General features: G+C 53.6%; 17 protein-coding genes, 2 long non-coding RNA genes and 3 pseudogenes across 121 annotated transcripts in view, besides 51 other annotated features; 11 read left to right on the plus strand and 11 right to left on the minus strand.

Moving 5' to 3' along the window:
- UPK1A (uroplakin 1A) overlaps positions 1-1,478 on the plus strand; it is an 11,965-nt gene extending 10,487 nt beyond the window's left edge. For both annotated transcript variants that reach the window (NM_001281443.2, NM_007000.4), the window contains 2 exons: positions 809-892; positions 972-1,478. In NM_001281443.2, coding sequence (NP_001268372.1) covers positions 809-884 — 76 coding nt within the window. In that variant the 3' untranslated portion in view covers positions 885-892; positions 972-1,478. The remainder of the gene's footprint in view (positions 1-808; positions 893-971) is intronic.
- Positions 6,588-7,089: an enhancer, noted in NCBI's record as "H3K4me1 hESC enhancer chr19:36174493-36174994 (GRCh37/hg19 assembly coordinates)". NCBI's record gives its function as "activates a minimal SCP1, AML or CMV promoter by ChIP-STARR-seq in primed H9 embryonic stem cells {active_cell/tissue: H9 hESC(primed)}" and the evidence as "EXISTENCE:reporter gene assay evidence [ECO:0000049][PMID:30033119]".
- Positions 6,778-7,192, minus strand: TYMSP2 (thymidylate synthetase pseudogene 2; annotated as a pseudogene).
- Positions 25,095-25,334: an enhancer, noted in NCBI's record as "active region_14492". NCBI's record gives its function as "activates an Ori minimal core promoter by ATAC-STARR-seq in GM12878 lymphoblastoid cells {active_cell/tissue: GM12878}" and the evidence as "EXISTENCE:reporter gene assay evidence [ECO:0000049][PMID:35858748]".
- Positions 27,555-40,035, plus strand: ZBTB32 (zinc finger and BTB domain containing 32). 4 transcript variants are annotated; one of them, NM_014383.3, is made up of 7 exons: positions 27,555-27,620; positions 35,914-36,030; positions 37,520-38,504; positions 38,754-38,827; positions 38,936-39,004; positions 39,130-39,294; positions 39,475-40,035. In NM_014383.3, exons 3-7 carry the CDS (start codon positions 37,624-37,626, stop codon positions 39,747-39,749), a joined length of 1,464 nt encoding a protein of 487 aa, NP_055198.1. In that variant the 5' UTR covers positions 27,555-27,620; positions 35,914-36,030; positions 37,520-37,623; the 3' UTR covers positions 39,750-40,035. The 4 variants fall into 4 exon arrangements, with proteins under 4 accessions (NP_055198.1, NP_001303831.1, XP_016882080.1 ...); NM_001316902.2 differs by having other exon boundaries at positions 38,460-38,504; XM_017026591.2 differs by having other exon boundaries at positions 38,460-38,504; positions 38,754-39,004.
- Positions 34,137-34,606: an enhancer, noted in NCBI's record as "active region_14493". NCBI's record gives its function as "activates an Ori minimal core promoter by ATAC-STARR-seq in GM12878 lymphoblastoid cells {active_cell/tissue: GM12878}" and the evidence as "EXISTENCE:reporter gene assay evidence [ECO:0000049][PMID:35858748]".
- Positions 36,425-36,504: an enhancer, noted in NCBI's record as "active region_14494". NCBI's record gives its function as "activates an Ori minimal core promoter by ATAC-STARR-seq in GM12878 lymphoblastoid cells {active_cell/tissue: GM12878}" and the evidence as "EXISTENCE:reporter gene assay evidence [ECO:0000049][PMID:35858748]".
- Positions 37,615-37,814: a silencer, noted in NCBI's record as "silent region_10532". NCBI's record gives its function as "represses an Ori minimal core promoter by ATAC-STARR-seq in GM12878 lymphoblastoid cells {active_cell/tissue: GM12878}" and the evidence as "EXISTENCE:reporter gene assay evidence [ECO:0000049][PMID:35858748]".
- Positions 39,553-40,112: an enhancer, noted in NCBI's record as "NANOG-H3K27ac hESC enhancer chr19:36207458-36208017 (GRCh37/hg19 assembly coordinates)". NCBI's record gives its function as "activates a minimal SCP1, AML or CMV promoter by ChIP-STARR-seq in primed H9 embryonic stem cells {active_cell/tissue: H9 hESC(primed)}" and the evidence as "EXISTENCE:reporter gene assay evidence [ECO:0000049][PMID:30033119]".
- Positions 39,665-39,944: an enhancer, noted in NCBI's record as "active region_14495". NCBI's record gives its function as "activates an Ori minimal core promoter by ATAC-STARR-seq in GM12878 lymphoblastoid cells {active_cell/tissue: GM12878}" and the evidence as "EXISTENCE:reporter gene assay evidence [ECO:0000049][PMID:35858748]".
- Positions 40,515-40,994: a silencer, noted in NCBI's record as "silent region_10533". NCBI's record gives its function as "represses an Ori minimal core promoter by ATAC-STARR-seq in GM12878 lymphoblastoid cells {active_cell/tissue: GM12878}" and the evidence as "EXISTENCE:reporter gene assay evidence [ECO:0000049][PMID:35858748]".
- On the plus strand, positions 41,000-61,875 carry KMT2B (lysine methyltransferase 2B). Of its 5 annotated transcripts, none has more exons than NM_014727.3 (37): positions 41,000-41,378; positions 42,466-42,538; positions 42,781-44,801; positions 45,356-45,469; positions 45,565-45,715; positions 45,992-46,271; positions 46,444-46,499; positions 46,729-47,004; positions 47,634-47,728; positions 47,986-48,084; positions 48,217-48,330; positions 48,476-48,622; positions 48,720-48,815; positions 49,233-49,350; positions 50,153-50,266; positions 50,435-50,619; positions 50,695-50,784; positions 50,878-50,982; positions 51,095-51,168; positions 51,771-51,886; positions 51,982-52,073; positions 52,156-52,293; positions 52,964-53,122; positions 53,339-53,459; positions 53,535-53,613; positions 53,704-53,864; positions 54,905-55,132; positions 55,212-56,505; positions 56,594-56,683; positions 56,760-56,869; positions 59,687-59,824; positions 59,909-59,983; positions 60,083-60,260; positions 60,633-60,740; positions 60,856-60,939; positions 61,059-61,188; positions 61,279-61,875. In NM_014727.3, exons 1-37 carry the CDS (start codon positions 41,016-41,018, stop codon positions 61,552-61,554), a joined length of 8,148 nt encoding a protein of 2,715 aa, NP_055542.1. In that variant the 5' UTR covers positions 41,000-41,015; the 3' UTR covers positions 61,555-61,875. The 5 variants fall into 5 exon arrangements, 4 of the variants coding, with proteins under 4 accessions (NP_055542.1, XP_011525863.3, XP_047295743.1 ...); XM_011527561.3 differs by having other exon boundaries at positions 42,847-44,801; XM_047439787.1 differs by lacking the exon at positions 46,729-47,004.
- Positions 41,075-41,124: a silencer, noted in NCBI's record as "silent region_10534". NCBI's record gives its function as "represses an Ori minimal core promoter by ATAC-STARR-seq in GM12878 lymphoblastoid cells {active_cell/tissue: GM12878}" and the evidence as "EXISTENCE:reporter gene assay evidence [ECO:0000049][PMID:35858748]".
- Positions 41,145-41,214: a silencer, noted in NCBI's record as "silent region_10535". NCBI's record gives its function as "represses an Ori minimal core promoter by ATAC-STARR-seq in GM12878 lymphoblastoid cells {active_cell/tissue: GM12878}" and the evidence as "EXISTENCE:reporter gene assay evidence [ECO:0000049][PMID:35858748]".
- Positions 41,232-41,789: an enhancer, noted in NCBI's record as "H3K27ac hESC enhancer chr19:36209137-36209694 (GRCh37/hg19 assembly coordinates)". NCBI's record gives its function as "activates a minimal SCP1, AML or CMV promoter by ChIP-STARR-seq in naive H9 embryonic stem cells {active_cell/tissue: H9 hESC(naive)}" and the evidence as "EXISTENCE:reporter gene assay evidence [ECO:0000049][PMID:30033119]".
- Positions 41,255-41,334: a silencer, noted in NCBI's record as "silent region_10536". NCBI's record gives its function as "represses an Ori minimal core promoter by ATAC-STARR-seq in GM12878 lymphoblastoid cells {active_cell/tissue: GM12878}" and the evidence as "EXISTENCE:reporter gene assay evidence [ECO:0000049][PMID:35858748]".
- Positions 41,385-41,434: a silencer, noted in NCBI's record as "silent region_10537". NCBI's record gives its function as "represses an Ori minimal core promoter by ATAC-STARR-seq in GM12878 lymphoblastoid cells {active_cell/tissue: GM12878}" and the evidence as "EXISTENCE:reporter gene assay evidence [ECO:0000049][PMID:35858748]".
- On the minus strand, positions 61,798-65,449 carry IGFLR1 (IGF like family receptor 1). Of its 10 annotated transcripts, none has more exons than NR_144338.2 (5): positions 65,393-65,449; positions 64,021-64,220; positions 63,377-63,561; positions 62,707-63,083; positions 61,798-62,623 (listed from the first exon to the last, which is right to left on the minus strand). NR_144338.2 is itself a non-coding variant. In NM_024660.4 (5 exons), the coding sequence occupies exons 2-5, from the start codon at positions 64,175-64,177 to the stop codon at positions 62,277-62,279; spliced, it is 1,068 nt and encodes a 355-aa protein (NP_078936.1). In that variant the 5' UTR covers positions 64,178-64,220; positions 65,393-65,449; the 3' UTR covers positions 61,798-62,276. The 10 variants fall into 10 exon arrangements, 5 of the variants coding, with proteins under 5 accessions (NP_078936.1, NP_001332935.1, NP_001332932.1 ...); NM_024660.4 differs by having other exon boundaries at positions 62,707-63,085; NM_001346006.2 differs by having other exon boundaries at positions 62,707-62,766; positions 64,021-64,225.
- Positions 62,767-63,397: an enhancer, noted in NCBI's record as "H3K4me1 hESC enhancer chr19:36230671-36231301 (GRCh37/hg19 assembly coordinates)". NCBI's record gives its function as "activates a minimal SCP1, AML or CMV promoter by ChIP-STARR-seq in naive H9 embryonic stem cells {active_cell/tissue: H9 hESC(naive)}" and the evidence as "EXISTENCE:reporter gene assay evidence [ECO:0000049][PMID:30033119]".
- Positions 63,535-63,664: a silencer, noted in NCBI's record as "silent region_10538". NCBI's record gives its function as "represses an Ori minimal core promoter by ATAC-STARR-seq in GM12878 lymphoblastoid cells {active_cell/tissue: GM12878}" and the evidence as "EXISTENCE:reporter gene assay evidence [ECO:0000049][PMID:35858748]".
- Positions 63,745-63,854: an enhancer, noted in NCBI's record as "active region_14496". NCBI's record gives its function as "activates an Ori minimal core promoter by ATAC-STARR-seq in GM12878 lymphoblastoid cells {active_cell/tissue: GM12878}" and the evidence as "EXISTENCE:reporter gene assay evidence [ECO:0000049][PMID:35858748]".
- Positions 65,202-65,631: an enhancer, noted in NCBI's record as "active region_14497". NCBI's record gives its function as "activates an Ori minimal core promoter by ATAC-STARR-seq in GM12878 lymphoblastoid cells {active_cell/tissue: GM12878}" and the evidence as "EXISTENCE:reporter gene assay evidence [ECO:0000049][PMID:35858748]".
- U2AF1L4 (U2 small nuclear RNA auxiliary factor 1 like 4) lies at positions 65,461-68,415 on the minus strand. Of its 9 annotated transcripts, NR_163170.1 has the most exons (9): positions 68,345-68,415; positions 68,122-68,209; positions 67,623-67,735; positions 67,320-67,418; positions 67,067-67,142; positions 66,806-66,901; positions 66,293-66,342; positions 66,152-66,205; positions 65,524-65,800 (listed from the first exon to the last, which is right to left on the minus strand). NR_163170.1 is itself a non-coding variant. In NM_001369824.2 (6 exons), the coding sequence occupies exons 1-6, from the start codon at positions 68,386-68,388 to the stop codon at positions 65,600-65,602; spliced, it is 420 nt and encodes a 139-aa protein (NP_001356753.1). In that variant the 5' UTR covers positions 68,389-68,415; the 3' UTR covers positions 65,461-65,599. The 9 variants fall into 9 exon arrangements, 3 of the variants coding, with proteins under 3 accessions (NP_001356753.1, NP_659424.2, NP_001035515.1); NR_163172.2 differs by lacking the exons at positions 66,152-66,205; positions 66,293-66,342 and adding an exon at positions 67,488-67,537 and having other exon boundaries at positions 65,461-65,616; positions 67,320-67,415; positions 68,122-68,184; NR_163173.1 differs by lacking the exon at positions 67,623-67,735.
- Positions 66,967-67,127: a silencer, noted in NCBI's record as "fragment chr19:36234871-36235031 (GRCh37/hg19 assembly coordinates)". NCBI's record gives its function as "represses an EF-1alpha promoter that drives an FKBP-Casp9 reporter gene in an ReSE screen in phorbol 12-myristate 13-acetate-treated (for megakaryocytic differentiation) K562 erythroleukemia cells {active_cell/tissue: K562(+PMA)}" and the evidence as "EXISTENCE:reporter gene assay evidence [ECO:0000049][PMID:32094911]".
- PSENEN (presenilin enhancer, gamma-secretase subunit) lies at positions 68,648-70,516 on the plus strand. 2 transcript variants are annotated; one of them, NM_172341.4, is made up of 4 exons: positions 68,648-68,697; positions 68,832-68,988; positions 69,416-69,520; positions 69,705-70,516. In NM_172341.4, exons 2-4 carry the CDS (start codon positions 68,928-68,930, stop codon positions 69,842-69,844), a joined length of 306 nt encoding a protein of 101 aa, NP_758844.1. In that variant the 5' UTR covers positions 68,648-68,697; positions 68,832-68,927; the 3' UTR covers positions 69,845-70,516. The 2 variants fall into 2 exon arrangements, with proteins under 2 accessions (NP_758844.1, NP_001268461.1); NM_001281532.3 differs by having other exon boundaries at positions 68,870-68,988.
- Positions 70,827-71,341: an enhancer, noted in NCBI's record as "OCT4-NANOG-H3K27ac-H3K4me1 hESC enhancer chr19:36238731-36239245 (GRCh37/hg19 assembly coordinates)". NCBI's record gives its function as "activates a minimal SCP1, AML or CMV promoter by ChIP-STARR-seq in primed H9 embryonic stem cells {active_cell/tissue: H9 hESC(primed)}" and the evidence as "EXISTENCE:reporter gene assay evidence [ECO:0000049][PMID:30033119]".
- Positions 71,243-71,302: an enhancer, noted in NCBI's record as "active region_14498". NCBI's record gives its function as "activates an Ori minimal core promoter by ATAC-STARR-seq in GM12878 lymphoblastoid cells {active_cell/tissue: GM12878}" and the evidence as "EXISTENCE:reporter gene assay evidence [ECO:0000049][PMID:35858748]".
- Positions 71,342-71,856: an enhancer, noted in NCBI's record as "OCT4-NANOG-H3K27ac-H3K4me1 hESC enhancer chr19:36239246-36239760 (GRCh37/hg19 assembly coordinates)". NCBI's record gives its function as "activates a minimal SCP1, AML or CMV promoter by ChIP-STARR-seq in naive and primed H9 embryonic stem cells {active_cell/tissue: H9 hESC(naive and primed)}" and the evidence as "EXISTENCE:reporter gene assay evidence [ECO:0000049][PMID:30033119]".
- LIN37 (lin-37 DREAM MuvB core complex component) lies at positions 71,573-77,516 on the plus strand. 3 transcript variants are annotated; one of them, NM_019104.3, is made up of 9 exons: positions 71,573-71,755; positions 75,173-75,248; positions 75,431-75,481; positions 75,801-75,830; positions 75,911-75,996; positions 76,084-76,250; positions 77,014-77,154; positions 77,243-77,316; positions 77,390-77,516. In NM_019104.3, the coding sequence occupies exons 1-9, from the start codon at positions 71,722-71,724 to the stop codon at positions 77,469-77,471; spliced, it is 741 nt and encodes a 246-aa protein (NP_061977.1). In that variant the 5' UTR covers positions 71,573-71,721; the 3' UTR covers positions 77,472-77,516. The 3 variants fall into 3 exon arrangements, 2 of the variants coding, with proteins under 2 accessions (NP_061977.1, NP_001356709.1); NM_001369780.1 differs by lacking the exon at positions 71,573-71,755 and adding an exon at positions 71,811-72,007; NR_163146.1 differs by lacking the exon at positions 76,084-76,250.
- Positions 71,703-71,822: an enhancer, noted in NCBI's record as "active region_14499". NCBI's record gives its function as "activates an Ori minimal core promoter by ATAC-STARR-seq in GM12878 lymphoblastoid cells {active_cell/tissue: GM12878}" and the evidence as "EXISTENCE:reporter gene assay evidence [ECO:0000049][PMID:35858748]".
- HSPB6 (heat shock protein family B (small) member 6) lies at positions 77,563-80,026 on the minus strand. Its single transcript, NM_144617.3, has 3 exons — positions 79,808-80,026; positions 78,769-78,891; positions 77,563-78,680 (listed from the first exon to the last, which is right to left on the minus strand). Exons 1-3 carry the CDS (start codon positions 80,003-80,005, stop codon positions 78,519-78,521), a joined length of 483 nt encoding a protein of 160 aa, NP_653218.1. The 5' UTR covers positions 80,006-80,026; the 3' UTR covers positions 77,563-78,518.
- Positions 80,278-80,849: an enhancer, noted in NCBI's record as "NANOG-H3K27ac-H3K4me1 hESC enhancer chr19:36248182-36248753 (GRCh37/hg19 assembly coordinates)". NCBI's record gives its function as "activates a minimal SCP1, AML or CMV promoter by ChIP-STARR-seq in primed H9 embryonic stem cells {active_cell/tissue: H9 hESC(primed)}" and the evidence as "EXISTENCE:reporter gene assay evidence [ECO:0000049][PMID:30033119]".
- Positions 81,173-94,163, plus strand: PROSER3 (proline and serine rich 3). Of its 29 annotated transcripts, NM_001395458.1 has the most exons (12): positions 81,173-81,223; positions 82,371-82,467; positions 82,786-82,988; positions 85,016-85,143; positions 85,250-85,353; positions 87,851-87,933; positions 88,031-88,173; positions 89,765-89,952; positions 90,069-91,062; positions 91,152-91,233; positions 91,401-91,566; positions 91,762-94,163. In NM_001395458.1, exons 1-11 carry the CDS (start codon positions 81,213-81,215, stop codon positions 91,540-91,542), a joined length of 2,175 nt encoding a protein of 724 aa, NP_001382387.1. In that variant the 5' UTR covers positions 81,173-81,212; the 3' UTR covers positions 91,543-91,566; positions 91,762-94,163. The 29 variants fall into 29 exon arrangements, with proteins under 29 accessions (NP_001382387.1, XP_047294219.1, NP_001382382.1 ...); XM_047438263.1 differs by lacking the exon at positions 91,401-91,566 and having other exon boundaries at positions 82,323-82,467; positions 90,048-91,062; positions 91,596-94,163; NM_001395453.1 differs by having other exon boundaries at positions 82,323-82,467; positions 88,064-88,173; positions 91,401-94,163.
- Positions 81,178-81,417: an enhancer, noted in NCBI's record as "active region_14500". NCBI's record gives its function as "activates an Ori minimal core promoter by ATAC-STARR-seq in GM12878 lymphoblastoid cells {active_cell/tissue: GM12878}" and the evidence as "EXISTENCE:reporter gene assay evidence [ECO:0000049][PMID:35858748]".
- Positions 81,458-81,517: an enhancer, noted in NCBI's record as "active region_14501". NCBI's record gives its function as "activates an Ori minimal core promoter by ATAC-STARR-seq in GM12878 lymphoblastoid cells {active_cell/tissue: GM12878}" and the evidence as "EXISTENCE:reporter gene assay evidence [ECO:0000049][PMID:35858748]".
- Positions 90,049-90,900: an enhancer, noted in NCBI's record as "H3K27ac-H3K4me1 hESC enhancer chr19:36257953-36258804 (GRCh37/hg19 assembly coordinates)". NCBI's record gives its function as "activates a minimal SCP1, AML or CMV promoter by ChIP-STARR-seq in naive H9 embryonic stem cells {active_cell/tissue: H9 hESC(naive)}" and the evidence as "EXISTENCE:reporter gene assay evidence [ECO:0000049][PMID:30033119]".
- Positions 98,053-98,112: an enhancer, noted in NCBI's record as "active region_14502". NCBI's record gives its function as "activates an Ori minimal core promoter by ATAC-STARR-seq in GM12878 lymphoblastoid cells {active_cell/tissue: GM12878}" and the evidence as "EXISTENCE:reporter gene assay evidence [ECO:0000049][PMID:35858748]".
- Positions 98,343-98,822: a silencer, noted in NCBI's record as "silent region_10539". NCBI's record gives its function as "represses an Ori minimal core promoter by ATAC-STARR-seq in GM12878 lymphoblastoid cells {active_cell/tissue: GM12878}" and the evidence as "EXISTENCE:reporter gene assay evidence [ECO:0000049][PMID:35858748]".
- Positions 98,561-111,819, plus strand: ARHGAP33 (Rho GTPase activating protein 33). 19 transcript variants are annotated; one of them, XM_047438129.1, is made up of 22 exons: positions 98,561-98,661; positions 100,642-100,739; positions 100,821-100,905; positions 101,277-101,357; positions 101,461-101,598; positions 102,029-102,121; positions 103,208-103,330; positions 103,418-103,495; positions 103,579-103,645; positions 103,751-103,813; positions 103,917-104,069; positions 104,147-104,249; positions 105,370-105,514; positions 105,594-105,676; positions 105,759-105,866; positions 107,169-107,314; positions 107,950-108,103; positions 108,186-108,331; positions 108,406-108,480; positions 109,410-110,069; positions 110,165-110,556; positions 110,641-111,819. In XM_047438129.1, exons 1-22 carry the CDS (start codon positions 98,656-98,658, stop codon positions 111,424-111,426), a joined length of 3,783 nt encoding a protein of 1,260 aa, XP_047294085.1. In that variant the 5' UTR covers positions 98,561-98,655; the 3' UTR covers positions 111,427-111,819. The 19 variants fall into 19 exon arrangements, 18 of the variants coding, with proteins under 18 accessions (XP_047294085.1, XP_047294086.1, XP_006723062.1 ...); XM_047438130.1 differs by having other exon boundaries at positions 103,754-103,813; XM_006722999.3 differs by having other exon boundaries at positions 108,156-108,331; positions 110,165-111,819.
- Positions 100,134-101,019: an enhancer, noted in NCBI's record as "H3K4me1 hESC enhancer chr19:36268039-36268924 (GRCh37/hg19 assembly coordinates)". NCBI's record gives its function as "activates a minimal SCP1, AML or CMV promoter by ChIP-STARR-seq in naive H9 embryonic stem cells {active_cell/tissue: H9 hESC(naive)}" and the evidence as "EXISTENCE:reporter gene assay evidence [ECO:0000049][PMID:30033119]".
- Positions 101,020-101,904: an enhancer, noted in NCBI's record as "H3K4me1 hESC enhancer chr19:36268925-36269809 (GRCh37/hg19 assembly coordinates)". NCBI's record gives its function as "activates a minimal SCP1, AML or CMV promoter by ChIP-STARR-seq in primed H9 embryonic stem cells {active_cell/tissue: H9 hESC(primed)}" and the evidence as "EXISTENCE:reporter gene assay evidence [ECO:0000049][PMID:30033119]".
- Positions 107,177-107,995: an enhancer, noted in NCBI's record as "H3K27ac-H3K4me1 hESC enhancer chr19:36275082-36275900 (GRCh37/hg19 assembly coordinates)". NCBI's record gives its function as "activates a minimal SCP1, AML or CMV promoter by ChIP-STARR-seq in naive H9 embryonic stem cells {active_cell/tissue: H9 hESC(naive)}" and the evidence as "EXISTENCE:reporter gene assay evidence [ECO:0000049][PMID:30033119]".
- A 53-nt stretch (positions 111,820-111,872) lies between the features above and the next one.
- TEX14BP (testis expressed 14B, pseudogene) lies at positions 111,873-120,906 on the minus strand (annotated as a pseudogene). Its single transcript, NR_104176.1, has 8 exons — positions 120,797-120,906; positions 115,285-115,439; positions 114,014-114,849; positions 113,584-113,814; positions 113,015-113,102; positions 112,404-112,925; positions 112,168-112,217; positions 111,873-112,071 (listed from the first exon to the last, which is right to left on the minus strand). The product of NR_104176.1 is annotated as a testis expressed 14B, pseudogene (transcript).
- Positions 114,066-114,115: an enhancer, noted in NCBI's record as "active region_14503". NCBI's record gives its function as "activates an Ori minimal core promoter by ATAC-STARR-seq in GM12878 lymphoblastoid cells {active_cell/tissue: GM12878}" and the evidence as "EXISTENCE:reporter gene assay evidence [ECO:0000049][PMID:35858748]".
- A 2,078-nt stretch (positions 120,907-122,984) lies between the features above and the next one.
- PRODH2 (proline dehydrogenase 2) lies at positions 122,985-135,842 on the minus strand. Of its 4 annotated transcripts, NM_021232.2 has the most exons (10): positions 135,629-135,842; positions 135,357-135,553; positions 135,131-135,269; positions 134,959-135,045; positions 130,038-130,118; positions 129,672-129,827; positions 129,427-129,593; positions 125,965-126,075; positions 125,188-125,273; positions 122,985-123,219 (listed from the first exon to the last, which is right to left on the minus strand). In NM_021232.2, the coding sequence occupies exons 1-10, from the start codon at positions 135,800-135,802 to the stop codon at positions 123,035-123,037; spliced, it is 1,383 nt and encodes a 460-aa protein (NP_067055.2). In that variant the 5' UTR covers positions 135,803-135,842; the 3' UTR covers positions 122,985-123,034. The 4 variants fall into 4 exon arrangements, with proteins under 4 accessions (NP_067055.2, NP_001365221.1, NP_001365222.1 ...); NM_001378292.1 differs by lacking the exon at positions 129,672-129,827; NM_001378293.1 differs by lacking the exon at positions 125,188-125,273.
- Positions 129,930-130,430: an enhancer, noted in NCBI's record as "H3K4me1 hESC enhancer chr19:36297835-36298335 (GRCh37/hg19 assembly coordinates)". NCBI's record gives its function as "activates a minimal SCP1, AML or CMV promoter by ChIP-STARR-seq in naive H9 embryonic stem cells {active_cell/tissue: H9 hESC(naive)}" and the evidence as "EXISTENCE:reporter gene assay evidence [ECO:0000049][PMID:30033119]".
- NPHS1 (NPHS1 adhesion molecule, nephrin) lies at positions 148,369-175,501 on the minus strand. Its single transcript, NM_004646.4, has 29 exons — positions 174,777-175,501; positions 174,454-174,669; positions 174,259-174,381; positions 173,958-174,086; positions 173,361-173,442; positions 172,547-172,650; positions 172,233-172,360; positions 171,973-172,144; positions 171,634-171,791; positions 171,250-171,394; positions 171,038-171,162; positions 169,005-169,191; positions 168,666-168,795; positions 168,365-168,537; positions 167,316-167,456; positions 167,100-167,240; positions 166,469-166,590; positions 165,376-165,547; positions 165,121-165,277; positions 164,712-164,863; positions 162,493-162,604; positions 162,234-162,415; positions 158,702-158,758; positions 154,640-154,759; positions 154,473-154,497; positions 154,293-154,368; positions 154,050-154,143; positions 153,841-153,953; positions 148,369-149,642 (listed from the first exon to the last, which is right to left on the minus strand). Exons 1-29 carry the CDS (start codon positions 174,832-174,834, stop codon positions 149,511-149,513), a joined length of 3,726 nt encoding a protein of 1,241 aa, NP_004637.1. The 5' UTR covers positions 174,835-175,501; the 3' UTR covers positions 148,369-149,510.
- Positions 168,331-168,583: a silencer, noted in NCBI's record as "fragment chr19:36336236-36336488 (GRCh37/hg19 assembly coordinates)". NCBI's record gives its function as "represses an EF-1alpha promoter that drives an FKBP-Casp9 reporter gene in an ReSE screen in HepG2 liver carcinoma cells {active_cell/tissue: HepG2}" and the evidence as "EXISTENCE:reporter gene assay evidence [ECO:0000049][PMID:32094911]".
- Positions 171,107-171,282: a silencer, noted in NCBI's record as "fragment chr19:36339012-36339187 (GRCh37/hg19 assembly coordinates)". NCBI's record gives its function as "represses an EF-1alpha promoter that drives an FKBP-Casp9 reporter gene in an ReSE screen in K562 erythroleukemia cells {active_cell/tissue: K562}" and the evidence as "EXISTENCE:reporter gene assay evidence [ECO:0000049][PMID:32094911]".
- Positions 174,147-174,787: an enhancer, noted in NCBI's record as "H3K27ac-H3K4me1 hESC enhancer chr19:36342052-36342692 (GRCh37/hg19 assembly coordinates)". NCBI's record gives its function as "activates a minimal SCP1, AML or CMV promoter by ChIP-STARR-seq in primed H9 embryonic stem cells {active_cell/tissue: H9 hESC(primed)}" and the evidence as "EXISTENCE:reporter gene assay evidence [ECO:0000049][PMID:30033119]".
- KIRREL2 (kirre like nephrin family adhesion molecule 2) lies at positions 174,396-190,133 on the plus strand. 11 transcript variants are annotated; one of them, XM_011527362.2, is made up of 16 exons: positions 174,396-174,720; positions 179,934-180,177; positions 180,342-180,491; positions 181,405-181,554; positions 181,701-181,861; positions 182,478-182,628; positions 183,294-183,399; positions 183,516-183,664; positions 183,906-184,033; positions 184,119-184,251; positions 184,538-184,638; positions 184,802-185,021; positions 185,490-185,594; positions 185,924-186,033; positions 187,645-187,710; positions 189,154-190,133. In XM_011527362.2, exons 2-16 carry the CDS (start codon positions 180,117-180,119, stop codon positions 189,487-189,489), a joined length of 2,127 nt encoding a protein of 708 aa, XP_011525664.1. In that variant the 5' UTR covers positions 174,396-174,720; positions 179,934-180,116; the 3' UTR covers positions 189,490-190,133. The 11 variants fall into 11 exon arrangements, with proteins under 11 accessions (XP_011525664.1, XP_011525665.1, XP_047295456.1 ...); XM_011527363.2 differs by having other exon boundaries at positions 179,943-180,177; NM_032123.7 differs by lacking the exon at positions 174,396-174,720 and having other exon boundaries at positions 179,908-180,177; positions 189,154-189,192; positions 189,462-190,133.
- Positions 174,788-175,429: an enhancer, noted in NCBI's record as "H3K27ac-H3K4me1 hESC enhancer chr19:36342693-36343334 (GRCh37/hg19 assembly coordinates)". NCBI's record gives its function as "activates a minimal SCP1, AML or CMV promoter by ChIP-STARR-seq in primed H9 embryonic stem cells {active_cell/tissue: H9 hESC(primed)}" and the evidence as "EXISTENCE:reporter gene assay evidence [ECO:0000049][PMID:30033119]".
- Positions 183,885-184,637: an enhancer, noted in NCBI's record as "H3K4me1 hESC enhancer chr19:36351790-36352542 (GRCh37/hg19 assembly coordinates)". NCBI's record gives its function as "activates a minimal SCP1, AML or CMV promoter by ChIP-STARR-seq in naive H9 embryonic stem cells {active_cell/tissue: H9 hESC(naive)}" and the evidence as "EXISTENCE:reporter gene assay evidence [ECO:0000049][PMID:30033119]".
- Positions 185,912-192,354, minus strand: LOC107985317 (uncharacterized). Its single transcript, XR_001753932.2, has 4 exons — positions 192,089-192,354; positions 190,872-191,127; positions 189,484-189,590; positions 185,912-185,998 (listed from the first exon to the last, which is right to left on the minus strand). It is a non-coding gene; the product is annotated as an uncharacterized LOC107985317 (long non-coding RNA).
- Positions 191,392-191,651: a silencer, noted in NCBI's record as "silent region_10540". NCBI's record gives its function as "represses an Ori minimal core promoter by ATAC-STARR-seq in GM12878 lymphoblastoid cells {active_cell/tissue: GM12878}" and the evidence as "EXISTENCE:reporter gene assay evidence [ECO:0000049][PMID:35858748]".
- On the plus strand, positions 191,571-202,789 carry APLP1 (amyloid beta precursor like protein 1). 4 transcript variants are annotated; one of them, NM_001024807.3, is made up of 17 exons: positions 191,571-191,780; positions 192,664-192,807; positions 193,893-194,025; positions 194,234-194,346; positions 194,609-194,742; positions 194,855-195,033; positions 195,480-195,610; positions 196,636-196,710; positions 197,501-197,659; positions 197,738-197,866; positions 199,514-199,613; positions 200,715-200,822; positions 201,079-201,105; positions 201,581-201,651; positions 201,887-201,949; positions 202,071-202,214; positions 202,340-202,789. In NM_001024807.3, the coding sequence occupies exons 1-17, from the start codon at positions 191,634-191,636 to the stop codon at positions 202,436-202,438; spliced, it is 1,956 nt and encodes a 651-aa protein (NP_001019978.1). In that variant the 5' UTR covers positions 191,571-191,633; the 3' UTR covers positions 202,439-202,789. The 4 variants fall into 4 exon arrangements, with proteins under 4 accessions (NP_001019978.1, NP_005157.1, XP_016882226.1 ...); NM_005166.5 differs by having other exon boundaries at positions 201,082-201,105; XM_017026737.3 differs by lacking the exon at positions 197,501-197,659.
- Positions 191,742-191,811: a silencer, noted in NCBI's record as "silent region_10541". NCBI's record gives its function as "represses an Ori minimal core promoter by ATAC-STARR-seq in GM12878 lymphoblastoid cells {active_cell/tissue: GM12878}" and the evidence as "EXISTENCE:reporter gene assay evidence [ECO:0000049][PMID:35858748]".
- LOC124904705 (uncharacterized) lies at positions 202,661-205,122 on the minus strand. Its single transcript, XR_007067245.1, has 2 exons — positions 204,824-205,122; positions 202,661-203,126 (listed from the first exon to the last, which is right to left on the minus strand). It is a non-coding gene; the product is annotated as an uncharacterized LOC124904705 (long non-coding RNA).
- Positions 204,887-205,150, plus strand: RN7SL402P (RNA, 7SL, cytoplasmic 402, pseudogene; annotated as a pseudogene).
- NFKBID (NFKB inhibitor delta) lies at positions 210,949-225,300 on the minus strand. 5 transcript variants are annotated; one of them, NM_032721.3, is made up of 12 exons: positions 225,190-225,300; positions 221,716-221,819; positions 221,469-221,529; positions 220,648-220,853; positions 219,910-220,055; positions 219,723-219,828; positions 219,389-219,535; positions 219,215-219,266; positions 218,977-219,125; positions 213,371-213,487; positions 212,887-213,051; positions 210,949-211,609 (listed from the first exon to the last, which is right to left on the minus strand). In NM_032721.3, the coding sequence occupies exons 1-12, from the start codon at positions 225,278-225,280 to the stop codon at positions 211,556-211,558; spliced, it is 1,398 nt and encodes a 465-aa protein (NP_116110.2). In that variant the 5' UTR covers positions 225,281-225,300; the 3' UTR covers positions 210,949-211,555. The 5 variants fall into 5 exon arrangements, with proteins under 5 accessions (NP_116110.2, NP_640332.2, NP_001352634.1 ...); NM_139239.5 differs by lacking the exon at positions 225,190-225,300 and adding an exon at positions 223,439-223,537; NM_001365705.1 differs by lacking the exon at positions 225,190-225,300 and adding an exon at positions 222,704-222,740 and having other exon boundaries at positions 220,648-220,835.
- Positions 221,252-221,824: an enhancer, noted in NCBI's record as "H3K27ac-H3K4me1 hESC enhancer chr19:36389157-36389729 (GRCh37/hg19 assembly coordinates)". NCBI's record gives its function as "activates a minimal SCP1, AML or CMV promoter by ChIP-STARR-seq in primed H9 embryonic stem cells {active_cell/tissue: H9 hESC(primed)}" and the evidence as "EXISTENCE:reporter gene assay evidence [ECO:0000049][PMID:30033119]".
- Positions 221,825-222,396: an enhancer, noted in NCBI's record as "H3K27ac-H3K4me1 hESC enhancer chr19:36389730-36390301 (GRCh37/hg19 assembly coordinates)". NCBI's record gives its function as "activates a minimal SCP1, AML or CMV promoter by ChIP-STARR-seq in primed H9 embryonic stem cells {active_cell/tissue: H9 hESC(primed)}" and the evidence as "EXISTENCE:reporter gene assay evidence [ECO:0000049][PMID:30033119]".
- Positions 222,409-222,965: an enhancer, noted in NCBI's record as "H3K27ac hESC enhancer chr19:36390314-36390870 (GRCh37/hg19 assembly coordinates)". NCBI's record gives its function as "activates a minimal SCP1, AML or CMV promoter by ChIP-STARR-seq in naive and primed H9 embryonic stem cells {active_cell/tissue: H9 hESC(naive and primed)}" and the evidence as "EXISTENCE:reporter gene assay evidence [ECO:0000049][PMID:30033119]".
- Positions 222,409-223,570: a biological region, named in NCBI's record as "H3K27ac hESC enhancers GRCh37_chr19:36390314-36390870 and GRCh37_chr19:36390871-36391426".
- Positions 222,811-223,060: an enhancer, noted in NCBI's record as "active region_14504". NCBI's record gives its function as "activates an Ori minimal core promoter by ATAC-STARR-seq in GM12878 lymphoblastoid cells {active_cell/tissue: GM12878}" and the evidence as "EXISTENCE:reporter gene assay evidence [ECO:0000049][PMID:35858748]".
- Positions 222,966-223,521: an enhancer, noted in NCBI's record as "H3K27ac hESC enhancer chr19:36390871-36391426 (GRCh37/hg19 assembly coordinates)". NCBI's record gives its function as "activates a minimal SCP1, AML or CMV promoter by ChIP-STARR-seq in primed H9 embryonic stem cells {active_cell/tissue: H9 hESC(primed)}" and the evidence as "EXISTENCE:reporter gene assay evidence [ECO:0000049][PMID:30033119]".
- Positions 223,421-223,570: a silencer, noted in NCBI's record as "silent region_10542". NCBI's record gives its function as "represses an Ori minimal core promoter by ATAC-STARR-seq in GM12878 lymphoblastoid cells {active_cell/tissue: GM12878}" and the evidence as "EXISTENCE:reporter gene assay evidence [ECO:0000049][PMID:35858748]".
- On the plus strand, positions 225,526-227,374 carry HCST (hematopoietic cell signal transducer). Of its 4 annotated transcripts, none has more exons than XM_017026193.2 (4): positions 225,526-225,633; positions 226,348-226,413; positions 226,647-226,900; positions 227,117-227,374. In XM_017026193.2, exons 1-4 carry the CDS (start codon positions 225,591-225,593, stop codon positions 227,186-227,188), a joined length of 435 nt encoding a protein of 144 aa, XP_016881682.1. In that variant the 5' UTR covers positions 225,526-225,590; the 3' UTR covers positions 227,189-227,374. The 4 variants fall into 4 exon arrangements, with proteins under 4 accessions (XP_016881682.1, NP_055081.1, XP_047294046.1 ...); NM_014266.4 differs by having other exon boundaries at positions 226,769-226,900; XM_047438090.1 differs by having other exon boundaries at positions 227,120-227,268.
- On the minus strand, positions 227,400-231,292 carry TYROBP (transmembrane immune signaling adaptor TYROBP). Of its 5 annotated transcripts, none has more exons than NM_198125.3 (5): positions 231,165-231,292; positions 230,727-230,759; positions 230,443-230,577; positions 230,215-230,258; positions 227,400-227,631 (listed from the first exon to the last, which is right to left on the minus strand). In NM_198125.3, exons 1-5 carry the CDS (start codon positions 231,223-231,225, stop codon positions 227,566-227,568), a joined length of 339 nt encoding a protein of 112 aa, NP_937758.1. In that variant the 5' UTR covers positions 231,226-231,292; the 3' UTR covers positions 227,400-227,565. The 5 variants fall into 5 exon arrangements, 4 of the variants coding, with proteins under 4 accessions (NP_937758.1, NP_003323.1, NP_001166986.1 ...); NM_003332.4 differs by having other exon boundaries at positions 230,215-230,261; NR_033390.2 differs by lacking the exon at positions 230,727-230,759 and having other exon boundaries at positions 230,215-230,261; positions 231,172-231,292.
- Positions 230,304-230,457: a silencer, noted in NCBI's record as "fragment chr19:36398209-36398362 (GRCh37/hg19 assembly coordinates)". NCBI's record gives its function as "represses an EF-1alpha promoter that drives an FKBP-Casp9 reporter gene in an ReSE screen in HepG2 liver carcinoma cells {active_cell/tissue: HepG2}" and the evidence as "EXISTENCE:reporter gene assay evidence [ECO:0000049][PMID:32094911]".
- Positions 232,269-232,398: an enhancer, noted in NCBI's record as "active region_14505". NCBI's record gives its function as "activates an Ori minimal core promoter by ATAC-STARR-seq in GM12878 lymphoblastoid cells {active_cell/tissue: GM12878}" and the evidence as "EXISTENCE:reporter gene assay evidence [ECO:0000049][PMID:35858748]".
- Positions 232,549-232,598: an enhancer, noted in NCBI's record as "active region_14506". NCBI's record gives its function as "activates an Ori minimal core promoter by ATAC-STARR-seq in GM12878 lymphoblastoid cells {active_cell/tissue: GM12878}" and the evidence as "EXISTENCE:reporter gene assay evidence [ECO:0000049][PMID:35858748]".
- Positions 232,699-232,808: an enhancer, noted in NCBI's record as "active region_14507". NCBI's record gives its function as "activates an Ori minimal core promoter by ATAC-STARR-seq in GM12878 lymphoblastoid cells {active_cell/tissue: GM12878}" and the evidence as "EXISTENCE:reporter gene assay evidence [ECO:0000049][PMID:35858748]".

The raw sequence follows: 243,793 nt of genomic DNA on the forward strand, positions 1-243,793 counted from the left end.
TTGAGGTCAGAAGCTCAAGACCAGCCTGGGCAACATATCAAGACCCCGTCTCTACAAAAAAGTACAGAAAATTAGCCAGGCGTGGTGGTGCGCGCCTGTAATCCCAGCTACTGGGGAGGCTAAGGCAGGAGGATTGTTTGAGTCTAGGAGGTCAAGGCTGCAGAGAGCTGTGATGGTGCCACTGCACTCTAGCCTAGGCAAGAGACTTAAAAAAGGCAAGAGACTTTAAAAAAAAAAAGGCCGGGCGCGCACAGTGGCTCATGCCTGTAATCCCAGCACTTTGGGAGACCGAGATGGGAGGATCACAAGATCAGGAGTTCGAGACCAGCCTGACCAACATGGTGAAACCCCGTCTCTACTAAAAATACAAAAATTAGCCGGGCGTAGTGGTGCACACCTGTAATCCCAGCTACTCAGGAGGCTGAGGCAGGAGAATTGCTTGAACGCGGGAGGTAAAGGTTTCAGTGAGCCGAGATCATGCCACTGCACTGTAGCCTGGGTGACAGAGGGAGACTGCGAGACTGTCTCCAAAAAAAAAAAAAAGCCAGCTGTAAGATCAAAATCACCCTCAGATTGTCATAGCCATCAGCAGGGCGGCACCTACTTGTGCAGGGCCTGGGTTCAACATCAGCTCCCTGGGGCCCCGAAACCACCCGAGGAGGTGGACAGTGCCATGGTCCCCATTGCACAAGTGAGAAAACCAATGCTCAGGGAAGGTGGTGACTTTCCCAAGGGCGCACAGTGACTCTCGCTTTCAGCGGCTACCCTCATGGGCGTCTTCTCAAACTTCCCCCATCCCCCTGCCCAGGGCTGCTTCGAACACATCGGCCACGCCATCGACAGCTACACGTGGGGTATCTCGTGGTTTGGGTTTGCCATCCTGATGTGGACGGTGAGAGGCGGGGAGCCCACAGGCTGGGTGGGCTGGGGGTGGGGGGCGGAGTGCCCTCATCTCGCTGCCTCCTCGCCAGCTCCCGGTCATGCTGATAGCCATGTATTTCTACACCATGCTCTGAGGGACAGGAGGGGAAGGCAACATACACACCCCGGACTCCTCCGCATCCTCCTCCTGCTTCCTCCGCTGGGCCTGGATGGCTGCCTCACCTCTCACCTCCCAACGTCCCTAGCCCTTACGTCCTTCCACTTCCAAGATCTTTTTCCAGGTTCCTGAGCCCTACTGTGTCTCAGGTGTGCCCTGAAACCCCAGGGCTTGTGTGCACATATCCTTAGCCCATCTTTCAAGGGACCTCTCCATGATCCCACCTCCCATTCACAGATACCTCTCTTGTAGCTCTCTGACCTCCTCCTTCATGGCAGGCATCGCCATTCTTGCTGAACCGTTTGTGATTGCCATTTGAGCTCTGGAAGCCTCTATTGCCATGAGAGTTCTGTCACGGTCACTTTACTGTCCCCATCATCACCCAGCACGGGGCTAAGCATATACTAGATAGTCAATAAATAAATAAATAATGAATGAATGAATGAGTTTTTTTTTTTCTGGGTCACGGGAGAGTGAACAAGAACTGTTCTAGGCCAGGCGCAGTGGCTCACGCCTGTAATCCCAGCACTTTGGGAGGCCGAGGCGGGCAGATCACCTGAGGTCAGGAGTTCAAGACCAGCCTGGCCAAAATGGTGAGACCCCCATCTCTACAAAAATGCAAAAATCAGCCGGGTATGGTGGCGCACATCTGTAATCCCAGCCACTCCGGAGGCTGAGGCAGAAGAATCACTTGAACCCGGGAGGTGGAGGTTGCAGTGAGCTGAGATCGCACCATTGTACTCCAGCCTCGGCAACAAATCGAGGCCCTGTCTCCAAAAACAAAAAAAACTATTCTGATGGAAGTGGTGGAAACCCAACTGTCACTGACTGAAGTGTAAAATGGAATTTATCAGCTCACGTAACTGAGTCAACGGGGCTGGCTTCAGGCATGTCTGGATCCAGATGTTCAATCTAAGTTTCCAGGAAACCTGCTTCATTCCCTGACAGGATTTCTCTGGCAACTCCAGACTTAATGTCTTTATAACTAAGCAATGCAACAGAAGGAAAGAGCCTCTCTCCCAAGGGCTGTAGCCAAGGTCCAGAGTTGTAGCCAAGGTCCAGAGTTGAATCTCACTGTCTCGGCTTAGGTTCTAGGCCCTTCGTTAGGTTGGGAAAGGGAGGGCACCTGGCTTGGTAATCCTGCTAAGGATGCATGCAGTGGTGGTGTTGGAAGGGGAGTTGTTTATCAAAGGAAAATCCAGATACAGGGCTGCTGAGGCTTATAGGTGATAAAAATCCTTCTCCTAGGGATATAGCTTCCAGCAAGTTCTCTAAGGGGTCCATGACAGCAAACCATTACGAATTGAATTATGGCTGGGCACTGTGGCTCACACCTGTAATCCCAGCACTTGCTGAGGTGGGCAGATCACTTGAGGCCAGGAACTTGAGACCAGCCTGGCCAAAATGGCGAAACCCTATCTCTATTAAAAATACAAAAAAGTACCTGGGCATGGTGGTGTGCACCTGTAGACCCAGCTACTCAGGAGGCTGAAGCACAAGAATCGCTTGAACCCGGAAGGTGGAGGTTGCAGTGAGCCAAGATTGCACCACTGCACTCCAGCCTGGGAGACAGAACAAGATTCCGTCTCTAAAAAAAAAAAAAAGAACCAAATTATCACTCTTTGTTCTCCCTGAAGCCACGACTAGGCCTTCCCAAGAGGGCCTGGGGGCTTCCTTCCCCATCAAATAATTTCTTGGGGTTCCCATTTACTCCAGTGGTCTGCAGATAGTCTTTGATTGCTGAATTCAGATTTCATTTTTTAAAAATATGTAATGGATAAAGAGGTCATTATTTATTAGAGTGAAAAATCGGAAACTACCCAACAACCATCACCAAAGGGATGGGTTGTGTAAATCATGTTATGCCCTTGGACTGAAATGCTCTGTGGCTGTTGTGTGTGCGCCTGTGGTCCCAGCTACTGGGAAGGCTTAGGCGGGAGGACCGCTTGAGCCCTGGAGTTCGAGGTTGCAGTAAGCTATGTTCACACCTATGAGTAGCCACTGCACTCCAGCCTGGGCGACACAGCAAAATTCCATCTCTAAATAATAATAATAATAGGCTGAGCACGGTGGCTCATGTCTGTAATCCCAGCACTTTGGGATGTCCAGGTGGGAGGATCGCTTGAGCCCCAGAGTTTAAGATCAGCCTGGGCAACATAGCAAGACCTTGTCTCTATAAAAAATTTTAAAAAGCAGGACGCAGTGGCTCAGGCCTGTAATCCCAGCACTTTGGGAGGCTGAGGTGGGAGGACCGCTTGAGCTCTCGAGACCAGCCTGGGCAACATGGCAAAACCCTGTCTCTACAAAAAATGCAAAAATTATCCAGGTGTGGTGATGCGTGCCTGTGGTCCCAGACACTGGGGAGGCTGAGATGGAAGGATGGCTTGAGCCCAGGAGGCAGAGGTTGCAGTGAGCCGAGATCGCACCACTGCACTCCAGCCTGGGTGATAGAGCCAGACTCTGTCTCAAAAAAAAAAAAAATTAAAAAAATTATCTGGGTGTAGTAGTGTGTGCCTGTGGTCCTAGCTTCTTAGGAGGCTGAGATGGAAGGACTGTCTGAGCACAGGAGGTCGAGGCTGCAGTGCTCCACACCACCACACTCCAGCCTGGGGAACAGAGCAAGAACCTGCTTCAAATAAATAAATATATATATATATAATTATAATAATAAATACTTTTTAAAAGAGATAGCTGTATGTGAGTTGACTATAAAAAGATCTCATAATAACTGGAAAGCCCATATGAGGATGTTCATTAGTAAAATAAATGACTATCAGCAGGGCACTGGGTAAATTAGCTACGCTATATCCATCCTCTGCAATACCACAAAGAGGTAAAAATAAAAAGAACAAGAACTCTGCTTTAACATGGAAAACGCGCTAAGAAATACATAGTAGGAAAAATTGAAAACTATATACAGTACTTTTTTTTTTTTTGAGATGGAGTTTCACTCTTTTGCCCAGGCTAGAGTGAAGTGGTGCGATCTTGGCTCACTGCAACCTCTGCCCCCTGTGTTCAAGCGATTCTCTTGCCTCAGGCTCTGAGTAGCTAAGATTATAGGCACCTGCCACCATGCCCGGCTAATTTTTGTATTTTTACTGGAGACAGGCTTCGCCATGTTGGCCAGGCTGGTCTGGAACTCCCGACCTCAGGTGATCCACTCACCTCAGTCTCCCAAAATGCTAGGATTACAGGTGTGAGCCATCACACCTGGCCCATATAGTACTCTTATTCCTGCAGGGTTGATCAAACGGAGCTTTAGTCTTTTTCTTCCTTAAAAAAATGAGTTAATGTTTTTATAATAATGTTTAGAAGAATAGAGGAAAAACTTTGTTGTTTTGCAGAACACTTTTTTGTTGTTGTTGTTGTTGACGGAGTCTCGCTCTGTTGACCAGGCTGAAGTTCAGTGGCACAATCCCGGCTCACTGCAACCTCCGCCTCCTGGGCTCAAGCAATCCTCCCCTCTCAGCCTCCTGAGTAGCTGGGACTACAGGCACGCACCATCACGCCCCGCTAATTTTTTTTTTTTTTTTTTTTTTTTTTTGAGATGGAGTCTCATTCTGTCGCCCAGGCTGGAGTGCAGTGGCGCAATCTTGGCTCACTGCAAGCTCCGCCTCCCAGGTTCACGTCATTCTTCCGCCTCAGCCTCCCACGTAGCTGGGACTACAGGTGCCCGCCACCACACCCAGATAATTTTTTGTATTTTTAGTAGAGACGGGGTTTCACTGTGTTAGCCAGGATGGTCTCGATCTCCTGACCTCATGATCCGCCCGTCTTGGCCTCCCAAAGTACTGGGATTATAGGCGTGAGCCACCGCGCCCGGCCTGTATTTTTTATAAAAATACAAAAACCGTTCTGCGCCTGGTAGAACACTTCTTTATTACAGCAATATATAAAACAAATATAACTTTAAGCCGGGTGTGGTGGCTCACACCTGTAATCTCAGCACTTTGGGAGGCCAAAACAGGTGGATCACCTGAGGTCAGGAGTTTAAGACCAGCCTGGGCAACATGGTGAAACCCCGTCTCTACTAAAAATACAAAAAATTAGCCAGGCATGGTGGCGGGTGCCTGAAATCCCAGCTACTCAGGAGACTGAGGCACAAGAATCGCTGGAACCTGGGAGGGGAGGTCGCAGTGAGCTGAGATCATACCACTGTACTCCAGCTTGGGTGACAAAGTGAGACTCCATCTCAAAAACAAATATATATATATATATATATATATAAATTTATATTATATATAAACTTAATATAACTTTAAATATTCATAATGACACTATACATTATGATTGATGGTGTTAGTCCACTCTCTCAAATTTGAGAGAATAGCTTGTAGAATTCTTGAAATTCACCAACCTTCTTCATAAAGACACAGGATTGAAATGCATGTGCATGTTTTTGTTAAGAGCATACCAATTTCATTCTCCTCAGTTTTGCTCATAATCTCCGTATTTTCATGCACCCTCAGTGAGTTAGCCAAACTCAAGGCCTTTTATTACGGAAAGGGCTAGCACAGTTGTGGTGACACCCTTAAAAGTTAATATCCTTAAAAGTTAATAACTAATAAGTCAACAACAGATTTTTGACCTAGCTCCCTTTTCCTTTAGAGCAAAAAGAACTTTCACCTGAGCATCCAGCCCAACCCCTAAAGACTGAAAATACCCTTCAAACTCCTTTAAAAGTGCCCTACACAGTGGCTCACGCCTGTAATCCCAGCACTTTGGGAGGCTGAGGTGGGCAGATCATCTGAGGTCAGGAGTTCGAGACAAGCCTGGCCAACATGGTGAAACCCCATCTCTACTAAAAATACAAACATTAGCTGGGCGTGGTGGCGGGCACCTGTAATCCCAGCTACTTGGGAGACTGAGGCAGGAGAATCGCTTGAACCTGGGAGGAGGTGGCAGTGAGCCGAGATTGAGCCATTACACTCCAGCCTGGGCAACAAGAGTGAAACTCCGTCTCAAAAAAAAAAAGAAAAAAAAAAAACAGAACTGGCAGCGGGGAAGGGCTGGAGGCAGTGTCATCAGAGGAAGATTTTTGGATTCCAAGCACAGATGATGATTTGTCTGTGGTCAGTTTGTTTTGTTCTTTTCCTTTCTTTCTTTTTTTTTTTTTTTTAAGACAGAGTCTCGCTGTCACCCAGGCTGGAGTGCAGTGGCGTGATTTTGGCTCACTGCAACCTCCACCTCCCAGGTTCAAGCGATTCTCCTGCCTCAGCCTCCCAAATAGCTGGGATTTACAGGTGCCCCCCGACATGCCTGGCTTTTTTTTTTTTCTCTGAGACAGAGTTTCGCTCTTGTTGCCCAGGCTGGAGTGCAATGGCGAGATCTTGGCTCACCACAACCTCTGTCTCCCAGGTTCAAGTGATTCTCCTGCCTCAGCCTCCCGAGTAGCTGGGATTACAGGCATGCACCACCATGCCTGGCTAATTTTGTATTTTTAGTATAGACAGGTTTTCTCCATGTTGGTCAGGCTGGTCTTGAACTCCTGACCTCAGGGGATCCACCCGCCTTGGCCTCCCAAAGTGCTGGGATTACAGGCATTAGCCACCGCACCCAGCCCCTGGCTAATTTTTGTATTTTTAGTAGAGATGAGTTTTCGCCGTGTTGGCCAGGCTGGTCTCAAATTCCTGACCTCAAGTGATCCACCCGCGTCGGCCTCCCAGAGTGCTGGGATTATGCCTTCTGTTGATGATGTCAATCACTTTTTGCGGTTGGTCGTCTCCTTGATCTGAATAATCTGAATCCATATCTTCGTATTCTGCCCAAAATGCCTCCACTGGAAGCCATAAACTGGGCCCAAGTCCCCTTCTTCTCAGTGGAGAATCCCAAGTTGTCCAAAAAGGGCTCCACTGCCTCATCTCACATTTTCACTCTCTTGGAAGACAGTTCTTCAGCATATGTGGATCCCTTGATAAACGACAGCAACTCCTCCAAAACATTGTGGTTGTCAGCAGAGGAAAGTCACTTCTCAGGCTGCAGTGGGACTGACTGACTGCCTGCCTGCCGAAAACGAAAACAGCGGCGGCAGAGAGCAGGTGCCCTGGGGGCGTCCTTCCTGCAGCTGCAGCAGACGATGTGCTCCACCTGCCTTAGGTACTGCAGCTCCCCGTGGGGCGGACAGGGCTCAGCATCCCGCTCCTGCGCGGCAGGACAGAGGCAGTGAGGAGACAGGGTTAGAGACCGGGTTTCACCATGTTGGCCAGGCTGGTCTCGAACTCCTGACCTTGTGATCTGCCCGCCTTGGCCTACCAAAGTGCTGAGATTACAGGCATGAGCCACCACGCCCAGCCCCAAATTCATAAACTTTCTTAAAACACTATGAGATTTTTTGCAATTTGTTTTAGCTCATCCACTATCGTTAGTGTATTTTATGTGTGGCTGAAGACAATTCTTCTTCTTCTAATGTGGCCCAGGGAAGCCAAAAGATTGGACATCCCCTTTGGGAGGCCGAGGCGGGTGGATCACGAGGTCAGGAGTTCGAGACCAACCTGGCTAACAAGGTGAAATCCTGTCTCTACTAAAAATACAAAAAAATTAGCCAAACGTGTTGGCGGGCGCCTGTAGTCCCAGCTACTCGGGAGGCTGAGGCAGGAGAATGGCATGAACTAGGGAGGCAGAGCTTGCAGTGAGCCAAGATGGCACCACTGCACTCCAGCCTTGGTGACAGAGCGAGACTCCATCTCAAAAAAAAAAAAAAAAAAAAAAAGATTGGACATCCCTGCTTTACAACTTGGTTTCTTCACCTAATCATGGATTGTGGTTATCTTTCCAACTCAGTGAATATGAATTCATTTTACTTTTTTATTTTTTTGAGATGGAGCTTCGCTCTTGTCACCCAGGCTGGAGTGCAATGGCACAATCTTGGTTCACTGCAACCTCTGCCTCGCAGGTTCAAGCGATTCTCCTCCCTCAGCCTCCTGAGTAGCTGGGATTACAGGTGCACGCCACCACGCCCAGCTAATTTTTGTATTTTTAGTAGAGACGGAGTTTCACCATGTTGGCCAGGCTGGTCTCGAACTCCTGACCTCAGGTGATCCACCCGCTTTGGCTTCCCAAAGTGCTGGGATTACAGGCGTGAGCCACCGCTCCTGGCCCAGTTTTTTGTTTTGTTTTGTTTTGTTTTGAACTATTGCAATATATTCCAGAGTATAAATGTGTTACAGATCATCATGATCTGTTTGTTGTTCAGTTAATAAGGCAAGGAGCAAAACATTGTGCTAAAGTGGTCTCATTTTTATAAAAATTATATCTACATATTTCCCATTAAGAACTCCTTTGTTTTATTTTATTTTAGTTCAGTTTTTTTGAGACAGGATGTCCTGTCACCCAGGCTGGGGTGCAGTGCCACGATCTCAGCTCACTGCAGCCTTGACCTCCCAGGCTCAGGCAGTCCTCCTACCTCAGCCTCATGAGGAACTGGGACCACAGGCATCTGCCACCACGTCCAGCTAAATTTTTTTTTATTTTTTGTAGACATGAGGTCTGTGTTGCCCAGGCTGGTCTTAAACTCCTGGGCTCAAGCGATCCTTCCACCTCAGGCTCCCAAAGTGCTGGGATTACAGGCATGAGCCACCGCACCTGGCCCCATCTATTACTTTTTCTTTTCTTTTCTTTTCCTTTTCTTTCCTTTTCTCTTCTTTTTTTTTTTTTTTTTTTTTTGAGACAGGGTCTCACTCTGTGGCCCAGACTGGAGTGCAGTGGTGCGCTCTCGGCTCACCACCGCAACCTCCGTCCCACAAGGCTCAAGTGATTCTCCTGCCTCAGCCTCCTGAGTAGCTGGGATTACAGGCGCATACCACTGCAGCCTGGCTAATTTTTGTATTTGTAGTAGAGACAGGGTTTCACCATGTTGGCCAGGCTGGTCTTGAACTCCTGACCTCAAATGATCCACCTGCCTCGGCCTCCCAAAGTGCTGGGATTACAGGCGTGAGCCACGACACCCAGCCCTATTACTTTTCAATAACAAAAATTAATAAAGAGATTTCTAAAATACTGAACAGTATATGGCTTTACTTTTCAAACTAGAATTCTTATATTTTTAAATTTAAATTTTTTTAATTTATTTATTTATTTATTTATTATTTTGAGATGGAGCCTCGTTCTGTTGCCCAGGCCGGAGTGCAATGGAGCGATCTCAGCTCACTGCAAACTCCACCACCCAGGTTCAAGCGATTCTCCCGCCTCAGCCTCCTGAGTAGCTGGGATTACAGGCGCCCGCCGTCATGCCCGACTAATTTTTGTATTTTTGTAGAGGCGAGGTTTCACCATGTTGGCCAGACTGGTCTTAAACTCCTGACCACAGGTGGTCTGCCCTCCTTGGCCTCCCAAAGTGCTGAGATTTCAGGTGTGAGCCACTACAGCTGGCCTCAAACCAGAATTTTTAAAACGCCACTTACATGGAATATACACACTGGATTTTCCCAAACAAGAGCCCCTCCAGGCTGACTTCCCTAAATGGCTTTTCAGCAGGCCCCGGAAAGCTTCTCGCCCCACCCTGGGCACACATTGGAACAGCTTGTAAACATGTCAAGGAAATTGGGGATTCCATCCTCATCTGCTCATAAAGTCAGGTGTCCTCAGCCAGGCGCGGTGGCTCAAGCCTGTAATCTCAGCACTTTGGGAGGCTGAGGTAGGTGGATCACTTGAGGTCAGGAGTTTGAGACCAGCCTGGCCAACATGGTGAAACCCCATTTCTACTAAAAAATACAAAAATTAGCCAGGCGTGGTGGCGGGCGCCTGTAATCCCAGCTACCCAGGAGGCTGAGGCAGGAGAATCACTTGAACCTGGGAGGCAGAGGCTGCAGTGAGCCAAGATCGCGCCATTGCACTCCAGCCTGGGCCACAGAACGAGACTCTTAATCAAAAAAAAAAAGTCAGATGTCCTCACCAGCAAGTCGATGGTGACTTAGTTGATAGTGATTGGGATTCTCTGAGAGAAGCAGAGACAGCACTGACTTCTCAAAAGGCCCACCACACTGAGCCTCAATGTGCCCCTCTATAAAATGAGAGTTGTAACAGTCCCTATCTCATAGCATAGGGCCCTGTTCTTTTTTCTTTCTTTCTTTGTTTTTTTGAGACAGTGTCACACTCTGTTGCCTAGGCTAGACTGCAGTGGTGCAATCACAGCTTACTGCAGCCTCAACCTCCCAGACTCAAGTGATCCTCCTGCGTCAGCCTCCCAAGTAGCTGAAACCATAGGCATGTGGCACCACACCTGGCTATTTTTTTATTATTTGTAGAAGCAACAGGGTCTCACTATGTTGCCCCAGATGGTCTTAAACTCCTGGCCTCAAACGGTCTTTCTGCCTCGGCCTCCCAAAGCACTGGGATTGTAGGCATGCACCACCACACCCAGCTTCCTATTCTAAGAGCTCAGGAAACTGTGGACTTTCTAATTATGAATCAGGGATATTCTTGATCCTGTATAATCAGAACCAAATGCAGAAATAAACTTCCTGCTGAGGCTGCAATCGTCTCTAGTGAACCTCAATGTCAAGTGTTTGGGGCACTACCCATCCTCAACACTCACCAAAGGGACCCTCATATATGCATTTATAAAAATAAAGTCCGGGCGCGGTGGCTCATGCCTGTAATCCCAGCACTTTGGGAGGCTAAGGTGGGCAGATCACTTGAGGTCAGGAGATCGAGACCAGCCTGGCCAACATGGTGAAACCCCATCTCTATCAAAAATATAAAAAATTAGGCCGGTCACGGTGGCTCACACCTGTAATCCCAGCACTTTGGGAGGCCGAGGCGGGCGGATCACGAGGTCAGGAGATTGAGACCATCTTGGCTAACACAGTGAAACCCCGTCTCTACTAAAAATACAAAAAAAAAAAATTAGCTGGGTGTGGTGGTGAGTGCCTGTACGTAGTCCCAGCTACTCAGGAGGCTGAGGCGAGAGAATGGCGTGAACCCGGGAGGCGGAGCTTGCAGTGAGCGGAGATCACGCCACCGCACTCCAGCCTGGGTGACAGGGCAAGACTCCGTCTCAAAAAAAAAAAAAAAAAAATTAGCTAGGTATGGTGGCGGGCACCTGTAGTCCCAGCTACTCGGGAGGCTAAGGCAGGAGAATTGCTTGAACCCAAGAGGTGGAGGTTGCAGTGATCCAAGATCGCACCACTGCACTCCAGCCTGGGCAACAGATCAAGACTCCATCTCAAAAAAAAAAAAAAAAGAAAAAAAAAGTCACACTTGAAAATGCTTGGTGCGGCCGGGCATGGTGGCTCATGCCTGTAATCCCAGCACTTTGGGAGGCCGAGGCGGGCGGATCATGAGGTCAGGAGTTCGAAACCAGCCTAACCAACATGGTGAAACCCCGTCTCTACTAAAAATACAAAAATTAGCCAGGCATGGTGGTGTGCGCCTGTAATCTCAGCTACTTGGGAGGCTGAGGCAGGAGCATGGCTTGAACCCGGGAGGCGGAGGTTGTGGTGAGCTGAGATTGTGCCATTGCACTCCAGCCTGGGCAATAAGAGCAAAACTCCATCTCAAAAAGAAAAGAAAAGAAAATGCTTGGTGCTTTTACTGTGAGATGATGAGCCCATGAACTCAGCATATGTTAGCGTGAATATGTTTCTGGCTGAGGATCTTTAAAGAATGTTTGTGGAGGCCGGGTGCAGTGGCTCATGCCTCTAATCCCAGCACTTTGGGCAGCCCAGGCGGGTGGATCACAAGGTCAGGAGTTCAAAACCAGCCTGGCCAATATGGTGAAACCCCGTCCCTACTAAAAATACAAAAATTAGCTGGACGTGGTAGCATGTGCCTGTAGTCCTAGCTGCACAGGAGGCTGAGGCAGGAGAATCCCTTGAATCCAGGAGGTGGAGGTTGCAGTGAGCCAAAATCGTGCCACTGCACTCCAACCTGGGCAACAGAGCAAGACTACGTCTCAAAAACAAAACAAAACAAAACAAAACAAAAGAATGTTTGTGGAGTTTATGCCAATTGATATGCATAAAATCAGTTTTTTTCCTTTATTATTATTATTTATTTTTTGAGATGGAGCCTTGCACTGTTGCCCAGACTGGAGTGCAGTAGTGCCATCTCGGCTCACTGCAACCTCCACCTCCCGGGTTCAAGTGATTCTCCTGCCTTAGCCTCCCAAGTAGTTGGGATTACAGGCACCCGCCACCACGCCCAGCTAAGTTTTTGTATTTTTAGTAGAGATGGGGTTTCACTATGTTGTTCAAGCTGGTCTCAAACTCCTGACCTCATGATCCACCCACCTCGGCCTCCCAAAGTGCTGGGATTACAGGCGTGAGCCACCGCGCCCGGCTATATATTTTTTTAAGACAGAGTCCCATTCTGTCACTCAGGGTGGAGTGCAATGGCAGGATCATGGCTCACTGCAGCCTCAACCCCCCAGACTCAAGCGATCCTCCTGCTTCAGCCTGCCAAGTAGCTGGGACTACAGGTGCATAACACTATAACTGGCTAATTTTTAAATTTTTTGTAGAGACGGAATTTTGCTGTATTGCCCAGGCTGATCTCAAACTCCTAAGGCTCAAGTGATTCTCCTACTTCGACTTCTCAAAGTGCTGGGATTATAGGCATGAGCCATTGTGCCTAGCTAGTTTTTTCCTTTAAAAACCACACTGCTGACCAGGCGCAGTGGCTCACGCCTGTAATCCCAGCACTTTGGGAGGCCAAGGCAGGAGGATTACCTGAGGTCAGGAGTTCGACACCAGCCTGGCCAACATGGTGAAACCCCGTCTATACTAAAAGTACAAAAAAATTAGCCGGGTGTAGTGGTGCACACCTGTAATCCCAACTACCCAGGAGCTGAGGCACGAAAATCCCTTGAACCCGGGAGGCGGAGGTTGCAGTGAGCTGACATCATTCCACTGGACTCCAGCCTGGCCGACAGAGCGAGACTGTCTCAAAAAAAAAAAAAAAAAAAAAAACCCTGCAAAAGAATTTAATGGCATGAAAAAAATGCTTGGGAAATTGTGACATGAGAAAAACAGATTACAATGTAGCATGCCAAGTATGATTCCTTCCCTGATAAAAATATAAATATGTGCATGTTTGCATTTTTTTTAAAAGAAAGTCTTCCAAAGGTTATTGAGGAAGAGGACACATTTGCAGGGGATCTTTACTTCATTCCTTGGACATTTTGGTATTTTGCAAATATTTTATGATGACTATTGCCTTTGTCCTCTAACAAAAAATCAAGAAATATATCTTAGTTAAAATGTCCCTGCTGGACATAAAATGTACATTGAGAAGAGAATTATCCTACTAAATATTTTCAAACTTTATCTGAGCAGTTAAGGTGTCCGGAATTGGTGGGTTATTGGTCTCACTGACTTCAAGAATGAAGCCGCGGACCCTCGCGGTGAGTGTTACAGCTCTTAAGGTGGCGTGTTTGGAGTTTGTTCCTTCCGATGTTCGGATGTGTCCGGAGTTTCTTCCTTCTGGTGGGTTCCTGGTCTCGCCGGCTCAGGCAGGAGTGAAGCTGCAGACCTTCGCGGTGAGTGTTACTGCTCATGAAGGCAGTATGCACCCAAAGAGTGAGCAGCAGCAGGATTTATAGCAAAGAGCAAAAGAACAAAGCTACCACAGCACGGAAGGGAACCCCAGCGGGTTGCCGCGGCTGACTCGGGCAACCTTCTTTTATTCTCTTATCTGGCCCCACCCACATCCTGCTGATTGGTCCATTTTACAGAGAGCCGAGTGGTCTGTTTTGACAGGGTGCTGATTGGTGCGTTTACAATCCCTGAGCTAGACACAAAGGTTCTCCATGTCCCCACTAGATTAGCTAGATACAGAGTGTCCACACAAAGGTTCTCCAAGTCCCCACCAGAGTAGCTGGATACAGAGTGTCGATTGGTGCATTCACAAACCCTGAGCTAGACACAGGATGCTGATTGGTGTGTTTACAAACCTTGAGCTAGATACAGAGTGCCGATTGGTGTATTTACAATCCCTGAGCTAGACATAAAGGTTCTCCACCTCCCCACCAGACTCAGGAGCCCAGCTGGCTTCACCCAGTGGATCCCGCACTGGGGCTGCAGGTGGAGCTGCCTGCCAGTCCCACGCCGTGCGCCCGCACTCCTCAGCCCTTGGGTGGTCGATGGGACTAGGTGCCGTGGAGCAGGGGCGGCGCTCGTCGGGGAGGCTCAGGCCGCACAGGAGCCCACGGGGTACGGGGAGAGGGGAGGCTCAGGCATGGCGGTCTGCAGGTCCCAAGCCCTGCCCCGCGGGAAGGCAGCTAAGGCCCGGCGAGAAATTGAGCACAGCAGCTGCTGGCCCAGGTGCTAAGCCCCTCACTGCCCGGGGCCGGCGGGGCCGGCCGGCCGCTCTGAGCGCGGGGTCCACCGGGCCCACGCCCACCCGGAACTCGGCGCTGGCCCGCAAGCACCGCGCGCAGCCCCGGTTCCCGCCTGCGCCTCTCCCTCCACACCTCCCCGCAAGCTGAGGGAGCCGGCTCCGGCCTTGGCCAGCCCAGAAAGGGGCTTCCACAGTGCAGCAGCGGGCTGAAGGTTCCTCAAGTGCTGCCAAAGTGGGAGCCCAGGCAAAGGAGGCGCCGAGAGCGAGCGAGGGCTGTGAGGACTGCCAGCACGCTGTCACCTCTCAGTAAGACAGGTCAGGGCTGGGCACAGTGGCTCACGCCTGTAATCCCAGCATTTTGGGAGCTGAGGCAGGAGGATTGCTTGAGGCCAGGATTTCCAGACCAGCCTGGCCAACATAGTGAGACCTCATCTCTCCAAAAAATTTAAAAATTAGCTGGCCATAGTGGTGCGCACTTGTAGTAACCGCTAGTCGGGAGGCTGAGGTGGGAAGATCGCTTGAACCCAGGAGGTAGGGGCTGTAGTGAGCTGTGATGGTGCCACTGCATTCCAGCCTGGGCAATAGCAAGACCCCGTCTCAATAATAATAATAATAGGCCAGGACTTGCTAGATGGGAGGCCGGGGTTTGACCTGACCTCTGACCTCTGGGCAGTCAGGTAGGTAGGCCGCCATCTCTGACCCACATCTGCCACTTGGCTTTCGGGCTCCATCCTACCATATACCTGCAGAGTGTGGCTCAGTCAGACCGGCAGCAGCGTGGCCTCACCCAGGCGGGCCTGCCTGCAGGACAGGTTTGTCCGCCCCAGCCCCCAAACTCAGAGGCCGGCTCCTGTGGGTAAGAGGGGAGCAAAGAGGTCAGGGCTATGTCAGGGCCCGGACCCCTTGAGGGACAGGCAGCCATTTGATGGCTGTTCCCCCCACACCCCAGGTGACTGCATCCCTCCTCAGCCTCTAACCCTCCACGGCTCTCCAGCGCCCTCCTCACCTCGCACTGAGGGCCCGTGTGGCTTGGCCCCTTGCCACCTCTCCAGGTATCTCTTTCTCTCTCTTGCTCCACTGAGCCAAGCTCTCTCTCTCACCATCTGAGATCACAGAATGGAAATAAGAAACTGTGTTATATAGCAATCAAGCCAGGCACATGCCTCTGACTACATCCACTTTTGCTTACACTCCTTCCATGAGGGCAAGTTGGTTCTTTTTTTTTTTTTTTAACTAAAACGTAAAAACACACACCCCTGCCCTTTCCTCAGGTGTCCCACGCCCACCAATTCCTCCTCTCTGGTCCCCGCGTCCTTGGCTGGTGTTAGAAAAATGGCTACAAGCTTCCTGGGAATCAGATAATAAAGCTTACAGGAACTCTTCCCAGATTTAAAAGAGCTTAATAAATAAATAAATAAAGCTTACCTTCTAGAGGGGAAAATAGATAAAACCAATAAGAAAAACACATGTTAGAGGCTAATAAGTGCTAAGGAGAAAAATAAAAGAATGAAAGACAAAACAAAAACCTAGCCGGGCGGGGGGGCGCGGTGGCTTACGCCTGTAATCCCAGCACTTTAGGAGGCCAAGGCGGGAGGAACGCTTGAGGAGTTCGAGACCAGCCTAGGCTACATAGTGAGACCCTGTCTCTACAAAACAATAAAAAAATTTTTAAAAATCGCTGGCCATGGTGGCAAGCACCTGCATCACAGCTGCTCAGGAAGCTTAGGCAGGAGGATCACTTGAGTATGGCAGTCGTCGCTGAAGTGAGCCAAGATGGCACCACTGACTCTGTCAGCCCAGATAACAGTCTCAAAAAAAAAAAAAAAAAAAAGATGACTGGGCATGGTGGTTCACACTTGTAATCCCAGCACTTTGGGAGGCTGAGGCAGGCAGATCACCTGAGGTCAGGAGTTCGAGACCAGCCTGGCTAACATGGCGAAACCCTGTTTCTACTAAAAATACAAAAATTAGCTAGATGTGGTGGCATGTGCCTGTAATCCAAGCTACTCAGGAGGCTGAGATAGAAGAATCACTTGAACCTGGGAGGTGGATGTTGTAGTGAGCCAAGATCGTGCCACTGCACTCCAGCCTGGGTGGCAGAGCAAGACTCCATCTCAAAAAACAAAAACAAAACAAAACAAAGCAAAAAACGGTGAGAGGGCCTGGTGCCCCCTCTGGAATGTTTTTCATTGTCTAGGTTTGACACTGTGCTGTGCCATCACGTGTGGGGCTGGGGAAAGTGCAGATTCCGGGGCACACGCCTGCCCTTGGAGCAGGGATGGAGTCAGCTCCATCTATAGGGTCTGGTCTGGGAGGAGGGAGAGGGTGCTTGCCCAGAGCAGGCTCAGACCCTAAGCCTGAGCCTAGGGAAGGGTGAGCCGACCCTGGAGGCAAATGGACCACAATCCCCCCTCCCCATCAACCTTCACCAGCGATTCCGGGATAAATGACACAGACAGCACTGAGAATTCCATGGTAGTCGTTATTATTACTGTTGTTTTTATTAATAGCAGGGGCCCCATCACTTACCTGTGGGTTATCAATTTATTACCTCTCAGTTCCATTTGTCATCTGGTGCCAGGTTAGGCTTTGTCAATAGAGGGCGCTGGAGAGCCACTGAGGAGCCAGGGCCCCTCTGCCTCACTCCAGGGCTTTGTGTTCTTCCTACTGCGCTGTGACCAGCAGGTGGCTGCTATGCTCCACATTATAGGGAGTGACCTCCACTGCCACCCTCTCCTCCTTCTCCCTCCTCCTCCTCCCTCCTCCTCCCTCCTCCTTCTCCCTCCTCCTCTTCCTTCCTCCTCCTCCTCCCTCTTCCTCTTCCTCCCTCCTCTTTTCTTTCATCCCTCTTCCTTTCTCCTCCTTCTTCCTTCTCCTTCCTTCACCCTCCTCCTCTTCCCTCCTCCTTTTTTCTCTTTCTCCTCCTCTTTCCTCCTCCGCCTTCTTCCTCCTCCTCCTCCTTCTTCCTACCCCTTCTCCTCCCCCTTCCCCTTTCTTTTAAAAGACGGGGTCTCAGCCAGGCACAGTGACTCACACCTGTAATCCCACCTGTAATCCCTCACTTTGGGAGGCCAAGACAGGAGGATCACTTGAGCCCAGGAGTTCGAGGCTGCAGTGAGCTATGGTAGCACCACTGGACTCCAGCCTGGGCAATAGGGGGAGACTTTGTCTGAGAGAGAGAGAGAGAGAAAATGAGAATCGCACCGTGTCGCCCAGGCTGGAGTACAGTGGCAGGACCATAGCTCTCCAGTGCCTTCTTGAGTCTAGCTAGGGACTTGTCACTTAACCCAACAGATCTATTTAAAACATGAAGTAGAATCATTGTTTCTCACAGAATCAGCTGCCTTCTCAGATCCTCTACAAATGGAAACAGAATCATGCAAAACAGGGAAGGTAAAGGGACAAGAAAATGGTCTTTTTGAAGAGCTGCTCCCAGCCCTGCTGGACAAAATGACCAAAATAGGATCCCTGGTATTAAAGTTCCTCTCATAAAAATCCATTCAGAAAATTGAGGACACTTTGGGAGGCTGAGATGTGAGGATTGTTTGAGGCCAGGAGCCTGGGCAACAGAACAAGGCCCTGTCTCAAAAAAAAAAAAAAGAAAAGATACATATATATATATCTGTACCCAGAGTCAAGACAAGCAATATTTGTTGTCTAAAAACAACTCTGGTTCAGGGTACATCAGTTAACTTTTTTTTTTTTTTTTTTTTGAGATGGAGTCTCGCTCTGTGTCCCAGGCTGGAGTGCAATGGTGCGATCTCAGCTCACTGCAAGCTCCACCTCCTGGGTTCACGCAATTCTCCTGCCTCAGCCTCCCAAGTAGCTGGGACTACAGGCACCCGCCACCACGCCCAGCTAATTTTTTGTGTTTTTAGTAGAGACGGGGTTTCAGCGTGTTAGCCAGGATGGTCTTGATCTCCTGACCTCGTGATCCGCCAACCTCGGCCTCCCAAAGTGTTCAGATTACAGGCATGAGCCCCCACACCCAGCCTTTTTTTTTTTGAGACAAGAGTCTTGCTCTGTTGCCCAGTCTGGAGTGCAGTGGTGCAATCTCAGCTTACTACAACCTCCACCTCCTGGGCTCAAGTGATTTTCTGCCTCAGCTTCCCAAGTAGCTGGGATTACAGGCGTGCGCCACCACACCTGGCTAATTTTTGTACTTTTTGTAGAGACAGGGTTTCACCATGATGGACAGGCTGGTCTCGAGCTCCTGGCCTCAAGTGATTCTCCCACCTCAGCCTCCCAAAGTGCTGGGATTATAGGTGTAAGCCACCACGCCCAGCCCAAGACAGATACTTTAAGAAAGTAAACTGGCCAGGACAGTGGCTCACACCTGTAATCCCAGCACTTTGGGAGGCCAAAGCAGGCAAATCACTTGAGGTCAGGAGTTTGAGAGCAGCCTGGCCAACATGGTGAAACCCGGCCTTCACTAAAAATACAAAACTTAGATAGGCGTGGTGGCAGGCACCTCTAAATCCAGCTACTTGGAAGGCCAAAACAGCATCATTTGAACCCAGGAGATGGAGGTTGTAGCGAGCCAAGATCCTGCCACTGCACTGCAGCCTGGGTGACAAAACAGGGCTCTGTCTCAAAAATAAAATAAAATAAAGAAAAAGAAAATAAAGAAGGGAACTTAGGTTAAGTGAGGTCATAAGGGTGGGGCCCTGATCCCTGATGTCCTTATAGAAAGAGACACCAGGAGTGCACACACACGGAGGGAAGGCCATATGAGGTCACAGTGAAAAGGTGGCCTTCTACAAACCAAGGACAAATGCCTCAGGACAAACCAACCCTGCTGGCACCTTGACTTTGGACTTCCAGTCTCCAGAACTGTGAGAAATAAATGTCTGTTGTTTAAGCCCCCTAGTCTGTGATATTTTGTTACACAGCCCTAGCAGACCATTACATTCAGTCTCTTCTTTGCTTCCCACTGTGTCCTTTCTACCAAGCACCATGCCTAGCACATAGTAAGTACCCCCAAAAAGATGCACAAACATCATCGCCTCCTGTGGGAAGCTGTCCCTCACCCTTCTCCACTCCTTCTCCCCTTAGCTTAAGTGCCTCTTCTCAGCTTCAGTTCCTACACTTTCCACTTGGCTCTTGAAGAATATGTTTTGAGGTCTAATTCCTCTCTAGCAGGTGAAATGTTTGAAGGCAGGGGCTGGGTCTTCCCCAGGGCTCAGCACCAATGGCATGCACCATCAGAATTTTTTGTTTTGTTTTTTTGAGATGGAGTTTCGCTCTTGTCACCCAGGCTGGAGTGCAGTGACCCAATCTCAGCTCACTACAACCTCTGCCTCCTAGGTTCAAGCGATTCTTGTGCCTCAGCCTCCTGAGTAGCTGGGATTACAGGCGCCCGCCACCATGCCCGGCTAATTTTTGTATTTTTAGTAGAGATGGGGTTTTGCCATGCTGGCCAGGCTGGCCTCCAACTCCTGACCTCAAGTGATTAGCCAACCTTGGCCTCCCAAAGTGCTGGGATTACAGGTGTGAGCCACTGCGCCTGGCCAGGAGTTTAATAAATATTTGAGTGAAAGTAAGTTTCTTGACCTTGACGCATGGGCCCTAGAGAGCTAGAAGACCTGAATTCTAAGCTTCATTCCTGTGCAACTGTGGACACTGAGCCTCAAATGTAATCATGGTCTGGGGTTTTTCCAGAGATCAAAGCTTGGGGAAAGTCCTTTGTTCTCTGAAAGGTACAGGGTTATTTTCACATCTGTTATGAACACTCGTGCCGTTGAGCTGAGCTCCTGAGTCTTAGTCAGCTGCCTGGCTCCAGGTGGACTTCCTGCTGTACCTCAGATATACTAAGCTCACTCCTGCCTTGGGGCTTTTGCGCTTGCTACTGCTTCTGGGAACACACTGCCCCCAGGCTTTCCCATGATCCCTTAATTTTCAGGGTCTACACCACAGCCAAGGCAGATGACACTGATTGCAAGGAAACAACTCGGTTACAGGGCATTGGGGAACAGAAGAAATGCCACTATTCGGCTCACGCCTGTAATCCCAGCACTTTAGGAGGCCGAGGTAGGTGGATCACAAGGTCAAAAGATCGAGACCATCCTGGCCAACATGGCGAAAACCCGTCTCTACTAAATATACAAAAATTAGCTGGGCGTGGTGGCCCGCGCCTGTAGTCCCAGCTACTCAGGAGGCTGAGGCAGGAAAATCGCTTGAACCCAGGAGGCAGAGGTTGCAGTGAGCCGAGATCGCGCCACTGCACTCCAGCCTGGAGGGCAGACTCCATCTCAAAAAAAAAAAGAAGAAGAAATACCACTGCTCTATTAGTTCATTTAATCCCCTCAATGACTTTGAGAGGTACACACTTTTTTTCTTTTTTTTTGAGACAGGTTCTCACTCTGTCACCCAAGCTGGAGTGCAGTGTTGCAATCATGGCTCACTGTAGCTTCTACCTCCTGGGCTCAGGTGATCCTCTTACCTCAGCCTCCCCAGTAGTTGGGATTACAAGTGTGTGCCACCACACCTGGCTAATTTTTGTATTTTTTGTAGCCATGGGGATTCGCCATGTTGCACAACCTGGTCTTGAACTCCTGAGTCCAAGCAATCCTCTCACCTCAGCCTCCCAAAGTGCTGGGATTACACATGTGAGCTACCACGACCGGGAGTATGTACCTTTTTTTTTTTTTTGAGATGACGTCTCGCTCCGTCACCCAGGCTGGAGTGCAGTGGTGCAATCTCAGTTCACTGCAACCTCCCCCTCCCAGGTTCAAGCGATCCTCCTGCCTCAGCCTCCCGAGTAGCTGGGATTACAGGTGCCTGCCACCACACCCAGCTAATTTTTGTATTTTTAGTAGAGATGGGGTTTCACCGTGTTGGCCAGGCTGGTCTTGAACTCTTGACCTCAGGTGATCTGCCTGCCTCGTTCTCCCAAAGCGCTGGGATTACAGGCATGAGCCACTGCACTCAGCCACTCAGCCCTTTTTTTTTTTTTTTTTTTTTTTTGAGACATAGTCTCACTCTGTTGCCCTGGCTGGAGTGCAGTGGCATGATCTCAGCTCACTGCAACCTCTGCCACCTGGGTTCAAGCGATTCTCACGCCTCAGCCTCCCGAGTAGCTGGGATTACAGGCTTGTATTTTTAGTAGAGACAGGGATTCACCATGTCGGCCAAGCTGGTCTCGAACTCCTGACCTCAGGTGATCCGCCCACCTCGGCTTCCCAAAGTGCTGGAATTACAGGTGTGAGCCACCATGCCTGGCCAATATGTACTATTAATATGCCCATTTATGATATGACCATTTAATATGCCCAGATGAAGAGATTAAGGCCCAGAGGGGTTAAGCAATTTGCCAAAGGTCTCACAACTAGTAAATAACAGGGCCAGGATATGATGCAGACAGTTTGGATCCAGCATTCAGCTACCTAGGCTGCAAGGCTCTCTGCTTCTCAGTGTACAGTTAAGCTTAGTTAGTGTAGGATCTGGCATGGGGAGTTGCTCAATAAGCAACTGAAGGCAGGGGCTTTTTATTTATTTTTCTACTTCTTTCAGACATTTAACTCTCCAAATCTTACAGTCCAACCCCCCAAGCCAAGCCAACAACCCTTCCTATACCATCTTGCCAGAGCCCAGGGTCCCTCACTCCATCTTCTCATGCCTTCCTGGCCCATAAAAAGGATTCAATAATTTGTAGTAATTAGCTGGGCATGTTGGCATGTGCCTGTAGTCCCAGCTCCTCAGAAGGCTGAGGCAGGAGGATCGCCGAGGCTAGGAGTTTGAGGCCACAGTGTGCTACGATCGCACCTGTGAATAGCCACTGCACTCCAGCCTGGGCAACACAGCAAGACCCCATCTCTAAAAAAACAAAACACAGGAAACCTGTATTGTAGACCAGCTTATTAAAACAGAAAGAAAATAACCAGGTGTGGTGGCACATGCCTGTAATCCCAGCTACTCGGGAGGCTGAGACAGGAGAATCGCTTGAACCTGTGAGGCAGAGGTTGCAGTGAGCCGAGATCGTGCCATTGCACTCTAGCCTGGGCAACAGAGTAAGACTCTGTCTCAAAAAAAAAAAAAAGGAAAAAATATGAATAATAAAAAATTGTAGCAATTATCACTAGGGCTTCTCAGTGAGAATCAGTGAGAAACTCCAAAGGTTCTGAGGCTGTAAAGTATATTCCCAACCACCTTTAGGGTCAAAGTTGGGACAAGATGAACTAACTGTAAATAAGGCTTGTTGAGTGAGAGGACTTCTCAACCAATCCAACCCAGGATCTACCAGACAAGCACTTCCTGAAGGTAATGTGGTTCAGGGGTGATCTCCTGGGTCAGGCAGATCTGGGTCTGAATTCCAGCTTCGGTTACTCCTCAGGGAGTAACCGAAGCTGGATCCGCCCGCCTTGGCCTCCCAAAGTGCTGGGATTACAGGTGTGAGCCATCAAGCACCCAGCCGGTTTTTTTTTTTTTTTTTTTTTTGAGATGGAGTCTTGCTGTGTCTCCCAGGCTGGAGTGCAGTGGCGCAATCTCAGTTCACTGCAACCTCTGCCTCCCGGGTTCAAGCGATTCTCCTACCTCAGCCTCCTGAGTAGCTGGGATTATAGGCATGCGCCACCATGCCCAGATAACTTTTGTATTTTTGGTAAAGATGGGGTTTCACCACGTTGGTCAGGCTGGTCTCGAACTCCTGACCTTATGACCCACCCGCCTTGGCCTCCCAAAGTGATTGGATTACAGGCGTGAGCCATCATGCCCGGCCTCGTTTCTTCATCTTTCAAATAGGAAAAACACAGTGTGAGGTGTGATGAAGAACTCAGGCTTGGATTCAGGTCTTGCATCATTCTACTCCTTGCTCAGCCATGGACTAGCTGTGTGAGCTGAGATGAGGAGCTTCACCTCTGTGAGCCTTGGCTGCCTATTCCAATGCGTGTTGGCGTCATTCTGTTTCCTATAGTGGCTGGGGATTCCCTGGGACCATGTGTGTCTGCACTGTGGTCACTGTAGTTGGCAGGATGGAGGCAGTGTATAAAAATGTTTAGGAGCTTAGGCTCTGGAGTCAGACTGCAACAGGCCTAGTTCAAATTCCAGCTCTGACAATTACTCCCAGTGAGATCTTAGGAAAATCAGTTTCTTCTCTGAACCTGTTTTTGTTTTTTTGTTTTGTTTTGTTTGAGACGGAGTCTTGCTCTGTTGCCCAGGCTTGAGTGCAGTGGCGCGATCTCGGCTCACTGCAACCTCTGCCAGGTTCAAGTGATTCTCCTGCCTCAGCCTCCCCAGTAGCTGGGATCACAGGCATGTGCCACCATGCCCAGCTAATTTTTTTTGTATTTTTAGTAGAGACAGGGTTTCACCATGTTGGCCAGGCTGGTCTCGAACTCCTGGCCTCAAAGGATCCACCCGCCTCATCCTCCCAAAGTGCTGGGATTACAGGCATGAGCCACTGTGCCAGGCCAAACCTCAGTTTTTGTATCTGTCAAATGAGAATAATAACAGTAAATATCCGATAGAGTTTACTATGAAGAGTCAATCTGATGATGTAGGTAAAGCACTTAAAACTGGTCTGGGGCCTGGCACAGTGGCTCGTGCCTGTAATCCCAGTACTTTGGGAGTCCAAAGCAGGAGGATCCCTTGAGCCCAGGAGTTTAAGTCCAGCCTGAGCAACATAGTGAGACCATCTCTACAAAATAATAATAATAAATAATAAATTAATTAATTAGTGATGCATGGTGTTGTGCACCTGTAGTCCCAGCGACTTGGGAGGCTAATGTGGGAGGATCCTTTGACCCCAGGAGGTCAAGGCTGCAGTGAGCCATGATCCTGCCACTGTGCTCTAGCCTGGGCAAGAGAGCAAGACCCTATCTCAAAAAAAAAAAAAAAAGCAAAGATATTATGAGACTGATTTTTTAAATACCTTTCTCTAGGCCAGGTGCAGTAGCTCACGCCTGTAATCCCAGCACTATGTGAGGCCGAGGCAGGAGGATCACTTGAAGTCAGGAGTTCGAGACCAGCCTGGCCAACATGGTGAAACCCCGTCTCTACTAAAAATACAAAAATTAGCCGGGCATGGTGGCAGGTGGCTGTAATCCCAGCTACTCGGGAGGCTGAGACAGGAGGATGGCTTGAACCCCGGGAGGTGGAGATTGCAGAGAGCTGAGATCGCACAACTGCACTCCAGCCTGGGCGACAGAGCAAGACTCTGTCTCAAAAATAAATAAATAAATAAATAAATAAATAAAATACCTTTTTGTACATGTCAGTCCATTTTCCCAAAACCAGGGCCAATGTGATCAGACCCCATCCCCATCTACAAAATCAATCCTACTTAATCATAGTGTAGCTTGAAGGTTGGGCTCTCACCACAGCAGGGTTCGAGTTCCAGCAATGCCCGTAACTGCTGCGGGACCCTAAATAAACGACTTCACCTCTTTGACCCTCAGAGGTTAACCTGGCATAGTAATCGCCTCCCTCACGGGGTTATTTAGGTTTCAACGAGTTGATGCACAAGCGTGGCACATGGAAAGGGCTCGGTAAACACGAGGTGCTATTACTCCCACCACAGTGCCAGTCCTTCTCCCTTTTTTACTTTATTTTTTATTTTTATTTTTTGAGATGGAGTCTTGCTCTGTCGCCCAGGCTGGAGCGTAGTGGCGCCATCTCCGCTCACTGTAACTTCCGCCTCTCGGGTTCAAGCAATTCACCTGCCTGGGCCTCCCGAGTAGCTGGGGTTACAGGCATCCCCCACCACGCCCGGCTAATTTTTGTATTTTTAGTAGAGACGGGGTTTCACCATATTGGTCAGGCTGGTCTCGAACTCCTGACCTCAGGTGATCTGCCCGCCTTAGCCTCCCAAAGTGCTGGGATTACAGGCGTGAGCCACCACGTCCGGCCCCTTCCCCCATTTTAGCGGTTTCGCTCCCTATCGGGGCCAGGGACGCCTCAGGCTGTCTCGGTCAGGACCTACAGCTCCGGTTGTTGTCCCAGGCTCTTCCGCGAGGTGCTCTCCTGTCTCCTGACCACCCCCATTCCTCCCCACTCCAGCTCCTCAGCGAGCGGCTGCGAAGGACGCGCACAACAACACTCCGCGCAGCGGGAAGGTACCGAACTCGCATCGCAGCCTGAAACTGCTCAACTAAGCTCCCGCCCCGCTGCTCTCTGGTCAATCTAAAGCGAAGACGAGCCTTAGGGCCAATCAGAAGCGACAGCGGTGGAGTCATGCCCGCCTGCTTGAGGCGCCCTGGCGTCTCATTGGCTATGCTTGAGAACGAATCCCAGGCTAAGCCACTTAGAAAGGAGCGGAGCCAGCCAATCAGCGGTGCAACCGCCGCGGGGGCCGGGCCAGAAGCCCCGCAGACAAGCACCTCGGGAGACTGGCGAGGGGCGAGCTCGCAGCTTGTTAGCCCCGAAGCCCTGCCCAGGGGGAAACCCTGCTGGAGGGAGTCTAACCCCCGGGCCAGTTAATGTTGGGGCAGCGCAATCGGCCGTTCCCTCTGCGGTATGGTTGGAGGTGGGAGTGCTGACACGTCCGCGCGCAGTTACTCCTGGCTGAGCATACAGTCGAGGTGGCAGTGGGAATTGGAAGTGCAAGTGTCACGCTGCCAATCACGGGGCAAGGCACTGCCCCCCTCTTGTGTCTTTCCTGTCCCTGTACACTTCCAGGCTTCCAGGCGAGGCAGAGTGAGCTGTGCCAGCAATCGTGGTGGAGTGGGACAAGAGAGAAAAGGGAGCTGTTCACAGGCACCGAAGCCTGGCTGGCTCTTTTTTTTTTTGAGACGCCGTCTCGCTCTGTCTCCCAGGCTGGAGTGCAGTGGCGCGATATAGGCTCCCTGCAATCTCCGCCTCCCGGGGTTCAAGCGATTCCCCTGCCTCAGCCTGCCGAGTAGCTGGAATTACAGGCGCCCGCCACCACGCTCAGCTAATTTTTGTATTTTTAGTAGAGACGGGGTTTCACCATGTTGGTCATGCTGATCTCGAACTCCTGACCCCAGGTGATCCGCCCTCCTCGGCCTCCCAAAGTGCTGGGTTTTCAGGCGTGAGCCACCGTGCCCTGCCTGGCTGGCTCTTTTATTTTATTTTTATTTATTTATTAGAGACAGGGCCTCACTGTGTCGCCCAGGCTGCAGTGCAGTGGTGTGATCATAGCTCACTGCAGCCTCGACCTCCTGGGCTCAAGCGATCCTACTACCACCTGGACCTCTCAAAGCCCTGGGATTACGGGCATGAGCCACCGTGCCTGGCCTTGGCTTGCTCTTACGGGCCTCCCAGCCAATCAGGTGTGGCGGCAGCCTACACACCCCCTACACACCTCACAGATGGTAAAGGGTTGAGAGAAAGGTGACAGGGTTTGCAAATGGGAGCTACTTAGGGTGGCAAAATAGAAGCAAGAAAGGCAGGTCAGGCACGGTGTCTCACGGCTGTAGTTCCAGAATTTTGGGAGGCCCAGGTGGAAGGATTGCTTGAGCCCAGGAGTTCGAGGCTGCAGTGAGCTATGATTGCACCATTGCACCCCAGCACCGGCAACAGAGGGAGACCCCGTTCATAAAATAAAAATGAAATAATAATTTTTTAAAAAGCCGGGCGTGGTGGCTCACGCCTGTAATCCCAGCACTTTGGGAGGCCGAGGCGAGTGGATCACGAGGTCAGGAGATCGAGACCATCCTGGCTAACATGGTGAAACCCCATCTCTACTAAATGTACAAAAAATTAGCCGGGCGTGATGGCGGGCGCCTGTAGTCCCAGCTACTTGGGAGGCTAAGGCAGGAGAATGGTGTGAGCCCGGGAGTCGGAGCTTGCAGTGAGCAGAGATCGCGCCACTGCACTCCAGCCTGGGCGACAGAGCGAGACTCTGTCTCAAAAAAAAAAAAAAAAAAAAGGACAGTAGTACTCCTGAGCACTTGCTGAGGGAGCCTCCAGGGCTGTTCAGGTGAAGGAGAATCAGGGTCCAGTCTCTTCGTGGAGAGAGTGGGAAAAGGCAGACTCCACAGCAGATCAACGCTGGGGCCCGGCTGGAAATCAATGAAATCTCAGCCTAAGAGGCCTGAAGCCTATGGACCAATGAGACTCAAGGCTCTGCCCCTTCACAGCCAATCAGCTGCGGGTCCGAGGCAGACGCGCGGGAGTGGCGCTGTCCTAGGTGCCTCCCAGGCTGCCCAGCGTGCTCAGCTGGCCTGAGCGGGAGAATGCGGCCCGCGCTGCAGCCAATCAGCGTCCGCCTCAGGATCCAGGGGTGACCACGTGCGGGAGCGTTGCGTCCCTGGCCTCGCTCCATTCCCCACTTTTAACGGTCACTCGGCCTTAAGCCGTCCTGGGTGTATGTGAGGCTGAAAGGGAAGGAGGAACAGGGTCTGGGCCGGTGAGTGCCATAGTTTTTCTTACTTTACTTTCTTGGGCTTGGGCCCGGCCCAGGCAAATCTGGGGTATGGGGGCTTGACTGGACCTCGTTGATGATTGGGAAGTGCGGGTTGAGGGCTTTAGCCCTTGGGGCTTTCCTCTGCCTTTGAGAGGCTGGAAATGCAGCCTCCTGGCCACCTTTAGGCCTAGGTTTGGCAGAGGCTAAGCCAGCTTGCTCTCTGAGTTGGTCCACGGCCCCCGAGGCCAGCCTGAGTAGGAAGGGTGTTGTGGGGAAGTTGGAGGTCCTTAACTCTGCATGAGGTATGGCCTCCGGACAATGAGAGCTTATCAAGGGTCTCTGGACTGAGCCTGGATCCGGTGACTGAAAGGAGAGGCCTGTGGATCTCCAAAGGTTATGCAGGGGCTGGGCGCGGTGGCTCACGCCTGTAATCCCAGCACTTTGGGAGGCTGAGGCAGGTGGATCATTTGAGGTCAGGAGTTTGAGACCAGCCTGGCCAACATGGAGAAACCCTGTCTCTACGGGGTTTCTAAAAAAAATTACCTGGGCGTGGTGGCACACGTCCGTAATCCCAGCTACTCAGAAAGCTGAGGCAGGAGAATCGCTTGAACTCATTGAACTCAGGAGATGAACGTTGCAGTGAGCTGAGATCACGCCATTGCACTCCAGCCTGGGCGACAGAATGAGACCCTGTCTCAAGAAAAAAAATGAAAAGAAAAAAAAAGTTATGTAGGAAGTCACTGGCCAAGAGATGAAACTAGTGTGCACATGAAGGTTTCCTGGGGTCTTTGGAGCCAGCCTGGGCTGGGAGTGAATGTTCTGGACTCCAGGTTGAGATGTTCTTGGCAGATTTCCCAGTATGGAGTCCAGGTTGGATGATGTGGCCAAGAGGTTAGGCCAGTAATCCTCTGGAGATTCTAGGGAGAAGGATTCTGAATCCCAGCCGAGCTGTTTGCGCTGGATGAAGTATTATTGCCTTGTGGTGGCTCTGTACAGAACTGGGATTGGGTGGCCAGGCGTGGTGGCTCACACCTGTAATCCCAGCACTTTGGGAGGCTGAGGTGGGTGGATCACCAGGTCAGGAGCTCGAGACCAGCCTGACCAACATGGTGAAACCCTGTCTCTACTAAAAATACAAAAATTAGCCAGGTGTGGTGGCAGGTGCCTGTAATCCCAGCTACTCAGGAGTCTGAGGCAGGAGAATCCCTTGAACCCACGAGGCGGAGGTTGCAGTGAGCAGAGATCGCACCACTGCACTCCAGCCTGGGCAACAGAGCAATGCTCTGTCTCAAAAAAAAAAAATTAATTAAAAAAAAAAAAAAGCAGGGCCAGGCGTGGGGGCTCACATCTATAATCCCAGCACTTTGAGAGGCCAAGGCGGGCGGATTACCTGAGGTCAGAAGTTTGAGACCAGCATGACCAACATGGAGAAACCCCATCTCTACTAAAAATACAAAATTAGCTGGGCGTGGTGGCACATGCCTGTAATCCCAGCTACTAGGGAGGCTGAGGCAGGAGAATCGCTTGTACCTGGGAGGCGGAGGTTGCGGTGAGCCGAGATCGTGCCATTGCACTCCAGCCTGGGCAACAAGAGCGAAACTCCATCTCAAAAAAAAAAAAAAAACTGGAATTGGGTCATGTCTGGAGCTTTTCATTCTCCCTGTCCCACTCTTTCCCATGCCTGTTCTGATAATTCCTAGAAGATGAAGATATCAGGCTGTAGGTGCGGGGCAGGTGCATGGGGAGGATGAACATCGTAGTGGAGCACAGGAAGAGGTGTGTGAGATATTCTCCTCTTTAGGAAATCACCCAGGTTTTTGGCAGGGCGTGGTGGCTCACACCTGTAATCCTAGCACTTTGGGAGGCCGAGGCAGGTGGATCACCTGAGGTCAGGAGTTCAAGACCAGCCTGGCCAACGTGGTGAAACCCCATCTCTACTAAAAATGCAAAAAATTAGCCGGGCATGGTAGATGCCTGTAATCCCAGCTACTTAGGAGCCTGAGGTAGGAGAATCACTTGAACCCAGGAGGCAGAGGTTGCAGTGAGCCGAGATCGCGCCACTGCACTCCAGCCTGGGCAACAAGGGCAAAACTCTGTCTCAAAAATAAATAAGTAAATAACATAAAGGAAATCACCCAGGTTGTCTTTACTGATGATCTTTTTTATACTCATGGGGCAGGGTGTTGATACCTAGTTTCATTCAGCTGTTCAGTGGTATTTATGCTTTCGGAGTGCCTTCAGTACACCCAGAGTTCTTTAACCAGGGGTGAGGGTGCAAGGAGTGGCTTATGAGTGGACTTCAAGGAAGTCTAACCCCGAAACCAGTTAATATTGGGGCAGCTCAATTGGCCATTCCCTCTATGGTGTGGTGGGGGCCCGGGGTGCTGGCACATGAAGTGTGCAGTTAATCCCAGCTCGGCAGACAGCCACCAAGCATGATGGCACATGCCTGTAATCCCAGCTACTCAGGAGGCTGAGATAGGGGGATGACTTGAGCCCAGGATGTCAAGACTGCAGTGAGCCATGATTGTGCCACTGCACTCCAGGCTGGGTGACAGAGCAAGACTGTGTCTCTAAAAAAAAAAAAAAAAAAAAAGAACAATTAATGGTATGCATGTATATTATGAGGAGGGGAGGGTAAAGAATAAGCTAGACGATAGTTAACCTCTCCAGCCATGAGGCTCAGAGTAATCTGTCAATCTCTTGTCATGCATTCATATGCCAAGTGGTATAAGTGTCTACCATTTTCTTTTTTTTTTTTTTTTTCGAGATGGAGTCTTAGCTCTGTTACCAGGCTGGAGTGCAGTGGTGTGATCTTGGCTCACTGCAACCTCCGCCTCCCGGGTTTAAGCAATTCTCCTGCCTCAGCCTCCCAAGTAGCTGGGATTACAGGCACGTGCCACCACGCCCAGCTAATTTTTGTATTTTTAGTAGAGACGGCATTTCACCATGTTGGCCAGGACGGTCTCTATCTCTTCACCTTGTGATCCGCCCACCTCGGCCTCCCAAAGTGCTGGGATTACAGGCGTGAGCCACCGCACCCGGCCTGTGTCTACCATTTTCTAATGTCAACAATTGGTCCCAGGCTGGGTGGCTCACACTTGTAATCCCTGCACTCTGGGAGGCTGAGGCGGGTGGATCACTTGAGGTCAGAAGTTTGAGACCAGCCTGGCCAACATGGTAAAACCTCATCTCTACTAAAAATACAAAAATTAGCCGGGTGTCGTGGTGCGTGCCTGTAGTCCCAGCTACTCAGGAGGCTGAGGCAGGAGAATCTCTTGAACCTGGGAGGCAGAGGTTGCACTGAGCCAAGATCGTGCCACTGCACTCCAGTCTGGGTGACAGAAGGAGACTCTGTCTCAATAAAAAGAAGAGTTAGTCCCATGGGTGACATTCTGAACCTGATGGTGACTCCCTAAGAGATTTAGAACCATTGGAATAAAGTAGGTTCCTATATTATTTATGGGGCCTGGGCAAGATGACAGAGACTCCCTCGTCTCTTCCCATGCCTGGTGTTGGCCCATACTTCAAGGTGTCTCACATTCTAGCCTGCACATCCAAGCTCAGTCTACAAATCCCTTACACAAAATCAGGGTCTAGCGTGTGTGTACATCAGTCAGAGTCCACTCTCATGAATACAGGCCTGGGGTTGAGTCCTGTGTAGGGGGCCTCAGAGTCATTTGGTCCAGGAAATCCAGGGTGCTGAGTTCTCAGAGCATGGTCCAGAAGTGAGGTGGGAGCTCACAGTTCCGGGTAGGCACTTTCTAGATGCCTTTTGACTCAGCCTATGCGAAGGGATACAGCCAGAGGAGGTCCAAATGGGACCCTTTGCCCAGGTTTAAGTCAACACTAGTATTCTGTACTGGTCTTGAAACAGCCCCTGTGAGGAAATTGAGGGTCTTGGAAGACTTAGCTCCATATGAGTGCTGAAGAGAAGGGCCATTCACTGTGAAGGGATGCAGTGAAACCTGTTTTCCAACTTCTAGTCTAGTTCTTTTTCCAGTTAATCCACAAAGTGTGTGCTATGAAGGGGCTAGATTCAGCTCACCTGGGTATGACTATAGCTGGTTCTTGGATCATATAGAGCACAAATTTAAGGGAAAAAGGGAACTAATTCACTCCTTGTGGTGACTCTTTTCTGGAAGTCTTGGATGTACTTAACCAGAAAGACGGAACATCTTTTTTTTCTTTTTTCTTTTTTCTTTTTTTTTTTTTGAGACAGAGTTTCGCTCTTGTTGCTCAGGCTAGAGTGCAATGGCGCGATCTCGGCTCACCGCAACCTCCACCTCCCGGGTTGAAGCGATTCTCCTGCCTCAGCCTCTCGAGTAGCTGGAATTACAGGCATGTGCCGCCACGCCCAGCTAATTTTTTTTATTTTTTGTAGAGACAGGGTTTCTCCATGTTGGTCAGGCTGGTCTTGAACTCCCGACCTCAGATGATCCGCTTGCCTCCACCTCCCAGAGTGCTGGGATTACAGGTGTGAGCCACTGCGCCTGGCGAAAGAGTAAACATACTTAAAGTTCATGTAAGATTTGGATAATCGCTCTTAATCTATATAAAATGCTGTGGGGAATTTAACCACCTTCATTTGTGGAAAGAGATGGGTTCACGGGAAGAGTGGCGAGTTCACAGAATTTTTCTAAATTGAATCTTGTTCAACTTGGCTTGGGAAGAGGGCTTGATATTTAAAATAAGTGAAATAGAGGGAGAACTTTTTCACAAAACAAATGATCATCCCTCCCATTGGTCTATTCTGATGGTTTGATTTTAATTATAATATTTAAGGAGAATTGGTATTTGTGTTGCTGTGTTGACATTGTTACATCAAGCTGGGTTGTGCCTCAAGAAGTTCATGATACAAGGATTTCTGGGAAGCTTTGACTTTGCAGCCAGGGTGTGCCCCGAGCCCCTTGCACATTTTTCCCTTAGTGTCCCATTGGTCAAGTCTACCAGTAAGAATAAGAACTATCAGATTTCAGGCCAGGCGTGGTGCCTCATGCCTGTATCACAGCATTTTGGGATGCCAAGGCGGGCAGATCATGAGGTCAGGAGTTCGAGACCAGCCTGGCCAACATGGTGAAACCCTGTCTCTACTAAAAATACAAAAAATTAGCCGGGTTTGGTGATGCACACCTGTGATCCCAGCTACTCGGGAGGCTGAGGCAGGAGAATCACTTGAACCCAGGAGGCGGAGGTTACAGTGAGCCGAGATTGCGCCACTGCACTCCAGCCTGGGCAATAGAGCAAGACTCTGTCTCAAAAAAAAAAAAATCAGATTTCAAATTTTATTCAGTAATACGAGTATTAGGCCGGGCATGTAGGCTCACGCCTGTAATCCCAGCACTTTGTGAAGCCGAGGTGGGTGGATCACCTGACATCAAGAATTTGAGACCAGCCTGGCCAACATGGTGAAACACCATCTCTAATAAAAATACAAAAAATTAGTCAGGCATGGTAGCAGTTGCCTGTAATCCCAGCTACTTGGGAGGCTGAGGCAGGAGAATTGCTTGAACCGGGAGGCGGAGGTTGCAGTGAGCCAAGATAGCGCCATTGTACTCCAGCCTGGGCAACAAGAGTGAAACTCTGTCTCAAAAAAAAAAAGAAAGTAATATAAGTATTAAAAAGGACTGAGAGGCTGATATCATATTGCCTTTTATCACATACTCCCCTTCCAATCATGCCCTACCTAATCTCTCTACCTGCTCTACCCTCTGGCAGGACACAGGCTTGTGTCTGCATAACCTGTTGTTTCTTTGCTCTTTCCAGAGAGACAACTGCAGATGATTCCTACCGAGTCAGCCCAGGAAGAGGAAGGGGGGGCAAGGTTTTTGAGTCTAGGGAGGGGGAGTACTTTTAAGAACAGCAACAGACCAGGCATGGTGGCTCACACCTGTAATCCCAGCAGTGGATCACCTGAGGTTAGGAGTTCGAGACCAGCCTGGCTAACATGGTGAAACCCCATCTCTACTAAAAATACAAAAAAATTAGCCGGGTGTGATGGTGCATGCCCGTAACCCCAGATACTTGGAAGGCTGAGGCACAAGAGTCGCTTGAACCCAGAGGCAGAGGTTGCAGTGAGCCGAGATGGCGCCACTGCACTCCAGCTTGGGTGACAGAACAAGACTCTGTCTCAAAATAAAAACAAAACAGCACCAGCAGTGTCCCTACTCTTCCAAGTCAAAGTGCTGTCTGCTTCTGCCATCTGTGCTCAGTGCAGGATGGCTTGGGTTGCACTGTCAAGAATGCAGGAAGAGGCTAGAGAAGTGCTCAGGGTGTCATCAGCATAAGGGTTGCAGTGCAAAGGGCCCTGGAGATAATTCTAGGAGGCGGTCTCTAAGGGGATATCCTTAGGTGGGGTTCCCCATTCTTGGGGGCTTTTGTTCACTGAAAGGGGAGTTCCCTTGCCCCTCCTCCCTTTTAGGTTCCCCGAAAGCCCACTGATGCTCCCTGTCAACTATATTTGGCTTACACAGAATGCTGCCCTTTGAGCAGTCTCCAACTCTCTCGATCATCAATGAGCAAACCAGCGGGGGAGCTGAGTCACAAGCACATGATGTGGGGCTGGAAAGCGAGGGGGCCACACTCAGAGGGGTGACCATGTAATCGTCCAGACCCCTGTACCTTTCCTCATCCCTGGGGCTAGTCCCTCAGGGCTTTCCGCACTCCTTCCTTGTCTTGAGGGACTCTGTATTTCTGTGTTGGAGGAAGGGTGTTTCCCTCTGCGTACATACATATCAGAGGGACTGATGCTTTATGTGTCTTTTATATGGGTGTGGTGGTGTGAGGAATTGGAAAGCTCAGAAATGGAAAATAGTTAACGTTCAGAGTAGCAGATGAACACAGCTCTCACATTTGCATTTTCCCTTTCGTTCTGACTCATCTTCCCCTCTCCCCACCCTGTTGCCCCTCCACCAGCCTCACCCATTGACACACCCTGTCTGATCTAGGAAGGGTTAACATGTGCCTGCACCCATGTGGAGGGAAGGCGTGGTAGGCCTGGAAAGAGAGAGTGGGAGGCTGGTCTGAACATTCGAGGGTCCTGGAGCCAAAGGAAGAAACGGGAGCTTAGGGACAGTATTTGCATCTAGGAGGGGACAAGGACTCTTAGATCCTTCCCCCTTAAGAGAAGCCTATGGGAGGCCGGGCGCAATCCCAGCACTTTGGGAGGCCGAGGTGGGTGGCTCACTTGACATCAGGAATTCGAGACCAGCCTGGCCAACATGGCGAAACCCTGTCACTACTAAAAGTACAAAAATTAGCCGGGCGTGGTGGCGGGCGCCTGTAATCCCAGCTACTCGGGAGGCTGAGGCAGGAGAATCGCTTGAACCTGGGAGGCAGAGGTCGCAGTGAGCTGAGATTGCGCCACTGCACTCCAGTCTGGGAGACAGAGCGAGACTGCGTCTCAAAAAAAAAAAAAAAAAAAAAAAAAAAAGAGAAGCCTATGGGGAAGCCGACTGTGCCTTGTCACCAGAGCAGCTTACCAGTACCTGACTTGTTTATCTTCCAGTCATTTACTGTGTATCTAATATACGCCAGGCACATATCATAAATGCTTTATCCGCTGGGCGCAGTGGCTCACGCCTATAATCCCAGCACTTCGGGAGGCCAAGGCAGGCGGATCATTTGAGCCCAAGAGTTCAAGACCAGCCTGGGTAACATAGTGAGACCCCTGTCTCTACCAAAAATTCAAAATTAGCTAGGCATGGTGGCTCAAACCTGTAGTCCCAGCTACTCAACAGGCTGAGGTGGGAGGATCATGTGAGCCCAGGAAGCTAAGGCTGCAGTGAGCCGTGATCGTACCACTGGGCAACAGAGCAAGACCCCGTCTCAAAATAAACATGTCATCAAAATTTGTTGGATAAATGAAAATTTTGCTATAGGATCAGGGATAAGAGAATAATAAGAAACAGAAAAAGAAAGTTGAGCCTCTAAGACCCCATCCCTTCCCCAGATTAAAGAGTTCTGAAGTGTGAAAAGAGGGGAAACCTCCGGGGACCTTGACCCCTTGGGCAGGAAGTGAAAGAAACCCAAGTCCTGATTTCAGAGAAATGTCATTTGTCATCAGCCCAAGAAAAGGAGATTTTTCTCTTCGAAGACCACCACACGTCCTTCCTGGGGTTGCCCCTTTCAGAGCTTGATGGGAGGATCTGAGTCACTCACACACCCACCCCCAGGTCATTCCCAGGCAGCAAATGAGGCTTCCCAGTACCAAGTCAGGGAGAGGGAGGAGGCCAGCTTCTGGCTCCTCCACCCTATTCTTGGGATCCAAATGTTTCAATCCTTTTTACTTCTGCAGCTGTGTGCTCTGCCGTCATCTCTAAGAAACAACCATACCACTGAATGCTACTGTGTACTTACAAACCACACTCATATTCGTCACGTCATTTCATCTTCACCCCCACCTCCAAATGAGGTAAGCAGATATTATGCCTATTTCATGAATGAGGTTACTGAGGCCCAGAGAAGTGACTTGCCCAAGGTGACTCAAATAGTAAATGGCAGAGATGAAACTCAAAGGCAGGGCTGATTATTCCAAGGTCCTTGCTGCCACAGATACACTTCTTTGACTCTAGGAGTTCACAAACGAAGTGAGGAGACAGGAGGCTAGGGGCAGAATGTGTGCATTCTGGAGGTAGAGGGGGTGGTCTCTCCTGCAGGCAGAAGGCAGAGGCAGGGTTAGAAAACCACACCCCTTCGGGGGGACTGTGGCAGACTGATACTTGGGACATCCAATGGAGGCCTGTGAGGTCAGGGGCGGGGCTAGCTCCAGGGGGGGCCCCAGGAGCCCCAACAGTAGTTCAGAGCATGCGGTGTCCTGGAAGAAGCTACAAGCGGTGAGTGATAGCCTCTCTCCAGCTGAGGCCTTCTTCCCATCACAACTCTTTCTGTCTCCTCCCTGCCAACCTAGAGCCCTCTCCCTGAGGTGTCCAAGTGCAGCCCTCCCTGCCCCAAGGGCCCTTGCTCACAGGGAACCTGCACCTAGGACTCTGCCTGCTGGGTGCTAAGACACTGAGGTTCTGGTTCTCTTCGTATCTGGGTTCCCAGCTCTCTTCTTAAAAGCCAATGTGGTGGTTTTGATGTGTGAGAAACTCCTGCCTGGTTGGGTGCTGTCTTTCTATTCTTCACTTTTTGTCTTATGAAAAACAAATTAAACCATCTCCTTACCCAAATCTTGAGAGGAAACAGCCTCCCTGTCTCCAGTCCCCACGTCCTTTCCTCCCATCTCCTCAGGAGTCCATTCTCCAAAAGGTCTCTCCATCATTGGGTCAGGAGCCTCCTCTCCTGTGGCTTCTGCACCTGCTCTCCTCTTTCTCTGGATGGGAATGTCTGGTTCCTTCCCTGAGGATGTGTTCTAGAAGCTTCAGCTTCACAGTGATGACTGCCGGATGCCTTAGCGCCTGCGCTCCTGCAGCCAGGATCCCTATCATGCTGCCCTCTCTGCCTTTCAGGAGCGATGGGCTTTTGGGGGAGGACCCACTAGCTTTCTAAGCTCTCCCGTGAAACTGTGTCATGCTCCATCCCTTAGTGCCGGCGTTGACTGGGTTTTGTGGTGATCCTTGTCTGGAATGAAGAAAGCCTGGCTTGCGCAGAGGTGTTTCCCTGCAGAGGGGCTTGGAGAAGCAGAAGTGGCAGTATCTGCTATCTTTTACGTCAGAGACTGCCAACTGGCAGACTTCCCGCACGCCTGTCTTAAACCCACTACTAGATATTTCTGTTAACTGACTGGCCCTTGCTCTTTAAGTCCTGAATTTGGTCTGATTTCCATTCTCTCGCCACCATGCCTACCTGCTATGATTCTGGATAAGCTCCAATCCTCTCTTGGGTTACTTTATTTGCTCACTCAGGACAGAGGGCTCTGATCTAGGACCAGCAACTCACACCCTCTCCCCTCACATCCACAGGCTTGAAATGAGATGAGATGTTCCTCCCTCCCCTTTCAACCATGGACCTCACACTGTGGACTTCCTCTTAGAGCCTCTGAGTTAGGTACCCAAGCCAAGGCACAATGTCCCTGCCCCCCATAAGACTGCCCAGCCCCTATGGCTCTGATCGGCTGGTACAGCTAGCAGCCAGGCTCCGGCCAGCACTCTGTGATACTCTGATCACCGTAGGGAGCCAGGAGTTCCCCGCCCACAGCCTGGTGCTAGCAGGTGTCAGCCAGCAGCTGGGCCGCAGGGGCCAGTGGGCTCTGGGAGAAGGCATCAGCCCTTCTACCTTTGCCCAGCTCCTGAACTTTGTGTATGGGGAGAGTGTAGAGCTGCAGCCTGGAGAGCTAAGGCCCCTTCAGGAGGCGGCCAGGGCCTTGGGAGTGCAGTCCCTGGAAGAGGCATGCTGGAGGGCTCGAGGGGACAGGGCTAAAAAGCCAGATCCAGGCCTGAAGAAACATCAGGAGGAGCCAGAGAAACCCTCAAGGAATCCTGAGAGAGAACTGGGGGACCCTGGAGAGAAGCAGAAACCAGAACAGGTTTCTAGAACTGGTGGGAGAGAACAGGAGATGTTGCACAAGCACTCGCCACCAAGAGGCAGACCCGAGATGGCAGGAGCAACGCAGGAGGCTCAGCAGGAACAGACCAGGTCAAAGGAGAAACGCCTCCAAGCCCCTGTTGGCCAAAGGGGAGCAGATGGGAAGCATGGAGTGCTCACGTGGTTGAGGGAAAATCCAGGGGGCTCTGAGGAAAGTCTGCGCAAGCTCCCTGGCCCCCTTCCCCCAGCAGGCTCCCTGCAAACCAGCGTCACCCCTAGGCCCTCGTGGGCTGAGGCCCCTTGGTTGGTGGGGGGCCAGCCTGCCCTGTGGAGCATCCTGCTGATGCCGCCCAGATATGGCATTCCCTTCTACCATAGCACCCCCACCACTGGAGCCTGGCAGGAGGTCTGGCGGGAACAGAGGTGAGTGGCGGGGTCTAGTGCTCTGCCTCCAGGCTGGGAGGGCATGGCCCAGGAGGGGCAGCCCTGCTGGGTGGAAGGGCACTGCATCTCTACTGCACAGTTCCTGAGCTGGGGAAGAGACAAGAAGCTGCTGCCACAGGGCACGCCAAAGCCCAGCCCCCGGGGGAGGACTTGGGATACCCCCTCTTCACGAAGGGGCCAGGCTCCCAGGTTTAGCCAAGGCTGTAACTCTTCCCCACCCCATCCCAGGATCCCACTGTCCCTAAATGCCCCCAAAGGGCTCTGGAGCCAGAACCAGTTGGCCTCCTCCAGCCCTACCCCAGGTAAGCCCCTCGCTGTCCTGCATACACCTGTAACATGGTGTCTTCTCTGGGCTGGGGCTCGAGGAGTCCAGCCTGAGCAGGGCCCCTACCTCCCACTGTTCCTTCCAGGTTCCCTCCCCCAGGGCCCCGCACAGCTCAGCCCTGGGGAGATGGAAGAGTCTGATCAGGGGCACACAGGTGAGTCGGGCGGGGGCACTCGTGCCTCAGCCCCACTGTAGCCCTTGATTTCCTGCCTGAATGGTACAGTGAGTTGGCGCTGGGATTCCTGGCCCTGCCCTCCTTTGCCTTCTCTGTCCCCACAGGCGCACTTGCAACCTGTGCGGGTCATGAGGACAAGGCAGGCTGCCCACCTCGCCCGCACCCTCCCCCGGCCCCTCCTGCTCGGTCTCGGCCCTATGCGTGCTCTGTCTGTGGAAAGAGGTTTTCACTCAAGCATCAGATGGAGACGCACTACCGAGTCCACACAGGTATGGGCGCCCTGCCCTGTGTGAACTGTCGGCTTTCTTCCCAACTCCGCTCCTGAGTCTCCACCTGTGTGCCCGGTTCCCGCGCAATCCCCTAGCCCCGTGGCCCGATCCACCCCTAACTTGGCCAGCTTTCGCCGCCTTCTTCCTTCCTTCACCGGCCTCCCCTTCCGACCGCTCTAGGAGAGAAGCCCTTCTCCTGTAGCCTTTGTCCTCAGCGCTCCCGGGACTTCTCGGCCATGACCAAGCACCTGCGGACACACGGGGCCGCTCCGTACCGCTGCTCCCTGTGCGGGGCCGGCTGTCCCAGCCTGGCCTCCATGCAGGCGCACATGCGCGGTCACTCGCCCAGCCAACTCCCGCCCGGATGGACCATCCGCTCCACCTTCCTCTACTCCTCCTCGAGGCCGTCTCGGCCCTCGACCTCTCCCTGTTGTCCTTCTTCCTCCACCACCTGACGGGGTGTCGGTAGCGTCTTAGCCAAGAGTCCAATTAAAGAACGAAAAGCGGGCCGGCTCGGCTTCTGACCTGGCACCGCTGCTACGGCGGCCTAGCAAATTCCGCCCCAGAAGCGCCCCAGGAAGGGCGCCGAGTGCCCTCTCCTGGACGATCGCGGGTCGCAGAAGCCCAGGCCAGCGAGCCCTACAGAGTGAGGACACTGAAGTGTGCAGGAGCGAAGGTTAACAGTAGGGGAGATTGTCGATCTCATCACCATAATAAAGAGTTTCCTGTGCCCTCCCTTCAGGACTAGAAAGCCGAGTTTAGTCTGTGCACACCCCCGCCCACGCCCCTTGTCCTGTAGCGGCCCCTGGTGGCCCTGCGTCCGCTGTCCAGCGGGATGGACACTTCTTCCACCCCCGAGGCGCCCCGTCCTCCCCAGGAGGCAGCCGGCCCCGAGGACTCGGTGTCCGGGCACACCTTGCGGCATGCCGGTCCTGGACTGGTGGGGGCTGTGCGACCGCAAGTCACTCGCCCCTTCCACTGCAATCCACGGCGCGCGGAGTCTGATCTGGGAACGCTCGGCCCGGGAGAGAGAGGAACGCGTGCTCCGACCCTGCTTTCGGCCACCCGCCTCCTCTCCGGGAGCACACGGACCCCGAGACCGCGGCCTCTCCGGCGTCTTCCCTCCACACCGTGCCAAGCCGCCGCCAGGTCGCGCCTGGAACGGAGACTGACTATGCTTTCCACCGCTCCTTCTCCAGCCCACGCCTCCTGCAGCCGCGAACTGCATTTCCCAGGGCCTCGGGGGTCCCGGGGCCCGAGCCCGCGGCACCCTGGGAGTGGTAGTCCACGCGGGCCGCCGGCCTAGCCAAGAACAATGGGAGGAGCCTGGGGCTAGGACCACACCTCCCGGAGACCCGGCAACCCGCTTTCCGGGTCCTGGCCGGGAACCCCGCCGTCCCGGCCCTCGCGCCCTGGCTGCCGGCGGAAGAAGCGAGGCGTCCGGACTACATTTCCCGGAGGCCCCCGCGGTTCGCCCCTCTGCGGCCGCGACGCGGGGGTCTGTGCTCCCCAGGTGCGGTCCGAGGGCGCCGGCCGGCCGCGGACTCCCTCTCCCGTGGTGCCCTGCGCGTGGCCGGCCCGGCCCCCGGTCTCCCGCGGCGGCGCTGGTTGTTGTCGTGCGCCGCGGCCGCCCCGCCCCGCCCCCGCTCTCTCCCCTCCCCCCGGCCCTGCGCACGGGCCGCCCCTCCCCCCGCCTCCCCGGCCCCTCTCACGGTGCCAAGATGGCGGCGGCGGCGGGCGGCGGCAGTTGCCCCGGGCCTGGCTCCGCGCGGGGCCGCTTCCCGGGCCGGCCGCGGGGCGCCGGCGGGGGCGGGGGCCGCGGCGGACGGGGCAACGGGGCCGAAAGAGTGCGGGTAGCTCTGCGGCGCGGCGGTGGCGCGACGGGGCCGGGCGGAGCCGAGCCCGGGGAGGACACGGCCCTGCTCCGTTTGCTGGGGCTCCGCCGGGGCCTGCGCCGGCTCCGCCGCCTGTGGGCCGGCCCGCGGGTCCAGCGGGGCCGGGGACGGGGTCGGGGCCGGGGCTGGGGCCCGAGTCGAGGCTGCGTGCCGGAGGAGGAGAGCAGTGACGGGGAATCCGACGAGGAGGTGAGGCGGTTGGAGGCGTCCCCGGCGCCGGGTGGGGCGGAGGCCGGGGCTTCCAGGGGTCTGGGTTGTCCCGGGGGCGGCGTGGGCAGGCCGGGTCCTCAGGGTTCCTTCGGAGAGACGGGGCACGGAGGGAGGGCGGCTGCATGCAGCTTCCGGGGGAAAGGGCCTCTGGAAGTGGGTAGAGAAGCCCCGGCTGCAGCCAGGCACTCGCGCCCGATGTCGGTCCCGCTGAAGTGTCTTGGGCCGATCCTTTTCGGCAGCTGGCAAAGCTAGGGCGGTGGAGGTTTGGGCGAGGAGGCAGTGGGGACTGCATGTCCAGCCAGTCGTGGTTGACAGCGGCAGCGTGGCCTTGGCAGACAGGTTGGAGCTGTCTGGGCTCTTACCTGTGGGCCGCCCCGCCGGGCCTCGCAACCTCCTGGTTTCTCCAGGGCCCCAGTTTCTCTTGGCATCTCAGGTAGAGTGGTGGAGGGCTTCCTCTTGGGGCTCGGGTTGAACAGGAGTGGGATGAAGGCCGGGACTGGGCACTCTAGCAGGTCAGAGCTCAGCTCAGGATTTCTCCCCCAGCCTTTCAGAACAGGCAGGAAGGTGTGGGTTGCGTTGCCCTGGACGGTTAATAACAACCTGAGAGCTCGCAGTGGAGCCTGTACGAAAGCCATCTGATGCCCTCCCCGCCCCTTCACTTGCGGGCCCCTGTTCCCAACTTAATGCAGAAATAAATTGTGGCCCGAAAGGGTGTCAGTGGAGGTCCCACTTTGGTCTGAATTGGACTCTGAAGGAATCTGAGTATGGGGCCTGCTGCCTTTCCTGAGGAGACCCTGTCGTCTTCTCTCTTGGGCCAGTGAACCATGGCTTTGGCTGTGCTGGTGTGGTCCGGCACTGGGGATCGGAGTTCGAAATACCTGGCGCCTCCATCCCTAGGGAGAGACCCTCTCTTCCACTACCCGCGACCTTTGAGTCTTTTTCGTTCTTTTTAAATAGGCAGGGGTATGCTAAGTGGGAACTGGGGATATTCCTCGATACCTCAGATGGAACGAGGGCTTTGGCACTGACTGCTGTTTCTCCCCTCCACCCCGGTCCCCTAAATCAGGAGTTTCAGGGTTTTCATTCAGATGAAGATGTGGCCCCCAGTTCCCTGCGCTCTGCGCTCCGATCCCAGCGAGGTGAGTGACGGGGGAACTCCACCTCTTTAGCGTCACAGGAATTTATCCTCGCCCTTCGTGTCAGCTCTTCCCTGTTCAACTAGCCTCTGTCAGTTGCCGAATGTGTTCTGTGTTCAGAGTCCAAGCTAGTCTGGGCAGCGGGGGAAACACACAAGCAAGACTTAGTCCCTGCCCTCCTGGAGCGCCTTCCTCTGTGTGTAGGGCTGGCTTGATCCATCTCCCCACAACTATTCTCCTTTTAGGTCGAGCGCCCCGAGGTCGGGGTCGCAAGCATAAGACGACCCCCCTTCCTCCTCCTCGCCTAGCAGATGTGGCTCCTACCCCCCCAAAGACCCCTGCCCGGAAACGGGGTGAGGAAGGCACAGAACGGATGGTGCAGGCACTGACTGAACTTCTCCGGCGGGCCCAGGCACCCCAAGCACCCCGGAGCCGGGCATGTGAGCCCTCCACCCCCCGGCGGTCTCGGGGACGGCCCCCAGGACGGCCAGCAGGCCCCTGCAGGAGGAAGCAGCAAGCAGTAGTGGTGGCAGAAGCAGCTGTGACAATCCCCAAACCTGAGCCCCCACCTCCTGTGGTTCCAGTGAAACATCAGACTGGCAGCTGGAAATGCAAGGAGGGGCCCGGTCCAGGACCTGGGACCCCCAGGCGTGGAGGACAGTCAAGCCGTGGAGGCCGTGGAGGCAGGGGCCGCGGCCGAGGTGGTGGGCTCCCCTTTGTGATCAAGTTTGTTTCAAGGGCCAAAAAAGTAAAGATGGGACAATTGTCCTTGGGACTCGAATCAGGTCAAGGTCAAGGTCAACATGAGGAAAGTTGGCAGGATGTCCCCCAAAGAAGAGTTGGATCTGGACAGGGAGGGAGCCCTTGCTGGAAAAAGCAGGAACAGAAGCTGGATGACGAGGAAGAAGAGAAGAAAGAAGAAGAAGAAAAAGACAAGGAGGGAGAAGAGAAGGAAGAAAGAGCTGTAGCTGAGGAGATGATGCCAGCTGCGGAAAAGGAAGAGGCAAAGCTGCCACCACCGCCTCTGACTCCTCCAGCCCCTTCACCTCCTCCACCCCTCCCACCCCCTTCGACATCTCCTCCACCCCCACTCTGCCCTCCACCACCACCCCCAGTGTCCCCACCACCTCTACCATCCCCTCCACCGCCTCCTGCCCAAGAGGAGCAGGAGGAATCCCCTCCTCCTGTGGTCCCAGCTACGTGCTCCAGGAAGAGGGGCCGGCCTCCCCTGACTCCCAGCCAGCGGGCGGAGCGGGAAGCTGCTCGGGCAGGGCCAGAGGGCACCTCTCCTCCCACTCCAACCCCCAGCACCGCCACGGGAGGCCCTCCGGAAGACAGTCCCACCGTGGCCCCCAAAAGCACCACCTTCCTGAAGAATATCCGGCAGTTTATTATGCCTGTGGTGAGTGCCCGCTCCTCCCGTGTCATCAAGACACCCCGGCGATTTATGGATGAAGACCCCCCCAAACCCCCAAAGGTGGAGGTCTCACCTGTCCTGCGACCTCCCATTACCACCTCCCCACCTGTTCCCCAGGAGCCAGCACCAGTCCCCTCTCCACCACGTGCCCCAACTCCTCCATCTACCCCAGTTCCACTCCCTGAGAAGAGACGGTCCATCCTAAGGGAACCCACATTTCGCTGGACCTCACTGACCCGGGAGCTGCCCCCTCCTCCCCCAGCCCCTCCACCTCCCCCGGCCCCCTCCCCACCCCCTGCTCCTGCCACCTCCTCCCGGAGGCCCCTACTCCTTCGGGCCCCTCAGTTTACCCCAAGCGAAGCCCACCTGAAGATCTACGAATCGGTGCTTACTCCTCCTCCTCTTGGGGCTCCTGAAGCCCCTGAGCCAGAGCCTCCTCCTGCCGATGACTCTCCAGCTGAGCCTGAGCCTCGGGCAGTGGGCCGCACCAACCACCTCAGCCTGCCTCGATTCGCCCCTGTGGTCACCACTCCTGTTAAGGCCGAGGTGTCCCCTCACGGGGCTCCAGCTCTGAGCAACGGGCCACAGACACAGGCTCAGCTACTGCAGCCCCTGCAGGCCTTGCAAACCCAGCTCCTGCCCCAGGCACTACCGCCACCACAGCCACAGCTGCAGCCACCGCCGTCACCACAGCAGATGCCTCCCCTGGAAAAAGCCCGGATTGCGGGCGTGGGTTCCTTGCCGCTGTCTGGGGTAGAGGAGAAGATGTTCAGCCTCCTCAAGAGAGCCAAAGTGCAGCTATTCAAGATCGATCAGCAGCAGCAGCAGAAGGTGGCAGCTTCCATGCCGGTGAGTGTGGTCCCTGGGCCCAGCGGCACACCCAGCCATCCAGCCTCCATTCTTTGCAACCCCCTAACCTTCCGCCTCCTTGGACACTTTCCAGCATTGCGGGGAACCCTCAGAACCTGCCTTTCTGTGATCCCCCACCTTCCTTTGTTCCTCCCCAGACCTGGCCCTTCTCTGTGCTAGTTCCCTGTCCCTATCTTCCTTTTTTTTTTTTTTTTATTTTTGAGACCGAGTCTCACTTTGTCCAGGCTGGAGTGCAGTGGCGTGATCTCGGCTCACTGCAGCCTTTGCCTCCCGGGTTCAAGAGATTCTCCTGCCTCAGTCTCTCGAGTAGCTGGGACTACAGGTGCCCATCACCACGCCTGGCTAATTTTTGTATTTTTAGTAGAGACAGGGTTTCACCACATTGGCTAGGCTGGTCTTGAACTCCTGACCTCGTGATCTGCCCGTCTCGGCCTCCCAAAGTGCTGGGATTACAGGCATCAGCCACCACACCCAGCTCCCTGTCCCTATCTTTCCTCACTGTCCAGCCCCTGACCCTGTTTATTCCCTGCCAGCTGAGCCCTGGAGGGCAGATGGAGGAGGTGGCCGGGGCTGTCAAGCAGATCTCCGACAGAGGCCCTGTCCGGTCTGAAGATGAGTCGGTGGAAGCTAAGAGAGAGCGGCCCTCAGTATGCATCGGGAGGAGGGCCCTGAAGAAGACTGGCGGGAGGAGTGGGGCTGCGGGAGCGCAAGCTGCCCACACACACTCCGATTTCTCCCCCAGGGTCCCGAGTCCCCTGTGCAAGGTCCCCGCATCAAACATGTCTGCCGTCATGCTGCTGTGGCCCTGGGTCAGGCCCGGGCCATGGTGCCTGAAGATGTCCCTCGCCTCAGTGCCCTCCCTCTCCGGGATCGGCAGGACCTCGCCACAGAGGGTAGGTGGGGAGACTGGACAGCCATGTCAGGTTTGGGGATGACCCCACACTTGGGTGACATGCACCAAGAGCCTAGGAGAGAGGGAGCCAAGTCAGGTGCTCAGGGGTTAGGTGGCAAGTGGGCTGGAGTGCTAGGTCCTAGAGCAACTTCATTTGGGGGCACCAGGAACCTGGCGCTGTGAGAAAGCGAGAGCCAGGTTGTGGGAAAGCAGGGAAGTGAGGTAGAAGCCTGGTGGCTTTGTGGCTCCATCCCCTCCTCCCTGCCTGCTGCAATAGATACATCATCGGCGTCCGAGACTGAGAGTGTCCCGTCACGGTCCCGGCGGGGAAAGGTGGAGGCAGCAGGCCCTGGGGGAGAATCAGAGCCCACAGGTTCTGGAGGGACCCTGGCCCACACACCCCGGCGCTCACTGCCCTCCCATCACGGCAAGAAGATGCGCATGGCTCGATGTGGACACTGTCGGGGCTGCCTACGTGTGCAGGACTGTGGGTCCTGTGTCAACTGCCTAGACAAGCCCAAGTTTGGGGGCCCTAACACCAAGAAGCAGTGCTGTGTGTGAGTAGCTGGGGCGTGACCTCATTCCCGTGGTTGTTGGTCCCCTAGGCTTCCTACCTCACTCCTCTTCTGCCTGGCCAGAGCAGTGGGGTTGGCATTCTTGTGGAGAGCTTCCTCTCTTCCCCCAGACCACCAGTCCCCTACCCTGGTGACGTGCTGCTCCCCTCCCCAGATACCGGAAGTGTGACAAAATAGAGGCTCGGAAGATGGAACGACTGGCTAAAAAAGGTGACGAGCTTTAAGGAGCATTTCTTCTCAAAACCGTGTTAGAGTTTGTGCTGTGGAGGGAGCTGTTTTTCTTTGCTCTCCTCCCTTGCAGCTCACCCTCTCCATCTTCTCCGTTGTGTGCTTTCATAGCTCCTGCGTTCATTCCCTGCCCCGCTTCTTTCTGGCTTCTCTCCCAGTGTCCCATGTCCCTGGCTGAGCTCAAATCCTACTAAGTCCCCTGTTCCCGCAGGCCGGACGATAGTGAAGACGCTGTTGCCCTGGGATTCCGATGAATCTCCTGAGGCCTCCCCTGGTCCTCCAGGCCCACGCCGGGGGGCGGGAGCTGGGGGGCCCCGGGAGGAGGTGGTGGCCCACCCAGGGCCCGAGGAGCAGGACTCCCTCCTGCAGCGCAAGTCAGCTCGGCGCTGCGTCAAACAGCGACCCTCCTATGATATCTTCGAGGATTCGGATGACTCGGAGCCCGGGGGCCCCCCTGCTCCTCGGCGTCGGACCCCCCGAGAAAATGGTGCGAACTGCTTAATGCTTTCTCTGTTGATCATTTATTTGGTCTTGTGTCTTTTGTGTAGGAGGGACAAGGCACCCAGACCCAGGGCTCTGTCAGTCTGATAGAGAAGGTGGCTGAGGGCGGAGGAGGAGACAGTTTTTAGGTGGATGTACAGAACTGGCCTATGAGGTTCTCAGTGAGCCTAATGAGTGAGACTTAAGGGTCATCCTAGGCCTGGTGCAGTGGCTCACACTTGTAATCCCAGCACTTTTGGGAGGCCAAGGTGGGAGGATCACTTGAGCCCAGGAGTTCAAGACCAGCCTGGGCAACATAGTGGGACCCCATCCCTATAAAAGCAAAAGTTAGTTGTATGTGGTGGCACGCATCTGTGGTCTCAGCTGCTCAGGAGGCTGAGGCAGGAGGATCGTCTGAGCCTGGGAGTTCAAGGCTGCGGTGGGCTATGGGTCACGCCACTGCATTCCAGTCTGGGCAACAGAGCGAGACCCTGCCTCAAAAAACAAGAAAAAGAATCGTCCTGGCGGGTCTTGGTTAGTTAAAGAAGGCCCTGGGAATCCAGGTAACATTTGGGGTTGTAGAAGAAGAGGGGCGTGGAAGGGGAGTGACCTCACTGCTCATTGTGTCCTGCCTAGAGCTGCCACTGCCAGAACCTGAGGAGCAGAGCCGGCCCCGCAAACCTACCCTGCAGCCTGTGTTGCAGCTCAAGGCCCGAAGGCGCCTGGACAAGGTCAGCACGGCCCGCTCCGAGAGCCCCTTCCCTCCAGGAGCTACCTGGCAAGTCAGAGTGACAGACACACCTGAGTGTCGTGGTGTGTCCACATGAGAGGACAGGCCCTGAGGGATGAGGCGGGCCTTGCCTGTCTGGAAAGCAAAGGGGTCTGGATCAGGGTCTGGGTCCAGTAGGCTGGGGGAAAGGCGGTGAGGAGAGGAGTCTGCATCACGGCCAGGCTGGCAGCTCTGAATTCCCCCACCTTTCCTCCCCAGGATGCTTTGGCCCCTGGCCCCTTTGCTTCTTTTCCCAATGGCTGGACTGGAAAGCAGAAGTCTCCCGATGGTGTGCACCGCGTCCGTGTGGATTTTAAGGTATGGCATTGAGTGGGGCGAGTCACAGAGCCTCTGGTTGGAAGAACCTCGATGACTGTGTCATCGAGAAGCCAGGTGGGTCTGCCTTGTATGCCTGGCGGCCCTCTGATCCTGCATCCTCTCTTCCCCCAGGAGGATTGTGATTTAGAGAACGTGTGGCTGATGGGGGGCCTGAGTGTGCTCACCTCTGTGCCAGGGGGCCCCCCGATGGTGTGCTTGCTGTGTGCCAGCAAAGGACTCCACGAGGTTAGATCTCTGCCTTTCTTCACAGACCCCCAGCTCTCTGTCGGTCCTCACGGCCTGATTCCTTGGGCCCTCTCAGCTGGGTCTCATCCCTTGGCCCTCTGGCCTCATGCTATGCCCATCATTCACTCCTTTACCCTGTCCCCAGCTGGTGTTCTGTCAAGTCTGCTGTGACCCATTCCACCCATTCTGCCTGGAGGAGGCCGAGCGGCCCCTGCCCCAGCATCACGACACCTGGTGCTGCCGTCGCTGCAAATTCTGCCACGTCTGTGGACGCAAAGGTCGTGGATCCAAGGTTTGGGCCCAAGGGCTGGCCAGGGTGGGTGGAGGCCTGAAGGTGAGGGCATCCCTGTGCCAGCAGGTTTCGCCATCTCTGTCTCCACATCCAACAGCACCTCCTGGAGTGCGAGCGCTGCCGCCATGCATACCACCCGGCCTGTCTGGGGCCCAGCTATCCAACCCGGGCCACGCGCAAACGGCGCCACTGGGTGAGAGATGAGGTTCACCCACTTGCTTTGTCTCTAATGAATATCACCACCACCCCCAAACTTGCTCTAGGCTGGGGCTCTCAGGAGGAGCAGAGGTTGGGGATCCTCTTAAGAATTGATTAGTAATGTTTCCTCTTCAAAAATTTCACATAGGTCAGATTTATATTCAGAATTTGCATGGAGTGGTTTTAGGGGCTTATGAATCTCACATTCCGTGGGCTCAGAATCCCCTGCTATAGCCTGATGTCCTCTCCTGCCCTCATGTTCCTCCTCCGTGTCTGTCCTGCGTGTTTTCTCCTCTTACCTGTCCCTCCTTGCCTGCTTCCTGCATATCCCCAATTCCTCCTCGCCCGTCTCCCGCTCATGTTGCTCCAGTCCAGTGCCTGGTTTTCCCCTAACATCGCCCTGCTCCCCCAGATCTGTTCAGCCTGTGTGCGCTGTAAGAGCTGTGGGGCAACTCCAGGCAAGAACTGGGACGTCGAGTGGTCTGGAGATTACAGCCTCTGCCCCAGGTGCACCCAGCTATATGAGAAAGGTGGGGACCGGGCAGGGGAACTGGATGCTGGGGGCCACAGGGGAATGGCCAGGCTCTTTTACAGGCTTTAGCACAGACCCTCTTTTCTCATGGCTTTCCACCTTGTAGCTATGGGACTATCTCTTCAACTCAGGGAACTCTTCCACAGGAGTCCATCCAGTATGTAAAACAGGGACACATAGCTCCTCTGAGGGTGGTGGGAGTGGAAGGCCTGGGACCCCACTGTCTTGGTGTCTGAGGTACTTCCTGGAACCTCACGTCTCCATTGAGCGGTTTGGAAGCCTTATTCAGGCAGTACATTAGCAAGGCCCTGTGTTCTGCAGAGTCTGAAAAGAGGCCTCATCCTAAGGCCGAGCACAGTGGCTCACGCCTGTAATCCTAACACTTTGGAAGGCTGAGGCAGGTGGATCACCTGAGGTGAGGAGTTTGAGATCAGCCTGGCCAACATGGTGAAACCCCATCTGTACTACAAATACAAAAATTAGCCGGGCATGATGGCGGGCACCTGTAATCTCAGCTACTCGGGAGGCTGAGGCAGGAGAATCGCTTGAACCCGGGAGGCGGAGGTTGCAGTGAGCGGAGATCTTGCCACTGCACTCTAGCCTGGGTGACAGAGCAAGACACTGTCTCAAAAAAAAAAAAAAAAAAAAAGCCTCATCCTCAAGGAGCTTTTAGGGACTAGTAGGGGCCCAAAACAGGGGCATAGTGGAGGCAGCTAAGGTACTGCTAATCCTTGAACAGAGACACTCAGGGCTGAGTGGGAACTCCAGCACCTCTGACTCCTTCTCTTCCCTTTCTCTAGGAAACTACTGCCCGATCTGTACACGCTGCTATGAAGACAACGACTATGAGAGCAAGATGATGCAGTGCGCACAGTGCGATCACTGGGTGCATGCCAAGTGCGAGGGGCTCTCAGGTGAGTCAGTGGAGCACCTGGGCTGCAGCCTCAACCCTGTGGGGACCCCTGCCCCCACCACAGGCCCCAAGAGGACTGGTGGGCTAAGGGTCCTTGCTGGCCTAGGGGCTGCTGGGAGCCCTCACATCCTCTGAAACCACTTTTCCCTTTCCCACTTGGCTATCCTAGATGAAGACTACGAGATCCTTTCAGGACTGCCAGACTCGGTGCTGTACACCTGCGGACCGTGTGCTGGGGCAGCGCAGCCCCGCTGGCGAGAGGCCCTGAGCGGGGCCCTCCAGGGGGGCCTGCGCCAGGTGCTCCAGGGCCTGCTGAGCTCCAAGGTGGTGGGCCCACTGCTGCTCTGCACCCAGGTCTGGAGGGCCCTGGAGGCAGGATGGGCCGGGGCTAGGCCCACCCCCAGCCCTGCTAACTTCCCCGCTTTGCAGTGTGGGCCAGATGGGAAGCAACTGCACCCAGGACCCTGCGGCCTGCAAGCTGTGAGTCAGCGCTTCGAGGATGGCCACTACAAGTCTGTGGTGAGTGGTACACCAGGAGGAGCAGGTGGGTGGCAGGAGGAGAGGGCTGGAATTGTGCAGAGGGGACTCAGTCTCTGACAAACCCCCTTACAGCACAGCTTCATGGAGGACATGGTGGGCATCCTCATGCGGCACTCGGAGGAGGGAGAGACCCCGGACCGCCGGGCTGGAGGCCAGATGAAGGGGCTCCTGCTGAAGGTGAGCTCTTCCGGGGATGCTTGTGGGGTGGGGGAGTGGGACCTTCAGACCCTGCCCCTGCCAGCTCTCCTGGGGAAGCTGGCTCTTCTCATCCTGTTAACCCACTCCCCAGCTGCTAGAATCTGCGTTCGGCTGGTTCGACGCCCACGACCCCAAGTACTGGCGACGGAGTACCCGGCTGCCAAAGTGAGCAAGGCTGGGTAGCAGAAGGGAAGCCGGGGAGTGAGGGCAAGGCCAGGGCATGCAGGGGCCACGCTGGGCTGAGAAGAGATGAGCAGAGGTAGGGTCTGGAGCAGAGCTGGAGAGGAGGGTGGTGGAACCCAGGTGAGATTCCCTGGTGGTTCTAGACTAGCAAAGCTTTGTTTCTGCTTTGTGCAGGGGAATGCTGGGGACAAAGCAGTGAGCGAATCAGATTGGGCTCTGCTTAAAGAGCTCATTGTGGAGCCGGGCAGGCACTGAAGACCCAGATGGTCAGGGCAGTGATGGAGAATACCAGGGGGCGGTGGGGGCCCGGAGGGGTACCTGCTGGAGCCGAGGTGTCAGGGAAGGCTTCCTGAAAGAGATGGCATTGGAGCAGAGCTGGGGAGGAAGAGTATTGCAGGCATGAGGAGCAGCATTTCGTATGTCCAAGCTGGCACAAGAGGGCCTGGCTTATTTGGTGGACTGAGAGAAATTCCACATAGAGAGGGAGTAGCGGGTGTCATGGCGAGTTCAGGCTGGTTTGTGGATGGGCCCCCGTTCAGCTGCCCTTGTTGGGCACATCAGCTGCTAACCCTGCCTGTCCACAGCGGAGTCCTTCCCAATGCGGTGTTGCCCCCATCCCTGGATCATGTCTATGCGCAGTGGAGACAGCAGGAACCAGAGACCCCAGAATCAGGGCAGCCTCCAGGGGATCCCTCAGCAGGTACTGGGAAGTGGGGGTCCAGAAGCCAGGGCCCTGTGTTGGTGGCCTGGCTCCGGGTCCTGATTCTTAGACCTCCCTTCACATTTCCTCTTCAGCATTCCAGGGCAAGGATCCGGCTGCCTTCTCACACCTGGAGGACCCCCGTCAGTGTGCACTCTGCCTCAAATACGGGGATGCAGACTCCAAGGTGAGGGCTGCTCTGTGACGCACCAGGTTGTGGGGCCTGTTCCCTGGCCTCCCCACATCATGCCACTCCTCTTCTGCCCCAGGAGGCGGGGCGGCTCTTGTACATCGGGCAGAACGAGTGGACACACGTCAACTGTGCCATCTGGTCGGCGGAAGTCTTCGAGGAGAACGACGGCTCCCTCAAGAATGTGCATGCTGCTGTGGCCCGAGGGAGGCAGATGGTGAGGGCGCGGGCGCAGAGAGGTGGACAGCTCTCTGGCTCTTGGGGAGGCCTCCTCCGGTGCAAACAGCTCTTACTTCACATTCCCTACCTGGCATCCTTTCACTGCCAGGCTGAGGTCTCTTGGTTGCCCTGGGACGTTGGTGCTGATGGCAGCTTTTTCCTATGTGGGCCCTCTGGCTGTAATCTGGGCCTGAAGTGTGGGAGTCTAAAAGTGAGAAGAGTGCCCATTGATTGAACCTGGGCTGCACGCTTTCCATGCTGGGTGGCGTTGAGCTCTCACTACATCCCCGTGAGGTTAGAATTCCCCCACTCCTCACAGTGGTGCCTGGGCCAGGTACAGAGAGACCTCAGGCACTCTCGGGCATTGGGGTGGTAGAGATTCCCACTGCGGGGGTATCTGTGAGGATGAAAATAACACAACCTCCGCCTGAAAACTGTGACAAAGATAATCACACTAATGCTATCAGCAAGTATTGTCATTCTTGCTTCAAAGAACCAGAGAGAGTTTGGTGTGCACCTGGGCCTGGATGCGGCTGGGGAGAGGCTGCGCCTAGGGAGAGCCTTTGCCGTGCCAGGCTAGACAGGGACCCATGCAGACTCAGTGACAGTGGTGCCTGGCGCCCAGCCCCAGCCCTGGCTTCTCCCCTGAGCTGCCCTCCCCTACGCAGCGCTGCGAGCTCTGCCTGAAGCCTGGCGCCACGGTGGGCTGCTGCCTGTCCTCCTGCCTCAGCAACTTCCACTTCATGTGTGCCCGGGCCAGCTACTGCATCTTCCAGGATGACAAGAAAGTCTTCTGCCAGAAACACACTGATCTCCTGGATGGCAAGGTGGGCCAGAACTGTGGGGTACACGGTTCCTTCCCCACCTCTCTTCCTGTTCACTTAGGGACCCCCGTGGCCCCCAGGCCTGGCCCTACTGCCTCTCAGTGTCTCCTCATCTGTTTTCCCAGAGGCCTTTAGGCCAAGCCCCTGACTGTTCAGACTTCCCTGGCATCCACCTCCCCCACCAATGCAGCCACCTCACTTTGCCACCCCCTCTTCCAGGAAATTGTGAACCCCGATGGTTTTGATGTTCTCCGCCGAGTCTATGTGGACTTCGAGGGCATCAACTTCAAGCGGAAGTTCTTGACGGGGCTTGAACCCGATGCCATCAACGTGCTCATTGGTAAGCTGCCTGCTCTCCGCCCTGTCCTCCTACCCTGTCCTGCCTGCCTCTCCTGACCTCCGCTTTGCACCACAGGTTCCATCCGCATTGACTCCCTGGGTACTCTGTCTGATCTCTCGGACTGCGAGGGACGGCTCTTCCCCATTGGCTACCAGTGAGCGGTCGGGGTGATCCATGGGGCCAGGGGACTCCATAGCTGGATCCCATTTCCCAAGCATCCTAACCGTCTTATCCCACATGCCAGGTGCTCCCGTCTGTACTGGAGCACAGTGGATGCTCGGAGGCGCTGCTGGTATCGGTGCCGAATTCTGGAGTATCGGCCATGGGGGCCGAGGGAAGAGCCAGCTCACCTGGAGGCTGCAGAGGAGAACCAGACCATTGTGCACAGCCCCGCCCCTTCCTCAGGTGTGGCTTTGGCTCTGTCTTCTTCCTGAATACCGCTCTCCCTAAACAAACCTACAGATCTCTGTTCCCCGCTCCCTTTTGGAAAGTCCAGGAGGCTTGCTTTTGCTTCAGTTGCTGTAATGTAACGGCAGCTCGCTTACTGCCATGCCTTGTGTGCCAGGGGCTGTGCCCGGCTTTTCATGGGAAGTGAGGTGGGGAGAGCGGCACGCTGCCTACTTGAGGTGGGGTACTGGCTTTTGGACGACTGCAGGGAGTAGAGTGCTTACAGCTCCCTAACTTGGGGCACTGTGCTCATGGAGCGCTCTCCAGTGTCGCCATACTACACCTTGAAGGGGACAGTGGCTGAACACAGTAACATGCTAGGGAAGCTGGAATTGGAACTGCATCTGCTCAGCTCCCAAACCGGCCCCCTTACAGCCACACTGGCTGTGGGATGTGGCTGAGAGCTGGATGGCACAGGGCAAAGAATGGGCTTGGAGATGGGGGAGAGGTTATTGTGGGCAGAGCAGGAGGCAGAAGAGATTTGGATGGTAGGAAGGGCTTTATTCCAGGTTGGAGCATGACAAGAAGTGGACAGAGGAGGAGGGTACACCCATCCCGTCTGGAAACCAGGGAGTTTTGGGTGGAGGAGGGAGATCAGTTTGCAGAGGTTGGGTGGAGCCAGGTAATGGAGAGCCTCCGGGCCGGGGCGGGCGGGAGCGTCTGATGTGGCTTGGATGCACCAGGCAAGTAAGAAAGTGGTAGGACTGGCCGTGCTGGAGGGAGGGCAGTTCCCCATGGCGTGCAAAGCCTGCAGCAGAGGCAGAGAGGAGATGGCAAGGAGCGAGTGGGGAGAGGCCCTGAAGGCCCCCTGGCCCAGGTGTGTGCAGGTTTTGCCAACTCCACGGTGGGTTTAGCCTGGGTGGTCACTGGAAACTGGGGCCTGTTGTGACTGGGTCAGGGTCGGGGACCTGGGAGGCATAGTGGCTCAGGATGAGAGCATGTGGGCAGGCTTTGACACAGAGCCCCTACCACCCCAATGCCATTTCTCGCCTCTTCAGAGCCCCCAGGTGGTGAGGACCCCCCACTGGACACAGATGTTCTTGTCCCTGGAGCTCCTGAGCGCCACTCGCCCATTCAGAACCTGGACCCTCCACTGCGGCCAGATTCAGGCAGCGCCCCTCCTCCAGCCCCCCGTTCTTTTTCGGGGGCTCGAATCAAAGTGCCCAACTACTCGCCATCCCGGAGGCCCTTGGGGGGTGTCTCCTTTGGCCCCCTGCCCTCCCCTGGTGAGCACCGGGCATGTGGGGGTTGGGGGTGGAGCCGCGGAGGTGGGAGCTGCTGGTAACACCAACCCTCCCCCCACAGGAAGTCCATCTTCACTGACCCACCACATCCCCACAGTGGGAGACCCGGACTTCCCAGCTCCCCCCAGACGTTCCCGTCGTCCCAGCCCTTTGGCTCCCAGGCCGCCTCCATCACGGTGGGCCTCCCCTCCTCTAAAAACCTCCCCTCAGCTCAGGGTGCCCCCTCCTACCTCAGTCGTCACAGCCCTCACACCTACCTCAGGGGAGCTGGCTCCCCCTGGCCCGGCCCCATCTCCACCACCCCCTGAAGACCTGGGCCCAGACTTCGAGGACATGGAGGTGGTGTCAGGACTGAGTGCTGCTGACCTGGACTTCGCGGCCAGCCTGCTGGGGACTGAGCCCTTCCAGGAAGAGATTGTAGCCGCTGGGGCCATGGGGAGCAGCCACGGGGGCCCGGGGGACAGCTCCGAGGAGGAGTCCAGCCCCACCTCCCGCTACATCCACTTCCCTGTGACTGTGGTGTCCGCCCCTGGTCTGGCCCCCAGCGCTACCCCTGGAGCCCCCCGCATTGAACAGCTGGACGGCGTGGACGACGGCACTGACAGTGAGGCTGAGGCGGTGCAGCAGCCTCGGGGCCAGGGCACGCCTCCTTCGGGGCCAGGAGTAGTCCGGGCAGGGGTCCTTGGGGCTGCAGGGGACAGGGCCCGGCCTCCTGAGGACCTGCCATCGGAAATTGTGGATTTTGTGTTGAAGAACCTAGGGGGTCCTGGGGATGGAGGTGCTGGCCCTAGAGAGGAGTCACTCCCCCCGGCGCCTCCCCTGGCTAATGGCAGCCAGCCCTCCCAAGGCCTGACCGCCAGCCCAGCTGACCCCACCCGCACATTTGCCTGGCTCCCAGGGGCCCCAGGGGTCCGGGTGTTAAGCCTTGGCCCTGCCCCTGAGCCCCCCAAACCCGCCACATCCAAAATCATACTTGTCAACAAGCTGGGGCAAGTATTTGTGAAGATGGCTGGGGAGGGTGAACCTGTCCCACCCCCAGTGAAGCAGCCACCTTTGCCCCCCACCATTTCCCCCACGGCTCCCACCTCCTGGACTCTGCCCCCAGGCCCCCTCCTCGGCGTGCTGCCCGTGGTCGGAGTGGTCCGCCCTGCCCCGCCCCCGCCACCCCCTCCCCTGACGCTGGTGCTGAGCAGTGGGCCAGCCAGCCCGCCCCGCCAGGCCATCCGCGTCAAGAGGGTGTCCACTTTCTCCGGCCGGTCCCCGCCAGCACCTCCCCCATACAAAGCCCCCCGGCTGGATGAAGATGGAGAGGCCTCAGAGGATACCCCTCAGGTTCCAGGGCTTGGCAGTGGCGGGTGAGTGCGGGTGCTGAGGCTGGCAGAGCAGGCAAGGGGGCAGATGGGCGGGAGATGCGGCTCATCCTTCTCGGGCTCGCCCTCCCAGGTTTAGCCGTGTGAGGATGAAAACCCCCACAGTGCGTGGGGTCCTTGACCTGGATCGGCCTGGGGAGCCCGCTGGGGAAGAAAGTCCTGGGTGAGTGGCCAGGCCCCTCTCCCTGGAGGGTCTGGGACCTCTGTCCTTCCCCTTCCTGACAGGTCTCTTCTCGCAGGCCCCTCCAGGAACGGTCCCCTTTGCTGCCACTTCCGGAAGATGGTCCTCCCCAGGTCCCCGATGGTCCCCCAGACCTGCTGCTTGAGTCCCAGTGGCACCACTATTCAGGTAGGGACCGGCCTTGCCCTCTCCCTCCTTGCCTGTGCCTGGCTCAGCTGGGTGACTCACAGATGCAAAATCAGCCCTCTTTCAAAACCAGTATCTACTCCCAGGGGCCAAGCCTGAGGCTCGGTGCTAGAGTTAGAGATGACCTTGGGGAGCCTCTGGCCTTGTGGGAGAAACAGACATGGAAATGACATTTCGCCTCTACGTGGGATCCTTTTAAGGGTCTTTGTCCAGCATGCCCAAGAGCCTAGGGGAGGGCCTCAGAGCCTAGCCTGCCAGGAGCTGAGAGAGAGCTTCCTAGAGTAGCCAAAGGTGAAGTTCTAGGATCATCTAGAGGGAATGCAGCCCAGCTAGCACCGAGATGAGGGTCAGGGACAGTGGGAAGATCAGAAGAGTGGTGTCCCAGAGGCCCAGGGAAGGGAGTCGTCACATCTCAGCTGCCACAGAGACTGCCAGGCCTGTGGAGTCTAGCGTTGGTGTCCAGTGAGAGCAGGTGGCACAGGGTGGGGCGTTGTGTCCAAGTCCAGAATTGAGACCATGGTTGAAGAAGGCAAAACAGCCCAAGCACTTGGCCAGAGTTCAGCTAAGGATCGGGAGCGGGAGGTGGGCGAGCAGCGTGGAGGTGCTTGGTGTGAGGGCCAAGACAGCGGAGCCATGGATGGCAGGGAAGGGCAGGCTGGGATGGAAAAGGCAGTGGGAAGAGGCCTGGTGGCTGGTTTTGAACTGGTGACCTCTGAGGTAAAGGAGAGGAGGGAAAGCAGGTGTTTATGCAGAAACTGTAATACATGGGGTGGAGGCCCCTGGAGGAGGCTTGGCTGATGGACTCCTTGAAGCTGGCGGTGGAGTGGTGGAGTTTTCTGTTGGTCCCTGAGGGCAGTGGCTGGGGGAGTGGCTGCGGCCAGGTAAGCTGGTGGTCGAGCAGCCTGAGGCTGGGATTTTGTGGTGGCCCAATCCTGTCCAGATGTTTGGATTTTCTCATGACACACAGCTCAGTTGCTGAGCTGGGAAGCAGAGTGACGTGGATTGAGAGTGCTTAACTCAGAGGCTGCTTATGTCTCAGAGATGACATGAGAATATGGCAGTGGCCTTAGGAGGTCCCTGTCCTCAGGGATCAGACCACATTTTGGTGCGGGACACAGACATGTTAGCAAGGGCAGGTTAGAGTGGGCACTGAGAAACCGAGCAGTGAGAGCACCTGCCAGGGTCCTGTGGTCAGTCCTGCTGTGTTTGGGAAACTGGAAGTGAGGGTTGGGGGACACAGGGAAGAAGTTGACAGAGGTGGACTCTGGGGCACTGAGGCCTGGAGAAGACGGGAGTCACACGGCAGGAGTGTTGCTTTAGAGTCTCCCTTGGGGCAGGGGAGGTGGGGCAGGGTGGCCTGGAGAGGTGACATCGGGAGAGTGTGGCCATGTGGGTTTTGCCTCTCCTAAAGCCTGTTCCACTCAAGCTTTTGTGCCCCCAACCCCCAGTGGTCAGTCCCCAGCCCACACCTGCTTGAGCAGCAGCAGCGTTTGGTGCAGCGGATCCCTCCCGCCTTGAAGCATTGTCTTCCCGGCTTCCAAGGCTGCTCCTGCTCTCACCTCTGGTCCTGCCTCCTTGCTCACAGCTGTCAGGCTAGATGTGTCCCGGGACCCTGGCCTTGACTTCTGTGTATGCTCACTCCCAGGGGCTCCCTTCCAGCTTGGTGGCTGTCCTCCCGTCTGTGTTCTGATTGTCTCCACATTGCTCTCTCCAGCCTAGACCCTGTCCCTGAACTGTGGCCTCCTCCATCCTGTCCTGCTGCCTGCCCACCATCTCCACCAGCAGGTTGCAGGGGGAGGTTTCTAAGAGGCCTCTCAAAGTCAGCCTGTCCCAAACTGAGCCCTCCACCTGCACGCCAAACCCATTCTTCTTTTGCCTTCGCTGTCTCAGTCCACAGCAGTTTTATCCTTCCAGGTGTTCAAGCCCAGCGTTGTCCCGACCCCCATCCCCCTTCTTCACATCCACATCTACTACGTCAGCATATCCCGTCTGCCCTGTTTAATCTATTAACCCTCGAGAAATCCCCTAAATAGCTCATAACATACAGTGTACTTGGCTCTGTGCATGTGAGCCTATATAATAATATATTTGTAGCTGGGCACAGTGGCTCACGCCTGTAATCCCAGCACTTTGGGAGGCCGAGGCGGGCGGATCACCTGAGGTCAGCCTGGCCAACATGGTGAAACACCATCTGTACTGAAAATACAAAAATTAGCCGGGCGTGGTGGTGGGCGCCTGTAATCTCAGCTACTCGGGAGACTGAGGCAGGAGAATTGCCTGAATCTGAGAGGCACAGGTTGCAGTGAGCCGAGATCACACCATTGCATTCCAGCCTGGGAGACAGAACGAGACTTTGTCTCAAAAAATGATAATTTTATGTTTGTAACAGTTACAGAAATTTGCTGCATCTAAAAAAAATAGATGTGCAAAATACAATTCTCCAGTATTTTAAATTTTGTGTGAGAAACAGAATAATGACAGGTAGATGGGATGTATGGTACACTGGGTTTGAGTGAGCCATAGGCGTGTCCTGAAGAGCCAAAAGGCCCCAAGCCTCTGTGGAATGCTTTTGTACCCAAGAAGTCCTGCAGAAGAGGAGCCGCAGGCTCCTTAGGGGAAGAAATGTCCATTCTGCAGGGCTCACTGGGTAACTGGAGCAGAAGGAGGGCCATTAGACCCTAGTATCTGTGTCTGCGCCTAGGGGTGGAGAGAGTGGTGTCTGCTGGGAGCACAGCGGGGCTCAGGGGCTTTTGAGTCCGGGAAGGGTGATCTTCACTCCAACCTGCTTCTTGGGACCAGGTGAGGCTTCGAGCTCTGAGGAAGAGCCTCCATCCCCAGATGATAAAGAGAACCAGGCCCCAAAACGGACTGGCCCACATCTGCGCTTCGAGATCAGCAGTGAGGATGGGTTCAGCGTTGAGGCAGAGAGCTTGGAGGGTGAGTGGGGGGAGTGCAGTGGCAGGAGGGAGAGTGTCCATAAAACACCATCCTGACTCAGCTCTGGCTCTGCTGTCTCCCCAGGGGCGTGGAGAACTCTGATCGAGAAAGTGCAAGAGGCCCGAGGGCATGCCCGACTCAGACATCTCTCCTTTAGTGGTAAGGAGTGGGCCCCACAGGGGGCAGGGAGCTGGATGTCTCCCCGAGGGCACCATGGGCCCTCCACATGACAGGTGTGTCCTCAACATCTCCCCTCAGGAATGAGTGGGGCGAGACTCCTGGGCATCCACCATGATGCTGTCATCTTCCTGGCCGAGCAGCTCCCCGGAGCCCAGCGTTGCCAGCACTATAAGTTCCGTTACCACCAGCAGGGAGAGGGCCAGGAGGAGCCGCCCCTGAATCCCCATGGGGCTGCTCGGGCAGAGGTCTATCTCCGGTGAGAGGTCTGGGGTGTGATGCCTGGGTCAGGGCGCCCCTATGAGAGCTCTTGAGGGTGGGAGTTAACTGTAGAGGTTGGAAACTGAGGCCTGGGGAGGAGACACTAGGTCACTTGAAGAGTTATTTCTAGAGTTAGCCAGGCTCCGTGGCTCATGCCTGTAATCCCGCCACTTTGGGAGGCCGAGGCAGGAGGATCGCATGAGCCCAGGAGTTGGAGACCAGCGTAGGCAACATGGCAAAACCCCATCTCTAAAATAAAAATTTAAAAAAGTTATTTCTAGAGCTGACATCAGAAAAATGAACCCCACCCATTTCCCTGTTAGCTCTGTCTTCAACAGTATATTCCTCCTTCCCCTGCTGCCACCTGCAGGAAGTGCACCTTTGACATGTTCAACTTCCTGGCCTCCCAGCACCGGGTGCTCCCTGAGGGGGCCACCTGTGATGAGGAAGAGGATGAGGTGCAGCTCAGGTCAACCAGGTATGGAGTGTGAGCTGGGGGGCGGGTGGTGGTCTGGAAGGGTCTTAGAGAGTGAGCAGGGGTGAGAGAGGTCATTCTGAGCACCAGCCTGGGTGACACTGCTGTCCCTCACCAGACGTGCCACCAGCCTGGAGCTGCCCATGGCCATGCGTTTTCGTCACCTTAAGAAGACGTCCAAAGAAGCTGTGGGTGTCTACAGGTGAGTGGGGTTGGGGGGGAGGATGCCCCTTGGGTGGACGGACAGGTGCACTGGGTAGGGGGTACTGTCTGGTTTCTGTCCCCCTCCCCCCTGAGTTCCCTGTTCATCCTGCCCTGCAGATCAGCCATCCACGGGCGAGGCCTGTTCTGTAAGCGCAACATCGACGCGGGGGAGATGGTCATCGAGTACTCTGGCATTGTCATCCGCTCGGTGTTGACTGACAAGCGGGAGAAGTTCTACGATGGGAAGGTGGGCTCCCAGTGGCTGTGGGAAGACAGTGGGTGAAGCGAGCCTGTCCGCGGGGACAGAGCACCTGATCTCCCCACCTCATCCCTGCAGGGCATCGGGTGCTATATGTTCCGCATGGATGACTTTGATGTAGTGGACGCCACGATGCATGGCAATGCCGCCCGCTTCATCAACCACTCCTGTGAGCCCAACTGCTTCTCTCGGGTCATCCACGTGGAGGGCCAGAAACACATTGTTATCTTCGCCCTGCGCCGCATCCTGCGTGGTGAGGAGCTCACCTACGACTACAAGTTCCCCATCGAGGATGCCAGCAACAAGCTGCCCTGCAACTGTGGCGCCAAGCGCTGCCGTCGGTTCCTTAACTGAGGCCGTGGCTGCCCACCACGACCCCTCACACCTCCTGCTGCCGTCGCTGCCATCTTGCCCCTAGCCTGGGGGCTCCCTAGCCCCTCCCAGAGCATCTCACCCCCACCCTCATGTTCAGGGTGGATGTGGGCATGCAGGTGACAAGGGCCCTGCCTCCACCCCTCCAGCCCATCCAGCAATCGCCCCCTTTCTGCCCTGGGGGCCCAGGATGTAGATATTGTACAAAGGTTTCTAAATCCCTTCTTTTCTATGCACTTTTTTATTTAAGAGGTGGGGTCCCAGGTGGGAACCCCCCCACAATAAAGTCTGTCAATGTTTGGAGAGGTGGTCTTCCCATTTGTAGGCTGTGGGGGCAGGTAGGAACCCCACTTCTACACACCCACCCATCATGACCCAAGGAAGTTCATCAGCCTCAACAGGTAGGTGAGGCCATCATTCAGAATTAGAAGTCAGTCATGGGGTCTGTTACGGCTTCAGAACAACACAACACAGCAACTGTCTGTAGCAGGGTTGTTTCCCAGAGGGGATTCTGGTGGCCCAGAGGCACCTGGGGTCAGCCCTCCCACATGTGGCCCTGTGTGTATGTTGGAATAGGCCCTTCTAGGGCGAAGAGCAGTGAGGCTATCTGTTGGGTCTTTGCCCAATTAGGATTGTACTTCAAGAAGTACTTCAGTGCTAATTGTATACTGGGCTTAGTAGTCAGCAAAGTTCTTTATTGGGTGTTAAGCCCAGCAAACCCCAGATGAGCCAAGCTTGGACAGCACCCGCAATGCATCTGCCCGCCCTAGCTGGGCGAGGTGTGTGCCAAGCTGGCCCAGGGAGGCAGAGGGCTCCCTTGCCACCACCATCTCAATCAGAGCCCGCAGCGGCGAGCGACTCGGCCTCAGCGAATAGGCAAAGGTGGACCAGGCAGCAGGCAGCCCATATCTTGCGGCCAGGTGTCGAGTAGTGCCATGGGCCATACCCCCACCTGGCCCAGGCTCAGGGTCCAGCAGTACAATCAGCTCTTCCAGCACCTCCAGCTCATCCAGGAGGCGAGACAGGGGTTGTGACGCCAGACTGGACAGTTCTGGAAGAAAGGGGAAGGGTAAAGGTGCGGAAGAGCGGGCGTCCAGTCCACCTTCCCTGCCCCGGGGCTCCTCCAGGACTAACCCCTGCTCAGGAGTGGAAGTAGTGAGGCCTCCTTCCATGTGTCCCCTGTCTCCAGGGCGCCTGGGGAGGACAGATGCGAGGAGGAAGGGGTGTGGGTGTTGGGGACTCCGCAGACCAAGCCAGGATAGGGATAGGGGTCGGCTTTCTCCTTGGGCCAGCAGAGATGCCAGAGCAGAATAAACAGGAGGATCGCTATCACCGCCAAGGTCAGGAGCAGGACCAGCACCACGAGCGGAAGGAAATTCGGCCAGGCCTGCTGAGGGACAGGCTCAGGGGTCCTCCAGGCAATGGAACTTGCTGGTGAGCTGCGCTCCTGGGAGCTAGGGGCGCCTGGGTTTCCAGGTGTGAGGGGGCAGTGCCCCTTGGCAGGGACCGGCCTCTGGGGATAAGGGGTTGGAGTAAAGCTGGAGGCCACACTCCACTCCTGCCCGCTCCCAAACCTCCCAACTTTATATCCTTTAATGGGGCCACATCCCATCTGATACGGTATCTGATAAGGTAGTTGGGCCCCGCAAGGCCCAACTACCTTAACCTAGGACCTCCCGACCCCTGCAGGCCAGCCACCTCCTGAAACCACGGCCCCACCCCTTACGTGGGGCTACGCCGGCTCCCTACATCTAGGCCCCCCACCTCCAGCACGCCCTTGCCCTGCCGGGAGTCCCATCTGCACCTCTCTGCAGCGCCACGGGGTTCTGCCCCCGCCCGCGGCGGGAGTAGGGGTCACGGCTCCGCCGCCGCAGGGGCTACATAGCTCCGCGCCGTCGGGGTTGCACTGCCCAGAAGAACACTTTCGGAACGGGGGCGTTACGAAATCGCCGTGGTCATTGAGTCCGCAGTTTTCCCGGAACTCATAGTCTAGCGGGAAAGCTGCGCTCCAGTGCGGCCGCCTAGCCCGCCCCTGCGCGGGCAACGCCCTCTCCCTTCGCCCTATCCCAGCGTGCCCCGCCCCTCCAGGACGCTTCCAGCCTATTAGCGTGCGCCCCGGTCTTGTCACTTTTCTCCGGGCTCGCCTTTTCACCCCCCTCCAGCCTGCTCCGCACGAAGCTCCGCCCACTCCCGGCTTCTCTACATAAAGCCCACCCTTTCCACGCGGCCCCTATCCCGCCTCTCCAGCCATATCCATTCGCTGTTGCCCTACGGTAGCCCGCACTATCTGCACAGGCTCTGCCTGCCATCCCTGTCTGATCTGCATAAGGCCCACCGCTTAGACCCCTAAGCAAGCCTCTCTGGCCCGTAGCCCACAGACCTCGCCCCTTCCCCGCTCCCTATCACCTGCAAGCTCCGCCCAAGCAAGGCTCGGTCTCGGATTCTCACCCGGGCAGGGGGGCGGCCCGAAGCGTTGCAGGCAGCTGCTGCAGCACTTGTTGTCTGGGTTCCAGTATTCAAGGCGGCCGCAGTACTGGGAGGCTTCCGGCGGTGGCGCCAGGGCCAGAAGCAACAAGGCCGTCAGGAGGCATCGTCCAGGCCCCATCTGGGGGGCCGTGATAGCGGGACTTCCAAACACAGCGCCTCTGCTACACTTTCCGGGGAAATCGGGCAGAAGAAAGGACGCGGTGATGTGGGGGAACAGAATTCTCACGCCTCTTCGGAAGCCGGGAATCTACCCCCGAGCCCTCATCCCCCAACTGAGCCGGTTATCAGAGAAGCCCACAAGGCCACTAGGGGACTAACAGGGCTGCGGATCTAGATTGCAAGAATGCATATCCCACCTCTGCCGTGTCCTCACCCACCCACCCTCCCTTTTCCATCCCTAAAATAAGACAATGATAGCACCTGTCTCATAGGGTTATTGTGGAGAATTAGAACCGTCATTAGAAGTAAAGCAGGGGCTGGGTGTGGTGGCTCATGCCTGTAATCCCAACACTTTGGGAGGCCAAGACAGGAGGATCACTTGAGCCCAGGAGTTCGAGAGATCAGCCTGGACAACAAAATGAAACCCCATCTTTACAAAAAAAAAAAAAAAAAAAAAAAACAGCAAAGCACTTTGCCAAGTGCAGTGGCTCACGTCTGTAGTCCCTGCTACTAGGGAGGCCAAGGTAGGAGGATTGCTTGAGCCATGAATTACAGACCAGCCTGGGCAACACAGCAAGACCTCATCTCTAAAAACAAAAAAAACTGGCCGCCGGGCGCAGTGGCTCATGCCTGTAATCCCAACACTTTGGGAGGCCCAGGTGGGTGGATCACCTGAGGTCAGTAGTTCAAAACCAGCCTGGCCTACATGGTGAAACCCTGTCTCTATTAAAAATACAAAATTAGCCGGGCGTGGTAGCGCATGCCTGTAAATCCCAGCTACTTGGGAGGCTGAGGCAGAATTGCTTGAACCTGGGAAGTGGAGGCTGCAGTGAGCTGAGATCGTGCCATTGCACTCCAGCCTGGGCAACAGGAATGAAACTCCTTAAAAAAAACAAAAACAAACTAAAGTGCTGAAAACAGCACCTCACATACAGTAAACTCAGTGTTTAAGTGTAAGGCATTACTAACTCCCATCACAATTCGGCAGGCACGGAGGAGTCAGCCCCATACTGGCTGGAGACCACCTCCCAGCACCTCACCTCACCTTTGAATCCTAATCTCCTTGGGGCTAGGGCTCCTCCCACCTGCCACAACCAGGTCTCTCCCCCTTGAATAAGCCTCAGATGGAGGTGCTAAGGTTTTCAGCACAAAGGTGTCCCCACCCTACCAGTACCGTTAGGGTCCTGGGTCCCAAGCTGGCCGTGCCAAGTTCCTCAGCTGAAGTTGTGGCCAGGACCCAGTCTTGTTTCCCCTTTTCGTCACATGTGTGGGTGGAGGGAAATGCCAAACCACAGCAAAAGCAAGTTGATGCCGAAGTGAAACACGCAGCTTTATTAAGACAGGGGCGGTAGAAGAAGGTCTCCATGCTGAACAGATTACATTATGGAGCCCGGGAGCCTGGGAAGGATGGGGCAGGAGAGTGAAGGGGGCTTTGAGGAGAGGTCCTGCCAGGAACATCTGTCCCTGTTGGGGGTGAAGGGTAAGGGGGCCAGGGCCTCAGAAGCGGCCATGCCAGTGATCAGGGGAACACCGATGGTTCCTCTCTCGGGGATGGTGGCCAGTATGGAACCTCGGGGGTGACCTGGGAATAGGAGCGTTGAGAGTTCTGTTAGAACCCTGAGGAGTGGTGCAGAGATCCTGCAGGCCTGCCTCTCTGCTCTGGGATGAGGCAGGAGGGTGCTGAAATAACTAGAGTTCTAAGACACGACCTCAGTGGCCAGTATCAGGGGAACTCAGTGGCCAGTATCAGGGGTGGCAATCCAGGCTGGTCGTGGATTAGGGGTTCAGGCTGGTTTGGGGATTGGGACTTAGGTACTGGTCTCCAGATGGAGCTCAGAACTACTCTTAGGGTATAAGAGTCTTGGGAATGACCGGGCGCAGTGGTTCACGCCTGTAATCCCCACACTTTGGGAGGCCGAGATGGGTGGATTACCTGAGGTCCGGAGTTCGAGACCAGGCTGGCCAACGTGGTGAAACCCCATCTCTACTAAAAATACAAAAATTAGCCAGGCATGGTGGCAGGTGCCTATAATCCCAGCTACTTGGGAGGCTGAGAAAGGAGAATTGCTTGAACCTGGGAGGCAGAGGTTGCACTGAGCCAAGACTGCGCCTTTGCACTCCAGCCTGCGGAAGAAGAGCAAAACTCCGTCTCAAAAAAAAAAAAAAAAAAAAAAAAAAAAAACAGTCAGCCGGGAGTGGTGGCTCACGCCTGTAATCCCAGCACTTTGGGAGGGTGAGGCAGGTGGATCACGAGGTTAGGAGTTCAGACCAGCCTGGCCAAGATGGTGAAACCCCATCTCTACTAAAAACACAAAAATTAGCCGGGCATGGTGGCAGGTGCCTGTAATCCCAGCTATTTGGGAGGCTGAGGCAGAGAATTGCTTGAACCCGGGAGGCGGAAGTTGCCATGAACCAAGATGGTGCCAATGCACTCCAGCCTGGGCAACAGAGTGAGGCTCCATCTCAAAAAAAAAAAAAAAAAAAAAAGATTCTTGGGAACGTGGTTACTGGGGCTTAGGGTTAGGCTCATCTGAGGATATAGGGGCCTTAGGACATGAGGAGACATAGCAGGCTGGTCCTGAGGTACCTGCGCCTGGGTCCCCGCCCATAGAGCTGCCTCTGGAGGTTCTGGGAAATGGGCCGCAGATGCATGAAGTTGCAGAAGCCACCTCGGGTACATTCCCTGCATAGAGGGTAGAGAGATGGAGGAAGCCATTGTCACTGACAGCCCCTACCACGCATTCAAAGTCTGGGATTCCAAGTGCCCATCCCACCCTTGAACTACCATACCCCATCTCATACTGGCGACAGCATGACTCCCGGAAGTCAGTGACAGGAGACAGCTCACCGTGCACAGCCTGCCCGTTGAACCAGCGGTTACTGAGTTCAGCCACGGCCCGCTCTCCATCCTCCTCCCTCCGGAACTGCAGGAAATGTCAGTCAGGGTCAGCAGGAGAACTCAGAGATCTTCAGGGGACTCACTACCCGCTCTGGGGCTGGACTGGATTTAGTGATGAAATTCAAGCTGAGAGCCTACAGTGGCCACCATCAGGCATTGAAACGCCTCCACTTCTGGGCCCTAAGTGGGGGGCAGCAAGCACCTTGACATAGACGTTGCCCACGAGGTGGTCCCCAAGGTTGTCGCACACATTCATCTCTTCAATCTCCCCATACTTCTCCTGCAGTTCTGTGAACACCTCCTGTGGAAGACGGGGAGGAACTCAGCTGAGCTCCCACAAGAAACCCCATCTGCCCCTACCAACCCTCACCTCGAAGAAGCTATCATAGTGCTCCTGCACCTCCACGTCACTCACATGACCTGGGGTGGGGGCGGGCAGGGTGGAATCAGAGTGTAGCCTACTGGGGGCTGTTCACCTTGCCCCCAGGCCTGGTCCCTTACTCACAGTGTGATCCGTCTGCAGTTTGGGCTGTGTTCTGTGGATTCCGGTACAGGTTGAGCAGCACTATGGTCTGCACAGAATTTAAAAGGGGCGGGGCCTGAGCTCAGAGGGCAGGGCTGCATGAACAGAGAGTGAGGCATGAAGGTTGGGGGTGGAACCTTACACCCCAGCCTAAGCATCATGAGTGCATCGGCGATCCTTTGCCCCTAAGAAACCAGAAAAGGGATGGAGGGGACTGGCAAGGATGAACAGCGGGATGGAAGGGACTGGCAAAGATGAACAGCCGCCGTGTGTAGCCTGTACGCATGGGGGCGCGACCAAGTTCCCGGGAAAACGGCACGAAGACCGGTGGGAGGAGCCTGCAGAAAGGTCCAATGAGAAAAAAAGCCGGGCGGTGGGGAGGGACTCAGGAACCCGGAATAGGCGGGACATGGTGACGACGGCCCCAGAAGGGGAAGGGCCAGGGAGCCGTTAACCCCCGAGGCTCCGTGCCGGGTCTCACCTGGCTGAATGTCGGCTTGTTGTGAAGCCGGGAGCACCGGTCCCCGTGCCGGCAGACCCCGATCTTAAAGTAAAAAGAGCAGTTAACCCTGGAAAAGGTGCAAAGACAAAGGTGAACCGAGGGCCGGGGAAGCTGGGCACCCCAGAAACACCGCCCCACCACCCAGGACCCCAGTACCCCGGCCCCGACCCCCCGAGAGTCCACTCCCAGCGCCCGTTCTCACTTGTCCTTCTCAGTCCCGAATATCGAAGCTAAATATTCAGCCATTTTTACCCAAGCCCTCCAGGTCTGGCTGCTCTTACGTCACTTCCGTTGCTTAGGAGCACTGGGAAGTGTAGTTCGTTGCCCTCTCCAGGCGCTTACCAAGCGCTCGGAAACGCCCCAGGGCGCTTGCGCGTGGGAGGCGCGCGCCCTCCCCATAGACTCCCCGGTAGGAGTTCTTTTAACAGCGCATGCGTGCAGTGTTGCCTCGCCCAAAGAAGACTACAATCTCCAGGGAAACCTGGGGCGTCTCGCGCAAACGTCCATAACTGAAAGTAGCTAAGGCACCCCAGCCGGAGGAAGTGAGCTCTCCTGGTGAGTTGGGGGTCGTTTCGCCCACCCTAGTAAATATAAAGAGCTCTTTAATCCAGCCAGCTTACTAGTGGGGGTGGGGATGCCCTGCTTTCAGCAAACCGACCTTTACATTTATCTCTGATTTGTTCTAATAGGGGCGTGGTTGTTCGTGATCCTTGCATCTGTTACTTAGGGTCAAGGCTTGGGTCTTGCCCCGCAGACCCTTGGGACGACCCGGCCCCAGCGCAGCTATGAACCTGGAGCGAGTGTCCAATGAGGAGAAATTGAACCTGTGCCGGAAGTACTACCTGGGTAAGGCAGATCGCTAGGGTCCCAGGAGAAGAGAGGGGACTGGACTAGAGCACCCGAGGGAAGAGGGCCTCGGGGCCTGGATTCTTAAGTCTAAGAGATGAAGGACCTGCGAACGCCGACTCCTGGATTTGAGTGGGGAGGGCCTGGGTCCTGAGGAATGAGGAAGCTGGGGCCTCAATTTCTGGATCCCAAGAGAGGAGGGGGATTGAGGGCCTGGACTCTTGGGTCCTGTGAAAGAGATGGTTGAGGAATCAGATTCCTGGATCCCAAAGAGGAGCCAGATTCCTGAGTCCCTGACAACAGAAATCTCCATTTGAACTTGGGTGTGGGAGAGTTTCTTCCAAATAGATCTCGGTGGGAGTTGGAGAAGATCTTCATTGCCTTATGAGGTTTTGGGGTTTGTTTGTTTGTTTTTCTTTCTCCCTAGGGGGGTTTGCTTTCCTGCCTTTTCTCTGGTTGGTCAACATCTTCTGGTTCTTCCGAGAGGCCTTCCTTGTCCCAGCCTACACAGAACAGAGCCAAATCAAAGGCTGTGAGTCTAGAGCACAGAGGAGGGAGGCCAGTGGCAGGGGAGAGGGGGAAGCGGGGAATCTTGGTGGGAAGGGACAATGGAGGATCCAAAATGTTGGGGCTCTGGGTGAGAAGGGAAGGCTGGTCTAGGGAAGTCTGGAGAGCAGCCGGAGGCCAACCCTTCCAGCTTCTGTTTCCCATGACAGATGTCTGGCGCTCAGCTGTGGGCTTCCTCTTCTGGGTGATAGTGCTCACCTCCTGGATCACCATCTTCCAGATCTACCGGCCCCGCTGGGGTGCCCTTGGGGACTACCTCTCCTTCACCATACCCCTGGGCACCCCCTGACAACTTCTGCACATACTGGGGCCCTGCTTATTCTCCCAGGACAGGCTCCTTAAAGCAGAGGAGCCTGTCCTGGGAGCCCCTTCTCAAACTCCTAAGACTTGTTTTCATGTCCCACGTTCTCTGCTGACATCCCCCAATAAAGGACCCTAACTTTCGATACTGACTTCCTGGGATCTTTTAGAGGTTGAGGCATAAATGATTATTAATATTTAAAAACATCTGTTGAGAGCTTTGTACGAGGCTTAGTATTTAGACATGATGTACATTTTTTACAGTGCATACTACTCATAATCTTCTGAACTAGGAACTTTCCTGCTCAGGAAACTATTAGATGAGAAACTAAGAAAGGAATAGTGCTTCCATTTCTTTTTCTTTTTTCTTTTTTTTTTTTTTTTTTGAGACAGAGTCTTGCTCTGTCAGCCAGGCTGGAGTGCAGTGGTAGGATCGGCCTAGTGCTTCCATTTCTAGGGGCTGTTATCCTGTACTGGTAGTCGTGAATTCAAAAATATAACTTTCCTACTGTGGGCTGCAGTATTCTCATCAGAAGTGTAGATCACGATGCTACTTCCTGGGATTTATCTGGACCAAGACGTGTGACAAATGGAAGTTTCCCGTTTTCTGAAGGAAGTGTTGTCTGCAAAAATAAAAATAGTCAAGAGCTTTCTCAGAGAATCCTTCCTTGACCATCCATCTTATTTAAAATTCAATCACCACCTTGATATTCCTATGTCCCTTTCAGGCTACACTTTTTTTGTGGGTTTTTTTTTTGGGGGGGGAGAGGGGTTTGTTGTTGTTGTCTGTTTGTTTTTCTAGATGGAGTCTTGCTCTGTCACCCAGGCTGGAGTGCAGAGGTCCGATCTCGGCTCACTGCAACCTCCGCCTCCCGGGTTCAAGCGATTCTCCTGCCTCAAACTCTCGAATAGCTGGGATTACAGGCGCATGCCACCATGCCCGGCTAATTTTTGTATTTTTAGTAAAGACTGGGTTTCACCATGTTGGCCAGGCTGGTCTCGAACTCCTGGTCACAGGTGATCTGCCTGCCTAGGCCTCCCAAAGAGCTGGGATTTACAGGCGTGAGCCACCATGCCCCGCCCAGATCATATTCTTTCTCCTATTACATTTCACTTAAAATTTACTTGTTTACTGTTTATCTTCCCTCCTTTAAAAGATAAGCTCCATTAGCGCAGGGATTTTTGTCTATTCTGTTCCTCAAGGTGTCTCCAATGCCTAGAAGAGTGCCCGACACACTAATAAATATTTGCAAAATGAATGAAGTTGTACCTGCAAAGAGATTAACAGATACCTGGCACCTAGCGAGTGCTCAGTGAGAGGGAACCCAACGTTATTTTACATTAGTCTTCCTCTTAGGGATGAAGGGACCCCAACGGTTGGTTAAATCCGGTAAAGAGCTAACTTGGTGTTGCTCAACCCTTCTCACACTACAAGTCCCGGGAAGCCTCGCGATGCCCTAATCCTTTGTTTCCCACCGTGCCCCGCGCGGCGCAGGCGCTGTTACTCAGGGTGAGTCTGGGAAGCTGGAACTACACCTCCCAGGAAGCTAGGGGGTAGATGGTTTGTTTCCGGAAGCAAAGCCCCAGGTGGGTGGGACCTAAAGCTGGGAGACTACGGAGGCAGCTCTCAATTGGTCAGGATGCGAGATTGACGGCTGCAATAACTAATAGGAACAAGCTACTGCCGAAGGGGCCCGCCCACAGAAGGGTGGTGGCCACGGTCCAGGCTGGACACAACCAAAGGCGGAGGACCCGTGGCCCACGAAGCTCATCTTTGAACTGTCCCCGCCTTCTCCCGCCTTGACTTGTGACCCTAGGCCCTTTGGGGCGCCTCTGACCCAGCTAGCCAGATCCCGGACCCAAACCATGTTCCCTGTGAAGGTGAAAGTGGAGAAATCAGGTGAGGACCCTGACGTCGGGGGCCTGTCGGGACCATCGGGTTGACAGGGTGTGGAGTCCCGGTGGAAGGGAGTATCGCGGAAAGGGGACTGCACGACTTTTCCCTGAAGCCCACCTGACAATCGCTGTATCAGGCAGCGAGCGTTGCCTGCCACCTTCACACCCTCCCGGTGTGCGCTTGAAGTCGCTTTGAGATTGAATGGGGTGGCTCGGGCAATGACGTGCGTGGTAGGACATGGGGAATCCTGAGCCGGTAACTCTGAGAAGGGCCCTTTTCTTTCCTCTTTTTTTTAATTTAAATTTTTAAAATATTTAAATAGAGACGGAGTATCGCTATATTGCCCAGGCTGGTCTCGAACTCCTGGTCTCAAGCGATCCTCCCGCCTTAGCCTCCCAAAGTGCTGAGATTACAGGCGTGAGTCCCCGCGCCCAGCCGAGAAGTTCTCTTTTCTTGGCTTCCCCTCAGTTTCCCCATTTCCAGCAGTGATCAGAGTCACACATCTTGCTGTGAGCCTGAAGTACAGGCACTCTTAATCCTCACAGTCACTATATTCCAGTAATCCTAGAAAATAGGAACTGTGGTCAATGGGTGAAGCTTAGAAAGAGGAGAGAATTTTGGGTTGGGGCGGAGCTGACCGGATCCCAGGCCTGGCATGGTAAGGGCAGTGGGAGGGGTGCAGAATTTAGACAGAAAGATAATAGTAAAATGATGTAGGATGTCCCATGGCAAAAGTGTTATTAAAACAAAGTGGGAGGCTGGGTGCGGTGGCTCACACCTGTAATCCCAACACTTTGGGAGGCCGAGGCTGGCAGATCACTTGAGGTCAGGAGTTTGAGACCAGCCTGGGCAACATAGCGAAACGCTGTCTCTATAAAAAATACAAAAAAAAAAAAAAAATTAGCCAGGTGTGGTGGCACAAGCCTGTAGTCCCAGCTACTCAGGAGGCTGAGGCAGGAGGATCGCTGGAGCCGGGGAGGCGGAGGTTGCAGTGAGCTGAGATCACACCACTGCACTCCAGCCTGGGTGATAGATTGAGACCCTGTCTCAAAAAAAAAAAAAAAGAAAGGAAAAGAAAAGAAAGAAAGAAAAGAGAAGTGGGTGTGACCACAAATGATGGTGAGGGAAGGTGTACACCTGTGAGTGCCAGGCTGAGGAGTGCAGACTCCACCCCTGGGTGCTGTGGAGTCATGGAAGTTTCCAAGCAAGGGAAGATCAGGGTCAGGTTTGTTATTTTTCAGGAAGATTCCCCTGGCTGCCTTGTGGAGGGTGTATCAGAAGGGGGACACTGAGGCAGGGAGCCAAGGGGGAGCAAAGGACAGGACCAGGATGGGTAGAGTAGGGAGGAGGTGGGTGGGAGAGACACTCGGGAGGCCTAGTGGACAGGCCATGGGGTTGGTGGGCTGGGTAGGGGAGGGAGAGGGGTATCCATGGTGAGGTACAGGGAGGGACTTGGGGACAGTGAGGCGACCCTTGAGAGGGAGGCTTCAGGCCCAAGTCGGGGGTTCAGGAGAGAGGCTGGGCCTGAGGAGAGTTGTGGACGTGATCCGTACCCTCTGCATCTGCCCAAGGCTTTGCTGCAATCTCAGCTACTCCCTTCCCCACCCTCACTCTGTCTCTCCTCTGAGCTATGTTTGAATCCCTGTGTCTCCTGGGCTTCTCAGGAAGTCCCTGGACTGGTCAGGCAAGTTCCCAGGTGTCCCCTCCAGGCTCTGAGCACTAGAGCCAGAGCTCCCACCAGTCAGAAAGGCAGAGCAAACACCTCTCAAAGGTAGGAGGACAGCGTAACATCATCACTTCCTCAAGTTCTGTGATGACGGGAGGCAGCCACAGGCTAACTGGGCAGGAAGGTGGGCCTAGATCTCATTTCCCGAGGGGGAAAAAAAAGCCCAAACAGGATGTTTTAGGTGAAATCTCCCAATTTTGGCTGGGTGCGGTGGCTTCTGCCTGTAATCCAGCACTTTGGGAGGCTGAGGCAGGTGGATCATGAGGTCAGGAGTTTGAGATCAGCCTGGTCAATATGGTGAAACCCTGTCTGTACTAAAAATAGAAAAAATTAGTTGACCATGGTGGCACGCGCCTGTAGTCCCAGTTCTTTGGGAGGCTGAGGCAGGAGAATCACTTGTACTCAGGAGGCAGAGGTTGCAGTGAGCCGAGATCACGCCACTGCACTCCAGCCTGGGAGACAGAGCAAGACTCCGTCTCAAAAAAAAGAAAAGAAAGAAATCTCCCAATTTTTAAATGTCAGCTCATTCAGATTGAATTCAGATTTAAAATTATACCACTGTTGGCCGGGCATGGTGGCTCACGCCTGTAAGCACTTTGGGAGCCTGAGGCCAGCAGATCACTGAGGTCAGGAGTTTGAGACCAGCCTGGTCAACGTGGTAAGACCCCATCTCTACTAAAAATACAAAAATTAGCCAGGCGTGGTGGCGGGCGCCTGTAATCCCAGCTATTTGGGAGGCTGAGGCAGGAGAATCACTTGAACCTGGGAGGTGGAGGTTGCAGTGAGCCAAGATTATGCCACTGCATTCCAGCCTGGGTGACAGAGCAAGACTCCGTCTCACAAAACAGAAATACATTAATTAATTAAAATAAAATTATACCACTGCCTCAACCAGATTCTGCACTCAGGTTGAGCCTCTGTCTCATAACTTCAGCTTTGGAACCAGACAGCCTGGGTTCAAATCATCAGCTCTGCAATTTCTTTGCTGTGTGCCTTTGAGCACGTGGCCTAACATCTCTGTGCCTCAGTTTCATCATCTTTAAAATAGGAATAAAAATCATATCTATCTGAGCTGGGCTCTATGGCATGTGCCTATAGCCCCAGCTACTTGGGAGGCTGAGACAGCAGGACCGCTTGAGCCCAGGAGTTCAAAACCGGACAACATCGTGATATCCTTTTTCAAGAAAAAAAAAAATCACATCTACCTCTAAGGGTTATTGTGATAATTCAGTGGGTTATTATTTGTAATATATAGCATATTTAAACCTTGCCACTGGGACAGGCACAGTGGCTCACACCTGTAATCCCAGCACTTTGGGAAGCCGAGATGGCTCACCTGAATCTAGGAGTTCAAGACCAGCTTGGTCAATATCATTAAGACTCCATCTCTATACAATTTTTTTGTAATAAATTTATATTATATTAAAACACATTTTTTTAAAACCCAAAAGGCTCATAAGGTAAGGTGATTGGCCTTACCTCCTGTCACAGAGCAATCACGTGGGACAGCTCTGGAACTCAGAGCTCTGGGCATCACTCCAGCCATCTCTGCCTGTTGCACCCTTTCAGGCTGCCTGGGCCTGGCTCTGAGATTGGCCAGGGCAGAGGACACGCACGCCCTTCCCTGGCCCAGTCAGCTGCCCACCTAGCTGGGGCCTGGGAGCTGACTCCTGCTGGGTCCTCTCTTGCCCCAGAGCTGGAGATGGCCAAAGCCCGGAACCAACTGGATGCTGTCTTGCAGTGTCTGCTGGAGAAGAGTCACATGGACAGGTAGGCCAGCGTGGGGTCACAGGGCCGGGCACCCTGGTGGGTTGGGCCCTCTGATCCTGGGTGGATTGGGTGGGACCCCACAGGCTGACTTGGGGAGGAAGGTGCTTAATGGGGAGGCTGCTCGGTGCCTTCCTTCTCTGGGGCCCTGGAACCCTGAGCTGAGAGATCTCTTCTGCCTCTAGGGAGCGTCTGGATGAGGAAGCTGGGAAAACACCCTCAGACACCCACAATAAGTGAGTTTTTCTGATTGGATTTGGAGTTGAGAGTTCGTGGTTGGTAACTTCTTTCCTTATCCAAGCCCTGACCGCTCAGCCCAGCGCTACCTCCATCGTGGCCCGGACCACTCCACCTGTACAAAGACCCTGTGGCAGGAGAAGCTTAGGTCCCCCCGTGGTTGCCACCTAGACCCCCATGGGTATGGGTGGGACAAAAGGCCCAAGAGGCAAGTGGGGTTCATGTGAGCATCTCAGGTTTGATACCAGTATCCCCAGGGTGCCCTCTGCAGGGTTTTGCACAGGCGTTTGTCTGAGGGTCAACTGTCTTTCCCCACAGGGACTGCTCCATCGCAGCCACTGGCAAAAGGTAAGGTGGCAGGGTCCCAGCCAGCTGACTAGAGGCTCCCAGCTCCTACCCCAGTCCTGACACTCCCTCTCCCTACGCAGGCCATCTGCCCGCTTCCCCCACCAGCGGAGGAAGAAGAGGAGGGAGATGGATGATGGGCTGGCTGAGGGAGGGCCGCAGCGATCCAGTGAGTAGACAGTGGCCCTAGAGGGTCGGTAAGGAGCCAAGGGCCTATGCAAGGATGCTCACACACCTCCCATCCCCACCTTCCCAGACACATATGTGATCAAGCTGTTCGACCGGAGCGTGGACTTGGCCCAGTTCAGCGAGAACACGCCACTGTACCCAATCTGCCGCGCCTGGATGCGCAACAGCCCCTCTGTGCGCGAGCGTGAATGCTCTCCCAGCTCACCCCTGCCCCCGCTGCCTGAGGATGAGGAGGTGGGATGGGTAGTGGGTCCCAGCCCAGCAGCCTGGTGCCAGGGCAGTGGGTGGATAGGCTCAAAGGATCCTGCCCCTAAGCTAGTGGGATAGACAGACACAGGTCCCTCACGTGAATCCTGGATCAGGCTAGGCACACAGATGTGCACTCTTAGGTTGGGGTGTGGATCAGAGTCCCTAGGGAAGACATACGTAACCACCTGGCCTGGGAGACAGGGAACAGGGTTACCCTGGACAGTTAGATGTGGACCTCCAAGATCAGGGGTTCCCAAGAGCCGAGGGGCTAGACAAGGGTCCTTAGTACAGACAGAAGTGGCCACCAGGCCTTGAGGAGCAGGGGCTGGGCAGGAATGGATGGGAGTCTATAAGCCATCTGACCCAGCGGGGTAGACAAGGGTCCCCAGGACAGACATATAGGACCCTTCAGACATATAGGACTGTCAGAAATGGACAGAGCTTCCTAGGTGGCACAGACGTGACCCCCTAGACAGGATTCCCTGAGGCAGGCAGACGCGACTCCCTGGGCTGACAGGTGTAGATGGAGTCTCTGGGCTGGATAGGAGAAGACAGGGGTCCCTGGGGCAGGCACACTTGACCCGCTGGCTGGTTGAGGTGTCTGCCCTTCATACATGCCTCCTGTCTGAGTCCCTTAGCGAGCCCCTCATGCCATTTGTTGCTGGGAAAGGCAGGAGGGATGAATGTGGATTCCCAGCCCCTCTGCTTTGACTCTCTTGGGCCTGGCATGGGGCCCTTGTGTCCCCAGGGCTCAGAGGTAACCAACAGCAAGAGTCGTGATGTGTACAAGCTGCCGCCACCCACACCCCCGGGGCCACCCGGAGATGCCTGCAGATCCCGCATCCCATCTCCACTGCAGCCTGAGATGCAGGGCACCCCTGACGATGAGGTGAGTATGCCAGGCTGGCCCAGGGTTATGGGGCACATGCGGTAGGGCTCAGGAATGGCCACTCAACCTGGCCTGTCTGTCCATGCAGCCCTCTGAGCCCGAGCCCTCACCCTCCACACTCATCTATCGCAACATGCAGCGCTGGAAACGCATCCGCCAGAGGTGAGCGTCCCCCAGCCTGCTTGCCCCTCGTAGGGCCCTTTGCAACTGCTGAGTCTCCCCTCTGCCTCCCCAGGTGGAAGGAGGCCTCTCATCGGAACCAGCTTCGTTACTCAGAAAGCATGAAGATCCTACGAGAGATGTACGAACGACAGTGATGTTCCCAGGTCCCCCCACACCAGTAAACATCCCCCAGCTCCACACTGGTGTCTGCTCCGGTCCCTCCTTCCTGGCCCAGGCACAAAGCAGTTGGCAGAGCTCTAGCACATTTATTGGGAGAGTAAGCCTGGGAAAGACTAAGGGAGTGGTGGCAGGGAGAAAGGCTGTGGGGAATCAGAGCGGGTGCTCAGTTGGGTCTTGAAGGAGAAGAGGAGGAGGGTGGGAGGTGGGTTGCCGAGGATATCTGGTTGAAGACTTGGGGGTCAAGACAAAGGGACTTAGGGGGATGGGGTCTGGTTAGAGTTGGGGAGGGGGCCTAGGACATCCGTGCAGAGTCTGGGGAGGTTGGGGTGGGAGAGTCTGTACAGTTTGGTGTTGGGTGTTCTAGTTGGCCTGGTGTCCAAGAGTTGGGGCAGTCGAAAAAGGGTTCCAGAGTCTGGTGTGGCTGGCTGGGGTTTCACGGCAGAAAATGGGCTGGAGGGGGCAGTTGTAGACTGTCTGGTTGCAGGGGAAGGATCGGGTCTTGGGAACCAGGCCTGGATGGTCTGGAGTGGGAGGTCTGTGCAGTCCAGGACGTTTGGGGGGTGGGGGGATTGTGCCTGACTGGCCTGGGGTTGGGGGAGGGCTGTCTACACCATAATTTGGTGTCAAAATAGGGAAGGGATGGAAATGTAGTACCCGGATGTCTTTGTAGAGGACTCAGAAGGAAGTAGAGGAGGGGTCTTAAGTGGGGCTATATGCCAAGAAAGTGGGTCGGTGGGGCTGAGACTGTCGGCTGAGGGTTAGGGTAGTGCTGGTAGGGTCTGGAAGCCGGGGAGTTGTCGGTGTGGGGTCGGAAAGCTGGAGGGGGTGTGAGAGCGAGGGTGTCAGTGGAAGGGTCTATGTTATCAAGGCAGTGTCCAGGATGGAGGTCAGGGCAGAATCCAGGAGTGGGTGAGAGGACAGTCCTTGGCGCACTCGGGACATCTGGCTGGGCGGAGTCAGATCGGCTTTAATAGAGGGAGCCTGAGGAGGCTCCCGGGGTGCGGGCGCGGCCCAGCCCCCTCCTACTTGGCTGCGGCTGGCGGTGGGGCCTGGGCCGACGCTGGTGCGGCCTGGATGGACAGGACGCCCTCGGGGGACAGCGCGGACGTCACGGCAGCCGGATCCACGCCAGGCGGCAGGCGGTAGCGACGGTGGAACTCGCGCGCGACGAATCCGTGCTCATCCTGGAGGGGAGGGAGGCTTGAGCGGCCCCGCCCCTCCGGCCCGGCGGCGAGCGTACCCGCTCCAGCCCCGCCCCACGCCGCGGCTCACCGGGCGCTCCTCGTGGCGCGCGTGCACCTCCACGTGTTCGCCCACCACCTTGACAGCAATTTCCTCCGGCGAGAAGTGCTTCACGTCTAGCAGCACCGAAAAGTGGCCGGGGTCCGTCGGCACCTGAGCGCAGCGGGCGCGGGCGGGACTGTCATTGGGCTGGGCCAGGCTCCAGGACCCACCCAGGGAGACCCCACCCCCGTCGGTTCCGTGCCGCGGCTCACTCTGGCCTCCGGAGTTGAGCAGTCAGCTCTCCTACTGGGAGTCACCCAGGACCTCTTCACCCTGAACAACAGGGATACGCCCTCCCCCTGTAATATCTGGGATTGCCCTCTCCCCCGCAGTGATGAGGCTCCCTTCCCCTGCAAGGTCAGGAACCTCTGCCCTCCCCCGGTGTCAGCGAATCCGAAGTCATCGTGCCCCCCAGGGCACTGATTCCCCAGCTCCCTCCTCAGAGCCCCGGGTCCCTTCTCCGCCAGCCCCGCCAAACTCGCCAAGATGCCCCTTTCCCCGTCTCCAGGGTCCTCTGCCTACTCTCCCACTCGAGTCACGGGACCTCGGCAGCTACTGGTAGCCTTCCCCCACTTCAGAGTGGCCGGGAACCCTTCCTCAAGTCGCAGGGCCCTCTCCCCTCCTCTTCTGGAGATATCGGGCCACCGCACACAGTCTCTCAACTCTTCCCCGAGACTAAGAACATTCCTTCCCCTCAGGAGTCACTGCCCGCCTCCTTTTCCCCAGATTTCCCGGATCACCAGCCTCCTTCAGAGTAAGCAAGACTCCCCTTAGAGTGACCCAGGCCTTCCATTCTCTGGAGAGCTGAGAGCCCCCCACCCCGCCCCCCACCTAAGAGCGACGGGGACCTCCCACCCGCTGCAGTGTGCGGGCCTCAGATTCCCATTGACTCCGGAAGCCCTTCGGAGCTGCGGACTCTCCACCCCGCCCAAGGCCAACGAACATTCTCTCACATGTTCCCACCCCAGGCTGCCCCAGACCCCTGGCAATGGAAGTGGTCGAGTTCACCCCTCCCCAGGCCTGGCACCTGGGCGACGGGCAGCGCCACGCTGGGTGCGCGCAGGTAGTAGGGGGCGAGCGTGGTGGGGCAGAGCGCAGCCAGCTCGGCCTCCAGCAGCCCCTCGCCGAAGCGCTGGTCAAAGAGGCGTCCGGGCGCCGAAAGTCCGGGCAACGGGGCCGAGGCGCGGCGCAGCCAAGACGGCTGCACAGGCACAGGGATCTCCATCCTGCTCCTCCGCGTTGCAGTGCCCCTGCGTGCGCAGCCGCTCATTTATAGTGCGCCCTGTGCCGGCCCCTCGGAGGGCTGCCCAGGGACACTGGGACCGTGGCCAGACCCGGCCATTAGGAGAGCCTTATTTAGAAACCCAAACAATGACTTGGCCATTTATTAAGCGCCTGCTGGATGCCTGGCAAATGCTGTCAAGAAGGTGACATGAAGATTCCCCAATTTCCAGAAGAGGAAACTAAGGCTGAGGAGGGGGAGCCTTGCGGGTGTGGGGAGCACAGCGTGGTGATTGGGGCCCAGGACCCAAGAGGCCCACGGAAGAGTTTCCAGTCCCTTTAATCCACTGCCTCCCCCCTGGCAGCTCTGAGGATGACGCAGATGGAGGTCTTTAGGAGCAGATTCCTGGAGAATGCGGTAGCCCCGCCAGGATGTCAGGAGGACATAGAACAGGCCCTCCCTACCCTTATCCTCAGCCAGACCTTGGGCCCAGTCCCCCGGCAGGCCGGGCCTAATTCTGTGCCTCTGACTCAGCCTCTGGTGCGCAGAGGCCAGGGGGCGCGAGCATGAACAGTTCAGGCTGGCCCCCCGGGGGCCGCGCGCTGGGGCTGGAAATAGCTCATTTTGATCCCGCTACCTCGGCCAGGAGCCCAGACCTGGCAACTGATGCAACCAGCTGCTCCTGCAGCAAGAAAGAAGTTAGATGACCGTTGGGACGGACTGATTGGCCCAACTGATGGAGGAATAGCGGTTAGAGAGAGGGCAGAGCGCGCCCCCCCCCCAACCCGCCCCACTGCCCCTGCAACAGAAAGAATGGTAGTTAGACCGGGGTCGGGACAGGACTTCTGCAGCAAGAAGGCGCTTAAAAAGCGGGACTTTTAAGCGAGGGTACTTTAGATCACCTCCTAACCGCAAGCCCAGCCTCAGATCCTTCCCATTGGTGCACGGTCTTGCCAATTACTGCTACACTCGGCAGGTTCTCCAATCAAACACGCCCTGTCGGGCAGGCAGTCGTCCCAGCCAATCCTGAAACACCTCCCTCCGGGTACTTCTGTTTCCTCTCTTTCATTGGTCGCCTTGGAGGCCGCTCGCCTCCGGCGCGGGCACAGAGAGGGGCGGGGCTGATAGGGCGTTGCTAAGCGACGGAGATGCGCGCGGGGCCTGTTGGGTGAAGGAGCAGAGCGGCCGGAAGCGCGGAGGGAGCCGCGGGATGGACCGCAGGTGAGGCCGATCGCTCTTCCAGGGACTACAGGAGGCTGGGGAGGACCAACGGCGAGAGCAGCACAGCCTAGGACGGGCTGGATACGGTCTGGAGTCGCTAGGGCTCCACCGCACTGGAACTACAATTCCCAACATGCTCCACAGCCGTTGGCCTCTCCAGCCGTAGCCGTTAGCATCCCGGGGGTCCCCTAAGAGTCTTATGTTCCTCTCTGAGTGGGCCCCAAGGAATTATTGCCTCTAAAGGTGTCCAAGAAAGGCTTGAGATCTGAATTTCTTCATTTTGAAATGGCCCCCAGACACGCCTGGGCGTTGTCTTTGAACTTTCTCGCGGAGGCGGAGCCCAGTGGATCCTGGGGCTTGTAGTCCATCTACCCTTTGCCTTCGTGTCCCCCAGGAATGTATGGGAAATGCTCGGTGATATAATCCAGCCGCGGTTCTTTCTTTCTTTCTTTTTTTTTAAGACAGAGTCTCTCGCTCTGTTGGCCCAGACTGGAGTGCAGTGGCACAATCTTGGCTACTGCAACCTCTGCCCCCGGGTTAAAGCAATTCTCATGCCTCAGCCTCCCAGGTAGCTGGGACTACAGGCACCTGCCACCGCGCCTGGCTAATTTTTTATATTTTTAGTAGAGACGGGGTTTCGCCATGTTAGTAAGGCTGGTCTCGAACACCTGACCTCAAGTGATCCACCCGCCTCGGTGTAATCCCAAAGTGCTGGGATTACAGGCGTGAGCCACCACGCCCGGCGAGCCGCGATTCTTAACCTGAACTCCACTTCGCAATCACCTGGGACGCTGCGGAAAAGACACGGAGGCCCAGCCCCACTAATAGATATTCTGATTCTGTTGGTCTGGAATGGGAACCGCGCGCCTGTAACGTTGAAAAGCCCCTCCTAGACTGGATCCAGGGTTGAGAACCACCGGCTGTCAGTTCCTGAGTTGCTCCCTGTTAAGACTGCTCCAGGGGCGGGCTCCCAGGACTCACCCTTCCACTGTCGATATCCTGAATGTGCAACGGTGCTTCATGGAAATGACAGTCCGTCTCCTCCAGGAATCTATGGGAATTGTCTGGTTCTGCCCTCCTCTAATGTCCCCCTCCCCAGGGCTGCGGCGAAACCACGTGCTGCCTGAACCCCACTTTCCTCTTGCAGCCTGCCAGTTTTCTCCATTCAAGATAGTCCCTTTGGAGATGCGCCCCTGGGTCGAAGCCACTACTGGCCATCCCAGAGCCAGACCTGGTGTCCCAAGGTGAGGACACCCCTCAAAGAGTGCTGAGTGCCAGCCCAGTAGCAAGAGAATGACCTTTAGAGGGTAGGAAGACATGTGATGAGAGATAGGGATGAGAGATTTAAGAGACAGCCCCTTGTCCCCTCCCCACGGCCCTGCCCTTGTCCCCCTCTCTACCACCTGGATTCCCCATCTGAGCCCCCATCACACTAGGTTGTTATCATTACAGGATGTGTTTCCTCCCCTCTGGACTGAGACTTTGTGTGTGTCCTGGTTCCCCTGCAGGGATGACCCATGAGACCTCACACTTTTTCTTCTTGTGCTCTTCCCTGATCTTAGACCCTGAGCCCATCCAGGTCTCAGAGATCCAGGCTCCCACAAGCTCCCAAGGCTCTAGCCACAGGTCCCAACTCCCCTGAGCTGTTTGAGGAGTCCTGGCCATCCAGTTCAGGGACCCCCTCCCTGCCCAGCACCACTGAGGGACAGATGTGGGCCTCCCCAGCACCCACCCTGATTGACAGCGGGGACTCCGTGGTGGCCAAGTAAGTACCAGCAGCCCTGGGGGAAAAAGAGGCTTTGGGTTAGAGGGAGGGAGAAGGCATGCAGTAATAATCATCATGGCCAGAGCTGTTTCTGCAGCACTCTTTTAGGACCAGGCAGTTTATGTGTGTTAAGAACTCTGGTGCTAGACTGCCTGAGTTCAAATCCCAGCTCTGTCATTTAACTCTCTGTATGATCTTGGCCTCAGTTTCTTTATCTCTTTTTATTTATTTATTTATTTGTTTAGAGACAGGGTCTCGCTCTGTTACTCAGGCTGGAGGTCAGTGGTACAATCACAGCTCACTATAACCTCAAACTCCTGGGCTCAAGCCGTCCTCCCACCTCAGCCTCCTGAGTTGCTGGGATTACGATGCATGCCACCACACCCAGCAAACCTCCCACCTTGGCCTCCAAAAAGTGCTGTGATTACAGGCCAGACGTACCATGCCCAGCCTCAGTTTATTTATCTCTAAATTGGGTGTTTTGTTTTGTTTTGTTTTTGTTTTTGTTTTTTTGATGGAGTTTCACTCTTGTTGCCCAAGTTGGAATGCAGTGGCATGATCTCGGCTTACTGCAACCTCTCCCTTCTGGGTTCAAGTGATTCTCCTGCCTCAGCCTCCCAAGTAGCTGGGATTACAGGTGCCCACCACCACACCTGGTTAATTTTGTGTATTTTTAGTAGAGATGGGGTTTCACCATGTTGGCCAGGCTGGTCTCAAACTCCTGACCTCAGGTGATCCACCTGCCTCAGCCTCCCAAAGTTCTGGGATTACAGGTGTGAGCCACTGCCAGGCCTAAATTGGGCATATTAATAGTACACATCCCCTAGGGCTGTTTTGAGCTTTCAGTGAGTTACTATATATAATGATCTCTAGCAGTGCTTCTCACATAGTCACCACTTAGATTTGTAGAATACAGGTTCAGCTGCTGTAACAAAGAGTCCCAAATTAATTATGGCTGAAACAAGATAGAATTTATTCCTCCCTCACCTGCAGTCCAGGCAGAAGCCACCAGGGATGATGTGGCAACCCGTAGTTGAGGTGTCAGGGACACAGGTTACTTCTGTCTTGTTGCTGTCCGAACTCTAGGCCGTTGCCCTTTCCTTCATGGTGCAAAATGGCTTTCAACCACATCAGCTTTCCAAAATCACATTTCATACCCTGTTTGTCAAGAACTTAGTCACGTGGTCACAAGGCTACAAGGGTACCTGGTAAATATAGTCCATAGGAGACTGGCTGTGTGCCCAGCTAAAAGTTACATTCCTGGCTGGGCACAGTGACTCATTCCTGTAATCCCAGCACTTTGGGAAGCCAAAGTGGCAGGATCCCTTAAGCCCAGGAGTTCCTGACCAGCCTGGGCAACATGGCAAGACCCCGTTTCTACTAAAAATACAAAAATTGGCAGGGCTGCAGTGGCTCACGCCTGTAATTCCAGCACTTTGGGAGGCCAAAGTGGGTGGATCACCTGAGATCAGGAGTTTGAGACCAGCCTGACCAACATGGTGAAACTCCGTCTCTACCAAATTAGCCGGGCGTGGTGGTGCATGCCTGTAATCCCAGTGACTTGGGAGGCTGAGGCAGAAGAATCACTTGAACCAGGAGGCAGAGGTTGCAGTGAGCCAAGATCACGCCATTGCACTCTAACCTGGGCAACAAGAGCAAAACTCCGTCTCAAAAAATAAACTAATTAATTACAAATAAATAAATAAATAAAAATACAAAAAGTAGCCGAGTGTGGTGGCATGCACCTGTGTCCCAGCTACCCAGGAGGCTGAGGAGAGAGGATTTCTTGAGCCCAGGAGTTGGGGGCTGCAGTGAGCTATGATTGCACCACTGCCCTCCAGCCTGGGTGACAGAGCGAGACCCTGTCTCAAAAACAGTTATGTGACTATATAAGAAAGAAAAGCAGATATTGAGGGATAGCTACCAGGCTCTGCCATGGTGCTTGGTAAACGTTGGCTGCTATAATTATTCTTATTATTATTTGGCTCTCCTCACTCCACTCACCTCCTATCCCCTGATGTTCACAGGTATATAAACAGGTTCCGCCAGGCTCAGCCCACCAGTCGAGAGGAGCGCCAGCCTGCAGGCCCAACCCCAGCTGACTTTTGGTGGCTGCAGTCTGACTCTCCAGACCCCAGCAGTCAAAGTGCAGCAGGTACCTCTTTCAGTGCCATCCACTACTCCCACCCCTAAACCTTTGCTGATCAATGCCCCCAGCAGCCACTCCTCCTGGCCCTCATACCTCAACTGGGGCTTCTCAGCAGGAGCCAACAAACCAGAAGGAAGACCCCATACAGCTGTCCCTACTGCGGTCAACGTGACCAGTGCATCCCATGCTGTGGCTCCCCTTCAGGAAATAAAGCAGGTGACATCCCCATTCACTCCCTCCCTTGGGTGCCTGAACTGACAACACCAGCCCTAGGACAGAATTAGAAGATCAGGAGCAGTGGCTCACACCTGTAATCCCAGCACTTTGGGAGGCCAAGGTGAGAGGACTGCTTGAGGCCAGGAGTTCAAGACCAGCTTGGGTGACATGGTGAGATTCTGCCTCTACTAAAAAAAAAAAAAAAAAGAGAGAGAGAGAGAGAACCAGGTGTGGTGGTATGTACCTGTAATCCCAGCTACTTGAGAGCCTGAGGCTGGAGGATGGCTTGAGCCTAGGAGTTCAAGGCTGCTGTGAGCTATGATCATGCCACTGCACTCCAGCCTGGGCAGTAGAGCAAGACCCTGTCTCTATTTAAAAAAAAAAAAAAAAAAAAAGCCTGGGCACCGTGGCTCATGCCTATAATCCCAGCACTTTGGTAGGCTGAGGCAGGCAGATCACGAGGTCAGGAGTTCAGGACCAGCCTGACCAACATGGTGAAACCCCGTCTCTACTAAAAATACAAAAATTAGCCGGGCGTGGTGGTACACACCTGTAATCCCAGCTACTCAGGAGCCTGAGGCAGGAGAATTGCTTGAACCCGGGAGACGGAGGTTGCAGTGAGCCAAGATAGCGCCAGCGCACTCCAGCCTGGCGACAGCAAGACTCCATCTCAAAAAAAAAAAAAAAAGAATTAGAGCTGATCCCCATTTCAAGGAAGCTAAAACAGAAAAGGAGGATTTGCTGGCTAATGTAATTGAGAAATCCAAAAGTAGATGTTTCCAGATATGCCTGGATCCAGGTGTTTGAATAATGTTGGGAGAGACCCAACTCTCTCTGGGCTCCATGCCCCCCCTTTTTTTTTTGATACAGAGTCTTGCTCTGTCACCCAGGCTGGGGTACAGTGGCGCCATCTCAGCTCACTGCAACCTCCGCCTCTCGGGGTCAAGCAATTCTTCTGCCTCAGCCTCCTGAGTAGCTGGGACTACAGGTGCATGCCACCACACCCAGCTAATTTTTTTGTATTTTTTTAGTAGAGATGGGATTTCACCGTGTTGCCCAGGCTTGTCTCGAACTCCTGACCTCCGGCAATCCGCCCACCTCAGCCTCCCAAAGTGCTAGGATTATAGGCGTGAACCACCAAGCCCGGCCTTTTTTTTTTTTTTTTGAGACGGAGTCTTGTGCTGTCATCCAGGCTGGAGTGCAGTGGCGCGATCTCGGCTCACTGCAAACCCCGCCTCCCAGGTTCACGCCATTCTCCTGCCTCAGCCTCCCGAGTAGCTGGGACTACAGGTGCCTGCCACCACGCCCGGCTAATTTTTTTTTGTATTTTTAGTAGAGATGGGGTTTCACCATGTTAGCCAGGATGGTCTCCATCTCCTGACCTTGTGATCCACCCACCTCGGCCTCCCAAAGTGCTAGGATTACAGGCATGAGCCACCGCGCCCGGCCTTCTTTTTTTTTTTTTTTAATTAGATAGGGTCTTACTCTTAGGCTGGAGTGCAGTGGCACAATCATGGCTCACTGCAGCCTTGAACTCTTTGCAACCTTCGCCTCCTGAGTACCTGGGACTACAGCATGCGCCACCATGCCCAGCTAATTTTTTGGTTTTTTTGTAGAGATGGGATCTTACTTTGTTGTCGAGGCTGGTCTCGAAGTCCTGGGCTCAAGCAATCTTCCTGCCTCGGCCTCCTAAAGTGCTGGGATTGCAGGCGTGAGCCACCACGCCCGCCTCTGTGCTTCTCTTTTTTTGGGCTCAGTCCCAGGCGGGCTTTCCCCTCACAATAGCCAGGATGGTCCTTGGGGTCTCTAGGCTCCCATGGTCCTGGCTCAGTGACTCCAGTGGGAAGTGGGGGCTTTTCGAATTGCTCCATCAGAAGCCCCAGGGCTCACTGTGATTCACTCATCCTTGAGCCAACCACTGTGAACCAGAGGATAGAATGCTCTGATGAAGCAGCTCTGATCTGGGAGGTGGGATCCATCCTCCTCCAACCATGATTTGTCCATGAAAGGTGCTAATCCACCGGGCGCGGTGGCTCACGCCTGTAATCCCAGCACTTTAGGAGACTGAGGTGGGCGGATCACCTGAGGTCGCGAGTTTGAGACCAGCCTGACCAACATGGAGAAGCCCTGTCTCTACTAAAAATACAAAATTAGCCGAGCGTGGTGGCGCATGCCTGTAATCCCAGGTACTTGGGAGGCTGAGGCAGGAGAATTGCTTGAACCCAGGAGATGGAGGTTGCTGTGAGCCGAGATCGTGCCATTGCACTCCAGCCTGGGCAACAAGTGAAATTCAATCTCAAAAAAAAAAAGAAAAAAAAAAAGGTGCTAATCCAAAGGGGAAAACTGGGTCTCTCCTCCCTGAGGAGGAGGAGCAGATCCTAAGCTGGCATGTGAGGTTACCAAGGGCAGTACAACCTGCATTCCAGGCCCTCTGTTTAGAACCCCCTTCCCAGCAGCCTTTGGGTTGGGGCTGGCGTCTGACCCTGTCACCCTGCAGAACCTCCACACATGGAACTCATCCCTGCTGGACCTGGAGACGCTGAGCCTACAGAGCAGAGCTGCCAGGCTGCTCAAACGCAGGTGCCCGCACCCCTGCCCCCATCACCCTTCCTACTGCGGCTCCACGTGGCCCAGGTCTCGAGACCTCCATTGCCTCACTCCTGCCTTCTCCCTGCAGCAAAGCCTCCATCTCCTCCTCCTCCTCCCTCAGCCCCAGCGATGCCAGCACTTCCTCATTCCCCACCAGCTCTGATGGCCTCTCTCCCTTCTCGGAGACCTTCATCCCTGACTCCAGCAAGGGCCTTGGCCCCAGGGCACCCGGTAAGGGCTGAGAGGCAAAGACTGAGGGCAGCCTGGGTGCAAATCCCAACTCTGCCACTGACCAGCTATGGGACTTTGGGCCTCTCTGGGCCTTGTTTCTCCAGCTGTAAAACAGGGATAAGGCCAGATGAGGTGGGTCAGGCATGGAGGCCGAGGCGGGCAGATTGCCTGAGCTCAGGAGTTTGAGACCAGCCTGGCCAATGTGGCGAAACCCGGTATCTACTAAAAATACAAAAATTAGCCACGCGTGGTACATAATGGTGCATAGTGGTGCATGCCTGTAGTCTTAGCTACTCAGTAGGCTGAGGCAGGAGAATCACTTGAACCTGGGAGGCGGAGGTTGCAGTGAGCCGAGATTGCGCCATTGCACTCCAGCTTGGGCGACAGAGAGAGACTCCATCTCAAAAATAAATAAATAAATGGTGCCATCATAGTCCAATTGCTGGGCTCAAGCAATCCTATAACCTCAGCCTCCTGAGTAGCTGGGACTACAGGCATGCACCACTATGCCCAGCTAATTGTTTTTATTTTTTTATTTGTTGAGATGAGGGTCTCACTATGTTGCTCAGGCTGATCTCAAACTCCTGGGCTCAAGCGATCCCCCCACCGCCTTCGCTTCCCAAAGCACTAGGGTTATAAGAATGGGCCATTCGTTATGCCCAGCTGGTTGTTGCAGTTTTGAATAGGGAAGCCAGGGAAGGTGACCAAGATCTGATGGATGTGAGAGAATGCACCGTGCGATACATGAAGGAAGAGCATTCCAGGCAGAGGGAACGACAGGTGTAAAAGGCAAAGCCTTCGCCTTTTACCGGGAGAGAGGTGCAGCCAAGGGAGGGTTCTTAAGTACGAGAGGCCTGGTCTGACTCAGGTATTCACAGGCTCCCTCTGGCTGAGAGTAGGGAACAGATTTGGAGGAGAGTAGAGAGACCAGGGAGGCTATTTAAGAGTCCAGGTTGGGTGAGTGGGGCTGGAGCAGGGTGAGGGCTGTAGCGGGTGGGGGAGTGGGTAGATTCTGGGGAATATGTCTTCTGGTCACTGCTGTAACTCCAGTGTCCAGAACGGCTCAATAAATATTTGTTGAATGAAACCAGGCACTGTGACTCACGCCTATAATCCCAGCACTTTGGGAGGCCCAGGTGGGATGATGATGGCTTGAGCCCAGGAGTTTGAGACCAGCTTGGGCAACAAAGCAAGACCCTGTCTCTACAAAAAAATAAAAATTACCCCCGTGTGGTGGCACACGCCTTTTGTCCCAGCTACTCAGGAGGTTAAGGCAGGAGGATCGCCTGAGCCCAGGAGGTCGAGACTGCAGTGATCGCACCACTGCCCTCCAGCCTGGGTGACAGAACAAGACTATATATATATAATGAACAAAGACTTGAATGATGACAGATGGAGAAGACCAGGAGTGCTCGCTCCCCTGACTTTGACCCCTTCCCCTCTTCCCACCCCAGAGAGGAGCTGGGACAGTATCTGGAGAGCCTGTCTGAGTAACCCCCTGCACAGTTGGAGGGCGTGTGTGCAGGCTGTCCTGGGGTTGCTGATCTCCCTGGCCCCTGCCTCACCCTCTCCTCTCTACCTCCCCCTACAGCATCCCCGGCACCAGCCCAGGCCCAGACCCCCACCCCTGCTCCAGCCCCAGCCTCCTCCCAAGCACCCCTTCGGCCAGAGGATGACATTCTGTACCAGTGGCGGCAGCGGCGGAAGCTTGAACAGGCTCAGGGAAGCAAGGGTGACAGAGCTTGGGTGCCGCCTCTGACCCCTGCCCTCCGCACGTTGGTGAGCCGAGGGAGGGAGGAGCCTGGGGGGAGCTGGAGGAGGGGCTGGGTCTGAGGGGGACTGAGGACCCTCCACCCTCTCTCTCTCTGTCTCAGATCTCTCTTATCTGTCTACAGACCTCTCCTGCTCCAGTGGAGACCCTCAGTTCTCTGGGGACCCAGCCTAACCATGTCCCACTGTGGAGCAGTGTGGCCCAGCCTGGTCCACCAGAGGCCTTCTATGTGGAGAGGCCTCCTTTTCCCTCAGTGTCCTCTCCACACATCTTTTGGGCCCCCAGCTCCCACGGGTTCTTCTGGGCCCCACAGTCTGGGCCTTGGGTATCCCTTGGGGCTGTTCCTCCCACGCAGCAGGCCTCCACCCTAGCACATCTGGGCTCTACCCTCGCGCCCCCGGCTTCCCTGGCCTCCACCCTCGAACCCCCGGCCTCCACCCCAGCTCCCCTGGCCTCCACCCTTGCACCCCCAGCCTCCACCCCGGCTCCCCTGGCCTGTACCCCTGCACCTCCAGCCTCCACCCTCGCATCCCCAGCTGTCCCCCAGGGCCTGCCCATCCCTGACCCAAGCAGCTGTGCCCAGCCTAAGAGCCTGGGGCCCAAGTCTCGGAGGAGCAGAGCCCCTCGCCCAGAGGCTGCCGAGCAAGTCCCTGCAGCTGGCCAGGGACCTGGCCCTCAGCTCAGGGGTGTCCTGGGCCAGGTAGTGGCAGCTCGGCTGTTCCCTGACAGCCTGGAGGACACGCCTCCTCACTTCGAGGGCCCCCCTCCACCCAAGGCTGGATCTCCGAAAGTCCAGGCCACACAACCCCAAACCAAGGTCACTCCCCCTCCATCTGAATCCCAGTGTCGGGCCAAGGCCGAGTCTCTGAAAGCCAAGGCCTTGCCGCCCGCAGCGGGGTCAGTGATACGGAAGAGCGAAGCCACTCCTTCCCCTGGAGCCTGCCTGCAGCCCGAGGTCCCACTCTCTCCAGCTGAGCAGGCAACCACAGTCAAGGCCTCGCCGCCAGCCTTCCAGGTGGGGTCTCCGGAGGCCCTGGCCCCGCCCCCGCCCGCTGCTGACCACGCCCCCTCGGAGGCCCTGCTTGCCCAGGCCGCCCTGCTGCTGCAGGCTGCAGAAGGTGATGCCCGCGCCCTCCTGGATGTTGGAGGCAGGCCAGCCCCCTAAGAGGCCGGCCCCTTGGAGCTCATTCTTTTCTCCCCGGCCCAGACTCCGACGGCAGCGAGTTCCAGGACGATCCCGTGCTGCAGGTGCTAAGAGCCCATAGGGCAGAGCTGAGTCGGCAGAAAAGGTGACCGACCCTCCATCCCCAGAGTCTATGACACTGGGCCCCGGAGACCTCTGAGACCCGGTTAGGCATCCAGCCCTCCTCATCCCCTGTCCCAGCAGTCCGTCCACAGCCCCAGATTCTAAGCCTGAGCACATACCCCAGCCTCTGCTCTCCCGGCCTTTCTCCAGGGAAGCGGATGCCCGATTATCGTTCCTGTTGGACCAGGCTGAAGACCTGGGATCTTGGTCCCCTCCAGCCGGGTCGCCCCCTAGGTCCCCAAGGAGGCTGCTAAGAAGGGAAGGAGATTCCCTGGAGGCCAGAAGACTTTGAATTGTACAGATTCTATTTTACCCAGTGAGGCTCTTTTTTTTTTTTTCATACAGTTACTGGTTATCTGTGAGAAAGGGGTTGTTTGGAAAGGCCAAGGGGTCATGCCAATTTAAGGAAATGCCCCCCATCCTCCGCTGCCCCATGGCTCTGCCCTGCCCCCCACCCCTTCCTGACCACGGAAACAAGATCTCCTTTCTGGTTATATCTTCCTTGGGGCAGAGGGAGTTTCAGACAAGACTTCTGGCAAGACTGGGACCCACCTTATCTGGCTTCACTCAGGAGCCCTGGCTCAAATGGACCAAAGGACTGCCCTCCACGGAGGAAGCTACTAGGGTCATCAGAGTGTTGGATGATGGTCAGGCTATAGCCCACACATGCTTGAGCAGCAGCAGCATCTGGTGCAGCTGACCCCTCCCTCCTTGAAGCACTTTCTCTCCCTGCTTCCAGCCCTTCTCTCTGCACCTCTCTGGTCAGGCCTAGTCACTAGCCCAGCATGTCAACTTTGGCATGACCCAGGGCCATGGCGTTGACATCTCTATCTGCACCCACCCATAGGTGCTCTTGTCTAGCTTAATGACTCTAAACCCCGTCTCTATTCTGATAATCCTCAAATTTCTGTCTGTAACCTAGACCTGGCCACGAAACCTTGGGCTCCTACCTCATTACCATTTCTACCCAAGGGTTTAAAAGACATCTCAAATTCCATAGGTCCTAAATGGAGTTTCCAATCTTTCCCCCTAGGCGTGCCTCTCCCCAGCTTCTTTTTTTTTTTTTTTTTGGATGGAGTCTAGCTCTGTCACCCAGGCTGGAGTGCCATAGTGTGATCTCGGCTCACTGCAAGCTTCGCCTCCCGGGTTCACGCCATTCTCCTGCCTCAGCCTCCCGAGTAGCTGGGACTACAGGTGCCCGCCACCACGGTCGGCTAATTTTTTTTGTATTTTTAGTAGAGACGGGGTTTCACTGTGTTAGCCAGGATGGTCTTGGTCTCCTGACCTCGTGATCCACCCGCCTCGGCCTCCCAAAGTGCTGGGATTGCAGGCGTGAGCCACCGTGCTGGGCCCCCCCTCCCCAACTTTCTTCGGCTCTGTCCTTTGCCGCTCAGACCAAAAACCTTAGAGTTGTCTTTGACTTCTGTCTTTCCCTTCCACCCACAGTTAACCAGGAAATCCTGCCATCTCCGCCTTTATTTTATTTTATTTTTTGAGATGGAGTTTCACCCTTGTTGCCCAGGCTGTAGTACAATGGCATGATCTCGGCTCACGGCAACCTCCACCTCCCGGGTTCAAGCGATTCTCCTGCCTCAGCCTTCTGAGTAGCTGGGATTACAGGCACCTGCCACCACGCCCAGCTAATTTTCTTTGTTTGTTTGTTTGTTTTGAGACAGAGTCTTGCTCTGTCCCCCAGGCTGGAGGGCAGTGGCACGATCTCGGCTCACTGCAACCTCTGCCTTGCAGGTTCAAGCTATTCTTCTGCCTCAGCCTCCCTAGTAGCTGGGACTACAGGCGTGTGCCACCACGCCTGGCTAATTTTTGTATTTTTAGTAGAGACGGGGTTTCACCATATTGGCCAGGCTGGTCTCAAACTCATGACCTCGTGATCCTCCTGCCTCAGCCTCCCAAAGCGCTGGGATTACAGGCATGAGCCATCATGCCTGGCAATTTTTTGTATTTTTAGTAGAGACGAGGTTTCACCATGTTGGCCAGGCTGGTCTCGAACTCCTAACCTCAGGTGTCCCACCCACCTCAGCCTCCCAAAGTGCTAGGATTACAGATGTGAGCCACCGCACCTGGCCTCCACCTTTAAAATCTATCCAGAATTCAACTGCTTCTCCCCTTCTACTGCTCACACCTCAATCTAGGCTGTCATCACCTCCTCTCTGGACTGTTGGAAAACTTAACGGTTTTTATAAACCTGATATTCTTTGACACACTTGCCATCAAGAGGCAGAGTCTATGTCCCTTCATCTTGAAACTGGGCCCCTCAACAAATAAAATGCAGAGGAAGTGATGCAGCTTAACTTCTAAAGTGCAGTTAGAAAAGATGATTTCTCAGCTGGGCATGGTGGCTCACGCCTGTAATCCCAGCACTTTGGGAGGCTCAGGTGGGCAGATTACTTGAGGTCAGGGGTTCAAGACCAGCCTGGCCAACATGGTGAAATGTCTCTACTAAAAATACAAAAATTGGCCAGGCATTGGTGGTGGGTGCCTGTAATCCCAGCTACTCAGGAGGCTGAGGCAAGAGAATTGCTTGAACTCAGAAGGCAGAGGTTGCAGTGGAAAAAAAAAAAAAGATAATTTCTCTCTCTTTCTCTCTCTCTCTGACACTTGCTTTAGAGGCTACATTAAAAAAAAAAACTAGTTGCCATGCTGGGGAGGGGTTTGGGTTACACAGGTGTATGCACTTATGAAACTTAGTGAAGTGTGTGAATTTCATTGTATGTAAAGTTTACCTCAAAAGAAAATATTGAACGCCAGTTAAAGATACGCCTGTAATCTGACTTCTTTGGGAGGCCAAGGCGGGAGGATCACTTGAGGCCAGGAGTTTGAGACTACCCTGGGCAACACAGCAAGACCTGTCTCTACAAAAATAAATAAGTAAATAAATAGCCAGATGTGGTGGCACACGATTTGCAGTCCCATTACTAGGGGCGGGGAGGGGCGCTGAGGCAGGAGGTTTACTTGAGCCCAGGAGTTCAAGGCTGTATTGTAGTGAACTAAGATCATGCCACTGCACTCCAGCCTGGGCTACAGAGCTAGACCCTGTCTTTAAAAAAAAGAAAAGAAAAAAAAAAGTATGTACACTGAAATATTTAGGGAACAATAAACCAATGTCGACAATTTATTTTGAAATGCATCCAGAGATGAGTTGGATTGATGGATAAATAGTGTAATAGGTAGATGTGAGATAAAGCAAATACAGCAAAGTGTTCATGGTAGGATCTAAGTGGCGGATATGCGGGTGTCCACTGTAAAATTTTTCAACTTTGCTGTAATTTAGAAACTTTTCATGGCCGGGCGCGGTGACTCATGCCTGTAATCCCAGCACTTTGGGAGGCCAAGGCGGGCGGATCACGAGGTCAGGAGATCGAGACCATCCTGGCTAACACGGTGAAACCCCGTCTCTACTAAAAATACAAAAAATTAGCCGGGCGTGGTGGCGGGCGCCTGTAGCCCCAGCTACTCGGAAGGCTGAGGCAGGAGAATCACTTGAACCTGGGAGGCAGAGCTTGCAGTGAGCCGAGATTGCGCCACTGCACTCCAGCCTGGGTGACAGAGCGAGACTCCGTCTCAGAAAAGAAACTTTTCATAATAAAATGATGGAGAATATATGATTGGGGTTGTTTTGATATCTGCATTTACAAAATGGAGGGATAAGATGGATTTCTAGTAACTTCTGTATGTCACATGGTAAATATAATATTTGTTTTCAACCTTTCTTTCTTTCTTTTTTTTTTTTTTTTTTTTTGAGATGGAGTCTTGCTCTGTCACCCAGGCTGGAGTGTAGTGGTGCAACCTCGGCTCACTGTAACCTCTGCCTTCCAGGTTCAAGTGATTCTCCTTCCTCAGCTTTCCGAGTAGTTGAGATTATAGGTGCATGCCACCTCACCTGGCTAATTTGTGTGTGTGTGTGTGTTTTTAGTAGAGACAGGGTTTCACCATGTTGGTCTGGCTGGTCTCGAACTCCTGACCTCATGATCCACCTGCCCCGGCCTCCCAAAGTGCTGGGATTACAGGTGTGAGGCACCGCACCCGGCCTGTTTCTAACCTTTCTAAGCAAACCATACATTTAAATGAAATCAGAGTGGGCACAGTGGCACAGGCCTGTAATCTCAGCACTTTGGGAGGCCAAGGCGAGCAGATCACTTGAGGTCACGAGTTAGAGACCAGCCTGGGCAATATAGTGAAACTCTGTCTCCACTAAAAATTAGCTGGGCCTGGTGGCGGGTGCCTGTAGTCCCAGGTGCTCAGGAGGCTGAGGCAGGAGAATTGCTTGAACATGGGAGGCGGAGGCTGCAGTGAGTTGAGATGGTGCCACTGCACTTCAGCCTGGGCAACAGAGTGAGACTCCATCTCAAAAACAAACAAACTAACAAAAAAATGTAATTGACAAGAAAAATAGCTGTTTAGATATAAGGAGAAATAAAAGATACTATAGTAGCAGAACCTGATCTAGCTGGGTCACGGGTGGGGTCTAGAAGCATTCCTGAGGAAGTTACACTTAAGCTGAGACAGGTAGAAATTATCTAGTTAACAAAGGGCTGTCCTAATTACTCTAGTTGGATAACCGCTCCCAAAACTTAGTGGCATAAAACAATTATTTTATTATGCTCATGGATTCTGAGAGTCAGAGGTTTGGACAGGGCTCATATGGGGACAATTTTTGTCTCCTCCATGATGTCTGGGGATTCACCTGGAAAGACTCAAAGGTGACTTGATAGACTTGATGGCTGTGGAGTAGAATCCTCCAGAACTTCTTCCGTGGTCTTCTCCCAGTCTGACTGGGACTATTGACTAATGCCTATACATAGCTCCATTGGCCTGGGCTTCCTCAAAGCATGTCTGCTTCAGCATAGTCACACTTCGCATATGATGCACCATGGTTCTACAGCTCATTCCAGTGGACGAGAACATTGGTCAAGAAGCTGCATTGCCTTTCATCACATAGCCTTAGAAATCACCGTGTCACTTCCACTGTTTTCTATTGGTTGAAGCTATCCTAGTCCCACCCAGATTCATAGAAAGCAATCATAGAGTCCGCGTCTTGATAAGAAGAGTGTCAGAGAATTTGCAGCTGTTTTAAAATCACTGCAGGACCCCATTCTCCATGATGTGATTATTACACATTGCATGCCTGTATCAAAACATCTCATGTGCCCCCTCAATATATATACCTAAATATACCTGTTATGTACCCAGAAAAATTAAAAAATAAAAAAAAAAATCACTGCAGGGGTTGATGGGGAAACACTAGACAGAAGGAATATCGTGTGGGAAATCCCTGTGATGAGAGTGAGGTCAGCAAATTTAGTACATAAGTAACTGCACATTCACCTCTCCCTCAGCACTCCCTTTCACCAGCCCTTGCTTAATTATTCTCCATAGAATGAATCACCTTCTAATATTTTTTTTTTTTTTCAGACAGAGTCTTGCTCTGTCTCCCAGGCTGGAGTGCAGTGGCAAAATCTCGGCTGACTGCAACCTCCGCCTCCTGGGTTCAAGCAATTCTCCTGTCTCAGGCTCCTGAGTAGCTGGGATTACAGGCACACGCCACCACACCTGGCTAATTTTAATATTTGTATTTTTAGTAGAGACGGGGTTTCAGCATATTGGCCAGGCTGGTCTCGAACTCCTGACCTTGTGATCCTCCCGCCTCGGCCTCCCAAAGTGCTGGGGTTACAGGCGTGAGCCACTGTCCCCAGCTTTTTTTTTTTTTTTTTTTTTTTTTTTTTGAGACAGAGTCTCACTTCAACACCTAAGCTGGAGTGCAGTGGCGCGATCTCGGCTCACAGCAAACTCTGCCACCTGGGTTCAACCCATTGTCTTGCCTCAGCCTCCCAGGTAGCTGGGATTACAGGCACGCCCGCCGCCACACCTGGCTAATTTTTGTATTTTTAGTAGAGACGGGGTTTCTCCATGCTGGCCATGCTGGTGTCGAACTCCTGACCTCAAGTGATCTGCCCGCCTCGGCCTCCCAAAGTGTTGGGATTACAGGCGTGAGCCACCACGCCTGGCCTAATATTCTATATTTTGTTTAATGTTAATTTTGTTCATTGTCTTCTCCCAGTAGCTTTTGAGCTCCAATGTGGGCAGGGTATATTTTCTCCTGGTTTGGTTGTTGATGTATGTACAAATTGATTAGAGTTTGAGTGAATGAATGAATGAATGAATGAATGAACAGACCAAGACCCTCTGAGATGAGAATTTGTTGAGGGCATGACTAAGGAGAGACCCTCCTGTGAAGGGCGTTATTACAGTGTTATCTGGGCATGCTCAGTATTAGCAGGCTCCATTGGGAATGGCTTTATGGGGGGCATAAGCATGATCTGGCATTTCCCCCTAAGCATTTTCCTAGAAAAAAAAAATCAAGGCTGGAGATTGGCCCGTAATAAGCAGTAGAAGGGGAAACAAGAAAATGTCCAGTGGGCAGGGGAGGCCAAATCGCAGAAAGCCTCGGGTTACGTCCTAGGCAAGGTATATGAGGCAACGAGAAACGTCCATGGGCGGAGCGTCCTCGGCATTATGTGAGCGGGGTCGGGATCAGGACTGAAAAGGTGAGACTTGGGACTGGGACTTTGAAAAGCTGCTTAAGGAACTGGGCACTGCTCTGAGGCCGTGGGAGAATCCAATTAAGACTATCAGGGGCTGGCTGGCGTGGTGGCTCACGCCTGTCATCCCAGCGCTTTGAAAGGAGGCTGAGGAGGGAGTATCTCTTGAGCCCCAGAGATCAAGACCATCCTGGGTAACATAGTGAGACCCCCATGTCTAAAAAAAATTAGCCAGGCGTGGTAGCGCACGCCTGTAGTCCCAGCTACATGGGAGGTATCGCTTGAGCCCAGGAGGTTGAGGCTGCAGTAAGCCACGATTGCAGGACTGCGCTCCAGCCTGGGCGACAGAGTGAGACCCTGTCTCTTAAAGAAATAAAAATAAAAAAGTCAGAAGAATGGACACTGGGAGTGGACGAAAGGTAGGGTCCATTGCTTGGTGTTGGAAGTGTCGGAAGCAAAGCATAAAGAACCTGGGGGCTTGTCTCAGGAGGGCGATGACAGCCAATGAAAAGCAGTCATGGGCGTGGCGCTGTCAAACTTCGAGGGGCGGGACCGAGGACACAGAGCCGGGGCGGAGCCCAAGGTGAAACCAATGAGAAGCCTCCGGGTGGGCGGGGCATCGGCCTAAGGCCAAGGGCGGAGCCAATGAGAAGCAGCGCCGCGTTCCCGCTGCCCCCCGCCCCCGTGGGGCGCGCGCCGGAGCCACGGGCAGCCGTTAGGGGCGGGGTCTGCAGCCGCCCGCGCGCGGCTCGCGCCCTCCCCTTTGTGTCGCCATGGCGGCGGCAGCGGCGACGAGAACGGCGAGCGAGGGGTCGAGCGCGGCCGGGGCCTGAGGAGGCTACGCGACCATGGTGGTAAGGGTCCCACGCGGCCGTCAGCCTGTCCGTCCGGATGTCAGTCTGTCCGTGCGCAGCCCCGCCCCGCGCGCCCCGCCCCCGGCCCCGCCCGATCCCGCGGCCTGTGCTTCAGCCGTGGTCCCTCCCGTCCTGCGGCCCCATCCCGGGTCCCAGCCCGTACCTCGACCCCGCCCCCTAAGCGCGCATCCCCGTCTTCCACGCCCTGGATGGGGTGACAGGGACCTAGGGCCTGGGCTGGGAGGAGGCGGGGCTAGTCCAGGAAGGGACCCGCGCCACCCAAGTGGCCCCTGCAGGGGCCTCCTGAGGCTCCTGGGTCCTTCCCCAGCTCCCATCCCAGCACCTTCCTCGGCATCCTTCTGCCAGCCCTCAGCCCTCCCCGGCGGAGCCCCCTCCTCCTCCCCACAGCCCCTTTCTCATTCCCGAGCCCCACCCCCCACCCGCTCCATCCCCAGCCTGACCCTTTTCTTCTCCTTCTCCCTCATTTTCACCCTATCCCAGTTCCTCTCAATCCCCCCCGCCCCGCATCAGTCTGAGCCTTTGCCTCGTCTCTCCAGCCACTCCTTCCTTACTCCACCCCAACAGGCCAGCACTGTACCTCCCTTGATCCTCGGGTCTGCTCCATCTCCTTGTCCTCATCCCCCTCCCCCACCATTTCCCTCTCCCACCATGCTGCTCCCGCTCATTCATCCATTCATTCCCTCACTTAGCAGACATTCACTGAGACCGCCTCTGTGCAGGCCCCACGCTCCAGGCACAGAGAGAGTCAGCTCCCATCCTGCCTTGGGGAACCTTATGGGCTGGAGGGGGACAGACCCTGAGGGTGAGACCCTGAGGGTGACTGGGGGTTGCAGGGACATGGAGCAGGGAGACGCTACAGCCCAGTGAATCTGTCTGGCAGCTGGTTAATTTATTCATCAGATTTTACCCAGTCCCTGCTGCGCGCGACTGGGCTGGCACTGGGGACCCAGAAAAGAATCAGGAACAATCATGTCTGAACACCAACTCAATGCCCAGCTCTATGCTGGGGAGCTCAGTCTGGGGCCCTCCTTCTGGGAGGCCGGTCATAGTCCAATGAGAGAGATGAACTTGTCACCACCAGTGCCATCTCAGAGTGATCAGAGCTGTGAAGGGAGAAGCTCTGGTCAAGGCATGGAACCTGGGATGGGGGAACCTCAGGGGATGGAGAGAGTCCAGAGGAGATGCCAGGTGCAGCCTGAAGGGTCAGGGAGAACTTCCTGGAGGAGGGCACATGTGAGTTGGGACCTGAGGGGTGGGAGTGAGGATGAATGTACCCAGGGAAAGGTGGGGCGAGTGTTCCAGGCTGAGGGAACAGCCTTTGCAAAGGCCTAGAAGGAAATGAGAAGAGGGTGCTTTTTTTGGACTCTTAGAAGTTCAAGAGCTCTGAGAGTGGGGGCAATGGGAAGAGATGGGACTGGAGAGGTAAACAGAAATCAGCTCAGGGAAGTCTCGATTATCAGACCAGAGAATTCAGACTTCGTCTTGAAGACAACAGGGAGTCATTGAAGGCCCAGGATCTATGGAGAAATAGAGCCAGATTTGTGTTTTCTGAAAACGATCCAGGCTATTGCGGAAAAGCTGGCAGGAGGGGAGAGGCTGGAAGCAGGAAGGCTGATGAGATGGGAGTTGTGATTGTCTAGACAGTGGTAGGAGATCACTGTACTCTGCAGGGGCTACGGAAGGGTTTTCAGCAGGGAGAGATGGGACCAGCATGCTCTCCATCCTGTTGCCCCGCCTCACGTCTGGCCCCTGCTTCTCCAGTCCCCCACCCCAGACCACACACGAAGAAGCAGTCCTGTCCTCAGCCCAGCCCTCACCTCCCCCGACCTGCCATCCTGCTTCATGCTCAGGGCGGTGTGTGGAGCGCCCGGGGCTCTGGACCCGCGCTGCCAGATAACAATGCTCTCGTTGTCTCTTTGCTCCCATCTCTGGGGGCCTCTGATTCTTTCTGCTCTACAGGCACGCAGCACTGACAGCCTGGATGGCCCAGGGGAGGGCTCGGTGCAGCCTCTACCCACTGCTGGGGGGCCCAGTGTGAAGGGGAAGCCTGGGAAGAGGTGAGGGTGAGGGAGGAAAGGGCTCAGCTAGGAGCTGGGGAGACTCAAGGAGCTGCTGGTGACGCATCCCCTGTCTCCCAGGCTCTCAGCTCCTCGAGGCCCCTTCCCGCGGCTGGCTGACTGCGCCCATTTCCACTACGAGAACGTTGACTTTGGCCACATTCAGGTATGGGGGCTTTGCATTTGCACCCAGGAGGGAAGACAATATCCTACCCAACCTTGCAACGATATCAGGTGCTTTGCTTCTGAAACTTATCCCTGTGACTGGCTGCTGCACGCGTCTGAGCAGTCAGTAGCAAAAGTTGCAGGAGCCACAGCAGATGGGGAGAGCTGCTCATTCATTCATCCATTTGTTCTTTTATTCATTCAACAACAACTTTTGTTAGGTATCTGCTCTATGTCAGGGACCAGGACATCACCAGGCCCTGTCCTCGGGGAGGTCCAGAAGGGAGTCACAAACCCGTCCCTAGATAGTGCCATCCCCAGGAGGTCAGGACTGGGACAAAAGTCCACCTGGGCCTTGCTTTCCCTCTGCAGCTCCTGCTGTCTCCAGACCGTGAAGGGCCCAGCCTCTCTGGAGAGAATGAGCTGGTGTTCGGGGTGCAGGTGACCTGTCAGGTGAGGCCATCCCGCCTCTCATCTAGCCTGAGAGAATGGCCACTGTAGTCCTCAGCTCGGTGTCATGGGGCCCCTGCTCCCTTCTGTCCCTCTGCTCCCACAGGGCCGTTCCTGGCCGGTTCTCCGGAGTTACGATGACTTTCGTTCCCTGGATGCCCACCTCCACCGGTGCATATTTGACCGGAGGTTCTCCTGCCTTCCGGAGCTTCCCCCGCCCCCCGAGGGTGCCAGGGCTGCCCAGGTAACCTGCTTGTTGTCTCAGCCCCTGCCTCATGAGTGTGTCCTCATCCACAGTGTGAAATCATCAAGGCAGCGGGATAGAGAAATATTTAAATACTGGTATGGCCCAAGTCCCAACCAATCTGAATGAATGGAGAAGCCTTAGAAACGTAGTAGGCTTCTGCTACATTTAGCTTTGCTAAGTTTTAGGATCATGGGGAGTTCCAGGGGGTCCCATGGGAGGGTCACCATGGTCATGCCAACCAGGGTACTCAAGAGCTTGGCCCAGCCTGCTTATTCATTCATATGCCCATATCTCAGTACCTAACAGCTGAGCAGCACCCATGTGTTCAGGATGAACTTCAGCCCAGAGACGAGCTAGGGCAGTGTGGGAGGGCAGTGGGCTCTCTCACGTCCACTCACAGAGGCCCACTCTGACAACCTGCCCCCAGATGCTGGTGCCACTGCTGCTGCAGTACCTGGAGACACTGTCAGGACTGGTGGACAGTAACCTCAACTGCGGGCCTGTGCTCACCTGGATGGAGGTGGGCCTGGGCAGGGGGCTTGGAGATTCCGAGTGGGTGAGGGGGTGTCTGAGGGGCGAGAAGCAGCCTCGGTGTGTGTGTGGGCATAGAAAAGAAAGGAGCCAGAGTGGAGGAGGCGTTGATATTTTAGTGTCTGTGTGGGCGCATGCCTGTGAGAGAATGTGTGTGAGCATGTGTGTGTGTGCACGTGTGTGTGTTAGCAGGTGTTCGGCTTTAAGGATACAAGGGTTTAAATGTATATCAGTTAGAAATGGGTTGGGCTGTAACTCACAGAACACCTGGCTATGAGTGGCTTAAACCAGAGGGGTTTTTTTTCTTTTCTTGAGATGGAGTTTTACTCTTGTTGCCCAGGCTGGAGTGCAGTGGCATGATCTCGCCCACCACAACCCCTGCCTCCCAGGTTCAAGTGATTCTTTTGCCTCAGCCTCCTGAGTAGCTGGGATTACAGGCATGTGCCACCACGCCCGGCTAATTTTATATTTTCAGTAGAGACTGGGTTTCTCCATGTTGGTCAGACTGGTCTCAAACTCCTGACCTCAGGTGTTCCGCCCACCTCAGCCTCCTAAAGTGTTGGGATTATAGGCATGAGCCACTGTGCCTGGCCTCTGGCTAATTAAAAAAAAATGTTTTGTAGAGACAGAGTTTTGCTATGTTGACCAGGCTGGTCTTGAACTCCTGGGGTCAAGCAATTCTCCAGGCTCACCCTCCCAAAGTGCTGGGATTACAGGCGTGTGCCACCACGCCCAGCACAGAGAGATTTTAGATGGCAACCGTGTGGCATCTGCTGTGGAGGATGAAGGTGCAGAGGTGGATGGGGAAGCCTTCAGGTGGGGAAGCCTTTGGGTGGGAGAGTCCTGGGACATGTGAGGGGAAATAAAGGGGTTTTTCTTAGAGGTTTCCCCACCCGCAGAGGGTGCCAGGGCTGCATCCCTACAAACAGGAATCTAGGTGTTTGACCAATAGCTCTGAGTGACAGGGGCTCTTGACGGGGGCGGGCAGTGGCCTCACCCAGCGCGGAGGAGCTTGGTATGCCTGCACTAACACCGTCTTCTGACCTGTCCTTGCCACATTCCACCTCTATTTCAGCTGGACAATCACGGCCGGCGACTGCTCCTCAGTGAGGAGGCGTCACTCAATATCCCTGCAGTGGCGGCCGCCCATGTGATCAAACGGTATACAGCCCAGGCGCCAGATGAGCTGTCCTTTGAGGTGAGGCTGTGGGGAAGCAGATTCCAGCTGGGCTCCCCACACCCCCTGCTCCTTCTGACCCTTCTCTTCCCACCCGCCCTCTCCCAGGTGGGAGACATTGTCTCGGTGATCGACATGCCACCCACAGAGGATCGGAGCTGGTGGCGGGGCAAGCGAGGCTTCCAGGTGAGTCCAGCTGGGCGCGGACAGGTGGGGCTGGGGTACCTGCCAACTGGGGTGGCCCAGCTACTGACCCTGACCTTCCTCAGGTCGGGTTCTTCCCCAGTGAGTGTGTGGAACTCTTCACAGAGCGGCCAGGTCCGGGCCTGAAGGCGGGTAAGTGCCATGGATGGATGGGAGGTGTGGGGAGGGGTGGGAAGGGGTGGGGCCTCCTGCGTCTTTTGCCTCCCACTCATCCCTTCCACCCCATTTTTCGCCTAGCAGATGCCGATGGCCCCCCATGTGGCATCCCGGCTCCCCAGGGTATCTCGTCTCTGACCTCAGGTAATAGAAATAGGCGGTCAGGTCCCAGCCCCTACCCCACCAGGCCCCTGGCCATGCTGACCCCACAAGACCTGCCTTTGCCCTTTGCCCCTTGCCCCCACAGCTGTGCCACGGCCTCGTGGGAAGCTGGCCGGCCTGCTCCGCACCTTCATGCGCTCCCGCCCTTCTCGGCAGCGGCTGCGGCAGCGGGGAATCCTGCGACAGAGGGTGTTTGGCTGCGATCTTGGCGAGCACCTCAGCAACTCAGGCCAGGATGGTGAGGCCGGGGCCCACCCACCCCACCCGTCACACCAGGGCTGCGGCCCACCCAGCCCTGACCTTGCTTTCTCCCAGTGCCCCAGGTGCTGCGCTGCTGCTCCGAGTTCATTGAGGCCCACGGGGTGGTGGATGGGATCTACCGGCTCTCAGGCGTGTCTTCCAACATCCAGAGGCTTCGGTGAGGGCCCTTAGCCAACCCTGTCCTTCCACAGGCACTCACCCAGCACCTCCACTCCAGCCCCGTGCTGCATGCTGGGGACACAGTTACCAGGAGTCAGGAGTGGCAGGATCAAGGCTGGGGTCAGGGACAGCTCTCTTGAGAGTAGAGTTAGCAGTCTAAGCGAGGACTATCTTCACCGAGCACCTGCCACGTGCCAGGCACTGTTCTAGGCACTGGGGACGCAGCAGTGAGTGAGACAGCCAGAAACCCCTGCCCTCATAGGGCCCATGGGCTAGAGGAAGAGACAAACAGGGGAGGGATAGAGTTCACCAGAAGATGACAGGTACTATGGAGGAAAACAGATTGGGGTAAGGAGGATGGCGACGAAGAGCCAAGAGGGAGGCCTGCAGTTTTGGATGGCAAGGGCAGAGCCACCTCATGCGAGGGTCTGGAGGAGGGGAGGGGCAGGCCATGCAGAGGGAGCAGCAGGGCAAAGGGAACAGCAACAGGAGGCCATGGCCAAGGAGTCCCCGTGCCAGCGCAGGCAAAGCCTTCATGTTAGGGTTTTGGCTTTTACTATAAGTGAAGGGGGAACCGCAGGAGGGCTCTGAGCCGGGGCGGGGTCTAGAGGCGGGGAGGAGCCAGGCGAGATCTCGGCCTGCAGGAGGCTGAGAGGGGAGTGCTTGAAGCCTGCAGGGGGGTGGCCAAGAGGGAGGCAGGAGGTGGCAATGGGTGGGAGATTTTACCACAGGCAGTGGGGCCCCACCAGAGAATTGGGAGTAGCAGGGTGCTGGGATTTTGTCCACATTTTCCAGTGCCCTCTTACAGCCAGGAGAATGGCAGCTGCATGGTAGGAGCTGCTCATGCTCTGGAGTCAGACAGTCTTGGGTAGCTGCAGGCAGAGGCACCTCTGTCTGAGCCTCAGCATCCTCCTCTGTAAATGCGGCACCCTTCTCTTTGCCACACAGGCTTGCTGGGGAGTTCAGTAAGGTTCTGCCTCTGAAGAGCCCAGTGTAGGACCTGGGGAAGAGGGTTCCATCCACCTGCGGGCACTTGGGGGTAGGGGCAAGGGGAGCATGGCCACGTGAGCGAGCCCCTCTGACCTGGATCTTCCTCCTCCTTGACACGGTGGTCTCAGGCACGAGTTTGACAGTGAGAGGATCCCGGAGCTGTCTGGCCCTGCATTCCTGCAGGACATCCACAGCGTGTCCTCCCTCTGCAAGCTCTACTTCCGAGAGCTTCCGAACCCTCTGCTCACCTACCAGCTCTATGGGAAGTTCAGTGTGAGTAAGGGAGCTGGCGGGACGGAGGGGGCCGGGACGCCTCTGGCCCAGACCTCATCACACCTGCCCACCATCTCAGGAGGCCATGTCAGTGCCTGGGGAGGAGGAGCGTCTGGTGCGGGTGCACGATGTCATCCAGCAGCTGCCCCCACCACATTACAGGTAAACCAGGAGGGGCAGGGCGGGACTTGGTGGGATTCCAAGGGGGTTGAGGCTCAGGTGCCCCCTCTGCTCCCACCCCCAGGACCCTGGAGTACCTGCTGAGGCACCTGGCCCGCATGGCGAGACACAGTGCCAACACCAGCATGCATGCCCGCAACCTGGCCATTGTCTGGGCACCCAACCTGCTACGGTGAGCTGCTTGCTCGCCTGCCTGCCCCTCAGGTCTTTCCCCAAAACCACCCCAGGAACCCGCCCAGCTTTTCTTTTGTTTATTCATCGAATACGTGTCTATCAAATACCTCCCATGGACCTGGCCCCGTCCCTAGCACTGGGGACCCAGCACTGAGCATGGCCCTGTCCTCCTGGGACTCATGTTCTCATGGAGGAGATGGACCATGAACATCAACAGGAAAAATACAGAGTAAAGTCTGATGGTGATGAGTGCTGAGGAGGAGAGAGGAGGAGGGAAGGGCAGTGTGCAGGGTCAGGGCAGTGTGAAGTTTTTAGCGAGAGTGGCAAGGGAGGCTTTGGCAGGTCTTCTGTGGCCAGCAGCAGAATAAGCCTGGAGGATTTGATGGTGAACGAGACAGGCATGATCTCTCCCCTGCCGGAGTTCACAGTCTTCTGGGGGCACAGATACATAAACAAGTAAAACAGGTGGTATGTCAGAGGACGGGCGTAAGATGTACGGAGAAAAATAAACGAGAAAGGCCAGGGGTACAGAGAAGGGAGTGTACAGTTTTGAATAAAGTGGGTGAGGAAGACTGCACTAAGAAGGCAATATTTGAGTCAAGACCTGCAGAGGATGAGGGAGGGCCCCAGGTGCGCACGTGGGGAGTGACAGGCTGAGGGAACGGCAGGTGCAGACATCTGGGCCTGGGCCGGTGCCTGGTGTGTTGGAGGAGCTGCAGGGAGGCCGGTGTGGCTGGAGCTGAGTGAGTGAGGGGCTGAGGGAGAGGAGATGATGAGGTCAGAGAGGTGACGGGGACCAGACAGAGGGGTGACTCACAGGTCATGGGTCACAGTGAGGACTTTGCTCTTGCCTGGAGCGAGGTGCAGCCAGGGCAGGGCTCTGAGCCAGGCGGGCCCTGATGGAACTCAGGTGGTCTCAGGCTCCCTCTGGCTGCAGGTGGGAGCATACTTTAGGGTGGGGACCGGAAGGAGGCTCTGGGATGTCCAGGCTGGGGGAGATGGAGGCTGGGCCAGATGGGGGGCAGTGGAGGGGGTGACAGATTGATTGTGGGAGTTAAAGAGGGGGGCTCAGGGCAACCCCAAGGTGTTTGGCCAGAGCCACAGGAAGAACCACACTGAGATGGGGAAGGCAGGAGGGGCGGGTCTGGGGGAAGGTTGAGAGCCCAGCGAGGCGTGATCAGTTTGAGGTCAGAGGTGTTGAATAGACAGTCACTGCCTCCCCTGGCTCCCCTCATTGCCCTGCCAGAACCTGCTGGCTGGGCTCAAGGCACCCAGCCTCCCTCCCGCTCCTCCCACCCAGGTCCATGGAGCTGGAGTCAGTGGGAATGGGTGGCGCGGCGGCGTTCCGGGAAGTTCGGGTGCAGTCGGTGGTGGTGGAGTTTCTGCTCACCCATGTGGACGTCCTGTTCAGCGACACCTTCACCTCCGCCGGCCTCGACCCTGCAGGTATGCCCTCCCACCCCCTGAGGTCCTGGCTACTGCCCACCACGATCAGGGCTGCAGGGGGAGGGCAGGTGGGCTCCCAGTCCCGTCCCCACCCCACTGAAGCTGGGCCTCCCTCCGGCTCCTTGAGGATCCCGCCCCGGCCTCTCCCTCCCCGCGCCCCCCTCCTTCTCATTTCAGCTCCTCCGCTCAGGATTCCCACCTCTTGGCCCGGACGCCGCTCTTCCTTCACCCCTTGTAGCTCCTGGGGGCGCTTGGGGCCATGGGTCCACCTGGGAGGAGGTGGGAGGTCCCCAGACTTGACCCCGCCCCGGCCCCACCCAGACTCCCCGCCCTGCCCCGGACCCCAGCCCAGTCAGGACTCAGCACGTCGGAGGGCCCTCTGGCCCGAGGTAACTGAAGCCAGAGCCGCTGCCCTCGCTGGCTGCCGGGAGCTGCCTCCTCATCAGCTCGTCCCGCCCCGCCCTCCTCCCACCTGCCTGCTGCCCGCCTGCTCCCGCCTGATCCGCCCCGGCCCCCTGCCTTGCCAGCCCGGGTGGGCATGCTGCGGGGCCGGGGCTTGGGCTGTGGCGCTTGGCTTTGCCTGTGGCCTTGGGCGGCCCCAGAGCTGACAGCTGCCCCCTTTCCACACTCCCCAGGCCGCTGCCTGCTCCCCAGGCCCAAGTCCCTTGCGGGCAGCTGCCCCTCCACCCGCCTGCTGACGCTGGAGGAAGCCCAGGCACGCACCCAGGGCCGGCTGGGGACGCCCACGGAGCCCACAACTCCCAAGGCCCCGGCCTCACCTGCGGAAAGGTGAGTGGGATGCTGGGGGTGGCGAGGGGCAGGTGGAGGCCTGGTTCCTCAGACGGCCTCCTGTTTCTCCCCCAAACCGCAGGAGGAAAGGGGAGAGAGGGGAGAAGCAGCGGAAGCCAGGGGGCAGCAGCTGGAAGACGTTCTTTGCACTGGGCCGGGGCCCCAGTGTCCCTCGAAAGAAGCCCCTGCCCTGGCTGGGGGGCACCCGTGCCCCACCGCAGCCTTCAGGTGAGAGGCTGAGCCATGGGCTGGTGGGCAGCGATGGTCGCTGGAGTGCCCTCCTACCTCTCCCTCTCCTGCAGGCAGCAGACCCGACACCGTCACACTGAGATCTGCCAAGAGCGAGGAGTCTCTGTCATCGCAGGCCAGCGGGGCTGGTGAGCAAGGCGGGCAATTGGGGGGCGCTACCTGTGCCCATGTGGAGCCGGGAGGAATTGGGGCCCTGGTTTGGCCTCCAAATTTTATACTTCACATTTGGGGGCCCTGGGGCTTTTGAAAAATTTAACCTGGCCTTTATGTACAATGAGTTGGATACAGTATCACCTTTGGTTCATCACACACTGAACTTAACTTACTCATTGGTCCATGACGGGCCCTTTAAAAGTCTTTATTATTCCTGTTGAACATTTTAAAATAATATCATGGACACCCATGAACCCAGCAGCCAGAACTAGAGCAGCCCCATTCCTTCTCCCCTTCGAGTTCCTCCCCACTGGAGGCATCCTCTCAATTTGCAGACTACCCTGCCCTTGCTTTCCAGGTCTGATCATACACAGGTGTGTGTGTAAGGATCATACTGCTCAGTTCTAGCCATTTTGGAAACTTGATTTAAAGGGCGTTGTAAGAAAGGGATGCCGCACTGTATGGGGAGCTTGGCTTTTTCTCCATCGCTACCTCACAGCCCGCCGCGCTGCTGGGTGCTGCTCTCCGACCTCTGCGGGGGGCTGCTTATCCACCCCACCCAGCCGTGCCTCTGGGGGCTCTTCTGAGCCACCGCGCCATCCTCACACTCCTGGGGTACTGCCCTCCCACATACCCAGGAGCCCAGGTGCTGTCCTGCTGGCTCAGCAGCTGTATGTGAATCTGTTGGTCTCGTGCTCACAGCCTGTGGGGCAGCCACAGGGCCTTCGTGCTTTGGGCCGGAAGTGTCCTCTTCATGGTCTCCACTGTCAATCTGAACAGCTCTTCCTGGCTTCACACTACTGTGGCCCTCTCCAGGAGGCGCCTCTTCATGTCCTTTCCCCAGCTTTCTGTGGGGCTGTGCGCCCTGTTCTCAGGGATGGTCTCACTGACCCCACCCCTCCAGGCCTCCAGAGGCTGCACAGGCTGCGGCGACCCCACTCCAGCAGCGACGCTTTCCCTGTGGGCCCAGCACCTGCTGGCTCCTGCGAGAGCCTGTCCTCGTCCTCCTCCTCCGAGTCCTCCTCCTCTGAGTCCTCCTCTTCCTCCTCTGAGTCCTCAGCAGCTGGGCTGGGGGCACTCTCTGGGTCTCCCTCACACCGTACCTCAGCCTGGCTAGATGATGGTGATGAGCTGGACTTCAGCCCACCCCGCTGCCTGGAGGGACTCCGGGGGCTGGACTTTGATCCCTTAACCTTCCGCTGCAGCAGCCCCACCCCAGGGGATCCCGCACCTCCCGCCAGCCCAGCACCCCCCGCCCCTGCCTCTGCCTTCCCACCCAGGGTGACCCCCCAGGCCATCTCGCCCCGGGGGCCCACCAGCCCCGCCTCGCCTGCTGCCCTAGACATCTCAGAGCCCCTGGCTGTATCAGTGCCACCCGCTGTCCTAGAACTGCTGGGGGCTGGGGGAGCACCTGCCTCAGCCACCCCAACACCAGCTCTCAGCCCCGGCCGGAGCCTGCGCCCCCATCTCATACCCCTGCTGCTGCGAGGAGCCGAGGCCCCGCTGACTGACGCCTGCCAGCAGGAGATGTGCAGCAAGCTCCGGGGAGCCCAGGGCCCACTCGGTGAGTCCTCAGCCTACCCCACCCCTGTCCCCGCCAGCTGTCACTGACTCTGAGGGCCTGGCCCCAGCTGAACCCCTCTCCATTCATTTATATAGGTCCTGATATGGAGTCACCACTGCCACCCCCTCCCCTGTCTCTCCTGCGCCCTGGGGGTGCCCCACCCCCGCCCCCTAAGAACCCAGCACGCCTCATGGCCCTGGCCCTGGCTGAGCGGGCTCAGCAGGTGGCCGAGCAACAGAGCCAGCAGGAGTGTGGGGGCACCCCACCTGCTTCCCAATCCCCCTTCCACCGCTCGCTGTCTCTGGAGGTGGGCGGGGAGCCCCTGGGGACCTCAGGGAGTGGGCCACCTCCCAACTCCCTAGCACACCCGGGTGCCTGGGTCCCGGGACCCCCACCCTACTTACCAAGGCAACAAAGTGATGGGAGCCTGCTGAGGAGCCAGCGGCCCATGGGGACCTCAAGGAGGGGACTCCGAGGCCCTGCCCAGGTCAGTGCCCAGCTCAGGGCAGGTGGCGGGGGCAGGGATGCGCCAGAGGCAGCAGCCCAGTCCCCATGTTCTGTCCCCTCACAGGTTCCTACCCCCGGCTTCTTCTCCCCAGCCCCCAGGGAGTGCCTGCCACCCTTCCTCGGGGTCCCCAAGCCAGGCTTGTACCCCCTGGGCCCCCCATCCTTCCAGCCCAGTTCCCCAGCCCCAGTCTGGAGGAGCTCTCTGGGCCCCCCTGCACCACTCGACAGGGGAGAGAACCTGTACTATGAGATCGGGGCAAGTGAGGGGTCCCCCTATTCTGGCCCCACCCGCTCCTGGAGTCCCTTTCGCTCCATGCCCCCCGACAGGCTCAATGCCTCCTACGGCATGCTTGGCCAATCACCCCCACTCCACAGGTCCCCCGACTTCCTGCTCAGCTACCCGCCAGCCCCCTCCTGCTTTCCCCCTGACCACCTTGGCTACTCAGCCCCCCAGCACCCTGCTCGGCGCCCTACACCGCCTGAGCCCCTCTACGTCAACCTAGCTCTAGGGCCCAGGGGTCCCTCACCTGCCTCTTCCTCCTCCTCTTCCCCTCCTGCCCACCCCCGAAGCCGTTCAGATCCCGGTCCCCCAGTCCCCCGCCTTCCCCAGAAACAACGGGCACCCTGGGGACCCCGTACCCCTCATAGGGTGCCGGGTCCCTGGGGCCCTCCTGAGCCTCTCCTGCTCTACAGGGCAGCCCCGCCAGCCTACGGAAGGGGGGGCGAGCTCCACCGAGGGTCCTTGTACAGAAATGGAGGGCAAAGAGGGGAGGGGGCTGGTCCCCCACCCCCTTACCCCACTCCCAGCTGGTCCCTCCACTCTGAGGGCCAGACCCGAAGCTACTGCTGAGCACCAGCTGGGAGGGGCCGTCCTTCCTTCCCTTCACCCTCACTGGATCTTGGCCCAACCAAATCCCTTGTTTTGTATTTTCTTGAACCCCGACCACTACCCCAGGTTTCTAACTTTGTAACTTGCTTCTGATGTGGGTCCCTAACCTATAATCTCAGCTTCCCTACCCTGGACTGAAGGGTCTGCCCATCCCCCCACCACCCTCCATCCTGGGGGCCCTCGCACAAATCTGGGGTGGGAGGGGCTAGGCTGACCCCATCCTCCTCTCCCTCCAGGAGCCCCCAGCATGTCCTGACCTGTGCACGGGGATGGGGGGACAACTCCTACCCTTCTTTCCCCACATGCCCCACTAAACCATCTGACAACATTAATGAATAAAATGGTGAAAATGTGGCTGCTGAAGTCGTTCTGGGGCCAAACTCAGTGAGTGAAGACAGACAGAGGGGGCACTTTATCATTCTATTTCCTTTTGGGGAGGCACCAAGGCAGGAGTTACTCCTGGGAGCCTCTGAGAGGTGGTATCTGCAGAGAGGGGAACCATGGGCACCCTGGGAGTCTAGGTCAGGAGTGGGGCTCAGGCTGGGCTTTTCTCCAAGCTGACATCCTTTTTGTAGCTCTGCTATGATCTCCTCCAGCAGGTCCATCCTGGGGAGCAGTGAGGCACAGGTAGACCTAGGGTTACCTCAGGGATAAAGACCTAGGGTTACCTGGGGTCCTCCCATCCAAGGCCTCGGGTCTCACTTCTGCAGGCTGGAGAAGAGACCTCCTCTAGTCAGCTCAGTACCGGGTGCCTGCAGGAGAGAAGGCTGGAGCTGCCACCTGGTAGCCATGGTGCTCCAGCGGGCCTGGGAGGGCAGATGGGGCACAGGCTGAGCTCGGGGTCCTCTGCTTAGCCTGCCCTCGTGGCCTTCCCTGCCAGCAGCCTCCCAGTGTGTGGGAAGCCTCCCTGTGGGTCAGCAGGCTGGGGATGGGCTCACAGGGCTGGGGCTCCAGCAGAATAACCCTGTGTGTGCGCCGCAGCAGCCCCTGCAGGGCTGGAATCTTGGCTGAGAGCTTCCTCAAACTGTTCCGCAGAGCTCTGGGTCCCCAGCAGGGAGGCTGAGTCCTAGAGGCTGGAGTTGGAGTGCAGGGAAGGGCCCTGGGGGAAGCAGGGTTGGTTAAGGGTCATAGGTGAGTGAGGGGACAGTTGGGCGACCCTAAAGTTCCCTGGTCAAAGGAGAGGCAGCCAGGGAACTTCGGGTTGGTGACTCCTGGAGGGCGGGCGGAGGGGGTCACAGGTTAGCAGTGGGACAGTTGTGCAGGGCTCTGGGGGTATCTGTACTGTTGAGCTGGGCTCCAGGCAGCAGTGCAGGCTGACCCTGGCTGTGGGGCTGTGGCCAGACCCAGGGCTGGGTCCTGGGCTGGGCCCAGAGCTGCTGCCTAGAGTCAAGCTGCTGCCCAAGTTCCAGGCTGCACCCCTTGGGATCCTGCTGTGGTCTCTGACCTCAGGAGTCTCAGGCCTGCAGAGAAGGATGGCAGAGAGCTGGCATGGGTTGCCCAGGTGTCCCACAGCTCCCTTGGTCCCCCACAGCCCCGTCCTGGCTCCTACCTGGCATGGGATGGGGCCTGGGGACATCACAGGGGCCACAGGCCTGGGTGTGGTCTTGGCTCTGTGAGCCACTTGATGTACAGTTTCTCTGTGGGGACAGACCAGTTGGTCAGCACCTGCCAGCATCCCTTCCTTGCCCTCTAACTTGGTGGGGAACCCTGGGGTGCAGGGGATAGCGTGGTCCACTCCATTGGGGAGCTCACCTCAGGAGCCACGTCCTGTGGACCGGAGGCTGGGTGTGGGGACACAGGCTTGCCTGGGGTCCCATGGCCACCACCCACCCCCTGCTGACCTGCCCTGTACCTGGGCCGGGGCCTCCCGCAGTAGGTATCGGGTACTCTGCAGGCTGCCCCAGCGGTCAGCAGGTGCTAGGCCTAGCCCAGCTCGAATCAGGGCCTGGTAGGGTGCTGGCACCCGGGGCTCCAGGGCCGGACTCTCCCCTGCCTCCAGCTTGGCCTTCACCTCAGGTCCCCCTCTCCCAGCCCAGGGCAGCTCTCCTGCCAGGAAGCACAGTTAGGGACCCAAGCGGGAGGGTGCCTTCATGGGGTGGGGCGCAGCCACTCACTCACCAGTGAAGACCTCCTGGATCAGGATGCAGAAGCTGTAGAGGTCTGAGGTGGTGGTGGGCATGTCACCGCAGATCAGCTGAAGTGGCAGCCATGGGTGTAGTTCAGGGGGCGGGGGAAGCCCTGGGCCTGGGCCTCCCCAGGGGTAGCCCTTCTGCTGCCTGTGGAGCCCAAGGGCCCTGGTGAGCCGACGGCTGCTGGACAGGGACCTGCACCCGCCACCAGACAGGAAAACTGAGACCCCAGGTCACACAGCCCAGCAGTGGTAGGGCCAGCACCTAGCTCCTATGCCACTCACAGTGCCCCTCTCCACCCCCACCTCCTCCCTGGGGTCTACAAGACACCACTGCCCATGGCCACGGAGGCTGGAGAACAGGGAGGAGGGGAGCGTGCAGGCCCGAGTCAAGGGGCAGCAGGCAGGGCAGGCACTCACCTGGGCCGCAGCCAGCGCTGGCGTAGGAGGCGCCTGTGCTCCAGGTGGCCCACTTTAGCCAGGCCTGGCTGCACCAGCTACACGGTGTGAGAGCTGAAGCCACTGTGAGCTCGCCAGTGGGCCTGCAGGAACAGCAGGGCCTTTAGCACCTGCTGCAGCAGGGGGCCGGGGCGGCAGGCCCAGCACAGTCCCAGGTGCCTCCTCACTTGGTCTCGGTGGGTGCAGCACCCCCTGCAGGGAGCCCAGCCACACAGGCTCAAAGAGAAGGCACAGCCCCGACAGATCTGCAGAGGGACTCAGTGCCATCAGCAGCAACAGGCCAGGGTGGTGCAGCTTGCTGGGCAGGAGGACAGCAGGCCACTCACGAGCAGGCCCCAGCCACACAGGGTGGGAGATGCTCCTGGGCCCAGACTGCCCACCACGTGCCAGGGCAGGCAATCTGCACCTGCCATCAGACAGAGGAAAGACTGATCCCAGGTCACGCAGCCCAGCAGTGGGAGGGCCAGCACCCACCGCCTACCTCATCCTGGTGCCTTCCACACCCCCACCTCCTCTCAGGCCTACAGGGCATTGCACACACAACTGGTACCCACCCACTTTCCAGTGGGGGGATCGCCCCAGCAGAAGGGCTCCATGCCGGGTGCTGGCCCAGAAGTGAAGATTCTGGCCATGACTACGGCCACACACCCTTGTCTTCCGTGGGAGGGCCAACAGGAGGCGGGGCTGGGGGCTGGCACAGGTACCTGCAGTGCTGAAGGTCAGCCAGTAGCACATCTGTCTGGGTTCCAGGGGCCTTCGGCTGCTGCACAGTCATTTTGTGACCCATCCACAGGAGGCTGGAGAATAGGGGCGGGGCAGTACAGGCCTGAGACGAGGGGGCTTTCCCTGGGAGGGGAGCAGGAGAGCTGGCAAGGGCACAGCGGGGCTCTCACTTGGCCATGAGGGTGGGGAGCTGCTCTCATAGGTGCAGTCAGGCTCTCCCTGGGCTGCCAGCAGCTCCTTGGGGTCCACAAGGGGGATGCCCGTTACCAGCCCCGGTGGCCACAGGCTACTCAGCTAGGGACAGGCAGGATCATGAGGCACGAAGAAGACAGGGGTGGTTCCCACTCCTACAGCCACTCCTGCTTACCTGACCAAACCCCAAGGCCGGGACTTGGGAGGCTCTCCTGATCTGTGCTAGCCTCAGCATCCTGGGGTGGGGGCAGGCCGAGGGTAAGTCTGGGGTGGCTGGGAATGGTTGGGCGGGTGGGCTTCAGGATGTGGACGGTTACCTGTCTGCCTGCATCAGCCTCAGGGAGGACAGGGAGCCAGGCGGGCTGTTCCCAAATCTGGCCTGCAACTGGTCCAGAGATGCCATGGGTGGCAACTCACCGTCATGCACGAACGCTGATATGTGGGCCCGGCAGAGCTGCAACAACTCCAGCAACTGGAGGAGGGCACGTAGGGTGAGGCCTGATGGGTGCCGGCCCTGATCCCTCACTCCCACCAGGGCCACTGCTCACCTCCCAGTTCTGCTTGGCCCCACCCTGCTCAGCCCAGTCTTGTGGTGTGCGACCCCGCTGGTCATGCAGTTGCAAGTCACCCCCTGCCTGCAGCAGGGGCACCATCACTAAAGAAGGCGCCTGCAGGCACGGGGGTGCTGCCATCCAGGCAGCGGTTAGAGCAGAACAACGCGGTGGGAGTCGATTAGGGAAGGGACTGAACAGGGACAAAAAGGGGCAGGATGGGGGCCCTGGGGGATGGGAGGAGTCACCATGTCATGGGAGGTGAATATGAGGATGGGAGGGGTCACATGAGGGCAGGATGGGGTCTTTAGGGAATGGAGGATCACTACGAGCATGGAGGCACTGGGAGAATGGGAACAGTCACTGGGGAATGAGAAGGGGTTAATTGAGAGAATAAGGAGGGTTACTGGGGGGACAGGAGGGTCACCAGGGAATGGAAGAGGCATCTCGAGGGAGAGATGCCTCAGGGGAAGAGAGCCCTAGCTCTCAGGCTTTCTGGGGCTCAAACTTGGGCCCCTGGGGATGGGGGGCATCACTGGCTGGCCAGCCACTGGTTGGGCTTGGCACCAAAGGCCAGCAGGAGCTGCATGGCAGAGCCGTGGCCCAGCAGCGCCGAGAGGAAGAGCGCTGTCTGCCCCTCAGAGTTCTCCCCGTCCACCTGGACACCTAAGGGGCAGGCAGGCTTAGGACGCCCCAGGCCCATACTCCTGGGTTGGAGGCCTGAGGGCCGCTAGGCAAACACCCTTGCCAATTCCCATCCTCCACAGCCCCTCCATGACTGGATGACTATGGACCCCAGGTTCCATCTCTGTGTCCTGGAACCCCTGCCCTCCAGCTGCTGAGGACCATGCCTCGCAATCCACCTCAACACAGTGCTCCCCAAATCATTAAGTCCACAGAGTTGAAACAAGGGGTGACATCTGCCTGCTGTGCAAACATCTATCCCCCAACCCAGGGGGATCAAAATCACACAAAGGTCCCCATGGGCCAGGAGGAAGTGGATTTCAGGGGACTTTGACTTCCAGGAGCCTTGCGCACTGGCCGGGACAGGCGGACTCCACCCAGCTGTGACTCAGTGTGGTACACACAGGTCCCATGAGGCCAGCACTCAGCAATTCAAGTAAAGCAAACTCTGGATTTTATCAGATCTCTCAAATTTTATTTATTTTAATTTTTAATTTTTTGTAGAGATGGGGTCTCATTATATTGCCCAGGCTGGTCTTGGACTCCTGGGCTCAAGCAGTTCTCCTGCCTTGGTTTCCCAAAGTACTGAGATTACAGGCATGAGCCACCATGCATGGTCTCAATTTTATTTTTGAAGCCTGCATCTAAGGGCTCAATCCAGTTGGCAACCCCCTCCATGTCCTTACCTCCAGGCCTCCGCCAATCCCCTCCCCAACCATCTTCCTGCTCAGCTCCCCCTCCCAACCACTCACTCCTGCCCCAAGCCCTGGGTCTCCAAACCCGTCATTCCCCAGTTCCTCTTCCTCCAGCCCCTACCCCAGGTAGAGCAAATGCATGGTATCCTTGTCCTTGCACTCCTGTGTCCTTGGCAGACACGGCTAATTATTCATGCACTGGGCCCAACCCAGCGTGGTCTCTGCCACAAAACCCCTCCAAATGTGGACCTTCAGGAATCTCTGAATACCAGATTTGCGGCATTGCATTTGACTCATTAGCTCACTATCTTTTACAACAGCATCTTAACTGCCTTTCTGCACTCATCCTGCCCCACAGAGGCCTTTTTTTTTTTTTTTTTGAGACAGAGTCTCAATCTGTTGCCCAGGCTGGAGTGCAATGGCGCAATTTCGGCTCGCTGCAACCTCCGCCTCCCAGGTTCAAGTGATTCTCCTGCCTCAGCCTCCCAAGTAGCTGGGATTACAGGCGTGTGCCACTATGCCAGGCTAATTTTTTTTTATTTTAGTAGATTAGGGGTTTTGCCATGTTGGCCAGGCTGGTCTTGAACTCCTGACCTCAGGTGATCTGCCCACCTCGGCCTCCCAAAGTGTTGGGATTACAGGCATGAGCCACTGTGCCCGGCCTTTTTTTTTTTATTTTAAAGACAGAGTGTTGCCAGGCATGGTGGCTCACGTCTGTAATCCCAGCACTTTGGGAGGCTGAGGTGGGCAGATCACCTGAGGTTGGGAGTTCAAGACCAGCCTGATCAACATGGAGAAACCTTGTCTCTACTAAAACTACAAAAACTAGCCGGGTCTGGTGGCACATGCCTATAATCCCAGCTACTTGGGAGGCTGAAGCAGGAGAATCACTTGAACCCAGGAGGCGGAGGTTGCGGTGAGCAGAGATCATGCCACTGCACTCCAGCGTGGGCAACAAGAGTGAAACTCCGTCTCAAATAAATAAATAAATAAATAAAATAAAATAAAGACGGAGTCTCACTGTGTCACCCAGGCTGGAGTACAGTGGTGCGATCACAGCTCACTGCAGCCTTGACCTCCTGGGCTAAAGTGATCCTCCCACCTCAGCCTCCTGAGCAGCTAGGACTACAGCACACTCCACAGCACCCGGCCCGAGGTCTCTTCTTAAAACACAAATCACTTTTAAGGACTAGATAATCTTATATGAGTTGTTCCAAAGAAAAGAAAAATAGAAAAAGAAGGCAAGGCTCATTTTATGAGGCTAGCAGGACCTTAATTCCAAAACTAGATGAAAGTTTCCAGAAACAGAAAGTAAGATTATATATCAATTGCATATATATGCAAAAACTTTAAATAAAATAGAATAGATTTATCCCCATAAAGCAAGGATGATTCAACATAAGAAAATCTATCAGCTGGGTGTGGTGGCTCATGCCTGTAATCCCAACACTTTGGGAGGCTGAGGCAGGTGGATCACCTGAGGTCAAGAGTTCGAAACCCCTTCTCTACTGAAAATTCAAAAAACTAGCCAGGTGTAGTGGTATGCGCCTGTAATCCCAGCTACTCAGGAGGCTGGGACAGGCGAATCGCTTGAATCTGGGAGGTAGAGGTTGCAGTGAGCAGAGATTGCACCATTGCACTCCAGCCCGGGTAACAAGAGTGAAACTCTGTCTCAAAACAAAAAAACAATTAAAACTAGTAAGCAAGTTCAGAAAGTGGCCTGAAACACAACCAACTTTACAAAAATCAAAACAGAAATTGTACATTGTTAATTTAATGGGTTATTGTTTTGAGACAGGGTCTCACTCTGTTGCCCAGGCTGGAGTGCAGTGGCCTGATCAAGGCTCAGTGCAGCCTTGACCTTTTGGGCTCAAGCAATCCTCCCTGCTCAGCCTCCCAAGTAGCTGGGACTACAGGCATATGATGCCACCACTCCCTGGTAATTTTTTTAAAATAGAGATAGGGTCTTGCTATGTTGCCCAGGCTGGTCTCAAACTCCTGGACTCAAGCAATCCTCCTGTCTCGGCTTCCCAAAGTGCTGGGATTATAGGTGTGAGCCATGTGGAACAGGTTGCCCAGCCTAATTTAATGTTAATTATGTTAATTTCCTGCTTACAATGCCAACAGTTTCCTATCACACACACAAAATCCAACAAAACTCACACTCCTTTAGAGGCCCTTAACTGTGTGGACTTGTGGCCACTTCAGCCTCACGTCTCTCCAAGTCCTGCTGCTACTCATACATGGGCAGTTCATTTTGACTTCAGAGCGTTTGCACAGCCTCTTCCATCACTCCCCACTTCTTTTTTTTTTTCTTTTGAGACGGGGTCTCGCTCTGTTGCCCAGGCTGGAGTGCAATGGCACAATCTCAGCTCACTGCAACCTCTGTCTTCCGGGTTCAAATGATTCTCCTGCCTCAGCCTCCCAAGTAGTTGGGATTACAGGCACATGCCACCATGCCTGGCTGATTTTTGTAGTTTTAGTAGAGACGAGGTTTCACCATGATGGCTAGGCTGGTCTCAAACTCCTGACCTCAAGTGATCCGCCTGCCTCGGCCTCCCAAACTGCTGGGATTACAGGCATGAGCCATTGCACCCCACCATCTCTCCCCACTTCATTTCACCTTTTTTGCGTGGCTGACTCTTATACTGTAAGACTCAAGCATCCTCCACCTGAAAGGCCATACTGTCTAGGGTCTCATCCTCATCCCACTGCATTTCATTCCCAATGGTCCAAGGGTCATGTTCACCCTTAAAGCCCCATCAGGGACCACAGAGCTCGGGACACAGTCGGTGTTCGGTACCACTGCTGACTGGCCAACTGAAGCCACACCCTCCATACAGCTCCTTGATCCTGCCGCCACAGATGTACCTGCAGCCAGGCCCTCACCTCTCCGCAGGAGCCTGGCCGGGCCCCATCCTGGGCCCCCAGCCACAGCCAGGTGGTGCAGACGGCCCACCTGGGTGTCTAGATCCCTCTTGGAGCCCAGCTCCACTGGGAAGCGCGAAAGGGCTGCGAGGGCATCTGTGGGCTGCGGCTCAGTCGGCTCCTGGGCAGGGATCCGCTAGGGGGGTCTCATCAGGGAAGGGGGATGTGAAGGACTGGAACTTTGGGCACAACAAAACAATGAAGACAGAGCTGGCTGGGGGTCCTGGGGGCGCAGTCTAGACGGGAACGGGATTTAGGAGGGGTCTGATGGGAAGGGAGGTGGCTGAATGAGAAAAGGGGGTGGCTCTGGGAGGGCGACACACCAGAAGGTCTGGGGTCGCAGGGAGGCTGAGAGCTGAGGGGGATCTAAGGCAATCGGGAGTCTGGGAGGGGGCTTAGGGCTGGGGTCGGGCGTGCCAGGGTGGCAGAAGGGCTGCGAGGATAGGATCCGAGCTTGGGAAAGGAGTCGGAGGGCTCAGGAGGAGGCTCTGAAGGCTGCGGTGGGAGGATGAGGCGCCTGTGGTTTAGGATCTGAGAGGCGGTGAGAGGGGTCATGGGGAGGCTCTAGGGACAGCGTCTGTGGGGTCCGTGGGGTGGATGGGGTCTGAGGGCAGCGGGCGCGCTCTGAAGGAGGAGAGGGCGCTGATGGCAGGATCTGCCGACTGTGCGGGGGTCCGCGGGTGGGACGCGTGGACTAAGGACTAGGGAAGTGTCTGTGTGTTGGGGGTGGGGGCTACAGGCTGGGGAAGGGGGCTCTGAGGACAGTGTCTGGGGCTGGGGAAGGGGTCAGTGGAATGGGGAAAGGGTTCGCTAAAGGGGCGGGCAGGGGTGTGGTCTGAGGGCCGCGGAAGAGAAGGACAGGGTGGGAGGGGCCTGAGGGCTGGGGGAAGGGTCTGAGGGTGATCTGAGGGCCCAGAAAGCTCTGGGAAAGTTCTGGGCCCACACCCCAGTCCTGGTGGCTTTGCACTCACCGTTGGGCTAGATAGTGGTCGCCACCTGACTGCCACATGATCCGGCCGGCTGTATGAGCGGGAATCCGAGGTGCTTGAGCACCAGTGGCCTCCCGCAGCGCCTGCGCAGTAGCATCCCCTTCCCCAACACAGCCCCAGCCACTCAGCCTGGGCCCCACAGCCCTGACCAGTCGGGGCTGTCACTGTCTGAGGACGGGGCTGTCTACCCACACCGGACTAAGCCCTGTAAGGCAGGGCCTTGGGTCGTTCTTGTCACTGTTGTGTTCACAGCGTTGTTCACCCCAGAACCTAGCTCAAAAGAGGCCTCATTCAGTGCTTTTATTCTCACTCTGTCGCCCAGGCTGGCGTGCAGTGGCGCGATCTCGGCTCACTGCAACCTGCATCTCCCAGGTTCAAGCAATTCTCCTTCTTCAGCCTTCCGAGTAGCTGGGATTACAGGCGCACGCCACCATGCCCGGCTCATTTTTGTATTTTTAGTAGACACGGGGTTTCACCATGTTGGCCAGGCTGGTCTCAATCTCCTGACTTCTGCCCGCCTCGGCCTCCCAAAGTGCTGGGATTACAGGCATGAGCCACTGCACCTGGCGTTTTTCTCAGACAGGATCTCACTCTGTTGCCCGGGCTGGTGTGCAGTGGCAAGATCATAGCTCACTCCAGCCTCCACCTCCAGGGCTCAAGCCAACCTCCTGCCTCAGCCTCCCAAGTAGCTGGGACTACAAGCACAGGCCACCCACCACACCTAGCTAATTTTTTTTTTTTTTTTTAAGATGGAGTCCTGCTCTGTCGCCAGGCTGGAGTGCAGTGGCACGATCTTGGCTCACTGCAACCTCCATCTCCCAGGTTCAAGTGATTCTCCTGCCTCAGCCTCCCAAGTAGCTGGGATTACAGGCGAGTGCCACCACGCCTGGCTAATTTTTGTATTTTTAGTAAAGACAGGGTTTCACCATGTTGGGCAGGATGGTTTCGATCTCTTGACCTCGTGATCCGCCGGCCTCAGCCTCCCAAAGTGCTGGGATTACAGGTGTGAGCCACAGCACCTGGCTAGCTAATTTCTTTCTTTCTTTTTTTTTTTTTTTTTTTTTTGAGAGATAATGGGGTTTCACTATGTTGCCCAGGCTGGTCTCAAACTCCTGACCTCAAGCAATCCACCTGCCTTGGTCTCCCAAAGTGCTGGGATTACAGGCATGAGTCACTGCACCTAGTTTCATTCAATGCTTATTAACTGAGAGAATGGCTTGGCTCTTTCTTCTGTCCCTCCCTCGCCAAGTGGCCTGGGCCGAGCCCCTTGACTTCAGTGCCTTGGTGTCTGCTCCCCATGTGTGCCCTTCCTTTAGGCATCCCCTGGGATGAAGAAAGTTCTGCATCAGTCACTGGCCAGACCCAACCCAGGATGGTCTGCCTCAGAGGTGAGGGAGGCTTCCTTAGTCCTCCGTCAATGCCCTGGCTATGCTCAATGGGTGTCTAACGATCTTTTTTTTTTTTTTCTTTTCTTTTTTTTTTTTTTTGAGACTGAGTCTCACTCTGTTGCCCAGGCTGGAGTGCAGTGGCGTGATCTCAGCTCACTGCAAGCTCTGCCTCCTGGATTCATGCCATTCTCTTGCCTCAGCCTCCCGAGTAGCTGGGACTACAGGCGCCTGCCACCACGCCCGGCTATTTTTTGTATTTTTAGCAGAGACGGGGTTTCACCATGTTAGCTAGGATGGTCTCGATCTCCTGACCTCGTTATCCACACGCCTCGGCCTCCCAAACTGCTGGGATTACAGGCGTGAGCCACCGTGCCCGGCCTCTTTTTCTTTTCTTTTCTTTTTTTTTTTTTAAACACAGTCTCTTGCTGTCACCCAGACTGGAGAGCAGTGGTGCAGTCATAGGTCACTGCAGCCTCAAACCCCTGGGCTCAAGTGATCCTCCTGCCTCAGCCTCCCGAGCTGGGACCACAGGCACGCACCACCATGCCCTACTGATTTAATTTTTTGTAGAGAAAGAATATTGCTATGTTGCCCAGGCTGGTCTTGAACTCCTAGACTGAAGCACGCCTCCCACCTCGGCCTCCCAAAGCGCTGGGAGTATAGGCGAGAGCTACCACTCCCAGCCTAACGATCTCTCTTGAACTGCAAAACCCCTAGCTTGGGCTGGCTGAGGTCAAGATGAGCCCTTCCCCAAGGAGGCGGCGTCAGTGCAGGACAGCAGCTTAGGCAGCACCTAAGGACTTTTATTGACCACATGACCCCCTCAGGGGTGCTAGTGGGGTATCCTTCGGCATCCTGGCAGCAGCCGCCGCCACAGTTCTTGGCTGAGCAGCTCCTGTTCCCTGCGGGCACCCTGAAGCACGCTCCGGTTCTCCTGGGCCCTCCGGATCAGGTAGGGGATTACCTCCTCCAAGGAGCCATAGGGAATGGACTTATACACTACATAGCCGGCCTGCCCTGCAGGGAGAGTGGGTTTTGTTTTTTCGTTTTTGGTGTTTTTCTGAGACAGAGTCTCGCTCTGTTGCCCAGGCTGGAGTGCAGTGGTGCAATCTCAGCTCACTGCAAGCTCTGCCTCCAGGTTCAAGCGATTCTCATGCCTCAGCCTCCAGAATGGCTGGGATTATAGGCGCTTGCCACGACGCCCGGCTCATTTTTGTATTTTTAGTAGAGATGGGGTTTCACCATGTTGGCCAGGCTGGTCTCGAACTCCTGACCTCAAGTTATCCTCCTGCTTTGGCCTCCCAAAGTGCTGGGATTACAGGCGTGAGCCACCATGCCCAGCCTGGAGTGTTGACAGGGTATGGGCTTGGGCTGGGGGGACACTCCCCAGTCCCCACCTGGAACAGAGACTTCTGTTTCTGAGAACATGGCAGATTAAGTGAGTTGGATAAAATTTCTAACTGAAAAAGCTAAAAGTCCTGGAGCAAACTTTTTTTTTTCTCTCTTAGACAGGGTCTAGCCCTGTGGCCCAGGCTGGAGTGCAGTGGTGTGATCACGACTCACTGCTGCTTTGACCTCCCAGGCTCAAACAATCCTCCCACCTCAGCCTCCTGAATAGCTGGGACCACAGGCATGCACCTCCACGCCCAGCTAACTGTTTTTATTTTATCTCAATTGATTAATTAATTAATTAATTAATTTTGAGACAGAGTCTTGGTCTGTCGCCCTGGCTGGAGGGCAGTGGCACAATCTCAGCACACTGACCAACCTGGCCAACATGGTGAAACCCCGTCTCTACTAAAAATACAAAAATTGGCTGGGCATGGTGGTGCGTGCCTATAATCCCGGCTACTGGGGAGGCGGAGGCAGGAGAATCACTTGAACCCAGGAGGCGGAGGTTGAAGTGAGCTGAGATCGTGCCACTGCACTCAAGTCTGGGCGACAGAGCCAGACTCTGTCTCAAAAACAAAATAAATAAGCTGGGCGTGGTGGCTCACGCCTGTAATCCCAGCAACTCTGGGAGGCCAAGGCAGGCAGATCACCTGAGGTCAGGAGTTTGAGACCAGCCTGGCAAACATGGTAAGACCCCATCTCTACTAAAAATACAAAAATTAGCTGGGCGTGGTGGCAGCCGTCTGTAATCCCAGCTACTTGGGAGGCTGAGGCAGGAGAATCGCTTGAACCTGGGAGGCAAAGGTTGCAGTGAGCCAAGATGGCACCACTGGACTCCTGCCTGGGTAACAGAGCAAGACTCTGTCTCAAAATAAATAAATAAATAAAATAAAATAAAAGAGAAAATGAGAACCCAGAGAGAGAAGAGACACACAGCAAGCCACTTCTGCCCCAAAAGCAAAACCGAGGTGCTATCTGATGAATTCACAGAGTTGCGGGGGGACATTGAGTCAGTCTTCAAGCCTGAGGTGAGAGTTATAAGGGAGAACTTCCCCAAGTTAAGCTGGAACCCAAAAATCTACACCCTTAGAGTAAGAGTTAATAAAAAGTCAACCCTGCAACCTTCCCCCAGTCCCAGGAAATGGTCTTGGCCATAAACAGATCAAGGAAGAAAACAGAAAAATCCACCTCTGCGAAGTTGGGGCTATGGGTTAACCCCCTTATGTATTTGCAGCTCAAATTTGTGCCAGTGGGGTGTTTCAAGAAACCTCAAGCTATGAATTTAGGATAAAGTGATTTCGTTCTGCTTAGCACCTGGCAGAAGGAAACATTAATTACCTGGTGTCAGGCCCTGAGGAGCAGCACAGTAAAGATAACAAAACACACAAGAAATAATACACCATGATCAAGAACCAGCAGAAATGACAGACGGCAGACACAGAGACACAGCCTTGGAAGGCCCACAGACACTGGAATGACAGATCTCTCTGGAAGGATCTGGAGGCTGGGCCTTGGTTGGGAATAGGAGAAGGGCTCTGGCTGGGAGGGAGTAAGGCCTGGGGCTTGATGGGGGTGGGGGAGCCATTCACATACCCAGTGCTAGAGAGACGTGGTCACACATGCCCAGAAGTTGTCCGAAACAGACAGTCCCATCCAGAGGAATGCCCAGCTCCCACATGCTACAGAAAAGGCCACATCATCAGTCCAGACTGTGGCTGCATCTACAGCTTAAAGTCAGCCACTATGCACCCATATGGCGGCTCCAGTAATTCAAACATTGAAGTATTTCCAAACTCAATGATACATAATAACCAGTCCTTTGCATTCCTTGAAGGTCCCCCAGTGACTCCCAGCCAGTTCCCTGGAGCCCTCAGACCTCCTCATGCCCCAGCAAATAAGGGGCAACGTCTTGTCCATCTGGGACCTATAAGGACTTACAGGTATAGCAGGGGTTAATGTGTTTGTTTGTTTGTTTGTTTTAAGAGGTAGGGACTTGCTTTGTTACCCAGGCTGGAGTGCAGTGGCTCAAGCACTGCTCACTGCAGTCTCAACCTCTTGGGCTCAAGTGATCCTTCCACCTCCGGAATAGCTGGGACTACAGGTGTGCGCCACCACACCCAGCTGTTTTTTTTTTTTTAATTTGTTGTAGAAATGGGGTCTTGCTGTGTTGCCCAGGCTGGTCTCAAACAATCCTCCACCTTCGCCTCCCAAAGTGTTGGGATTATAGGCATGTGCCAACCATGCCTGGCTATAAATATTTTTAAAATTCTCCCCAGAACACCTCTGTCCATCTCTGGCATTTGAGCAAAGGAGAGGAAGGGAGGGCCCTTTTGTGGGCACCTATTTCCCGCCCATCCCTCCACCTCATACCGCTTGGTTGCCTGGCGAACAGATTCCTCATTGTGGGAAGCCACCATGAGGTGGCACATGGGGCCATGGCGGGCCACGTGCGTCAGCATCAGTTCCAGGCAGCGGCTGTAACTGAAGGGAGATGCTCTGTTCAGCTCACCTGGTGAGCGAGGGTCAGGCCCCAGCGACTGGGGTGGGTGGGGTGCTCCTAAGCAAGGGGTCTCTGGAACCAGTACTCTGTTCCATCTGCACCAGTTGTAAGGGACATCACTTCTCTGAGCCACTTTCATCTTCTGGGGTTTTTTGGGGGTTTTGTTTGTTTGTTTTTGAGATGGAGTCACTCTGTTGCCCAGGCTGGAATGCAGTGGCATGATCTCAGCTCACTGCAACCTCCACCTCCCAGGTTCAAGGGATTCTCCTGCCTCAGCCTCCCGAGCAGCTGGGATTACAGGCGTGCACCATCACACCCGGCTAATTTTTGTATTTTTAGTAGAGACGGAGTTTCGCCATGTTGCCCAGGCTGGACTCGAACTCCTGACCTCAGGTGATCTGCCCGCCTCAGCCTCCCAGAGTGCTGGGATTACAGGCGTGAGCCACCGCACCCGGCCCCATGTTAATCTCTTGTCACTGTGAGTTTCCGAGCAACACTGTTGTGAGGATGGAGTGAGATAAGGGGGATATGAAGTCTTTGGGACAGTGGCGGCGGTCTCACAGGAGAGGGTCGCATCACATGCACAAGATGACATTTCCCCAAGGTTATCACTGCTGCATTGTCAACAGAACATCACTAGCAACAGCCCAAATGTCCATAAATGGGGAACTGGCTAAGGAAATTGTGGTACAGAGAAGATAGTGCTCTATCGCGCAACTGTGAAAAGGAAGGAAGACACTGTCTGGGTACTGATATGGAAGAGGAAATAGATTGGCAAACACCTTGCAAGCATGCTGCAGGCCACGGGCCACGCTATGTATTTCACATCCTCTGTGGGTCTTCCCTATCGCCCCCCAGACCTGTTTTCTACCCTTCTCTGCCCCTCAGGAAGCTGACACTTTTGCCCCACATCCCCCATGGAGTCATGTGCAGGAAGGAGTGTGGGTGTCTCACCTCGGCCCCTCCCTGCTCACCCTGACTGTGTTCTGTGTGTGGCCACAGCTCCCTAAGGTGGCCCCTCTCCTTCAACTACAGCATAGGGGTCAAAATAGCTTCCTAATAGCTTCCCTGACTTTGCCCACACTTCCTTTTCGTTTTGTGTTTTTTAGAGACTGGGTCTCACTCTGTTGCCCAGGTTGGAGTGCAGTGGCGTGATCTCGGCTCACGGAATCCTCCAACTCCTGGGCTCAAGCGATCCTCCCACCTTGGGCTCCCAAAGTGCTGGGATTACAGGTGTGAGGCCCTGCACCTGGCCCCTGACACTTCTATAAACAGCCTCTTCACCACATTTCCTTTAGTTAAAACCCTTTGTGCAGAATTCTGTTTGCTTTGGAGAAAGCTAATCACTCATCTAATTCCCACATCAACTCTGGGAGGCAGATGTTCTTATTCCATTTTAACAGAGTGGGGAGACTGAAGCTGAGAGGGGTTCTATCTCTTGTCCCCAGGTCACACAGCTAGAGGTGGCCAGGCTGGGATTTGAACTCAGGCTGTCTGATGCTCCAGAGCCCAGGCTCCTTATCGGTAGGCTAGTCTGCCTTTAAAATGCACAGTTGTGGCTGGACATGCTGGCTTACGCCTATAATCCCAGCACTTGGGGAGGCCAAGGCAGGAGGGCTGCTTCAGCCTAGGAGTTCAAGACTAGCCTGGGCAACATAGGGAGACCCCGTGTCTACAAAAATAAAAAAATGTGTTGGGTATGGTGGTGTGCGCTGGTGGTCTTAGCTACTGGGGAGACTGAGGTGGGAGGATGGCTTGGGCCTGGGGAGTCAAGGCTGCAGTGAGCCAAGATCGCACCACTGCACTCCAGCCTGGGCGACAGAGTGAGACCCTGTCTCAAAAATAACTTAAAAAACAAATGAAAAAAGCCAAATATACAAGGGCACATATTGTATGATTCCATTTATAAGATTGTCTAGAATAGGCAAATCCACAGAGACAAAAAGTAGGTTAGTGGTTTCCAGGGGCTGAGGGGAGGAGGGAACAGAAGGCAGCTGACTGCTCATTGGTATGAGGTTACTTTTTGGGGTGATGAAAATATTGTGGAATCAAAGAGTGGTGATGGTTGCACAATTTTGGGAATATACTAAACTCCACTGAATTGTACATGTTAAAATTGTGAATTCTATGATACGTGAATTATATTTCAATATTTAAAATAATAGTGCAAATTATTATTATTATTTTGAGATGGAGTCTCACTCTGTCGCCCAGGCTGGAGTGTAGTGGCTCAATCTTGGCTCACTACAACCTTTGCCTCCTGGGTTCAAGTGATTCTCCTTCCTCAGCCTCCCAAGTAGCTGGGATTACCAGTGCAAGCCACCACACCCGGCTAATTTTTGTATTTTTAGTAGAGACAGGGTTTCACCATGTTTGTCAGGCTGGTCTCAAACTCCTGACCTCAGGTGATCTGCCTGCCTCAGCCTCCCAAAGTGCCGGGATTACAAGCGTGAGCCACCATGCCCGGCCATAATTTTTTGTGTTTAATGTTTTTTACAGATGGGGTCTTGCTATGTTGTGCAGATTGGGCTCAAACCCCTGGGCTCAAGCAATCTTCCTGCCTCAGCCTCCCAAGTAGTTGGGATGACAGGTGCACACCACTGTGCCTGGCTTGGTGCCAGTTAAGCTGATGGTACACAAACGTGCCCTGGAGCCCCTGCAGATCTTGGACATGAGCCTGGATTCCAAGCGTGGCTAGGCCACCTGCTCTGTAGCCTGGCTGAGTCCCTGTGGCCCCCAGAGAAGGTACCAAGAAGTAAAGATCTAAGGAGGTGAGGGATGGGGCCATGCCACTGTCTGCAGTGGGAATGTCCCAGGCAGTGGAAACAGGATGTGCCAAGCCCCTGGGTAACATGGAGGAGGCCAGTGTGGCTGTAGTGGAGTGAGGGAGAGGAAGAGAGGGAGGGAAAGTTAGGGAAGTGACAGGGAGCATGTGGGGCTTAGAGGCCACTGTAAGGATTTCTTTTTGTTTTGTTTTGTTTGTTTGTTTGTTTGTTTGTTTGTTTTGAGACAGATTCTCGCTCTGCTGCCCAGGCTGAAGTGCAGTGGTGCAGTCATGGCTCACTGCAGCCTTGAACTCCTGGCCTCAAGTGATCCTCCCACCTCAGCCTCCTAAGTGGCTGGAACCACAGGCATGTGCTACCACACCTGACTATTTTTAAAATTTTTTAGAGATGGGGTCTCCCTGTGTTGCCCAGGCTGGTCTCCAACTCCTGCTCTCAAGTGAATCTCTAGCCTCAGCCTCCCAAAGCACTGGGATTACAGGTATGAGCCACTGCACCCAACCACTAGGTGTTATTATTTCCTGCAGAGGCCAGCTGGCCCGGGCCTACCTCTGACTGGTGGCCTCATAGTCAGGCTGAGTGGGGTCTTCCATCCCATGGAGCTGGGCCACCGCTCTCTCCTTGTCCAGATATGCACCTCGTACCAGCTTCACTCCGAAGGCCAGGCCGGCCCTGTGCGCAGCCTCTGCATCCCTCCCCAGCCGCTCGAATGTGTCCTATAGGGCACGCAGGCAGGTTCTGGTAGGTCAGGGTGTGGGGACCCCAGCCTGTACCTCCTGGAACACACTGCACACCTTTAGACAGGCCTGGTAGGTGTTCCACACCCAGGGCCCGCCTTCACCCGGGCTGTTCCAGCGCACAGCCAGGGCAGCCACCAGCAGCGAGAGCGCAGGGTTCAGTGAGGTGTACTCCGCATCCACCAGGAGCCGCACGTGCTGGGCCCGGGCATACTGATGGCGACAGAGACGACGGTCAGGGCCCCGGGTGTCCAGCAGGGGCAGTGGAGCCAGATCCCAGCAGGAGGGGTTACCTGTGCCACCCGATGCAGGCGGCTGAGGGAGGCCCGGAGGTGCTGGTTCCAGCAGGAGGGGTTACCTGTGCCACCCAATGCAGGCGGCAGAGGGAGGCCCGGAGGTGCTGGTTCCAGCAGGAGGGGTTACCTGTGCCACCCGATGCAGGCGGCTGAGGGAGGCCCGGAGGTGCTGGTTCTGCTCAGCATTGAGGCAGGAGACCTGGAGGTTCTAGGGGGCAGCAGGGGAAGTGGGGAAAAGCTTATAAGTTGCTAGAAATCTAAAAATGAGCAATATCAGTTAGGTACTATTTATTGAGGGGGTTATGAGCCTAGAATCAGGGCTCGAATCCAGGCTTCACCACCTACTGTGTGACCTTGGGCAAGTTATGTAACCTTTCTGGGCCTCAGTTTTTGTTTGTTTGTTTTTTGAAACAGAGTCTTGCTCTGTTGCCCAGGCTGGAGTGCAGTGGCATGATCTCAGCTCACTGCAACCTCTGCCTCCTGGGTTCAAGTGATTCTCCTGCTTCAGCCTCCCGAGTAGCTGGGATTACAGGCGCCCGCCACCATGCCCGGCTAATATTTGTACTTTTAGTAGAGACAGGGTTTAACCATGTTGGCCAGGCTGGTCTCGAACTCCTGACCTCAAGTGATCTGCCCACATCGGCCTCCCAAAGTGCTGGGATTACAGGTGTGAGCCACCGTGCTCAGCCCTCCCTGCTACTCTTTGAACACGAGGGCACCTTCCCACCTCCAGCCCTTTACCTGCTCCCATGTTTCCTTCAAGTATTTGCTCTAATGTCACTTTCTCAACATGGTTTTCCCACCTATACATTGGCAACTTCTTTTCCTCTTCCTCAGCCTTATTTTCCCTTACTTGTTACGTACTGACTTTTGTTTTGCTGAGACGGGGTCTTGCTGTGTTGCCCAGGCTGGAATGCAGTGGCACGATCATGGCTCACTGCAGCCTCCACCTCCCCAGCTCAAGCAATCCTCCTGCTTCAGCCTTCCAAGTACCTAGTACCACAGGCACCCACCACCATGCCGGGCTAATTCTTTACTATTTGTAGAGTCAAGGTCTTCCTATGTTGCCCAGGCTGGTCTCAGTCTCCTGGACTCAAGCGATCCTCCCACCTCAGCCTTCCAAAGTGCTGGGATTCTGACTTTGGTTTTAATTATTGTCTCTTGCCCCTGACTTGCAAGTAAGTGCCTCGAGGTCAGGGATTTTGCCTTCATGCTTCCTCGGCCCCTAGCACCGTGTCTGGAACAAGATAGATGTTCAGCAAACACTTCGGGAGTGGATATGCTTGTAACATGGAAATAAGAACCGTTTCTAACTCACAGTCTTATGCAGATTCATCTGGCTGAATGTGAGCTGCTGGTGACTCCAGGGAGTCTGGCTGGGTTCAAAGAAGTTGGGAAATGGAAGAAAGAGGAACAGGTGGGGCTGAAAGCTTTATTATATCCAACAGGGTCGATACAGATGACATAGGCCTGGGCTTGCTCATGGAATCCCACCTGGAGGCAGGTTGGGCTGGAAGCTGCAACCTTCCGCATGGTGGGGAGAATGCTGCCTCCTGGAGAAGGGAAGACCTGGAGGCAGCAGCCTGGTTTCCTCCTCCCCTGTCAGAGGATTGTCTCCTGCTTGACTTGGGGCGTAGTCTTAGGCCCTCAGGGAGCTATTTCAGACACCCACCAAATATTTAACTCATTTAATATTTACCACTCTCTAATGTACCAACTGTTATTATCCCCCCATTTTCTAGATGGGGAAACTGAGGCACAGAGCAGGGAAGTCACTTGTCAAAAGTCACACAGCTAACTCAGGGCAGACCTGAGGTTTAAACCTCAGCCTTTCCAGAGCCTGGGTCTTTCTCTCTTTTCTCCCTCCCTCCCTCCTTCCCTCCCTTCCTTCCTTCCTTCTTTTTTTTTTTTTTTTGAGATAGATCTCACTCTGTCTCCCAGGCAAGAGTGCAGTGGTGCAAGTTCAAGTGATTCCCCTGCCTCAGCCTCCTGATTAACTGGGGCTACAGGCACGTGCCACCACTTCTGGATAAGTTTTATATTTTTAGTAGAGATGGGGTTTCACCATGTTGCCCAGGCTGGTCTCAAACTCCTGACCTCAAGTGATCCAGCCCCACTTAGCCTCCCAAAGTGCTGGGATTACAGGTGTGAGCTACAGCACCTGGCCCTTTTTTCTTTCTTTCTTTATTTCTTTCTTCCTTCCTTCCTTCCTTCCTTTCCTTCCTTCCTTCCTTCCTCCCTCCCTCTCTTTCTTTCTTCGCTCTCAAACTTGCCAGCTCAAGCAATCCTCCCACCTTAGCCTCCCAAGTAGCCAGGATTACAGGTGCCTGCCACCACACCCAGCTAATTTAAAGGAATTTTTTGTAGAGATGAGGGTTTACTATATTACTCAGGTTGGTATTGACCTCCTGGGCTCAAGCGACCCTCCTGCCTTAGCCTCCACACCAGGTGTGCACCAGCACACAGGCTGATTTTTTAATTTTTTTGTAGAGATGAGATCTCACTATGTTGCCCAGGCAGGTCTCAAACTCCTGGGCTCAAGTGAGCCTCCAATTTCAGCCTCCCAAAATGCAGATTACAGGCATGAGGCACTGCACCCAGCCTGTTTTAATCCTTAAAACCACTGAGAAGTTGCTGTCACTCTCCCTACAGGAATAAACTAAAGCTCATGAAGAGGTGAACTCCTTACTCTCCAAAGCTGATTTTCTGAACCATGAAATCTTGTTTCTATGTGTTCTCTGACACACTTTAAAAATTACAAATAAGGCCAGGTACAGTGGCTCATGCCTGTAATCCCAGCACTTTGGGAGGCCGAGGCACGTGGATCACGAGGTCAGGAGTTAAAGACTAGCCTGGCCAACATAGTGAAACCCCATCTCTACTAAAAATACAAAACTTAGCTGGGTGTGGTGGTGTGCGCCTGTAGCCCCAGCTACTCAGGAGGCTGGGGCAGGAGAATCGTTTGAACCCGGGAGGCGGAGGTTGCAGTGAGCCGAGATCGCACCACTGCACTCCAGCCTGGGCAACAGAGCCAGATGCCGCTTCAAAAAAAAAAAAAAAAAAAAAAAAAAACGCTGGGCGTGGTGGCTCACGCCTGTAATCCCAGCACTTTGGGAGGCTGAGGCGGGCGTTTCACCTGGGGTCAGGAGTTCAAGACCAGCCTGGCCAACATGGTGAAGCCTCATCCCTACTAAAAATACAAAAATTAGCCAGGTGTAATGGCAGGCGCTTGTAATCCCAGCTACTCGGGAGGCTGAAGCAGGAGAACCCGGGAGGCGGAGGTCGCAGTGAGCAGAGATTGCGCCACTGCACTCCAGCCTGGGCAACAGAGCAAGACTCTGTCTTAAAATAATAATAATAATAATAATAATAATAATAAATAAATAGATAAACAAATAAAAATTACAAATAAAAAAAGGTTAGAAAAAGAAACATCAGCATGTCCACTATAGCATTGTTTGGGAGGGTGGAGACACAGAGGCCACCCAGGGGTTCACCCCAGGAGAGGTAAACCATGCAGCAGCTAGAATCAACTATTGGAAACAGTGGGGGCCGGGCATGGTGGCTCAGCCCATAATCCCAACAATTTGGGAGGGTGAGGCAAGAAGAATTTTTTTTTTTTTTTTTGAGACGGAGTCTTACTCTGTCACCAGGCTGGAGTGCAGTGGCACGATCTCGGTTTACTGCAACCTCCGCCTCCCGGTTCAAGCGATTCTCCTGCCTCAGCCTCCCAAGTAACTGGGACTACAGGTGTGTGCCACCACGTCCAGATAATTTTTGTATTTCTAGTAGAGACGGAGTTTTACCATGTTGGCCAGGCTGGTCTTGAACTCCTGACCTCCAGTAATCCATCCGCCTCAGCCTCCCAAAGTGCTGGGATTACAGGCGTGAGCCACTGCCCCCGGCCATGTTCTAAATCTTGATAGGGATTTGGATTGCTCAAGTGTGTGTATTGGTTAAGGTTCATCAAAGGGCACATTTACAATGTGTGTAGTTCATTGTTTTACCTTGAAAGAAAAAAAGTACTGCGAATAATTATTGGGCTCTAATTAATGAGCCCATTATTCATATCCTGAAGCATTTAGGGGGAAAACATGTCTGCAATTTACTTTGAAATGCACCAAAAAATAAGATGGATTGATGGATGGATAGAGGAATAGAGGGATAGATATGATTTAAAGTGAGTATAGTTAAAGGTGGCGGGGGCATGGATGTTCATGTACAATTCTTTTTACTTTTCTGTATATTTGAAAATTTTTATAATAGAATATTGGGGAAAATATGCCCCCCACGAATGGTATACACCTGGCAAAACAAAATCATAGAAACAAAAAGATATGCATTATACAAGACGGCAGGCTGGGTGTGGTGGCTCACACCTATAATCCCAGAACTTTGGGGGGCTGAGGCTGGGGGATTGCTTGAGGCCATGAGTTAGAGACCACCCTGTGCAATACAGTAAGACAAAGAGAAAGAGAGAGAGAGAGAGAGAGGAGGGAGGAGAGAGAAGGAAGGAAGGAAGGAATAAAGGAAGGAAGGAAGGAAGGGAGGGAGGGAGGGAGGGGAGAGAAGGAAAAAGAAAAGAAGGAAGGAAGGAGAGAGAGCAAAAGAGGAAGAGGAAGGAAGGAGAGAGAGAGAAAGAAAGAAAAAAAGATGGAGTAGGGTTGAAAGAGAATGTGGAGATAAAAAGGAATTAATGATTGAATGAACAAACTAAGACCCCATTGGCCTAATCAGAACTTACACCCAGCCAGCTCACACCCATGCAGCTGTGTTGACTGAGAACACACTGATGTACCTCCTTCTAATTGATAAACAGCTTCTATCCCAATCCCTCCTCTGAGAGCCTCCAGCCTCCAGGCTCCTCCCTGAGAACCCAGATGACCCTGATTCCATCCATTTCAACCATGCCTGGGAGCTACAGCTGCACTTCTGCTGGCTGTTCCAAGCCTGGAGGTGGCCGTAGCATTTTGAACATCTGGCGTGCGGTGTGGCCGCATCTAAGTCCAAGGCACTCTGTCCCCGACAGTCCCGCTTGAGATCCTTACCTGCCCAGAGTCCATAGCTTCAGCCAGCCTCTCGGGGCTCAGCTCCAAGGAGGCTCCTGGCCTTCTGACCCACGAGGCTAGCTCCTTCTGAAATGGGGTGGTAGGCGGGGTGGTGAGGGGAGCCCGATGGGCAGCCGCGCCCTCCCCGCACCCCCGTCTTTGCACTCCTTACACAGAGCCGAGTACTGGTCAGCGCCGTCACCTTCAGCTGCATGAGGCTGGCCTCAGCCAGGCTGGGGGGCTCCAGGAGGCCCCGTGACAGGTCCACACACCGCAGCATAGCACCGAGGTTCCCCTCATACCACGCCTCACTGCCCAGCCAGCAGGTGTCAGGGCCCGAACAGCAAAGCCCCTTCCTGCGTCCTCCCAGCCTCCCTGGGCCCTGGCTCCCTACTCACCCACTCTTGGCAGCAGAGTCCGGCTCCTCCTCAGTGGGCACTGCCAGCAGTGGTCGGAGGCTGAGGGTCCGCAGCTGCTGCACGCAGCCCTTCACCTCCTCTGCTGTCTCACCAGCCACAAACTGCCCATAGACGGATGCTCGGAGAAATGCGCCTGAGAGCCGGGAGCCCAGGAGTCGCCGAGACCAGGCCTGGAGCTGGGTGACAGGGAGCGAGGGCTCAGCGCCAGGCTATGAGGAGCCTCCAGGCTGGTCCTCAGGATCACTGCTCACCAACAGCCCGTGAGTGACGAGTGGGGGCCAGGCACACAGCCGGAGAACCAGCAAGGCCCGTGTCAGCTCTCCTGTGCCCTTAAGGTGGAAGGCCCCGCCATCAAAGCTCAGGGACTGCCAGCCCCTGGAGGGGGGACCAGCTTGGGAACAGAGCACGTAACAGGTCCGGAGCATCCTGGGTCCCTGGCTGCCTCCACACCAGGGAAGGTTCTCTGGAGGCAGCAAGTTCACCAACTGCCCCTTGCCCAGACCAGGGGCAGTGACTGATTAACTGGGCAAAGCCTCAGGATCACAGGCTCCTTGGGGGCAATTAATTATTAACAAATGGGGACAGAGTTCAGAGTAACGGAAACGGGAGGTGAACCCCAGTAACAGCCCCCAAGAATGCTCAGCACAACAGCCTGCACTTATTAGGTAACCACCATGTGCTGGGGAAAGCAGGGGCTCCGGAGCAAGGATCCCTGGGCTCAGGACACCGGGCTTTGTGATCCAGGACAGGCTACTTAATCACTTTTGTGGCAATTGCTTCCTCTTAAAATTGGAAACGCTGTAGTGTTATTGAATACATTTGAAAATACGGTTCTCACGTTTGTAATCCCAACACTTTGGGAGGCCAAGACCGAGGAGTTTGAGACTACCCTGGGCGACATAGTGAGACCCCATCTCTACAAAAAATACAAAAATTAACTGTGTGTGGTGGCACACACCTGTGGTCCTAGCTACTCAGGAGGCCGAGGAAGGTGGATCTCTTGAGCCTGGGAGGTCAAGGGTGCAGTGAGCTGTGATTGTGCCACTGCACTCCACCCTGGGTGACAAAGTGAGACTCTGTCGCCAAAAAAAGAAAAAAGAAAAGACAAATAACCTATATAACCCAGCTGTTCCATGCTAAGTACATATCCTAGAGACCTTAAACATGGACAGCAGGAAACATGTACAGGAAAGAATGTTCAGAGGAGCAGTGTCTGAACTACCCAAATGTCCATCAAAAGGAGAATGGATACATATATGGTGGTGTAGTTATGCAATGGAATACTATACAGTAATGAAAAAGAATGGATACTGATACACACAACTGTGTGGCTGAATCTCACAATGTCAAGTGAAAGAAGCCAGACACCAAACAGGGCAAGCTGTATTATTCTTTTTTTTTTTTTTTTTTTTTTTTTTTTGAGACACAGTTTCACTCTTGTTGCCCAGGCTAGAGTGCAATGGCACAATCTCAGCTCACTGCAACCTTCACCCCCCGGGTTCAAGCGATTCTCTTGCCTCAGCTTCCAGAGTAGCTGGGATTACAGGCATGTGCCACCACGCCCCACTAATTTTGTATTTTTAGTAGAGACAGGGTTTCTCCATGTTGGTCAGACTGGTCTTGAACTCCCGACCTCAGGTGATCTGCCCGCCTCAGCCTTCCAAAGTGCTGGGATTACAGGCATGAGCCACTGTGGCTGGTCTATACTTTTCAATAAATATAAAAGCAAGGAAAGTGAAACTGCAGTAAAATGTTGGGAATACATGCGTGGGTGGTCAAACTATGAGGACAAGAAAAGTAAGGACATGATTATCACAGAAGTCAGAGAGGTGGTTGATTGTGGGGGATGGGAGGAATTGTAATGGGGTAGAGGGATATGGGGACTTCTATATCCTATTTTCTTTTTTTAAAATGGAAACCATATGTCTTAATTTTTTTGTTTTGTTTTGTTAGACGTATCCTTGCTCTGTCACCCAGGCTGGAGTGCAGTGGTGCGATCTCGGCTCACTGCAACCCCCATCTCCCGGGTTCAAGTGATTCTTCTGCTTTAGCCCCCTGAGTAGCTGGGACTACAGGCACCCACCACCACACCTGGCTAATTTTTGTATTTTTGTAGATATGGGGTTTCACCATGTTGGCCAGGCTGGTCTTGAGCTCCTGACCTCAAGTGATCCACCCTACTTGTCCTCCCAACATGCTGGGATTACAGGCGTGAAGTCCTAGGTCTTTTTTTTTTTTTTTTTTTTTTTTTGAGACAGAGTCTTACTCTGTTGCCCAGGCTGGAGTGCAGTGGCACGATCTCGGCTCACTACAGCCTCTGCCCCCGGGTTCAAGCAATTATCCTGCCTCAGCCTCCCGAGTAGCTAGGATTACAGGCGTCTGCCACCGCGCCTGGCTAACTTTTGTGTTTTTAGTAGAGTCACGGTTTCACCATCTTGGCCAGGCTGGTCTTGAACTCCTGACCTCATGATCCACCTGCCTTGGCCTCCCAAAGTGCTGGGATTACAGGTGTGAGCCACTGTGCCTGGCAGTGGCTTCTAGGTCCTAGGAGTCCTAGGTCTTAACATGGATGATGATTCATAGTTGTTCACATTGTAAGGTTTTTTTTGTTTTGTTTTTGAGACAGAGTCTTGCTCTGTCTTCCAGGCTGGAGTGCAGTGGGGTGATCACTGCTCACTGCAGCCTCAAACTTCTGGGCTCAAGCAATCCCCCCACCCACCACCTCCACCTCCCAAGTAGCTGGGATTACAGGTGCATGTGATCACACCGAGGGTAATTTTTAATTGTTTTTTTGGTAGAGACAGAGTCTTACTATGCTGCCTAGGCTGGTCTTGAACCCCTGGACTCAAGCAGTCCTCTCACCTTGGGCCTCCCAAAGTGTTGGGATTTCAGGCATGAGCCACGGCACCTGGCCCTCACATTGTAAGTTTTTTTTTTTTGAGACGGAGTCTTGCTCTGTCCCCCAGGCTGGAGTGCAGTGGCGCAATCTTGGCTCACTGCAAGCTCCGCCTCCTGAGTTCATGCCATTCTCCTGCCTCAGCCTCCCGAGTAGCTGGGACTACAGGCACCCACCACCACGCCCGGCTAATTTTTTGTATTTTTAGTAGAGACGGGGTTTTACCATGTTAGCCAGGATGGTCTCAATCTCCTGACCTCGTGATCCACCCGCCTCGGCTTCCCAAACTGCTGGGATTACAGGCGTGAGCCACACTGCGCCCGGCCTTGAAATTTTTATTTATTTTCTTATTTATGTATGTATGTATGTATGTATGTGTGTATTTATTTATTTATTCATTTTTGAGACAGGGTCTCACTCTGTTGCCCAGGCTGGAGTGCAGTGGCACAATTTCGGCTCACTGCAGCCTCAACCTCCCAGGCTCAGGTGATCCTCCCACCTCTGCCTCCCAAGTAGCTGGGACTATAGGCACATGCCACTATGCCCAGCTAAATTTAAAAAAATTTTTTTTTCCTTTCTTTTTTGTGATGGGGGATCTCACTCTGTCACCCAGGCTGGAATGCTCCAGCATGATCATGGCTCACTACAGCCTCAAACTCCTAGGCTCAAACAATCCTCCTACCTTGGCCTCCCAAACGCTAAGCTTATAGGCATGAGCCTCTGTACTTGGCCTGCCTTTTTTTTCTTTTCTTTTTTTTTTTGGCTCCATCTTGCTCTGTTGCCTAGGCTGCAGATGTCTGCTCACTGCAACCTCCGCCTCCCAGGTTCAAGTGATTCTCCTGCCTCAGCCTCCCAAGTAGCTGGGATTACAGGTGTCTGCTACCATGCCCGGCTAATTTTTGTACTTTTAGGAGAGGCGGGGTTTCACCATATTAACCAGGCTGGTCTTGAACTCCTGGCCTCAGATGATCCGCCTACCTTGGCCTCCCAACGTGCTGGGATTACAGACGTGAGCCACCACGCCCAGCCTAGGGCCTCATCCCCAGAAATGTGATTACTGGGTAGGCATTGGGGTGTTGAAAGCTCCCCTGGTGGTTCAAATGTTCACCCAGGTGAAGAGGCACGGCCCCTACAATCGGACACCTTAGCCTCTCTAAATGGGGTCCTCCCTCCCTCTTTGTCTTTTCACTGTCCCTGGAACACACCCAGCTTCCTGCTGTTGCATTTCCGCTGTTCCTTTTCCCTGAAAACTCCACCCTTCCTTCTTTCCCTAATTAACTCCCACCTGCCCTCAGGTGTCAGGGTTTAAGACACCCCCTCAAGGAGGTCTGCCTTGAGCAGCCCCTCCCAGATGAGGGGGAGTTTTACCCTTTCACATTTTAACACCAGCCTTGTAGCTCTTGTCATGTTTATTCGTCTGTGAGTGAAGACTCAGTTTCTCTCCCCACGCCCCTGCTAGACTGTGAACACCATGAGGTCGGGGGGTCACATTTGGTTTTGTCATTAATTTATCCCTACTGCTTAACACAGGACTTATTTTTGTTGAATGGACTTATTTTTGTTGAATGGGTAACTAATTTAATAGATTTCTTTGGTATTTGCTGGACAAGGGACTTATAGATTGCATCACATCAATTCAAGCAGATTCTGGATAAGACCCACCTTTTTTTTTTTTTTTTTTTTTGAGACAGGGTCTCACTCTGTCGCCCAGGCTGGAGTGCACAATGTCGGCTCACTGAAACCTCCACCTCCCGCATTCAAGCATGCTCCTGCCTCAGGCTCCCGAGTAGCTGTGATTACAGTTGCAGGCCATGAGGCACACGCCACCATGCCCGGCTAATTTGTGTGTGTGTGTGTGTTTTTTTTTTTTTTAAGTAGAGACAGGTATTTCACATTGTTGGCCAGGTTGGTCTCAAACTCCTGACCTTGTGATCCGCCCGCCTCGGCCTCCCAAAGTTCTGGGATTACAGGTGTGAGCCACCGCGCCCGGCCTCGAAGTTTTTTTGTTTTTTTTTTTTTAATGAGACATAGTCTTGCTCTGTCACCAGCTGGAATGCACGGCGCGATCTCGGCTCACTGCAACCTCTGCCTCCTGGGTTCAAGCGATTCTCCACCTCTGCCTCCCAAGTAGCTGGGACTACAGGCGCACACCGCCACGCCCAGCTAATTTTTTGTATTCTTTTAGTAGAGATGGGGTTTCACCATGTTGGCCAGGCTGGTCTCGAACTCCTGAGCTCAGGCAATCCGCCTGCCTCGACCTCCCAAACATGGCCTTGGGAATCGCCATGTTTGGGTGGACCCAGTTGGGTGGCCTGCATTTGCATATTAAAGGTTGCCGGCCTGGTTCTAAGAGCTGCTTTAAAAACAAAAACCTCCAGGCCACGCCTGTAATCCCAGCACTTTGGGAGGCTGAGGCGGGCGGATCACCTGAGGTCAGCAGTTTGAGACCAGCCTGGCCAACATGGTGAAACTCCGCCTCTACTAAAAATACAAAAATTAGCCGGGCGTGATGGCGCGTGCCTGTAATCCCAACTACTCAGGAGGCTGAGGCAGGATAATCGCTTGAACCGGGGAGGTGGAAGTTACAGTGAGCCGAGATGGCGCTATTGCACTCCAGCCTGGGCAACAGAGTGAGACTCCGTCTCAAGAAAAAAAAAAAAAAAAAAAGGTAGAAATTAGAGAGTATAGAAGAGAGGCAATCTTGGAAGAAATAATGGCTGAGAATTTTCCAGAACTGATGAAAAATACATATTCACAAAGAAGCAAAGATATCTTAAGCTAGATAAAACAAAAGAGGCCGGGTGTGGTGGCTCGTACCTGTAATCCCAACACTTTGGGAGGCTGAGGCGGGCAGATCACGAGGTCAGGAGTTCGAGACCAGCCCGGCCAAATGGTGAAAACCTGCCTCTACTAAAAATACAAAAATTAGTTGGGCGTGGTGGCACGTGCTGGTAATCCCAGCTACTCGGGAGGCTGAGGCAGAAGAATCCCTCGAACCTGGGAGGCAGAGGTTGCAGTGAGCTGAGATCGCCCATTGCACTCCAGCCTTGGTGACAGAGTGAGACTCCATCTCAAAACAAACAAACAAGCAAACAAACAAACAAACACTAAAGAAATCCATGCCTAAACACATCATACTGAAATGGCAGAGCATTGAAGCTACCGAGGTCTATTATTTATCTTTGCATCCTCCAGAGTGTAGCCTGGACTAGATGCTCCACCAATTCAATTACATCAAGAGGGTGGGTATCCCAGGTTGAGACCACAGACAAATTAAAGGCAAGGAGGTAGAAACAAATATGGCTATAAGAAGGAAAAGCATTTTTCTCACCTATCTGAGGCACACAACCTGGATTGGGGGAAAGTGAAGTTGAAAATGAGAGTGTGGGAGAGGGAGAGACTAGGTGGAGAGAATTTTTGTTTCGTTTTGTTTTAGAGACAGGGTCCTGTTCTGTCACCCAGGCTGTAGTACAGTGGTGTGATCGATCATAGCTCTCATAGCTCACTGCAGCTTTGAACTACTGGGCTCAAGGGATCCTCCTGCCTCAGTCTCCCGAGTTGCTGGGACTACAGGAGTGTGGCACCACAGCTGGGTAATTTTTGTGTTTTTTGTAGAGATGGGGTCTCTCTGTGCTGCCTGGGCTGGTCTGGAACTCCTGGTCTCAGGTGGTCCTCCTGTCTCAGCCTCCCAAAGTGCTTGGATTACAGACATGAGCCACCCACACCTGGTCACTGGGGAATCCTGAGTGCCCTGCAAAACAGAACACAATGGGCTGCTCAACAGTAGCCATGGAAGGTTCTGGAATAAAGTTCCCAGCCGGTCCTTCTGTGGGTGATTGTCCATTTTGTGGTAAGAGGCAAAGGGGCTCTAACACCAGCAGAGAGGCAGAGCCATAGGTGGGAGAGTCCCTCTTATTCTCTCTGGTTGGGTCACCAGGTGACCCCATACCAATCACTGGGATTGAAGAATAAGGTATTCCAGCCAGCTCCAGTGCTGTGCCTGTTTCTGGAGCTTCAAGAGTGCTCAACCAATGCACAAAACCTACCTGGGGCGTGGTGGCTCATGCCTGCAGTACCAGCACTTTGGGAGGCCGTGGCGGGTGGATCACCTGAGGTCAGGAGTTTGAGACCAGCCTGGCCAACATGGCGAAACCTCTTCTCTACTAAAAATACAAAAACTAGCTGGGGGTGGTGGCAGGCGCCTGTAATCCCAGCTACCGGGAGGCTGAGGCATAAGAATCGCTTGAACCCGGGAGGTGGAGGTTGCAGTGAGCCAAGATCGCATAACTGCACTCCAGCAGCAACACAGGTGCACTCTCTCTCTAAATAAACAAATAATTAAAAACAAAATGAAACAAAAAACTGGACTCATGCGTGACTCTGATGGTTCCAGGAGGTGATACATATACAGAACATAGAATGTGAGCTGGCATGTGTTAGGAGCTCATAAATGCTGTCTGTCACTGCTGCTGCAGCGACTCATTGGCTTCCTGTCACCCACAGGATAAAGCACAAACCCATAAGATGAGCTTTGTGGTTTATCTTTGGCCATCTCACTAGCCTTAATTCCTACCACTCCCTGACTTGGGGGTTATTCTCCAGCAACAATTTTAGGGAAATCCCTTCCCACACTGTGCTCCTGGAGTCTTCTTTGTCTCCAGCCCCTGCACAGCTACTTATCCCTTAATACTGGAGTTTGGTGACAGCTTAGGAGCAGAGGACAGTCCAGCCAGTTTTAATCTCCAGCACAGACCTCTCTCCTGAGCTCTGGAACCCAATGTACACACACACACACACACACACACACACACACACACACACACACACACACACATGCTCATTCAGAATCCCCTCATGGATTGGTTCTTCTCAAACGGGACACGACCGCACCCTGGTGGGAGCTTGGGAAATTTGCATAATTGTTTTTGGCTGCAGCATTGATTGGAGGGCATTACAGGCATCTAGAGGCAGGACCAGGAATGCTGGACGCTGAAATCTGCATCCAGAACAGTTTGTAAATGTCTTTGCAGGCGCTTCTGTGCGTAAAATAAGTTTACAGTTATCTGAAATTATTAATATAACACATATACCATACACACAAAATTTTGGTATGGTTTAAAATATATTGACATTTTCTGAAATGAAACTATGATGTAAATTTATTTTTATTTATCTATTTTTTTTGGAGACAGAATCTCGCTCTGTTGCTCAGGCTGGAGTGCAGTGGTGCCATCTCAACTCACTAGAACCTCTGCCTCCCGGGTTCCAGTGATTCTTCTGCCTCAGCCTCCCAAGTAGCTGGGTTTACAGGCCTGTGCCACCACGCCCAGCTAATTTTTTGTATTTTTAATAGAGAGGGAGTTTCACCATGTTGGCCAGGCTGGTCTCAAATTCCTGACCTCAAGTGATCCTCCTGCCTTGGCCTCCCAAAGTACTGGGATTACAGGCGTGAGCCACTGTGCCCGGCTTCTGATGTAAAGAAAGTGAAAATTGTGTACTTTTTTGTTCAGAATGGCACCAATGGTTATACATCATATCAGAAGAATCACAATTCCAACAATGCCACCTATGAGATGTAATGTAAAATTCTGAATGAAGTATAGCACACATAAAGAAATGTGCCCATATCATGTGTTCAGTATGAATTTTCAGGAAGTGACCAGAAAGTAAATTTGACGCAAGTGACACTTGAATAACTAACACCCAAGTCAAGAAAACAACTTCGTAATCCCAGCACTTCGGGAGGCCAAGGCAGGAGGATCGCTTGGGCCCAACCTGGACAACATAGTGAAACTCTGTCTCTACAAAGATAAAAAATTAGCCATGTGTGGTGGTGCACACTTGTAGTCCCAGCTACACAGGAGGCTGAGGTGGGAGGATCGCTTGAGCCCAAGAGTTGGAGGCTGCAGTGAGCCATCATCACACCACTGCACTCCAGCCTGGGAGACAGAGCAAGACACCATATCAAAAAAAAAAAAAAAAAAAAAAAGAAAGAAAGAAAAGAAAACAACATTATGAGGATTCTCACCCCAAGCCTTCCTGGTGCCAGTTTCAATCACCATCCCCCTCTCTCCCAAAGGTAACCAGACTCTTTGTTTGTTTGTTGAGACAGGGTCTGGCTCTGTTGCCCAAGCTGGAGTGCAGTGGTGTGATGATGGCTCACTGCAGCCTTGAATTCCTGGGCTCAAGCAATCCTCCCACCTCAGCCTCCTGAGTACTTGAGGCTACCGTTGCACACCACCATGTCCAGCTAATTTTTGTATTATTTTGTAGAAACAGGGTTTCACCATTTTACCCAGGCTGGTCTCAAACTCCTGGTCTCAAGCAATCTACACATCTTGGCCTCCCAAAGTGCTGGGATTACAGGCATGAGCCCCGGCTCAGGTTATGCACTTTTATAGTCAGTAGTATTAGTAACATGTGGTTGTATCCTTCTCAGTAATTTTTTTTTTTTTTTGAGACAGAGTCTCGCTCCGTCGCCCAGGCTGGAGTGCAGTGGCACGGTGTCGGCTCACTGCAGCCTCCGCCTCCTGGGTTCAAGCCTCCTGAGTAGCTGGGATTACAGGCACGTGCCACCACTCTCAGCTAATTTTTATATTTTTAGTAGACACAGGGTTTCACATGTTGGTCAGGCTGGTCTTGAACTCCTGACCTGAGGTGATCTGCTCACCTCTGCCTCCCAAGGTGCTGGGATTACAGGTATGAGCCACCACGCCTGGCCCCTTCTCAGTATTTTATATCAGGGGGCTCCTTGTGTCAGTTTGTCCCATGACTGGTAGCATCAACTTTGATCATCTGGTGAAGGTGACATCTGTCAGGTTTATCCACTGTGAAATTACTATTTTTCCCCAAGTAACTAATGCAATACATGCTTTTTAGGCTCTACTAATTTGAGTTTCCACCCCTTGCAAATTATTTATTTCCTCCTCAGTTAACTAAAGACCTCATTCAAACTGGTTTAAGAGTGAAGGACATTTAGGCCGGGCGCGGTGGCTCACGCCTGGTAATCCCAGCACTTTGGGAGGCCAAGGAGGGCGGATCACAAGGTCAGGAGATCGAGACCATCCTGGCCAACACGGTGAAACCCCGTCTCTACTAAAAATACAAAAAATTAGCCGGGCGAGGTGACAGGTGCCTGTAGTCCCAGCTACGTGGGAGGCTGAGGCAGGAGAATGGCATGAACCCTGGGGCGCGGAGCCTGCAGTGAGCCGAGATCGCGCCACTGCACTCCAGCCTGAGTGACAGCGAGACTCCGTCTCAAAAAAAAAAAAAAAAAAAAAAGAGTGAAGGACATTTATGGTTGCAACTAACTGAAAATGACATTCAGACTGACCTAAGTGGGGAGGGAAACTGGTAGTCTAGAAGTAGCCCTGACTTCAGGTGTGGCTGGATCCAGTGGCTTGGTACAACTAGGCATTTGTCTTGTTCATCAATATCTGTATAGATTAAGGGGGACTAGATCCGGGGAAGGCAGAAGCAATAGATGTCCGCTACACTGAATCAGAAAAAGGAGAGGAGGAAGTAGGAACTGCATGAAGAGACCCAGCCACAGCCTGCGGTTACTTTGGAGAGCTTCTTCCAAGTGGTTCATGGTGCTGAGCAACCCAGGACCTGGCTTAGCAGCATATTCCTTGGCCACAGTGGTTGGTTCCAGGACAGGCATAAGACCCAGCCTGGGCTGATGAAAGACAGCCCCAGAGCTTTCCAGAACTATTGGCATAAAGAGGCACTCTGGCTGCTGAGCTCATGGGATACCAGCCTAGAACTACAAGTGGTCTTCTCTGTTTCCCAAATAAAGGGTCTACCCGAGAATGAAGCTAGACCTTGCATGGCTATGTTTCAATACTAGGTCTGGCAGTGTCTGAAGCCAACGCTACCCCCTGCAATTGTCAGCTGCAAGAGCCAACAAATTTCCTTTCCTGCTTAAGCCAATGTAGAATAGAATGTTCTAGGTTTTGCAGGGAATGGTGGCTCACGCCTGTAATCCCAGCACTTTGTGAGACTGAGGCGGGCAGATCACTTGAGGTCAGGGGTTCAAGACCAGCCTGGCCAACATGGCAAAACCCCATCTCTACTAAAAATACAAAAATTAATTGGGCGTGGTGGCGCACACCTGTAATCCCAGCTATGCGGGAGGCTGAGGCAAGAGAATCTCTTGAACCAGGAGGCAGAGGATGCAGTGAGCCGAAATAACGCCACTGCACTCCAACCTGGACTACAGAGTGAGACTCTGTCTCAAAAAAATAAAATAAAAAAGAATAAAAATACAAAAATTATCTGGGTGTGGTGGCATACACCTGTAGTCCCATCTACTTGGGAGGCTGAGGTTCAAAAATTGCTTGAACCCAGGAGGCAGGGGTTGCAGTGAGCCAAGATCGTGCCACTGAACTCCAGCCTAGGTGACAGAGATAAACTGTGTCTCAAAAAAAAAAAAAAAAAAAAAAAGGCTGGGCACAGTGGCTCACACCTGTAATCCCAGCACTTTGGGAGGCCGAGGCGGGCGGATCACAAGGTCAGGAGTTCGAGACCAGCCTGACCAACATGGTGAAACCCCGTCTCTACTAAAAATACAAAAAGTTAGCTAGGCGTGGTGGTGGGCGCCTGTAGTCCCAGCTACTCGGGAGGCTGGGGCAGGAGAATCACTTGAAACAAGGAGGCAGAGGATGCAATAAGCCGAGATCGTGCCACTGTATTCGCAGCCTGGGTGACAAAGTGAGACTCTGTCTCAAAAAAATAAAAATAGGCCAGGCGCAGTGGCTCATGCCTGTAATCCCAGCACTTTGGGAGGCCGAGGCGGGCGGACCACTTGAGGTCAGGAGTTCGAAACCAGCCTGGCCAACATGGTGAAACCCCGTCTCTACTAAAATATACAAAAATTAGCCAGGCGTGATGGCAGGCGACTTAATCCCAGCTACTTGGGAGGCAGAGGCAAGAGAACCGTTTCAACCTGGGAGGCAGACGTTGCAGTGAGCAGAGTTCGAGCCATTGCACTCAAACCTGGGGGATAAGAGCAAGACTTCTCTCAAAATAATAATAATAATAATAATAATAATAATAATAATAAAAAATAAAAACAAAAATAAAAAATAAAAATTAAAAAAGAATGTTGTAGGTTTTTTCTTTGAAAAGGAAAAATATACAATTACATGTTGTTGGCTGTGGATTTATTTGAAACAAAAAGAAAAAATATACAATTAGAAAAATTCTACTGTTAGAAATGAAGTCACCTTTTAATTACAGGGAAATCATTTAGATCTTAATGTGTTTATGTATTCCAGTGCTGTGGTGTAAAAACTTATTTTAGTCTGTGCTGATAAAAAATAACATTGTCATACAACAATTGGGGTGTATTTGTAAAAAAGAAAACAAAAGAAAAATAAATATATTGACAAACACGTGAACTAGAAAGTTTTGATAATATGGTTAATCAAGTAGAAGTGTGGTCTGAAGAAAGTCTGTTCTTCATGGAAACAGGTGGGCTTCTCAGCTATCCTGCTATTCAATAGAAAGATGGAGCCAGGCGTGGTGGCTCACGCACACCTGTAATCTCAGCACTTTGGGAGGCTGAGGCGGGTGGATCACTTGAGGCCAGGAGTTTGAGACCAGCCTGGCTAACATGGTTGAAACCCCATCTCTACTAAAAATACAAAAAATTAGCCGAGCCTGGTGGCGGCCGCCTGCAATCCCAGCTACTAGGGAGGCTGAGGCAAGAGAATTACTTGAACCTGGGAGGTGGAGGTTGCAGTGAGCTGAGATCGTGCCATTGCACTCCTGGGTGACAAAGCGAGACAAGAAAGGAAGGGAAGAGAAGGGAACGGGAGGGGAGGGGAGGGGAGGTAAGGGGAGGGGAGGGAAGGGGAGGGGAGGGGAGGGAAGGGGAGGGGAGGGGAGAGGAGGGAAGGGGAGGGGAGGGGAGAGAAGGGAAGGGCAGCGGAGGGGAGAGAAGGGAAGGGAAGGGCAGGGGAGGGGAGGGGAGGGAAGGGGAAAGAGAGAGAGAGAGACAGAGACAGAGAGAGAGAGAAAGACAGGAAAGAAAAGAAGGAAGGAAGGGAGGGAGGGAGGGAGGGATCCTCTTACTGGGCTGTTATTATGAAGCCTGTTTTTAAAATCACTTTTATTGAGATATCATTTATGTACAATAAAAATGCACCCATCTTAAGTGTAAAGTTCAATGAGTTTTGACAAATCTGTGCACCCGTGCAACCACCACCACAATCGTTATATAGAATATTTCCAACACCTCAGAAAGTTCTCCCATGCCTTTTTGCAGTCAACCCTCCTCTCATGGCCCCAGGAAACCTCTGCTGTGCTCTCTGCCACCGTAGATTAGTTTTGCCTATTTTAGAATTTCTATAAACGAAAGCACACACACAGTACATATTCTTTTCCTCTAGCTTCTTTTGATTGTCTGTTTATTTTAATGCTTATGGAGCATACTTATGTTTACATGTGTCATAGTTTATGCCTCCTGTGTTAGATAACTGTCGGAAATAATAAAATAATAGGTAGGATGCAACATGGATTCATAAATTCCACTTATTATTAGCTATTTCAGACGTCATGGAATGCAAAATGAACAGAGTTTTTCATATGTCTTTCCCCACTTCTGAAAACTTTACTTCATGAAGCACTTAGGGACCCTCAGAATAGCATTTTATTTTTTATTTTTATTTTATTTTTATTTTTTGAGACAGAATCTCGCTCTGTCGCCCAGGCTGGAGTGCAGTGGCGTGATCTCAGCTCACTGCAACCTCCGCCTCCTGGGTTCAAGCAATTCTCATGCATCAGCCTCCCAAGTAGCTGGGACTACAGGCATGCGCCACTACTCCTGGCTAATTTTTTATATTTTTAGTAGAAATGGAGTTTTACCATGTTGGCCAGGCTGGTCTCGAACTCCTGACCTCAGGTGATCCACCCGCCTCAGCCTCCCAAAGTGCTGGGATTATAGGCGTGAGTCACCGCACCCGGCAGCATTTCATTTTTGAGACGACGTTTACAATCTGCCCTGTCCTTTTGGAGAAGTTTAGTTTCTAAAGCCAACCCCAGGATGCACCTTGTTTCTACTCTGGTACCAGCTGAACCATCTCTGTCACTCAGCCCCCTCCATGTCCTCTCCTGACACCAAGTCCCTTTGGGTTTTATGGAGCTCACCTAACCAGCTCGGCCCAGGCTGTAATGAGAGAGACCAGTGGAGTGTAAATTCCTGCAGGTGCAGGACAATGGGGTTGAGAGGGCTCTTACACCAGATGTCCCCTCAGCTCGAAGGGCAGAGAATCGGGTTCCAGAGTGTCCAAGTCTCCGGCCACCTGGTCATAGATTCCTCTTGGATCCTGATATGTGTCTTCAGGCCAGTGGAGGTCCCAGGGTCCCTGACAGGCAAAAAGTGGAGTTAGAACCATGGAGAGATGCCCTGTAGGTCTTCATTGAAGATCTGGGGGATACATGCCCCTGCTTAACTTCCCAGAAAAAAGTGTTTTAGCTTTTACTAAAATCCCAACATATACAAAAAAGGAGTGTGATTATAATGAATGCTTATGATGAACCCCATGTGCTTATCACCTAACTTCAACAATATCAGGCTGGGCACGGTAGCTCATGCCTATAATTCCAGCACTTTGGGATGCCAAAGCAGGAGGATTGCTTGAGACCAGGAGTTCGAGACCAGCCTGGGCAACATAGTGAGATCCTGTATCTACAAAAAATAATTTTATTTTTCTTAGACAGGGTCTGGCTCTGTCACCCAGGCTGGAGTGCAATGGCACGATCTTAGCTCCCTGCAACCTCCACCTTCTGGGCTCAATCCATCCTCCCACTTCAGCCTCCCAAGTAGCTGGGACTACAGGCATGCATCACCACACCCAGCTAACTTTTGAATTTTTTTTTTTTTTAAAGACGAGGTTTCCATTGTGGCCCAGGCTGGTCTTGAACTCCTGAGTTCAATCGATCCACCCGTCTCAGCCTCCCAAAGTGCTGGGATTATAAGTCACTGGGATTATGAGCCACTGCACCGAGCCTATAAAAAATATTTTTAAAGAAATTAGCTAGGTGTGGTGGTGAGCGCCTATAGTCCTAGATACTCAGGAGGCTGAGGTAAGAGGATCGCTTGAGCCCCGGAGGTCAAGGCTGCAGTAAGCCATGATCATGCCACTGCACTCCCGCCTGGGTGACAGACTGAGACTATCTCAAAAAAAGAAAAAAAGAAAAAAGAAAAAACCAGTAGCAACCCTTGGTCAATTGATTTCTCTGTATTTCTATCTTGTTCCCCTCCCCGACTAACTGGATTATTTTGAAGCAAGCCCAAGATACCCAATGATTTCATGTTAGAAAAATAATGTAAATGTCAGAAATATAAAACCTTTAGGCCAAGCATGGTGACTCATGCCTGTAATCCTAGCATTTTGGGAGGCCAAGGCAGGTGGATCACTTGAGATCAGGATTCGAGACCAGCCTGGGCAATGGGCAAAACCCTGTCTCTACTAAAAATACAAAAATTAGCCGGGCATGATGGTGCATGCCTGTAATCCCAGCTACTTGGGAGGCTGAGGCAGGAGAATCGCTTGAACCTGGGAGGTGGAGGTTGCAGTGAGCTGAGATTGTGCTACTGCACTCCAGCCTGGGTTACAGAGCAAGCCTCCATCTCAAAAATAAATAAATAAATAAAATTTTTAAAAATGAAAACTTTAAAAGTCCATGTTATCAGGTATGGCAACTGTGGAATGTAAGTTATGATTATATTGTCCTATGAATTTCCAAAACAGTTCCCTAATCATAATAGAAAAACAAAACAAAGCAAAACCAAACAAACAACAACAACAAAAAGAACATGAATGGTAGCCCTAACTGGGGATGTATTTTGTTCTAGGGCTGGGAGAAAATGATTATTTTAGTTCAGCAAACTTTAGAGCAGATTGGCCCATGCTCCAAATATGGCCTGCCACCTGCTTTTTTATACTGCCCAAGAGCTAAGAATGGTTTTTATTTTTTTCTTTTTCTTTTTCTTTTTTTTTGAGACGGAGTCTTGGTTTGTTGCCCAGGCTGGAGTGCAGTGGCGCAATCTTGGCTCACTGCAACCTCCGCCTCCCGGGTTTAAGCGATTCTCCTGCCTAGCCTCCCGAGTAGGTGGGACTACAGGCGCCAGCCACCACACCCGGCTAACTTTTTGTATTTTTAGTAGAGACGGGGTTTCACCATGTTGGTCAGGCTGGTCTCAAACTTCTGACCTTGTGATCCGCCCGCCTTGGCCTCCCAAAATGCTGGGATTATAGGCATGAGCCACCGTGCCCGGCCTGGTTTTTCATTTTTTAATTGTTGGGAAAAAATGAAAAAAGATAACATTTGTGACATAGAAAAATTACATGAAGTTCAAATTACAGTGTCCAAAAATTAAGTTTTGTAGGAACATAGCCACACTCATTCATTTATGCATCGTCTATGGCTGCTTTTACTTTACGGTGGCAGAGTTTGTGTAGAGTTTGAGGAAGACCGTATGTCCCACACAGCCCAAAGCATTTACTACTATCCGGCCCTGTTCGGAAAAAGCGTGCAGCCTCCATCTACGCTTTAGAGAGTGCATATGGTCCAGCACCATGGACAGCGCTTTGCGCCATGCTGGTGAGGAGCTAGGATCTGACAACAGTCCCGGTATCGGAGGTCGTTCACAGAGACAGAAGGAAATCCTTGGCCCAGGAGGTGCCAGAGCATCAGCCAAGGCCACACAGGAAATCAGGGGTTCTGTCCCATCTCCCTAACTGTGCAGCAATGGGTGGGGATTGGCTGGTGGTCAAAGTGCCTGTCTGTTGTTTTTGCCTGTACAGCCACCATCCTCATTTCCCTGTGAGCTCTCTGTCCCTCTCCTACTCTCAGCCCAGTGACCTGAGTGGGGCTGGCCCCTACTCCCTGATCCCATGGTGAACTGGCCCAGGCCTCTCCTGTTAGCATATTCCATCCCCTGACTCAGGGATGTGTTCAGTGATGAGGATGTGACCCAAGCTAGACCAATTAAGTGTCAGCATTGGGCATTTGGGGCCACTGGAAAACAGGTATACTCTTTCTTTGAAGATTTCTAATCTCGTAGGATACAAATCTAGATTTTCTGGGAATATTTTTTCCCTTTCTTTTTTGAAACAGTCTCTCAGGCTGGAATGCAGTGGCACAATCAGGGCTCATGGCAGCCTCAACTTCCCTGGCTCAGGCATTCCTCCTACCTCAGCCTCCTGAGTAGCTGAGACCACAGGCATGCACCACCATGCCCAGTTAATTTTTTAAACTTTTTTTTTTTTTGAGACAGAGTCTTGCTCTGTTGCCCAGGCTGGAGTGCAGTGGCATGATCTCGGCTCACTGCAACCTCTGCCTCCTGGGTTCAAGCGATTCTCCTGCATCAGCCTCCCAAGTAGCCGGGATTACAAGTGTGTGCCACCACATCCAGATAATTTTTGCATTTTTTGTAGAAATGGGGTTTCACCATGTTGGCCAGGCTGGTCTCGAACTCTTGACCTCAGGTAATCCACCCACCTCAGCCTCTCAGAGTGCTGGGATTACTGGTGTGAGCCACCATGCTCGGCTTAACTTTTTTTTTTTTAAAGATGGGGTATTATTGTGTTGCCCAGGCTGGTCTCCAATACCTGGGCTCAAGCAATCCACCTACCTCAGCCTGCTGAGATTAGAGATATGAGCCGTGACCATGCCTAGCCATAAAAACATTTTTAGGGAAGAAATTCTGGGCCCAGCTGGGCCTGATGACAATTGTATGCCTTGATTTTTCAGTTGAATGGGCCCCCAAATTCTCTCTTTCTCTCTCTTTAACCAGTGGAGTAGATATGGCTAATTATCTTTAAAAATTCATGTCTACTTCCTTCCACAGTAGCAGAATTGCAGCAAGGCACATCACTGCTAAGCTAGACCACATTTCACAGCCTCCTTTGCCGTCAGATGTGACCATGTGACTCTCTTCCCACCAGGGGAGTGAGAGCAGAGTGGTGTGCACCATTTCTGGGCCTGGGCCACAAGGCAGGGTTGTGCCTCCTCCACATTCTTTCACCTTTTCCCATGGGTTGAACCCCCAGTGAACTGGCTCATTCATGTAGACTCGGTTGACTTGAGCAGGGCCACTCACGTCTGACTGAAAAAGAAATAGACTGCCTTCTTTTTTTCAGAGACAGGGTCTTGCTCTGTTGCCCAAGCTGGAGTGCAGTGGCACCATCATGGCTCACCGCAGCCTCCAACTCCTGAGCTCAAGGGATCCTCCTGGCTCAGCCTCCTGAGTAGCTGAGACTACAGGTGCACACCTCCATGCCTGGCTCATTTTAAAAAATGTTTTGTAGAGACAAGTCACTATATTGCCCAGGCTCGTCTCAAACTTATGGGCTCAAGCGATCCTCCTGCCTTGGCCTCCCAAAGTGTTGGGATTACAGGCATGGACCATCATGCCCAGCCGACTGTCTTTAAGCCACTGGATCATGGTCAGGCCTCTTTGTTACAGCAGCTAGCTGGCCCTAACTAATACAAGCAATAGGAGGTAGGCTCCCAGCACTAGCCAGGAAGGATGGTTGCTGATGCAAAGCTTCTCACCATCTGCACTTCATCGTAGAGGGGTCCCCAGGCTCCAGACGGGGGGTACGTTCTTTCTACCTCATCATACAAGTGCCCAGGGAAGGCCATATCCTCATCTTCACCTGTGAAACCTGGAGTTGGAGTGGAAGGGAGACACGATCAAGGCACCCAGTCCAGGCGTCGGGGGTACCTCTGAGTGAGGGAATCCTGACATGGTCCTAACTCACCTCGGGAATAAGACACCTCCTCCTGCGTCGGGGGCAGCTGGGGGCTGAAGTCCCTCAGGGAGCGGTAATACGGCTCTGCCTCTGTTGTGCTGACCTGTTCCCCACACGCAAAACAAACAAAGCCCTTTCCATCCTCTGACCCCACTGTGCCCGGAAGGGCAATGATCAACCTGATGCTAACGGCAGGGCTTCAGTCGCCGTCGGTGCCCTGATTGTGGGGTCACCAGGGCCACCCCCACTTACCGTGGAGCTCTGAGTGTCCCGCTCTCCTGTCCACTGGCTCTCCTCATATTCGTTCCTGACTCGGTCCTCTTCCGACCTTCCAGGATGAAGGTGTGGGGGGAAGTTGAGTGCTGCCCCCCGCCACCAGTCTCCCCCAAACCTCCCTCAGAGCCTTCTTTACAGAAAAATATCCCCACTTACCCTGCCTCTGTCTTCTCTGAGATGCCTGAAGGAAACAGGAATAAAGGGCTCAGTGACCCTATGCAAGCCCCCCACCCCGGCCCCAGGAAGACCTTCAGTATGCAGCAACCACAGGGTTCCCTATCACCCTCGGGTCTCCACCCTGGCAGGGAAGGGTCTCTCCTCACCCTCAGCAAGACGCCTGAGTCTCCGCTGCCAGAGGACCCCCCCGACACAGGAGGCATTGGAGAGGAGCAGAAGCCCCCCAAGAGCGAACAGCACAGGCAGCAGGGGCAGCCCCGAGGGTCCTAGGGGTGGAAGATACCCCTCAGTGAATCCCAGACAACAGGCTGTAGGCCAGGGGTGGGTCTCCCCGAGAAAGTGTAGCCCTGACCAAGTCCCTCCCCCAGGGTCAGAGAAACAGATGGGCAGAGGTCTCTGTGCCCACCCTTTCTGCCCACCCAAGGGCAGGTGGCTTCTTTCTTAAGTCAAGCCATTAGCAAAACTTCCTCCGTTTGCTTGAACTCTGCAAACTCAGAACGGAACTCTGGACTCAGGAGGGAGCTTCAGCTCGTTAGCTGGGCACTGAAGACTTTCTGTGGTCCAGCCTCTTCCCACGCCTCCAGCCATGCCCACCAAACTTAGACCCTGGTACTGGACTGTCCAGCCACACAAATCAACCACCAGCTGTTTCCAGAATCACTGAAGCAAATTCACACCTCAGAGCTTTGGAATAGTTAAGTGTCTGTCCTCAAATGTCCTTTCTTCTCAAGCAAACTTCTGTTTGCCTTTCAAATTCTATCTCAAGGTCAGGCGCTGCAGCACATGCCTGTAATCCCAGCATGTTGGGAGGTCAAGGTGGGAGAATCGCTTGAGCCTAGGAGCTCAAGACCAGCCTAGGCAACATAGTGAGGCTGATTCTTTACAAAAAAAATTAAAAATTTAGCAGCATGGTGGTGCATGTCTATAGTCCCAGCTACTCGGGACACTGAAGCAAGAGGATTGCTTGAACCTGGTAAGTCAAGGCTCCAGTGAGCTATGATAGCACCACTGCACTCCAGCCTGGGCAGCAGAGCAAGACCCTGCCTCTGAAAAAAAAATCCCATCTCAAGGACTTCTTTATTTTATTTTGTTTTTTAATTAAGACGGAGTTGGCTGGGCACGGTGGCTCACGCCTATAATCCCAGCACTCTGGGAGGCTGAGGGGTTGGATCACAAGGTCAGGAGTTCAAAACCAGCCTGGCCGATATGGTAAAACCCTGTCTCTACTAAAATACAAAAAATTAGCTGGGTGTGGTGGCAGGCACCTGTAGTCCCAGTTACTTGGGAGGCTGAGGCAGGGGAATCACTTGAACTGGGGAGGCAGAGGTTGCAGTGAGCCGAGATCACGCTACTGCACTCCAGCCTGGGTGACAGAATGAGACCCTGTCTCAAAAAAAAAAAAAAAAAAAAAAGAGTCTCACTCTTTCACCCAGGCTGGAGTGCAGTGGCATGATCTTGGCTCACTGCAACCTCCACCTGCAGGGTTCAAGCGATTCTTCTCCCTCAGCCTCCCAAGTAGCTGGGATTACAGGCGCATGCCACCACACCCGGCTAATTTTTTTTTTTTTTGTATTTTTAATAGAGACGGAGTTTCGCCATGTTGGACAGGCTGTTCTTGAACTCCTGGCTTCAAGTGGTCTGCCCACCTTGGCGTCCCAAAGTGCTGGCATTATAGGCGCGAGCCACCGTGCCCAGCCTCAAATGACTTCTTTCCACCAACTTCCATCCCAGCCAATATCAGGCTGACTTGGCTGCTATATCCCTGAGGACAAGGCTGAACCCCTCTAAGTAGGCATCTGTTGGGCGGGCAATCTCCCCTGTCTTCTACTAATAGCACTTTTTTCCCCTGGGGAGAACAGCCACTCCCCAATCTCAGTCTTGGGTTCAGGCAGGACTCCACAGTGGGCACATGGCCCGGCCTGGAAAATAAGAGTCTCCATTCCTCTCTCCACAGTGATTGTTTAGACACAGGCATTTGACCCAACGTGTGTTTTTAACAAAACATTTAGGACAATTCTACTAGCTGTCAAGAAGATGGAGGTGGAGGAGGGCTTCTCTGCCCCTCTGATTGAAGAAACTCAGAAAGAAGCCACCACAGATGAAGGCAAAGTTGAGAGAGGGTGAGAAACAGATCGCTGGTGAGATTTTTGAGCACCTGAAAGTGGCCACACTTGGAATTTTTTATTTCATATACCAAGACTTTTTCTTTTTTTTCTTGAGACAGGGTCTCAACTCTGTTGCCCAGGCTGCAGTGCAGTGGCGTGAGCTCGGCTCATTGAAGGCTCAACCTCCTGGGCTCAATCAATCCTCCCGCATCAGCCTCCTGAGTAGCTGGGACTGCAGGCATGCACTGCCATGCCTGGCTAATTTTTTTTGTTTTTGTTTTATAGAGATGGGGTTTCACCATGTTGCCCAGGTTTGTCTCCAACGTCTGGGCTCAAGTGATCTACCTGCCTCAGCCTCCCAAAGTTCCGGGATTATAGGCATGAGCCACTGTGCCCAGCCAAGCCATTCTTTTTCGTGTTGACAAAACAGCTGCATTTCTGTCACTTGCAACCTTTTTCTCGGGCTCTGAAGGGGATTTTTTTGCCAAATGGTTGCAATCATCTCCCAGTAGTCACATCCTTGAGTGCGGGGCCTTTCCACACTGACTCTGTGTTGAGCCATGTGACTTGCTTTGGCCAATGAGACACAACTATGACGGAATCAGCTAGTAAATTGCTGCTTTTGACCCCCGTGACCACCTCCATGTGAAAAAGTCAAGAAGAGACACGCGCCCAGTTATCTCCATTGTTCCAACCAAGAGCCAGATGACTATCAGAAGTGTGGGAAGGGGGCAACCCTAGACCACCCAGTCCAGTGGAGCTGCCAGCTGACTGCAGAGATGATTTAAGCCAGCCCAGACCAGCACTGTTCCGCCAGACTCAGAATCATGAGGAAGAATGTTGCTATAAGCACCCATGTTTGGGGTGGTTCATTATACAGCAAAAGCTAACTGATGCAGGCTTCTTACAGGACATGGAGTGAGCTAATTCTTACGGAATTAAACTAAATTTGGAAGAGAAGAAAATTTATCACTCCAGGCAAGAGGAAGATCTAAGAAAAAAAAAATTGGCCAGATGCAGTGGCTCACGCCTGTAATCCCAGCACTTTGGGAGGCTGAGGTGGGTGAATCATGAGGTCAGGAGTTAAAGACCATCCTGGCTAACGCGGTGAAACCTCATCTCTACTAAAAATACAAAAAATTAGCTGGGCGTGTTGGCACGTGCCTGTAGTCCCAGCTACTCGGGAGGCTGAGGCAGGAGAGGAAGCCGGGAGGTGGAGATAGCAGTCAGCCGAGATCGCACCACTGCACTCCAGCCTGGGCAACAAACAGAGCAAGAATCCATCTCAAAAAATAAAAAAATAAAAAAAAAAAATGCCGAGTGCCGTAGCTCATGCCTGTTATCCCAGCACTTTGGGAAGCTGAGGCAGGCAGATCACTTGAGGTCGGGAGTTCGAGACCAGCCTGGCCAACATGGTGAAACCCCGTCCCTACTAAAAAAGTACAACAATTAGCCAGGTGTGGTGGCAGGTGCCTGTAATCCCAGCAACTCGGGAGGCTAAGGCAAAAGAATCGCTTGAACCTGGGAGGTGGAGGTTGCAGTGAGCCAAGATTTTGCCACTTCACTCCAGCCTGGGCAACAGAATGAGACTCTGTCTCAAAAAAAAAAAAAAAAAAAAGAAAGAAAGAAAGAAAAAAGAGGAAGCTCTAAGGAGTCTGCAAGTCTGCAATTCTGCAGGGACAGAACTAAGTCTTTTTTTTTTTTTTTTTTTTTTTTGAGATAGGGTCTCCCTCTGTTGCCAAGGCTGGAGTGCAGTGGCTCAGTCATAGCTCACTGCATCCTCCAACTCCTGGGCTTATGCAATCCTCCCACCTCAGCCTTCTGAGTAGTTGGGACTACAGGCACATGCCACTACACCCAGCTATTTTTTATTTTTGCAAAGATGGAGTCTTGCTATGTTGCCCAAGCTGGTCTCAAACTCCTGGGCTCAAGTGATCACATGCCTTGGCCTCCCAAAGTGTTGGGATTACAGGCGTGAGCGACTGAGCTTGGCCAGAACTAAGTCGTTAAGCAGCTGTGACTACAAGCAGAGGAGGTAGGGTCAGAGACCAGGAGGTTCCATTCTCAGGGGAGCCGGGAGGGATCAGGGGACTGAGGACTTGCCTGAAGGTGGCTCTGTGGGCAGCTGGTCTTCAGGTTCTCCAGAAGGCTGGTGGAGACCTGGGGGGTGGATATACAGATTGTGACTTAACACTAAGAATCTGAGATAAGCTTTAAATATTTCTCAGCCTCTTCTTAAGCCTATTAGATTCATGGGAACTGGTATATGACTGCTTAAGAATATTTCAAAGAGAGCTAGAAATTGCTGATAATAATGACAATACTATTAATAGCAATTCTAATGGTAACGCTAATGCTAAGAATAATTTGTTTTTTGAGACTGAACCTCTCTCTATTGCCCAGGCTGGAGTGCAGTGGCGCAATCTCAGCTCACTGAAACCTCTGCCTCCCGGGTTCAAGCAATTCTCCTGCCTCAGCCTCCCAAGTAGCTGGGACTACAGGCACCTGCCACTATGCCTGGCTAATTTTTTGTATTTTTAGTAGAGATGGGGTTTCACCATGTTGGCCAGGCTAGTCTCGAACTCCTGACCTCGTGATTCGCCCACCTCGGCCTTCCAGAGTGCTGGGATTACAGGCGTGAGCCACTGCGCCTGGCCATTTTTTTTTTTTTAAAGAGACAGGGTCTCACTCTGTCGCTCAGGCTGGAGTGCAGTGGTATGATCATAGCTCACTGCAGCCTCGACCTCCTGGGTTCAAGCTATCCTCCCGCCTCAGACTCCTGATTAGCTGGGACTACAGGCATGCATCACCATGCCTGGCCCAAAAATTAACTGTTGATGAGCACTTTCGGTGTGCAAGGTCCTTTTCACCCGAATTATCAATTTGTTGAGTTAACCAAAAAAGACTTTGGGCTCTCGATCCCTTAATAAAGGTACAAGTTCTAAAGCAAAGGAGGCAAGTGTCATACTTTATGTTTTAGTGTTCAAAGGGAAGACTGGAGTGGGGTGGGGGGAAGAGCAGAGAAGATTGTAGGGGTGAAAAAGTGTCCTTACTTCCATTGAGAAAAAGCCTGCTCTGTCAGGAAGAGGAAAACAGAAAGGAGAAGCTTGCGGCCAGGAGTGGTGGCACACGTCTGTAATCCCAGCACTTTGAGAGACTGAGGCAGGTGGATCACCTGAGGTTAGGACTTTGAGACCAGCCTGGCCAACATGGTGAAACCCTGTCTCTACTAAAAAATACAAAAATTAGCCAGGCGTGGTGGTATGCACCTGTAATCCCAGCTACTTGGAAGGCTAAGGCAGGAGAATTGCTTGAACCTGGGAGGCAGAGGTTGCAGTGAGCCGAGATCATGCCACTGTACTCCAGCCTGAGTGACAGAGCAAGATTCCATTGCAAAAAAAAAAAAAAAGAAAGAAAAGAAAAGAAAAGAAAGAAAGAAAGAAAGAAAGAAAGAAAGAAAGAAAGAAAGAAAAATAAACTGAGCCACAAAGATCTGTGCTATATATTTTTAGAAACTGAGACACTTGCCTATGGTCACACAACTAAGAGGTAGCAGAGAGGGGATTTGAACCCAAGCTTCTCTGGACCAGGCTCTGAAGGATTTACCACTACAATACTGTGCCTATCAGAATTGTAACATATTCATCATATTCAAGGAATTTGTCCTTCTCATCCAACTTGCTGAATTTATTGGAATAAAGTTATCCATAATATTCCCTAATTATCCTCTTAATGTCTGTGGAGTCTGTGGTAACATCCCTTCTTCCATTCCTGTTATTGGTAACTTGTATTTTCTCCCTTTTATTTGTCTTAATCAGATTTATAAATGTTATTGATTTTTTTCAAATAACCAGCTTCTGGTTTCATTGATTTTCTCAATTGTTTTTCTGTTTTCTAATTCATTCATTTCTGCTCTTACCATTATTATTTTCTTCTTTCTGTTTACTTTGGGTTTAATTTGTTCGTCTTTTATTAGCTTCTTTCTTTCTCTCTCTCTCTCTCTCTCTCTTTCTTTCTTTAGATGGAGTTTTGCTCTTGTTGCCCAGGCTGGAGTACAATGGCACCATCTCTGCTCACTGCAACCTCTGCCTCCCAGGTTCAAGTGATTCTCTTGCCTCAGCCTCCCAAGTAACTGGGATTACAGGCATGTGCCACCACACCCGGCTAATTTTGTATTTTCAGTAGAGACAGGGTTTTTCCATGTTGGTCAGGCTGGTCTCAAACTCCCGACCTCAAGTAATACACCCGCCTTGGCCTCTCAAAGTGCTGGGATTACAGGCATGAGCCACAGTTTCTTAAGATGAAAACTTAGAATATGCATTTGAGGTTATTCTCTTAAAAAAAAAAAAAAAAAAAAAACGAAAACTAGTCCAGTCGTGGTGGCTCACACCTGTAATCCCAACACTTTGGGAGACCGAAGCTGGTGGATCACCTGAGGTCAGGAGTTCGAGATCAGCCTGGACAACATGGTGAAACCCTGTCTCTACTAAAAAATACAAAAAATTACAGGTGCATGCCTGTAATCCCAGCTACTTGGGAGGCTGAGGCAGGAAAATTGCTCAAACCCAGGAGGCGGGGGTTGCAGTGAGCCGAGACGGCACCATTGCACTCCACCCTGGGCAACAAGAACAAAACTGCGTCTCAGAACAAAAACAAACAAACAAAAAGTGGCCAAGCGTGGTGGCTCACACCTGTAATCTCAGCATTTTGGGAGGCCAAGGCAGGTGGATCACCTGAGGTCAGGAGTTCAAGACCAGCCTGGCCAACATGGCGAAACCCCGTCTCTACTAAAAATACTAAAATTAGCTGGGCATGGTGGCACTTGCCTGTAATCCCAGCTACTTAGGAGGCTGAGGCAGGAGAATCGCTTGAACCCGGGAGGCGGAGGTTGTAGTGAGCCAAGATCATGCCACTGCACTCCAGCCTGGGTGGCAGAGTGAGACTCCATCTCAAAAATAAAAAATAAGGCCGCGCATGGTGGCTCAGGCCTATGATTCTAGCACTTTGGGAGGCCAAGGTGAGTGGATCACAAGGTCAGGTGTTCGAGACCAGCCTGACCAACATGGTGAAACCCCGTCTCTATTAAGAATACAAAATTAGCTGGGGGTGGTGGCACATGCCTGTAATCCCAGTTACTCAGAAGACTGAGTCAAGAGAATTGCTTGAACCCAGGAGATGAAGGTTGCAGTGAGCCAAGATCACACCATTGCACTCCAGCCTGGGCAACAAGAGTGAAACTCCATCTCAAAAAAATAAAAAAAAATTAAATAATTAAATAAAATAAAAAACTAAAATAAGCACTTAATGCTATAAATTTCCCTCTAAGTACTGCTTTAACTGCAACCTCAAATTTTTATATGTTTTCATTTTCATTTAATTCAAACTATTTTCTAATTTCCCTTGGTCATTAATCACATTCAGATAGTATGGGTTGTGGTTAACGGTTGGTCTCAAGTTCATCTGCCTGAGTTTCAATCTCATCTTTATCTTTTACTAGTTGTGTGACCTTGGACAATTTGCTTAACAGCTATAGGCCTCAGTAACTCATCATAAAAGGGGAATAGTATTGACTTCACCATACTACCCTACACATCCTCTGAGGAATACTCCAACCTGCCCAAGCCTCCCTTCCCACCTGGGGTAGTGATGGGAAGCTGGGTCCCTTTGTCAGCCAGTCCACTGTCCCCCAAGGCATTACTGGCCAGCAGCCAGACCCTGTATCTTGTAGAAGGCTGTAGACCAGTCAGCGTGAAGGTGGTGGCCTGGGGTGGTACGACATCCACATAGTGGAACCCTGGAGTCCCCAGGGCCTCATACCTGCAGGACAGGGGGATAGTAAATTCAGGGAAGTGCCCTAGCCCATTCCCTTCCCTCCTGCCTCGACAAGGACCCACCTGATGCAGAACCTCTGTGGCAGGCCCCCATCAAAGCCAGGCTTCCACTCCAGCCCCACGGAGTGTGGGGTCAGACTCACAACCTTTAATCCTGATGGAGGGTCAGGGCGGCCTATGGGGAGAAAGATGGGAAAGCAGTCAGAGGATACAAAAGAATTCCAGAAGATTCTGTCCAGGTTTTCCCTAGGAATGATTTTAAATATACAATCGCTTCTCATTGTTCATAGCATACTCATGTTCTGTAAGGTCATGGTGAACACTGCTCTGGCAAACACCAAACTGTCCCTGTAATCCCAGTACTTTGTGAGACCAAGTCTGAAAGATGCTTGAGCCCAGGAGTTCGAGACCAGCCTGGGCAACATAGCAAGACCCTGTCTCAAATTAAACATTAAAATAAAAAATAATTTTAAAAAGAAGTAAGTGAAAACAAAACCAAAAGAAACAGCAAAAAAATTCAAGACCAAATGGTTACTTCTATGGAAAATGAAGGGTTAAGTTTCTTTCTTTTTTTTTTTTTCTTTTTTTTTAGATGGAGTTTCACTCTTATTGCCCAGGCTGGAGTGTAGTGGTGCAATCTTGGCTCACTGCAACCTCCACCTCCTGGGTTCAAGCAATTCTCCTGCCTCAGCCTCCCGAGTAGCTGGATTACAGGTGCCCGCCACCATGCCCAGCTAATTTTTCATATTTTTAGTAGAGATGGGGTTTCACTATGTTGGCCAGGCTTGTCTCGAACTCCTGACCTCAGGTGATCCACCCGCCTTGGCCTCCCAAAATGCTGGGATTACAGGCATGAGCCACCGCGCCTGGCATGGTTAGGTTTCTTTTCTTTTTTTTTTCTTTTCCTTTTTTTCTTTTTTGAGATGGAGTCTCGCTGTGTCACCCAGGCTGGAGTGCAGTGGTGCGATCTTGACTCATTGCAAGCTCTGCCTCCTGGGTTCACGCCATTCTCCTGCCTCAGCCTCCCGAGTAGCTGGGACTACAGGTGCCCGCCACCATGCCCGGCTAATTTTCTGTATTTTTAGTACAGACGGGTTTTCACTATGTTAGCCAGGATGGTCTCGATCTCCTGACCTCGTGATCCACCCGCCTCGGCCTCCCAAAGTGCTGGGATTACAGGTGTGAGCCACTGCACCCGGCAGTTAGGTTTCTTTAAACGTCTCATCATAGCATTTGCGTCAAGCAATCAATACATGATTTTTTTTTTTTTTTTTGAGACAGAGTCTTGCTCTGTCGCCCAGGCTGGAGTGCGGTGGCGCGAACTCAGCTCACTGCAACCTCCACCTCCTGGGTTCAAACAATTCTTCTGCCTCAGCCTCCCGAGTAACTGGGATTACAAGCGCATGCCATCACGCCCGGCTTTTTTTTTTTTTTTTTAAGTAGAGATGGGGTTTCACCATATTGGTCAGGCTGACCTTGTGATCTGCCCGCCTCAGCCTCCCAAAGTGCTGGGATTACAGGCATGAGCCACCACGCCTGACTAATCCTGGTATTTTCATACTACTGTTAGGAAGAGAAAGAATTCTGTTTCCTCTGGGAATTCTAACAGACCACTGTGAGGGCCCTTAGAATAAAGCCAACACAGAGACATGCAGACGTAAGAATGAAGAGGGCTGGTCATCACACCTGTAATCCCACCACTTTGGGAGGCTGAGGCGGGCAGATCACCTGAGGTCAGGAGACCAGCCTGGCCAACATGGTGAAACCCCGTCTCTACTAGAAATACAAAAATTAGCTGGGTGTGGTGGCGGGCGCCTGTAATCTCAGCTACTCGGGAGGCTGAGATGAGAGAATTGCTTGAATCCAGGAGGCAGAGGTTGCAGTGAGCCAAGATCGCGCCATCGCACTCCAGCCTGGGTGACAAGAGTGAATCTCCATTTCAACAACAACAACAACAACAACAACAACAAAAAGAATGGAGAGTTGCTGATGGCAGCTGAACCTAGATCCAGAAACCCCTGAAAATCTATTTTTCAGTTACTTGAGCTAACAAGTACCCCCTCTCCATCTTTTTTCTGTTCTTTTCTTTTTCTTTTGCCTTTGTTGTGGGTCTTCCTGAAGATCCAGTCTCCATTAGGATTTTCAGGGCAGGCAAAAACTCCATCCTCACACATACACAGAACTTCCGGTTTCAGAAACATGGGCAGCCCAGGGCCAATCAGGGATGTGGGAATGGATCCAGGGAGCACCCCCTCCCCAACACCCTCACAGCCCCTCCATACTGATGCTGACAAGTTGAATGTTGGTTTGGTCCGAGCCAAGGGCGTTGGTGGCTGTACATGTGAAGAGGGCGTAATCCTGGGCGGCAGACACGTTGGCAATGGTCAGGAGGCTGCTGTGGACACCACCCTGGTGGTATGTGTGCTCCGTGTACCTAGAGAGAAGGTAGGGCACCACTCACCCTTCCATTCACCCAACCACTTATGCTTGGAATCATCTATGCATCCATCCATTAATGTAACCGTCTGCCTATCTATCCATTCATCCATTTATCTTTTCATCCACTCAACCATTCACTCACTCATTCCTCCACCCATTCGTCTTCCTTCTCTGCAGGGACTCAGGGAGGGGAAGTGGGGCTGGAGGTCCAGACCTGGGGCTGGAGTGCTGCCTGGCTGGGCTTGGGCTCACCTGGGATCTTGGAGATCCAGAGGGACCCCGTTTTTTGTCCAAGTGAAAACGATGTTGGGGACACCTCGGGCACGGCAGTGGAGGGTGGCAGAACTGGTGCTGTCTCCAGCTGCAGCCACCTTAGTTAGGGGAGTGGGGTGCTCCACCTGGGGGGCAACTGGGAGGGGATGGGCAGTCAACATGAGCTATGTGGGAGACATGAGGGCTGTGGGTTCAGTGGCAGGTCTTGAAGTCAGGTGTTTGGGTAATACCCACATCTGACAACAAGACGGAGCAGCCGTCGTGCTGGAGGCGCCACCCCATTGTCCACAATGCACTGGTAAGCGCCAGCCTGGGCCAGTTTGGCATGGTGAATCCGCAGGCGCCCCGTTGGTCCCCTGGATATCTTCTCCATGTCATCCAGGCTCTGGTCCTCCTCATCTTCTCCCTGGAGGCCCAAGAGTCCAGAATTGGCCTCCCAGTCTAGCCCCAGATCCATCACTGCCCAAATTGTCCCTTCTGTAGCCTCATTCTCCTAGCCACAATCACCCTCCACAGAGGTATTGAAGAAAAAAAAATTCTCCTGTCATCCATCTATCCATTTACTCAATCCATCTTTTCATCCACCAATCCAGGCAACCACCTACCCATCCATTCACCCAACCACTTATGCTTGGAACCATCTATCCGTCCATCCATTCATTTATCCATCTGCTTATCTCTCCATTCATCCATTTATCTTTCCATCCACTCATCGGTTCACTCACTCATTCCTCCACCCATTTGTCTTCCTTCTCTGCACCCATGTATCCACCCCTGTAGCTCTCCACCCATTCACTCAACTATTCACTCACGCTTGCACACCCATAAATACATGCATCTGTTCAGACATTTACCCAGCTACCTATTTATTCATCTTTCCATTGATCTACCCACCCATCCATTCATCAATTCATCCATCATCCTTCCATAGATATCTTTCCTCTGATGGTGTATCCGTCCATCATCTACCCTCTATCCACTGATTTTTCTCCTTCAATCATCTTCCCACCCATCCACTCACCCATTTATCCATCCTTTCACTTGTCCATCTGTTCCTCCATCCACTCACTCATTCATCCACCTGTTCATCCACTTACCTACCTTTTGACCTATCTATCCATCTACCTACCCACTCGCCTGGCTGTCTAGCCATTTATCCATGCATTCATTTTGCCACCAACAGTTATTCATTCTGGGAGCATGCCCTGGCGAGTATATAGTTATAAGGGTCATACAGATGTATGTGGTCCCCACTCCCAAGGAACTCACAGTCAAGAAACCACAACCCCTTGACCCCACCTCTATTCACCAAAGGCTGGATCCTCACCAGTCTCTCCCAGTTGAACATGCCCGGGAGGATGGGATTGGCATCGACAGTGCAGACTATGTCCACAGAACCCCCGACGTTCACCTCAGTGGGGTCCTGGAGGGCACGGATGGTGGGAGCATCTGGTGGAAGGCAGAGGCTTGGGGAAGACACTTGGGCCCAGACAGGTCTGGGTGTGAGAGGGCCCCAGGTGGGAGGGATGTCTTAGGGGTTCCAGGAAAGTTATGGGTGTGGACACAATCTGCCCTTAATACCAAAGGGTTGGAGGAGAGTTCTCAAGGTTGGTGAGGTTGTCTCCACCCTCCACTATGCCTCTGTGATAATTAGAGTGAGTTGAGTGGGCTTCCAGAATTGTGTGTGTAGCAGGGCTTATACAGTGGGCTCTCATTCCTGACGGGAGCAGCTTCCGTGTCTAGGCGGGCACCCTCTCTGGGCAGAGATTCCACACTGGGTCTCTCTAGTGGGAGGGGTTCCGCAGTGGGCGTGGTTACACCGCGGCTGGGACTTCCAGAACGGGAGGGTTCCAGGATGGGTGGCTATCCCTGGGTGGGCGGAGCTCCCACAATGAGGAGACTCCACAATGGGCAAGGTTCCTTGGGTGGGTGTGGTTTCCATGGTGGGCGGGGCTCACAGTGCACGTCCAGCCGCAGCCGCGCTTCCGCGGTGCCCTCAGAGTTCTGGCAGTGCAGCTGATAGAGGCCGTCGTCCGCGCGGGTCACATTCCACAGATGCAGAGCCCCGCTGGACAGGATGCGATGCCGGGGGCCGCCCGCTGGGGAAGGCCAGAATAAGGGACCTGGCAGGACCTCCCATCCCCGGGACCCCTCCCCATGACCACTTCCCTCACCTGGACTGAGGCGATAGCCGCGGAAGGTCCAGTTGAAGGCCTCGGGGGCGGGGTTAGCGGACACGGACACGGGCAGCAACGCCTCGCCCTGCTCCACCGCGGTCACCACCAGCACCTGCTCCCCCAGGAACTCTGGACGGTCTTCAGAGGGGGCGCCGCAGGGAGTCAAGATTGTTGTTAAGGTTAGGGTCAAGGACAGATTGGAGATCAGGCACAGGTTCAAGGGTTAAAGTTGGGGTCACGACGGGGTTTAAGGTTGTGGACAAGGTAACAAGTTCAGAGCTAAGCTCAGGGGTAAGGTTCGGGATAGAAGTTAGAATACAGTTTAGGAAAAGAGCAGAAGCCAGGGTCAGTTTGAAGGATGGAAACAGGAGTCATGAGGGGGGTTAGGAGAGAGGACAAATGCAAGATGGGAGGAGGCAGGATAGGAGTTGGCCCAGGACCACGGGTCAGGATGAAGGTCGGGAGTTTCAAGTTTCAGGATGGGGTTAATGATAGAGTGATAGTGTCAAAGCAAAGACCCAGGCCAGGTGCAGTGGCTCACGCCTATAATCCCAGCACTTTGGGAGGCCAAGGCAGGAGGATCACTTGAGTCAAGGTGTTCAAGATCGGCCCGGGCAACATAGAGTAATGCCATCTCTATTTAAAATTAAAAGTACAAAAAATCAGCCTAGCATAGTGGCACGCGCCTGTAATCCCAGCACTTTGAGAGGCCAACGCAGGAGAACTGCTTGAGCCCAGGGGTTCAAGACCAGCCTGGGCAACATAGTGAGACCCCGTTGCTACAAAAAGTAAAAATAAACTAGCGAAGCGTGGTAGCGCACACCTGTAGTCTCAGCTACTCGGGAGGCTGAGGTGGGAGTATCACTTGAGCTCAGGAGTTGGAGACTGCAGTGACCTATGATTGCGTCACTGCATTGCAGCCTGAGCGACAAAAAATGAAAGAGAGAGAGAGAGAGAAGAGAAAAAGAAGGAAAAAAAGGTAAGACCCAAGGAGTAGTTTAGGGTCAAGAAGGCATCGAGAGGGGCTTTCAGGCCGGGGCACATACACAGTACGTTGAGGCGATAGAAGGAGCTCACGGTTTCGCGGAGCTCGGCGCTGTGGGCGCGGCAGGTCACGCGCTGGCCATGATCGCGGGATGACACTTGCAGAAGGACGCTCCTGGCGGCGGCGGAGCCTTTGAATGGGGCTCTCCGGGGTGGGGCGGCCACGCCCTCCAGCCTGTGGAACCGGGGTCAAGCCAGGGCTGCGAGCGGAGCCAGAGGCTGGAGAGGCACTAGGCGGGGGCGGGACATGCGTGGAGGGGGCGAGGCCAGACCAGAGAGGGGAGGGATCCCTCGCACTCCCACCTCTCCCCTTCCTTGTCCCAGGACAAGTTGACCGGCGGATTGCTGCTGACGCTGACGCATGTCAAGTTTAAGGCGTCTCCCGGGCGCAGTGCGGATGCGTTGGCCAGGATCGTCACGTTAGTTGGGGGAACTGGGAGACGGGGTTGGAGGAGCGAGACTCAGAGGTTAGGGGCGGCCTGGTCTGCGTCCACCCCGCCTGCACCCCAGGCTCCGCCCAGTCTCGGGTCCCCCACCCCGCCTCCGCCCGCTTTCCCCGGGTCCAGGGTTCGCTGGGTCCCTGCCCCACCTGGCTCTGTCCCTCCCGCCCCGCCCCCGGGCCTCAGCAGTGCGAGCCCTCACACTGCACCGCCAGCTGCGTGGACGCGCTGAGCTGTCCAGCCTTGCACGTGAACTTGGCCTGGTTGTCCGACGGCCCTGTGACCAGCACCAGCTCTCGGGAGAAGGTGCTCCCAGATTTCTCCACGCTGCCGAGATGCACGCGCCGCGACTCCTGCGGCAGCCGCGACTCGGTCACGGTGCGCGAGTCCTACGGGCCGGGAGTGACTGGGGTTCGCAGGCAGCCCTGCCGCTTCCACCAACCCCCAACCCCCCTACCCTGCCCACTGGGTTGGTGCCGCCAGCCCAAACAAAGCCTTTTTCTGATAAGGAGAAGCACTCTCATCAGCACCACCCCCCTAGGGCAAAGCAGTGGGGAGTGGAACTGAGTGACCCCCTCCCTGGAGTCTCTCCCGCCTCCCCGAGTCCCTGTGCATGGCAGTTTTGGGGATCTGAATCCGCCTTCTGTCCCACACCCAACTCCTGCTCTGCCTCTGCAGCCACCTGCAGGCTCTCAGCGCACTCCTCAAAATCTATTTCTGCTGTGTTTACCCAACACCACCTGCAGGAAACTCCCTTGAAATTCCCAGGCCTTTCCCAGAGTTCCTCAGTTCCTTTTCTTAAAATTCCTGCTGTCCCCAAAGATTTCCTTTGAAATTTTCCTTAATTCCAGTGTCTTTCCATAGATTACTTCCTTTTTTTATTATTGCTGCTGCACAAATTAAACTTTCCATAGATTTCTGAATCTTTCCCGATATTATAATATCTTATGATCCCAGTCTTTTAACAGATTCCTTTGTATTGCCCAGATTCTCAGCACTTCCCCAGAATTCCATCCAATTAAAATAAAATTCCATTGTCATTTCTATAATTTCTAGTCTTCCCCCCAAAGTTTTCAACTAGCTCCCTAATTCCCAGGATTCTCCTAGAATTCTATTAGGCTTCTCTTTCATTTTAATGAAATTTCATTTTCTTGCCTCCAAATCCCAAGAGTTCAGTTTAATACTAATGAATTTCCGATAGTCTGTGGAATTACTAGCTTTTCTCCAAATTTTCTTTTCTTTTCTTTTCTTTTTTTTTGAGACGGAGTCTCCCTCTGTCACCCAGGCTGGAGTGCAGTGGCACGATCTCGGCTCACTGCAAGCTCCGCCTCCCGGGTTCACGCCATTCTCCTGCCTCAGCCTCCCGAGTAGCTGGGACTACAGGCACCTGCCACCACGCCTGGCTAATTTTTTGTATTTTTAGTAGAGACGGAGTTTCACCGTGTTAGCCAGGATGGTCTCGATCTCCTCACCTCGTGATCCGCCCGCCTCAGCCTCCCAAAGTGCTGGGATTACAGGCGTGAGCCACTGTGCCCAGCCTTTTTTTTTTTTTTTTTTTTTTTTTTTGAGACGGAGTTTCGGTCTCGTTGCCCAGACTGGAGTGCAGTGGCACAACCTCGGCTCACCACAACCTGGGCCTCCCGGATTCAAGCAATTCTCCAGCCTCAGCCTCTCCAGTAGCTGGGATTACAGGCCCCCGCCACCATGCCCAGCTAATTTTTTGTATTTTTAGTAGAGACAGGGTTTCTCCATGTTGGTCAGGCTGGTCTCTAACTCCCGACTTCAGGTGATCCGTCTACCTCGGCCTCCTAAAGTGCTTGGATTACAGGCGTGAGCCACTGTGCCCAGCCAAATTTTACAGCATTGTTTTTTTTTTTTTTCTGGGATTCAAGTCTTTCCCTAAAATTCCTGACATTTCACCTGAATTCTGAGGGTTTTCACTAGAATTTTCTTTAATTTTAATGAAATTACCTTTTCTCTAGAATGCCTAATCTTGATTCAGAATTCCAATTTTTATCCTAAAATTCTCACTGTTTCCCCAGAATTTTCCTAGGATTCCATTTAATTCTCATAGCATTTGTGTCTTTCCTGATTCCCTGCCAAACCTCAGAATCTTTAGTACTTTTCAAGAAATTTAATCTTTTTCCAAGATTGCCCAAGATTCTGAAGGAGAGAAGGGGCCTGGTCCTTCCCCCACATTCCTGGCCACCCCCATAGCCCTGGCGTGGCACCAACCTTGTACCACATGAGGGAGGGCTCTGGGTTGCCCCCGATAGCCAAACACACCAGCCTCACCCGGGTCCCAGCCCGGAGCTTCTGGCCCTCTGGGGGACCCTCAATCCACAGTTTCTGGGCGGGATCTGGCGGGGAGAGGAAGGAAGAATGACTTTTTCTCTGTGCTGGGTCCTGAGGCTTGGGGGCATTGCTGGGCCAGGGCAGGGGCTCACATTTTACGTTCAGGATGAGCGACTTCTTGAAGGTCTCCTTGGTGAAGGCTTCACTGAAGGCCTCACATGTGAGGGTCAGACCGTTGTCCTCCCGCCGCGCCAGGAATGTCAGGTTGGACATGGAGATGTGACCGCCATGCAGTCCCTGGCAGGGAGTGAGCTTCAGACGTGGGGACTGCAGCACCCCTATCCATCGTGCTAGAGGCCTGAGTCCATCCCAGTCCCCAGCAGGGACACAGGAGACATCTCTACCTCCCCCTCTGTTGGACCCATGGTCCTCAAGGAGAAAGCCCCCCAGGCTGCTGGACCCACCCCTTCCCTATCCACGAGTCATGCCCTCAGCCCCCTCCATGCTCAGACCCAGGAGCCTGGCCCCCGCCTCACATCCATGACTGTCTCCTCCATGGGCAGCAGCTGCCGCCAGCCCAGCCACCATCGTAGCAGAACCCGCGGGCGACTGGACTTGCTGACACAGGAGAGTGTCACGTTCTTGTTCTCAGTCTGGGATGCAGATCCCAAGATAATAATGGCACTAGGGGGAACTGCAGGGACAGAGAAGGAAGACACTAAGCTGGGCTGGATTTCTCACAGACCAGCCCAGACAGAACAGGACTGGAGACAGATGCTGAGATCTTTGGCATCCAGTAGGCATAATTTGGGGGCACACACAGATGGTTCTCTGAGGCACAGACCGACAGGGGGGCAGCTGGCACCAGGACTCACAGGTGACCTGCAGTGTGATGCCGTGCTCCTGGGTCCCTGCAGACACGCTGTTGTGGGCCTCGCAGCTGAGCTGCGCTCCATGGTCTTCTGGCCTCACGGTCATCACCAGCACACTGCGGGCCACCGCCTGGGTGTGCTCTGTGCCCCACGCTGTGGACACCGGCTGGCCATTCTGGAGACAGGGACAGGCCTGGGCCAGCTCAGGACTGGCTCCCAGACCCCACTGTCCCCCCATTCCCCATGCCCGCGTTTGCCCTCACCTTCAGCCACTGCAGTGTGGCTAAGGGATTACCCCCTCGGGCCACGCACGGCAGCTCCAAGCTCTGTCCTGCCCGCACGTGCCCCTCATCCAGGCCTGGCCACTCGATGACAGGGGGTCCTGGAGGGACTGGGGGATATCAGTCACTCAGTGGGCCTGGAGTAGCCCATCCACTCTTTCCAGGCCCCACAACCTGCCTTTGAACCCCCATGTTTCTCTGAGTGCCTGAATTTCCATAATCCCTGTGATCCCCCCACACCCCCCAGTGCCTGCTCCCCATCCTCAGCGCCCTAGTTGGCCCAGTTCTCCACTTACACAGAACATTCACGGTGAATGAGGCCTTGATGGGGGCCTCCAGTGCTGGGCTAGACGCCTCACAGACCAGCAACTGCCTATTATCTGAGCTCCGGGGTGTCACCCTGGGATGAGAAGTCAGGGTTATAGAGTCAGAGTCATCATCTGAAATTTGGGGAGTCAGGGAGAAGAGGTGGGGATGTCACCTCTGGTCCCCACACCTGGTCTAAGTCCCCATGCTGATCTCCTCTGGGATCCAGGGTTCCATGGGAGAGATTTTGGGGGTGAACAGTGAGAATTGGAGCCTAGAGAGCCCCACATCTGACCAAAACTTTAGTGCTTGGGACTCTAGAACTGAGGTTCCCATGAAGTTTTTTTGTTTGTTTATTTGTTTGTTTGTCTTTTGAGACAGAATCTGGCTCTATCACCCAGGCTGGAGTGCAGTGGTACAATCTCAGCTCACTGCAACCTCCACTTCTTGGGTTCAAGTGATTCTCCTGCCTCAGCCCCCTGAGGAGCTGGGAGTACAGGCATGCGCCACCACACCCGGCTAATTTTTGTATTTTTAGTGAAAACAGGGTTTCACCATGTTGACCCAGCTGATCTTGAACTCCTGACCTCAGGTGATCCGCCCACCTCAGCCTCCCAAAGTGCTGGGATTACAGGCATGAGCCACCACCTCTGTTCCCCATGAAGAAGCTTTGAGAGTCAGGATGAAGAATTGGGTCCCAGATGTTCATACCTAGCCCAAGCTTCATGCTTGCATCCCTGGGGTCTGGGGTTCCCATGGGGAAAATTAGGGGTCAAGGTTGGGGGGTTGTTTCAGTTTCCACACCTGGCTGTGGCCTCCACAGTGAAGAGTTTCTGCTGGGAGCCCTCGTTCACGTTTGCAGAGATGTCAGATATTGTCTGTCCACCTTGGGGCAGCAAGAGGGCTAGAGGGGTTCCAGGCTCCCCGCAAGATAGATTCTGGGGAGCATGGCCTGGAAGTCCTCAGGGTGGGTGCGATGCCCCCTCCCTCCTCGTTCTAGAGGAAAAGGGCCTGGGGCAGAGCTGCATCCCCTCCCGACTTTCTGGACTGCCTGAATGCCGCAGTCTTCAGTGCTGGGTCCTGGGCCTCCCCGCTCTTCTCAACTCCTTGCTGGGTTGTACCATGCACCCTATCCCTCAGCTTCTCATGTCTGCACCAGCGCTACTGCCCATATTTCTATCTGGGCCTCAGCCTTGTGCTGGTTGCTGCCGCCCTCGATGTGCCCTCGCATCCACTGGGTCCCACACTGGCCTCAGCATCTCCCCACACCTTCTCCTGGGTCCCCATCCCAGGGATGACATCTTTTCTGGGGCCCTTAGAAGGGTACTGGTCAGGAACACACACCCTTCCCACTCCAGAGGCTTCATGCTGCCCCCTGCCACCCAGTTCACCCACACTCACTCAGGAGAATGGTGATGTCAGGTGCTGGCTTCGCGTCCCCAGACACACAGTTGACCACGTACTCCTGCCCAGCTACCCAGGTGACCATGGTGCCTGCCTCTGGGGTCAGCAGGAGCAGCTTGGGAGGAACTGGTGAGAGAAGGGTCTGGGGTAAGCTTCCAGCACTGAGAAGGACTTGAAGATTGGAGTTCGGTACCCAGAGTCTGGGAGAGGAGAGGCTGGGGGCTTGGACTTCCGGGTTGCGGGGTAGGGGAGGGCTTGAAGCCCAGACTCATGGGTCCTGGGCGTCTCTCACCCATACCCAGGATGGAGAGGATCACTCTGGGAGACACGAGCTCGGGCCCCATCTCAGAGCGGCCGACCTGGCACTCATACTCCGCGTCATCGCTGAGGTCACAGGCCTCGATGTGCAGGTGGAATTCACCTGCAGGGGGAGCCGGAAGTCAGGGCCGCAGCTTCCGCTGGTGGCTGAGGGTCTCAGGCTCTGATCCCTTACCTCTAGCAGGGTCCCCTTCCAGGCGGTACCTCGGGAAGCCTGGGATCCTGGGGTCGGGGCCCAGGAGCAGCCCATCTTTGGCCCATTGCACCGCACTGCCAGGGGTGCTGACCCCACAACGCAGCTCCACTGAGGCCCCCTCCACCACCGTCAGGTTTTCAGGCAGGGCCCAGAAGCCCCGGGGAACGGAGGCAGGAATCGCCAACTGCGCCAGGCCTGAGGACACAGCGCGGTGCAAGGAAAGGGCAGAGGGTTTGTCTAGGGAAGGTAAGTGGGAAATGGGGGCCACTTGGCGCTGGGTACAAGGCTGGGATCCCACTCACCTTCAGTCAGCAGCCCCAGGAGCAGGAGAGAAGCCCTGAGCGTCGTCCCCAGGGCCATCACAGGTCCCCCTACTGTGACCCCCACAGCGCCCGCTGCCAGCCACCTGCGTCTGTCTGGCTTTCTCTGGGTCCCTCTCTGTGTGTCTCTGCCACCTGCTTTTCTTTTTTATCTCTTTCCGTTACTCTCCTCCCTTTCTCGTTTTCCTCTTCCCCTCTTCCCTGTGAGTATCTCTCTCTGTCTTGCTCTCAGTCTCAATCTCTGAGTCTCTTTCTCTGTCTCTTTAAAAAAACTTTTTTTTCTTTTTTCTTTTTTTTTTCTTTTTTTTTTTTTTAGAGACGGGGTCTCACTATGTTGGCCAGGTTGATCTCAGACTCTTTCCTTCAAGCCATCCTCCCACCTTGGCCTCCCCAAGTGTTGGGATTACAGGCGTGAGCCACTGCGCCCAGTCTCTTTATCTTTCCATCTTTCTCTCCTTGTCTAAGCCGTTCTCTCTCCTTTTGTCTCTGTCTCTTCCTCTCTCTCTGTCTCTCTCTCTCTCTCTCTCTCAATCTCTATCTTCTCTCCTGCCACCCCTCACTCCTGCTCCTTGTCTCACTACTCACAGCCTTTCAAGAAGGACCTGCAGCCCAGAGTCCAGCAGGCCAGGAGCCTAGGAGAGCGATGAGGCTGATGCAGGCACTGGCAGAGTCAGCCCTGCTCTCTGACCCAGCTTGAGCTCATTCTCACAGTGCAACCTCCCCCAGGTACCTTCCAGAGCCCCCAGCTCTGGCCTCTGCCCAGCAGGCTCCTCCCAGCTGGCCCAGCTGGAGCATAAAATCCCCTGTCAGCACATGCCAGGCGCGTTCCTCGGTGCCTCCCCAGCCTCCGTGACCCCAGGGCCTGGCTTAGGCTGGGAAGATGGGAGAAGTCAGATCAAGGTGGTCTCCCAGCTCAGCAGGGGAGCAGCCAGCTGGGCCCCCAGCTCTTCCTTGCCCTGATACATGACCTTGGCAAGTCTCTTTCTTTCTTTCTTTCTTTTCTTGAGATAGTCTTGCTCTGTTGCTCAGGCTGGAGTGCAGTGGCATCTCGGCTCACTGCAACTTCCACCTCCCATGGCTTGAACCTCCCAGGTTCAAGTAATTCTCCCACCTCTGTCTCCCAAGTAGCTGGTGCTACAGGTATATAGCACCATGCCTGGCTAATTTTTGTATTTTTACTAGAGACGGGGTTTCATCATGTTGGCCACGCTGGTCTCGAACTCCTGACCTCAGGTGATCCATCTGCCTCAGCCTCCCAAAATGCTGGGATTACAGACATGAGCCACCGCACCTGGCCTCCCTTCCTTTTTTAGTAGACATCAGTGCCTAAATGATGTCAGGGATCTCTGCTGGGGAGGATGCAAGAGTGAGTGTGACAGGCTGGGAGAGTGTGGGAGAGAGGGAAGATATGCATGTGTGTACGTGGGTGTGAGAGTGGGGAAGGTTAGAGTGAACTGCGATCTGTAATAAGCATGTGGAGAGCGTGTGTGTGACAGTGTCTTACGTGGGAGTGCACAGGGTGTGGGCGGGAGTAAAAGGCAGAGTCCAATTCCACCGGCCCCCAGTGTGGGTGCAGTGTGAGCCCAAAGTGGGCGCCCTTTGGCAAGGACTGCATGAGCTTTCTTCTCCCTCTTTTTCTTGCCCTCTCTCCCATCTCTTCTTTCCTTCTCCATGTCTCTCTCTCTCCCTCCCTCTATCTATCTTGATTTATCTTTCTTTCTTTTGAGATGGAATCTTGCTCTGTTGCCCAGGCTGGAGGGCAGTGGCATGATCTTGGTTCATTGCAGCCTCAACTTCCTGGGCTCAGGTGATCCTCCTGCCTCAGCCTCCTGAATAGCTGGGACTACAGGTGCACACCACCACTCCAGCTAATTTTTTAAAATTTGTTTGTAGAGACAGGGTCTTTCTCTATTGCCCAGGCTGGAGTGCAGTGGTGTGATCATGGCTCATTGAAGCCTCAAACCTCCTAGGCTCAAGTGTTCTTTCTGCCTCAGCCTCCTGAGTAGCTGGGACTACAGGCCCGCATCACCACTCTGGCTATTTTTTTTTTTTTTTTTTTTTTTTTGAGAGGGAGTCTTGCTCTGTCACCCAGGCTGGAGTGCAATGGTGCGATGTTGGCTCACTGTAACCTCCGCCTCCCAGGTCCAAGCGATTCTCCTGCCTCAGCCTCCTGAGTAGCTGGGAATACAGGCATTGACCACCACACCCAGCTAATTTTTGTATTTTTAGTAGAGACGGGGTTTCGCCATGTTGGCCAGGCAGGTCTCGAACTCCTGACCTCAGGTAACCCACCTGCCTTGGCCCCCCAAAGTGCTGGGATTACAGGTGGGAGCCGCTGCACCCCGCCACTTGGCTAATTTTTTTTAAATGTTTTTGCAGAGACAGAGTCTTGCTATATTGCCCAGGCTTGTCTGGAACTCCTGGGCTCAAGCAATCCTCCCATCTCGGCCTCCCAAAGTACTAGGATTACAGGCATGAGCCACCGCACCTGGCCCTTGATTTATCTTTCTTTTTTTTCTTTTTTCTCTTTTTTCTTTTTTTGAGATGGAGTTTCACTCTTGTTGCCCAGACTGGAGTGTAATAGTGTGATCTCGGCTCACTGCAACCTCTGCCTCCCGGGTTCAGGCGATTCTCCTGCCTCAGCCTCCCTAGTAGCTGGGATTACAGGCATGCGCCACCACGCCTGGCTAATTTTTTGTATTTTTAGTAAAGACGGGGTTTCTCCATGTTGATCAGGCTGGTCTCGAACTCCTGACCTCAGGTGATCAGCCTGACTCGGCCTCCCAAAGTGCTGGGATTGCAGGCGTGAGTCATTGTGCCCAGCTGATTTATCTTTCTATCTTTCTCCATCTGTTTGAGACTCTCTCGCTCTCTATATTAAGTTGTTAAATCTCAGTCAATCTTTATTTCACTGTGTCTCTCCATCTCTATATGTCTCTGTTATTCTGTTTCTCTGTCTCTGTTCTCACCTCTGTCGCTCCCCTCACCCCACAGTCTGTCTCACACACACCAGGAGCTCCATAAATATTTGTTCTCAGCCACACTCTGACCACGCCTCTTTCTCTTATGTGTCTCTCCATCTCCGAGTGGCTCTGCTCATCACATCCCTGGATTTTATAACCATATGCTGGTGGGCCTGCCCTCCCCGCGTGCACATACACTTGCCTGGGATAAGCTTCTTCTGCCTGCTTATCTCCTGCGGGAATTGGAAATGCTAGTTTTCTCCCTACCTCCCCAAGACCCCCGCCAATATCGTTCCCAGGAACAAGATGAGGCATCTGGCCTCAGCCCCCAGCTTCATCCTCGATGCTGGACTTCCATCTTCCCTCACATGCTTGACTCCTTGCCCTCCTCCCACCTCCCCTCTCCCAACTGCTCTCTACACCCCCTGGGAAATGGGCTGGATGCCGAGCTGGGGGAGTGGCTCTGTCCTGGGGGCCCTCGCCAGATGGTGTCCCTAGGTGCCAGAGCGTGGAGCTGTCCCTTGCTGGGGCCTTTAATAAGCACAAACCTTCCACCCTCCACCTTGGCTGTTTTCCTTCTCTGCATGCTCCTGGGACCTTGGGCTCTCCATCTTTCCATGTCCGTAGCCCCAGAGAGCCAGGAAGGGGAAGCGGCGTCAAGTGCCTGGAAAAACAGCCCCATGACTTGAGTTCCTCCCTAAGACTCAGGAGTTCCAGCCCCATGTCCATCCTATTTCAAAATCCAGGCACTAGATAAGCCACACAGAAGCCGGGAGTGTAGGCCCCCAGATCCCTCCCCTCTCAGACCCTGGGGTCTCAGTCCCTTCTCTCCAAGGACTCGGGAATTTGGGCCTCTGATCCTCCTGGCCACACTACCCACCCCCGCACCTCCCCATACACACACACACACACACACACACACACACACACACACACACACACACACATACACACAGGACTTAGGACAGATGTTCACGGTCTGATTTCCAAATCCTCCTGGGCCTGTGTGGGGGTGGGGAGAGATTGGCAGATAGATCCACCGACTCTTAAGACTTAAGACCAGATATTCTGACCCCTGTCACCCTCTTCCAAGTGCACCATGCACTTGAGTGCACCTTGAGTCTCCAGCCTCTCAAGGAACCGGGAGATCAGGCCATCAGCGTCTCAGCCAGCAAAGGCCTGAACCACCAGTCCCTTATAACCCTGTAAGTCCAACCCCCACTCCCAACCCCACTCCCCCATTTAGGGACACGGAGTCTGAGCCTAAGAACAGTGGAGAATCTGAATGTGGACCCTCCAGTTCTTACAGGTCCAGGAATGTCAGATCAGGGTCCCAGCCCCCCAGCCCTCCTTCAGGCTGCTCGGGGTCCCTCCCACCTGCTCGGCCAGCTGCGCAGCGTGGGAACGCCCCAGCTGGGCTGCATGGAGCCGTCAGGACAAGCTGCGCGGTTCCCAGCCTCCCTGCCTGCCCCGGCCCGGCACCGCCGCCTCCCAGCCGTCGCCGGGCAACCAGGCCGAGGGGCCCGGCCGGCCGAGTGGGGAGAGGGGTTGGGCTGGGACTGCGGGGTCCTGGGAAAGGAGGGGCCGAGGGCCTGGATTCCTGGGTCTTAGGACGTGCTGTAGTTTGCAGCAATAACAAGGGAACAGAGGGATATTTTGAGGAGGGGTTTTGAGGCTGGGGGAGTCGAGGTAGGGGTCCCAACTGTCCCCCAGGTATCGGTGTGCCCTCTTCCCGACACGCAGGCCCGGGGGAGCCCCGGACCCCGCATCCCCCAGGGCGCGGAAACTGGCGAGGCCCCAGGAGCTCCCATTTATAGCTCAGTTTCCACTGAGCGCAGTCCCTCTAGGACCTGGGCTGAGCAAGTTTCTTCCACTCTCTCCCTTCCCTCCTCCTCACCCCTTGCCTGCCCCTCAACCCCGGCAGGGCGCAGGTGTCCAACCCAGCCGGGACCCCCTCCCTCCTCGAACCCAGGTGTTCCGGCTCCCAGACCCCAATTGAGCTGGGGGCGCCCACCCGCCGGGGGATCCCGCCCTGCGTCCCCCATTCATCCGCGTCTCAGCCGCGGGAGTTTCTCAACGGGAAGAGGGCGGAGCTCCCGGGGGGCGGACCCGGGCGGGGCGAGCGGGATCGGGCCCTCTTGGGGTCTCCCAGAGACCCAGGCCGCGGAACTGGCAGGCGTTTCAGAGCGTCAGAGGCTGCGGATGAGCAGACTTGGAGGACTCCAGGCCAGAGACTAGGCTGGGCGAAGAGTCGAGCGTGAAGGGGGCTCCGGGCCAGGGTGACAGGAGGCGTGCTTGAGAGGAAGAAGTTGACGGGAAGGCCAGTGCGACGGCAAATCTCGTGAACCTTGGGGGACGAATGCTCAGGATGCGGGTCCCCGCCCTCCTCGTCCTCCTCTTCTGCTTCAGAGGGAGAGCAGGTACCGCACGAGGGGAGCGGAGGAATATGGGGTGGGGGTGGGGAGTTGCTTGCGGGCTGCCTCTTCACTAGCGAGAAGGGAGCTGGGGGCTGGGACTCCTGGGTCCTGAATGAGGAGGCCCCTGAAGGTGCTAAGCTCAGCCCTGCTGCCCCGAACTCTCCTAGGCCCGTCGCCCCATTTCCTGCAACAGCCAGAGGACCTGGTGGTGCTGCTGGGGGAGGAAGCCCGGCTGCCGTGTGCTCTGGGCGCCTACTGGGGGCTAGTTCAGTGGACTAAGAGTGGGCTGGCCCTAGGGGGCCAAAGGGACCTACCAGGTAAGAGTGTTCTCTCCACGCTGGGACGGGCTGGCTAGGGGGAGAGTTGCTGGGCTCGGCTGTACCTGCAGTTTCTATTTTGACATTTTCAAGTTTGGGAAATTGATGGGCTCGGGTAAACATTTAGGAGTCCTGATTTTTGAGCTGCTTCTTTGGGGGTGACCCACGGAGTTTGGGAATTATTATGTTATTGCAAAATAGTACATAGGCCAGGTGCAGTGGCTCACGCCTGTAATCCCAACGCTTTGGGAGGTTGAGGCCAGAGGATCGCTTGAAACCAGGAGTTTGAGACCAGCCTGGGCAACATAACAAGACCTTATCTCTACACAAATGTATATATATATTTTAAACAAATTAGCCGGGTATGGTGGTGTGCATCTATAGTCCCAGTTACTCAGGAGGCTTAGGTGGTAGGATTGCTTGAGCCTAGGAGTTCAAGGCTGCAGTGAGCCATGATCAAGCCACTGCACTTCAGGCAATGGTGAGACCCTGTCTCAAAAAAAAAAAAAAAAGAGAACATAAATGCAAAAAAGTACAGTAAATATAAATGGAAGATTTACCAAATAAAATAGACACACACAGCCAATACCCAAGTCCATTGCTAGCTCCCCAGAAGACCCCGTGTTCCTTTCCCCTATCATAGCCCCCTCCCCCTCACTCCAGAAGTAGTATCTAACCTAATTTTTATGGCAATCATTTTCTTGCTTTCCTTCCTGACTTTATTACCCCTAAGTTTGCAGTGACTCTGGGTTGGGAGGGAGTTAGAGTCTCTCTGGGCCCAGTACACACTTTTTAATAGTGTCTTACCACCAAATGTGTGGGCCAGTTTTCTGGTGGAGGATGTCTGGGGATGGAGGCCTGAGGCCAGGATTTCAGAACCATGGTGTGCTGACTGCCTTCTCCCTGACTCCAGGGTGGTCCCGGTACTGGATATCAGGGAATGCAGCCAATGGCCAGCATGACCTCCACATTAGGCCCGTGGAGCTAGAGGATGAAGCATCATATGAATGTCAGGCTACACAAGCAGGCCTCCGCTCCAGACCAGCCCAACTGCACGTGCTGGGTAAGGACCTCGCCCACTTGTCCCCTGGGAGCCCAAGAGGGCAGCCCGTACTAGCTGTGAGTAGCAGAGCCCAGGGAGCCCAGGGGCATGGTCAATTGGAGCTGAGAAGATCAGGATCCATCTCTGACCCCAAATCCACCTTGCAGTCCCCCCAGAAGCCCCCCAGGTGCTGGGCGGCCCCTCTGTGTCTCTGGTTGCTGGAGTTCCTGCGAACCTGACATGTCGGAGCCGTGGGGATGCCCGCCCTACCCCTGAATTGCTGTGGTTCCGAGATGGGGTCCTGTTGGATGGAGCCACCTTCCATCAGGTCAGGTCCAAATTCCTGTGCTAGCCTTTGCCCATTGAGGGAAACTTGGGTTACACTCTGACCACAGGCTCATCCAGAAGAGAAGAAGACATGGGAGGGCAGAGGTTCATGGGTTTGGACTCTTGAAATATGATGCAGGGTAAAGATTCTAGGGCCAGACTACCTGGGTTCAAATTATGTCTCAGCCACTTGCTAGTTGATTGATCTTGAGTAAGTTAGTTAACCTCTCTGTGCCTCAGTTGCCTTATCTATACAATCAGGATAATAGTAGCATGCATGTCATAGGGTATTGTGAGAATTAAATAAATAAATACCTATAAATGCCCAGAAGAGTGACCAATACATAGTGAGCACTATATAAGTAAGGCAAGCTTGTCCAACCTGCGGCCCATGGGCTGCATGCAGCCCAGGATGGCTTTGAATGTGGCCCACCACAAATTCATAAACTTTCTTAAAACATTATGAGACTTTTTTGTAATTTTTTAGCTCATCAGCTATCATTAGTGTTAGTATGTGTGGCCTAAGACAATTCTTCTTCCAATGTGGCCCAGGAAAGCCAAAAGATTGGACACCCCTGATGGGTAGATGGCATTATTATTCTTATCCTTCCCTCCAGACCCTGCTGAAGGAAGGGACCCCTGGGTCAGTGGAGAGCACCTTAACCCTGACCCCTTTCAGCCATGATGATGGAGCCACCTTTGTCTGCCGGGCCCGGAGCCAGGCCCTGCCCACAGGAAGAGACACAGCTATCACACTGAGCCTGCAGTGTGAGTGCAGCTGGCCCTGGGAAAGAGGGGTGTGGGGCCCTGACTCCTGGGTATGAGGAAGGAGGGGACTGTGGCCCTTGGGGAATGAGGAAACTGGAGCCTGGACTCCTGGATCTAAGATAGCAGGAGAGGGCTGGGTATGGTAGCTCACGCCTGTACTCACAGAACTTTGGGAGGTCGAGGCAGGCGGATCATCTAAGATCAGGAGTTCGAGACCAGTCTGGCTAACATGTCGAAACCCCGTCTCTACTAAAAATACAAAAATTTGCCGGGCGTGGTAGCACACACTTGTAATTCCAGCTACCTGGGAGGCTGAGGCAGGAGAATCACTTGTACCCGGGAGGCAGATGTTGCGGTGAGCCGAGATCATGCCACTCAGCAGCAGAGTGAGACTCCGAGCAGGAGAGGACAGACAGCTGGGGTCCCTGGGGAAAGAGAAAGCTGGGCCTTGACTCTCACATCGGGGAGACTAGGAGAGGGCAGAAGGCTGGCACATTGAGGTAACTGGGGAAATTGGGAACTGAAAGCCCAGACTCCTGGCTCAAAGGGAGAAGGGGATTAGGGGCCCAGACTCCTGGGATGGAGGAACCAGGGACTGGACACCTAGGCCAGTGACGGAGGTGTTCCTGGTCCTTGCCCATCTGACCATTGTCCCACCCTCACAGACCCCCCAGAGGTGACTCTGTCTGCTTCGCCACACACTGTGCAGGAGGGAGAGAAGGTCATTTTCCTGTGCCAGGCCACAGCCCAGCCTCCTGTCACAGGCTACAGGTGAGGACGAAGACCCACCTCTCCCCAGCCCCAAGAGTGAGCTTGGGAAGGGCTGGGACCTGAGTAGGTGTGCCAGAGAGGCCAGGACAACGTTAACAGCGCCACCATTTCCTCAGGTGGGCAAAAGGGGGCTCTCCGGTGCTCGGGGCCCGCGGGCCAAGGTTAGAGGTCGTGGCAGACGCCTCGTTCCTGACTGAGCCCGTGTCCTGCGAGGTCAGCAACGCCGTGGGTAGCGCCAACCGCAGTACTGCGCTGGATGTGCTGTGTGAGCTGGGGCCGGCCTGTGGGTGTGGTCAAAGGTGGCCGTGGCTTTCAGGGCTGTTGAGGGTCGGGGCCTGGAGGGGCGGGGCCGGGAGAGCGAGCGTGGGGTATTAGGAGGAGGAGAGTGTGGAGCTGGGGCATATTCTTGCGCCCTAGAGGGTGTGGTGTTTCTGTGGGGCTGGCTGATCCCAGGTCAGTGGCTGCATTCCGCCCCGGCCATGTGACCCCTAGTCTCTTTCGTCCAGTTGGGCCGATTCTGCAGGCAAAGCCGGAGCCCGTGTCCGTGGACGTGGGGGAAGACGCTTCCTTCAGCTGCGCCTGGCGCGGGAACCCGCTTCCACGGGTAACCTGGACCCGCCGCGGTGGCGCGCAGGTACAGCCCTAAATCTGAGGCGGTGGCTGGAGGGGGACCAGGCTTCCTTACAAATCCGGCTTCTGACGCCCCTTCCCTGTCGCAGGTGCTGGGCTCTGGAGCCACACTGCGTCTTCCGTCGGTGGGGCCCGAGGACGCAGGCGACTATGTGTGCAGAGCTGAGGCTGGGCTATCGGGCCTGCGGGGCGGCGCCGCGGAGGCTCGGCTGACTGTGAACGGTGAGAAGGCGGGGCTTCCTAGGGGACCTGGCCCGTCCTGGGATAGGGAGCGGACAGAGGGGGCAAGGGCTAATGCAGTGGGAGTGGCCTGGAAGGAGCTTTACACCCAGCGGGGGCTGGAGACCGGACCTATTGAAGGCGAGGCTTTTAGGAGAATCGGAGTTTGGAGGCGGCGTGGCCTGATTGATTGAGGTTAGCGGAGAGTGCGCTGGACAGACCCGGCTTTGTTACAGCCTTTGGGGAGGGCAAGACCTCTCCTCTGAGTGACCTACAGTCTCCATCCCAGCTCCCCCAGTAGTGACCGCCCTGCACTCTGCGCCTGCCTTCCTGAGGGGCCCTGCTCGCCTCCAGTGTCTGGTTTTCGCCTCTCCCGCCCCAGATGCCGTGGTAAGGAAATGTCACTCCTCCCGTGACCCATCCAGCCGTGATCCCTGACCTCCCACCTGGCCCCCCGAAACTACTGTGACCATTTCTGACTTCCCAGACATCCCTCCTGCTTCTTCCTCCCCTCCTCAGTCTCCTCCGTGTCCTCCCTCTTTTGTGCCCCCAGGTCTGGTCTTGGGATGAGGGCTTCCTGGAGGCGGGGTCGCAGGGCCGGTTCCTGGTGGAGACATTCCCTGCCCCAGAGAGCCGCGGGGGACTGGGTCCGGGCCTGATCTCTGTGCTACACATTTCGGGGACCCAGGAGTCTGACTTTAGCAGGAGCTTTAACTGCAGTGCCCGGAACCGGCTGGGCGAGGGAGGTGCCCAGGCCAGCCTGGGCCGTAGAGGTGAGACCCCAGCCCGAAGACCCCAAATCTGGAGAGTCTAAACCCCACAAACGCAGGGATCCCCCAGCCGAGGGCTGCAAAACCTCATACCCTCAAATGCAGAGGAGACCTCCAAACCTCGGGAGTCTCAAAACTGTGGGCTCATTGATTCCCAAGACACCCCTCAACCACAAATGCCTTCACATTCTGAATCCTAAACTGAGAGACTCCTCACACCTAGGGGCCCCAAAAAGGGAAACTCCAATGATTGCAAAGCAAATTGCAAAGTAAAGGACCCCTCAAATTCTAAGACTCCCTAAAGCCAGGGAGTTTAAACTCACTCTCAAACTTGGGGAACCCCAAATTCAAGGGCCTTTGAATCTTCAAATGTGCGACCTTTTGAACCCAGGAATCCCAAACTCAATCCCTGAGCCCCCGCTTCCTGGTTCCCCCTCAGCCTTCTCAGGATGTCCCCTCTGCTCCCTGCAGACTTGCTGCCCACTGTGCGGATAGTGGCCGGAGTGGCCGCTGCCACCACAACTCTCCTTATGGTCATCACTGGGGTGGCCCTCTGCTGCTGGCGCCACAGCAAGGGTTAGTGCCTGAGCCCCGCCCCGGCTCCCGAGGCCCCAGCCCCACACGCGCCCTGCCTGCCCAGTGACCTGACCTGGCCTTGGGCCTTGGCTCCAGTCCCATTTCCAGCTCTGCACAGGGCTTAGCTCTCCTTCACGTTCTGGTTCCCTCCTTAAGCCCTAACTAGGCCTTCCCAGGGTCACACTCCTCGGTGGGAATGATTCTTATTGGTTTCCAACAGCCCTACCCAATCAGCCTCATTGGTTCCCAGTCCTCTCTCTTCCCGCTTATTGGTCTGCACACATTGTGACCCCGCCCATCGCTTAACTCCACCGGTCGCTGTTTGTCAGCCTCAGCCTCTTTCTCCGAGCAAAAGAACCTGATGCGAATCCCTGGCAGCAGCGACGGCTCCAGTTCACGAGGTCCTGAAGAAGAGGAGACAGGCAGCCGCGAGGACCGGGTAGGATGCCAGGGTCCCCAGACCTGACTGTGCCTCCAGACCTAAATAATAGCCCAGTCCCAAGAGGGTCCCCAAATTCAAATAGGACTCTAAGGCCAGGCATGGTGCCTGACGTTGGTAATACCACTTTGGGAGGTGGAGACACAAGGATCACTTAAGGCCAGGAATTCAAAGCCAGCCTGGACAGCATAGCAGGACCCCATCTCTACAAAAATACAAACTAAAATAAAATAAAAAATGAACCGGGTATGGTGGCATACACCTATAGTCCCAGCTACTCAGGACACTGAGGTGGGAGGATCCCTTGAGCACAGGAGGTAAAGGCTGCAGTGAGCTATGATTGCACCATGCACTCCAGCCTGGGCTACAGAGCAAGACCCTGTCTCCATTTTTTTTTTTTTTTTTTATGTAGGAGGGCTCTAGTCTTTTTTTTTTTGGCAGAATTTCACTCTGTCACCCAGGCTGGAGTACAGTGCTGCGATCTCGGCTCACTGCAACCTCTGCCTCCCTGGTTCAAGTGATTCTCTTGCCTCAGCCTCCTGAGTAGCTGCGATTACAGGCGCCCACCACCACGCCTGACTGATTTTGTATTTTTAGTAGAGATTGGGTTTCACCATGTTGGCCAGGCTGGTCTCAAACTCCTGACCTCAGGTGATCCACCCGCCTCGACCTCCCAAAGTGCTAGGATTACAGGCATGAGCCTCCACGCCCGGCCTGAGGGCTCAAGTCTTTTTTTTTCTTTCTTTCTTTTTTTTGAGACGGAGTCTTGGTCTGTAGCCCAGGCTGGAGTGCAGTGGCGCGAACTCGACTCACTGCAAGCTCCACCTCCCGGGTTCACACCATTCTCCTGCCTCAGCCTCCAGAGTAGCTGGGACTACAGGCACCCGCCACCATGTCCAGCTAATTTTTTTGTATTTTTAGTAGAGACGAGGTGTATACCGTGTTAGCCAGGATGGTCTGGATCTCCTGACCTCGTGATCCGCTCGTCTCGGCCTCCCAAAGTGCTGGGATTACAGGCGTGAGCCACCGCGCCCGGCCAAGGGCTCTAGTCTTAACAGTGACCCCACACCCAAATGTCACCCAAGTCCATGCCCCTGACCCAATTATTCCCTAGGCCCAGTATGTCCCCACAGCCCGTTTTTGTTGTTGTTGTTGTTGTTGTTGTTGTTTTTGAGATAGAGTCTTGCTCTGTCGTCCAAGCTGGAATGCAGTGGTGCAATCCAGACTCACTGCACCCTCCACCTCCCAGTTCAAGTGATTCTCGTTCCTTAGCCTCCTGAGTAGCTGAAATTACAGGTGCCTGCCACCATGCCTGCCTATTTTTTGCATTTTTAGTAGAGACAGAGTTTCGGCATGTTAGCCAGGCTGGTCTCAAACTTCTGGCCTCAAGTGATACTCCTGCTGCGGCCTCCCAAAGTGCTGGGATTACATGCATGAGCCACTGTGCTGGCTTCTTACAGCCCTTTTATTGTCCTGAGTGCAGTCCCCAGCTCTTGGGTGCTCTTACTCCCTCCTGCCTGGCCTCCACTGGCTGGCTGAAGGTCCTTGGGGTCTGGCATTGGGGCGGGGGGATCCTCTGACTATTCCCTCTCACTAAGTTCCCTACCCCAGGGCCCCATTGTGCACACTGACCACAGTGATCTGGTTCTGGAGGAGGAAGGGACTCTGGAGACCAAGGTGAGTGTTGAGAGGGGTGGGGCTCCCTTCACTGTTGGGAGAGGCGGGGCTCCCTTCATTGTGTTTCCGTCTCTCTCCCACGCCTGTCCCCTCCTTTTTCCTTCTGTTGTCCTCAGAGTTGGGACTCAGCTCCCCACCCCACTCCTCCTGCCCCCTGGGCCATCTCACTCAGCTCCCAGCCTCAGTTTGCCTGTCTGCAGACTCTTCCCACACATCTGTCCCAGCCCTAGCCTCCATCTGGAGCCCCAGACCAGGGCTCACCCTGCCTGTGCTCTCCTCATCACGGTCAAGCCCCCTTTCAGCCACCAGGTCCTACACTGGCCCCACATCTCCCCAGACTGGTTCTTCCTCTGGGGTCCTACCTCAGGACAGCCACATTGACTCCAGGCCATCCCCAGGCCAGAGCACTTCTCTCTCTCTCTCTCTCCTGCGTACCTAGCACATGCCATTCTCTCTCTTCTTTTTTTTTTTTTTTTTTTTGAGACGGAGTCTCATTCTGTTGCCCAGGCTGGAGTGCAGTGGTGCAATCTCAGCTCACTGCAACCTCTGCCTCCTGGGTTCAAGCCATTCTCCTGCCTCAGGCTCCCTAATAGCTGGCTAATTTTTCTTGTATTTTTAGTAGAGATGGAGTTTCACCATGTTGGCCAGGCTGATCTGGAACTCCTGACCTCAAGTGATCCGCTCGCCCCAGCCTCCCAAAGTGCTGGGATTACAGGCGTGAGCCACTGTGCCCAGCCGACATGCCATTCTCTTGGCCTGAAACACTCCTACCTTCCTTCCCATGTCTACCTAATTCCTTCCTTTAGTCCTCCAGTCTCAGCTCAGACATTTCTTGTTCTAGGAAGCCCATGCTTCCGTCATGACAGCTCGATCATTTTGCCTGTGTTCCACCCATCACAGCCATGACCACTCTGATCTGGGCTTCCTTATCCCACCCACTATGCTGAGGGCTCTACCATCACAGCCCCTGTCATTGCCTATGCCTTTCCCAGGCACAGCCCTGACCCCTCTGGGTACTGTCTCATGATCTGTCATTTTTCCTTTGGTGTGGGATTCTGTGAGGACAGGGTCCAGTTCTATCCTAGTGACATGCCTTGTAGCAGCAACACAGGGTGTGACACTGAATCAAAGCCTAGAGGCTGTTGGGCAGGTGAGTGTCTCTCTCCTGTTCCCTCTGCACCTTCCACACCGACACCCCTCAGCAGGCCTATATCCCTCCGTCTCTACCTTTCTCTGCCTATGTCCTATCCATTTGCCTCTTATCACTGTTCCTCTGTCTCACTTTCTCTCTCTCCCAGTCCATGTGTGTCTCTGTGTCTCTGCCCACTCCTGTCTCTTTTTGTCTCTCTCAAGGTCTGGTCTATTTCAGTGTGTCTCTCCATCAGTGACCCTCATCCCCCCTGCACGCTCACAGACTTTACTGAGTCCCATTTGTCCCCTCAGGACCCAACCAACGGTTACTACAAGGTCCGAGGAGTCAGTGTGAGCCTGAGCCTTGGCGAAGCCCCTGGAGGAGGTCTCTTCCTGCCACCACCCTCCCCCCTTGGGCCCCCAGGGACCCCTACCTTCTATGACTTCAACCCACACCTGGGCATGGTCCCCCCCTGCAGACTTTACAGAGCCAGGGCAGGCTATCTCACCACACCCCACCCTCGAGCTTTCACCAGCTACATCAAACCCACATCCTTTGGGCCCCCAGATCTGGCCCCCGGGACTCCCCCCTTCCCATATGCTGCCTTCCCCACACCTAGCCACCCGCGTCTCCAGACTCACGTGTGACATCTTTCCAATGGAAGAGTCCTGGGATCTCCAACTTGCCATAATGGATTGTTCTGATTTCTGAGGAGCCAGGACAAGTTGGCGACCTTACTCCTCCAAAACTGAACACAAGGGGAGGGAAAGATCATTACATTTGTCAGGAGCATTTGTATACAGTCAGCTCAGCCAAAGGAGATGCCCCAAGTGGGAGCAACATGGCCACCCAATATGCCCACCTATTCCCCGGTGTAAAAGAGATTCAAGATGGCAGGTAGGCCCTTTGAGGAGAGATGGGGACAGGGCAGTGGGTGTTGGGAGTTTGGGGCCGGGATGGAAGTTGTTTCTAGCCACTGAAAGAAGATATTTCAAGATGACCATCTGCATTGAGAGGAAAGGTAGCATAGGATAGATGAAGATGAAGAGCATACCAGGCCCCACCCTGGCTCTCCCTGAGGGGAACTTTGCTCGGCCAATGGAAATGCAGCCAAGATGGCCATATACTCCCTAGGAACCCAAGATGGCCACCATCTTGATTTTACTTTCCTTAAAGACTCAGAAAGACTTGGACCCAAGGAGTGGGGATACAGTGAGAATTACCACTGTTGGGGCAAAATATTGGGATAAAAATATTTATGTTTAATAATAAAAAAAAGTCAAAGAGGCAAGTGTGTCTTAGGGAGTCTACTGGCATTATCACTCTCCACCAAGGAAGGGGTCCCTTAGACCTGTCCCAAGGTCCCTCCTCTACCCTAGCCTATGAGGTGGCTGTAGGAGTAAAACTGTGAGCCACCTCTCAGCCTCTTGCTACCTGCAAAGCACTCTAGGCTCTTTTTTTTTTTTTCTTGAGACAAGATCTGGCTCTATGGCCCACATTGGAGTGCAGTGGCATGATCTCAGCCCACTGCTACCTCTGCATCCTGGGCTCAAGCCATCCTTCCACCTCAGCCTCCCAAGTAGCTGGGACTACAGGTGCATGCCACCACACCCAGCTAATTTTTGTATTTGTTTGTAGACAGGGTTTCACCATGTTGGCCAGGCTGGTCTCAAACTCCTGACCTCAAGTGATCCGCCCACCTAGGCCTCCCAATGTGCTGGGATTACAGGCATGAGCCACTGTGCCCAGCCATGGGCTCTTTTAATATACATCTTCACACACACACACACACACACACACACGCACACACACACATGAGTTGCAAACAGAAAAGACACACACATAGGCATGTATGCACAGACACACGCATAGATGTCCACACAGTTGCACACAAGTGACAGGGCTGCCCCAGGGGTCCTGGGGAAGACTGAATTCTAACTCTCATTAGAGGAGACAAACAAGTGAGCCCTGAAGTGGAGCAGGGAAGGGGAGACTATGGGTAGGAAAATGGCAATCCCCTGGTCCTTACAGCAAGCGTGGAGATCCAGACCCTAATCCTGAGGTGCTGCATCCACAGTGGGCATGGTGCTGGTGCCTGCTTGGATGATCCTTAAAGAAAGGTCCTGGGGGCTTTGGTTCATGGATCCTTGAGCTAGGAGTTAAAGGTCCAGGCCCCTGGGACCCTTGGGAAGCAGAGCAAGAAGAGTGAACTCCTGGGTCTGAAGGAGAATGGGCTGGGGGCTTGGTCTCTGGTCCTGAGAGAGAAGGTGCCCAGACTTCTGGATCTGAAAGAGGAAGGGACTAGGTCTCAACTGCTGCCTTCTTGACTGGGGACATTTTGGAGGCCTGTATTCCTGAGCCCTCAACAGAGGAATGTACTAGGGGATGGGGGTCTCTGATGCTTGCATCCTTGGAAAAGGACAAAACTGTGAGTGTCTGGGTCTAAAGAGGGTGAGAGTCCTGCGGGAGGACTCAAAATCCACAACGGGCGGAGCCCATAGCCGGACTCCTGGCTGGGCCCTTCATGGGGCGGGACGCCTGGAATCTCGAGGGGCGGGGGCCTGGCGCAGGCTCCCGCCCGGGGTTCCCGAGCTGCTCCACTCTGCGCGAAGCCGCCACGCTATTGTCCTGACCAGGAAGGCGGGGCCGGCGCGGGGCGGGGCTGGCGGCGCCGGCGCAGCCCGGGGGCGGCGGGAGGAGGAGGTGGCGGCGGTGGCGCTGGGAGCTCCTGTCACCGCTGGGGCCGGGCCGGGCGGGAGTGCAGGGGACGTGAGGGCGCAAGGGCCGGGACATGGGGCCCGCCAGCCCCGCTGCTCGCGGTCTAAGTCGCCGCCCGGGCCAGCCGCCGCTGCCGCTGCTGCTGCCACTATTGCTGCTGCTTCTGCGCGCGCAGCCCGCCATCGGGAGCCTGGCCGGTGGGAGCCCCGGCGCGGCCGAGGTGAGGCCGGGCCGGGTCCTGGGGGATGGGGGAAGGGGCGGGACCGGGTCTCTGGACGCCGGCGCGGACATGTCCAGGGCAGAAAGCGCGGTCTTTCCAGCCAGGTGGTCAGCCCCCAGGCGCCCCCAATCACATTTATGAACCCAGGGTTCCAGGCCCCAGCTCCCCCATCATGCGACGTCCCAGCCCCCTCCCATCTCGAGCATAGGAACTGGTCTATTCAGAGCCCCTGGTCCCAGAAGTCCAGCCCCCTCTCCAGACCCAGGTGACTCGGCCCCAACCCCCTCCCGCCTGGACATAGGACCCACCAAGCAGCGAGGCATTTAGATCCAATAATCCAGACCCCTTGTATTCTCTGGACCCATATGGAGGCCCTTGCAGCCTCCCAGGACCCAGGAGTCCAGTCCTTCAGTCACCACCCACCCCAACCAGATGTAGCTCTCCAGTCCTCAAGGACCTGGTGTCCAGGACTGTAGGCCCCTGAAGCCAGGCCTTGTCAGCTTTGCATCCTGCAACGGGAGCCTGAGCAAGGGATGGAGGGAGGAGGGGCCAGAACTCCTGGGTTCTGGCCTCCTCCTCCGCGATTCAGGTTTAACCCCTTCGGGCTCCAGAGCGGCTGCGCTGGGGTGGGGGCGGAGTCTGTCTCCGCGGCAACAAGGCAGAAAGAATCCCGGGGGACCCAGGTCGCCATAGCAACGGGAGCGCTGGGGCGCCCCCGCCCTACGGGAGCTGTTTCCCAGGGAACGGTGCCTCCATGGAGGCGGTGTGCGGTGCTTGGGGGAGGGGGCTGGTGCTGGGGGTCTCGGTCCTAGGGAGCAAAGAACCAGGGGACCCTCATGCCAACGCCCCCCGAGCCCTCACTGTCCTTTCCACTTCCATCCAGGCCCCGGGGTCGGCCCAGGTGGCTGGACTATGCGGGCGCCTAACCCTTCACCGGGACCTGCGCACCGGCCGCTGGGAACCAGACCCACAGCGCTCTCGACGCTGTCTCCGGGACCCGCAGCGCGTGCTGGAGTACTGCAGACAGGTGGGCGGGGCCGAACGGGAGAGGCGGGGCCGCCCATAGAAAGCTAGACTTGAAAAAGGCGTGGTCCAGGGTGCTGCGCGATCTAAGGCGTGGAGGCTGGGGGGCGTGGCCAATAAAGAGGCGCAACTATGCTAGGGGCAGGGGACCTGTTTTGAGATACTAAGTCAGGAAAAGGGGAGAGCCGCGAGATAGCCAGAGAGGAAGTGGAATTTAGGAATCTGGTGGTCTTTGTAAAGAGTAGAGGTGTAGGGGGGAGTGGCGAAAGGATAGGCGGGGCTAAGACAGAAAGAGACCTTAAGGACCAGCAAGATGGGGAAAGGGGTGGAGCCCAATGAGAGCGCGGAGAGCTGGGGGGGCGTGGCCATGAAAAGACAAATTTATAACGGGAAGGGAGAGTTTTGGAGAGGCGGAATAGAGGAAAAGGCGGGGCCTAAAGGAGGGTGAGACCTTTGGGGAGACGAATCTGACTGCGGGGAGGGGTGACCAGAGAGGTGGGCTTAGAGGGACCTTCAGAAAGAAACAGCACAGGAAAAGAGATAGGGCTTAAAGATGACGGGACTTTTAAGGGAAAACTGCTAGTGGGCGTGGCCAATGAGCACAAGGAGCTTGGATATCTAAGGCTGGTGCTAGGGAGAAGCAGGGCCTAGGGAAGCGATGTCCTCATGAATACTAGAGCCTTGAAAACGGACCTGGCCGGGCGCGGTGGCTCACGCCTGTAATCGCAGCACTTGGGGAGGCCGAGGCAGGCGGATCACCTGAGGTCAGAAGTTCGAGACCAGCCTGGCCAACACGGCGAAACTCCGTCTCTACTAAAAATACAAAAATTAGCCTGGCATGGTGGTGCGTGCCTGTAATCCCAGCTACTCAGGAGGCTGAGACAGGAGAATCGCTTGAACCTGGGAGGAGGAGGTTGCAGTGAGCCGAGATTGTACCATTCCACTCCAGCCTGGGCGACAAGAGCAAATCTCCGTCTCAAAGAAAGAAAGAAAGAGGGAGAAAGAAAGAGAAAAGGGACCTGACTACTGGAGAGGGGTGGCTGGCAGGGGCGGGGCAGTGGGCTGATTGCCCCCATCTGATCCCCCCAGATGTACCCGGAGCTGCAGATTGCACGTGTGGAGCAGGCTACGCAGGCCATCCCCATGGAGCGCTGGTGCGGGGGTTCCCGGAGCGGCAGCTGCGCCCACCCCCACCACCAGGTTGTGCCCTTCCGCTGCCTGCGTGAGTCCCAGGCGGGGAGAGGGGAACTGAGGTGGGAGTTTCTGAGGGGCAAGGTTCTGAGCCCCTCTCTCAGGCCTACATTAAGGGGCTGGGTGCTTGTGTCCTAAGTGGGGCAGAGAAGCCTCTGAGGATAAAATATCTGGATTCTGAGGAGGGTGGGGTTGGTGGCTATAGGAGGATCTCACCCTGGTGTCCCGTGCTTCCCCAGCTGGTGAATTTGTGAGTGAGGCCCTGCTGGTGCCTGAAGGCTGCCGGTTCTTGCACCAGGAGCGCATGGACCAATGTGAGAGTTCAACCCGGAGGCATCAGGAGGCACAGGAGGTCAGGACGTTGGCCCACCCGTCCCCAGCCCCCACAACCCAGGAACTGGGACCTCTAACACCCTCCGCCACCAGAACCGAGGAGTCTGGGCCACCAGCATCCTCTTCGCACTTGGGATCTAAGAATTTCATCCCCCAACCCCTTCCTCTAGAAGCAGGAATCCAGGCTCCCAGCCTCATCAACCCCCAACCCTGGCAGCCCAGTTCCCCATCTACCCCCTCCCATCCCACAATCCTGGCATCTGGGCCCACTCTTCCTACAGGCCTGCAGCTCCCAGGGCCTCATCCTGCACGGCTCGGGCATGCTCTTACCCTGTGGCTCGGATCGGTTCCGTGGTGTGGAGTATGTGTGCTGTCCCCCTCCAGGGACCCCCGACCCATCTGGGACAGCAGTTGGGTGAGTGGGAGGGAACCCTCCATGCCCATCTCAAGGTTCCTGAGGCAGGGGATGGAAGCCTGGGAGCCCAGGCCTGGGTTCTTACTGCCTGGGTCCTCTCCTGCTCCCTCAGTGACCCCTCCACCCGGTCCTGGCCCCCGGGGAGCAGAGTAGAGGGGGCTGAGGACGAGGAAGAGGAGGAATCCTTCCCACAGCCAGTAGATGATTACTTCGTGGAGCCTCCGCAGGCTGAAGAGGAAGAGGAAACGGTCCCACCCCCAAGCTCCCATACACTTGCAGTGGTCGGCAAAGGTGAGGCAGTCTCTGAACCCCTGGGGCCTCTCCACCATAGAGGGAGAAAGATCTGGGGGAGTCTTGCTGGGGGGTGTCTTTGGGAGGGGCCTATAGGGGAAAGGCCCAACTGAGGAGAAAAGACGAGAGTATCTTTGGATAAAATAGAAGTAGAAGGGCTAACCTGCCAAGGGAGGGGGTGGTTTGGGGGTACTTGGGAGTAGAGGGGCCATTGGGTAGGTCTTGAGGATCATTTCAGGAAAGCTTGGAAGATGGTGTAATGGATTCCTAAGCTTTGCAAGAACAGGCCCAGTCCAGAACTACATCTCCCATAATGCCAGGCAGCAGCGGTGGCTAAACTGGGTGCATGATGGTCTCCAGTGCACTCTAGGAAATGTGGTTCTCTAGGTAGAAAAGGCGACCTGGAGGTGGGCTGCAGACTGACCTCCTGATCCCTGGTCTTGCAGTCACTCCCACCCCGAGGCCCACAGACGGTGTGGATATTTACTTTGGCATGCCTGGGGAAATCAGTGAGCACGAGGGGTTCCTGAGGGCCAAGATGGACCTGGAGGAGCGTAGGATGCGCCAGATTAATGAGGTGATAATACTGGGGGCCCCAGGACCCCCTACAGTACAGAGCTCCCTAAATACCAGGAAATTCCTCCAGGACACATTGATACTACCTCCAAAGGCTCCCTAAGCCCCTTTGACCTTGAGCTCTCAACACCACCCCCTAAGATGGCCAGAGATCCATGGCCCTTCTAGAATCCCACTGAGACGCTACCAGGTTCTCTGGAAACTCTGGTCTATGGTACTCTTTCACTTTATTGGTTTTTTTTTTTTTCTTTTGTTGTTGTTGTTGTGACGGAGTTTCGCTCTTAACACCCAGGCTGGAGTGCAATGGTGCGATCTCGGCCCACTGCAACCTCTGCCTCCCGGGCTCCAGCGATTCCCCTTCCTCAGTCTCCTGAGTAGCTGGGATTACAGGCACCCACCACCACGCCCGGCTAATTTTTGTATTTTTAGTAGAGACAGGGTTTCACCATGTTGGCCAGGATGGTCTTGAACTCCCGGCGGGAGGAGATCCACCCGCCTCGGCCTCCCAAAGTGCTGGGATTACAGGCATGAGCCACCACGCCTGGCCTCTCTTTCACTTTAAACTCCTTCTGGATCTTCCCTCTTGGGAACCCAGGAGCCAGCGAGACTTAAGGGATCTGGGGCCTTTAAATCTTTTTTTTTTTTTTTTTTTGAGACAGAGTTTCGCTCTGTTGCCCAGGCTAGAGTGCAGTGACGTGATCTCCCACTCACTGCAAGCTCCACCTCCTGGGTTCACGCCATTCTCCTGCCTCAGCCTCCCGAGTAGCTGGGACTACTGGTACCCACCACAGCGCCCAGATAATTTTTTCTGTTTTCAGTAGAGACAGGGTTTCACCATGTTAGCCAGGATGGCCTCAATCTCCTGACCTTGTGATCCACCCACCTCGGCCTCCCAAAGTGCTGGGATTACAGGCATGAGCCACTGCGCCCAGCCATGGGGCTTCTAAAATCTTAAAGAGGGGTTGGGGGACTTGCCAGGTGGATCAGGGTGGATTCTGGGATCCTGAAGCTCCCCTCCCTATGCAGGTGATGCGTGAATGGGCCATGGCAGACAACCAGTCCAAGAACCTGCCTAAAGCCGACAGACAGGCCCTGAATGAGGTAGGACAGCCCCAGTGGGTCCTACTCATGCCTGTCCACCACCTGGAGCACACTCAGTTTCACCTGGCTCTGGCTGTGCCCTGCCCATCCAGTTCCACCCCTTCCCACCTATCTCAGCCTTTCCTGGCCCCATGCCTACATGCAGCTCTGCCCCTCTTAGCCGTCATCTGACCTGACACTGCTCTCCTCCCCAGATTGGCCATATTCGGCCCCATCTACAGACTTGACTTGCCTCTCAGGGCTGGCTCTGGAGTCCTGTCCCAAGCCAGGGCCTCTGCAGATGCAGCCAGGGCCTTCTTGGTCTCTCTTTGATGCATTTATGTCTCTATCAGGCCCCGCCCCCTGATTCTGGCTCTGCTGGGCCAATCTCACCTTTATTAACCTGACCTACCCCATGGAGACCCCACTCATGTTAGCCCCCATTCCAGCTCTTTGTCCCACCCCTATCGTGTCATTTATACACAGCCTGTCTCCAGTTTGACCCTGCCCAGGCCAGGAGCCCTGCAAGGCTTTGTCCCTTTCACCTTAACATTGGTCAGTTCTGCTCCCAGATTGCTCCCACTCAATCTTACAGTTTACATCCTCACATTGGCTCCCAGTGGGCCTAGTCCCACCTCCACTCTGCCTGGCCCTGTAGCCCACCCCTTCCAGTCCATAACCTTTGGTTCTGCCCAGGCCTGGACCCCTGGAACGCCCCCCAACCCCATGTAGCCCTGCCTTTCCAGGCTCTCTTTGACCAGGCTTTGACCCATCTTCTCCTCTCCTGACCCTGTGCCCACCCGCTCCCCAGCACTTCCAGTCCATTCTGCAGACTCTGGAGGAGCAGGTGTCTGGTGAGCGACAGCGCCTGGTGGAAACCCACGCCACCCGCGTCATCGCCCTTATCAACGACCAGCGCCGGGCTGCCTTGGAGGGCTTCCTGGCAGCCCTGCAGGCAGATCCGCCTCAGGTGCGGGGACCGTGGGGGCAGAGAGCAGAGGGTGAGAAGGGTCAGGGCGGGCTTGGGCATCCTGTGTCCCTTCCACAGGCGGAGCGTGTCCTGTTGGCCCTGCGGCGCTACCTGCGTGCGGAGCAGAAGGAACAGAGGCACACGCTGCGCCACTACCAGCATGTGGCCGCCGTGGATCCCGAGAAGGCACAGCAGATGCGCTTCCAGGTGCTCACATCCTTCCAGCTCCCAAATGCGCCGCTATTCCTCAGACGCCCGCGCCTCAGGCTCTTCTCTTGTCCCTTAGACCCTCTTTCTGTCTCTTGGACCCCTTCCTATCCCCTGAACACCGCTTCTCTGCCCCTTCCCAGTCTCTCAGCTCAGCTTCCTGACCCTGAAACATGGACCCTCACATGCTGTGTCTTTGACCCCTGCTTCTTGGCCCTTGGATTCCTACTCCCCCCGCCGTCGATCCTATGTTCTGTCCCTTGGATTTTCACTGCCTTTCCCAGAATCGTCTTTTTTTTTTTTTTTTTTTTGAGACAGGTTCTTGCTCTGTCGCCCAGGCAGGAGAGCAGTGTGCGATCTTGGCTCATTGCAACTTCCACCTCCTGGGTTCAAGCAATTCTCCTGCCTCAGCCTCTCGAGTAGCTGGGATTACAGGAGCCTGCCACCACACTGGGCTAATTTTTTTTTTTTTTTTTGACAGAGTCTCGCTCTGTTTCCCAGGCTGGAGTGCAGTGACATGATCTGGGCTCACTGCAACCTCCGCCTACTGGGTTCAAGCTATTCTCCTGCCTCAGCCTCCTGAGTAGCTGGGACTACAGGCGGGTGTCACCACATCTGGCTGATTTTTGTATTTTTAGTAGAGACAGGGTTTCACCATACTGGTCAGGCTGGTCTTGAACTCGACCTCAGGTGATCCACCCTTGGCCTCCTAAAGTACTCGGATTACAGGTGTGAGCCACCACGCCCGGCCCCAGCTAATTTTTGTATTTTTGGTAGACACGGGTTTCAGCATGTTGGCCAGGCTGGTCTTGAACTCCTGACCTCAGGTGATCTGCCTGCCTTGGCCTCCCAAAGTGCTGGGATTACAGGCGTGAGCCACCATGCCCAGCCAGAAACCCCAATAACTTTTGCACCAATCTAATATTTTTAGCAGAGACAGGGTTTTGCCATGTTGCCCAGGCTGGTCTCGAACTCCTGACCTCAGGTGATCTGCCCACCTCGGCCTCCCAAAGTGCTGGGATTACAGGCGTGAGCCACCATGCCCGGCCAGAAACCCCAATAACTTGCACCAATCTAATATTTTTAGCAGAGACAGGGTTTTGCCATGTTGCCCAGGCTAGTCTCAAACTCCTGACCTCAGGTGATCTGCCTACCTCGGCCTCCCAAAGTGCTGGGATTACAGGCATGAGCCACCGCGCCCGGTCGAGAATCTCCTTCTTGTTCCTTGAACCCTCTTCCTGTCCCTCAACCTCCTTTCTCCATAACTTCACTTGTTTTCCCTGGAACCCCTGTTCTGTGCGCTCAAATTTGAATTCCCCTTTCCTGGATGTTTTCTTCCTGTCTATGAAACTCCATTCTGTGCTCTTGAACTCCAAATCTTGCCTTGAACCATGTCATTTCTATATGACCCTCCAATCCTCAATCTCTGTCTCTGGAATCCCCTCAAACCCCACTTTCTGTTCCTTGGACTTTATTCTTCAATTTCCTTCTCCTATGGCCCAGTTCCTAACCCTTGTACCACACATCCTGTCCATTGCATGTGCCGCTTTTCCTCAGTCGCTATTGAATTCCTCCTTCATACTGCTTCAGTTTCCTCATCTCCAGCCTGCATTGCGCAGTTCATCCTTCATGTCCACTCACCCACAGGTGCATACCCACCTTCAAGTGATTGAGGAGAGGGTGAATCAGAGCCTGGGCCTGCTTGACCAGAACCCCCACCTGGCTCAGGAGCTGCGGCCCCAAATCCGTGAGTGTCTATTACCCTGGCTCCCATTACAGATCTCTGAGGGCAGATCTTGACTCCTAAATGTTGGGCCCCCCCAATTTCATTTATTCCTCTATAACAAACAGCCCAGACCTTAGCAGTGAAAATCAACAATGATTTTTCTTTGTTCATGATTCTGCCATCCGGTCTGCGCTCAGCAGAGTGGTTCTTTCAGTGGTCTTGCCAGTGGTCAAGCATGCAGCTGTATTTAGCTAGCAGATCATCTAGGGGCTGGGAGTCTAGCACAAATGGACCTTTCTCTCTCTCCAAGGAAGCGCAAGGCCTCTCTTCTCCGTGGAGCTTCTCCATGTGGTCTCATCAGCAGGGTAGCTAGATTCCCTACATGGTGGTTTATGCTCTCTAAGACATCACAGTGGAAGTTGCTAGGTCTTAAGGCTTGGGCCCACATTCTATTTGTTAAAGCAAGTTACAAATTCAGTCCAGATTCAAGGGAAGGAACCTATATGCATACCGGAAAGTGTGACCTATTGCAGCCCCCACATCTATTGTGTCTTTCTCCTGGATATCTCACACATAACCCTGATTCTCCTAGTATTTAAGAAAGCTATCATCTTGAGGCGCGGTGGCTCACGCCTATAATCCCAGCACTTTAGGAGGCCGAGGCGGGTGGATCACTTGAGGTCAGGAGTTCGAGACCAGCCTGGCCAACATGGTGAAACCCCGTCTTTACTAAAAATACAAAAATCAGCCGGGCATGATGTCGCTTGCCTGTAATCCCAGCTACTTAGGAGGCTGAGGCAAGAGAATTGCTTGAACCCGGGAGGTGGAGGTTGCAGTGAGCTGAGATCGCATCATTGCACTCCAGCTGGGCAACAAGAGTGAGACTCTGTCTCAAAAAAAAAAAAACAAAAAAAAAACATAATCTTGAAACTTCAGCCTCCATCCTTCCTGCCAGCAGTGCCTCCATCCAGCTTCCCACTTTCTCAGATCACACTTCTGGCTACCCCACACTTGGGGCTGACTCTGCTGTCTGCATGATCTCCCACTTGCTCTACTGGTAGGGTGCCCTCCACTCACCCCTATGCTCACTACCTCAGCCACCTTTCTGCATGTCCCCCTCAGAGGAACTCCTCCACTCTGAACACCTGGGTCCCAGTGAATTGGAAGCCCCTGCCCCTGGGGGCAGCAGCGAGGACAAGGGTGGGCTGCAGCCTCCAGATTCCAAGGATGGTGAGTGAGCCCACATATAGATGACCCCAGACATTAGGGAACAGGCCCCAGCCTAATTTGTAATCCCCTAGAGTCTGAGGGTGTCTTCACCACCACAGTGACTGGGAGAGGATGAGGAGGAACGTCTAAGGTTGCAGGGGCCTCTGTAGGATCCCCAATCCTCCTTCTTAGTCCCTGGAAGGATGTTTCTCCACCTTTCTTTGCTGATACCCTCCTCTCTTCACTGTTCCACTCCCTTGCTTCCTCTGGCTGCCAGCAGACACCCCCATGACCCTTCCAAAAGGTGAGTGTCTCACAGTTAACCCCAGCCTCCAAATCCCACTGAATCCCTGAACCCAGAAGGAAACAGGGTCCATCCATTGGGAACCTCAGACCCCCTGGGGTAGAGTTTGATGTACTTTCCAGCCCCCTCCTCTGGACCCTAAAGAATGAGATAGGGCCAGGCGCTGGTGACTCACACCCGTAATCCTAGCACTTTCAGAGGCTGAGGCAGGAGGATCCCTTGAGGCCACGAGTTCTAGACCAGCCTGGGCAACATAATGAGACCCTGTACCTACAAATAATTTAAAAATTACCTGGGTGTGGTGGGGCATGTCTGTAGTCCCAGCTGCTCAGGAGGCTGACGTAGAAGGATCACTGGAGCCCAGGAAGTTGAGGCTGCAGTGAGCTGAGATCATGCCACTGCACTCCAGCCTGGGTGACAGAGTGAGACTCTGTCTAAAGAAAAAAAAAAAGAATGAGATCAGACTTGGGGGTAGGGTCCACAGAACAAGATGCTGCATCCCCTGAGAAAGAGAAGATGAACCCGCTGGAACAGTATGAGCGAAAGGTAAGTTAGTCAGAACTGTGGGCTCCCTAAGGGGAACAAGATCGGGGCCTATATGGCTGGGTACGAGGGAGGAGATGCTGGGGGCTTGGATTCCTTGTCCTGAGGGAAGAGGGAGCTGAGGACGTGGAATTGAGATCCTAGAAAATGAGAGGGCTGGGGGACGCTCTCTTGGGCCCTTGGGTAGGAAGAAGCCAGTGCCAGGCTTCTGGGTTCCTGACACCTCCTGCTCCCCCAGGTGAATGCGTCTGTTCCAAGGGGTTTCCCTTTCCACTCATCGGAGATTCAGAGGGATGAGCTGGTAAGAGGAGGAACAGCCGGGTACCTAGGGGAAGAGACCAGAGGTCAGCGGCCAGGCTGTGATTCCCAAAGCCACACAGGACCCTCAAAGAAGCCCTCTGCCCCATCTCCTCTCCCTGCAGGCACCAGCTGGGACAGGGGTGTCCCGTGAGGCTGTGTCGGGTCTGCTGATCATGGGAGCGGGCGGAGGCTCCCTCATCGTCCTCTCCATGCTGCTCCTGCGCAGGAAGAAGCCCTACGGGGCTATCAGCCATGGCGTGGTGGAGGTGAGAACCATGGCGTGGTGGAGGTGTGGGAAGAGTTCCTGAGCCCGGGTGTGGGCGGCCTGAGAGACTTGCGGGCAGTCCCGCCCCCGCACCACACTGTCCTTTCCCTCCCCTGCTCGTTGCAGGTGGACCCCATGCTGACCCTGGAGGAGCAGCAGCTCCGCGAACTGCAGCGGCACGGCTATGAGAACCCCACTTACCGCTTCCTGGAGGAACGACCCTGACCCGGCCCCCTTCACCCCTTCAGCCGAGCCCAGACCTCCCCTCTTCCTGGAGCCCCAGAACCCCAACTCCCAGCCTAGGGCAGCAGGGAGTCTTGAAGTGATCATTTCACACCCTTTTGTGAGACGGCTGGAAATTCTTATTTCCCCTTTCCAATTCCAAAATTCCATCCCTAAGAATTCCCAGATAGTCCCAGCAGCCTCCCCACGTGGCACCTCCTCACCTTAATTTATTTTTTAAGTTTATTTATGGCTCTTTAAGGTGACCGCCACCTTGGTCCTAGTGTCTATTCCCTGGAATTCACCCTCTCATGTTTCCCTACTAACATCCCAATAAAGTCCTCTTCCCTACCAGGCCAGTCTGAGTCTCTGTGGGAGAATTAGTCTGTAACCACAGCTGGACGCGGTGTCATCGCCGCCCAGGCCGCCTTGGCCTCTTTAAACGGGATGACGGAGCTTTAAATCTGGGCGGGTCCTGCGGGAAGGGCTGGCGCGCCGGGGGCGGGGCTCAGAGGCCAGGGATAGGCGCCTGTCCTGGAGCTGTCCGCGGTGCTGAACTGGCCGCGCCTTCCAACTGTCAGTTGGGTACCAGTGTGGACCCCAAGGAGGCTGGGCTCCAGCGAGTTTCCCCTGCCATCTGTTCAGCCTCACACACAATCACATGCAGCGCCCACCCCAATCTTCGAGAGTCCTGTAAGAGATTATGAATCGTGAACCACCGTTCCCATTCCCCAAAGTCTTCATTCCTTCTCGGGGAGTCTATAGAAACCCTCCTGGAGTGTGGAAATTCCAGTCACGTGTCCCAGAAAGGGATATATGATATCTGCACGTGCCTACTGAACTTCGTTTTATTTTCTCCCCCTACTGCCCGTATAAATGCAGAAGAATTTCTTTTTCTTTCTTTTCTTTCCCCACCTCCCTTTTTTTAAGACAGGGTCTAACACTGTCACTTAGGCTGGAGTGCAGTGGTGCAATCATAGCTTACTGCAGCTTCCAACTCTTGGGCTTAAGTGACCCTCCTGCCTCAGCCTCCCGAGTAGCTGGAACTATAGGCACGTACCGCCACCCCCGGATAATTTTTTTAAAAAAATTTTAGGCCAGGTGCGGTGGCTCACGCCTGTAATCTCAGCACTTTGGGAGGCTGAGGCGGGCGGATCACCTGAGGTCAGGAGTTCGAGACCAGCCTGGCCAACATGATGAAACCCTATCTCTACTAAAAATACAAAATTAGCCGGGCCTGGTGGCGTATGCCTGTAATCCCAGCTACTTGGGGGCTGAGGCAGAAGAATCGCTTGAACCCAGGAGGCGGAGGTTGCAGTGAGCCAAGATTGCGCCACTGCACTCCAGCCTGAGCAACAAGAGCGAAACTCCATCTCAAAAAAAAAAAAATTTAGAGATGGGGTCTTGCTATGTTGCCCAGGCTGCTCTCCAAGTCCTGGCCTCAAGTGATCCTCCCACCTCAGCCTCCTGAGTAGCTGGGATTACAGGCGTGCAGCACTGTGCCCAGTATTGGAATTTATACCCTCACATGTCCCATTATGCTGGCTCGGGTTAGCCCTCTACATATACAGTTATCTGTCCCAAGAGGGTTAGGAGGATTTAAAGGGTTAATATTCGTGGAGCTGTTATAACTGCACCTGCCACTTAGCAAGTATTTGTTAAATAAATTTTAAAGTATTAAGGTAGCAAACACTCATATGGTGTTCACCCTGTGCCAGGCACTACTCTGAGGGCTTTACATGCACTGGCACACTTAACCATTACTCCTGTGAAAGGAAAATAAATCCTGGGGGCCCCAAATCACTAAGTTAAAGGGAAAAGTCAAGCTGGGAACTGCTTAGGGCAAACCTGCCTCCCTTTCTATTCAAGGTCATCCCTGTACTCACTGAGAGAGGCATATTCTGATTGCCTCCTTTGGAAAAGCTAACCAGAAACTCAAAAGGATGCAACCATTTGTCTCTCACCTACCTGTGACCTGGAAGCCCCCTCCCTGCTTTGTGTTGTCCTGCCTTTCCAGACAGAACCAATGTACATCTTAACATATGTTGATTGATGTCTCATATCTCCCTGAAATGTATAAAACCAAGTTGTACCCCGAACACCTTGGGCACATGTCGTCAGGACCTTCTAAGGCTGTGTCATGGGTGCATATCCTCAACCTTGGCAAAATAAACTTTCTGAATTAATTGAGACCTGACTCAGATATTCGGAGTTCACATTTCCATCTAATGGAGTCAGTATTATGACTATTCCTATCTATAGATTAGGAACTGAGGCTGAGAGTCGTTACATCACATGCTCTATGTCATCATCCAGGAAAAGTCAGAGCTAAGAATTCAATCCAAGAAGCCTGGCTCCAGCATCCACTCTCCTGGCCACTTTGCTAACCTGTTTAATACTCCAAGGTTGTCCAATATGGTGCTCCGATTGTGCGCTTCAAAATTCCACGTGGCTGGGCACAGTGGCACGCTGCTCTAGTCCCAGCTACCCGGGAGGCTGAGGCAAGAGGATTGCTTGAGCCCAGGGCTTCTGGACTGGAGTGCACTGTGCCACTTGGGTGTCCACACTAAGTTTGGCATCAATATGATGACCTCCTGGGAATGGGAACCGACCTAGGAAACATAGGTCAACACTCTCATGCTGATCAGTAGTGGGATAGCACCTGTGAATAGCCACTGCGCTTCAGCCTGGGCAACATAGAGGGACCCTGTCTAAAAATAAAAATAAAAATAAAAAATAAATAAATAAATAAATAAATAAATAAATAAATAAAATCCAAGTGATACCATTCACCTCCCAGACTTTGTAGATTTGCTTTTTTACCACAGCTTCCCAGGAGATGGCAGTAAAGTGTCATGTTCTAATGTCAGTATCTTGCATGATTTTCTGACAGATGGTTTGGGGAGGGAGCATCTATTTCTAATTCTCCCAAAGGGCCTATGAGCTAGCTGTGGTTCTTCATAATATATAACTGTAAATATAGGTCGTGTATATTGAATATACACCTGGTAGATGTTAGGAGAAGACGCTTCATGGTGCAAGTTGGATGCAATGCCAGTCTCTGTAGAGAACTCAGTTTGCACCATCACTCTGATACCGGTTATATCTTTGGTTATACTCGGATGAGCCCAGTGGAAATCTATCACTAACGCCACAGGCACCACAGGGGTTGAAAGCCGCCTTTGTATTTTCACAACCAAGAGTGATCAACAGGCTAACAACAGGTAAGGAGCTCCAAGCAGGTGAAACAGGAAAAGTAAGGCGGTTTTGCTCAATAGGGTCAGTGTGTAAAGTAAAGTTTAATGGTAATACTTAGAGTATTTAATTTTAAAATGTTGTTATTCAAATTCCAGCAGGAAAAATAATTTTGCTGTTATTTATCTGATGTTCTTGCACTCCTAAGTCATTCTTTTCCCACTGAAGATGATCTTGGTAATACTGTTTTTTTGTTTTGTTTTGTTTTGGTTTTGGGTTTTTGAGACAGAGTCTTGTCAGGCTGGAGTGCAGTGGTGTGATCTTGGCTCATAGCAACCTCCACTTCCCAGGTTCAAATGGTTCTCCCACCTCAGCCTCCCGAGTAACTGGGATTACAGGCGCCCGCCACCATGCCTGGCTAATTTTTGTATTTTTAATAGAGACGGGGTTTCACCATGTTGGCCAGGCTGGTCTTAAACTCCTGACCTCAAATGATCCACCTGCCTTGGCCTTCCAAAGTGTTGGGATTACAGGCGTGAGCCACCGGGTCCGGCCAATTTTTCTTATAATAATTCAGTTTCTACCATGTGCGTGGCTCATGCCTGTAATCCCAGCAATTTGTGAGACTGAGGTGGAAGGATCGCTTGAGTCTAGGAGCTCAAGACCAGTCTGGGCAACATAGTGAGACACAGTCTTTACAAAAAAAAAATTAGTCAGGCATGGTGATGAGTGCCTGTAGTTCCAGCTACTCGGGAGGCTGAAGTGGGAGAATTGTTTGAGCCTAAGAGGTCGAGGCTGTAGAGAGCCAAAGAAGACAGATTGAGACCCGGTCTCAAAATAATAATAATAATAATAATATATGGACAGGTGCAGAAGCTCATGCATGTAATCCCAGCACTTTGGGAGGCCGAGGTGGGAGTATCCCTTGAGCCCAGGAGTTCGAGACCAGCCTGGGCAACATAGTGAGACCCTGTATCTACAAAAATAGAAACGAAAAAATTAGCTGGGTGTGGTGGCATACACCTGTGGTCCTAGCTTCTCAAGAGGCTGAGGCAGAAGGATCTCTTGAGTCCAGGCAGGAGGTGGAGGCTGCAGTGAGCTGACATTGCACCACTGTACTCCAGCCTGAGCAAGAGTGAGACCCTGTTCTTATTTAAAAAAAAAAAAAAAAAAAAACACACAAAGTTTCTGAGGGACATTTTATCATGTTAGTGGGGTGGGTGTGTGCACATGTGTGTATTGATATGCATCTTAGTCTGGGCTAAGAATACCATGAGCTGGGTGGCTTAAACAACACACATTTATTTCTCACAAGTGCTAGAGGCTGAGAAGTCCAAGATCAAGGTGCCAGCAGCTCCAAAGTCTGGAGGACTCTCTTCCTGGTTTGCAGATGGTTTGTTTTGTTTTGTTTTTTGACAAGGTCTTGTTCTGTCACCTGGCTGGAGTGCACTGGTGCAATCACAGCTCACTGCAGCCTTGATCTCCCAGGCTGAGGCAATTCTCCTGCCTTACTCTCTCGAGTAGCTGGGACCACAGGTGTGCACCACTACACCTGGCTATTTTGTTTTTTTTGAGTAGAGACAGGATTTCACCATGCTGCCCACGCTGTTCTCAAACTCCTGAGCTCAAGCTATCCTCCCATCCTGGCCTCCCAAAATGCTGGGATTACAGGTGTGAGCCAGTGTGCCCTGCCCAAGATGGCCATCCTCTTACTGCATCTTCATATGGCAGAGAGTAGAGAGCAGAGAAGCAAGCTCTCTCCTGTCTCCTTCTTTTTTTTTTTTTTTTGAGATGGAGTTTCACTCTTGTTGCCCAGGATGGAGTGCAATGGCATGATCTCGGGTCACCGCAATCTCCACCTCCCAGGTTCAAGTGATTCTCCTGCCTCAGCCTCCTGAGTAGCTGGGATTACAGGCATGCACCACCATGCCTGGCTAATATGTATTTTTTAGTAGAGACGGGGTTTCTCCATGTTGGTCAGGCTGGTCTCGAACTCCAGACCTCAGATGATCCACCCGCCTCGGCCTCCCAAAGTGCTGGGATTACAGGCATGAGCCACCACGCCCGGACTCTCCCATCTCTTCTAACAAGGACATTAGTCCCATTCATGAGGGCTCCACCCTCATGACCTAACTACCTCCCAAAGGCCCATCTTCAAATACTACCCCACTGGGGCTTATGGTTTCAACAAATGAATTTTAGAGGGACACAAACATGCACTCCATAACAATACAAATTGAGATATACATCTTATATGTCAACAAAACCTCAGATGCCATCAGTGATAAAAAATAGCATTATTTTAGGTACCACAAAAGGAAAAAAAAGGCAAAATATAAACTATGTCACACAATTGACTATAAGATGATCCCAATTAAGTTCTTCTGTATTTTTTATTTTATTATTATTATTTATTTACTTACTTTAGAGACAGTGTCTTGCTGCCTCCCACGCTGGAGTGCAGTGCTGCAATCATGGTTCACTGCGGCATCAAACTCCTGGCCTCAAGTGATCCTCCTGCCTCAGCCTCCAAAGTAGCTGGGACTACAGGCACCCGCCACCATGCCCAGCTAATTTTTGTATTTTTAGTAGAGACAGGGTTTCACCATGTTGACCAGGCTGGTCTCCAACTCCTGACCTCAAGTAATCCGCCCTCCTTGGCCTCCCAAATTGCTGGGATTACAGGAGTGAGGCACCTCGCCCAGTCCCCAGATAACTCTGTCTCCCAATATTGAGACCCTTGTGTAATGCCTCCCACACTGATCTGGGATCAATGACATGTCAACAAGTATGATACAAGCAGGGACTTGTCTCCTTGGATCTCTCTTTCTTGGAACCACTGAGCCACCACCTGAAGTTAAGAGATCCACCTGCCCTCCTGGACTGCATGGAAAGACTCTTGGGCCACTCCTGGAAGCTCCATTATCTCAGCTGAGCTATCAGGCATGTGAGTGAAGGTGTTGTGGATTTCCAGGCCAGTTGGGCCTCAGGTTGATTGCAGCCACATGAGGAACCAAAGGGAGACAGCAGAACAGCCAGCTGAACCCGGCGTAGATTTCAGTCAGAAACAATTAAGAGGGGCTGGGCGCGGTAGCTCACACCTGTAATCCCAGCACTTTGGTAGGCCGAGGTGGGTGGATCACTTGAGGTCAGGAGTTCGAGACAAGCCTGGCCAACATGCTGGAACCCCAATCTCTACTAAACAAATACAAAAATTAGCTAGACGTGGTGGTGGGTGCCTGTAATCCCAGCTACTTGGGAGGCAGAGGCAGGAGAGTCGCTTGAACCTGGAAGGCGGAGGTTGCAGTGAGCAGAGATCGCGCCACTGCACTCCAATCTGGTGAGACTGAGACTCCTTCTCAAAAAAGAAAAAAGAAAAGAAATAATTAAAAGGGTGTTGGTTTAAGCCTTAAGTTTTGGGGTGGAGACATTGGCTGGAGCCCCGGAATGTGCTAACATGTACATTCGGTCTGTGGTCCATGAAAGGTTCCTAGCTATGGGGGCTGTGATGGGTCCAAGGGCTTTCTGGGATGGGGGCTCTTTGTGTGATTATATTGCAGAGGCCAGAGCAGAGGCTGTGGAGCGGGTATGAGAATGGGGTTTGGGTTTTTTTTTTTTTTTGAGACGGAATTTTGTTTTGTTGCCCAGGGTGGAGAAAAGTGGTGGGATTTTAGGTTAATGGAAGTTCCGCCTCCTGGATTTAAGGAATTTTCCTGCTTTAGCCTCCCAAGTAGGTGGGAAAACAGGTGCCCGCCACCATGCCTAGCTAATTTTTTTTTTTTTTGGTTTGTATTTTTAGTAGAGATAGGGTTTCACCGTGTTAGCCAGGATGGTCTCAATCTCCTGACCGCATGATCCGCCCGCCTCGGCCTCCCAAAATGCTGGGATTACAGGTGTGAGTCACTGCGCCTGGCCAATTTTTTTGTATTTTTAGTAGAGACAAGGTTTCATCATGTTGGCCAGGCTGGTCTCAAACTCCCGACCTCAGGTAGTCCACCCGCCTCCGCCTCCCAAAGTGCAGGGATTATAGGCATAAGCCACTGCGCCCAGCCTTGGGGGTTTTTTTGTATCTTTTTTTGAGACAGAGTCTTGCTCTGTCGCCCAGGTTGGAGTGCAGTGGCGCAATCTCAGCTCACTGCAACCTCTGCCTCCCAGGTTCAAGCGAGTCTCATGCTTCAGCCTTCTGAGTAGCTGGGATTACAGGCGCACGCCACCACGCCTGGCTAATTTTTGTATTTTTAGTAGAGATGGGTTTTTGCCATGTTGGCCAGGCTGGTCTCAAACTCCTGACCTCAGGTGATCTGCTCGCCTCGGCCTCACAAAGTGCTGCAATTTTAAGTGTGAGTCACTGCGCCTGGCTGAGAATGGGGTTTTGTGGAATTCTTAGTTTGGGTTTCTCCAAAAGCAGCTATGGAGGGAAGGATTGGAGGGAAAGTTCATTTGGAAGGGATGGAGAACATTGGTAGGGGAGACAGGAAGAGACACAGAGAAGAAAGAGCAGCCAATAAAGGGTATTTTATCAAGCCCAGACCACTGTGGGGAACTGGGGATTCATCTGCTGGGGAACTCTGGAGCCCGCATAGGCCATGCACTTCCAAGTTAGCCCAACAGACAGGTGGGGGACTATCTCCTATCAGTAACTGGCTGAGGGCTGCTGGAGTGGGAAGTGGACACGAACCCCCTGGCTTTCAACACTTGCCATGCTCATACCTGGGGCAGAGCCGCACCAGTGGTTTGAGATTGCCCAAAGGCAAATATTCTGGGGCTGACACCCAGGCTGGTCTCAAACTCCTGGCCTCAAGTGATCCTCACACCTTGGCCTCCTAAAGGCCAGTCCCTCTTGTGTCGCCAGGGTGAGGGTGACAGGATATGGACTTGGCACCCATGGTGGCTGCTACATCCTCCCCCCTCAGGCACATTCATCCCAATATGACCCCTCAGCGGGCATCACAGCCACTCCCCTGCACCAGTGCCCCCAGAGATCAGACAACAGTGGTTCTAGTCCAAATTGAGTTTAAATTTTTTTTTTTTTTTTTTTTTGAGACAGAGTCTCTCTTTGTCACCTAGGCTGGAGTGCAGTGGCACAATCTCGGCTCACTGCAACCTCCGCCTCCTGGGTTCAATCAATTCTTCTGCCTCAGCCTCCCAAGTAGCTGGGACTACAGGCGCATGCCACCATGTCCAGCCAATTGTTTTTGTATTTTTAGTGGAGACAGGGTTTCACCATGTTGGCCAGGCTGGTCTCAAACTCCTCACCTCAAGTGATCCGCCCGCCTCGGCCTCCCAGAGTGTTAGGATTACAGGCATGAGCCACCAAATCTGGCCCAAATTGAGTTTAATAAAGAGCTTGAGTGATGCTCAGATTAGGGAGGGAGTGACCGGGAATGCTGGGGTCTGGAACTGGGGGCCCAGCTGAGCTCTGAATCAGAGAGCAGTGAGACCTAAGGGTCCCTGATCTCAGAGGGTCCCTCCTGTCTCAGGGTGAGGACCTGAAGGGTGTGGGTCCCGGGGAGGGTGAGGAGGCCATTGTAGGAGATTTACTGAGATGGTATCGGGATGCCCCAAGCACCACGTAGGGGGATTACATCTGGGTTTCTGGGAACGAAGAGCTGAGTTAGGGGAGAGAACCCGAAAGATCTCAGTGGGGAAAGGACTAGGGGTGCAGGGTGTTTCACAGAAACAATCAAGGGGCCTCGATTTCACAGAAATCATCAAGAGGGCTCCTTGTGGGTAGAAGAGGGGTATCACAGCACCCCAAATATTGGGGCCTGTTCACCCCTCTGCAGCCATTCTGGGGTTTTAATGTAAAACCCCAATGGCAGGATATTCCACATACATTATCATGGGTTTGCAACATTAGCATACGCTGGCTGTCCCGCAGGACGGTGGGGACTGGAAAATCAGTCCAGGGTCTGGGTTTGAGTCCTAAGAGGACAGGCCTGGCGGCGCCACACGGCTCCTCTTCAACAGCTGCCGGAGCTGTAGACAAGGCAAAGGAGGGAGAGAAGTCTGTCAGGTTGGAAGGAGAGGTGGGGAAGGCACGCCATGCAGAGGGAGGGGCTAGAGAAGAGAGGTTGAGTGGGTCCCTTTGGATTTGAAGATCAGAGGTCCAGAGTCAAGATTTTGGAAGAGCCAGGTGCAGTGGCTCACGCCTGTAATCCCAGCACTTTGTGGGGCTAAGGTGGGCAAATCACCTGAGGTCAGGAGTTCAAGACCAGCCCAGCCAACATGGCGAAACCCCGCCTCTACCAGAGATACAAAAATTAGCCGGGCATGGTGGCACGTGTGCCTTTAGTCCCAGCTTGGGAGGCTGAGGTGGGAGAATCACTTGAACCTGGGAGGTGGAGCTTGCGGTGAGCTAAAATTGCACCACTGCACTCCAGCCTGGGTGACAAAGCAAGACTCCGCCTCCAAAAAAAAAAAAAAGATTTGGGAAGGAGGCCGGGAGTGATGGTTCCTGTGATCCCAACACTTTGGGAGGCCAAGGCGGGAGGATCAATTGAGGCCAGGAGTTTGAGATCAACCTGGACAACATAGTGTGACCCCATCTCTTAAAAAAAAAAAAAAACAAAATTAGCTGGGTGTGGTGGTGACTGCCTGTAGTACCAGCTACTGGAGAGGCTGAGGTGGGAGGATCCCTTGAGCCCAGGAGCTCGAGGCTGCAGTGAGCTATGATCATGCCACTGCACTCCAGCCTAGGCAACAGAGCAAGACGCTGCCTCAAAATAAATAAATAAACAAACAAACAAATAAAAATAAAGATGTGGGAAGAAGGTCAAGGCCTGGGTTCGTACACTGAGAAAGGGTCAGGAAGCAGAACTTCAGTGAAGGGAAAGGGGCTGCTGGCTGGGGGTTCCCACCTGGGGGTGAGGAATGAGAGGGAATTGAAGGGAACAGGTAAGAGGTCAAAGGTCACATCTGAGGTCAGGACCCAAGGTTAGGGGCAGGGGGTAGGAGGTCACACTTGGGGGGATCAAAGGTCACACCTTGAGGTCAAGCAAGATTCAGGGTTGGAAGTACAGGTCACACTGTGAGGTCAGGGTTGGGGTAGAGATCAGAGAAGTCACCATTCTGGGGTAAAGGATGAAACACTGAGGTCAGAGGTCACATTATAGAGTCAGGGTTGCCTGAGGGCTGAAGTCACCTTCCGAGATTAGAAGTCATTCTCTGAAAGCGAGCATTGGGTGGGGCAGGGAGGTCATCCCGCGCCCGCGAGCTCAGAGGCCACTCTACAGGCAGGCTCAGTGCTTACTTACCCCCTCAGGGCCCGGCCCGGGCCGCAGCAGGTGAACGGGCTGCTCATTCTCCAGGTTGCGCAGTGTGGGGTCCGCCCCAGCTGCCAACAGGTGCCGCACGATGGCCTCCTGGGCCGGCCCAGGGGGCAGGGCAGCCGCCATGTGGAGGGCTGTGTTCCCGTGGGCCTGGAAAAGTAAGGGGAGGGCTGGTGGGGATCTGGGCTCAGCTGGCCCAGGCCTCTAAACTGCACTTCAATTTCTGCCTTGTCTACGTCCTACACTTGTCCTTTCACATCCCAGACCTCCCCCGGCCACAGCCACGCTGCATGCATCCCTGTGTCCACGGACTACATGTTCTGGGGCAATCTGTGTCTGCTTCCTATACTTTCCCCTGCAGATCCCACACATCGTCCCCTCCACGTCCACAGCCCCCAGGACCCCTAACATCCCACTGCCCCCCCTACCGTACCCCACACAATCTGCACTTCCCAGCCCCAGCTCCCACCTTCATGTTGACAAAGGTCCGCAGGTCTCCCCGGGGCAGCTCCAGCAGCAGCTGAACCAGAGTGGGGTTGGCAGCCTGCACGGCCAAGTGCAGAACTGTCTTGTTGCTCTTGATCTCCTGAGGGGAAGGGAATGGCAGAGGTCAGGGCCAGCCTCACACCTAGGTGCCCTCCCACAGAATCCAGGAGTCTTTAAAGACCCTGACCCTTGGCGGAGTGCGGTGGTTCACGCCTGTAATCCTAGCACTTTGGGAAGCTGAAGAAGGAGGATCACTTGAGGCCAGGAGCTGCAGACCAGCCTGGACAACACAGCAAGACCTCATCTCTACAAAAAATAGAAAAATTAGCCAGGCGTGGTGGTGCGCACCTGTAGTCCCAGCTGCTTGGGAGGCTGAGGCAGGAGGTTCATTTGAGCCTAGGAGTTCACGGCTGCAGTGGGCCATGACCACACCACTGCACTCCAGCATGGGTGACAGAGTGACACTCTATCTCAAAATTAATAAATAAATAAATAAGATGCTGGCCCTCTTCTGCGAGCCCCACCAAGAGTGCCTTATTCAGTTGTATGTCTTGTGCACCGCACAACACCACGTCTCAGGGTGTACCATTCACACCATACACCTTCCAGAACTGTACATTTCTCATGACAATTTTCCCACCAGTGTCTGAGAAAGAGACTCCTTTTCCAGTTCTTCAAAGCAACTGCCTTGGCTACCTGCCCTCCATTCAACACATTAAATTGCATCCCGACCCACACAGACTGTACTTTATCTACAAGCACAGGAGTTGGCAGCATTAATCAGTGGACTAGCTAATATTGCAATACTGCACCACAATATTGAGCTGTTCCCATCATATTTGGGGGAAAATAAAAGACATTTTCTAAAATGAAACCTTTTTATGTGTCTTTAAGGAGTTTGTAACGATAATGAATGTTAAACATTTTATGTGCTGATAACAGGGCAAAACCACCTAGTTTGCTCGTCCAAAAAATGATGAAGACAAAACCAAAGCTCTAGATTAAGAGTGATTTGAAAAGACGTAACATCATAATATGTGTGCTTATTTGGATCTTGATTTTTTTTAATGAAAAAAATTATCATTTTACAGCCAAAAGGAAATTTGAATACAGCCAGGATATTTGGTATTACAAGAAAATCTTTAATTTTTTAAAGACAGAGCAATGATACTGAGGTTTAAAAAGTTCTTTTTTTTCGAAGGGCACAGGGGCTCATGCCTGTAATCCCAGCACTTTGGGAGGCCAAGGAGGGCGGATCACTTGAGGTCAAGAGTTCGAGACCAGCCTGGCCAACATGGTGAAACCGTCTCTACTAAAAATACAAAAATTAGCCAGGCGTGGTGGCACATGCCTATAATCCCAGCTACTTGGGAGGCTGAGACACAGGAATAGCTTGAACCCGGGAGGCAGAGGTTGCAGTGAGCCAAAATCACACCATTGCAATCCAGCCTGGGCAACAGAGTGAGACTCCGTCTCAAAAAAAAAAAGCTATGTTTTTTGTTTGTTTTTTGAGACAGGGTCTCGCTCTGTTGCCCAGGCTGGAGTGCAGTGGTGTGACCAAGGCTCACTGTAGCCTCAACCTACTGGGCTCGAGTGATCCTCCCACCTTAGCCTCCCCAAGCACTGGGATTACAGGGAAAGAGTTCTTATCTTTTATTATTGTTGTTGTTGTTGTTGAGAGACAGGGTCTTGCTCTGTCACCCAGGCTGGAGTGTGGTGGCAAAATCATGGCTCACTGCAGCCTTGACCTCCCCAGGTTCAGGTGATCCTCCCACCTCAGCCTCCTGAGTACCTGGGACCACAGGCATGTGCCATCAAGCCCAGCTAATTTTTGTATTTTTTTTAGAGATGGGGTCTCCCTATGTTGCCCAGGTTGGTCTCGAATTCCTGAGCTCGAGCAGTCCGCCCACCTGAGCCTCCCAAAGTGCTTGGATTACAGGCATGAGCCACCGCACCCAGCCATCTTTCTTATTTTTAAAAAACTTATTATTATTACTAAAAATACAAAAATTAGTGGGGTGTGATAGCACATGCCTATAGTCCCAGCTACTCGGGAGGCTGAGGCAGGAGAATCACTTGAACCTGGGAGGTTGCAGTGAACCAAGACTGTGCCACTGCACTCCAACCTGGGCGACAGAGCGAGACTCCATCTCAAAAAAAAAAAAAAAATTATTTGTCCTTTTTTCAGAGAAATACTCCCTGATTTCTGAGTTCTCCCAGAACCCTACCACACAGTTAATTCTTCCTCTTCATCATTTCTTGCTCAACTTAAATGTAATTTCCTCAGAATGACCTTCATTGTGAGCCCCGCATCCAATATAAAGCCAATCTTTTTATTGTCTAAGAGCTCCTTCTACATTCCCAAGGCAGCTCTCATCCCAATTTGTAATTATGTTCAGTTCTTTGTTTACTTATCATCTCCTCTCTTTTCCATTAAATTTTAATGTCTAAAAGTACAAGAAAGTGGTCTTTTCTTATTAAAACATTATAGGTAGCTGGGCACAGCAGCTCACGCCTGTAATCCCAGCACTTGGGAGGCCAAGGCTGGGGGATCACTTGGGCCCAGGAGTTCGAGACCAGCCTGGGCAACATAGTGAGACCCCCCCTCTCTACAAAAAATATAAAACAATTAGCCGGGTGAGGTGGCTCATGCCTGTAGTCCCAGCTACTTAGGAGGCTGAGGTGGAAGGAATGTTTGAGGTCAGGAAGTCGAGGCTGCAGTGATTCGTGATCGCACCACAGCACTCCAGCCTGGGTGACAAAGCCAGACTCTGTCTCTAAAAAACAAACAAACAAAAAGCAACTTTATGCCCCATCACTAGCACACTGGTAGCTACATCATATGTGTCCAAAATTCTGAGTGAAGAAACGAATGAATTACCAAAGTATCAATTTCACCTTCTCTGTATTGCCCAAATGATCACTTAGCTCTACTTTGCAACCATTAAGAGCCTAGATTACCATCATTCATTTCCTAACCCCGCTAATAATGCCTTATCTTGTCTCTACTCAGTCATGCCCGTCCTTCTTACAGTCCATCCCCACCATCTAGCTAATTCTGCTAAACACCATTATTCTTTAAAGATACACAAATATTTTTGAAAAAAATACATGTTGGAATTTGCTTAAAAATCACATGAAAGTGAGAGGCCACGCACAGTGGCTCACGCCTGTAATCCCAGCACTTTGGGAGGCCGAGGCGGGTGGATCACGAGGTCAGGAGATCGAGACCATCCTGGCTAACACGGTGAAACTGCGTCTCTACTAAAAATGCAAAAATTTAGCCGGGCGTGGTGGCGGGTGCCTATAGTCCCAGCTACTCAGGAGGCTGAGGCAGGAGAATGGTGTGAACCCGGGAGGCGGAGCTTACAGTGAGCCGAGATCGCACCACTGCACTCCAGCCTGGGTGACAGAGCGAGAGCCATCTCAAAAAAAAAAAAAAAATCACTTGAAAGTGAGAGAGTGGATGGGGCAGGACTGGCCATGAGTGGCTGGTTATTGATGTTGGACATATGGAGTTCATTCCACTATTTTCTATATTTTATTGGTGTTCAACATTCTTTAACTAAAAAAACATTTTTCGGCTGGGCGCAGTGGCTTATGCCTGTAATCCCAGCACTTTGGGAGGCCAAGGCGGGCGGCTCACCTGAGGTCAGGAGTTTGAGAGAACAGCCTGGCCAACATAGGGAAACCCCGTCTCCATTAAAAATACAAAAAAATTAGCCAAGCGTGGTGGTGCATGCCTGTAGTCCCAGTTACTCAGGAGGCTGAGGCAGGAGCATGGCTTGAACCCGGGAGGCAGAGGTTGCAGTAAGCCGAGATCATGCCACTGCACTCCAGCCTGGGTGACAGAGTGAGATTCCATCTCAATAAATAAATAAACATTTTTTGTGGATGTTTAATTCTCTCAGCCAGCCTATGAAGGAGCTACTGTCACAGGAAAGGAACAGAACATAATTAAAAGCTAGGTTCTAAAGTCAGACTACCTGGGTTCTAATTCTCTCTCTGACAGTCACAAGCTATAAGATTTTTCAGGCTGGGTGCAGTGGCTCACAACTGTAATCCCAGCACTTTCAGAGGCAGAGGTGGAAGGATTGCTTGAGCTCAGGAGTTTGAGACCAACCTGGCCAACATAGTTAGACCCCACCTTACAAAAAAGTTGCCACGCATGGTGGTGCATGCCTGTGATCACAGCTACTTGGGAGGCTGAGGTGGGAGGATCACTTAAGTGCACAAGGTCAAGGCTGCAATAAGCTGTGATCATGCCACTGCACTCCAGCCTGAGTGACAGAGTGAGACCCTGTCTCAAAGAGATTTTTGAGGCCAGGTGCAGTGGCTCACGCTTGCAATCCCAGCATTTTGGGAAGCCGAGGCAGGAAGATCACCTGAGGTCGGGAGTTCGAGACCAGCCTGACCAACATGGAGAAACCCTGTCTCTACTAAAAATACAAAATTAGCTGGACGTGGTGGTGGGAACCTGTAATCCCAGTTACTCGGGAGGCTGAGGCAGGAGAATCGCTTGAACCCAGGAGGCGGAGGTTGTGGTGAGCCGAGATCACACCATTGCACTCCAGCCTGGGCAACAAGAGCAAAACTCCATCTCAAAAAGAAAAAAAAAAAGATTTTTGATTTCCCATGCCTGTTTCCTTTTCAGTAAAATAGAGAAAATAGAGTACACATGTCAAAGGGTGTTTGTGAGGTTTCAATAAGCTAATCTATGAAACTCAGTGCTTGATGAATGAATAGTAAGTGCTTGATAACATACCCTAAGGTCAGTAATATTATTCCCAGTTAACAACTAGGGGCCAGGCACAGTGGCTCACGCCTGTAATCGCAGCACTTTGGGAGGCCAAGGTGGGAGGATCATTTGAGGTCAGGAGTTTGAGACCAGCCTGGCCAACACAATGAAAGCCCACTTCTACTAAAATACAAAAAAAAAAAAAAAAAAATAGCCAGGCATGGTGGCGTGCGCCTATAGTCCCAGCTACTCAGGAGGCTAAGACAGGAGAATCACTTGAACCTGGGAGGCAGAGTTTGCCATGAGATGAGATTGCACCACTGCACTCTAGCCTGGGCGACAGAGTGAGACCCTGTCTCAAAAACAAAAAAACAAACAAACAAAAAAACCCTGCTGGGCGCGGTGGCTCACGCCTGTAATCACAGCACTTTGGGAGGCCAAGGCAGGTGGATCACCTGAGGTCGGGAGTTCGAGACCAGCAAGACCAATGTGGAGAAAGCCTGTCTCTACTAAAAATACAAAAAAATTAGCCAGGCGTGGTGACTCATGCCTGTAATCCCAGCTACTCAGGAGGCTGAGGCAGGAGAATCACTTGAACCCGGGATGCAGAGGTTGCGGTGAGCCAAGATCACACCATTGCACTCCAGCCAGGGCAACAAGAGCAAAACTCCATCTCAAAACAAACAAAGAAACAAACAAAAAACCCCTAAGGCACAGAGAAGTGAAGTAACATGTTCAAGGGCACGCAGCAAGGAAGAGGCAAAGTCAGCATTTGCCTGGAGCTCCCGGACATCCAAGTGGCCCCATTCCACACAATCTCCCAGGGTCTGACCGCCCACATCCCCGCTCACCTGGCTGGTGTGATTAGCACCCATTTGCAGCAACATGTGGACACAATCCAGCCTGTCTCGGGCCTGTGTGCTCAGCACCCGGGGACAGAGGTCGGAAGGGCGCATAGCAACGTTAAGGGCCAGGATGGCCGTGTGGAGCGGGGTGAGGCCTGCAGAATGGAGACAGTGAGGGACCCGCATCTGCACCCACCTCGCCCAGCCACACCAACCACACCAGCCCTGCCCACACCCAACTTACCCTCGAAGTCTCTGGCTTCCAGGTCAACCTGGACCCCAGAGTTAAGCACAGCCTGGGAGGAAGAGAAGGCAGACTGCTGGGTAAGGGTATCCCCTGGCCTCCTGGCCCTGGAAGCCAAAATCTGGGCAACCAGTCTACCCCCCAGACAAACCCCTGCCTGCCAGCTGGCCATACCAAGAGAACTCCTGGGAGCCCGTAGGTAGCGGCCACGTGCAAGACCGAACGTCCCTGATGGTCAGCGGCATTGGGCTCTGCTCCCAGGTTCAACAGATCCTCCACAATCAGGGGCTGGTTGGCAGCAGCCGCCACCAGGAGAGGGGTCTGCAGGCCACAGGAGAAGTCAGGTTGGGCTCCTGGTTCCCTCCCGTCAGAAAACCAGGCTCCCAGCCCCATCCCCCCTCAGCCCCAGGAGCTCACCCCCCATTCCCCTCTTCTCTAGGATCCAGGGGTCCAGGCCCCAGGCTCCTTCCTCCCCTGAACCCAGGAGAGTTCAGGCCCCAAGCCTCACCTTGCCCTTATGCTCACGAATGTCAAGACGCCGGTACACCTGGAGCACCTCAGCCGCAGCATATGCCGCCCAGCGCAGCCCCCGAGCCGCAAACAGGTGAAGGAGCCTGAGGACAGGTGGGGGACAGCCGTGAGAACAGCCCCCACCAAGCCAAGAGTCTGCAGACAACCCTATCCCTTATACTCACGTGTCCCCCTCCTCATCCTGGGCCAGCAGCTGCTGTGGCCCCAAAGCCAGCATGTGAGCTCGGGCCACCTCCAGCGATGGTCCAGGGACCACAGCGGGGAACTGTGGGGGTCCTGAAGGGGGTGCAGAAACTCTCCAGGGTCCAGCCTGTGGCAGAGAAGATCCTACATAGAACTGGGTGTCTGGGGGGTCCTGGAGGGTGCAGGTGGTGGGGAGACCCAGTCAGCTGAGAATTCCTCCATCCCAAGCCACCACACACACATCTGCATGCAGAGCCCCTGGGTATCCCATCTATGCCAAGTGACCTTGGACCTTTAGGCCTCAGTTTTGCCCACCTGGAAAAGGGTATTTTTTTTTTTCGGTGACAGAGTCTTGCTCTGTCACCCAGGCTGGAGTGCAGCAGTGCAATCTCTACTCACTGCAATCTCTACCTCCTGGGTTCAAGCAATTCCCCTGCCTCAGCCTCCCGAGTAGCTAGGATTACAGGCGTGCGCCACTACACCCAGCTAATTTTTTTATTTTTGGTTTCACCATGTTGGCCAAGCTGGTCTCAAACGCCTGACCTCAAGTGATCCGCCTGCCTCAGCCTCCCAAAGTGCTGGGATTACAGGTGTGAGCCACCACGCCCGGCCTGGAAAAGGGAATCGTAACTGAGCTCCAGACATCTCAGAATACTGCAGGAGTGCAACTGCGAATTTTTAGGGGCCCTTCAGCATCCTGTACCCACTCTGTATCTCACCTCCATGCCCTGGGGAAATGGGCACGGCTGCCCTGGGTCCGAGGGTGGGTAGAAGTCAGGAGGCAGGAAATTTTCGGCAGCAGAAGCAGGGCAAGAGTAGGGGCTGTCAGTGTAGGCAGCATGCGTGTTGGGGTCCCAGTCTGGAAAGCCCAGGCTGCTAGGTCCAGAACCCACAGTCTCCGAGTGTGCTGGGAAGGGAGGGTGGCCTGCGTGTAAGAGGAGGGGCAGGGGCAGGTCTGGTTACCAGAGTTGGGGACGTCACATCCAGGGCTAGAGGGCCTGGCGTCTCCCAAGGTACTGAGAGTTAGTACTTCTGGGACACCAAGCTCCCGGGACCTGGATTCCTGGGACACTGAGGAATTGAGGGCCTGGACTCCTGGGGCACTAAAAAGGCTGAGCCTGGGCCCTGGGGCTCCGTAGGACTATGTGCATAGACTACTGGACTCAAGAGAACCTAGGAAATCAGACTGCTACTGAGTTCCAGCAAGAATGAGGGCCTACCAGCCTAGGCAACATAGCCAGACCCCGTTTCTACAAAAATTTAAAAAATTAGCCAAGCAAGGTGGCATCGCCTGTGGTCCCAGCTACTTGGGAGGCTGAGGCGGGAGGATCACTTGAGCCCAGAAGGTTGAGGCTGCAGTGAGCCAGATAGCGCCACTGCACTCCAGTGCCAGGGCAACAGAGTGAGATCCTGTCTCAGAAAAAAAAAAAAAAGGGAAGAATGAGGGCCTGACTCCCAGGTGTCCCAAAGTTCTGAGAGCTGCGATGTCTGAGTCCCTTAGGGAAGGGGGATGGGGAGGCCGGGAGCTGAGAGAACTTACCAGTCACAGCCTCATTCACAGATGGGGTCAGGGGCTGCTCTGGGGGAGGGAGAAATTGTCCCTGTAGAGACAAAAGCAAAAAGGAACCCAGGTGACTTTATCTGGCAGATTCCTCCGGGTCTGTCTCGGATCTATAAGACATTTCGGTCAGGACCACCCCTCTCATCAGCCCCGAGGGCCCGGCAAGCCGCTGAGTCCCTACGGGACAGCACGGGGCCTCCGGAGAGCTGTGGCTCCCTGGCCTCACCTGCACCCCGCCAGCGTCGGGCTGCTGCTGCTGGCGGCGCCTCTGCTCTTCCAGAAGCTTCTTCACGGTTTGCGTTGGGCAGTGGCTGCGCTCACCCCTGCTCACTGTGCGGGAGAGGAGAGGGGGAAGTCATCAAGGGTCCTTAAGTCACCTAAATGCCGCGGGGGTGGCGCGCGGGGAGTGGGTTTGGGCACCCTCCTCGCCCTCCCGCGCGGAAAAACTGGCACATAGATGCCGCCTGACTCCTCCAAAGCCATTAGAAGATTTGGGGTGGGGCATCCGCCTCCGCCGTTTCCTTCCTTTTGCTCCGCACTTTCCCTCTGACCCAACTTTCCACCACCGTCGCGGAAAGTGAGGAAGGGGGAGGAGGGCACCCCTCTGCAGCAACCACCCCACTTCCGTAAAAAAATTCCACCCCCAGATATCCAAGTTTTGAAGTCAGCGGGTTGGTGGGGGGCCGGCGCCAGGCGTCACTCCCTAGACTCACATCCAGGTTCCCAACATTTTTTTCCCTAGAACCTGACCCGGAAATCAGGAGTCCCCAGCGCCCCTCCTCGAGAAGTCAAAGGCCTCACCCCGGGCCGGGAGCGGTGGCTCACGCCTGTAATCCCAACACTTTGAGAGGCCAAGGGGGGCGGATCACCTGAGGTCAGGTGGCCAACATGGTGAAACCCCGTCTCTACTAAAAATATAAAAATTAGCCGGGCGTGGTGGCAGGCGGCTGTATATCCCAGGTGAGGCAGGGGAAACACTTGAACCCGGGAGGCGGAGGTTGAGGTTGCAGTAAGCGGAGATCGCGCTACTGCACTCCAGCCTGGGCGACAGAGAGAGACTCCATTAAAAAAAAAAAAAAAAAAAAAAAAAGGCCCATCCATACAGTCTCTTTTTCAGGCCCCAGGAATCTGGACCCTCAGTTCCTTCCTCTCTAGGACCTGGGAGCCCCAGTTCCCAAACTCCTTCCCACGACTCAGAAAGACAGAACCCTCACCCTTCCGAGCCTGGGTTCCGGCGGAGGAAGGGTTAAGTGGGGATTGCGCGGGGCGGGGGCGGGAGGAGGTGGCTCGGAAACAGCCCCGACGCGGCGCGCTGACGCCACGGCGCTCACGCAAGGGAATCTTCCATCCTCCCCTTCCCCCCAAGTCCTGTGCCCCAGGTGTCCTGCTCCGAGGCGGGGCGCGCGGCCGATCGTGGCGCTCGTGGAATCCCCGCGCAAGGGGAATTCCTGCTCAGCCCCGCACGGGTGGCCATCCGGAAATCCCAGGGCGGGGCAGAGGCAGGGTCACCGCCAGCGTAGACCCTGAGGCCAGGCTCCGGACCCTTCCCCACCGAGACCCACGCCGATTTTAAGCAACCACGCCCCCCCCCCCCCCCCCCGCACTCAGCCTAGTCCCTGCTTCTAGGGGTAGGAGTCTCGGTTGCCAGCAACCCCTAGCACCTCCAAGGACCCAGAGATCCAGCCTCCCAAGCCTCCCAGCCCTTGCACCCTCGGGGCCCTGCGATCCTGGATCCCCAGGCCCCTGCACCCCCAGGACCCAGAAGTCTGGGATCCCAGCCGCCCCTCTGTCACGATCCACGATCCCCTCCTCCTCCAAACACCTAGGGCCCTCACTCTCGGGATAAAGGACTGACGCTTCAGCTCCGTCCCTCAGGGCCTCGGGAGTCTTTCGATCCTCAGTCCCTCACTCTCTTAGGGGGCCGAACGCGTCCTGCCCGCGCCCATTACCTCGGGGATTCCGTGGCGTGGATTGCGGGCCCCCAGGGCCGCGGCCTCGGCGCTGCGCCAGCCTCGCTGTTTCCCCCGCGGAGCCGCCGCCGGGTCCCCGATCTTGGGTCCGGTACCCGCGAGTTTTTAAACTAGGGGTTATGGCACCGCCCAGTCCTGGGCAGGGCCCGCCCACAGGCCTGGGAGTCCCCGGGTCGCGCTCCGGCGAACGCAGTCCCTGAATGGGCGCGGCGGACTTGGGAGGCGGACTACTCAGTCCCCCCGGGAAGGAGGGAGCTGGGGTCCAGATCTTTGCTCTGAAGGAGCCTAGGGCACCGGGCTCCAAGAGGAGGGAGAAACCGGGGGGCCTGGATTTCTTTTCTTTTCTTTTTCTTTTTTTTCTTTTCTTTTTTTTTTTTTTTTTTTTTTGTTGTTGTTTTTGAGAAGGAGTCTCTGTCGCCCAGGCTGGAGTGCAATGGTGCGATCTCTGCAAACTCCGCCTCCTGAATTAAAGCGATTCTCCTGCCTCAGCCTCCCGAGTAGCTGACACTACAGGTGCTGGACACCATGCCTGGCTAATTTTTGTATTTTTAGGAGAGATGGGGTTTCACCGTGTTGGCCAGGCTGGTCTCGAACTCCTGGCCTCAGGTGACCCGCCTGCCTTGGCCTCCCAAAGTGCTGGGATTACAGGCTTGAGCCATGGTGCCTGGCTGGGGCCTGGATTTCTGGGTCTGTGTCTAAGGGGGTGCTGGAGGCTTTGTCTCCTGGGTCCTGCCCATGGGGGTAGGGGTAGGAGTGGGGATGGAGATGGGGTGGGGGCAGGGAGAATATTACTGGGTCCAGAGGGAGGCAGGACTGGGGGTCTAGACTCCCAGAGGAAGGGTCTGTGGGTAAGGGTATAGGGTGTGGCTCAATTTCTCCCTCTCCCCTACATCACCCTTTTTAGAGGTCTGGTTTCATTTACTCATTCATCATTTAAAATAATTTATTGCAGCAGAGGAGGCATTTTGCTGTGTATTGTGAACTAAGCAGGCAGGAATTCCCAGCCCTGGAGCTGGCATTCCAGTGGGAGGCCACTCTCAGTTTCACTTGGTGACCTTTCACAGCACTGACCATGTTGGCCCTATTTCTCCCCTGCTTGCTTGCTTTTCTATTTTATTTTATTATTACATTTTTATTGTTAGAGAGAGGGTCTCATTCTGTCGCCCAGGCTGGAGTGCAGTGGCAAAGTGGTGAGATCTCGGCTCACTGCAACCTCCACTTGCCTCAGTCTCCCAAGTAGCTGGGATTACAGGAGCCTGACACCATGCCCGGGTAATTTTTGTATTTTTGTAGAGACGGGGTTTCACCATATTGGCTTGAACTCCTGATCTCAGGTGATCCCCCCACCTTGGCCTCCCAAAGTGCTGGGATTACAGGCATGAGCCACTGCGGTGGCCTCTCCCCTGCTTTCAAGATGCCATGCTCTCAGGGGTCCCCTCCCTCTTTCTCCATTTCCCTGGCAAAGTTCCTCCTCTTCCCCCATTCAGTGTGTGTTGTGATAGGGGCAGAATCCTGTCTGCACTCACTTCCTTGGTGATCTCACCCAGTCTTGTGGCTTTAAGTACCATCCATAAGCCATCAACCCCCAAATTTACATCTCCAGACCAGCCTTATCCCCTGAACTCCTAAATGCAGTGAGGTTATTCAGCATCTCCACAGGGAGATTGTCAGGCATTTCCAACCCTGTATGCCCAAACCTCGTCACTTTCCCCGCAAACCCACTTCCCTACCTTTCATCTCTGCCAGCAGACACTCCCATCTTCTCAGCGTTTCATGCCAGAAGGCTTGGCTGTCTAGGATCCCTCTCAAACACACCCACATTCATTTAATCAGCAAATTTTCTTGGCCCTACCTCCAAAATATTTCCAGATCTCCCTAGCCTGCACACCCTTGCCACCTGTCATTCCCACTTGGACCAGGCCAGCAGCCTCCCTGGTCTCTCTGACCCTCCCCCTGAGTTCGTTCACCAAAGGCAGTAACGGAGACACCCCCTCAACACACACAGGAAGCAGATGGCCTTGACACCAGCAGGGTGACATCCGCTATTGCTACTTCTCTGCTCCCCCACAGTTCCTCTGGACTTCTCTGGACCACAGTCCTCTGCCAGACCCCTGCCAGACCCCAGTCCACCATGATCCATCTGGGTCACATCCTCTTCCTGCTTTTGCTCCCAGGTGAAGCCAGTGGTTACAGGGGATGGTAGGCAGAGCGTTTGTGAGATGGGTGCTTGGGTGACGTCTGCAGGGACGGGTGATGAAAGTGGGGTTCTTCTCCCTGCACCCCTTCCCTTCTGGGAGATCCATTCTGCTTCAGGGCCTGGGTCCTTGGGGGCGGAAGGGGGTGAGACAGGGAGTTCTGGAGGGGCTGCCTGTTAGCGTCCCCTTCTCATGGCTGGGTCTCTGCTGCCACTTCCAATTTCTTGTCACTCTCCATGTCTCTGGGAGTCCCCTTCCCATGTGGTCCTGTTCCATCTCTCCAGCCTGGAGATTACTTCTCAGGACACTACCTTTCCTTCTCTACACCCTATTTTTTGGTTTGTTTATTTTGAGATGGGGTCTTGCTCTGTTGTCCAGGCTGGAGTGCAGTGGCACAATCACGGCTCACGGCAGCCTTGACTTCCTGGGCTCAGGTGATCCTCCCAGCTCAGCCTCCCGAGTAACTGGGATTACAGGTGTGAACCAACACTTCCAGCTAATTTTTGTATTTCTTGTAGAGACGAGGTCTCACTATGTTGCCCAGGCTGGTCTCGAACTCCTGGGCTCAAGCGATCTTCCTGCCTCGGCCTCCCAAAGTGCTGGGATGACAGGCGTGAGCCACGGTGCCAGGCTGAGCATTCTGTTTTGTGGACCTTCTCTCCACCCTCATCCACCTTCTTTCTCTTTCCACAGTGGCTGCAGCTCAGACGACTCCAGGAGAGAGATCATCACTCCCTGCCTTTTACCCTGGCACTTCAGGTATCACTTCCACCCCAGAAGCTTGGCCAGAGGCTCCCAGAACACCCCAGTGGTTCTCCAGGTCACCATCCCACCTCCCGTCCCCAAATCAGAGGATCCGTGTCCTTCTCCGAGTCCCAGAATCAGCGACCCCCAGCCTGTGTTCAGGAGCACCCCGTGTGCCCGCCGCACAGCCCCGAGGGTCCTGGGACACCCCAGCCTCTCTGCATCTGTCTCCCGTTTCATTCCCCAAGCGCAACTCCAAGGAACCTGGGACCCGCCCCCTCGCAGGGGACTTCCTCTCTGCCTGTGGCCAAAGCACAGCCCCAGGACGCAGAGCTTGAGTTGTCTCCCTGTTCCGGCCCCCACTCTCCAGGCTCTTGTTCCGGATGTGGGTCCCTCTCTCTGCCGCTCCTGGCAGGCCTCGTGGCTGCTGATGCGGTGGCATCGCTGCTCATCGTGGGGGCGGTGTTCCTGTGCGCACGCCCACGCCGCAGCCCCGCCCAAGGTGAGGGCGGAGATGGGCGGGGCCTGGAAGGTGTATAGTGTCCCTAGGGAGGGGGTCCCAGGGAGGGGGCCCTTGGGGAAGCCCTGGAGGAGGTGCTGGGGAAACCCTGGGGGAGGTGCCTGGGGGAACCCCTGAGGAAACCCCTGAAGCAGGGGGTCCCCAGGGAAGTGGAGATATGGGTGGTCAAGCTTCATGCTTTCTCTCCCCTATCCCCAGAAGATGGCAAAGTCTACATCAACATGCCAGGCAGGGGCTGACCCTCCTGCAGCTTGGACCTTTGACTTCTGACCCTCTCATCCTGGATGGTGTGTGGTGGCACAGGAACCCCCGCCCCAACTTTTGGATTGTAATAAAACAATTGAAACACCTGTAGTCGTATTCTTTCTCAAAGAACCCCAGAGTTCCCAAAGCCTCCCTCCCATGAACTGTTTCTGGATCCAAGGCCCCCTCAGAACCCCCACATGTCCCCATCCCATCAGCCCAAGGATCTGGCATAATGTTTTTGTGCTTCATGTTTATTTTAGGAGAGTATTGGGGAGCGGTCTGGTCTCTCAGGGATGGCACTCTGTGGGTCTGTATCGCGGTAGGAGTTGGAATGAGGTGCAGGGTGGGCTTCAGGAATGGCTGGATCCAGGTATCATGTTGCTGACTGTCATGATTCGGGCTCATTTGTAATACGGCCTCTGTGTGTTGAGGTCGCTGTAGACATCCGACCTCTGACCCTGGAGCTCCTAAAGGAATGGGGGCCATCAGTGGAAGGGACCCACCAAATAAAATCCAGCCTTCTCCCAGTGGCCTGCAAGGCCCCTGGCAGCTTCTTCAGCCTTATAGCCATGAAAGAGATCCGGATTTTATTCAAGTACATTCAATGTTCCCCCTTCTCCTCTGCCTCATCAGTGTGCCCCAGCCTCAGGGTCCCTGCGTGTGCTGTTTCCTCTGCCTAAAACTCTGTTCCCCTAGATCCCCTCTCCCTTCAAGTCTCAGCTCACGTCACCTCCTCAGAGAGGCATTTCTCAATTTCCCCTCTGTAGTTTCTTCCCCCCACACTCCAGCCACTGTAAAAAAAAAAAAAAAAGCCTGTTTATTTCCTTTACTGTGCCTCCCAAAATTATTTTATTTGTTCATTTGCTTTAAGTTTGTCTTAACTAGGATATAAACTCTGTCACTGTGTCCCCAGCATTTAGCACTTATAGGTGCTAGACACATCCACAGAGGGAATAAATACATCCGGGTAATGCTTTGCCCTAAAATTTCACTGCCACCAGTAACTGGAAGGGCCCCTCGGTCTTCTGGATATCACAGAGCCAAACCTGAGATTCTTAGACTTCACAAAGAAACTTTATCCACAAGTGAGGTGAATAGGCAAAGCTGGTTGCAGACAATATATCAGACTTCACACAGCAGTGTTCACACTTGGGGTAGGGGGAGGATCTATGTGGCCCCCAGGGGCAGGCCTCAGACAGAAACCCTAAAATCATATATGATGACTAGTCTGGGCGTGCATTCTTCAGGGGAGAGGTCTTAGAGAATCTCATGACCCCCTAAAGGGTTAAAAAGGAACATTGACAGAGAGGGGGATAGATGACTAGATTCTCTTGTATACTCTATAGTTTTTAAAAAGAGCTTCAGCCAGGCATGGTGACTCATGCCTATAATCCCAGCACTTTGGGAGACCGAGGTAACAGGATCTCTTGAGCCCAGGAGTTTGAGACCAGCCTGGGCAACATAGTGAGAACCTATCTCTACTTTAAAAAAAAAAAAAAAATTAAGGCCGGGCGCGGTGGCTCACACCTCTAATCCCAGCACTTTGGGAGGGAAAGGTGGGCGGATCACGAGGTCAGGAGATTGAGACCAGCCTGGCCAACATAGTGAAACCCCATCTCTACTAAAAATACAAAAATTAGCCGGGTGTGGTGGCATGCACCTGTAGTTCCAGCTACTCGGGAGGCTCAGGCAAGAGAATCGCTTGAACCTGGGAGGTGGAGGTTGCAGTGAGCTGAGACCACACCATTGCACTCCAGCCTGGGTGACAGAATGAGACTCCATCTCAAAAAAAAAAAAAAATTAAAGTAGAGAAAGAAAAAAGAGCTTCAAGAATACTCAACCAGCATGGTTGCTTGAGCCTGTAATCCCAAGATTTTCGGAGGCTGAGGCGGGAGGATCACTTGAGACTGGGAGTTTGAGACCAGCTGGGGCAACATAGTGAGACCCCTGTCTTTTTTTTTTTTTTGAGATGGAGTCTCACTCTGTCGCCCAGGCTCACTGCAACCTCCGCCCCCTGGGTTCAAGCGATTCTCTTGCCTCAGCCTCCTGAGAAGCTGGAATTACAGGCGCATGACACCATGCCCAGCTAATTTTTGTATTTTTAGTAGAGATGGGGTTTCACCATCCTGGCCTGGCTGGTCTTGAACTCCTGACCTCGTGATCCACCCACCTTGGCCTCCCAAAGTGCTGGGATTACAGGTGTGTGCCACCATGCCTGGCCAAAAAAAAATTTTTTTTAATTATAAAGAACATTTACACTGCTCTCAGATTATATGCACAATTTTGTATTTTTTGTGTAGATTTTTCTGGGAGTCTAGATTTTCTTAGTTTCTCAAAGGGATGAAGGGTCCTCAAACCCAAAAAAGAGATTCTAGGACTCCTCTCTTTAGAGTTACCAAGGTAGGGCTGAATGACATTCTCTGCCCTACTGAGAGCGTCTCCCAGAAATCAGTCGTCCTAGGGCTGGGTTTCTTCCAGAAAATTCCTGGCCTGACTTCTGGCAAGGCCTGTGTTTACACTTACAAAGGCAAAGCCACCCTTTTTTTTTTCTTTTTAACTCTTCACGCTTTTTTTTTTTTGACAGAGTTTTCCTCTTGTTGCCCAGGCTGGAGTGCAATTGCGTGATCTTGGCTCACTGCAACCTCCGCCTCCTGGGTCAAAGGATTCTCCTGCCTCAGCCTCCCAAGTAGCTGGGATTACAGGCATGCGTTACCACGCCCAGCTAATTTTGTATTTTTAGTAGAGACAGGGTTTCACCATGTTGGTCTCGAACTCCTGACCTCAAGTGATCCACCCGCCTCTGTCTCCCAAAGTGCTGGGATTACAGGTTTGAGTCACCGTGCCCAGCCCCTCTTCACACATTTTAAGCTGACCATAAGCTTGTGGTTGATCATTCGGCCCAGTTTTGGACAGATGTCCCATGTGCCTTCAAGGTTTGGGGGTGCTTTAGGCAGAGTGGCTTTGAGGTCCCTCTGATGGCATGAAGGAGTATCTGGGGCAGATATCCCTGGCAGGAGTGAAATGTGAGGAGGACAGTCTGGTTTTCTCACCTGATAAGGCGACTCGGTCTCAGTGATACGCTGTTTCCGGGTCGCTGCTGGAGGTGAGGGGTGTTGTGGGGTGCAGAGACAGGCAGAGTGGTGAGTTGAGGGTGTTTTGTCATTCCAAATCAGCACCTCCATTACCATCCCTTTGGATGTTTGAGATCTGGGAGTTTACCCAGCCCCCCACCCCCATCTAGGCAAGTCCTCAGGATGTCCCCTGCTAGCCCCACTCACCCTCCGCAGCCCCTCGCCCCCGAGGGACCAGCCGGCCCAGGAAGTACACGGCCAGGGCAATGAGCACTGTCAGCACCAGGTCTCCCATCACGATCCCTGCCAGCACGCCCGGGCTCACCGTAGAGCAACTGCAATCTGCAGCACAGGGGTCAGGGGAGGTCAGTGTGTGCTGGGAACTGTGGGGAGGGGGGTCAGCGGCAGGGAGGTTTGGAAAGGGTGTGGGAGAGACGGAGACAGGGAGGTCTCTGGGAGGTAGAGAGAGGGACTGCTGGGTCTAGGCCTACCGCTCTGGGCCTGGGCCTGGACAGGACGGAGACCTGAGGAGGAAAAAGAAGGTAAACTGAGGCACAGAGTTATGACGGGGGTGGGGGAGGCAAGTTTAGAAGCCAGGGAAGGTGGATCCTGACAGCCAAGAGGTTAGCAAGGGGGAGAGCGTGTCTGGCGGGACTCAGGGGGCTGGCGTCTGGGCCACCGGACTATGTGCGTTACTTCTGCACAACTTGTCCTGTGGCAACACACTTAGATGTCTCTTCTCCCCTGCTTGTAGCGGACGACAAAACTTGGGGGCTTGGGCTCTGGGAGAAACCCACAGGCTTTGGGAGGTTGGGGACCTGCTCCCATCCCAACACCCACTTTTGGTTCTCTCGTTCCACCCCACTCCCTGCCCTGCCCCAAGCTGAGCCCAGGGACCCGGGAGGCAGCCACGGAAGCCCCTAACTCACCACTTACAGCCAGCAGGAGAGGCAGGAGCAGGAGCCTGCTGCAGGGTTCAAGTCCCCCCATGAAGCCGGATGCTGCTGGACACCACAGTGTAAGGGCCGGTGGGATGTGGCGCAGCGTCCAGGCAAGTGAAGGAGGAAGTCTGAGGCGGGTGGTGGCAGAAGGGAGGAGGAGACAGGGGAGGAGAGACAGAAACAAAACCCAAGAAAGAATCAGGCCCAGACACCCAGGGGCCATGCCACAGGCCCCCAGCAACTAGACGTGAAGGGCAAAGGGTACGTGAAGCACAAACTTCACCTCCGTCCCCAGTCAGGGGTCAGACATCGTTTTAACAGGAGGGTCAGTGTCATGACCTTCCTCTGGCTGATTGAAACCAGCTCTGCCTCTTCCTGGCTGGTCAACCTTGAGTGCAATGGCACGGTCTCGGCTCACTGCAACCTCTGCCTCCCGGGTTCAAGTGATTCTCCTGCCTCAGCCTCCCAAGTAGCTGGGATTATAGGCGCCTGCCACCATGCCCGGCTAATTTTTTGTATTTTTTTTTCTTTTTTTTTTAGTAGAGACAGGGTTTCACCATGTTGGCCAGCTGGTCTCAAACTCCTGACCTCAGGTGATCCACCCACCTTGGCCTCCCGAAGTGCTAGGATTGCAAGTGTGAGCCACCGCACCCAGCTCCAACCTCAGTTTCTTCATCTGTAAAATTGGGAGTAAAATGGGACCTACTTTTTAGAGTTGTGGGGATTAAATGAATTAAAGTTCCTAGACCAGGGTCTGACCCTTGTCAGCTTTTTAAAAGCATCAGCTATGATGATGATTATTTAATCATCAGAAACTTGTGCTGTTTAAAGGATATTAAAAGAGCCAGCAGCATGTGGGCACTAATGACATGCAGGCACTCTGTCCCAAGCGTTAAATCATTCAGTCCCCGCAATGCCCTTCTAGGGCACATGCTCTTATCATCCCCATTGTTCAGAGAGGTAGAGACGCTTGCCTAAGGCTGCACAGCAAATCAAGGTGGAAATGGAACCCAAGACCCAAAATCAGGTTTTTGACTAGGGAAGAGTCAGGGGGAAAAACAAAGATGAAAGATGGGGAAGGAGAAAACAGCGGCAAAGCTGAGAAAGGTGAGAGTAAGGCAGTGGCACAGACACAGAGGCACGGCTGGCGGCTTGGGGAGAGGCAGGTGGCTGGCTCTCCTGCTGAATGAGGAAGTGGCTGGGAGCAAGGCCCAAGGGAGGCCACCCCAAGGAGACGGGGACTTCTAGCCCCCAGCTGGAGCCTGGGGCTGGGGAAGGAGGAACCTGAGGTTAGGGTGCTGGAGGATGAGACAGCTGCAGGAAGCCCCCCTCCCCCATCCACACGTCACACCCACCGCTCCTTGGGCCTGGGCTTAGGAGAAAAAAGGGGAAACTGGATTCTGGTCACAGGGCAGATGCCCAGTGGCCTGTGGGGGAAGGGAGGAGAGGAGATTTGGAGCCTGGAGGAGGGTCAGGTCCCAGCTCAGCCCACGGTCACCACTGTTCAGGCCTGGCTGAGTCCCCTCCCTTAAAAACCCAAGCCTCTCCCATTGTGTCTAGAGCGAGCATGGAGGGAACAGACCCTGTAGGTCCTCCCGGGCACACCAGGCCACCCAATGTGTTGGAGCAGAGTGGGCGAGGGGGCAGTCAGAGACCAGAGCAGGGCTCTGAGCCAGGAGGGCCCTGACCTGACTCAGGGGTTCACAGGTTCCCTCCGGCCGCAGGTGGGGAGCAGACTGTGGAGGCAGGGACTGGAGCAGGGAGGCCAGGCTGCTGGGATATTTGTGAGGATATTGTGAGGTCTATTAGAATAATGCCTGGTTGAGTTCAAGACCAGCCCGGCCAGCATGGTGAAACCCCATCTCTACTAAAAATTAGGCTGGGCACGGTGGCTTATGCCTGTAATCCCAGCACTTTGGGAGGCTGAGGCGGGCGGATCACGAGGTCAGGAGATCGAGACCATCCTGGCCAACATGGTGAAACCCGGTCTCTACTAAAAATACAAAAAATTACCTGGGCATGGTGGTGGGCACCTGTAGTCCCAGCTACTCAGAAGGCTGAGGCAAGACAATACCTTGAACCTGGAAGGTGGAGGTTACAGTGAGCTGAGATCGCGCCACTGCACTCCAGCCTGGGCGACACAGCAAGACTCTGTCTCAAAATAATGATAATAATAATAAAGGGCCAAGCGCGGTGGATCACGCCTGTAATCCAACACTTTGGAAGACCGAGGTGGGCGGATCCCCTGAGGTCGGCAGTTCGAGACCAGCCTGACCAATATGGAGAAACTCGGTCTTTACTAAAAAATACAAAATTAGCCTGGCGTGGTGGCGCGTGCCTGTAATTCCAGCTACTCAGGAGCCTGAGGCAGGAGAATCGCTTGAACCCAGGAGGCAGAGGTTGCAGTGAGCAGAGATTGCGCCATTGCACTCCAGCCTGGGCAACAAAAGCGAAACTCAGTCTCAAAATAATAATAATAATAATAATAATAATAATAATAATAATAATAATAATAAACTTTCACTCCTGCTCTAAAACTTACCTTGGTTTCTCACTCTGCCTTATGTCCCTTGGTCAAATTCTTTTTTGAGGAGGCAAGGATTGAGGTTGCTGCAGACCCCTATGGATTCACTGCTGCGAACATACTTCGGTACCGTGTGACTTGGATATGTTCCATGCTAAAAATTAGTATGTCCAGTCTCGAGTTCTCAGCTTAGCTTGATAAAAATCCTCCCTCAGCCAGGTGCAGTGGCTCACACCTGTAATCCCAGGCGTGATTTTGGATTTTGGGACTTTAGGAGGCCAAGGAGGGTGGATCACCTGAGGTCAGGAGTTTGAGACCAGCCTGGCCAACATGGTGAAACCCTGTCTCTACTAAAAATACAAAAACTAGCCAGACATGGTGGCAGGCGCCTGTAATACCAGCTACTTGGGAGGCTGAGGCAGGAGAATCGCTTGAACCTGGGAGGCAGAGGTTGCAGTGAGCCAAGATCATGCCATTGCACTCCAGCCTGGATGACAAGAGTGAGACTTTGACTCAGAAAAAAAAAAAAAATCCTCCCTCAGTCCTTCAGCATCAGCCTCCTAGTCTCATCCTCCCCACTTCAGCCAGGCCTGGGCTGTCCCCAGAAGATATTCCCCAAGCACCATCCAGTCATACGGATGTGGCCATAGGGGCTGGAATCAGGGTCCTAGAGCGCCACCTTTAGTTGCTGAGATGTGGGAAAGTCCAAGGGGTCCCCAAAGAATGGACTCGGGTGGTAGCAGACATCTGTGGGCTATGTGGGCTCTTTACTAACCAGAAGTGGAATGTTTCAACATTTTAGCAACCAATACAACTGTGCTGATGCAGACCACAGGTGGCAGGTCTGGGCTGGCCTCTGGGCTAGAGGACGGATAAAACACTCTCTTTGGCCAGGCATAGTGGCTCACACCTGTAATCCCACCACTTTGGGAGACTGAGGCGGGTGGATCACTTGAGGTCAGGAGTTTGAGACCATCCTGGCCAACATGGTGAAACCCCGTCCCTGCTAAAAAATACAAAAATTAGCCAGGCGTGGTGGTACACATCTGTAATCCCAGCTACTCAGGAGGCTAAGGCAGGAGAATCGCTTGAACCTGGGAGGCAGAGGTTGCAGTGAGCCGAGATCGCACCACTGCACTCAAGCCTGGGCAACAGAGCAAGACTCCGTCTCAAAATAAACAAAACAAAACAAAACAAAAAAACCCTCCCTCTTTGGATGAAGGAAGAAGCTGAGATTCAGGGCACCCAGCAACAAGGCGCTGCCCCAAGACACTGCCAGACTCCTGGAAGCTGAGCTGAGGGCCTCCACACAAGATCAAGAGGTGAGTGTCTCACCCTCTCTGGGCAGCAGGCCAAGAGTTGGGGAAGCCAACGCTGACTTTCCCAGAAACCAGGTAGTGTGTTGGCCTGTGACCAGCTCACTTCTGTGGAAGCTACAGTCCCTCCCCACTCTCCCAGCTTCCACACTGGCCCCTCCACAGCCTGTCCTCCTCAAAGCAGCTGGAAGCTTTGTAAAACATCAGATGAATAGAGGCCAAGGCAGAAGGATCGCTTGAGGCCAGGAGTTCAAAACCAGCCTGGGCAACATAACGAGACCCTGTCTCTAATTCTTTTTTTTTTTTTTGAGATGGAGTTTTGCTCTTGTCGCCCAGGCTGGAGTGCAGTGGCGCGATCTCCGCTCACTGCAACCTCCACCTCCCGGGTTCAAGCAATTCTCCTGCCTCAGCCTGCCGAGTAGCTGGGATTACAGGCATACGCCACCATGCTTGGCTAATTTTGTATTTTTAGTAGAGATGGGGTTTCTCCATGTTGGTCAGGCTGGTCTCGAACTCGCAACCTCAGGTGATCCACCTGCCTCCGCCTCGCAAAGTGCTGGGATTACAGGCGTGAGCCACCGTGCCCAGCTCTAATTATATTTTTAAAAATAGGCTGGGCATGGTGGCTCACGCCTGTCATGCCAACACTTTGGGACACCAAGGCAGGCATATTACTTGACCTCAGGATTTCAAGACCAGCCTGGGAGCCAGGCGTGATGGCTCAAGCTTGTAAATCCCAGCACTTTGGGAAGCTGAGGCAGGTGAATTGCTTGAGCCCAGAAGTTTGAGACCAGCCTGAGCAACAGGGCAAAATCCCAGCTCTACAAAAAATACAAAAATTAGCCCAGCATGGTGGCACCTACCTGTAGTCCTAGCTACTAGGGAGGCTGAGGTGGGAGGATCACCTGAGCCTGGGGAGGCAGAAGCTACAGTGAGCTTTGATTGTGCCACAGCAGTCCAGCCTGGGCCACAGAGTGAGACCCTGTCTCAAAAAAGAAAAAAATTAATTAATTTAATTTAAAAATCAGACAAATAGCCTAATTTTTAAGTGACCAAAACATTTGAACAGACACTTCACTAAAGATGAGACGTGAAGGCCGGGCGTGGTGGCTCACTCCTGTAATCCCAGCACTTTAGGAGGCCAAGGTGGGCGGATCACCTGAGGTAAGGAGTTCGAGACCAGCCCAGCAAATATGGTGAAACCACATCTCTGTTAAAAACACAAAAATTATCTGGGCGTGGTGGCAGTTTCCTATAATTCCATCTACTCAGGAGGCTGAAGCAGGAGAATCCCTTGAACCCAGGAGACAGAGGTTTCAGTAAGCCGAGATCGCACCGCTGCACTCCAGCCTGGGCAACAGAGCAAGACTCCATCAAAAAAAAAAAAAAAAAGCCAGCGTGGTGGCTCACGCCTGTAATCCCAACACTTTGGAAGGCCAAGGCGGGCAGATCACCTGAGGTCAGGAGTTCAAGACCAGCCTGGCCAATATGGTGAAACCCCATCTCTACTAAAAATACAAAAATTAGCCAGGCACGGTGGCAGGCATCTGTAATCCCAGCTGCTTGGGAGGCTGAGGCAGGAGAATCACCTGAACCTTGGAGGCAAAGGTTGTAGTGAGCTGAGATCAAGCCATTGCACTCCAGCCTGGACGACAAAAGTGAGACTCCATCTCAAAAAAAAAAAAAGAAGAAGAAGAAGAAGAGACATGAATGGCCAGGAAGCCTGTGAAAAAGTGCTCAGCACTATTAGTCATTAGGGAAATATAAACGAAACCTCAGTGAAATGTCACTGCACGCCCACTTAAATGACTAAAATTAAAAAGACTGACCCTATCGAGTGTCAGCAGAAATGTGGAGCAGTTGGAAATCTCAGACACTGCCGGTGGAAATGAAAAATAGAGCAACCGCTTTGGAAAATAGTCGGTTGTTTCCTTTAAACATTCTGCAGTAGCTCACACCTGTCATCTCAGTGCCTTAGGGGACTAAGGTGAGAGGATCTCTTGAGGCCAGAAGTTCAAGATCAGCCTGAGAAACATAGCAAGATACCATATTTACAAAAATTGTTCTTTTTTTTGAGACAGAGTCTCATTCTGTTACCCAGGCTGGAGTGCAGTGGCACGATCTCAGCTCACTGCAACCTCCGCCTCCTGGGTTCAAGCAATTTTCATGCCTCAGCCTCCTGAGTAGCTGGGATTACAGGCACCCACCACCACGCCCGGATAGTTTTTTGTATTTTTAGTACAGGTGGGCTTTCACCATGTTGGTCAGGTTGTTCTCAAAGTCCTGACCTCTGGTGATCCACCCTCCTCAGCCCCCCAAAGTGCTGGAATTAGAGGCGTGAGCAACTGTGCCTGGCCTAATTTTTCTATTTTTCATACAGATGGGCTTTCACCATGTTGGTCAGGCTGATCTCGAACTCCTGACCTCAACTGATCCGCCTGCCTCAGCCTCACAAAGTGCTGAGATTACAGGCGTGAGCCACTCTGCCTGGCCCAAATTTTTTTTTTTTTTTTTTTTTTTTTTTTGAGATGGAGTCTCTCTCTGCCGCCCAGGCTGGAGTGCAGTGGCTCGATCTCGGCTCATTGCAGCCTCCCCGTCCCAGATTCAAGCGATTCTCCTGCCTCAGCCTCCCAAGTAGCTGGGATTACAGGCATGAGCCACCACACCTGGCTAATTTTTGTATTTTTTTAGTAGGGACAGGGTTTCGCCATGTTGGCCAGGCTGTTCTCACACTCCTGGCCTCAAGCGATCCTCCCACCTCAGCCTCCTAAAGTTCTGAGATTACAGGCATCAGCCACCATGCCTGGCCCCCAAAATTGTTTTAAATTAGCTAGGCGTGGTGGAGCACACTTGTGGTCCCAGCTACTCAGGAGTCTGAAGCAGGAAGGTTGCCTGAACCCAGGGATTGGAGGTTGCAGTGAGCTATCGTGGCACTACTGCACTCCAGCCTGGGTGACAGAAGGAGACCCTGTTTCAAGAGAAAGAAAAAAGGAAGGAAGAAGGAAGGGAGGGAGAGAGAGAGAAAGAAAGAAGGAAAGAAAAGAAAGAAGAAAGAAAGAGAGACAAAAAGAAAGAAAAGAAAAGAAAAAAAAGAGGCTGGGGGCGGTGGCTCACGCCTGTAATCCCAGCACTTTGGGAGGCTGAGGTGGGCAGATCACAAGGTCAGGAGATCCAGACTATCCTGGCTAACACGGTGAAACCCTGTCTCTACTAAAAATACAAAAATATTAGCCAGGCATGGTGGTGGGTGCCTGTAGTCCCAGCTACTCGGGAGGCTGAGGCAGGAGAATGGCGTGAACCCAGGAGGCGGAGCTTGCAGTGAGCCGAGATTGCGCCACTGCACTCCAGCCTAGGCAACAGAGTGAGACTCCATCTCAAAAAAAAAAAAAAAAAAAGAAGGGGATGTGTGATGTGTTCAATGACATTAGGGAACCCACTGAATCTCTAGGAGGTCCAAGAAATCAGTCCCTGAGCTACACAGATCAGATCCTACTCCTGCCTTGGGGAGCAAACACCTCAGCTCCACTGCTAAAGTGATCTGGGACCTTCTGTGAAGGCTTCTGTCATTTGCATCAGACACTGGGGGAAGTTTGGCAATTTCTAAGAAATTTAAACATAAACACACCATACAACCCAACACTCCCACTCCTAGGTATTTACCAAAGAGAAGTGAAAACGTGAGTTTATACAAAAACCAGTACCATATATTAATAGTGGCTTTGTTCATAATTGCCCCAAACTGGAAACAACCGAATGGTTCTTCACTGGATGAATGGATAAACAAGTTGTTTATCCATTTTTTTGAGATCCACACGGTGGGATACTACTCAGCAATAAAAAGGAATGAACTATTTTTACTTATCTTTTTATTGGAGAAAGGGTCTTGCTCTGTTACGCAGGCTGGAGTGCAGTGGTGCAATCATGGCTCACTACAGCCTCAACTTATTGGGCTCAAGCGATCCTCCCACTTTAGCCTCCCAAGTAGCTGGGACTATAGGTGCGCATCACCATGCCCAGCTAATTTTTATATTTTTCATAGAGATGATGTTTTGCCATGTTGCCTGGGCTGGTCTTGAACTCCTGGCCTCAAGCGATCCTCCCACCTCATTCTCCCAAAGCCCTGGAATTACAGGTATGAGTCACTGCACCTGGCCTCACCAATATTTTTTTCTCCCCTTCTTCTTCTATAGGTGTGAGCCACCACGTCTGTTTTTTTTTTTTGTTTTTTTTTTTTTTTTGAGATGAAGTTTTGCTCTTGTTGCCCAGGCTGGAGTGCAATGGTGCAACCTTGGCTCACTGCAACTTCTGCCTCCTGGGTTCAAGCGATTCTCCTGCTTCAGCCTCCTGAGTAGCTGGGATTACAGGCATGCACCACCATGCCCAGCTAATTTTTGTATTTTTAGTAGAGACGGGGTTTCATCATATTGGTCAGGCTGGTCTCTAATTCCTGACCTCAGGTGATTTGCCAGCCTCGGCCTCCCAAAGTGTTGGGATTACAGGCGTGAGCCACCACTCCCGACATCCTAATTTTTATTTTTATTTTTTTAGAGATGTGATCTCACTCTGTCACTGAGGCTGTAGTGTACTAGCAGGAACATAGCTCACTGCAGCCTCAACCTCCCAGGCTCAAATAATTTTCCCACCTCAGCTCTGCAAGTAGCAGGGACTACTGGCAGGCACCGCCATGCCAGCTAATTTTTAAATTTTTTTGTAGAGATAGTGTTTCACCACCTTGCCCAGGCTGGTCTCAAACTCCTGAGCTCAGGCAATCCACCTGCCTTGGCCTCCTAAGGTGCTGGGATTACAGGTGTGAACCCCCTTGCCCAGCCACCCCTTCCTCTACTGAAACAGAATTTGTAGTTGGGCATGAGATTCCCTAGCCAAGAAGATGTCTCTCATCCTCTTTGGAGCCTGTTGGGGCCATGTATCTGTTTTCTGGCAAACGGAACTTGGGAAGAAATGATGCGGGCAACTTCCAGATTGTGTCCCTAAAGTCAGAGTATGCCCTCTCCTTTTCTGCTCTTCCTATTGGCTGGAATGTGGCCCTTATTCTGGCTGTGGGCACCCACTTTAACCACAACAGCTAACATTTTGAAGGCTTTTTAAGTAGAATCCAAGTAATGCTTGATGGTTTCATCAATTGTGGTTCATCCATAACATAAATAGAGTCATGGCCAGGCATGGTGGCTCATGCCTATAATCCCAGCACTTTGGGGGGCTGAATCAGGAACCTCAATTGTGGCCAGGAGATCAAGACCAGTCCGGGCAACATAGCGAGACCTTGTCTACGAAAACAAACAAACAAACAAACAAACAAACACATCAGCCGAGTGTGGTGGTACATGCCTGTAGTTTCAGCTACTTGGGAGGCTGAGATAGGAGGATCACCTGAGCCCAGGAGGTTGAGGCTATGGTGAGTCATGATTTGATTGGGCCACTGCACTCCAGCCTGGGCAACAAGGACAGAGCAAGACTCTGTCTCAAGGGGAAAAAAAAAAAAATTAAGAACTTGCCACAGTGGCTCATCCCTGTAATCCCAGCACTTTGTGGGGCCAAGGCAGGAGGATTGCTTGAGGTCAGGAGGTGTAGACCGGCCTGAGCAACATAGAGAGACACTCTCTCTACAAAAAAAATTAAAAATTAGCCGAGCGTGGTGGCACACACCTGTAGTCTGAGCTACTTGGGGGGCTGAGGTGGGAAGATCACTTGAGCCCTGGAGGTCGAGGCTACAGTGAGCCGAGATCACGCCACTGCACTCCAGCCTGGGTGACAGAGCGAGACTCTGTCTCCCAAAAAAAAGAATTAATGGCCGGGCGCGGTGGCTCAAGCCTGTAATCCCAGCACTTTGGGAGGCCGAGGTGGGCAGATCACAAGGTCAGGAGATCAAGACCATCCTGGCTAACACGGTGAAACCCTGTCTCTACTAAAAATACACAAAAAAATTAGCCAGGCGTGGTGGCGGGCGCCTGTAGTCCCAGCTACTCGGGAGGCTGAGGCAGGAGAATGGCGTGAACCCAGGAGGCGGAGCTTGCAGTGAGCGGAGATATAGCGCCACTGCACTCCAGCCTGGGCGACAGAGTGAGACTCCGTCTCAAAAAAAAAAAAAAAAAAAAAAGAATTAACATTCACCAAAAGATATCTTAGAATGATAATGTGGCTATATATTTAGATCTATATTTTAAAAGGTCATTATTACTTAGCGATATGTACTTCCTACAAATTTGGGAGGTGAAATAATAAGACGTCTGGAAAGTGTTAAAAGCAATCCAATAAAGAAGAAGTAGGTTCAGGTAGAGAGGGAATAAGATTAGCACGAATTGACAATTATTAAAGCTGGCAATAAGTCTATGGGAATTCATTATACGATTCTCTCTACTTTTGTGTATGTTTGAGATTTTTTATTAAAAAAAAGATAACCATTAGAAAATGGTTACAGAGTAGGAGAAGAAATTTGTAACACATAATGCAATGAATCTGAACATATCCTGCACACATAAATAACTCCTTAAAAACAAACAGCAAACCCCAGAAGAAAAATTGGCAAACTCAAGTAGACACTTAATTAATTAATTTAATTTATTTTATTTTATTTTTTGGAGACAGTCTCACTCTGTCACCCAAGCCGGAATGAAGTGGTGCAATCTTGGCTCATTGCAACCTCCACCTCCCAGGTTCAAGCGATTCTGCTGCCTCAGTGTCCCGAATAGCTAGAATTACAGGCACATGCCACCACACCCGGTTAATCTTTGTATTTTTAGTAGAGACGGGGTTTCGCCATGTTGACCAGGTTGTTCTCAAACTCCTGAGCTCAGGCAATTGGCCCACCTTGGCCTCCCAAAGTGCTTGGATTACAGGCATGAGCCACTGCATCTGGCCAATTGATTTATTTATTTGAAACAGGGTCTCACTCTGTTACCCAGGCTGGAGTAGAGTGGCAGAATCCTAGCTCACTGCAGCCTCAACCTCCCTGGCCTAAGCCATCCTCCCACCTCAGCCTCCCAAGTAACTAAGACCATAAGTATGGGCTACTATGCCTGGCTAATTTTTAAATTTTTTTAGAAACAGGGTCTTGCCCAGGCTGGTCTCAAACTCCTGGGCTCAAGGCGTCCTCTGGCCTTGGCCTCCCAAATTTCGGGGATTGCAGGCATGAGCCACTTCAAGCAAGCACTTCAGAAAAGAGGAACTCTAAATGGCAATAAAGGTGTGAAAAGGTGCTCATCCTCAGAAGGAGAACAAACATTAAAACAATGTAAGGCCTGGTGCAGTGGCTCACGCCTGCAATACCAGCACTTTGGCAGGCGGAGGTGGAAGGATCACCTGAGGTCAGTAGTTCAAGACCAGCCTGGCCAACATGGCAAAACCCCGTCTCTACTAAAAATACAAACATAGCCGGCATGGTGGCACATGCCTGTAATCCCAGTTACGAGGCCGAGGTAGGAGAATTGCCTGAACCCGGTAGGCAAAGGTTGCAGTGAGCCAAGATTGCAACACTGCAGTCCAGAGTGGGCGACAAGAGTCAGACTCCATCTCTAAAAACAAACAAGACTAGTAGCGCAAAACCGCTCCACACCTTTCCCTCTACCCCTAGAAATGTCGAAATTTTCAAAATCCGACACTACCAGATGTGGTGAAATGTGGAGCCACAGAAAATCTCATACACCTCTGAAGGAGGCAGAGGGGTTGAACCACTTTGAAAAACAGTTTGGCACTTTACTTCCCAGAGACCCAACTTCCGCCCCTATCTGTATCTGAGAGAGATGGGTGCAATAGATGCCAGGAGCCTTGTGTAAGGATAGTCACCCTATTTGTAAGGCCACCCTATTTGTAAGGCTTTTCAAAAGAAACAACCCAAATGCCCATCGCAGGAGAAAGGATACATACCTTGGGGCATATCACACAATGGAATACCGTGTAACCATGGGAATACATACCCTAGATCCATTTGCCACAACATGGACTTATCTCTCAAAGATAATGTTGAGTGGAAGAAGAAAGAAGCCGCGGGCACGGTGGTTCACGCCTGTAATCCCACCACTTTGGGAGGCCGAGGCGGGTGGATCACGAGGTCAGGAGATCGAGACCATCCTGGCTAACACGGTGAAACCCCGTCTCCACTAAAAATACAAAAAATTAGCTGGGCGTGGTGGCGGGCACCTGTAGTCCCAGCTACCCGGGAGGCTGAGGCAGGATAATGGCGTGAACCCGGGAGGCGGAGCTTGCAGTGAGCTGAGATCGCACCACTGCACTCCAGCCTGGGCAACAGAGCGAGACTCTGTCTCAAAAAAAAAAAAAACCCGCATACAAGAGTATATACAATATGGTTCCTCCTTACATAGAGTTAAAAAATAGTCCAAATTAGACTACACTGTTTTAGGAAGCATACATGTAAGGCAACATTATTATTATTATTATTATTATTATTATTATTATTGAGACGGTCTCGCCCTATTGCCCAGGCTGGAGTGCAGTGGCCCGATCTCGGCTCACTGCAAGCTCCGCCTCCCGGGTTGATGCCATTCTCCTGCCTCAGCCTCCTGAGTAGCTGAGACTACAAGCGCCCGCCACCACGCCCGGCTAATATTTTTTGTATTTTTAGTAGAAACAAGGTTTCACCGTGTTAGCCAGGATGGTCTTGATCTCCCGACCTCGTGATCCGCCTGCCTCAGCCTCCGAGAGTGCTGGGATTACAGGCGTGAGCCACGGCGCCTGGCCTATTATTATTATTATTATTATTATTATTATTATTGTTGTTATTATTGTAGACAGGGTCTGGCTCT

This window comes from Homo sapiens, chromosome 19 (genome assembly GCF_000001405.40).
Source record: "Homo sapiens chromosome 19, GRCh38.p14 Primary Assembly".
NCBI classification, from domain to species: domain Eukaryota; kingdom Metazoa; phylum Chordata; class Mammalia; order Primates; family Hominidae; genus Homo; species Homo sapiens.

Coding starts and splice junctions, on each gene's coding strand:
- ZBTB32 (NM_014383.3), top strand. CDS start 37,624: ATGTCCCTGCCCCCCATAAGACTGCCCAGCCCCTATGGCTCTGATCGG. Junction 38,505..38,753: donor GAGGTCTGGCGGGAACAGAG/GTGAGTGGCGGG, acceptor ACCCCATCCCAG/GATCCCACTGTCCCTAAATG. Junction 38,828..38,935: donor CTCCTCCAGCCCTACCCCAG/GTAAGCCCCTCG, acceptor TGTTCCTTCCAG/GTTCCCTCCCCCAGGGCCCC.
- KMT2B (NM_014727.3), top strand. CDS start 41,016: ATGGCGGCGGCGGCGGGCGGCGGCAGTTGCCCCGGGCCTGGCTCCGCG. Junction 45,716..45,991: donor GCAGGACCTCGCCACAGAGG/GTAGGTGGGGAG, acceptor CTGCTGCAATAG/ATACATCATCGGCGTCCGAG. Junction 46,500..46,728: donor GGAACGACTGGCTAAAAAAG/GTGACGAGCTTT, acceptor CTGTTCCCGCAG/GCCGGACGATAGTGAAGACG.
- IGFLR1 (NM_024660.4), bottom strand. CDS start 64,177: ATGGGGCCTGGACGATGCCTCCTGACGGCCTTGTTGCTTCTGGCCCTG. Junction 63,562..64,020: donor CGGGCCGCCCCCCTGCCCGG/GTGAGAATCCGA, acceptor CTTTCCCGCTAG/ACTATGAGTTCCGGGAAAAC. Junction 63,086..63,376: donor CCCCGTGGCGCTGCAGAGAG/GTGCAGATGGGA, acceptor CCTTATCCCCAG/AGGCCGGTCCCTGCCAAGGG.
- U2AF1L4 (NM_144987.4), bottom strand. CDS start 68,388: ATGGCTGAATATTTAGCTTCGATATTCGGGACTGAGAAGGACAA. Junction 68,210..68,344: donor TTCGGGACTGAGAAGGACAA/GTGAGAACGGGC, acceptor CACCTTTTCCAG/GGTTAACTGCTCTTTTTACT. Junction 67,143..67,319: donor TGGGCAACGTCTATGTCAAG/GTGCTTGCTGCC, acceptor CATTTCCTGCAG/TTCCGGAGGGAGGAGGATGG.
- PSENEN (NM_172341.4), top strand. CDS start 68,928: ATGAACCTGGAGCGAGTGTCCAATGAGGAGAAATTGAACCTGTGCCGG. Junction 68,989..69,415: donor GTGCCGGAAGTACTACCTGG/GTAAGGCAGATC, acceptor CTTTCTCCCTAG/GGGGGTTTGCTTTCCTGCCT. Junction 69,521..69,704: donor ACAGAGCCAAATCAAAGGCT/GTGAGTCTAGAG, acceptor TTCCCATGACAG/ATGTCTGGCGCTCAGCTGTG.
- LIN37 (NM_019104.3), top strand. CDS start 71,722: ATGTTCCCTGTGAAGGTGAAAGTGGAGAAATCAG. Junction 71,756..75,172: donor GGTGAAAGTGGAGAAATCAG/GTGAGGACCCTG, acceptor CTCTTGCCCCAG/AGCTGGAGATGGCCAAAGCC. Junction 77,317..77,389: donor TGGAAACGCATCCGCCAGAG/GTGAGCGTCCCC, acceptor CTGCCTCCCCAG/GTGGAAGGAGGCCTCTCATC.
- HSPB6 (NM_144617.3), bottom strand. CDS start 80,005: ATGGAGATCCCTGTGCCTGTGCAGCCGTCTTGGCTGCGCCGCGCCTCG. Junction 78,892..79,807: donor TGGCGCTGCCCGTCGCCCAG/GTGCCAGGCCTG, acceptor CGCTGCGCTCAG/GTGCCGACGGACCCCGGCCA. Junction 78,681..78,768: donor CGCGCCACGAGGAGCGCCCG/GTGAGCCGCGGC, acceptor CCTCCCCTCCAG/GATGAGCACGGATTCGTCGC.
- PROSER3 (XM_011526528.2), top strand. Junction 85,354..87,850: donor CCCTTCAGGAAATAAAGCAG/GTGACATCCCCA, acceptor GTCACCCTGCAG/AACCTCCACACATGGAACTC. Junction 88,174..89,764: donor CCTTGGCCCCAGGGCACCCG/GTAAGGGCTGAG, acceptor CTCCCCCTACAG/CATCCCCGGCACCAGCCCAG.
- ARHGAP33 (XM_006722999.3), top strand. Junction 103,646..103,750: donor AGGTCCGGGCCTGAAGGCGG/GTAAGTGCCATG, acceptor TTTTTCGCCTAG/CAGATGCCGATGGCCCCCCA. Junction 108,481..109,409: donor ATCGCAGGCCAGCGGGGCTG/GTGAGCAAGGCG, acceptor CCACCCCTCCAG/GCCTCCAGAGGCTGCACAGG.
- PRODH2 (NM_021232.2), bottom strand. CDS start 135,802: ATGCTCCGGACCTGTTACGTGCTCTGTTCCCAAGCTGGTCCCCCCTCC. Junction 129,594..129,671: donor CCTACCAGGCCTGTCTAAAG/GTGTGCAGTGTG, acceptor CGTGCCCTATAG/GACACATTCGAGCGGCTGGG. Junction 126,076..129,426: donor TATGAGGCCACCAGTCAGAG/GTAGGCCCGGGC, acceptor ATCTCCCTTCAG/TTACAGCCGCTGCCTGGAAC.
- NPHS1 (NM_004646.4), bottom strand. CDS start 174,834: ATGGCCCTGGGGACGACGCTCAGGGCTTCTCTCCTGCTCCTGGGGCTG. Junction 164,864..165,120: donor CTGGATCTCCAAGATCCCAG/GTGAGCCCAAGC, acceptor CCTTCTCTCTAG/GTACACGGAGCACACATACC. Junction 162,605..164,711: donor CATTCAACTTGTCAGCATCA/GTATGGAGGGGC, acceptor TTCTCCCCATAG/GCCGCCCTGACCCTCCATCA.
- KIRREL2 (XM_011527362.2), top strand. CDS start 180,117: ATGCTCAGGATGCGGGTCCCCGCCCTCCTCGTCCTCCTCTTCTGCTTC. Junction 180,492..181,404: donor GGGCCAAAGGGACCTACCAG/GTAAGAGTGTTC, acceptor CCCTGACTCCAG/GGTGGTCCCGGTACTGGATA. Junction 184,034..184,118: donor CCCGCCGCGGTGGCGCGCAG/GTACAGCCCTAA, acceptor TCCCTGTCGCAG/GTGCTGGGCTCTGGAGCCAC.
- APLP1 (NM_001024807.3), top strand. CDS start 191,634: ATGGGGCCCGCCAGCCCCGCTGCTCGCGGTCTAAGTCGCCGCCCGGGC. Junction 197,660..197,737: donor TGCAGGCAGATCCGCCTCAG/GTGCGGGGACCG, acceptor TCCCTTCCACAG/GCGGAGCGTGTCCTGTTGGC. Junction 200,823..201,078: donor GCCTCCAGATTCCAAGGATG/GTGAGTGAGCCC, acceptor TCTGGCTGCCAG/CAGACACCCCCATGACCCTT.
- NFKBID (NM_032721.3), bottom strand. CDS start 225,280: ATGTGGGTGTGTTTGAGAGGGATCCTAGACAGCCAAGCCTTCTGGCAT. Junction 221,530..221,715: donor CCGACGCTGGCGGGGTGCAG/GTGAGGCCAGGG, acceptor TTGTCTCTACAG/GGACAATTTCTCCCTCCCCC. Junction 220,854..221,468: donor TGTGAATGAGGCTGTGACTG/GTAAGTTCTCTC, acceptor TCTTACACGCAG/GCCACCCTCCCTTCCCAGCA.
- HCST (XM_017026193.2), top strand. CDS start 225,591: ATGATCCATCTGGGTCACATCCTCTTCCTGCTTTTGCTCCCAG. Junction 225,634..226,347: donor CTTCCTGCTTTTGCTCCCAG/GTGAAGCCAGTG, acceptor CTCTTTCCACAG/TGGCTGCAGCTCAGACGACT. Junction 226,901..227,116: donor ACGCCGCAGCCCCGCCCAAG/GTGAGGGCGGAG, acceptor CCCTATCCCCAG/AAGATGGCAAAGTCTACATC.
- TYROBP (NM_003332.4), bottom strand. CDS start 231,225: ATGGGGGGACTTGAACCCTGCAGCAGGCTCCTGCTCCTGCCTCTCCTG. Junction 230,262..230,442: donor GGGGCGAGGGGCTGCGGAGG/GTGAGTGGGGCT, acceptor CCTCACCTCCAG/CAGCGACCCGGAAACAGCGT. Junction 227,632..230,214: donor AGACCGAGTCGCCTTATCAG/GTGAGAAAACCA, acceptor CCATTCCTTTAG/GAGCTCCAGGGTCAGAGGTC.